Raw genomic sequence first — 286,426 nt, 5'->3', positions numbered from 1 at the left:
TTCCTTATCATCTGCAGCAGGGAAAAGCCAGTGGGAAGCAGGAGGCCTAGAGGAGCCTCACCTTCTCCTCTTCCAGCTTCCCCAGCAGAGCAGTAGGTCACAGCATACGTGATCCTTACTGCTCCATACTATACATTTTGGATCTCAGCAGAAACTACCAAACTCCTCCAAGATTTAGGCCTGAGCTGGCAGTTTCCTTGTCTCGCAAGAAGCCCTGACGCAGCTGGCACTGGCCCCCGCCGCAGATGGGGCGCCAGCTCCGATGCCGGGGGGAGCTGGCAGCTCGCGAGTTAGGATGCTGTGACAGGGTACCACCAAGAACCCTACGTGACTCTCTCTTGCTCTGGGGATTGAGAGGGTTTTGCTACCGGGCCTGCCTGTGCTTTACTGAGTGTTTAAAAGATGTTTTCCCAATCATGATCAAAACAAATCTTTCCTCTCTCTACAGTATTTGTCAGAATGGTTTATTCTCTAAAGGAATCGCTTTTGCTCTGTATTTGTCATTCTTTTTGATTGCTACAATGTTGCACAACGTAGTAAATAATAATATCAAGCTCCACTATAGCTCTTTTCATACAAAGCCCATGAAACAATTCTTTGTAGCCCATGAATACTACTGAAGAGCCTTGCTGCTTCGCTAAGCCATTTCTCTGTTAAAAATACCATGAAATCTGATCTCAGCTTATTCCACTTTGTAAATGTGGAAACTACTAACGTTGTTCCTGTCTACCCGGGGTGACTCATGCGCTGCTGGCGTCATGCACCGGAGCAGCAGCTGAGCTCTGAACTCGGTGCGTGCAGCCCAGCTGCATACCTGTCAACTCCAATCGACCGCCTGCTCCGTCACGGCGCAGTCACTCGGGCACGAGTGCCATCGTCACCCACGGCCTCTGCCCCGGGGCCGGGGCCAGGGCAGGGGCTAGCCCCCAGCCTCTGCCCCACTCCTGTGCTGCCTGCGGGGAAAGCTGGGAAGGGCCGTCTCGACTCTTTTTCCCCTTTCCACACAAAGTAGCAGTTAGGACATGCGTTACTCAGGCGGAAGCAGATCTTGCTCCAAGTCATCTTCTAAATCAGCAAATGCTTCCTTCCTTTACCGTTCAGTCCCCCTAATTTCTTTGTATGCCTTCCTATACTCCCTGCCTGCTTTTACACCCCCTTTGGGGCTGTATCCTGTTCTCCTCTGTCCCTCTTGTAGAAAGAAAAGTTTAAGAGGCTGCTTGACTCCGGAGTCACGAGGCCACAGATCCTGGGAAGTCACCATCAGTGCTTCAGAAGTCATGGCCCTTGAGGCATTTTCACGGGACCTTTAGTCTTGCTCCTAATCTTTGTGCCAGAGGACAGACAAAGGCTGAGACGGTATGACATAGAATCATAGAATCATAGAATCATTGAGGTTGGAAAAGACCTCTAAGATCATCGAGTCCAACCGTCCTGTGATGCCCAAGGATATTTTTTTTGCAAGAGAAATCTTTCAGTGGATAATGTGAATTTACAGCCAGTTAATGCTGTTACAACAGCACCAACGAGTGGAGCAGGCAAGAAATCTACGGCAAGACGTGCAGCCAGGTGTGACGACGTTCGGGGACGTTTCCTGCTTTCAGCCCGTAGCTGAAGCGCGTGGTTCAGGTTGCAGAACAGTCCCCAGTGCAGAACCAGCCCGTACGGAGGGACATCGTGCTGCCGTGCTTCGTGCGGTCCTCTCAAGGGCTCCGGGATGGCTGGAAAAGCCCTACAGCAGGAGATCACCTGGGTTTGAGGGTAAGCACCAGAAATTTCATGATGTAGTTTGAGTACTGATGCAGGAAGGCATTTCAGTAGCTTCTCTGCTTGTTTACAGTATTTGGGCGGGATTTCATTCTCGTCCCTCAAGTGCTCCAGAATGTGGAGCACACAAGTGCTCCAGAATTTGTGCACACACAAATTATTTGAGCTTTACTAGGAGAGATTGGATTAGCAGCTAAACAAGCCAGATCAGGTTATACATTTCTGTGCAGTTTTATTTTCTTCCCTGCCACCACAGGGATATGTATAAAGGGGCACATATATAAAACCACCAGCATTTGCCGTACAGGGAGATCTTGTTATAATGGCCACACACTTCTTAAGCGTAAACATTTTTATTTGGGATCTGATAAAGGAGTCAGAGGTGAAAGGCACACACAGGGCTTGCCTTTCCTTCTGACAGGACGCTCAGGAAATAGCATTTTTCCGAGCTTCCCAGCTGTCCATCAGTGACGAATTGCTGCTTGTTTCCATTTAGCCCAGCTTCAGCTGGTCTGAATATATTCTGTTTACAAGTGCCCTGAGATTAGTTCAAGTTGCTCCAGACTTCAGTGTGCTGACGTCGGAGGAGATAAACAGAAGTAATTTGCTGATTCACCATAACAATTTTCATAAAATATGAGTCAGGATTTTCTTCTTTCATGTAATGATGAAATTAGGTTAGCATGCTTTGCTGAGCACTTAGCTCCACTGTGTGTGTTCCCAGTAGCATCTAATGTTCCTACGGTATATTTTTGGAAGTATAACCAGATTTATGAGGCCACATCTTCTCCTGTTGCCCTTGGCTTCCCAATAAACTGACATTCACCACCCTGTGTCTTGAATGAGAAGCCTCTTTTTCGCTCCATCACATAGCCATGATACCAAGTGGATTTTCTGCAGCCTCTCACCTGTTGGACTATTAAATCTCCATTTAAATTCTATGCTTATGTGAGCTTCTCCAAAGCTGGACAGCTGGAGCAAAGTTTGCCGGATGTCCCAGGATCCACCTCAAATTACAGCGCAGGGAGACACCTCTCTCCTCAGATTGCTCATTCGTCTTGGAGCAGGGCCTTCTCCGCATCCCTTTCACACGGGACCTTGCACATGAATTACCCCTTCAGCGTGTCTCACAGTGTGTCTGCCCTCGCATCGGCAAACCTTCATCTCCTTATGATTCTGACGGTGCCTTTCTAGTTTCCCACAGTTAAAGAAGTGGGAAGTATTTCAGATTGAAGTAGTTACTGTAGAAAATGACATCAGCATTTAAGTAGATTTCCTGAGGAAATGTTTTAATGATCATTTTTATAGCTTATTTTGCGCTTTTTAACTTTTTCCTCTCTGGCCAAAGGTCAAGAAATTATTTCATACAGAGCAGAGCTGGAGCATCAGTACAGGAAAAGAGCTAATTCTGACTAATATCTCATGGTTTTGATTGTTTTGATTCGTTTTCATTCCGAGCGCCAATGGCAGAAGAAAAAGTGAACTGCATTCTGTCTTCAAAGAGACCTGAGACCTTTCTGGATGAATGAAAGCATTCTCCACTTCTAGGTTCAGGCAATAAATAAACTTAACTAGTCTCTTCACATTTAAGAGTAAAACTCCATAGAAGGTAGCAGGAGCTATAAAAACTCTGACCTCAGTGGACTTCTCTCCTTCCACTTCCTTTAATTTGCACATCAAGTAGCTCTCAGTACTTTCACTCAGTAAGATCCGATTATCCTGCTACGGCTACTAAATTGAAGAAACAGGCAGGGACAGTATAAATTCCTTCCGAAATCTGGCCGAGCGCTCAATGCAAGGCGCCCAGTGACGAGAGGAAGAGCTTACAGTGCTCTGACAGTCATGTGTGCAATCTGCTGGCTTCACCCTGGCAGGATGGAAAGGCAAATTACTGACAGCTGTGTTTCTCTTTTTTTTTCTGGTGTGTGTGCAAAAGTGAATGCCTAGTTAGCCTGGAAAGTGCACTTTTCCCCCTCGTGTTGTCTCAGAAGCATACGCTTAAAATTAAGGCCATGGGGATTTTTTTTTTTCTCAGATTATTTCCTTTGAGACAGAATATGCATCATTCATGACATGAAATTCTGGAGTTTTGGAAGGAAAACGTAGTCCTGTGATGGAATTTTCCAAAGGTAAAGATGATTTTCTTCCACCCTGCTGAACTGCAGAGCAGAGAGCTAAATGCGCAGGGTATCTCAGATCTAAATACACGTGAGAATTGGGGAAGTGTAGATCAGGATCTGACCTTTACAGTTTCAAGCTTGGTAGTCTTCAGCATTTTGCAACTGCCTTTATTGCTATCACAGCTTGAACTTGTGCTGCACATCAGAATCCCTATGAAAATTGATAAAATCTGAAAGTAGGGCTGGACCCCATCGTCGCAATTGAGGATTTAGGTGCTGTTATTCTAGCAAAACATGACCTTGCATTAGGTTATCTGCTGCATGCTACGGACCTTGAGCTTTGCATTCATAAAACCCGATAAAGGGCATAGTTCCAAGCCTCTGTGAAAAATTGGCTGTGCTTCTAAAATTTTATTCAGCAAGAAATCAGTGCTGTGCGTCACTGGTCAAAAGATGACTAAGCTCTGGTTATAAATGATATAAATGATAAGGATTTACAGCTAGATTATCCCACTTTTAACTCCTATTGAATAATACCTTACTTCTTAGCCAACGAATTAGAGAGAAGCGAATCTTTAAACCAGGTGTTTGCTCAAAAGCTTTGCTGATGAGAAATGCATTTATGTATACGTTAGGTGCTTTCTTGAATCAGGGCCAAAGGAGGAGGAGGCAGCAAGAGTCCAGGCTTTAGAGAGCGTTTCTTGTACACCCCGTCGGCAGAGGAGACCCGGCCTCAGAGGTTACCTTTAAAATCCTCATTTCCAGAACAAAGTGCTCTGGGTGAAATCCCAGCTTTACTGAACTCAGTCCCAGCAACTTCAGCGGCCCCAGGGTGTCATCACACAGACGTCCTTCCCCTTCATTCAGTCTCCTGCCACTTTTCGACTTGTTGAAAAATACGTTGCTGCCAGCCCTGTGATCATGTCCCTGGCCTGCCTGCCTGTGGCCATTCACAGCAGCCTGGTGACATCACGACGGCACAGATTTACATCCGCCTCCCCGCAAATGCGCAAAGAGGTGAAGGCACAATTCCAAGAAAATCCAGCTCTCCCTGCCTGACATTAAATTGGGTTTGTCAGCCATCAGACACAAGCTTTTCTCTGTATATTAAACACTATTCCCTTAGCCAGCCGTGCCGTGGTGCTGGCAATTACTTAGTGATATAGAGCGAAAAAAAAAGAGACTTAGTAATTCACTTAGTAATTCACTGTTTCCAGAGTGCAGTAGAACCATTAACTAATTAATTTGCCCGATTAATCACTCAATAGCTACATACAACGGTTGGGCAGAGCTGTGGGCTTCATCCTGGCACAGGCTGAGCGTGCGCGCTCCCGTCCTGTTCATCTCTCCGGCAGCGTGCTGGTTGTTCAGGGCCGCTGGCCTCCGGCTCGGCTGCGGTGGCCCAGAACAAGGCAACTGGAAAATACAGTTGTAGCTGAGAATTGGTCCGTGTTTGGAGTTTATGAGGGTTTTGGAAGTTACAAAAGTCTCATCGCCTTTTTTTTTTTTAATTTTGACAGCTGGGAATATAAACTAATATAATAATAAATGATAAATAATAAATAACAAAATAAATAATAAACTAATGTAATAATATCAACTCATTTAAATATAAATACTTTTGACAACAAGGAATATAAACTATTGTAAACTAACTTGGTGTCCATGACATAAACTGAAGTCGGCTCATGGGCGGGATTCTTTAATTACGAAGTGCTTTGTAATTGCTGCAGTTGCTTTATCACTGGAGTCATAAAACTGTTCTCAAGGGGAAAGAGACATTGAAGATGTTTTCAAGGGCCCTGAAGAATAACAGCTGGTTTGGGGATTTTTATGTTTAACAAGGGTCTTATTTCATTGCTGCGGATTCTTTTGAGATAAAAGGTTAAAAACTTGCTTTGGCGTAATACCCGAGAGCCAGCCTAGAAGTATCTGGGTGCTGTAAGTTAAAGTACAGACACGGCTGTTTAAGGTTATTATATATATTTGCCTATGATAAAATGCAGCTTAAAATACTTTCATAACCTTTTTTTGCCAAGGTATGCTCATTGTTATGAGTCACCATAGTACTAAATCTGCACTTTTTTCAAAAATAATCATGGCTTACCCGTTCGGCATAGTTTCTCAGAACAGTAAAGTAAATTTTCTCTCATTTTAGGTCTGTGTAGTGGCAAAAAGCAAACTTAGACACTGTACGACAGCAAGTGTAAGGGATTTAGTATTACTGTGGAGTGGAAATGACCAAAAAGGGCACAAATGCCATAACCTCATCCCATGCAGGGTTTCATTCCATCCAGCCGGCTAAGTAATTGATCAAAGATAATAAATTTTAGAAGCCCACAGTTGGAAAGCCCGGTTTTCTAAATCTGCCATTTAAAACTAGAAGCGAGCCAGTGACATCACATATGGCACGTGAAGGAGCCGATGGAATGTGTATAGAGGGACCGTCTCCTAGCAAAGCCGTGGTGGAGGGAGATCCTGGTCCGACAGCTGAAGGCCACGCAGCAGCCGAGCGGCTCTCCGCTGCGGGAAGGGCTGTGCTGCAGGTAGGGCAGACGCTGGGGCTCTGAGTGACCGAACTGCGGGTGCTGGTGCTCGCGTCACTGATTTCTTGCGTGAGTTTAGCTAAATCACCTGAATCCGTCTATTCGCATCCCTGAAAGTTCAGATTTCCTTGCTGAGATTCCCTTGGCAGCTTTATGTCCTCTTGCTATGCATATATATGTATGCACTGTGTATGTATCTCTCTCCAGCGTATAACCAGGCGAGGGTCTGACCTCAGCTCAGCCTTCCTAGTGCTCCTGTAATACAAGTAATGAGGCCGAACCACCGGCTTTTCGTGCGGGAAGGATCTCGAAACCAAGGAAGTTTTGTGCCGACATTTCTCGGGGTTAATGAGCTGAGAAATAGGTCACCGGAGGCCAAAACCGCCTGCCACCCAGTGAGCGGGGCCTTCCTCCCCCAGGCGCTGGGCTGACAGGACCTCTGCCGCCCTGCTGGGACAGGCTTTCCCGTCCCGTCGCTGTGGGAAGGGGAGATGGACGGGGTGGGTTCGCAGGCGGCGAAGGGCGAGGGCCGGTGGCGGTCACGTCCCCGCCTCAGGGCTCTGCACCCCGCTCGGTCGTGGTAGGGAAAAGCCGGTCATAAAGTCAGTGGGACCCCATACGCGCAGAGACACCCACGGGAATCCGTTAAATGCAGCGGTCCCGCTTCTCTGCTGCAGCGTTTGCGTCTCGGGCCTTCCTCGCCCGAGCCTCGCCTCAGCACCCCGCAGCAACGGCCCTCCGGGCTGGGGGAGGCCCTCGGGGCGCCGGCAAGGGGTGAAGACGGGCGCTCCGCCGGGCTCTCCGTGCCGCCGGGGCGGCCTCGCACCCCTCGGGGCCCGGGGCGGGGGCGCTCCCCGAGGAGGCGCCGCCCGAGGCGGCGGCGGCGGCGCGCGGCCTCCCCCCTGAGGCGGCGGGCGGGAGCGCGGGCGGCGGCGGGCGGTTGGCGGGAGCCCCGGCGGCGGCGGCGGCGGCCCCACCTCGGGCTGTGTGACGCGCGTTGCCATGGCCACTGGTTTACGCTACAGGGGCCGGCGGGGGCGGGAGGGAGGGGCGGGCCGCTTCAGCACCAGGGCGGCCGCGGACAGCAGCGGCAGCGGCCCCGGCTCGGCGGCGGGTCTCCCGTGCGGGAGCAGCGCCGGGGCCTGCGGTGGAGGAGAGGGGTCGCCCGCACGGTGAGTCCCCCATCCGCGCCGCGTGTCGTCGTCCCCCCCATCCCACCCCAGCCGCCCCGAAGGGCCTGCGGGTCCCCCCGGCCCGGCCCGGGGGTGGGGAGGGGGGGGTGCCCCGCGTGCGGCGGCTTGGCGAGCCCCTCGGTGGTTCCCGGGCGGGGGGGCGGAGGGGAGCGGGGCGGCGGGCAGAGCGGGCGGGTGGCTGGTGGGGCAGCGCTGCCGGAGCTCGGCGGGGCTCTGCGCCCGCCCGCCCGCTCTGCCGGAGCAGCCCGTGTCCGAGTGCCTGCGGATTTGAAGGGTGCCGTGGTACGGAATGGGTGTTTCACGGATCGGTCCGTTGCGGATGCCTTGGAAGCGGTTGGTCTCAGTTACAAAACTTTGCAAAACCTGGAATGATTGCCTCGGGTTTGGCCTTTCGCCTCTCTTTGTAAGGTGTTTTCCACAAAAAACTTTATCAACTTATAAAAGGAGCAGTTTGGCAAATCGGCAGTGATTTGGGGGGGGGAGGTTCTCGTTGCAGCTCTCACTACAAGCGTTCATTTGCAGGAATCCTAAAAACTTCTTGAATTTCAGGCAAGACCTGCCTCACCAAATTAATGGTAGAAGTAGTAGAAGCGTGGTATTTACTACCTGCTGTCCGATTAGATGCTGGAAGCTCTATCGTCTCATCTAGATGGCATAAAGTAGCCCTAGTATTTTGGGCCTTTTCTCTGTATTCAGGAAGGGCCATCCCTGTTCCCCGGGGAGGTCAGAGCCTGGAGGTGACGGTCAGACAGCGAGCTGGGATGCTCTGCCCTAATCTATCTGTAAGTGCTCTTCAAATAAGTATGCCTGTGTGCAAAGCAAAACTGGTTTCCAGCAACTCAGGGCCAGTATTCTGCGTCTTCCCAGCCAGGAAATCACTCTCCTGCGCTCACTGCCTTCTCCCATCCACAAGCTTGTCCCTTTGATACATCTGTTGAGCCACTGCAGCTCTTTAACCGTATTTATTATTCCGTCAGAAAGAGCATGGTTGACTACACAGGCACACACAGTGTCTTCCGCGTGCTGCATTAACAATAATAGTTTGTTCGTGGCTCCCATAAAAAGCAACAAGGTAGGTATGAATAATGATGTGGATCACTGTTAAAGGCCAAGCAATGAATAATAAATGAAAGTGAATCGAGAGCAGGGACTCTCCCACACTTTATGCTCTTGTGTTCTCCTTAAACTCTGGAGTCAGTTGTGGCTTGTGTATGTCCTGTTCACAGATGTTAAAATGATCCCCTTGTCCTTTCGTCCTTCAGTGTGCTGTGGCTGCAGCATCCAGGAGTAAGGAATAAGGGTGTGATGTGTGGAGGGGAGAATAGCAGAGTCTGGATTATACCTTCTACTCCTTTGTATCTTAGCCTTCTTGCATTCCCACAGCTTAGTTTAACGAGAACAGTAATAATTCCTTTAACTTGCAGTTGCTGCAGACCTTTGACCTCGTGGTAGTGTTGCTTGCACACCGTCCCTGCTCAGCTATGCATTAGAGGCATAACTTTACAGTAAATTTAGTTTTGTTGCCTCATTAGGCATCAGACATACAGCACTGTAGTAAGGACTATGTGCTCTATAATGATTCAGCTGCCAGAAAGAGAGACGTCTAACGTCAACCCTTGGTGAGCAAAGGCCTGAACTTAAATTCCTGCCCCGGAGAGCGTATCAACAGCTCCTGCTCAAGTTCGGAAGTAACTGCTGACGCAGTGGAGTCCGATAATTTATGAATCCACTGTAAATCAGGGAGAGATAAGTGGACCGAGTTCCTTGAACGGTCACATTGAAATCACATAGAGATTGAGTTATTCTGGAGAGTAAATTAAGCAGCATTTAGGCTGGCAGTGGGAATTCAGTCATTAATTAACACTCCTTGAAGGAATGAAATTCTACCTATATTTTCAAAATGCTCCTAATCCGGATTGGTTTCATGGCCTTCCTAGTTCTGGGCTCTGAAGATCGGACTCCATCCTCAGCTGTAGCTCTGGGTCTCCTGGGTGTGAATCAGGGCTCCTCACCTCCAGCACGGGTTTGGTCTGTGCCATCAGTGCTTGGCCATAGCAAGGGGTGAAAACATTGGTAGCTTGTGCTCTGCTTTGCCTCTTTCATTCACGTTGAGCAGCCCTTGGTGGGTCACCCTGAGGTTATTGACAGCGTTTGCTGAGTTTCTGGTAGCTTGATAGTCATCTGCATATGGGGATAGAATTTGTCTTATGGATTTAAGACATATATACGTCTTACATGTCATACATATGTCTTACATGTATATGTTTAACTTCTACTGGTTTTAACGGATGAAGCTCAACGAAGTTACAAGATTTGTAGGCAAACTCCAAGTCAAATTTCACCATCAAACTATAGCTAACATGGAGTGAGGGATGATCCACACAGAGTGGAAGTGAGCTCGGAATTATCTTGCTGAAGATGCCCAGCCATGCACATACTGGGCCAGTTCTGCTCTCATTTACACCAGAGCAATTTCTGGTGTGAGAACTGAATGTATGCCATTGGGATTCAAACGCACAAAAAAGAAATCTTTTGAAAGTTACAGTCCGGGTTTTCCCCTTTGCCACCACGATCTTCATGCAAAAATAATTATTCAAAGCATCAGTACAGAATCTAAGATACCACAGGGAATCAGCAACGTACCTATTGTCTACTGCCATGCAGAATTAGAGTGCGGTACATAAAGGGAGAACATAGATAACTGTAAAACTTGAGCATAATATTGAACATGGTTTCTTCACGTTGCAGAATTGCTCACAGATAAACCATCATTTCGGGGTTTTTTCTAGCCAAGATATTTTTGTGGCCCTGAAAATGTTTTCTTTCAGTACATGTTAACAAAAGAATGGTTTTCCTCCATAAAACACTACAAACTGGTACAGCAGATGTCAATTTATGTCAACATCAGCTGATTTTCTTCTCCATTACCCTTTCTGCTGGATCTTTGCTTATCTAGCAGGTCCTGTCTTTTCAACATCCAATGTCAGGTTGAATGTTTTTTTCACATTTGGTGATAGAAAGCTTGACTCAGTCTTTCTCAAAAATTGGTGTCGTCATCCGCATGATGGTCATGATGCATTATTGATAGTGATGGAAAAGTCATGAATACACACATCTTTGCTGCAGGGCCTTAGCCTTTTTCTTTGGTTTATCACTGCTTTATCTTCTCTCTGCATTTTAGTAATAATGTCAACAGAGACATTTCATGCTGCCTTCACCACGAAAGAGTAGCAGTACCCTGGTCCTGGTGCTGCAGCTATAATCCTTTTTCCTGATGTAGTCTGAGTGGAGTTTTGCAGTTTTTTACTTTATCACAGAACTCTAGAAAACATTTCAGTTATCAAAAAGCTATTTTCTAGGGGAATCCTAGCTCTTACTGATGCAGAATTAAGAATAAACTCTTGTACAGCAAATGCTTTGAAGTTAATAAATAATTAATGTATTTTTCCCCACTTTTACAACGTAACTCACAGAATTGGGAAAATAGCATTAAAAGGAAATCCCACTACTGTATCGTGTAGTCAGAGAATAACTTTCTAATATAAGTATGGAAATTGATTCATAAAAATAGGAATGATATGTCAACATTATAAACATAACTAGTAATATAAACAAACGTGGAAGACATAGTAATCTTTGAAGAGGGTCCCAGCTTGCCCTCTTACCAGTTCTGTGAGCAGGGTGCCAGCCAAGCCTAGTCCAGGATACAGAAGTTTTTTCCAACTCAGTCTGTACTCGCCACTTGCTGTAGCACTCACGAAGAGCCTTTACTTGGAGGGATCCCAGGCTGCTTAACAAATCAGCCTGGAGCCTGTGCCCAGAGTCCATGTCTTCTGCCATAAAATGAAAATACTTCTGGAGTGAAACAGGATAATTGCTTCATAGCAAATACTTCTATAAAATATGCAGAGCAGGGCAGGAGTGATGCGGAGAGGGCTTTACGGAGCATGAGTGCATTTGTCTTCAGCTTTCTGGCTCACCCCAAGGAAAACTCTCCAAATCCATTGTACTGCTGTATGCACTATCAAAATCTACCCTCGATACTTCAGTGGCTCAGTACTGATTCAGAAGGGAAAAAAAAAAAAAAAGCATTGCATTGATTGCATGAACTAAATGCAGCTTCCAGCAAGGCACAGCATTTTTTGGTATGATCAGTAAAAAAAAAGAAATCCGTTCCATTTACTGTGTGTGTTGTGTTGGAACCCTCTCAAAAGAGACATGCCTGCAAACCTGGCGGTATCCTCTCGTGCTTTCATGACCAAGGCCGTCCCACAAGACAGGTTCTTGGGGACATTCTGCCACTTTTGTAACTCGCCGGGTCTCCCTTGGTGTAGTTGAGGGGAGGAAGCCTCTGGAGAGTTTCTGAGGAGAGCCTTGACTTTGTAACGCCCTCTATACCCTGAAAACAGCCCAGAATTAGGACTCTAATGGCACACCGCATAGCTCATCCCTCTTCCTCTGGCATTTGAAGAGGAGAGATAATTATGAAGATGGTTAATAGATGGAAAAGGAGGATTGTTTCATTCTTTACCTTGCCTGCTTTTGCTGCAGTTTAGTCATAATAATGAGAGTTTTTGATAAGTGAGCTTCGGATTGAGTCACTGGTATCTCGAGTGAGTAAATAGATTTTGGTATTAGTCTGAGGAGCTAAGCAGAGCAATCATGCGCTGCTCTTGGAAGCTGGCGGGCAGAAAGGGGGAGGCAAGCATCTCTGGAGAGGGAGAGGATCTTTGGCTCTCGTTCTTGCCGACTCGGGGGAATCACCTTGAAATGCCCTGGGTCAGCTGACGAGGTGTCCGAACAACCTCCACGCTCACCGAAGCCCATGGGAGATGCAGGCACCCAATAGGTTTGAGGGTCAATACGCCTCGTGGTGGGACCTGGGAGTGGGGGCACCCAGAAGCAGTGACCGACTGCGAATGTGCTCTCAAGCAGTGGTCGTGGCACGGCGTGTCGGAGGGGGAAACCCAAGGCGCGGAGTCATGCGTTGTCGCCTAGACCCTGCTGGTTCTCGTTACAGTCTTTTGCTCGTTACGCACCGAGACACAAGGGTAAAAGGCTTTGAAATGAGTTTGTTGGTGCGTATCATCACAATTCACATTTTGGATTCAGGAATAGGAAAATATTACCTTTGAGGTACAAGGTACTTGTTGACATAGACATTTTTATTTTTCTTTTTACTTCAGTTAGAAAAATCCTGGAAACCACGAGTACAGAATAATGAAATGATGCACTTTTTCCTGTAATGACGGAGCCAATAAAAGGCAGCCATTGAGAATAATGTCCCAACAGCCAAAGCACTTCATCAATCTCAGCTGCTGCTTTTATGAACATATTATATAATAATGGGTGTTCTTCTGCAAAAAAATATAAAGGTCTCTCTCCTTCCCCTAAGGGGAAGCCATTAATTCTACCCTAGTGTTAATCTATTCTATCATGATGATATATCCATTAATGGATATCATATATCCATTAAACCTTCCACCCTCGCACAGAAAGAAATAACAATAGTTCATTGTTAAAAAGACTAAATGATGTATTTTTTTTTTAAGTAACTGATTATATATTTGTCTGACTTTTCCTCCAGGAGGCCAGACTCCACATGCTGAGAGTCTTTTATGTAAGCAGTCCAGAACCTCTTTTCCTTGTCACATAACTGGCTTCTCGCTTTCAGACTAACCAGAGCTCAGCCCTTGCCGGACTTAACCCTTTATTCCCAGCTGCAAACATGAGCCGTCACTGCACGGGTTTGGGGAGCAAGCTGGGGAACATGCATTCATTCAATTAGTAGCCCGTCGTGAGTTGGAAAGCAAATGAAAGCTGCAGACAGGTCCTGGCACAGCAGGGCACGGAGTGAGGAAACCAAGTACTGGGCTTCTGGCAGCAGTACAAACAGCGTATTCAGTGACAAAAATCTGACTGCTTTGGCATGGAGAAAAATAACCATAATGCTCTTAATAAAATGAGTAATACAGTCCATACCTCCTTGGGCTGGTATTTCAGCTTTTCCTGCAGTTTGCACATATATTTACACCCAAGTCATACTTGCAAAGTTATCTTTACTCAGAAGCATATATACTTTCAGCATAAGAGATGAGATTGTGGAGCACAACTCGGCAACAAGGAGTAAATTCACATGTATATCCAATCATACAGTGGGCAGGGTCCTGCTCGGGATAGATTAAGGGACCTTATGTAGGTGTTACGAACTTTGTGGGATGAGGTGCTGGAATGGAGGTCTTTGAAGGAAAGCCTAAAAAAGACTCCCTAGCTGTCAGCACGGCTTTGAAGTGAGAAATATAAAAAAGTGCCTTTATGATAGCATACAAATATTTACAAAAATAGTTGTAATTCCTGCATAGCCAGTCAATGGGCCATTCAGTGCATGGAAATTCCTGTAACAGGCTGAATCCTGGGCTTACTGTAAATGAACCACCAACCTAGTCTGCCAGGAAACAAGACCTTCCTGTCATCTGCACGCATTTTTAGAAAGAATATGAAGCCACTACACAATTCATAATATTTAATTTTGCTGAGTTGTTATTAGTTCTATTTTTTTTTGTACGATTCCACTACGTCCCTGCTAATTTCCATGTCTACTAATAATATTAAATCCTTATTCAAAATCCCATGGAGAAAATAGCAAGTTTGTTAACATCCTTGCAGAGGATTAAGTATGACCTGAAACCCAGAGTCCTGATAAGCACTTCTGTGCCTTTCCACTGCTTTTACCTTATCATTTCCGACTTAACAGGCTATTGTTATGACTGCAGGACTGCCAAGTTGTAATGCATGATTTTTTATGTACAGCAGGTGACTGGTAGTTAACATTTATCTCAAAATGAATGTAATTGTTTGTTGGGTTCTTTTTTGCCCTGCAGCTTTCCCTGGGAGGTTCGTGTTTTTGTCAGTGACAAGATGACAATTCATATTTTTACCAAAGGATCCAGTGAGTCATCCTGTTAACTCCGCTGAAATACATGCTTGCCAGTCATCCTGCCACGGTAAGTCTGTGGGATTTTGCATTCTCTCTGGAAATGTTATTCAGGAGTTAGTCCATCGTATGCATTCGGTAGTACAAATAATCTTTATCTACAGCAGTAACTTCTCAGTGATGACCACAGCCCCAAATAGACCAAATATTGCATATCACACCTATTTTTTTAAAAGTTATTAAAGTATTTTAGAGCAAATGAGAAGACTGACTGTGCCTCATACCATGCTATTTACAAGGGCTTGGTTTATTTGAACCTGGAGGCCGTGTAAGAAGGAACCTTGTGCGTTGCGGGAACTGATACAAAGGCATAATGTATCTGGCCTTGAAAATGTTGCCCTGTGAGGGGATCCACATGCAGCTAAGAACGAGCATACCGTGAGTCATGATGGAAAAATTCGACATCCAAAAAACCCCAAATCTCCAGGATGACGTAACATAGATTAGGTATTCGTACTGGTTGCCCAAATTAAACTCCTTAGTTATTTTGTCCCTCCCGAGAACTCCCAGCTCATCGAGCCAATGTCCTGTAACGTTCCAGCAGAGGTGTAGGCTACTCGGTTCCTTTTCCCAGCTTTGTGCTGTAGGAGAGTACGGCTGCCCTTGGGTTGTACTGCTCTGCAAATTGTTTTCATCTGGGAGAAGGGACGGTGCAGGCTGGTACATGACTCCATTGCTTTTCCCTGTTCTTTGGGTTGGGTTGGAGAAAAGGTAGGACATAGGTCTCTCCTCCTTTTCTGCTTACTTGTTCTGCCCTTGAAGGTGATATTCTGTGGCATAGTCCAAGCAAACTGCTTTCTGCTTAAGTGTATTTTGCACACCACGCAACCTTATCTCACCGGAGAAGAGCATATGGCCTCGAGTTATTATTTGTTATTTCAGGGTAACTAGATGGTAACTGTACTGAAAACTTATGGCAACTCATGCGTTATCTCATGATGACATAATAAATAAACGGCATCTTCGCTGCATGCATTAACATTAACGGAAGGAAAACCTCATGAAAAACACTGTCAAACCAGTTTAAATATGTCCCCATTTAGGATGCCCCAGATGCTTTACTGCTTCTACTTGTCTCATACGCATTTAAATTATGACTGGGACTCCTTCCACATTTGACATTCTTGCCTTCAGAGCTAATGCCAGCTGCAGTCCTTAAGTCAGTCAGCAAGCAAAATATTTTTAAATGTCCAGCTTAATAGAGGACTGTATCTTTGAATTAAAATAAAGCTTTAGCAAGATATCATGGAAATCATTAGTGATGCATATAATCTGTATGCAGCAAAACCCATACGGAGATCTAAGGGGAGAATTGCAATAGTTACTTTGAGCATCTCTGGGGTAACCCCCAAAAGCAAGGCCACTACAGCAGCTGACAAGACGCTTTGCTTGATCTGTAAAAGGTCCCTTCGCAACCGATTTCAAGTGCAAACAAAGTAAAGACAATTGGAGCATTGAAGTCTTCCATATAATTATTGTAAAACAGACAAATAGGGGAGCAGATAAAAGCAAAGGGAAGAGAATGGAGCTAACACAGCTGCACAAAAACTATTTCAGATGTGTTCTGCTTGAGAATGCCAGCACATTGCAAACCCTTTGAAAATGCACTGAAGCAACATTATAGAGTATATAAAAGGAGAATCTTAAACAGTTTATCGGTAAAATATGAGCTAAATTTGAGGAGACTGTCCTCTAGACTGTAAGTATCTGTTTCCATGAAAGTTGTGTAGGACATGAAAGCTATCATTAGCGCGGCAGATTTTCTTCATTCAGACGTAAAGCCAGATCTGCTTTTATTTTTTCGATGAAGCTGGTATATGGCAGAGTGTGAAGAGGTGGTTCACTAAATCTTTTAGCATCATTGTAAAACCAAGCTCATAGCCGTTTGGTCCAAACCCTGCTGAAGCAAATTAGAGCCCCTAATTTCAATATAAAAATAAATAATAAAAATTAGCAAAACTATGTTTAATGATCCCACAGTAACTAAACATTTTTCCACATTGCAACCACTTCGTCATCTGAAGGTGACCACTCAAGGACAAGTTGGAACTTGAATCATGGAAATATTTTTCTAACCTTATAGTAAGGATAATATATCACAAAACTTGACTAGGTCTGATCCATCTTATTCTGTGCTTCTTTAGCCAGTATATGTGAACGAAAACACTCTGAAAACTACTTCTCCTCATCGCTTTATCTGGCAGAGATCTTAAATCAGGCAGGATTCAGGGTCCATTGCAGTTTATAGTAACATTTTAAATCCCATAAACAAAAAACTAAGAAAAATCACTAGGAGAGAGTCTCAGTAAGTTACAAATACTGATGAAGTGAGTGAAAAAACCCCTCTTTTCAATACACAATTCAAAAGCTATTTGCTTCTTTCACTGCCATGGTGCTAGTGTTTATGCAGCCTTCCATTTGCCCATGTATGGACTTTAAGACAGGAGAGCACTGAATGTGAAACACATGAAATGCTTTTAGGTATTCATGTGGAAGAAGTTACAGAAACTGAATTCTTTGACAGGGTGCAGCAGGGCCGACCTAGGGAAGGCTGGGACTGTGGGTGCCGGCAAGTAAGGGCTCTCAAAGTCTGTGTCACTTGTATGGTTACCCTAAATGGCATAATGCTGCTGCTGGCAAAGGGGCAGCGAGATATAGCTGCCTCCAGGGATCGTCCTCCATTGCAAACAGCACCGCTTCCCAAAGAATGAAGCGATTTTCCAGCCTCTTTTCCCATTAACTGACCCAACCCCAGCACTTGCTTGTGTTGGGCTTCATCTGGCTGCTGTGGTCATGGGCGGTGAGTTGCCTTCCCTTCATCCCTTGATCTCTCTTGTTTTACACAATGCTTTGACTAATTGTAGCCTCAGCGCTGTTGCTGATTTATTGTAACTGAGGCTTACTTGCATTAATAATAACTCCTGACGTTAGCCTGACCACCTCAGTAAATAAATTTGCCACTGCTTTAAGAAATAAGGTTCCTAATGACTATAAAATTGCCTGGAAATTGTTCTTGTTGCCAGACAAGATTAAGGAAAAGAACAAGAGAAAGTCCTTCTAGGAAAGTGCAGAGTTATGTACTAGGTTGCAAACTGGAAGCAAATTAGTAAATTATAACCAAAAAAAGTTTATTTAGGTCTATCTGTAAATTAATTGTATTCTTGACAACTTAATTCCTGTTTTTCCTAGGACATTTTCCTTACTTGTCAAAGTTGAAGGCATTATTTCAGCACAGAATTTAGCTGCGATAAATTTATGATAAATTAGCATTTATCATAAGGCATTTCTCAGACATTAACGTTGAGGCTCCAAACTCACAAAGCATCAGCAGATTCTCCAGGAATCACTTTAGAGAAATGACATTTTGAGGTACGACTCTTCAACACAAAAGGGATATTTACCGACATTACCTTTTCCTGTCATTTTTAAATCTTAGTATATTGCAATAAAATCTAAAATAACTAAAAACATGTAGCAATAAAGGAAGGCTTCCTAAGCTTATTTAGGGATACTTCCATCTTCTGACTTTCAAAAAGTGTTTGAAGAGGGTCCCTCTGCTAAAAAAGGGGATTGAATTTCAACATTCCCTTCTCTAAGCCCTTTCTTTTACATCACAGCATTAACCTTGAAAAGCTCTATCAAAGTTTTGCAATATCAGACAAATCACATAAAAAAACTACTCCTTATACAACAATTCTGACAACTACAAGTTTGCTAGTAGCTCGTTAGAGGTGGTCTACCGTAACCTGAGGTATCAATAACACAGATGACAAACACGGCAGCAGGAAAGTGTATACAAAAACCTCTCCTCCCAGCCTTCTCGCCCCACCCAGTGGTGTGCTACTTCCAAAATTCACAGTGGCTTTCTGTAACAGCTATTTTTGATGATAAAAATGTACTGGGTTGTCATAAGGGCTATGAAGGATGGACAGAAGTTTTTCATAAGAATAGTTTGTGGTAATAAAGGAATAAGCGTGGAATCATAATAATAAATAGCTAATGGTAAAGCCATAGACGTGTAAAGTGGGCAGTGCTGTGGATGGCAATTTCTCTCCTTTTCAGTTCAAATGTCCTATCATCTAAATGCCTGCAGGAATGTGTGGATACAAATATATGCATATTTACATGTTATGTATATGGGGTTATATACTACGTAAACAATGCCAGGAACAACATGGTTGTGCCAGAACTATAGGACTGAATCCAAGACCTTCACACCGTCAATTCAGTGGCAAATTAAACTTTGGTCCTGATTTAGCCACTTTTAAAGCATGCGTTTAACTTCAAACATATGGTTAGTTCCATTCTTTGTAATGAGGCCAGAAAGGTGCTTGAAATTACATATGCTCTTGATTAGCTGACTTGGGAGCTGAAACTGTAGTAGAAGTATGTGAAAAATAGCTCTGTAATATTCCCAAGCCGTTTGTCGGTTCACAAAGTTGAAATTACTAAAATATTCCGGAATGTGGAATCTGAAGGCAGGGGAAGGAAAATATATGACAACATACATATGTAGTCACTACTGATTAAGAAACACCAGCGTAGACTTTTTGGTAGTGTTATTACTCAGTATGATATTATTTTATTTTTATTCTTGAGCTTTAGCTGAAAAAAAATGTTTTAGCCATCTGCCTGCAGAAACATTTCTCAACGCTGCAGCAGTACGTTTGCGGTGTTGGCAGATACCCGAAAGTCACTTCTTTCACCCGGCTAGTGACTCGCCGAGCCGTTTCAGATCACACCTGAACACCACCCGAGTTTCGCATCTCCAGTCACTTTTCTTCAGTCCCTCCGAACTCCGACTTTGCACCAGCCCGGCTGGGAGACACAGCTTTGTCTGGGCAGCGGTCCCGACTGCTGCCTTCCGAGAAACAGCCGCCTGCCTACAAGGGATTCCACAGGTTTTCTGTGGAAAATATAGATTATGAAGTTCAGTGTCATGGTATAATTCCTATCCTGCTTGCATGCAGTATTAAGGAATACAGTGACGTTTAGTTTTATTTTTCTTTTAGGTGCTCAGGTAGTGTTTCAACAGCAATGATCTAAACCCCCTTGCTATGTAACAAATACTTTATTGCAACTATTTTTAAATTATTTTCAGTTTCCCTGAATTCTCTCCAAACTAAGCTTGCACAAACCCAACAGAAATATTCTTAAAACAAGCCTTAAGTAAAACATGCAACATTAAAGGAGAAAGCAAAATTATAATGTTTGTGCAGAAAAAAAGAATTTCCTTTCAGTAATCAAAATTGTTTTCAGTATCTGTACCTCCATCTATAAGATGTCTGAACAGCAGCTTCCCATGGGTTGCGGATGTCCATGTCTTACTCAGGACAGTAAAGAAATGCCCAAAACAACTGTATTGACTAAAGAATTTTTGCTCTCTTTAGCGATGAAGAAAGGTCCTGCTACGTCCATAAATGTTCTCTTCCTTCACCTGTAGCTCAGAGCAGCAAACACAGCTTCAAACTCAACGCACCGAGGCACAGCAGCCAAGCACTGGGGTTAATCAGGAAGTTATCAGTAAATGACAGTATCTGCCTGTGAGTTATCATGCGATTTATGAAAGAGTATTGAAAAATGCTATGATAGGATTCAGCAATAAATCTTTCCGACTAACTGTCTGAGCATTAACTACCCCAAAAGAATGGAGGAGGTGTAAGCAGGCAAGCGGGGACACAGCATGAAATGATGCCCGTGGATTCTGGAAGTTTTTTAGCCCTCTGAACTGTTTCTGTTCTGTAACACCAACATTAATGTCATTACACCTTGGACACCTAATGCTCAATGACGTTCTTCTTTTCTGCAGTTCCTTAAATTCATTACTTACTGTAATCACACCTAATTATATAATTCTATGATTGCGTTCAATTATATTCACCGTATACATAAATAAAATTTAAAAAATAAAGCATTCAAATCCCCATTACAAAAATTTAATTAAAATAAAGTTTGCGTATGATCAGTTAGAAAAAATTTAAAACGGATGTTGCGGGGTTTGCAACTTTTTCTTTCTCATTGTAAAATGTAAATAAATTATCCGTGCTAAAGTCTATCTGCTTGCTAACTATGATGATATGAAGACAAGATATAATTTTAAACTGAGGAATTCCAGAGCCTGAGCTTTATCCCGTGTATTCTACAGGCGCTTCTTTGCAGGCTTTCTTGTGAGGTTTTCGGGTATCAGTGCAGACTGGAAGGGGTTCTCTTATCGGTTCTGCAAACCATAACTTGCAGCATTGGTACATTAATGTAGGAACACGGTTAATGGCTTAGAAAGAGAAGATTTTGCCTCAGAAACATGGTGGAAACAGCTTGACAATTATTGAATATCCAGTTCTTAAACCGTAACAAGTGGCATTAAAGGATGCATGCGTGTAGATGATCCATAGAGACTAAAGTACATCCAAGGCATATGGCTAGATAAACAGTGAGCGTGTTGCACCATTCCTGCTTTTTAAAAAACTTCCTGGTCTTTCAGTAGTTTTAAGTATGTGAGTCACTGAAGATAGAGGGAGATTTCTAGGCAGGATGGAAAGAATCAACTTTGCTCGTTTTTGCTCGTTTTAGCTCTTCACAGTGAAATTTATTTGGAGTTTCATTATAACCGCCAAGTATCCCATGTTATTAACCTTTGAGCAGTTTTAAATGAAGTCTATATGGTTTACTGCATTTACTTTGAGTCATGGATTATACAATAACACAATGGTTTCTCAGCAGGATTAAAACCCAAGTACATTAAAATTCAATTAAAAGCCTGTGACAAGTGCAGTGGTTGACTCAGACCGTTAACTGGGATTGTGTCTCTCTAAAATGAACTGCTTTGTCGCTGCACCGAGGAAGGAAGATATATGTTTGTTATAGCGTAGTGAAATGTCGGGCTCTCTTGTATTTGAGCAAGTTCTAACATTTTTCTCTTAATTTCTGTTTCTCTCTAGTTAGCCAACCGACATCACAATGACTGAGGACTTAGACCACAGATTCAGTAGTCTCACCTGGGATCAGATTAAAATCCTGGATCAAGTTTTAGCTGAGGTCATACCTATTCATGGGAGAGGAAATTTTCCAACGCTGGATGTAAAGCCGAAGGATATCATTCACGTGGTAAAGGAACAGCTCATTGAAAAGCAAATCAACGTTAGAGATATCCGCCTGAACGGTTCGACAGCCAGTCACATCCTAGTGAAGCAGAACGGAACCAGTTACAAGGACCTAGACATCATTTTTGGGGTGGAACTTCCAAGTGAGCTCGAGTTCCAGGTTGTTAAGGAAGCAGTTCTTAATTGCCTATTGGACTTCTTGCCAAAATGTGTTAATAAGGAAAAAATCACTGCTCAGACCATGAAAGATGCCTACGTGCAGAAGATGGTCAAAGTCTCCACCGACCACGATCGCTGGAGTCTCATCTCGCTGTCAAACAACAGCGGCAAGAATGTAGAATTAAAGTTCGTCAACTCGCTCAGACGGCAGTTTGAGTTTAGCGTGGACTCCTTCCAAATCATACTGGACTCCATACTAAATGTTTACAGAGCAACAGACTGCAAACTGACAGAAGACTCTCACCCCACTGTCATCGCCGAGAGTATGTATGGAGACTTCAACGAAGCAATGGACCACTTAAAATACAAACTGATTTCCACAAGGAGCCCGGAAGAAATCAGAGGAGGTGGCCTCCTGAAGTACAGCAATCTCCTGGTTCGTGACTTTAAGCCAGCAGATGAGGCTGAAATTAAATCTCTGGAACGTTACATGTGCTCCAGGTTCTTCATTGATTTTCCAGATGTTGCTGAGCAGCAGAGGAAAATTGAGTCATATCTGCGCAACCACTTCATTGGGGAAGAGAAAAGCAAGTATGACTACTTGATGACTCTGCGTGGAGTTGTAAACGAGAGCACAGTCTGTCTCATGGGACATGAACGAAGACAAACTCTGAATATGATCACAATTCTGGCTTTAAAAGTACTCGGAGAACAAAATATCATCCCAAATGCAGCCAATGTAACATGCTATTATCAGCCTGCTCCATATATCAGTGACAGAAACTTCAGCAATTACTACATTGCTCACGGACAACCACCTATCATCTACCAGCCATACCCATTTCACATACAAATGCAAAGCGGCATGGTTTAGGAACACGATGACCTCCTCAGCACTTACACTCCTCTCTCTTTCCAGTTCTCTCCGTAATAAAGGCCTCATTAAAGCAAGTTTTATCATCACTTTTGAGTTAAGGACATATTTTTGTGCAAGTTGCCAAAGTTATTTGGTTGATCAATGTCTAAATCACTGTTAAGCAGATCATAAAATAAGTGAAGCGGCTATCATTCATGAAGTATTTATACCCCATGTGTGTTTGGGCTAGACTTTTTTTTTCAATGAAAAGAGAAGGATATAAATTATTCTAATTTTATAAAATGAAATGCACTAAGTTCTGGGGTCTAAAAAACTCTTAAGCAAAATTTAAATAGTGTAAATGAAAAATTAAGCCAGTAAAATACCTCTCAGTAGAAATGCCTGATTTTAGAAGCGATAGTGTTCTGGGTACGTTAAAGTAGGTCATCCATCAGTTATACCCATGCAGTTCCAGCAACATTTATTTGCAGCACCTTTTGAAAACAGGCATTGATGGGCTGTCTTTTGGTGGTTTGAGCTCTGCTTTACAGGCTCTGGTCACTCTTCAGGTCCAATTAGAGACGTGAGGTCCCTCTCCTCACCAGAGTACTGTTCAGTAATGGTTAGCAGGAAACATCCCTACCAAGAGCGGACTCGGCATTTTTGCGTATCCCAAATTTCCACTGATCCGAGTGAGAGATTTGGCTGCTTAAGTAATGCAGCGTTGGACCCCAGGATCTGCCTCACAGATCATGAAAGTTGTAAGAGATACAACCATTCTGATTAAATTGGTCTTGAAAAACAAGGTAATAGAATGAGAAAGAAGGTGAAAATTGAGCACATAGGGCTTGCTTTCTATTGCTAATTTGTTATCGATCAGAGATGCTTTAATGCATAATAAACGGAGTCGGGAAAAAACCAAAAAGCCCAGGACTGCGTTGTTTTTAGGTGAATTAAAACAAATCCTTGGCAGTGGCATTTGAAAAAATATTTTATACTAGCAGTGTCCTGTATATGTTTAGATACCCGCACACATACACTAGTAGCAAATGAAGATTTCTCTTACGATCAGGAAGTAAAACATTAGTTACAAGTCTTTGTGTGTGTGTGAGTGTTTACCAAAGATGAGTTTTAAACATGTCACATAAGTGCCTCCCTGCGCCAGTTGCTCCTTGAAAGTCGCAACGCTGTTGGCAATCGCGCTAGAGAGCTCCTGAATTACAAGAAGGGAAACATACGCCCTCGGTACTCCACCGATGGGTCGCAAAGTGTTCGTAGCACTGAAGGTCAGAGAGGTCTGCACCATTTTGCTTCAGTATGAGCAGGTTTGGGACAGATGGATGGAAGGCGTTCTCACCGAAACTCCTTCGGTTTAGATGCTGAATATGGTACGAGAAGGAAGAGTAATGAAAAGGAGATTTGGAATGGGTGCGGCTGTAGACTTGGAACAGCCAACTGGAAATGCAAGCAGTAGAGTTTCTTACATCTGACGCTTAACACGTCACTGTGTCACACTGCGAGTTCATTACTGGTACATCACTGTGCGTCCTCCTTGTCACCTTTAAAAACACTGACTACGTTTTATCTATGTACAACAGGTGTCAGGTCTTAGAAATTTCTGCTACTTGGGAAAGAGTGTTTGGTTTATTTTACACAGAGATGTGCTACATACCACTATTTTAAACCAAACATTTCTAAAAATTCTAAGGTCTATGAAGTCCTGTTGCCAGTGAAATGTAGCTTTCCTTTTTCCCATTGTATGCCTGTACAGTAGAACAAAGAGCTGTTTAAAGACAACTTTGCTGACCATCATCACTAAAGTCAACTCTTTTCTGTAAAATATAGTGCAAAAAACAATGTTTCTGCAACATGAGGAGGGTATACTAATCTACTTGGAAGCTGACTCATTTTGTGATGCCTTTCATGAATATAGTACTATTATTTTTGCTGATTTTTCAAGTATGTCCAATTCCATGTCTAAAAGCACACTTTATTTCACTTCCACTAGTATCCTTCCATTGGCTAAACTGTATTTAATAAAATCGGCAATTCTAATTGCTACGTTATCAAATACAATAACACTATATTTGCCTGTAAGCACTTCTAGGGAATTCCCCCTGTCAGAAGCAAAATGGAGTGAAACGTGGTGGATTTTTTTTTTTTTTTTTTTTTAATTGAGCTGTTTAGATTACAAAGGGAACCTTTAAATGTGGTTTGGTATTTGCCAAATTAAATAGCACTGTGAAATTCTCTAAGAGCCTTATGTAGGTTATGTCCCTGCTAACGCTTGTGCTTCAACACTCAGCTCGTGTGATCTGCGGGGCTGAGGAGCCGAAAGCTGGACTGGGCGCAGCCGGGACTTTCAGATGAATCTGTGGGAGTTAGGCATCCAAACGGCTTGAGTTTCAGGAGGAACTGGGCTCCTAAACTCCCTAAATTTGTTTGAAGATCTTAGTCCGTCTGCATTGACCTGTGACCTTAATGTAATGTAGCTACATCGACCTACTACCCCTCCACTCCTGGCTTCCTTGCTTGCTGGGTGGAGGAATGGGTTGATCTTCTCAAGAACCAGGAAACAGGCCAGCCAGGAAGGGGCATTTTCAACATGCCATGTGTAACCAATGATCCATTACCTGGAGAAACAGTTCAAAAAGTTGGTTTTTAACCAACAAGTAGAAACATGTATCACCCTGCATAAAGGACCAGAATCCTTTTTTGAATCAGACGTTGTGAAAAGTATCAGGAATGGTGAACTAGTTCTGGATTTGTATAAACCAGCCTGTCCGCTTGTACAGCAACTGTTTATTTAAATATACATATTTAATTCTGTTACGTCTCTGTTTATACATCCAGGTTAGGTAAGGAAGGACTCAGCCAAAGTCCATGGAGTTAGTGGGAAGAATCCACCTAACTCTAGTGGGCTTTGTGTGAGACCCCGGAAAAGAGTAAAGGACTTACGTGAGTACCTACAGGTAAAGGTGCAAAGACATCAATATGCAAAAATGTCTCAGGTATAAATAAACCCTTTAAATTCCTTGAAAAAGGTCTTGTATTTCTTACCTAGAGGTAGTTCAGTTTTGAAGGTTAAGTGAGGTTTATGATTTTATATATACTTACATATATAAAATCTCACATATCTACACATACACGGGCAATTAACAAAATCTGGTGGTTTTAAATATTTCCTTCCAAATGTTATATTGACAACTGGCAGCAGTATTTGACCTGGGGATTTTTTTTTCAAGGTAGTAGTGATTCTGTAAACTAATATTAAAAAGGGGATGATGTATAGACTGCTGCTTGCAAAACACCGATATCAAGATGTAAGACGAAATATTGTAAGCTCTTCTCCAGTTGTTACAGATTTTACTATGTGCAGATATAAATCCACAAAGAATTGAGAGAGTTTTCTCAGTACCAGTCTCCTGAGCCTCATGTTTACATTATAGTTATATCTTGTCCTTACAATCTGTTCAATAATTATAATACCTGGAAATTGTAATGCTGATTTTATTTAATCACATAAAACTTCTTAAGGTTTACAGCTTAAAGTAATCTAATGTTGCCAGGACCTAAGTGTTAAAGTTTCAAGTGCTTTCCTAAAAAATGTCATTTGAATTTTGTGTTCTGTTGTAAAAGGTCTATTTGAAGCATATACTTTATGGTAGTTCCTTTAAAATGTCATTTGTGAGCTTTATACTCGACACATCACAAAGGTTTTTGCAGTGGATAAAAGAAATGTAAAATTGTCCTCAGACGAGATGTTCTATCGTCTGTTGCGTTGCGCTGAGCCAGCAGATCCCTGCAGTAACGGACGTGAGGTACCACCGCGTCACTTCAGTTCTCGAGCTGTGTAATGTGACTGATGTTAGAGGAGTTACAGCAACATAAATTCGGAGTTGCACAGGTGTGCATTCCACACGGTTTGCAGAAATAGCTGGAGAAAGGAGAGCAAAGAGAGTCTGGCAGGTCCGCATGATCCTTACAGCTCAGTTTTTGTTTGATACGTTTTTCTGTTAAACTAAACAAACGGAAGGGTATTCAGGACAAAGCTGTTGCAGATGAAGGAAGGACTTCAACGGTTGGACTCGATGATCTTAGAGGTCTTTTCCAACCTCTATGATTCTATGATTCTAAGAAGTATTTCACTTAATGTGCCATCTGAAGCTGTTGGAAAAATATTGTCATGCTAAAAACGTGTACTAATCACACAAATTTGTAGGTCATTAGTCCACAGTGTTGACTAGTGCCTTTGGGTATTTGGGGAGTGATCATTAAAATAACTTTCTTGTTTAATGCATGGTTTGCTTGTAATACCTTCGTTATTCTGGTTGGCCGTCAATCCTAGCATGCAAGACTTCTTCTAGCAGCCAAACTGGCGTATTATAACTGCAGGAGTGCTAAAGATCCGGTTACGGTTCATTAGGTCAATAAACCACCAATGCAAATTTACCACTGATCCGCTGTCAGACCTACACTGACAGTTACAGAACTACTGGATTCTCATGAATATCTTTGATACGTTTGAATGGCTCTACGCTAGTTGTCAAACAGGCTTGTGTCAAATATTCACATTTTAAGTGCCTAGACATATATATTTATATAATAAAAACGTGACTGTCTGCTGGGTAAATAAAATTAATACTTAACTTGACAAATGATTTGACTTTACATATGCCTAAAAATACATTTTACCTACGCTGAATGCACATTCCCATAAATCTAAACACATATTTATCCAGGCTGTACAATTTCTGTTGAGTATGAACACGGCCAATGCCAGTGATGTTGGACCAAGGTCAGAGAAACTCCTACAAACTCTTGAGTTTTCAGTTGGGCGACATAACCACATTCATCACAGTTAGATTTCTGGTTGCTTACTTGGATTTTCTGGGGGGTTGGATTTTGGGTGTGCGTTTTTTTTGGTTGGTTGGTGGTTTTTTTTGTTTCATGGGCTGGGTTTTGGACTACTGCTTATTAATTCCATCATATTTTTTAAAAAGGACGAGACAATATTGTTCTTTCTTCCTGGGGGTGTCAATACACCGTTAGATCCTATGGACCCTCCGGTGCCTTACAGAGGAGGGGAAGGAACGTGCCAGAGGTTTTAGCCCCATGTGAGAGCTCGGAAATTCCTGTTTATTGTCTTTTAGCCTCTTGCGGTGTTGACTGTGCAGTGAAGAGACTCGCTGCAGTTCGCATACGGCAAAGATGCTGCCATTTGGTGGAAATGGGGAGGAAAAGCAGCCGGGATTGGTGTGCCTCAGCAGCCTGGGGATGCCGGAGATGCTCCCTCGCCCACGCCAGCCCCTTCGAGCTGCGCCCCAAAGCCCCTTTGCTATCAAACGCCTGATGAGATTAAAGGGATGGGAAGGGGAATGGCAATCTGTTGTGCAGGGGAATCTGCGAATCTCCTCTCTGCTTTAGTGACACTCATAAATTGACTCAAAATGGTCTTCGATGTTTTACCACTTTGCTTCATGCGTGCGTAGCCAGCTCCGCTCGGTTCTCCCTTGGGCACCCGGTGCTGTCCCGAGCTCTGGCTGCGGGGGGGCAGCGAGACACCCACAGTCAGCGGAAACCTTTTTTTTCTTTTTTTTTTTTTTTAACATTGCTCAAAACATGCTCTTTCACCTGTTTTTCATAGTGGAATGGATAAAGCCTTCCCATTTTTTAGCCAGTAATAACCATTTAATCATAATTTCATTTCCTGACCGTTTCTTTTCTTTTATACAGCCAGATTTTCAATAGTTTGCCTCTTAATAAAACAGTAGGTGGGGAAATGGGAAGGTAGCCCACATAGGGGGGGTTCCTTTCCTAAAATATTCACCAGACACTTTCCCGAGGAATTCAAAACCTAAGGAAATACATGAAGGTAACGGAGGGCTGTTTTGTTTTCTAGTCCCTGCCACCCCCCATTTTTTCTGCTCCATCAGTCCCCATCACTAAATACTATTTCATAAGCAAGTGATTTTCTTCTTACCAGCTGCTTCCATATTCAGCTCTGTTTCATCTTGTACCATTGCAGAACCTGTGTTTCTGAAATCACAATTAGTTACCATGGAAAGCAATTCAATACCGTGATAAATACCCTCGAAGGCTGCTCACTCAGCTATGTATTACAAAATAAATAAATAAAAAAAGCCCTCCGAAGAACTGGATCCAGATCATGAGCATATACCTTTACGGGCAAGCGTGTGCTTGTATGTACACAGGTTAGTGTAATTTTTTATTTTCTTTTCCTTGTATGCTGGGTGTTTGTGAGTACAGACAGCATAGCAAACCCCACCGAGCGAGACGCAGCCCTGCTCCCTCGCAAGCCCTGCCCTCCAATATGAGCCCCTTTTTCCCCATCCTATATTTCGTTTTCCTGTAAATATTCTCATCCTGTTGTTGATACGAATTTATTTCGCACTCATTCTGTTTTGCTTTCTGGAAAAGACAGGAACATGATGCTGCCCATATGTTCCTGTATTTCTGCGCGCACACAACCGGCGGCATTTCAGCATCCTCGGCAGCTGCCCGGTGCCGGCTTTGCCGTCCCGTTTTCCCCGCGGAGCAGAGGCGGTGTTGGGAGCACGACAAGTCTCGGCTCAAGACGTTGACGCGACCCCGCGGTGCTCTCTCCGTTCATGCCAACAATTTTTTCCTCTGGAGTTTTATCGGCTCCTGACATTTTCCAGGCAATAAGCTGAAATTGCAGCTCGTAGTTTTGCCTAAAGGATAAAAATGGATGTTGAAATATATCTCTTTTTATTGTATCGCCTGCTTATCCCTGGCAGTTCCCAGGTAATTACATTTTCCAATCAAGGGTCTGGATTCATTACCCGCCTTAAACAGCTTATATACCCCATCAGGTCAGAAGAAAGAGCTGTCAACTTCTCGTATTGAAGTACAAACAACTCGTTACGCTTCTTTAGAAGTTGATTAAACTGTAAGTTCCAGCCCAAACACTCAGTCATGTTTTCAATCACGAGGCAGAAAGATGACCATAAGAAACAGCGTCGCAGCTGCCAAATTTCATAGTGTGGGACAAGCACAGCTGGTCCAGTACTGAACTCTAAATAATTTATTGCATCGATTAGCTCTTTCATTAAATAATGTATCCAGTCAATGAATTTCCCAAATCTTATTATAGGAAACAAGAGCATCAGAAGTCTTTACATCCAACGTGCGAGCCAGGCACGTGCTTCGTACGGCTTCCACGGAGGCTGCCCACAGAGACACACCCAGGTGTACGTTTATGTGCTTTTTTGAACTGAAATGTGATTTTTCTTCCCATGGTTTCTAAGTAAGGTCGTAACAAGAAAACAGGTCATAGTACAAAAACTAACCAAAACCTGTGGGAGGAGCACGTTTTAGGTAAAAGTTTGGCTCCCCTTGGAGTCAATAAGGTTATTAAGTTAGACTATGAAGCAGAGCTACAATAAAACACAATAAAACCAAAAATATTTAAAAATTGGAAGTGGTCTTGTTCTTCAGGTTTAAAAACCGAGTGATCTGTCTTTATTAAAACTTGCTTTTAACATCTTTAGATTAAAAATATTTTTTGTTTGTGTCTTGCTTACTTTGTTTCTGGCACTTTCTTCCCCCCCCCCCCCCCCCCGGCTTTTGCTCCCTCTTTTACCTCCCCCTTTGTGCTGGGATGTCCTTATGGCTTAAAACACCGAGCGGAGTGTCAAAACCCTCCCTCCTACGCGTCCAATGTACGCGGCTGGGCTGACACCTCAGCCTGAGGGCTTTGCAGCAGCAATACTACGGGAACCCCCGCACGCGAAATGCAATTCAGTGTTTGGGAAATACAAAAAACCTCATCAGCTTCTCCCATTAGTGATGTTAAATAGCGGAATGCAAATGATCTAAGGGTATTTTGTGTTTCACCGTGATTTGGATTTGCATAACAGTGTATTAGTCAATACATATTTGTGTTAAACAGCAAAAGGAAAATAACTTATTTTATAAAGTAAGGCTGATTAATGAATTGTTGCCGTGGCAGCTGGGTCCCGTGCGGCGAAGGGACGGGGCTCTGCTTCGGGGCTCGTGCTGCGGTCTGGGCAAATGGATGTATGGACTGAATATAGACGTGGTCACTGCTGGAGCTGAGATGGGATGAATTTAACTATTCCCTCGTTGTTGTATAACTGTGAATACGCAAGTCATGGGGCTATTTTCAATTATTATTATTTCTTTATTCACCCCTTATTAAATAATTGTGCACTTCTCTACCTTCCTGCACCGATGTGCAGAGACTTTGTGCAATGACAGCATGGAAATGAAAATACATCCACTGAAATGCCACCTCCTGGTAACTATCGGTGTCTCAGCAGTTGCGTTCACCAAAGCAGCATTTCTCCCAGCAAACAACTTCTGAGTTAAAACGGTGGAGAGAGATTAGTTTGAATTAGTTTTGACACAGCATTTTCCTTAGCACCTGCTTGAAGAACGTTACAGATTTTACTAGCAGTTTAGCTCTGTTTACTTTAATGGCATTAGGTCTTCAAATCCTTGTAGGGGGCTGGCAATCAGTCCGAAGGGCTCTCAGGTTGCTTAAAATCAGTGGAAAAGTCTTTCCTGGCTCTGCCCTGATAGCCCACCCCCTGAACTGGCGCACTAACCCCCTCCTCTGCGTACGTCTATGCTTTGAAAGAATAAGCAAAGGTGGCAGAGCTGGAAACTGTGCGTGCATAGGCTTTGTGCAGCTTGTGCTAACAGCGATTGACTGCAGTTTTACAGTATTAATTTGCAGAGCTCAGTAAAAAGTAGGTAAGAAGACTGGACTAAGTAAAAGAACAGTAAAGACAGAGGCTTTGGGGTTTTTTTTCAGTCACGGTTGCATCTTAGACACTGTAAAAGCCAATTTTAAAGCCACTGGAAGTCATTAGATATCCTCCCTTCAATATTGATGGGGTTTGGATCAGGCTCAGCCTTGTGCACATGGCTTTCTGCTTCTGATTTAATATGAATGGAAGATTTCGAGATTGCTTTTCATTTAAAAACGCATGTTCTCCTCCTCCTCTCTTCTCCCCGTTTCCCGTTTGAAGCCTCCTCCGGGCCGGTCCTTAGCGTCCACGCCGATGACCCCTCCAGCAGCTCAGCCTTGTGCACACACCGGGGGCACGACTCGACCCCGGCTGCTGCAGCTCATGGCTGGCAGTCACCTGCTTTTACCCCCTTACGTGAATCGTTTTGCTTGGCTGTTAAAACGAGAAGGGGAATATGTGCATTTAATCAACCTGAAAATGAAGTGCGCAGCATTAATGGAGGTAGCGGAGCAGCTGAACCGAATCGAGCCCTCTGCTTCAGCAAAAAGTCGAAATAATTGAAATTGCAAACCACAACCTCTTGGAAACACGGCAAAACAAGCGTGCATGAGTGATTTTTTTTTTTTCTTGTGGACAGATTCCTTCCCAAGCCCTGGCTTGTTTAAAGCACGGGCATCGCCCATACAAGGACCGTCAGGACATCAGATCCATGATAAACTCCACATTTCTGAAACAAACCTGCAATTTAAAATGAAAACCACAGCTGGGAAGATAGATGACAGGCAGGGGTGAGTGCATGGCAAAGGTGCGAGGAGTTGGGGAGCCACAAGGATTTCCCCACGTCGGTGGTCCCCACGGACCAGGGGACATGTGCGACACGTGGTGGGGCGATGATATCCATCGATCTGGATGTCTGAGGTCCCCTGCCCATGTGGCGAGCTGCCAGAAAAGTGGTTCTCCACCAGAAGCCTTTGGCTGAAGCAGGTTAAAACCACGTTCTTCCCCATTTTGACAAATCAATGATTTTCACTGGAAAATCTCCCTCTCCTCCCAGCCAGCTTCGGGGAGGGCTGGAGGCAAGAACTGAGGTTTGGGCTCCTGCTCACGAGTTCCTGGTGACCAAACTCTTGATGTATTTACGCACCACCTCTCTGTGGAAAGCCGAGGAAGAAGGATCCCAGCCTGGAGCTGCCCCCTTTGTCAGGGTGAGATTCGGCGATCTTGGCTTTGCCGGTTTGGGAGGCAGAATGGAAACTTTTGACGTGTCCATCTCCTGCCCGTTGACCATGAAGGACCCTCTGCCCCACTCCTGCTGGGGACAGCAGCTCTATGGAAACACTGCTGGACATCATTATTTATGGTGTTTTAGTCACCCTGGAAACAAAGTAGATGCTACCAGACATGACTTTTAACACAGCTAATTATACCATTAGTGTCAGTACCACTTAACAACTGGCATATACCTTCCCTGGTCCAGCGCTGGCAACGTTGCCATGGGAATGACCCAGCTCCACACCTCGCCAGGGACGTGCACAAGATGCACCAGGACCACGACAAGGTGTCAGCTCTTTCTGCCACCCGTCCCAGAGCGGGCTTGCTGGCTAATCTAAGTTCTACATTTGCTAAAAAATACTATTTGGCGGACAAGAAACCGCTCATGAATCGCTCAGTCAAATTTTGTAAACACTCTGCCCCGGAACATTTCACGCTGCCATCCCTATGTGCGGTACTTCAGCTTCTCATTTCCCAACAATGCTCCCATCTCAAAATCTACTGAGGCAAAAGAATTCATTAAATGAAAAAAAAAAAAAAACCCAAGAGCAAAGCAAAAACTTTCCACCCCCTTTACTGAGGACTTTCCGATCGGTCCCAGCGATGTCGATCAGCATTTTAAGATTTCAGAACGGCTTGGAGAATACTTTGGTGGGTGTCCAAAGCATTTGTTGCCTGGCACAAACCTCTGGCTCCATGGGGGATGTGACCATGTCCAAGAGCCACGTCCAGCCAGGACATGCTGCAACAAGAGCCTGCCAGGCTCCTGAGGTCCACAGGCGAGCAAGAAAACGCTGCTTCTTTTTCCTCCTCAATTGTACATACCTGGGGCCAAATCTGCTGATGGGTTTTCACGAAGTTTAACGGCGTTATAACCACACACACACGAAGAATGTTGGCTTTAGTTTCTGAGTGAGAAGCAAACAGCTCTGTAATGAGCTAATAAATGATCCTTGGGAGAAAATAAAATACTAAGTTATTAAATCCCTGTCCTGAAGGCTGCACACGTCGGCTCTGCAGACTTATCAAGCTATTTCACCCCAGGAGCAGCCGTTATGGATGGGCTGGTAGGTCTCAGGCTGTTCATCAAGATCCAGCTATTTCACAGAGACGCTGTCACCATGGCCCGGCTGTGGCTGGCAGCGGTTTTGGGGTGATACGTGCGTTCTGAGAGGCTGAGCCCCCCGCAGAGCGGCGGGTGGCAGGTGGCGGTTTCTGAACTAGGGGAAATAAGAAGCTGAGGGATGGATGGACGAGCTGAGGTTTTAAAGCAGAAACCTGAAAACAGTGTGTTTGTGGAATCAGACAAATCCGTTAAAAAATAAAGAAAATGACTGAACTGCCACTGAAAACCACGTGTGTCTGCTTTCCCTCACCTGGGAGAGATGAATCGCTTCACTAGCAGATGATAACCGACGCATCCAGCACGGCCGGGGGCTGCCACGGAGGGATAGCACGGCTTTAGGGGGGGAACATGTAAACTAGCGGGGAGATCGATGTTACAGAGATGTGCCCAAAGCCCCAGGAATAAATCCAAGTTCCCGGTGGATGTTTTTCAGCAGATGACAAATAGTGTAATTTTGAATCGTTCTTCTGGGGATTGGGGGTTCAGCTCCATGGTTTAAATGCAATGGGATTTTTTAGTCTTTTGGCGATGCTCATATTTATCTCCCCTGCCCATTGCCTGTGTTCCCACATGGGACGCCCCTGAACCCAGCCACGCACACGTCTCTGACACCCCTTTACAACCGCTGAAGTCCTCGAGACCCCGCTAACTGCTCTGTGCTGCAGCTGTTTCTTGCTCTAAAGCAAAAAAAAAAAATTGGCAAGATGATATATCTTTTTGTCTTTGTAGATGAAGCAATGTCAAAACGACTCGAGCCTGCAAATAAAAGGAAGCAGGTGGCTCTTGACTGGGAACCTTTTATTGCAAGGTTGGGGCCTGAGGGCACTTGTTCCTACACCCGTCCCGTCCCTTTCTGCCCCAGCCCTGAGAAAGCCAGCAGGAGGGGAGGTTGGGCACTGTCACCCCATTTGCCAGCATGGTTTTGGACTCTTCCCCCAGCTTCCCACGAGGAAGACCTTGGGGGAAGGTAGGGCTGAGGGTCTCCAACACACCTGTTGGAACAGAACCTGTTCATCGCTGTTGTTCTCCATGAACCGCCCAGTGCCGTGCCCAGAGCGACACTGGCACAGATGCAACCTGGCGGCCAGCACCCTTCTTGGGGGCATTAAAAAGGTAAAAAAAAAAAAAAAAAAAAAACACTAGAAGATAAATTTGGCCCTGAGGGTGGTGTCAAACCAAAGACACTTCGCGGAAGCATCTCTGCTGCCCACCACAATCCCCCAGGCAGACTCTGCCCCCAAGTGTCAATTATTCCAAAATTGACTCCAGCTGAAGAGCCCCTGCTCATAAATATCCGCAAACCCTCCCACATCCTCTTTGCAGCATGGCCCCTGTACTCTGGTGGGAGAGAAGATGAGCAAATGACTGACTCACAGCGTCTTATTTCTCAAATTTCATGCAGTTTTAGAGTTTTCCTTGTATTTTACATTAAGATGCTTGTTCCGTTTATAACCTTCATTACACATTAGGAAGAGTGCACGCAGACCCAAATAGCTCTTGAATTTATAAATATGGAGCAATCAATGTATTTTATTTTGCAATTATTGCGATAAACAAATGGGATATTTCAGTAATGCTCGAATGTGCTCTGTAAGTAATGCCTCTCATTGTCCTTTAATTGTATGTATTTGGTAAATGAGCTTTAAAGGTTCTATTAGTATTCATTAGGCAGAGACTACCATACATTTTCTGCAAAATTAATAAAATATATCTTTTTTCTCTGATCATGACGTAGCTAAGTTGCAGCCCAGCGCAAAGCACTTTTATTACAGGTATGTATTACTGTTTCTTCCCAAAGTCTGGTTATGAAGGTTACAAAGTGGCTATTTTTAGTCAATGGCTGTGTAATGAACATAGGTGTGTGCACTTACCAATTTTCTTATGATTTTCAGGCTAGAGTCCACCGCCGAGCTAGGAAAATGATACTTGACATCCAACTTGCTCTTAGTGCTGGGGTGCTAAAATGCTCCCATGAGCATTACCGAGCCCAACACCGTCGGGGTGTCCCAGTGCTCCCTTGGGTCAAATGCCCAGGGTCAACCCCAAAAGAGCAGAAGACGCTGCCGGTGTCCCCTGGGACAGGGGAGGAGGAGGTGGCCAACCCCTGCATGGGGCGATGCAGCAGCTCATGGCAGGCAGCTCCGTGGAGCCCCAGCTGAGCAAGGAGAGACCAGAACTCAAGAGAGCTGAAATTAGTAACGCTGGGGAAAGGCGATGTGCCTTTTACAGCGTCGGGGTTGTGCCATGCAGCCATTAATGGACTGTCAATATTTTGCTGCCATTAATTCTCACTCCCCCTCACCATCCCTGGAAAATTCAGTACAAGCGGGAGCCTGTTCTCTAAGCCATCGTTAACTCAAGCCCTCTTGGTTACAAGCTCCTGCTTGGCAAAATACAATTTTTTTCCTCTGTGTCCTGAGTTGCACTATTAGGCAAAATTTGTTGTCCAAAACCAGCCCTTGCTGGGTTTATTTTTTTTTTTTATTAGGACCAGGAAGTCTTTATTCCTCTAAAAACAAACTATTTCTCCCCGCCTGCGGGGAGCACTTCTGTGATCGCTGGCGAGTCTTCCTCAAACCTTCACGCTCTGTGTGGAGGAGCTTTAAATGGCCGTGAAGAGCTGTACTGAGTCCACATCCAAAGAAACAGCAAGTGATAGCCTCTGGAGAGGCAGGTCTGTCTCGGAGGTCCAGACGGAGGTGGTGTGTGGCTCCCGGCGAGGTTGAGGAGAGCTGCCCGCTTGGCTGGAGCCACGGAAGAGCGGACGGGAAAGCCTTGCCTGCGAGCCAGGGCAGCACGTGAAGGTGAGTCTCCTGAAATAAAAATGTCACCGTTTTTGCCACCTTTTTGCCTTTTTTTAAATTTTTAAATCAAATGCATTTAAAACAGTTTGCAAGTTATATAAAGGGGGTTTTGGGTTGGGTTTTGGAATATAAAACAAAAAATATTATTTGAAAAATAAAACAAACTGCAACAAAAATCCCAAAGAACAGCTACAGCAGTCCTGAAGGCTTTATAAACCCACACAGACAGAGCCAAGGACATTTTTCCTAGTGAATTAATGAAAACTTGACCTAACGAGTCACCGGGTGTTGGGTCTCAACATAGCGGAAAACACTTCAGCCGGTGGGGAAGGCGAGCCGAGGCTGAAGCAGGTTGTGCAAACGGGTGGAAATGCCAGCCCCAGCACACCCATCCAGGCAGCAGCTAATGGCTTCGTGGTGGTAAAGAGGAGAGACGTGTGGTCTTGTGTGAACATCCACACCGGTGGGTTTTTCAGGAGCAGGAGGCAGCGCGGCAAGAGCTGGAGGCAACAGACCATGGGAACAAACCTGCCTCCGGAGCAAAGGTGCATCATCACTGGAAAAAAAAATACCCACCTCTTGTCAAGGTGTGAGGATACATATCATATGTAATAGAGGATATAAAAGAGGAAAAAAAAAAACAGGTATGGTAAGCTCTGCTCAGAGAGGGAGAAGGTTTGTTATGAGTTTGTTGTGGAGACGCTAACTCAGATCCTGCCAAGTCATTAATAACCCTGAATTGAAAAGATCCGTCAATCAGTTTGAGGAGCTGAAAGAAAAACGACCGAGGGCAGAGCAGGGGTAGAGGCTGCAGAATGTGTCCGGTTCCTTCAGACAGGTGTAAAAAAAATGACAGAAGCAAAGGGTATTAAAAAAAACCAACTCAAAACCAATCAGGAAAGCTATAAAAAAATCCATTAAAATACAACAAAGGCTAAGAAATACAGAATATTACAGTTTTCATCCTCCCATGCAGGCTTCCCAAAAGGACTATTAAAGCCAGGCAGCCCAGAGAGGCGAGGAGCATGGGCTCTCACTCCGAAAAGGCAACACTTGTTGGGATACTGATACATCAGACAGTGAGAAAAGTTCATAACCGGAGGATTATTTATGGCAAAATATAATGCCCCCCCCTGCAAATCACAGCAAACTGTTGGATTTGGCTCTAAATCACAACAGAAACGGAAGAAGCCACGTTGATTTAGCAAGGAGGAGATATTTAATATAGAAGGAAACAGGTCAAGCAGCTGATAGCTCTATATAAATATTTAAATGGCAACAGAGCAGCCCATCATGTGTATTGCCTGGGAATTTAGGCTAAACAAATGAAGCTGGCCTTTCCCACCTTGTCATCTGTGAGTCGGTAAATATTTGGGGTGCTCAGTCACCGAGTACAGACACCTTGGGGGGAAAAAGAAACCCACAAGCACGTACTGAATTTTAAATGCAATAACTTCATGCTCCCAGACTCAACGGAAAGAAATGATTGCTGGTTTCTGTTTAAGTCAGAATAATGAAGAATTTAGTTAATTTGTTGTTTAAAGGCATCTGAAATTACAAATAAATTATGTAAACTGAAATCTTATCCACCTTTTCTTGATCCGTTACGGGGTCAGGCGAGGACTGGCGTGTGTTGTCACATGTGCTAATGGCACATGACATTAATGCACGGAAAGACAAACTCCAGCCTGCTTTTGCTTAAAGCACAGGAGGAACTCTGCTGGTTTTAATGGACATCCCGCTTTAAAGCATCCCGAGAATTACATTTAGGACGCGAGCTGTAGTGCATAGGTGATGTGTGAATAATTCAGGTGTTTGTCTCTCTTGGAAGAGGGCAAAGATGTGTGCTGGCACAGGCATCGCCTCTCACTTTTCAAGGACAGTGCAATGTATGCCTTCCATTCCCTACCCAAACTTGAAGAGCTTGCATGTCTCCCTTCCAGGCTAAACGCTGACTAAAAATCACCGTACGGGTATTTCTCACCGGTAAGTGCCTGGGTAGCTGCGAGCCCATGCCGAGCAGCGCAGAGGCTCAGCAGCGCCGACCAGAAATAGCCACGCTCTTCAGCAGGACTTGAACTTGCTGCACTTCGCCAGGCTTTGGCTCGCGCTTGGGGAAGGGACATGAAATAACTGCATAACCCTGTTGGCGCTGTAGCTAACCGGCTGGAGGATCCCCGGAGAAGTGGTGTAGGCATGGGAGGGGGTGAATCCCAGCTGGAAATTTCTGAACGAGCTGTCCGTGATTCAAGCCGGCAGCAGGCGTGAAGGGGAGCATGGGCTGAGCTGGAGACGACGTGCCACAAGCTGGAAATGCCCAAGTGGTTTCCCTATAAAGTGGTTTTAAATTTTATAATTTTATATGCAATGCAAAATAAAAGGTATTTCATAAGTCTTCCCTTCCCCAGAATAGAGCCAGGTAAGTACAGCCAGGCTTGAGGAGTGCTGTAACAGCAGAGGGACAGAAAAAGTATCTGGAAATGTAATACAAACCTCTTTTAATACCATCGCTTGCTAGACTGAGGCAATACATATATACTGGGCAGGTAAAATCATGTTATCAAGGAAATAATATTCCCCCATCAGCTTTATTGGGGTCAAAATTTACCCCACTGTGTATGGTACCCAAGGTTTGGCAATGAAACAGCATTTATATCCACTCCGTGGCTACATCCCCTCTCCTTAAAGGAACATCTTGTTGAGATAAAGAGAGATGGGGAATTATATATTATTGATTTAGATCTTGCAGCTTGTTTTTCCATCAGAGGAGCTTTGCTAGTTCCAGTCAATTATTCATTTTAAGTCTCAACAAGAATTACTTTTAGGGGTGGAAAGAAGAGTGGCTCGTATCACGGTAACGATTTAAACGTGTGCACGGCCGCTGCTGAGGATGGCATCTTTCCCATGGCCCTTCAAAAAGGGCAAATAAAATTGTGCCAAGCCTGGAAGAGCAATCCTGTGAGCATCCACCGCTACGGCACCGTCTGATGTTCGCCATGGTCTGGCTGTTCCCTTCCCAGGGCAGCTTCTGCTCAGGCTGGTACAGTCAGTGGTTGATCCGGGACCTGAATAAAAGAAATATGCACCTACAGTAACCGGGTGATAGAAGAGATGAGATTTCTCCTAAAACGAGTTCAAAAACACAACATCCTTCCCAGCTCTGAGGTGTATACAAATTCACTCTGAATGGGAGAAAACTAGAATATCACCCTCATGAATGCTGCTCAGAGACTTTTAAAAAGCTCTATTGGTTTCCTTGAAATATCACAGATAAATGAACACAATGTAATATTGCTGTGCAAATCACGCAAGCAGGTATTAAGCGTTTGAATGACAAATAACTACTTGATGTAAAACCCTGCACAAGATAACTTCTTAATACCTTGGGACACCATGTCATGCCAGGTCAGGTTGACGGGCAGTTACTGTTGGCTGTGACACATAAAGGTGTCCTCGTTGACTTCGCATGTTACTCCAGACACTCCGTTTTGGCATTCAGACATGATGGGGGAAGCAAAATACACAAGTAGGGATGCTGAATGGTACCCAGGAGGCATCTGCCACACCTGCCCCTCATCTGTCCCCAAATTTAGCTCATCCTTGGTTCTCCTCACAGCTAAACCCGGGTCTGCCACCTGTGCTATGAATATCAGGGTGGTTTTTCCCAGTCCCCCTTTTCCCCCTTATGTTCCCTTTTTCCCCTTGCTGCATGTTTTAAGGAACATAAAAATATACAAACTTTTTTATAGCTGGGGTAACACACAACATTTAAAAAGAGAAAGTCCTACACTCACCATATAAAGAGTTACTTCTGCTGAGGGGGAGATAAAATGAACACAGTGGACTTTCATTACAGGGGCGTAACAGTGAACCAGAGCACAATAAATGATGCAGTTTATGAAACCCAGTGGAAAGCAGCAGACCTGCGTGCTTCCTCGCCAAGTCACAGCCGCCTGCTCCGGCTGGAGGCAGGAGCAAAACTCCCATGAGCTGCCGCGGAGCAGGCAGGGCGAGGATGCGAGCGGCCATCTCCAGGAGGGGCTGCAGGAGCTGGCACCGCGGCTGCCCCGGCACCCCCGCTCCCCGGGGAACGCTCCCCGAAAGCCTCTCATCTGTATGTGTGGCTCATGGCTTGCACAATGCAGAGAGCACGGGAATTGCCTATATTGAAGGGAATTTGCCCTGGGATATTATTAAAAGTCTTTTCTTCCCGATAACCTCATTTTTCTTTTATATTTACATTTTTTAAATCAAATGTGCATAGACATGGTGCCACGTATGCACAAACACCAAGCACGCGTGCACACCCCTGCGTACTCACATTGCTCTTTTTCTGTCGGTGTTATTCAGACCCACTTCAGGTGCTCGTGAGAAACTCCCCTGTGGAGCGTCCACACCAGAGCAGCTCAGATCCGTCACACTCCTGCTATCGCCAAAGCAGGAAAATGAAGAGGAGACAGCCGCCCGTCCATTAATGAATCACAACCAAGTGCCTGTAACAGCCAGAGTGTTTCCAAAATTCTGCCTGATTTTGCCAGATATAGTTAGTTTTTCAGTATATGGGACCTGCTCACGGCAGCTGCATCTCTGCAGGCGGCAGCCCCGTGGGTCATGGTGCTGAAAACAGGAGCTGCCGAGGGGGATGCGACAGCCCTGGGTATCGCCTCCGCCAGCCAGGGACAGTTTGGGGGCCGTTTTGTCACATGGGGGGATATTTGCTGTTTCCCCCATGCCCCAAAGACCCCATGGTTTAGCTCCCCCACTGCTGCCCCCCAAAAAAAGTTTCCTTGCCCAGGTTTTGGGGGGTCTGAGCAGGAATCGGTTTTTGCATCCTATGGAGAAGGATTATTTCTGCTCATTTAGAGCAGAAATGCAGTTTTTAACCTCACCTGGAGCACAGAGGCGCTCTTACTACCACAGATGCGAGTGTGGTCTTGGGGCAGAGGGTTTCTTCCCCCGCTCCCGCCCTGGGGTGCAAAACAGCCCCAGCCCGCTGGCTGCGTTACACCTGGCAGGTAACCAGAGGCAAGCATTAAGCATAGCAAGCTCTTCTAAGGTATCAAAGCTTTTTCCTGATTTCTTGTTTTTTTGTCCAGGAAGACAGAAACGCTGGAGCATGTTTAGATCTGCTCAAATAAGAGAACCCCAGGGGAAAAAGAAAAGGACATCTGCCTGCAGTACCAGCCAGGAGACAACACTGCACCCAAGACACAAGCAAGCTCTAATGAAATAAATATGTTTTTCTTAAAATTGAAGACAAAGATCTACCCACAGAGCCCATTGCCTCACAGCTACACTCAGCTGCCCTCTCTCCTCTGCCCCAGCTCTCTGAAGGCAAGCCCCAGCCCAGCCTCTCCTTTTATTTACCCAGAGCACCTGGTAGCAATTTCTTGCAGAACATAATCAGCTTTTAATTAACAGTCAGGTCATTTGTCACCTGTACCTGTTGATCAACATACTGGGTGCTCAGCTACAGCGCTGAGCATCCTGCCCTCTCTCCCTCCCTCCCGCCTGCACCAGTCAAGGGACCTTTGCTCGCAGGAGCTGAGGTTATGTTTGATGTAATGCCTAGCACTAAAGAAAGTTTATTTCTTATAATAATTCTGTAGCATTGATAGGGTTGTTGCATTTCATTACCTGCTGGTAATGAGATGCGCTGAGGCGAGACCCCTCTCCCCTGCCTGTCGGGAGCCTCTGTGGAGGCTGTAAGTAGTGAAACAGGGCTGGCTCCGCTCCAGGTTGTAAAGCGAGGGTTGTTCAGGGGCAGGTAGGTGCGTCTCGGTGGCATGAACAGCACAGGCAGGAGAGGAAATGTTTGGAGAGCTGTGCAGCAACACCGACGCCTGCTCTGCCGGTTCGTCGGCTTATTCTGATTGTGCCCGCGCTGTTTGAGCCGTGCCCTGGTCCATCAAACAATAATTAAAGCAACTTCTCCTGCTCTGATGCAGCGTTCAGCCAAGGGAGGAATTGGGGGACGTTCACCTTTAGTTATTTCTCGGAGGGTCCCCTGGTGCCCGGCAGGATGAGACCACCGTGCTGAGTGTGTCACGGGTGTGCAAGCGGTTCTGTGGGGCTCTTTCTACCTGCCAGCTCCGCTGCCCTGCTTAACTGAGGGCTTAGATGCAAAATGGCAGTGCGGAGAGGAGCTCGGAGGAAGAATGCTATTTTAAGTAAAGCCATTTGTTAATCAGGGTGGAAATTTACTGAGGAGAGGGGACCTGGGCACACACAAAGAGCAGCGTTTTCCCAGATTATCCAAATAATGTGGGTTTAAAATACTGCTGATGAACACACCTCCTCATCCGCCAGGTTCACCCAAAAACTTTAAGCTTCTCTTTTGAGATTCTGTGGGGAAAAAAAGCTGGCTGAGTACTTCACACACTGGTTAAGAAGAGTAAATTTTAGCTGGGAAGGATTGTATCGCTTTCCTCTATAACATACAGCTCTTTTCTGGAGCTCCTGTGGCTGCTGCTCCAGGAGGCGTGGGCTCCTTCGACATGCAGTCTGTGCAGAAGGGAAAAAACCCACTAAACTTAGAGGAATACCATGGAGAAGTTTCTTCATTGATAGCTCTGGGCTACAAAATACTTTCTGACGTGTATTGATTCAGCAAAAAGTCTGTAATATATAATAATGCCACTTTGTCATTTTATATCCAATTATTTCTGCTCCACATCCTTGGGATTTCCCAGCCGAGCATTATGAAGTGGGCAGAGAGCAACCTTTATTTTTTTGCTTGCTCAGAAAAAAAAAAAAATAGATGCAGCTGATGCTGGAGAAGCTGCTGAAGTTCTTCGGCGTAGGCCGGGCAAGAAGTCAGCTCCCGTGGCCAAAATGCTCTCCGCTCAGATCTGGCATTCTCCTAAACGTGTCCGCTCCCCTGATTGTTCTGGTCTTTGCTTCTTCCTCCTTGCAGGGAGCTAAGCTGTAATGTACCCCAAATTCATCCGCCAAGCCCAGCGCTGTGATGCCTGTAGTGAAGAGGCACACCGGCCCCTTCAAACAGCAAAGTGTTAGGGCCGAGGGCACAGTGCTGGCTCATTAAGGTCAGGAGGAGCCTATCTTGCTGGAGATATCATCACACCCTTGGAATTTAGCTGCTCTAACCTGGAATAGCTGCAGTGACTCCAAAACACTGCCTGAACTTGTTACACAAATAACCTGTGTAGTAAGTTTTATAAATGAATCATTATTGATGCTCAAAACCACTGCAGAAAGACCTTCCGCTTGTGACCACTGTTCCAATTAAAAAGCCTTCCACTCTTAAAATCTGAAGTCGGAATTAGACCAAAAAAAACCAGCGCAGAAGAGAAGACTCCTGCGTGCCACCTCGCAGCACCCGATGAATCATTCCTCGTGCAGTCGGGCAGATGCACTCCGCAAACGACAAGAGAAGGACCGAGCGTAAAGAACATCTGGAACCACCAGGGGAAATAGCACGCCCAGTCCAAGGTCTGCTCTGCGCCACCTTTCAAAGAAAAGCCATTTCAAATACTAACAACCAAATATCCAGAACGCTAACGCTTGCAAATGACAGGTCATCTGCACCTCCGCATTTTCCCTGTCATCCCACGTTTAGTCATGTCGCACACAAAGATAAAAAGCAAAATCATGCCATGCAAATGAAGTGAACTTTCACATCGGCTTATCTCTTTATTTTCCCTTAAATATTGCAATTATTATTTCTATTGCACAATCACTCCTCGCTGCTCTGGGTGCGTTATTAATATGCAGGAGCACAGGCTCTTTTACCAGCTGTTAATATTCATTAGCACTTCAGGTCCTAACGCGGAGCGAACCTTTCCTCTGCTCATTGTCATTCACCGCGTGACACCAATAGCACCGGGGACGCGGCCAGAAGCCGGCAGCCGTGCCGCTGACGGCGAATTCCTATGGTGGGTTCGCTGGGGCTCTGAGCTGACATCAGAGCATGCGTCACCATGGTCCTTCACAGTTGTCCCTGGAGACATCAGAAGTCCGGGGTGATAATTATTTAGATTCCCCTTGAGCTCCAGGGGTTTCCAAAGGATTTTTTGTTCGCTGTCCTGTGCAATCACGTCGTCATGGTGACCAGAGCGGGATGCTGGACACCAGCCTGGCTCCCCTTCTCGGAGGATGGGCTGGCCGAGTGATGAAGCTGATGGTTTCCAGTGGGGTTTTGCCACGCCTGGGAAGAGAGAAATGTTAAAAAAAAGGGAAATCTTTTCTAAAACAGACTTGGAATTTTTTGCTTAACCATGATGATGAGAGATTCAGGATTGTCCTTATTATTTTGTAGAATAAACCATAAAAGCTAAGAAGCCTAATCATGGGACTGGACTAAAAACTTCCCATGGAGCAAAACTGGTTTGAGTGGTGCTGCACCGGCCAAACCTGAGCTGTGGCTCCTTCGTGCTGTTCTCTTGCACAGACTGACCTCCCTACACGGGCGATCATTTACTCCTGTGACTAAATGTTGTCTCAGCAGGAGTAAGGCTCCATAGTGTGGTCCATAAATTACTGGATAGACTACTCCTAACCAATTAGTTGATTAGTAACGCGTTTCCGTATTACATTGTAAATTATCTGCAGACTTCCCTTATTCTCCAAGCACAGCACTGATGAACCTGTTGCAATTTAGCATGGCTTCGTTACTGAAACAATCACGTCAGAAACGCACCCTCCCTCCTGCCCAAGCCACCCCTCGGCTGTTCTGTATCCTGAGCAGCTCCAAAAAGATTTCAAGATGATTAACCAGTTTTGCTGATGGGAATACGTGCAGGAAGGAGTATTTGCTAGTCTGCCAGAGACTGGCCGAAGTTTTGCTCTGCTGACTGAAAGAAATGATAAATGGGGACTAGAATTGCTTCGGAGGGAGCGTGTGCCGCCTTTACAAGGATACAGCGTTTCGGCACCTCCTGAAAGCCCTGGTACTCCTGAACTGTGTCAGTGGGTAGTAGATGCAGGCTGGAGGCTGTCCATGGAAACAAAGCCAACTCTTAAACGGTAGCTTCCTCGGCACTTGAGTAGGAGCTCTCGGGAGGATCAGTGCGGCGTGTAGGACACGGCGCTGAGTCAGCAGGGCCCGGCGGGGAGCCCGTGGGCAGTGCTGTCACCAGCTCCACTGTCCGGGGCTTGATGATCATTTTTTTGGCTGTCATTGAGAGGATGAGGCTTTGTGCTGACTGGGATACAATAGTCTGATGTTTAGTTTTACGGCTACGGTAATAACATTTTACAGCTCCTCCACTGTCAAAACAATACGACTTTCACACGCCTGTAGGTTAATTAGACAAATGCATGGAGATAATTTCTCAACCACGTAGGAAACACTGGGAAAGGAGTTGGCGTTTGTCGCTGAGAAACGTGTTTCCTCCACCTCCATCCCCGCATGCCCCCCTAACCCACCCGTCTCCCTCTGGCGCAGTCTTTCCCGGACAACTCAAGGTGGTGTACTCGGGTCTGTGCCCCGCAGAGCCGGGATGGTGATGCTCCGGTCCCCACGTCACCTTCAGCCACCTGCTCCAGGGCCACCTCAGCTCTGCTGGCCGCAGCCCGATAACGCAGAGCAGGATGAGACACCTCCACTTTGGGCCTTCTTGGCTAATGCCAAAGGCCGTATTGGTTCACAAACAGGCAAAGGAGCCATGCAAGGGCAGGAAGGATTCACTACGGGTGCATGGAAAAGTCCAAATAGAGGTTATCACACTCCATCCACCTAGCTTTTGCCATGCAAAGCACTTGCCATTTCAATGTGAAAATACGATTTACCTTCCAAAAAATCCAGCAAGTTGGCCACGTCACAAAAAAAATACAAAAGCAAACCAAAAAGCATAAGGAGGGGCAGGACCGGCGAGGCAGGGATGCCCCTAGCCGGGACAGAGCACCCCGGGGCTGAGCTGGTGCTGCGGACCGTGCCCTGTGCCACCAGCAGCCACCAGCTCTGCTCACCCACACGGCAAATCCGTGACTCAGCGGGATGTTAGTATGTGCCAAACAACGGACGGAGATTGTCCCGTTGGCTTTCCTGAATGCTCCAACAGCTTATCTGTGAAACTGAAACTTTCCCCCCAATAGCTCAAATACTATAAGCTTACATCAATAAGATGGGCACAGTTTCCTGACGGTTTTAACCAGAGCGTGGCTTTTCACAGCTCCTCCCTTTTACCACTGTAACAATGCATTTAAAGGAAGAACTTTCTGTTGTCCTGTAAAATTTCTTATTAAAGCCACGTATCCTGCTGGTCTGCAAGGAAGGAGAAGTGCTTTCGCAGCCTTGAAGCAGGCCACGCTTTGCGACCTGTTTTTTTCAAAGCAGCTCAGCTGATGTCTTTTGCCGAACACAGTGTCCAAAACAACCTGTTTGTCAAGCCCAGTCACTACATTCATTAAGTACGAAGAAACTGAAGGAACACAAATTTTACGTTGTCCAGCCTGGCACCGGCAGTCGGGGTGCCAGGAGGAGCTGTGCTTCAGTGCCAACCACTTCCGAAGCAGCTCGAACCCCTTCATGTGCTGCCAATATCTCCTTTTCAGTTGGAGTATAGCGGGCCTCGGATCCTCTGTATCCCCAACTCCAAAACCCCAGGGGTCGACCTCGAGTCTCCCCTGGTGCTTTCTGCCAGAGGCTCCAGGTAGGGCCATTCTCCCCGGCTGCGGTATAGAGCACATTTTTTACATCTTGTCCTGCCCGGACTGGCCCCAGGGCTACTGCATGAACTATCTCCTCTTTAATTTGTTCAAAGGCTTGTCGTTGCTCAGGGCCCCATTTGAAATCGTTCTTCGTTCGGGTCACTTGATAGAGAGGGTTTACAATCAGACTGTAATTTGGAACGTGCATTCTCCAAAAACCCACGACGCCTAAGAAAGCTTGTGTTTCCTTTTTGCTGGTTGGTGGAGACATGGCTGTTATTTTGTTGATCACATCCATTGGGATCTGACGACGTCCATCTTGCCATTTTATTCCTAAAAACTGGATCTCCTGTGCAGGTCCCTTGACCTTACTTTGTTTTATGGCAAAACCGGCCTTCAGCAGGATTTGGACTATTTCCTTCCCTTTTTCAAAAACTTCTGCTGCTGTGTTGCTTGTTGATGATGTCATCAACGTATTGCAGGTGTTCCGGAGCCTCACCCTGTTCCAGCGGTTCTGGGGAACCGCTCACTGGCAACAATACATAAAACATCACAAAACTCTAAAGGATGTTTATCTTAGAGAAATTAGCAAAGGCAAAGTAGTCACTTTAGTGTTTTTCTACTACCGAACAGATGATGATTAATGAATTATGTCTGCGTGAATCCAGCAGTACTATTTATATTATCTGACCTTTGTTGAGTCGACTTATTGTTATAAATAACTACTCTTAATATGCAGTCAGTGTACAAGTGGCTTGTATAATGATTCAGGAACAATCACAAACTAATTTCCCACTGATAATTCCTAAGAAGTTTGAATAAAAAGAAGACTGTATTTGCATATCTCCCCAGAAGGAAGTAATCTCCCTGAAAAATATTATGGTTTGCAAACTGCATTAGTCAACGACTTTAGCACAGTCACTCTCACAAGATATTATGTTAATACGTGTGGAAGATTTCATTTTCCTTAAAAAAATGTAAGACACAGAACAGTCCAAACGGCTGCGGAGAGATACACTGCCCTGAGTAACTGATTGCAGGATCCATTCAAATAAATCATGCTTTGTTAGGGAAAAAGATTAGGCAAGTTAAAATCAGATATAGCTATAGCTTAGCCTTCAATAAACAAATAGCATTCAGGATTTAGAGTACAGATGCATTGTGTTACACACAACATGCACGCGTTTAGGACTCGCTGTACTTAGCTACCGTAAAAATAAGCACCTTCGAAATACCCAAGAGAGCTAGAATACAACTCAAAATCTCACGTACCGTTTAGAATAGCAGCGTAGCAGATAAGCAGCGCTGCCACGTGCGGCTGAGCAGCCCGGGCACGAGCCCTGGCTTCAGCCACGCCGGCGGAGAAGGTGCCCAACCCATAGCGGCGTGGGGCCAAGCGATCCCATACACCCACACAAGCAACAGGGTGTGAAGATAATCCAATAATCTCCAGGCCACCCATCCTGAAGCACTGATTTTTTTCACTTTCCAGTTCTAGACTACTTAATTTTGTATTCAGTGAGGGAGACGTGGAAAAAAGATGTCCCCGTCTGCGGCTGGGTCGCCGGTGCTGCTGACCCCCAAGCTGTGCATGGCTCCGTCGCAAGGCATCTGGGGTGAGCTGCAGAGCTTACGTCCAGTGTTTGCTCCTTAGCAAGCGAGACAAACCCCAGTGCGAGCCCAAAGCGTTGAATATTTCAGTAGTGGGGATGTGATGCCTTTGCCAAAATCCCAAGTTCTTAATTGCCGGCTTTGAAAGTCGTATCTGTTTGAATAACACCATCAAGCTACGCTTTAAACCAGCTCTTTAGTCAAAGGAACATACAAATATTCTCATGTCCACGAAGCATGCCATTACCTGAAAAAATCATGAGAAAGACTCTCCTGAATGAAGCCTACAGGCTAGTTTGTGAATCTTTAATATGCATTTCTGCAGGTCTGTTCAACACTCAGCAAATTCATATTCTCTTTGACAGAGTAGACATTTTCATAAAGTATTTATAGCAGCCGAGCAAAATAACCATATTTCTGGAGATCTTAATTCACAAACATTGTTTTTAAAGTAACGGCTTTTTACTGAGTCTGTTCCAAAATCCCAATCATCTTCCTCATTTACACTATAAACAGTAAAGGGATCAAATAATAAAATGGAAGTGCAATTAAACTGGTTTTTTTTCCAGTGGAGAATACCTGCATCTATAAGACTATGTGTGTAAATTCTGACTGTTCTGTACGACTCATTTATGAGCGAGGAGGATAACCGAGTACCGGGGAGGGCTGAGGCTGCCCAGCCCTGCTGAGGCAGGAGGAAAGAGCAAACCCGAACACGCTCCTCTGTGGTTGAAACGCAGCCAATCCTCTGGGCACGTCCCCAGCGTGGTGAGAATAGCGTGTTCTTCAGAGAAAATGGCTTTGATCCATCAGTTGATAAAAATCACTACATGCCACAACTGACAGCCTTCTACTACACGGCTGTTTTTTCTACAGCTACATTTCTTTCGATAAGGCAGTAATATTTAAGTGAAAGAAAGCACTACAATAAGACACTATTAATCTATATTCCTTGTTATCAAACATAATTTCCATTTGTTCATAACTCTCTTCACGCTTCCAAATGCAGATTTCAGAGTGGAAATGGCAACCAAAAATAATGTTCGGACTCCTCTCTGCTGCTACGGTTTCTCTGCCTTGTCTGCACAGACCTTTGCAAGGCAGGCTGACGCTTCGTTTCAGCCCAGCACCGCAGCCCGTTTCAGCCAAGCGCCAGTTCCAGAAGCTGGTTTCAGGAGGTCACATCCCTCCTCATCTTCCACCAAACCCGCTTGATCCTGACACAAGGCCAGGATCGAATATTATTAATTGCCTCTGCACAGACTTCTGCAAACGCCAGCACAGAATGGTTTTGGTGGTTTGGCTTTTTGTTTTGCTTTGGTTTGTTGGGATTTTTTCTCTTTCCTGACCCAAAGGTCTTTTTTATTTTTATTTTTATTTTTTTTATTTTTATTTTTATTTTTATTATTTTATTAGTATTATTAATAATTTTTTAGCCATCTTTGGCTTCATGTGTCGCTTGAGCTCCTTGTTTGATAGTCTTTTAACAGGAATGGAGAGACGCTTTTGAAAGAAGATGCTTTGCAGTGAGATATATTCCTTCTTTCCACTAAAAGGAAAGGACTCCTGTAAAGTTAATGATAGGGCTTATATTCAAGGAAACATTATTTCACAGACTCTAACTTTCAAAAGTCCTTAGAAGTTTGTTGTAGCACACTGGAGGATGCCCGTTCTCCAGCTCTCAGAGGAAAGTCTTTGCCTCCCTGGTAAAGGTGAAATATTTCACCTTTCTCCAGTATTCGGTGGCAGCGCCAGCCAGGGGCACAGCTTCACGCGTCCTCTTTGGAGCCACGTCGCAAAAACAAGTGCCGAGATCTCCTTCTATGACAGACTAACGCACGTGCTAATGACTCATTAGCGCAGGGGGGCATTTCAGAGCTAGTCCTGTAGCCATGGTGAAGGTTTTCCATCAGTTCTATGTTATTTTTCACCTCTTGCTGATTGCATTAAGGAAAGTTTAATTGAATACATGCCGATTTAGGCCAGACTTTACGTTTCGAGCCAGCTGCCGTGCAGCATCCACAAACGCAACCCCCCCTTTGACATTTAGAAGTCATTAACCCCAGCATACATTTTTCTGACGCTCAAAGGCTGTTATCTCCACTCCTCAAAAGGACGTCCCAATACAGACGACATGGACTCGTTTTTCTTTCAGATGAGAATTACCATAATGGAGTATTGAAGGTCTGATCCAGACTGCAGAGGCCACAAGCGAGAGACCACAACTGATTTTGGTGGCGTGAATTTTTGTGGTCTTCCTCCCATCTTAAGCTCCAGGTGAAGACCACGGCGCAGATGGTTTGTCTCCAGCACCGATTTCCAACAGCTCCCAAACCCTCCTTTTCTTCCATGGGGGTCTCAAGTTTCAGCTGATCTTCCAGACCAGGATGTGTTCAGTAATCCTTAAATAATCTGCTTTGATTAGTGGTTTGCTCTTCAACGTCTTTTATCATTTTCATTTCATTTCAAAGACCTTTAATTAAGCCTCACAACCCTTCTAAGCTGGTGGCATTATCCCTGGTTTACATGGACTTCAGTGAATCACAGGAGGTTAAGAGGCCGCGGAAAATAAATAATAGGGCTTGTAAACCTGTATCAGTTTCTCTATTTATTCCTCCACCGAGGGCATGAAACAGCCTCGAGGGAACAACCACAAGCCGGGACCAGACATACAAATTGGTTTTGTTCTGTTTTCGCTGGGATGCCTCCTGAAACACCCGGCCCTGAAGCTGGCCCCCTTGGTCCGCTCTCTTGGTACCCCAATAGTGGGAATAATTAGCTTTCTCATTAGCAGACTCAGAAAAGTAGGGGCGAGACAAGATTCTCCATCTTACGGGTGATTTTGTTTCCTTTCACTTGGTGGCAAAAGCCCTGTTGGTTGGAGGACGAGACCCTCGGAGCGACGCGTGGAGGACCAGGGCTGCTCCTCGACCTTTCCTTCTTGGTGGTGGCTTGGTGGTGACCGAGTCCTATTTTTGTCCCCCAGAATACCAGAAATATTTCAGGCTTCTGGCCAATCCGCTCTGTCTGCTATAAGCTTATAAGCCGCAGGGATACGATTTGCTGCCATTAAAGTAGTTGTTTTTACCCGTGATTTCAGTGGCAGGAAGATGAAAATCTAGCAAATGTAAAAGCCTCTGCTCGAGCATCTGCATTTTATAAGTCACTTGATATTTTTCATTTTGAATTACTCCAATAAATGTGGCTTGCTGGTCAATTTAGCAATATAAGTGCTTCTGATGAGCGCTCAGTGCAAGACAAATAAGCAGGTTTCGGCAATATGACTCAATGTTTCATAGAAATTATTAAAAAATCATAAGTCAGTGTTGCTTCCCACTAATTGCCAGTTTCCAGTCATGTTCCCATTGCTTCCTTAAGGAGTTTCACCATTCAGACCTTTAAAAAATAGACAAGGAACTTAGAGAAGACATTTGCTATGATTGATTGGATGCAGACATCTATAAAAAAAAAAGAATATGGGAAAACTCAAGCAATATCTCTGAGTTTCTCTGAGTTTTATGGGCAGCACAAGACTCGGCTGCCGTCATTACTGAAATACACTGCCTGTAGGCAAGGATTTCCATTACCAGCACATCAGTCACATGGGCAGAGAACGAGATTAAAAAATTGGTCCTTTGTACAATGTTCAGCAGAGGTAATTAATTGGGGATCGATTCAGAAGTAATATAACTCCTTTTAAGTTTACAGTGATAAAATTATGATGGATGGGATGGAGCAGGAGAAATTCCAGCCTGGCCGGACGCGAAAAGAGCTCTGTCTGTGGGAGCAGCCAGCCTGCCCCGAGACTTTCCCAAGTATTTCCAAACATGGGTATTGACGGTAATTTTTTGTTTAACTATCAGTAGTGGCACTTCTCTCTCCATTTCAGCTGTGGAGCCCATTGCAGTATTGATGCTCTCGCAGCATCGCAGTGAGCGGCGGTGGAGGGCCGAGGCTGCAGCCTCGTGCCTCGTTCTTCTGAGACAAGACTATTTAAAGCATGTAAATGGTAATTATTTATAAACCACAGCTTTTTTTCCATCTACACAATTTTCCCTGCCTCTGAAAGATGATCCAATTAATGCTGTTATGTCACTGGACCGTCCTGTCCCTACCCATAATCGTTTTGGAAAAATTGATGCCATCTACTGCTATTTTTTCAGCACGGCATCCCTGAATGCTGTCAGGGTAAGAATTACTTCAGAGGATTATTGCCAAGTGTCTGCTCTGCAGTTTCAGCCTATTCCCTCTCTTTCCTCTTCGCCACGCAGCTTTTGTTGACCCTGAGATCCTCTAATTGGGAATTCCCCAATTAACAGTGTCCTCATTGCTTCTCCCAGGCCACCCAGGGCCATGGTTTCACCACCCTGAAATATTCCCTTTAATACCCGTTTTTGATCCAATTATGTATCAAGAAGCTCGACAGGTAGAGAAGCATCCCTACTGATGGTGATAAACGGAGCAGCATCAGCGGGATGTCGGCAGGTCGGATGCACGCTGCCCGTCTCCAGGACCGGGATGGATGCATGGCTCCGCGCATGCGTTTGAAACCTGGGGATTGAAAGTAGATTAAAAGCAGGCAATAAATTCTTGCTGCAGAATTTAATATTCCCATTGCCAATTTTCGAGGTGTTGCTACAAAACAATACTTTTTAATTCTGTTACTCAGTAATGAAGGAGGATCAAGACCGACCAGGCACGCGGTCGAGAACCAGAGCAGTGTGACAGCCCAGTAGCTGAATGCAGAGCTTGCTTTTTGCATTAGCATGTGCAGCCTTGGCTGCTGAAAGCAGCATATTTCTTGTTATGAGCTAAAATTAAAAAATAATAATTAAGTTTCTTGCCGGCTCCTGGGGGAAATAGTGGTGGAAATAATGCATTCATGTATATTCTTTGTGTGCTGTAAAATAGTAAAGCAGTAGTGAAACAAAGGAGGTTGCCAGTGCAACAACTCTGCAGCAAACCTTTCCCAAACTTTTCTGTGAAAACAAACTCCCTAATTCCCTGAGCCCTCTGGATGCCCCTGACAATACTAGCAAAAGCAATCCCGACTCTGGTATTTTGTCCAACTGATATTTCTTCTTTATATTCAGATGTTTGTTATATCTTGGTGCATCACCAACTCCCAAAGTCTAATGGCTCAGCGCACGTAGCTTAGGTTTTACCAGGACGCAGGACTGTGATGTATGGGTAAAGGAAAATCGTTTAAAAATTCATTTTTTGCCAAGTCTTGAGAAAACGACATTAAGATAAGAGATCAGCTCCTGCATGACCGTTACAGTGTTGGTGGCGATGGAGGCTGCTTCTACGCTATGTAAGCAAAAAGAGTCTTTTTCAGTTTTGACGTGTATTTCTGCATTTTGAATTGTACATGAAAATATAGAATATCAACCTATCTTTCAAATAATTGCAATACTCCACCGCATGCTACCAAACTAAAATGTAGCCATTTTTGTGAGCGTAGAAGTGTTTTGCAGCTATAGGTAATAAAAATGCTTCAGACAGAGCTAACTGCTGCTCTCCAGAGACAACAGAGTCATTACAACGCTCTAACTTTATAGATTCTTATTTTCATTAGGTTTTTATTTAAAGAAAGAATAAAACCCACACACTTCAGTGGTACAGCACACTCACACGTAGTTAGCGCAGAAGCAAAGCCCCAGGAAAGTCTGTTTTAAATAAGAAATCAATTTAATTTTGCAGCACAACTCCCCTCCACAGTCTTCCCAAAAATCTGCTCAGAATTATAAATTTCAGGTGGGACACTGCGGCTATGAGCAATGCCGGGCAGAAGATACTTCGATGACATTATATTATATACATAGTCCATAATGCATCATAGTCCGTAACCGGAGATACGCAGATGGATTACCCACCTAGCAGGTAATCCTTCACCTTCTCCCTGGCGAAGTGATTGGAAGCACCGGCGGTGTCTGTGCTTCCTCCGGGGAGGGTCTGAGCCCTTTTGACGGCGTGGAAGCCGTGCCACTGATTTCTTTGAGTCCCCTCTGCCATTTGAGCTCTCCTGGATGCGCCGCAGCCCGCGATGTGCATCCCTGGACACGCTACAGCCCTGCATCCCTCCTGGCGGCCCCCGCTGCTGCCTGGCTCACTTAACACCTTTTCTCCTGCCCTGCCAGGCATAATACTCATTTTTATTTTTATTTTCTGGGCGAGGTCTCAGGCGGTGGTAGAAGATGGGATTCCTGGCGTTTGTCCATCTGCTGATGACAGCCTAGTGTAAGGGACTTCCCAAATGTTTGCCCGACATGGGCGACCCCAGGGCCTGGATTGCTTGGTAAGGGATGAACGACAACATTTTTTACTAATATCAAGGCTATTAGTAGCAAGAGGAATCATCTGTGCACTTTGGGTCGGCTTCTAAACTCATTTAATGGGCTGCGATGGGCTCCGCTTGTGGGAAGTGAATAGGAGAGCAGGACCAAACCTCTTCTCCTCCCGGTGCTCAAAGCAGGGTGGAGGAGATCAACACTGAATGTGTTGATCAACATCGAATATGACATTTGATAGGTGTGGAAATAGTAGGAATTTGACAGTACTCTATCAAACAGGAAATAATTTCAAATATAACAGGTTGCAGGGAGCTCCCTCCTCTGTGATACCACAAAAGGAAGATGAAAGGTGGTTTTGAAGGAAAAAATAAGCTTCGTTTGAACTGCTAGTACAAAGTGAATGAGAAAGCTTTAACCTATTGATTCAGGGCATGGCATAACGTGTTTCAGTGATCCGTTTCAGTGTTGAATTAAAGAAGCATTCAGAATGCTCGCACTGAGTCTCTGAAACTCTCTTTTCTTTCAAACGTGTGTTTTCTTTGGCTATTGTATGAATTGTATGCATTGTTTTCTTGCTAGCAAACTGTCTGAGCAAAATGCTTTCCAACATGGAAATTATTTGCCATTTTACGAATAAAATTATTCTATTATATTCAGTGATGGATTTCAGAAAAAGGGCATTTGCTCCCATTTTCATCATTCTCAGTTTTCCCTCTTTCAAGTTTCAGGCACTGTATCATGGCTTGTTTCCAGCGTTAACAGAAAGGGAACATTGCGCATGGAGTAAATGCCAGCTCAACCCCTGCCCTTCTGCAGAAGCAGAAGCCCAAGCCCCCGTGCCCAGGCTGTCCAGAAACCACCGCCCTGGCACTGGCGGGTTTTCCTTGGGCTCCCTGCAAACTCACTGCAAAAGACACATTTTTGCCCCATTTTTTTCCTCATATAAACCTATTTTCCAAAGAATGTGTGTTTAGCTGGGAGGTTCCTGAGCAGTTTCACCCCTACCACCCTGTGCTGAGGTCGTGCCACCCACCCCGGGGGCCACGTTTGGCTGCCCCCCCGGTTTCTGCTATTAAATGCCCCCTGATAAAGCACATGCCACGAGGACATCCCGGCGCTGCGGCTTGCGTTCGCTCACGCACGGCGGTGCCAGCATCGCTGGCTGCCAAGCAGACCACGAGCTTCCCAGGGCGAAGCGGGGCTGCAAGCAAGCAATTAGGAAGGACCAGCCTGCAGCACCAGCGACCCTGCTTCTCAAGGGTGTAAAAAAGCATCTACCATCAGCGTAATCAACCTTTTTATTTTCCTTTTGCCCTCCTAAAACTTAATGGTTCCTAAATCACTTTAAAATAAAGTGTCTGGGGAAAAAAATTTCTTCCTAAGCAAAGACTTGGACCATCACAATTCGGAGTAAACGTTTATGGCTGAGCCATAAAGTGCTGGTAATGGAAATGCTGACAATCCTTTAGCCGCAGTGGTCCCAGCTGGCCCCTCTGATAATAAATTACATGAAATGAGGAGTAAACAGGACTTTCTGATTCACCAGGGCTATGTGCAACAGAGTGGTAAAAACAAGTCGGATTTTCAGCACTGCCTTGTGTTATTTTCCCAGCTTCTATATTGACCCGATGGCTGGAATGTTTTAAATTAGCGTTGGGTGTGTGTTTAGATTTTATACTGTGAATATTTCAACATATATGAATCTTCAATACACCGCTGCTTAGCTTAGCTCAGGAAATTTGAAAATTATCGTGTATCAACTATACAGCTTTCATAAAAACATTGTTATATGATGTACCAGCTGAATAACAAGCTTAAATTTGTCATAGTACTGGCTGCATGCTTGCAATCAATTTAGCTTTGTACAAATGCAAAAATGTTCCCCTTGGGAATGTACTAGATACCAGATTTTCCCAGTGCCTATGGAACACAATAAAGGGATCAAAAGTGACCCAAAACAGCATGCATATGGATGTTTCGCTGCACAGTCTATTAAAATGTTCCCAATTTAAAATACTTCCGGCCAAACAAGTAAAAATGATTTAATATCCTCAGCACAAACTGGAAAAAATGGGGATCATCCAGTTTCGGAGCAGTGAATTCGCAGGTTACCTGGGTAGAGTCCGGCACAGCCAGGCACCGGCGCTCAGCCGCGAGCATCTCAGCTGCACAGCGTATGCTAATGAGTTTCATTATTTAATAATAAACAGCAACATTTAATTTGTGCAACCATTACTATGCATAAAATACTTTAATTACACTGAAGGCTGGTGGAAATAAGCCAGTATGGGGTGACGTTGAGTAGGAGGCTCAGCTCTCATCTGTGCACTGAAACGTGGCCATCAGCAAAGAACAGAGATGGGGTTTTGCTTTTGGTGCCTTCACTCACAGGTTTATTGCACGCTGAAATCGCTTTGGTTTGGCTTGCAATGGGCGGAGGAGGGGCATTCTCAATTTCCTCTCGGCTGTGTCCACAAGAGGCTGTCGCTGCTGTCGGGCGAGGACGGGTGTCATCGGTCGATGGCTCCAGCTGCGCTCGTGCGAGCGTGCAAGTGCGCAAGCATGCAAGGCGACGGCAGAAAGCCCCTCTCTGTGCGACCATGGGCCCTCTTGGGTGGTGCAAAGAAACCGGAGTTTGGAGGAAATGAATGAAGATTTTTAGCGCACAAAATGTCGAGACTGACCTTTCACCTGTATTTTCAGGATATCACAACAATTTCCAGCTATTTCCTGCCTTACTCTAGATCAAACCACTCAGACAATTAGCAAAGGTGCATGCAAAAAAAGCAAAAGTAGTTGCAGTCGCAGCCGTTGTTTTAAAACATGCTGGGTGAAGGCAATCCATGGGTCCTTCTCCAATTAATCACCGGCTGCTGTAGAAGCTGACCGAGGCCGGCCCCGACACCGTCTGGTCGGTGTGGCAGGTCTGCACGGTGACGCTGCAGGCTGAATTCATGAGCCAGGACTTCAGCCCCGTCATTCTCTTGCACCCTGCATGCCAGAGAGTGCCGCCTCCCTGCAAACCACCCACGTTGCCCCCAGTTCCTTCCCCACCCTGGCACTTTTTCTCTTCCAAAATGCATCTCCAGACCTGCCCCCATTTTTGGTGAGGTTTTCCTTGCCGTCTGCAGGGCAGGGCATGGGGCTGTCCACCGGCACGGGGCTGCGGACGTCGCTGCGGCCTCGCTGAGCCAGGAGGAGGCATGGCTCCAGCCTTCATCTCCTCCAGCATCCCTTGCCCAGTCAGTCACTCCCCATCCTTCAGCTCAGGAGGTGTCTAAGTGAGGGATTTGTAGCTCTCCGGAGCAGTCCATCTGCCGTGACTGTTCCGTGTGAATCCACACATAAACAATACCTTGTGTCATCACCGGTGGAGACATTAGTCCTTGGTACCCACGCGGCAGATGGGCTGGAGGAGTCTCATCAGCATCCTCGGTGTTGCCAAGCGGCTAAGTGGCTGCATGTGTTGTCACTACACAGGAGAGTAATTTTGGGACACTGCACGTTGCCGGCTGAAAAAGCGATGAAGCGATTGAACTGGAGTGCAATCACAGCTCACGGTTTATCCCTGGCCGGATAAATTGAGGCAGGACGTGAACCCCGGGATGGAGCTTGCCAGAAACCGCCACTCGGGTTTCCTTCACTCCGAAGCCTGTGCTTGTACATCCACCTGCCCCAAAATTGGCTGCCCCCAAACCCAGAAGGATGCTTTAGTGCACAAGAGTGAAAAGTACCTTCCAGCTTTGCCAATGTTAGGTTTGCTCAGGAATTTTTCAAAAATTTTTTTATCAGTTAATCAAATCTTTCGTGGTTAGTTTTATTCATTACATTGCTTTTCTCAAGACAGTATTTCGAAATTGCTGAAAACTTTTATTTTAGCCTTTTCTAAATGAGAAGTAGCCATTTAAAGAAAAAAACCCCACCCCCAAACCAACCAAAAAACACATTCAGCAATATCATACATGTGAAAAACCAGATTACGATGAAAACACTTGAAAGAAACTGAATTTTTTTAACTTTCTGATATGGGTCAGGGACATTTCAAGACCTTACAAATGTTTGTGGAAGGAGAAAACTAGCACCTGCCCAACTCCCTTATGATGCTGGTGTCTAGAAACGGGGGATGTGATGAGAACTGTCTATGCTAGCCACGGCCCAACGTGTCGGGTCCAAGGGTACCACCCAACTGCGTGCTGGGCACGGTGCTAGCACCGAGGTCCGTAGGTTTGTAAAATACCTCCCACATACCCGGGGACCCACAGCTTTGCTGGTGGATGCAAGAAGAGGTCCCACCAGCTCTTCTGGTTCCTGCCTGGATGGAGACTGGGGAGGGGAGGACACGGATTGCTCATCGTTGTTGCATACCCGTTAGTTATAAAAAGCTTTTGACGTCCAGGCTGCACGTCCTGGCGCAAAGATGTGCTGGACTGAGTGACCTCGTGGAAGTCACCGCGGGCGGCCGTGCCGGGAGCGGAGCGGCAGCAACATCCACCTTCTGCTCCTCCAGCCCGGGAGGGGAGGTATGGCTGCTAAAACCAGGCTAGCATCCCAGAAATGGGAATTTGCACATGCCGGCTGGCCACGCTTGCCCTGTCTGCCCTCTGCTCGGCTGCAGGACCGGATCTGTGGAGCAGAGGAGAGCTCAAGATAGGAGGCTGTGTCTGTGTCCATTTCACCTCTGAGAAAATATCACATGTAGCTTGAATTTCTTCAAAGCCTTCCCTGCTCTCATGGTTGCATTCAGCTGCCCAAGTTGATTGATAAAGGGGCAGAAATGGCACTGGAAGAAAATCTGTCCTTCCCCTACTGACTCTGTTGTCAGTTGCCACACAAATCGCAAAAACATTAAAATAAATTATAAATGTCTGGTTTTATAACAAATTCATACTTTACAAGTTTGAAAACTTCAGTTTCTTGTGGAACATATTTTCTTCCTGGAACTTTGTGCTTCTGCCTTTATTCATCAGAAATGTTTTAGTCTTAATTTAACATTATTCTGTTGCTGCTTTATGGATGAGAAACACAGTGCTCTCTCCCCTGCTTGCATCTGCTGCGAAAACAAAAAGACGATATTCTGCACCTGTCCCTGCTTCACAACCAGCTGAAACGAGATTCGATTCAATAGTCGCTAAACAAAGTGCAAGCAATGACTCAGTATGGAAATAAGACTTATTACTTTTTAACTCTATTATGTGACAGCACAAGAGAGCGGGCATGCTTTCTTGTACGGCGGTATATATATGGCGTGCCTATTTCAAAATCTTCCAATGCTTTCTCAACAACTCTGAGACAAAAGGAAAAAATACTGTATTTCTCTCCTGCGCATCTGCTCTATTCGCTATTTACATTTTTTAAACTTTAACTAGGCATGGTCAAAACACAAGAAAATGGAACAAAAATAGAGGAGAAGTCTCGAGTCCCAGTCTACAGCCAACCTGCACTTGAATTTTCCCAGTATCCTCCAAACATTTAATAGAAACTTGTTTAATAGACCCCCAGAGGGGTGGCTTCCCCAGAGACTGTGACGTCTCCATCCCTGGAGGTTGTCAAGGCCTGGCTGAGCGAAGCCCCAGCTGACCTGGGCTGGCGCTGGCAGTAGCCCCGCACCCATCAGGATGCTGGGCTGGATTCCCTTCCAATCGACATTGCTATGATTTTGATTTCCTGCCGCGGCTATTATTAAGAAGGTTGAATCAAAACCATTGCTAAGTGTGCGGGTTATAAGTACCATGGTCTTTGTACGCCGCTGATGGTTATAATCTACCAAATCCCATCTGCATTGCAGATGTGGTGTGCTGAAGTGGCCTAGCCACTTAACTCTAATTGCAGGTTGGAGCTCTAGGCTTTAGAAAGCCAAGGTTAATTTATTTACGATGACCAGATGATGGCGTTGCCTATTATTATCCGTGTTGTAAGGACATTCCAATGGTCCATTCAAAACTGGGAGCCTGATGAGACGGACACTTCCCAGACATGCAGAATAAGTTTCCGTCTGAGGACCTTTATAGGAAAAAGAACCAACCCTGAAACTACTCCTTGCCTTCAAAAACAGAGAGAGGAAGAGTGGAAGAAGCTAAAAAGTTTGTGAATACAGCAAACAGATCAGAGAGGCACGGTGGAAGGCACTTTGGTGCTTTTGCATCTTCATTTGTCTCTGCTACAGTTTTCAATGGGAAACAACCCTACTTTAGAAAAAAATGTAAGGGAGAGAGAGACATTGCTGGAAAAGAAATTGATTGTGAGCAAAGATAAAGCAGGACACAAGTAGGGAAGACAGCAAGGAGAAGAGAGGGCAGGTAAGGAACATCTACAGGGGAGTGTTCATGGTGTTGGGGTTTATAGAATCATAGAACAGTTTGGGTTGGAAGGGACCTCTAAAGGTCACCTAGTCCAACCCCCCTGCCGTGGGCAGGGACATCTTCAACTAGATCAGGATGCTCAGAGCCCCGTCCAACCTGGCCTGGAATGTTTCCAGGGATGGGGCATCCACCACCTCTCTGGGCAACCTGGGCCAGTGTTTCACCACCCTCAGCGTAAAACATTTCTTCCTTATATCTAGTCTAAATCTACCCCCCTTTAGTTTAAAGCCATTCCCCCTTGTCCTGTCGCAACAGGCCCTGCTAAAAAGTTCATCGCCATCTTTCTTACAAGCCCCCTTTAAGTACTGATAGGCTGCAATAAGGTCTCCCCGAAGCCTTCTCTTCTCCAGGCTGAACAACCCCAGCTCTCTCAGCCTTTCTTCACAGGAGAGGTGTTCCATCCCCCTGATCATTTTCGTGGCCCTCTTCTGGACCCGCTCCAACAGGTCCGTGTCTTTCTTATGCTGAGGGCTCCAGCGCTGGACGCAGTACTGCAGGTGGGGTCTCACCAGGGCAGAGTAGAGGGGCAGAATCCCCTCCCTCGACCTGCTTATGGTGTAGGTGGGAAGCCAGCAGAAGAACAGAGTGGATCCCACTATTTCTGAGGAAACCCAACTGCCAGGGGTGGGTGAAGGCCGAGTCCAGAGGACCATGCAGCTCCCCAGAGCCTGATGCAAGAGTAGCAAAGATGCCCAGGGGCCCTCCCCGCTCTGTCTGACTCGACGTGCTTTGAAGAAGAAGCTGCTGGGAGGTCAGCTTGCCATGTGTCTATTCATCAGGCTTGTTTGACTAGGAGAGTAAGTACAGGGCTCTGCTGCTTTGGCCCTCCTCCAGGCGAGGCCTTCAGTGATGGGGAGGTGAAGCGCCGTGCGGAGTTTTCACTTTTGTTCTGATTAACTTCAACCATATGTCAGGCCATATTTAATATCTGCATTTTGCCTTAACCATTCCTGTCTTCTCCTTGACCTTAGTCTCATGGGGGAACTTTCTCATGCCTTCTGGGAGTCCGAACTGCTGTGTTATACCCGTTGACTACGTATAGTTGTAGTAGGAAGCGCATCTATAGGTACCACATGTCCGCTACCTGTGAAATGAAGATGGGTGCAACATATTGAAATGATGCTTCTTGAAACATTTCAACTCTGAGGATGCTGGAGCAAGAGCTATGAAAACTTTAAAAAACTATGCAAACTTCTGTAGCAAACTTACTAATATCTGCTGTCCATCTTAACCAATCTAGGTTCCTTCTTCACTCGGATTTATATATTCACTAACTTCCAACAGAAGTTTGGTTTTCAAGTCTTTTATCTGTTCCCTGTCTTAAACAAAATCCGTTTTGTTACAGTGAATAAACCTAATACATTCCCAACTGCAGTAAACACAGCAATTTTTTTTGACTGCATAATATAGCTATTTAAAAAGTGCTAATTGCTTCTTTTGGAAAAAGTGCCTGAATGTTCTCGTTCCAGCACAGAACAAGCAGCATATCTACGGTGCTATCAAGATTGTTTATCTTCCCTGCCCCTCTATTCTTAATATTCTCCACTTCAGTTATTCTGAAGCCTGGCAGGCTCCATATGGAAAATTGGGCAAATTATTTGAAAAGTAGCCCTTTCAGAGTTGCGCGGAGTGTAAATTCGCGAGCGAAATAGTCTTTTTACTGCACAGTTACACCGTCCTAGTGTGGAAAGCCGTGGAGAGCCTTCCAACATGCTGCCCTTGCTGACAGGTCATCTTCGTCCCTCGGGGAGGCACTGACGTGATTATTTCTCTTCCCATTTGCACAGCATCGGACTTAAATGCAGAAACATCCACCTTCTGAAGGGCATAGCTTGAAGGTAAAAAGGCAGTGAAGGTCTAAGGGCCTGGCTTTGCTGATCTCTACACCGTGTCATCCAAGCACACACGAGAGAAGAAAGAGGATTTGCTTTTGGAAACCACTCTTCCAGTTTTCCAACTTCATGTTTGATTCACATCTCATAAGCTCTTAACTGCCTGTCAAGTATTAAATACAAGTAAAAAGTGTTCTTTGTGGCCCACGGAATGATGTACTTCAATAATCATGCATTACAATATTGACTGCTCCTGTTTTGTTGCTTTCTGCCCACAATTTCATCTGAAAGCCACCAACAGAAGTTCACTAGCTGTCAGCCAGTGCCTCCAAAGCTTTCTACGGGTCTCAGGTTTATTGCTGTCCTAATATTTTGGAAACAGGATTCTCTATTGAGGAATATAAGGGAAATGATGGCACTCACTTGCCCTAATTTTGTGAAGAATAAAAAATACTGGGACTTTCCTGGAGGACAGAGGGGCCACCTCCTTTTCCCATAAAATGCAAACGCTGCAGGGTACCCCTCAGAGACAGACTCCTCCAATCCAGACAGCACACTTGAGCTGTAAATTAGCCTTGCCTCTCATTAGAAATGGCTTTGTGTCATTACAAATGGGAGGTAAAATTCGCTCTCAACTGTATTTGTTACAATAAAGTTACAGCTTGACCCATTAGCTTTTTTTGAAGGGAAAAAATTATGTGGTTTTTAACTCAAAACGAGGACATGGAAATGGCCCTGGACTTTTCAATAGAGAAGACCAAGGAAACGTCTTCAACATTTTCCAGCCCATATTCATAAACACACCGTGTGAAGCAGCTGTTGGAGCAAACCGAGAAGTCACAACGGTGAACTGTCCCAGATGTGCCTGCTTCGGAGACCACTCAGTCTGAAAGAACTTGCATCGGGATACGTTTCCGTACGCTGCAAGGAGAAAAACTGCTAAAATTAGAAAACCTGGATTAACGGCTTCTGGTCTTGTGGCCAGGCCATGGCCCATGGTGACAGGTCAGGGACCCAGACCTCACTGTGGGGAAGATGGGCACCGGGCAGAGACAGCCACCCCTGGGGAGACCCCACGTTGCATCGGTGCCTTTCCTTGCGTGGGGAAAGGCTGGGTTGGACAGGGGGCGATGCAAGGAGCCCCGCTGCTCCTGACCAAACTCTAGAGAGGGTCAATAACAAAAGGTGAATGTCTTTTATGTTTTGGGAGAAGTGCTAAAGGGCAACTCCAGCAGCTATGTCAGCTGCCACCCCAGCTCTGCGTTCAGGGCAAAAGCTTGTGTTTCAGCGGGATGTGTGCACAGCTGGCGGGCACATCTGCAGGCCGTTGGAAAATGCGTCCGTTGAGCTCTGCCCTACCCACGCGCTGAAGTCGGTGAGGAACGAATACGGTCTGCTGCGCTCGGTGAAGGAAGCAGGGACGGTACCCACTCGAGGGAGGACGTGCTGCCTCCATCACCGACCGCGTTGCTATTGTGTTCCTCCCCGCAAACGGGACACGCGGGTGTGAGTCAGGATGAATCAACTCCTGCTGGTAGCAGGGGACAACTTGCTCTGATTACGACCAGGCTGGCAGCTGGCTGAAGGACAGGCGGGCTGAGGAGCAGGTCTCGCCGGAGGCAGTGCTCCCACATCACAGCTTTCTGCCACAGCAAGAATACCTGGGCAACGCCGCAAGGATAAGCAAAAGCCATGCGCGTCCCTTGCTGCATGTTTGCTTTGTAAAAGGGGTGAGAGAGTCCCAGAAATGTATATTAGCACCCATAAGCTACCCCTTCCCTCTTTAGCAGGGCACCAAACCGCCCTGAGCCCGCGGCTGCCTTTAAACTGCAAGCAAATTTACAGATTTTTGCCTGCTGAAATAATAATTAAAATGACACCAAAGATATAGGAAGAGAGAGAAAAAAGCCTGATATTTCAAGATGCAGCGGGCTCTCCTAACAGATGTGTTTTGACAATGAATGCTAATGTGCACATCTGTAAATGCAAAAATAAAAGACTCCCCTAATAAAAAACCCTGTAACATCCTGCTCACACTTGAATGTGCCACGGATAAATGAAAGTCCACACAAATGTCAATCAATCAGATTCATTTTGTTATAGTGGGTTTTAACCATCCTCTGTTTTGAAAAAATATTACATGGGTGCCCTTGCCACTTCAATGTGGTTTTTCATATCAAGGTTAAGTAGCTGGTAATTATGCTGCGCGGTGAGACTACCTGCGGCTCAGGCTGAAAACCATATCGAGATGTCAGACCGATGCCGATACCCCCCCTCACCGCGCCATCCACAGCAAGTCTGAGAGCTCCCACCCGGTGCCTGTGCGGCAGTCAGCCCCCCGCCAGAAAGGCAACGCACCCAAAAAGACGCGTACACCAAGGTATAAAAAAAGCTTGCAAATCCTCCAGGCATATTTTTTTTTATATACATTACACAGCTGTGAATAGACGTTGGTAGCAAGAATAAATCATTGAAATGGGGTGTAAATTGGAATTAGGGAGCAAGGCTCTTCCCTGCAGCCGAGGGCGGCGAGCCATGTGCCCCCAATACCTGCTGCCGCGGTACTGCTGCATCCCCATCCCTGGGTCACCTGCTGCCTCAGCATGGCCCAAAATGCTCATTTTTCACTTGCAGGTACAGCAAATACTGTATATTTGTACCACAGCACAGAGGGGATTTATAGTCAATATTTTTAGGGGAGATTTTTTTAAAAAAGCATCCTTTGTTACAGTTTTGAAGCAGCATACATAGCGAAGAAGTCAACGGAGCTACATTATTTCACGTCACGTCAGGATCTGAAAATGTTACTGGGAAACTTTATTTATTCCTAAGTCAACTACCTTTCTTAGGAAATGCATGTATTTAGAGCAGCGTAGCTAAATAAAGTAACAATGACAGAAAAAAGACGGCGAGTTTCCGAGTAGCCCAGTACCAGGTAGTTTTCTCCCACCCCGCTGGCTGGTAACTGTTCTCCTGCCCAGTGGCTGAAGTGACTCATGCCTTCGCTTGGCTCTATTTTAAGGCACCGGAATATCCAGCCTCTGCCTGAGATGGGGAATGGTTTTCTGTAATGTAGATCATTTGTACCTTTTGGCTCCAGTCGCTTTCCTGTTTACTCTCAGTAAAAAAACACAGACGTCAGGAGCGAGTTGTTCTGGTACTTGGATTTCAACGTACGCGCTCGATGGGACCTCTTTCTTCAGGTTTTTGTCTGTTCTGTGTCTGCTATACCTTGTTAGCCTCCTCCCCTTAAATAAAATCTGCCTTTAAAGCTACTGGTGATGCTTTACAGTGAAAACCACCGTGGCGCTTGATGTTCTCTTTCAGCTTCCGCCAACCTTATTTCCCACACCCGTGTTCCTGCGAACCTGTTTTCCCATAAGCTACAGAAAGAGCTTATTCTGCATTATAAAACAGTATAGAAAAATACATATTAAATGGATGGAAATCTTTAAGGATGAGCTGCAAGCCATTCATGCGGCTCCTGTACACTTCAAAAAAAGAGCTCAGACGGAAAGCAGCTCTGATCCTTTAATTAAACCCCAAAAGCAGCTGATGCAATGCAGCTCTCCCAGCAAACATCCCGTGGTAGATGTTTCTTCTTCTCCTCACACCACTCCAGCACGCGGCGTACCATGAATAAATAGGAATTCTTTTCAATAATGTTTTCGCAATGAGTTACAATGGCAAATCACCAGGGGTTCAGCCAAGAACCGTGGCATTTACTCTGCTTTGTCTGCGCTTGATTTATACCCGTCAAAGACAAAAAGTGGGCTGTGTACAAACAGTGATGAGCAAATCCAAGGAAGGTTTCAAGGAGAAATAAGCCAGGAGTGAAGCACTGAATCTGAATTCTGTTCAGAGCAGGCAAGGAACCCAGGCAGAAATGGGGAGATACCTTAGAAAGGATAATTTCCAGGAGGCTGAAGGGCAGCGGGTGCCTGGTCCCATAGGAGGGAGCAGAACCGCATCCCCTCGAGCTGGGAGCCTCAGGCATGCAGCGAATGCCATGGGCTGCGATCATTTTGGGGGTACCAGGGGTGCAGCCCCGCCGGCGATCACCTGCGCTAAAGAGATGATGTTTGCTGTTACTTTGCCCCAGCAAGAAGCGTCCACACACTGGGACAGGACACAGGGGCTCCAGGTTACCTGCCCAAAAGCTTGTGCAATTGAATGTCAGGGAACAGGAACACAATTTTCTGAAGGGTATTCATAGTCAATTTTTTTTTCTCTCACTGTTAATGCAACCCAAAAAATTACTTATTCAGAATGAGTGAAAGGCTTTATTTAAGACTTCTATTAATAATGGAAATTTTGTAGTGATTGGCTACCTGGACTGCATACTGATTGACAAAACCACTAAACCAAACCCCATTTTCAGAGAACCAGACATTGATACAAATTACAAGGCCCAGAGGGGTTGCTTTGCCATGAAAAACCGAGTGAAAAACTACCCGTGAAGTTAGGATTGCACCAAAACTTTAATTTAGGGGCCATTTAAAGCTGTGTTTAATATTGCAAGCACACTCCGTGGGTGGCAAAGGCAGCTCTGTGCCCTGTTTCAAAGAAAAGCCACGGCATCGCTGTCGCGTGTACGTCACACCACGGCCACTGTCCCGTCCCCGTCCGTGACTCACTCCCGAGCCTCCGCAGGCTTCAGTAACGCAGATTGCTGGCGACAATTTCAAACTATCCTCTGGATCTGTCTTGAAGCTTTAGAAATAGCAGTTAAGAAGCAAATCATCCCCGGAGAAGCTATTATCTACTCGTCTCATCATCTGATGCTAATGTGAGATCCTGGCAGACCGCGACACGCATCCGTCGTTTCCATTCAGAAGTGGTGTAATGGGAGAGCTGTGAGTATAATAAATTGCCACGAATCCCTTTTCTCTCTCTCCCATCATGAGTGCTTTGCCCTCCCGGCCGAGCAGAGACCGTAAATCAGCCCCATTGAAGAACTTCTTAGGTTTCTGCTCGGAAAAAAAAAAGAAAAAAAAGAATTGTGCAAACAAGGCTTCAAGCTCTGGTAAACAGGAATTTCCAGTCTGAGCTGCCCATCGTGCTGTCTGCGTGGCGGCTTGATCCAGCCTGAGCCGAGCAGGGCAGCTCAGGGCTGCGCTGGCGCAAGCGTCTGGTCCTCCTCGGTTCCTGCGTGTCCCCACTACTGCATTGCCCCATCGAAATCCCAGATTTGGTTTATTCCCCTGATTTTACAAAGCAGAAGGATTGGAACAGGCTGTTAACGCGCATATTTATGCCTTGCATTATTCCCTGTGGGAGCAACCTTCTTGTTCACATAGGCAACACCCTTTCAGATGAAGAACCGCAAAATACAGAATTTTAAACATACACATTCCTGTGAGAAGTATGGATCGAGTAACTTGAACAGAAGTCACTGCCCTCAGTATTAAAAAAAAAATCTAGCCAGCCTACTCACTGTTAATACGGGATTTTAGAGTTTCACCTTACCTTAAACTGAAAAGAAGTCTTGCCGTGAATTCAAGACTGGTTTTTACTGCTTAAAATTAATCGGCGACACAACCATTTCAAGACAGTGTAGGAAATTAAGCAAAAATTGTGTGTTTGTTAGTGATCAGTTTGAAAGATTTCAGTTCACCATTTATGTCAGTGGAGTTGCGGAGATATTTTTTTCCCTGACAATTACAAAAATGTATGTTCTTGACCCAGCCTCGCTCAAGAAAACGGTAAAAAAATGTGCTTTGCAACATTCTTGCATGCCAAGATCGACACACAAAATAAAAGGAAATGTTCAACATGGAAGGAAACAAGAATAAAGAAAAATACCCCTATTCTGATTTTGTAACAGGTGATAAATGGATTTATTGGGGAGCTCAGGAAGCGCCAAGGGTCTCCCCTTGGGAACAACCGTATCCGAGCTGCGGAGATGGGCACGTTTGGGAGCGCAGGGTGGGCAGGGACCTTAGGAGACCTCCTGGACCTGGGTGGAGGCAGGCTCAGCCCTCGGGTCCCCCAGCCCCAGCCCCGCACAGGGACCATCTCCCGCAGCCTGGGCTTACGGAGCGGGGCAAAGCTCCCCCGGTTTCAGGGCTTAATTGCACAAGAAGGACCCGTGAGGACTCTGCTCTCCACGTGTCCATTTTCTCCCAACCTGGCGCCTGAATTCCGAGCTCACAAGATGGTTATTCCATGACTCCTCTCACAACAGCTCATTGTGCATCTTTCTCAGGCGAAGCTGCTCAGGCTCTGCCGGTGCGATTTTACCGAATGAATGGGAAGAGGTTCAAAGAAAAGAAGCTGAAAAATTGCTGAATAGAAAGAAAATCACAAAAAAATACAATTGTTTTGGTCTCCCCGGGAAGAGGCAGAGGGTTGCTATCAATCGCCCACATGTGCCCCCGTCACTACTATCACCGTTAACTCTGTGTGCCCACAGGGGTGCTCAGGGTCCCGGGGACGCGGTGCTGTCATCTTTCAGGACTCAGAAAGGGCTTTCACCCCCAAACTGGAGAGAGAATAAGCAACAAGTGGCATCCCTGGGTCCGAGCTTTGCCAAATTCCCCCTCCACTTGCCCCACAACCCCCATATAAACTTGACCTTTTTGTCCAAACCCCCACACCCGGAATATCTCAGTGAGCATTATTGATTGTTGTGTTCTTTCCTTTCCCTATGTCCCACCAGGGACGTAGCCCTCGGCCAGACACCGCCTCGGCAGGAGTTTGGTATCTCCCTTTCCTTAAGGCTTTTCAAATTTGCTCTTCTCTGGAAGAACACTGCTCGGTGCTGGTCAATCAAAGCAATTTTGTGCAAGGCCTGGCTTATTCCCCCAAACTTGGGTCTGAGATGCTGATACACATGGTGCTCCCCTCTACACCGGTAAGTTGTAGCAGCACATCCATGAAGACCCACTAGAAGGCAGCGTTGGAGAAAGCTTCATAGAAACTTCTTGTTCTGAAAGCTGCAGGTCAACAGACCACAGGAGTGGATTTTCTGAGATAGGGACGCCTGTAAAAAACATGAACTGCCTCATCCTAAATTACCTCTGGCAGATTTTGCATGAGTTGACTGCGGGAAGAGGCATGGAGATCAAACTTCATCCCTGCCAGGGAAATCCAACCGCAATATTTTAACACTGGAAAACACAATTTATTTCACGCCTGTTAGAGAAACGCCCTCAAAAAGGATCTAAAACTGAGATGCGACCTGCTCCATGCTGCCCACGCAGATCAGGCTGCTGGGACACCAAAGACATCCAGTTGAAGTAAGCACCAAAATGCCACTGAAGTGAGCCCAGTTTGCCAACAAAAACCAAGGATGGAGTTTCCAACCTGTTGCCAGAAAGACAAGAAGTGGCTCCCCTGAATTTCTCGGCAGTGATCCCTACTCCTGCAGAAAGGCTTGTGAGCCAGATCTCTGCATTTGTCAGTCAGGCAGCAGCAGCAGATATTTGATGAGCTCTATGAATAGAGTTGTTGATTCACTGGAAAATACAGGAAAAACCGGGGAAAAACAAATCAAGTCAATTTAAACTGCTGACACATTTTTGTGTTGGTGAATGAAATGTAAAAAGTGTTTTGAAGCATCGCAGCAACTTGGTAGCCCACACAGAAGAATGAATTTCTAGTTTGACGTTAAGTATACTCGAAATAAAAATACCAAGTGTTATTCAGTATACAAAGCCTTTTTGAATAAAAAACCCCACTTTTTGGAAAGTTTCTGGAAATGGAAATATTGGGTGATGGTTTTCAATGGGAATAGTCTGAGGAAAATGAAAATATAATTCATTAAATCTCTCATCTTGAATTAAAATATATAAATATTTTGAGTTAAGAATTCATCCTTGCTCTCGTGCCAGGGTGTGTTATTCAAGGGCAACTGGAGTACGGCAAAATGGAATTACAGTCCTAAACACTGATGCAACTTTCCCCTCCGCTTTTGCCAATAAACATGTATGTCTAGAGGTTTGGCCAAACATATGCTGCAAATTGAACAGAACTCGGGAACTTAGTTCCTATTCAACGTTCAGGAGGCTTTTAAAATGCTGCATTTACAAGAAATTATTCCATTTGGGGAGTATTTGTTGTGACATGAAAAATCAGCAGTGTTGAAGGGATAAAAATTCAGTGTTTGTACTGGAACGCACGAGTCCTCCCGGGGTCTCTGAGCAGGAACGACAGACTGTTAACCTGTAATAATCTACCTCGCCTTAAAAAAAAAGTCCTATAGGGGGATAAAATTGTTCTGGAATTATTTGCTTGTCGAAATGCCAGGAAAAGATTTTATACTCTTCAAAAAAATTACGTTCAGTGACATTTCTTCAACTGAAAGACTTTGCAAGTGAAAACCAGTGTGTGCTGCCAGCGCAGTTATAAAGGCTTTGCACTTTTAAGCCAACTCCTTTTAACGCATTTTACTAAAAAGTTCCTTTTTTAATGCATCTCATTCTGAGCACGTCGTTACAGAACAGAGCTAAGGGGTTTGGGTAGCCTGATTTTAACTTAACGTGTTTGGCTTTCTCTTAATTCTCCCCTGAAGTGTGAACTTCCTAAATTTGTGATGCTCATTTGGGAAATAATTAAAACAGCCCTCTCATGTATATTCTTTGAATCATTAAAGCAGGTCCTCCACCTTGGCTTCATCATCTCCAGGCATATTCATAAAGCGAACGTGCTCCAAATGAAGTCCCAACCTTTACTTGGAAGAGAAAGGAAACTTTCCCATCCTGACGAATGTTCATGCCCACGTTACAATATTATTAATTACTTTGCTATACATTAATCAGTCTCCATCTGAGGCCAATATTTAATGGAAGGCAGCCAAGCATCAGAAAAAACAACTGGTGAATAAACTCATAAAGTCTCATAAACCCCTGAAGCCATCGGTGGAAAGGTCTGCTCCGAGGTGCAAAGTTTCTCCTCTTTTTCTCCCACTTCTTAAACTTCTCACCTGTCCTCGTAGCACAAATCAGGGCTATTTTCTTGTTAATCCCGTACACAAGAAAGCGCGTGCCACCGGCTGCTGCTGCCGGCAGAGAAAGCTGCAGCCCCACCAGCAAAGGAGCCAGCGCTCGGGGACCATCACCCCCGTGCCGGGCTCCGGAGGAGGTTGTGCTCCATGAAAACCCCTGTGAATATGCCCTGGCTGAAAGCACTGACCGTCACACGGTGTTTTTCCTGCGCTTTATGGATAATCATTTACTGAGCAGCTCAACCAGTTCTGCAGGGCTGCCGGCGCTGCGTGCTGCCCGGTGACCCAAGCCAGGGCTCAGGCAGGTCTCTCCCGAGGCCGGCGCTCGCTCTGCAGAGGGGTTGTTTGCACGGAGCCACGCTGGTGTTGCATAAAGCGTGGTTAAATGTAAGATACGCTGCATTTGGAGTTGCCACCTCTCCTTCCTCGCTGAGGTTTTTCCCTTCTCTGTGTATCCTGGGAGTCTGCAAATAGTCTTCAGTGCTTCCCAGGAGGCTGCTTTTGCAACTGCACATCAAACGTGTTTTTTAATATAAGATGTAGAGGGCGTTTCCCATGGTCTGGCCACATGAGGTGGGACAGGGCAGGCGGTCCCTGCCCCGCGCTGGAGAGGCTGGTTGGGAGCAGGAGCCACAGCGGCACCGCACCGTAACACGGCAAGCGTGAATAAAGCTCGTCCTGCTGCTTGCTGCCTTTATCTCATTTCCACTTTGGGAAACTTCCCCTGGGGCTGTTGGACAAACAGGAGAGAAATGACCCAAAGGAAGGCCACTTCTCCGTGAAGCTTTGTTGACAAAATCGTTATTCCCATCTTCGTCCCATCGAACGTGGTTCAGGACGCTGAGCCCAAACTCAGTGCAATTAGGGTTGTATTTGCTCCCCTTGTGTGTTCGCATTTTCATATCACCTTTAATTACATGATTGCATCTAGTTTTTAGCAACTAACTCAATCTCTGGCCTCCTTCGGCCCCCGCACGGCCCGTCCTCACTTCACGAGCCGCTCCGCAACATTTTGTTTGCTTCACTTCCCAGGGTTCCCCCTCCTTCCCCACCGCATGGTGCTCGGAGCGTGCTCCAGGCAGCGCGGTTACGGGAGCTCAGCCCTGAGCCAAGCACGTCCCCAGCCTCAGCACCGGGAAGGAACACCAAAATTGTGGTCCAGCCACAAAACGCTACAGTTTTGGTGGGTTTCTTAGCGCCGCCTGGGAATGACGTGTTGGGGAAAGGGGGATGCGGCTCTTGGGGCGCATGGGCAGTGAAAGCATCCCGGGATGCGGGGATGTCCCAGCTACATCCTTCCATCACCCATACACGTGCCTCCCGACGCTCCCACGGCAGCGGTGCTGTTTGACTTGTGCTTTCTACGAATTCCAGGGAAGAGAGAAACACAAAATTCAGGCATTTAAATCACAAACCCTTGCTGCGCTTGCCATCCTGGATTTCCATTACGGTTAATTTTCTACAGAAAAAAGACCATTTCTTCTCTCAGATAAAAAGTTGTGGGTTTTTTTAAATGAAAATTAAATAAAGAGGTAACTTCCATTCATCAAGTTTTGAATGAAAAAGTAATATTCATTTAGACCTCACAAACAAAAAAAAGAAAGAGAAAGCGGGCAGGAGCGCAGACCGCTCAGCCTGGCTCCCCAGGGCACGACCGCTCTCCCCAGGATGGACATTCCTGATGCTGGGAGTCTTCCAGATCGACAGAAAATATCCATATAGGGCAAAGAGGTGCACTCGTCAGCCTGAAAATTAAATTTTCTAGTTTCATAAGAATTTAACCCAACAGACACACCAAGAAGTCATTCCGTTTCTGCTCTTCGTTAAATTTGGGCTAACTGCTGCAAAGAAATAACTCGCCCATCCACACTCAAGAGGTTAGTGAGAAATTGATTTATTAAGGCTCAGCCAGAAGACGAAAATAAACCTGAGGGTGGCCAAGACAGCTGGGACCTGACCCCAGAAACTGCCAGGACACAAAGGGACCTTCCGCGAAGCGGTCCCGAGAAACTTAACCAGGCCCCAGTTCTGCTGCCGCGTCTCTAATTTGAGAGGCTTTGGGAAATTCAGGTGGTATCGCAGGGACCGGAGGGAACGGTCACACCGAGTTTCCAGCGCACGTGTGGTATTAGCAGATTTGGCGATGGGGAGGTTGAAGTAAGAGCCCCTCTCCCGCAGGCCCTCCAAAACTGCATCGACTGCATAAACCCTCCTGGTGTCACACCGCAGGGTGGGCTAAGTGGGACACCCAGCCACCCATCCCAAACCTGAACACCTGTGTACAAACGAACAATGGCCAAAATGCGATATTAAGGCACGTAAAAAATGCCCAAGAAGTAGAAATTGGAGAAAGTGTGGAGAAAAAAGATTCAGATGTGGTGGAAGAGCCTTCGCGCTGCTCTGTGGTGGCACCAAGCCATCGAGTCCCCTCGTGTGAAACAACAAATTGTGCCAAAAACATCAAAAGGCTTTTTTTTCCCCTCTCCTTTAAATAATAATAATAAAAAAAGAAACATTAAATTTTTAAGTTAGGTCCCATAGTATTAAAAGTGCTTTTCCTTGTTGGGCGCTGCAGTGCTCTGGGTGCCTGTCCTGCAGTGCAAGTGTGGTCTCCATGCCGTTATGCAAGGTGTGCATGGTCCCTGTGCCACCGTGCAAGCTGTGCGTGGCCCCCACGCCACCGTGCAAGCTGTGCGTGGTCCCCGTGCTGCCGTGCGCGGTGTGCATGGTCCTTGCGCCATTGCACAAGGTGTGCGTGGTCCCCGCACTGTCGTGCAAGGTGTGCATGGTCCCTGCCCCGCCATGCAAGAAGTACAAGACAGCAGCAGCTTCTTCGTGACACCATTTCTTGCACAGACACAGAGGGGAAATGCACGAGAGCTGCTGTAAATTCCTCCCGGCGCAGCTCAGGCTCATCGGTCGGCCCCACTGAGGCAGGGCAGGCAGGTGCAGCAGGCGCAGAGGCTGAGCGCAGCCGTCAGCAGGGCCGAGAGCCGCGACGGCCGCTGGTACTTGAAGGCTTTCTTCACCTCGCCGCCGGTCTGGGCGACGTAGTCGAGGGTGCGCAGGACGTAGTGCTCCACGCTGTCGGCAGCCCCAGGCTGCTCGGCCAGCAGCCCCTCCAGCCGCAGGAAGAGCCCGTGCAGCTCCGCCATCTGCATTTCCAGGTCGAGGAGCTGCCGCTGGCACGCCTGGGCCGCGGCCAGGTGCTGCTTGGCCTTGAGATCCTCCAGGTCCCGGCCCACGATGCGGGGCGCCTCGGGGCTCTCGGCCAGCCGGTCCAAGTCCTTGGCCTCCAGGGCGATGCCCGCCAGCTCCGCCTGCCTCCCGATCTGCTCTTTCAGCCTCTGCCAGTAGCGGCTCTCCCGGGCGTAGTGGCGGGCGAGGATGGCGCGGTACCGCCGCAGCAGCAGCCACAGCTGGGTCTGGCGGACGCGGGGGACCGCTCGCCCCGTCCCCCCCTCCGGCGCCACCGGCAGGGCGCCCAGCTTGGGCTGTAGGGCCATGGCCTCGCGGGCGAAGGTGGCTCTGGCAGCGCCGAGCCCCTGCTTCTCCCGGGCGATGCTCTCTTGAGAGGTGCAGCACAGCACCGTCTGCTGCATCCTGTCGATGCTCTCGGAGAGCTGCTCCAGCCGGTCCAGCGCCTGCCAGAGCTCGGCCGCCTCCTGCAGCGCCCGGCTGACGGGGCTGGCATCGTCCCCGCCGAACGCCGGGTTGTCGAAGCACAGGGCATCCTCGTGCGGGTCCCCCTCGGCCGCGGCTCGCCGCCGCAGCTCCGCCAGCCGGTCCCTCATGCTCCACGCCGGCCGCCGGCACCATCCATGGGACGGGCGGCACATCAAGCCCCGGGAGGGGAGGCGCGAGGCCGGAGCTCCCTGCGTCAGCGGGAGCTGTTAAAACCTTCCCGCCCAGCGCCCGAGCAAATATTGATGGAGGTGGGCAGGCTGCCCTGCGTCAGCCGCCGGGCCAGACCCCACCGCACCGCACGGCCGGCGGGGAGGGGAAAGAGGTTTTGCCAAGAGACAGAGCGGGAGGAAGGCAGCCTGGGGTGGGATGGCTGCCAAGGCCGCCGACGCCTGCGTCACGGGAGAGGCAATCCGGGCTCAACATCTGAACCTCCGGGTTTTAAGACAAAGGGCTTTTATTCACTTGGAGACAAAGAAACCCCAAAAGTCCAGGCTCCCGGGGGCAGAGGAGGGGGCCGCCCGCCCGGCCTCCCCTCCTGCCGCAGGGCCCCGTGGCGGCACCTCCATCCCGCACCCCGAAAACGGCCTTCGAACGGCTTTGAGGGAAGAAAGGGCATTTAAGCCAACATACACCACACTCCTTTTCAGACCTCTTAATGAGCCTTGGAAAGCAGCTCCGATGAGGATATAATAACCGAAGGGCAAACCATCCTATTGCAGTGCCTAATTTGAATTTAGAAGATGGGATGGAGGCAAAGTTTGGCTTCCCCCCCCCCCCCCCCCCCCCCGCCCCATGAAGGTCGGCAAGGCTCCGAGAGCCGGACGGTGCCCCCACAACCACCGTCGCAGGCAGCGCCCCGCACACGCGAAGCATCGCGCCAGCAGCTGATGGGTGGATGGAGGAGGGTGCTTCGGGGTTTTCCAGGCTGGAAATGAGCGTCGGGATGACACAGCTGTCCTGCACGTCAGGGCAAGGCAGTATATTTAGTCCACACACTGCTGAAATGCATAAAAATCACCATTTAATTCTAAAATATCTGCAAAAATTACCGTTGGAAAAAATACTTTACAAAATGCATTTCCAAAGTGCACGGGAAGAATAATTGAATTGTTCTCTACCACATCGATATTTTGTAACATGTATTATCATGTATGACCTAAACATGTGATGATATAAAGTATATGACGTAACACCTATGATATAATATCTACGGGAGCGACAGCGAAGGGTGGTTTGACGAAGGTAAAGCAGCTCTGAAGAGAGCGTAATTTCTTCTCGCTAATGCCATTTGATGGATGTACTGAGCAGGGCGGCTTCAGCAGCTGTGCGATACAAGTTTAATTTTGTTCTCTGTAACCAGCAAGGCCAAGGAAAAAAAAGCCCGTTTGTTCCTGGGGCCTGGAGTATGAGCACTGTGTTAAAAAGAAGATATTCATTCACATCTGAAAGGGATTTCCATCTGGCCCATTTGAATCAGCTCAATAAAACGAAATGTCAAGTCAGTCAAGAGATTAAAGAGGGGGAAAGCCAAAATACTGTATTGCGAGAGCGATACGTGGCAGGATAGGCTTGAGAGAGCGCTGAATGGCAAGGGACAGGTTAACCGCAGGGAGGCTGTCCTTAATTGAATACCTTGTAGTAGCTATTTTTGAGTAACGAACCGTCTGTGCCTGATGGGGTGCAAGGGTGCAAGCCTTAAAGCGTGCGCGGGAAACGCGGCCCCGCGACACTCCCCGACCCCTCCCCGCTCGTATTTGGGACAGCGCAGGGTCCCCCTTATCGAACTTCGTCATTTAACCGCTTGCAGGTGACGGTCAGCATCTGCCCCCGGCCGAGCCCGAAGACCCCCGGCCCCACGGGGCAGCGCCCAGCCCGCGCTGGCCACGACGCCAAGGCGGCCTTGAGCCAACGCCGGTGCTGTCCGTCCCCCGGCTGCAGGCGCCGCTTGCGTAGGAAAAGCCCTGTTTGAACAACGTTAGCGCTGCGATTTAACAAAAGGGCAAGAGCAGCGATGAAAAAGGAGTAGTTCTTTGTTTTGCATTAAATACCCCTTAAAAATAGGCACGACCTCCCCCTCGAGCTGAGTCTCACCGCTTGGACCGACCTGTGTCCCGCAGCGGCAGGAGGGACCTCACTCAGGAACCTCCTCCCCGTCGCCCGCTCCGGTGCTGCTCGGGGAGGCCGTGCACAGACCTACCGCCCCGGACAGCATTTTTCACACAGTTTCCCAAGAAAGCATTAGCTGTTCCTCTCCTTTTGCCCAGGAAAATGGTATTTTGGAGCCAGGTCGGGTGATGATTTGGGTGACAGACCCCCAGTGAGCCCTCGGCCGAGGTGAGGGTCTCCGTCCTGTCCTGCTCGGTTTATAAAAGTTTCTACATTCAGTTTATAAAAGTTTCCCTTTTTATAAAATGATCCGCTTGAATCAAAATGTGATTTTCATTTTACGTTGAAAACTCAATTTTAAATTTTTTTTTTTTGTCTTTTTAATGTCTAAACTATTTAGTAAGTAATGCAAAACCAACGTAAGAGTTTATCTTTTTTTTTATTAAGACAATCCCACAGCTGGAAAATGAAACATCCTAGATTACATAAGTGACTTCAAAAAAACTCTAGAAAAAAATCTTTACAAATTTACATTTGTACAATACAAAAACTAACAGCTCATTGCATATAAATATTACATTTGGTCTGCCAACAAGTGGCATCAAAATCCCTGAAGTATTCATTTAAAGGGACCTGAGATAGCGGATGTGAAGATATGGGCATAAATATCACCTGGGGAAAAAAAAAAAATCAATATAGAAAGTAGACATAATTCTAATAGTTTTGTGCATTTTTGGAGTATTTTAAATCATCCAGAACACGACCTGGAGAGCCTAAATCACGTGAATTTCATCGCTCCAACATCAACTGGTATTTCTAAATGAAGTCTGCTCTAATGATCCATGGAGGAATGAATAGCCTATATTAGTATTTCTAGAGAAAAATAATCATCGGGCTTTGATTTCTGAGTATATCCGAGCAGCCACCACTCTCCGAGGAGGCATTTTCAGGAAGAGAAACGGAGGATTTTGATTTTGTCTGCCAAAGAGCGGTGCAGCCGCGAGGCAGGCGGGAACACCAGCCCCTCCCGCGAATATTCCGGCGGGACCTCGGCTCCCCCGGCCCCCGGAGCAGCTCCTCTCGCCATCCTCCCTGCTTCTCCCAGACCCAGAAATCGGGGAGATAGGCAGTGCTTGCCAATTAAAAAACCAAAACCGGAGAAACTGCTCTTAATCGTCCACCAGTCTAAATATTTTCCAAATATTTACACGCTCGTCAATTCCCAGCTGCGGCTGCAGTTATCTCCCAGGAGTATTAACTCGCAAGCGCAGCACTCAGCTGCTCGGTTTTACTTTAAATTCTCACAAACTCTTATCAGGTACCCACATCCATGCACATAAATGTATTTAAGCACCATTTTTATAACACTAGAGTTAAGGCTGTGACAGCAATTCCACTGGAGATCTAATTGTTTCAGGGATTCATAGCACAGTTGTGTACGTTTGCTGTGGGCTGAACGTGACATATTAAAAATGTACAAGCTTCCAACAGGTCTTTGCATTTCTAATACTAAAAAAGACAACTTTTAGACTAAATTTTGCAGGCTGTTACTTACTGTACATAAAGGAGTTTTTTTTTCCCCAATGTGTAAACCTCTGATATACTAATATTTGAAAATTATCTATCGCACATGCGCAGTAATTTTCTATAATACATACTTGTAAGAACACAATGACAGCTCCCTACAATACTAAATATAGATTTATCCTTGGATTGTTAACTGCTCCTTCAGTCTATCACGTAAATAATTAGCGTTTTATAAAACTCTGCATGATGGTTTTAAAAAATAAAATAAAATCAAGACATGTAAACACACAAATACATTTTTAAAACACTGACTTCATGACACAGACCAACGATAGCAGGACACGCCAAGTCAGGGCTGACAAGACATCCTTAAACCTACAGCTACGCAGTTTTCCCTGTCATTCACCGCTCGGACTGAAGATGAAATACTCATCAAGTTCTTATCAGAAATCAGTGATTTAAACTCATTTTCTCGTGTTAATACTGTGCGATTTCGAACGGTTGTCAAAAACATTCCAGAGACGGCCAGGAGCAGCCTTTTCAAATGCTTGACAAGGTTCATCTTGCTTTTTGCGGTCAAGAGAGCCTCCAAACATCGTCAAAAGCAATACATTGTAGTCGGTCTTTCCACATTTTTTAAATTACTTGAACACTCTCTTTACCACGCACCCGGTGTCAGTTCTTTTCAGTGCTTTAGGAACTACACAGTCTTCCTGCTTTCGTGCAGGAGAAGCAGCTGAGGTGTACGTTTACGAAAACGTTCAGGGAAAATTAAAATACGCAACGGGACGTAAAGTTTTAAGCAGCCAAAAATCCTCCACAAATTATTTCTGTCTAGCTTGTTCATCTGCAGGGTTGGGGGCGATCGGGATAAGGGGGTGGCCTCTGCTTAGTTTACGGAGAAAGGAGTGATAGAAAGATAGGGAGGAGTGATAAAACCGCCCAGACCCATCTAAGTTCAAGCACCGACATAAAAGTTTCACGGGTTATTTAAAACAGAAATATCTCGTGAGGCTGGAAGCACACGACTTCTGCAAGGGTTACATTAACTGCAATTCACATAGCAAGGGGGGGGGGGGGGGGGGAAGGAGTAACTCAGTAGACACGGAGCAGACGTGTTAAGGGACGCCAGGTGGGAGAAGTGCTGTTTTACGGCGCTGTGTGTAAGGCAGCGCGGAGGGAGCCCTCCCGCCGCCGTGCCTCCCTGCGACCACCGCCATCAGAGCAAGGGAAGGCACGTGCTGCCCCGTCTGACCTGGCAGCACTTCCACTCGGGGTGCCGGCGGCCACCGAGGCGCAGAGCGGCCGAGAAGCCAGCCCGCAAACTTTCCATCTTCGTTAAATCCACCTCCAGCAATCTGGGAACGTTGCTAGCAAAGCAAGGCAGATATAACAAATATGGAAAGTCTTGGGGGAGAAAAGAGGGATAGAAAGCATTAAATCTTACAGTCTAGCCGAAATAAAATTCATCAAGATACCACAAGTTTCCAAAAGAGTATCCTAAATAACCTACAGGGGCAATAAAGGGAAGCTAAAGAAAGAGGGGCAGAGCATGGCAAAGAGGAAAACAAAAGGTGATGGAGAAAATAAAAAGCAGGCAAAGTTTGGGCCGAACCGAGACAACAGCGCATCGCTACTGCAGAACAAACTTCGTCATTCATGCCCTGGTTCGGGAAGAAATGGGAGCGCTACAGGGACAGCAGATTTGTAGCCAGGAGAAATCCGAGAACAAAGATGCACACGAGACTTTCAGCCCCATCTCCAGAGAGGACGGAGCGCGTGGGGCTCACGCTCCGCTGCGAGTAAAGCCCCTCGGGGCGCGAGCCCTCTTTTCCAAGGTGTCTCCGAATGCCCTCAAGTCCCCCGGCAACTCGGGAGAGGGATCATGCACCACTGCACATCTAGAGAAAACTCTGAAGCACCGATGCCCGAGAATTAACCCTACAGCAGCAGAGGAACCCCTGGCCTGCCCGCACGCCTCGTTAGCCTTCAGGAAGCCGATACATAGTCAGACCTTCAAAAACCCTTTTCGTAGGCAGAGTTTTGGAGTTTTTTGTTAAAAGTGCAAGGAGAGAGACTGTGCTCCTGACTCTGCAACACACACCGGGCAGTGCAGCCCGCTGGGAGCTCGGCAACTTCGTGGGGCGCACCCGGGTTTTGGAGCAGGGACCGAGGCGGTACAAGGTTTAAATAATTTTACTGCTTCTGCTGCACCCGTTGGGTTGATGCTAAGTTTTCTGCAACCGTTAAGTGGCTCCTAATAGGATTTGGGTTTTGAGAGAAAGTGTCCAAGTTACTACGCAATTATAATTATTCCACAGAACAAGGCTATGAGAAATCAATTGCCTAACTCAGAGAAAGAATACAGATACAAAACCAAGAAAAAAATGACATCTCTAAAAACAAGTTATTTCTTTCATGCTTATAAAAAGGTTCTCGTGCACAAAAAAAAGCTTTTTTTTTTTTACAATAAGCAATAGTTCTGTTGTTCTAGCACACCCTGCTGTCTAGCTCTTAATCATGTAACACATTTGATTAATACTTACGCCACAGCAAAGTGATGCTTCACTGTTATCTTCACAGTACTTCATTACATAGAAAAGATACATTTAAGATCATATTTAATATTATTCTAATTGCTGCTAAAATACACAAACTTATAAAATGATTTCTCCGGAATCCACGTGTTTTATCTCTCCCCGACCCCTACACAAAATAAATAAGTAAGTGGATCTTCGGCCAGTCAGAAATATATGAAAAGCAGTTCTTTTGCATTTCAAGATTTTCAGGCTTTAGAACAGAAACCATAGTGTTTACATTAGCTCAACAGGACTGATCTAAAAGGGGTATGATTCTGACTATGGACTGATGCATACATGCTATTCCTGGTTACCATATGTAGAAGGACCAATCAGTCAAAGAAATAATACATTTCTTATAAATATATATGTGTGTGTATATATATACATATATATGAGAGAGATGATAGGACAGGAGTTTATATGTTAAAGCCCAACACAGAACTAGGAGAGCCTCTGCACTTTTTTTTCCTCCCATCAAAACACAACTGAATCAAGTCCAGAAATGCATTACGGACGATGCAAAACATTCCTTAAAAAATGAAAAGTGTGATTTTTGTACTGTACCATAAACTCATATTGATGCTCTGAGCAATTTAGGATATACTCTCCTCCATCACAAAACTAAACCTCTGCATTTTTTCAAGTCATTTTGCATCTAACTAGAATTTTTGGAAAGCGAGATAAAATAGCTAGTGCTTAGTATAGAAAGCCAAAAATTAAATTCCTTCTGCATCTGAGAATATACATGGGTCACTCTTTGCTGCCTGAGGTTTTCCAGAATTATTGACCAAGCTGTGCACAGAAGAACTTAAGGATATTGGATGAAAGTTAAAAAAAAAAAAACCCAAAAAACCCACAACCAAAAAAACCCAACCCTTGAAAAACTCCACCAAAACTCTCTAGTCTCTTTTTTCGTTTGTTCTCTCTGTGTAATCTAACTCACTCTCTTAGCCAAGCTAGAACTGTCAGACTCGTTTAGACAACGGGAGAAAAATTGAAGTCCCATATATATTCCAGCCAGACCCTAGGACGTAAGCGGCTGCTCACCTCCAGCTCGGCCCACGCAAACACCTGTGTCTGTTCACCGAGGAGCAAGGCTACAAATGTCGCCACATACTGTACTATCACTACCAAAATGGTTTCTGTTTTCAAGTTAGCATTTTTCAGGATAAGAGGAGTACAGTGCAACACGAATTCTCTTCTGGAAGCTTGAGACACAAGGGTCCGTCTGGAGGATGTGAGCAGGAGCTTATCCGTACTGCCAGCCACCAGAGGTACCAGAGCTCCGTCCAGCTCCCTCGTCACCTTCAAGGGGCAAATTAAACCAAACACGGATTTGCACGGGGCAAGTGGCAGCAGAAATGTGTGGGAGACAGTCGGCCTATCCACACAAACAAACCACCATCTGCTGAAAACGTTATGCTTCTGAAAACTCTGAGAATTACTTAGCTTTGTTTTCATTGTGTCAACATAATGAAGATACAGTTACTCTACAACTTCGCGAGCAATCCCATCCCTCTACGCTCCTTCTTGCCTCTTCTTCAACACGTACTGAATAACAGCATCTATTTTCTTTTAAGTTTCCAGTAGTTGTAAATAGAGGTAGCTGAGCTACTATTAAAAATCACGTTATGCTTTGAAGAGGAGGAACCTTTCAAATGTTGAAGTTACCCCTTAGCTGCACAATCTCTATTAATACTATAAAAATATGAGAGGACAAAAAGAAAATAGATGCAAGTAACTTTTGCATTTGGCACCTTTTGTCTAGATATTCATACTTCTCAAGTATTCTCTTTTTAATAAAGTTAATGCACACATAGGACACACCACATCAAAGGTTTGCTACATATTTACAAGGCACCAACCCTTTGTCACTTTTTACATGAATAAAGAACCGATAGAAAGCACATCAGGACCCCCGTAACTGTATAGAAGTATAGACATACTTCAGTTCAGCACAATTCATGAACGTTTGGCCTGGGAAGATTAAAATAATCCAGATCCTTCTTACAATATAGAAACTGTAAACATTTTATAGCTGCCTTTAGGATTGGTGTATTGTGCAAAAGTTATAATTATTACTGTGTATAAGGATTTATGGCAGAAACCACATAAAAACTCTGTAAGAAGGTGCTATTTCTATAATACAAAAACAAAACAAGGGAGAGAAGTCATAATCGTGACTCAAAATGTCATGTTCTTACTGAGAAGCTGGAAGCCTCTTTAATGTGATGAACTAGTAGTGTGTGGGGAAGAATTTTTGTAATTTAAGGCCTAATGAATAAGGCTTGTTTTGACCAATGAAGTGTGGCGATCTGAAGTTTTAAAACAAACGCAAACTGACATAATGGAAAAGCACCACTGTGAAACGTGAGTGGAGTCCCCGCACAACTTGCTTGGTAGATTTTCTGGTAAAATCCCTGCAGTAGAAGGCCATTGAAGTTCTTTTAAAATTGTTCCAAAGTTTTTCATCTGTCAATAATTCCATCCCATGAGATGGCTGACCCTGGCTTTTTCTGTCATTTTCCGCACCCTGCCTGACCTGGAAGTACCAAGGTTCAAAGGATCCTCGGTGTGCACAAAATTATCATTATCGGAATCGTCATTGTACAAGACAGTTCTCCTGCCCTCGTTCCTTGTTTTGATTCGAGGCGGTCTACTGAATCGCCCTCCAAACACGTTTTCACCAAATTGTCCTCCAAACAGATTTTCAAATTCATCGTCGGTAATTCGGGCACGTTTCGCTCTGGTGGCTCCTCGCGAGGCTCCTCGGCCTCCTCGGCCTCTTCTTCCTCCCCTGCCGCCACCTCTTCCTCTGCCACAGCCTCTTCCGCCTCTACCACCTCTTCCCCCTCTACTCCATCTGCCCCACCTCCCCCATCTACCTCTCCTCCCTGTCCCTCTGCCCTGCCAATTCCGTTTCCCACCGGTGATTTTTCTTTTGATTTTTCTTTTGGGTTTTTTGGATTGCACAACTTTGCTGTAGTCATGGTCTCCGTCAATGTAATCCTGATCCGTTCTAGATGTCGATTCAGAGTCTGAATCAGAGCCACTTCTGCTTTCAGAACTTGAACTGGATCCCGATTCCCCACTTTCTGATGAAGATAAACTGGATTTTTCCTTTAATTCTCTCTTCTTCTTTTCCTCTTCCTCCGCCTCCTCCAGATGCTCATCTTCTTCTGATGCACTTAACAACTTCCTCTTGACTCCTGAACGAGGTTCTCTGCCATCACCATTTGTAAGCGGTCCATCAGGAGAGTGATCTAAGCAAACACAAAACAACCCTATCAGTTATCATCATCACGCCTGAGCCAAATAGGGTACAAAAAGTGGGATTCGCCTCATCTGCCTCTGAGGTGTGCTCTGGGGATGATCCGGCTCTGAGCTACTCACCACAGACGACCTTTATATGCTGTGAAGACAAACAGGTGCTCTAAGGGGAAAATTTATCAGACAAAGTAAACACAGTTCATCTTATCTGGAAGCAAGGACTGCAAACTCTCTTGACTAAGAGTTCAGTGAAGATCCAGCCAATAAAAGGAGCCTAGAGTGACTAGGTTAGACACAAACGTCTAACATTTCGTCAGATGAATCCTACCTAGGGTGCCAAGGCAGAAGAAACTCTAAAATCCATTTCAAACCTATATACATTAGAATAACATTCTGCAAGCAGTATTTATTCCCCATCAGATGCGTATTCTCAAATGGCTTAGTCCAGGGAACACTTGCAGCAAGCACAATTTCAAGACAGTAAACAACCCAAGAAAGCTCACTAGGATTGCTGAACACCTTAACTTAAAAATATATAAAGTATCTCGCTGGTTTGGGACCCAAAACACTACAGGTTTTCAGAGTTACGAACCTGACAATGAAGATTAAATATCTTCTTTAACACAGGATACGAAAAGCTCACCTGCGACATACAACACTGCTGCAGCACAGTAGTATGGACTTGACAAAGGCTTCAGGGTTTCAGCCAATGCTCGTTCAATGCCTACCTCAGTGGAAAGTCTGATTAACACGTCCCGGAAACAAAATGCCACAGTTTTCAAACAGTGTTTCCCTTCTAATCACAACCACCTAGTCTTGATTAGGATAAAAATGTTTAAATTTTTTTAAACTTTTTTTCATCTTTGGTTTCAACTTGACGAATAAAAGGACAAGGTTTTGGGGTGGGGATTCTTTTGGTTTGATCTGCCTTTTTTGTAACTCCTGAAGGAACTGTAATCCTCAAGAAATTTAAGAGTAATCAAGCTTTCCCATCTGGAAAAATTTTAAAGGACTCCGCTGAAGTGCATGTGGCATCATGTGCCTGCCCACTTCAGACGAGACCACAGAATGGTAAGAAGTGAGGTAAATTCAATTCTTTAGTATGGTTTGGGGATATAGTATAATGCTAGACTCAGGCAAGAATATCATAAGCATCAGGCAGAAGCAACATCTTTTGTTTCTAGTGAAACCAGTCATTCAAAGAACAGAATCCTTATTTCTCACCTTGTTTCACTGGTGTAGATTTACTCCTGATTGGTCTGCTTTTCCCTGGATCAATGGTATTTCCACTGCGGTTCTGTGCATTTGAGCCTGAGGAAGATGGCTGGCCTTCCATCTCTTCACCAGTGGCTGAACCCAGAGGTTCTTCTGCTGTATCTGAAACTTTAGACAGGACACGACTAACGTGACAGAGTAACTTTTATCCTCTATTTGTAGGGTTGTAATGCAAGGCATTTTGGGGAAGTTTTGTATCACCTGAGTTAACAGCCCAAGTCAGGAGGTTAATCTCGCCAAGCTGCCTCTGCAGTCATGAAGAGACAGATTCCTCCGGGGTGTAATCCAAAGTAAGCTTAATGTATTTGTAATCGCTGTATGAGAAAAGCCCGTACACAGGAAGTCCAAGCTCTTGTCACTAGATTAATTCTTACCAAGGTCAGACCCAGGTTCCCTATTCTCTGACCCTTACCAATAACTTACTAGCAGCTGGAGGGCCAAGGTCAGCTAGCACAATCTACAGACAGTATATTTACATGACCTTGCTCCTTGCTCTTTCAACAGGTGGGGTTTGCATGTGTCTCATGAATATAAGATTTAAACTGAACATTAAATATCCTTCAGCTTTTTCATCATTCTGCACATACAAGTTGCTGCAAGAGAAATGATGCATTTTAGAAAATTTCTCCTCACCATGAGATGAAACCGAAGAACTAGTCCTAGTCAAAGGCAGTGAGGTATTCTGGTTGGGTTTAGGCTGAATCTTCATTTGCTTCTGTTTCCCTTTTGGGCTGAAGACACAAAATATCCCAAAGAGATAAAACTGTTAGTACCAAAAGACTCAAACACAAAACCGATTTCCCCTGCAAAGTGTCTTGGGTTTTTGCAGCAAATGCCTAACACAAATGATCTCTTCCCAGTGCTTGCACAGGTGTAGTAATACTAAAAATATTGACAATACCATTCTGTCTGATAAAGGCATATGAGTTTGCAAGAACAAGATTTTATCTCACCTTTTAAAACAAATACTCAGTTTACTTATGAGTATGTATCATACAGACAGTCAGAAAAGTATTATACAACACTTTTTTCAACAGTTACTAAACAAAGGCAAAAAGAAACTTGCTCTTCCATTTTCTCCAGAGGGAATACTTCTAGTTATATAGTCTTTCACTTACCAGAATTATGCACAAACTACAAACGGAGCTTGGAATTTGAGCTCATGATTTTATCACCCAAAAGAGCAACTGCATCAGGAAACGAGCAATACTGACTGGGTATTCACAAAGGCATGTCCACCACCGTCATCTCAAATGACAGTGACAGCAAGTCTCACTATCATTACATTACCTGGATGCTCTGCTAGTTGACGGTGAACTGCTACTGCTTCTTAGCCGTTTTCGGTACCGTGGCCTTTTCCTCTTCTGACATTGCATTGCTGACTTGTACTCAGAGATGATATTTTTCATATGATTTTCAAATAAGGCAGATAGTCGAAGCGTCATGCTGTAAATCTGGAGTGAGAAAGCATGGTCATACTTATCAGAAGTTGAATAACTAGAAGATCAGAAAAAAAAACCCCAAAACCAACGAAGATGCACAGACTTTGTAGCATAAAAGAAAAATTCATGGTGACATTCAGCTATGAGGTTCTTTGCAGATAATTTCCCTCCATGGTACATACATATTCTTGCAACAGAAAGCGTTTTCATAAAAGGATATAATTATTTACAGTACAAAATATTTACGGAGTTAAAGGAAGATGGATATCTGGATTACTGAAATATAGCCTCCTTTTTTAATCTCCATAAAGCATGGAAGCATGCCATAAGATAACTTGAAGTACCAAGGGAAAAACAACTGAACTTCGCTGCCCCCTCACCTTTGTTTTTTGCTTTAATTCCCTAGTGACGAGTCTTTACACCTCCCCTAAAGAGCTGCACACAGAAGCCAGCTAAAACGTCCTCGTTCCTAATTTCTGTAAGCCAGATGTCACAACCCTTAAAAGAGGACATTTTCCTGTCCTCTTTCTAGGCCTTGCCTCTGTGGCTATTCTCTTGGCTATTTCTCCGTATTTCAGACTGTATTTACTTCTGTTCCAGATTTTACCGTGGATGTGTTTGAGTTATGACAAACTAATAGTTCAAAACTCAGCACAAATAAAACAAAGTTCTTGATTCCTTCCTCGTACCCACACCCTTCTGCTGCATCCAGTTTTCTGAAAATTGTGTAAACGCCGTCAAGAAGATGTTATCATCATCTTATACCCAGACCTCTTCCCATTTCTTGCAGTCTGTCTGAATGTAAAATCTCTTTGATACAGAGTTTTCTTTTCATTCATATAACTTAATTTTTGCCCAGACCCTTATATTTTAGCAATGTCTCTTTCTTTAGCTCTGGTATGCAGTACCCTGCCCTTCTTGCCTCCACTCAGGATGCTGTTGCAAAGCTGGTAAAATGGGCTAGAAAACCTCAGGACGTTGGCACATTTGGCAGCAGACAAACCTGCAGCAGCAGAAGATCCAGCTGAGTGCCCCAGCCCTCCAGCAAGGATCATCTCACTGAGGCCCTTCACAGTATTTAAGCAAATGGATATTGATGGGCCACTCTATTAAAGTGATTTGGGAGTTGACTCACAAGCTGTTCAGTTATTAATACACAGGGAAGGTCCCAGGGAGTGTGCAGCAGTAAATAACTCGCCACGTTTACTCTGATATCAAGCACGCATAAAACACCCTCAAATCACCTGTCTTCTTGCAATCCTCTACAGACTTCCTTTCTAATAAAGTGAGCAAAAGTTATTGATCTTTATCTTCAGAGCTTACCCGCAGCCCACCTTTCAGCCCTTATTCAACACCAAGAGTTCAATCTACCTCCAGTGATGGCAACTTCGTGCTTTCTCTCACGCTCACTAACACTTGGCTGGAGTTCCCCTCTCCCACAGCATCATCCTACTTCAAGCTTACTCTCACCGTCCTGCTTACACAAAGCACAGTAGTTGTTATTCCACTGATGAGCTACGACTATTACTCCTCAAGTGATGAGTAAGGTCGCACAACCTCCTGCTTCCTCCCCTCCAGCACCGTTTACATGTGCACTGAAAGCTCTTTGCAGCACACTCTGCTCCTTCTCCTGCTTGACAACGCCTAGCACAATGAAATCTTGTGTCACACCATGGTAGGTGCCACATGAAAATGTTACAGTAATGTTAAATTCTATGTATTATTGTGCTTTAAGTAATAGTATCTCAGTCTAGTCCCAAATGGCATGCATTTCTTAAGTTTATAAGTACTCCTGTTTCTACACAAGAAATATTAGGCAACTTCATGACCAGCACTCTTACCTATGCTGAATGACGTGTTTCAGAGATGTGATTCTGTCACAACTTAAGCATCTTATTGAACGTGCAGCTTTCCCTTATAATAATAATGTCATTACAATTTAGTGTCTGGAAACACGGTCAAAATTCTGTCTACTTTTGTATTATGAAGACATCAACCACTCAGATTCTGTTTTGCATCAACAGTGGTAAAAATGGCATCTGTGTCCTCAAGCCAACTTGTGATTTTTTGAGCATAATATATCATTAAAACATTTGAAAACTTTAGAATCGTTTGATCATGTAGCAGCTTAGGAAAAGCTGACAGGCAACGTACTGCACAGGAACGCATATCAAACATAGCCATGTTTACGTGATCAGTCATACACTTAGTAGTCATTTTACCTAGCTCATACAAAAATATTTACATTCTAACATTCTGATCTCCCCGTCCCCTCTTGCCATATCCTGTTTAGGGCTCCAATCCAATAAATTTTTTCTGCCTAAGGAGATTCCTGTTGCTGCACGCAGAAAAAAGCAAGATTAGCACCTAAGAAACACAGGCAACACTGTGCGAAACTCTTGCCAAGTATACTAAGTAAACTAGAAAAAAATTATCATAATGCTCTCAGTAGAAATATGGCATAATACTTGTATTAACAGTAGATTAAAAAAAGATCCTACTCTATATATATATGCAGTTACCAAGCTGATAGGCTTGTTTCCAGCAATAAATTACTGAAAAAATAAAAGCAACTGGTGATCAGTTTTCTGCTACAGATATTCAAAGAAATAGTTGCAACAGTAACCATACAATTTCTCAGAAGCTTTCAGTTCAGAAAGTTCAGATGAAAATGAAATTCAGAAGTGATCTGCATGAGCAGAGCAAAGCAAATTTATAACCATAGGTCCCAGAATTGACCGACACTACTTATTTTTATTTCACAATGCAGTGCTTTGCTCTCCAGATACAGACCTTATTTCATGCACTGTATTCACCATGTAGGGCCAGGGTCTTTGTAAAGGAGGGATTAAAATTTATTACTTACTCGAGACTTTTTATTAGGAGTGTAAGCTTTAGAATTGCAGAATATTAAACGAATATCTTTGTAGAATTCCAAGGGACTAGTGTAGTTTCCTGCTTCCAAGGTTTCTTTCACAGTGCTGAAGTCCATAGGAGTGTCTACAATATCCCGATAATCCTGTAAGAATACACAAGAAAATAATAAAGGCTGACAAATCCTACAGCAATAAAAACACCTAAGTGTTCATCCGCAACAGTGGCTCTCAAGTAATTGTTTCTACTTGAGAGTTACTGCAGGTAATTCTCTGAAAACCTCAGTGCACAGAACTTGGTGCGTTCCAGCTCAGAAAGGGAGAGGTTAGAAACATGCCCAGCATAGATGTTTTGCCAAAGGATGAACAACAGGCTTTTTTAATTTTGAATATGGAAGTTATACTTACAGGATAGGAGAAGAGATCAACTGGCTGTCTAAAAGGCTCTGAGTCCTCTCTTTCATAAATCAGGTTTAACAACTGCTTGCATTGCTCTTTCCAAGCATCAGGACTCGCTTTCATGGGCTGTCTTTTTATTCGTCGTCTTACCTGCAGGGAAACAGATGTATTTCATCATTTTTCAGAATATTCAGATTTTTCACTTTAACTTCCTATTAATTTACTAGTGTTATGGTTCAAAGCAGATTTCCACAGTTAAAAACAGAATTGCAGTAAGATTAAAGCATAGCTGATGGCACAACAATATGCAGTATGCAAATTCCAGAAATATGCTTTTTTCTGGTAATATATAAACACTGAAATCGTGAGAACTATGCGATATTTCAGATCCGTGTTTGCTGTTTTTGTCAGCTTTCATCCAATTTTGATTGAAAACTGAGTCTTTCAAATCAAATTAAAAAAAAGATTCTTCAGTATTTAAGGACATTTTCCCACACAATAACTTCCTTAGTCTGCCAACGCTTACATACACATGCAACTGAATTCACACTGTCCTACAGTCTATAGGTTACGACAAATTTAAGCAATTCCAGACCCAAACGGGTGTTTCAGTACCTGGTCTATCTCCCTTCACAAGCTAGACCAAGCAGAAATGTTTACTCACCCGTCTTTTTCCAGAGGAAGTTCCCGGAGCGTCTGAATCTACATCTACTTCTGCCACCTAAAGGCAAAGGTAATGATTACACACAGGCGTGCTCGTATGCACCCTCAGCAATGGAAACAGGGTTTAAAGCCAAACAGCCAACACACACAATTTTAAACTACTCAAATGCAGTGAATGGTTCAAGCAAAACAGAAACTAGCTCCAAACTAGAACTTATGTAACTTAAAAAAAAATTGAACTTAAATAACTTAAAAAAAAAAAAAAAAAGACTTCTTTTCAGTCCTTAAGACTCAGCAAAGTCCTAGTCCTGCAGAGTTGTATTCCCCTGCCTAAACGTTCATGCCCTGAGCACCTGCCCTGAGTTTATTCAGGTTTCACGTAGTGCCTTACTTACATCAACTGTATGTAATATTCTCTTCAGAATCTGGATTTAGAAATTACAACAAAAACTCCTTTGCACATAGCTTTCTACCAGTAATTAAAAATAAGTAATTTTGAGAGGACAGGAAACTTCCTACAAAGAATCTGAAAGTAATCTCTTTCTTATTTTAAAACATATTATAAACCAAAACATATTATAAACCAGCTCTTTGAAAGGCTGGAGAGAAAGGAAGGCAATATAGTAGCGATTTTGGACACTTCTGATCACTGTGTGACACGGAACAGATGAGATTTACAGCTGGCACAAGAAGGTCGAGTTGGGAAAGGAGGGTCTGCTATTTAAGTCATGGAAAACCCTAATTTTCTTCAAAATACTCTTTTAATAGTCTGTGAAAATAGATGCCATTATTATATCTTCAGTTTTATAAAAGTAATTAAATTGTTACACTGTAGTATCGACTTCAAGTTTCAATATGAACCCAAGACAATAGCACCAGCCATAAGCATATAGGTGTTCAAGCAGCATCAGGTTTAACTTAAGTATTTCAAAACTGCAACAATGGAGTACGTCTTGGGGAAGGGAGGAGGGAAGAAACCTCCTAACTAAGTCTTATACTAGCTCACGTATTAGAAAGCAACACTGAAAAAGTAAAACAAAACCAAGCGACTTAGGTCATGACAGGTCACTTCTTCGCAACAGAAACTACAGCACATTTCAAAATGTTTACAAACTGCATTTAAGGGAAGAAGGTGTAAGGAGAGAGAAAAAGTTAAAGGAAGCGATATCTAACCTGGTTTCTACCTGTCATTTCACTCCACGGTACAACTGATGGGAAATGACACGGAATTACGTAAGAAAACCAGCTCTGCTGCCTCGCTGACATTAGGAGAGCTGTTGTCTTTCTGGTTCGGCAGACTGAATAATAGCTCCAGTTCATATTCCCCTTACTTACTAATACTTCCTCACACAACAAAACGCCGTGTACTGAGCGAAGATTAAAGATAGGCAGTTCCAAGAATCATTTTACTTACTTAAGGGAGCTTATTGCCCCAGGTGAGCAACACAAATGGCCGAAACAGGCTCACCTCAAAAACTCAGTGCAACTACCCATAAAATAAAAACTCAACAAAAATCTTTACTCAAACTTCTTCCAGGTGCTGAATTTAAAAAAGGCAAAAAGTTCTGATGATCAGACTTAATGGTCTTACCTCCTCTTCTTCATCAGTACTGCTCAGGTCTTCTGCTTTCACCTTGTTATATATTTCTAATATATCAGTACAGCTCTGATCCCTGCAGGACAATAACAAAAGCCAAAAATACAGAATTAAATACCTCAGAAACTCAAGATGTCAGGTCTATAAAGTAAAAAACATGCCTACCCAATGAAGCGAAGTAAGACATCTGTTACAATTTTGGCTGCTTTGACTATAGGACTGTCTGGCTCGTTGAAAGTCCTGGCATTATGTTCAATGTATCGTACCTCCCACATCAGTGCAGAGATTCTCCTAAAAAAAAACACCAAAGGAAAAGGATGGAGAAGAAGGTGTACATTATTTTCCTTCTGAGTTCAGTAGGATTCCTCAGTAAAAAAAGGAATCGGGTAACCCAGGGCCAGGGGAAACAGGTTGCCGGAGACCAAGGTAAGTGGTTTCTGTTCACATACTGCTGACTGCCCCAACGTGCCAGGCTGTGACAGCTTTGTGGAAAAAAAAAGTCCCTCTTCAAATCAGCAGTGAATGGAACGACAAGAGGAAACAAACCTACTGAAGGAGACTGCTGACTGCTCCCACTTAGAGAAAACCTTAGAGATAAAGTGGTCCTCAGAGGGAAAAAAAAGAGCAGGACATTATTTATCCCCAAGTTAACTGGAAAAACTGAGATTTCTAGTTTACAGCACTATTTAGCCCACTTCTGGCAACCGCAATACAAGCAAAGCATCTGGTTCAAAGGCAGCAGAGATACAGATGAGGCAAATATGCTCTGCCTGCAACGCATCCAGAGAGTAAGGCTCAGTATGTTAAACAAAAAACAGACGCTCCAGATCCAGATATACCAGCTTTTGCCTTAACAACGTGGCCAAACGAAATTATTATTCGGCAAGGCTCACTTTGCCCAAGCCAAATAGAATCTGATCATATGCTGTTGGCTCACAGAAGAAATATACTGCTGAAGTGGCATTACACAGTATTCAGCTAAACATATTGTCCTTGGTGGGGCTATAGTAAATGTAGATTATAAACAAATAAAAATTCAACTGACCTATAAAACCTGTTTTCAAGTCTCCTCCTGATCGTGGTGAGGTCAGTTGGATAAGCAACAACAGTGCAATACATGGGATAGGCACTAAGGTCCACCGGAACAGCAAAGGGATTAGAAATGTCTGAAAGACAAAAGATCAAAATAATTTAGATGCCTCAGAAGGTACCAGAAGGGAAGTTATAAGATAACTAGATTCCTTATAACGGTTTCTGGGTTTTCTTTCTAAGAATTCAGCAAAAGCAATACAGATCTACAGCTGGATATGTCATTACCCAAAGGGTAGGATTCTTCCTCTTGTACCATGTTAACTACTCTTGAAAAAGCATTTTTTGTTTAAGTATTGCATCTGAGATTTGCGTGCCAGCAGCCAACCGTATTGCTAAAAAGCAACATGGCATATGCACTTACAACAGGAATACTGCAACAAGCAACATAAACTAAGAACACAGACATGTCCTGTGTATAAATATAGGACAGAATTTAAATCATAGCGTGCTATTAAAGTGCTACAAACTAGTTAGGAGGTATTTGTTGGTGAGGATGTTTGGTGAGGACTTGTTAGTTGTTTTTTGAGGGGTTTAATTCAACGTCTTGCTCGTTCATATTTAGATATGACACACTGAGAACCCCCATTAAGTTGAAAGGAAGCAGGTCAAGCCACAGAAATAAGGGAGTATAACTGAAAAGGACACCATATGAAATTTAAAAGGCTCTTTTCAATGATTTAGTTGAGCACATTTCAAATACTCCACACCAACTCCCAACACTCCATCCTATCTACTCTTCAGTCACGTGCCACCATGCTGATATTCTTAATCCTTCCACCTTTTCCCTCCAAACATACCAAGGGAAAGAAGTTGCTCAATCCCCCGGATTACTCGTTCACATTCTTCATCTCTGGAATGGGCCCCCCATTCTCCTTCCTGGGGTTTGTAGAGAAGAGCTGTCAGCTCATCTGGAGTCACAGGAACTCCAGCACCAACCTCCTCCGGATAAGCAGCTAAATATGAAGAGTTCAACAACAGTAAGTACGAGCAGTGGCAAAAAACTATTTACTTTGCATATGGACATGAATTCAACACACACTTACTTCCTTCTGGAATTGGTTCCATGTCCCATGGACTCATCCTCTCTCTTTCATTATTGTCCCAGCTATTAAAAAAAATATATTCAAATGCATAAGTTAAAGCTGAATATAACGATACACCTTTTCTCTAACTGACTTAAAACGAAAAGGTCATGCCTATTAGAAACAAGACACGTCACTAGCTACAAACTCATTTTTCTCTCATATCTCCTATATATTCACTGCACTTCCGTTTACACTACAAGTGTTATGTTAGGAGTAAGTCAATAATTAAATAAATAAAAACAGAGTGGCTTATTATGTATTTAAATGGGAAAAAGGGTCCTAGTTCTTGAGGTACACATTTAAGTTGCATCTAAAGGTCTAGGAGACCCAGAGCATGTAAACACCTGTGATACATCACAGCTACGTAAATACTTACTGAACACAGTAGCACTGGAAGGAACTATCAGGATATTCTGCCTGGAAAGGCTGCTGACTCTCCACAGTTCCAAACCACCAAGCGTCATCTATTATACTGCGAAATCTATCCCCTATAAGGAAAAAGACTGCATTCAGCAAAAGAACACCACAAATAATTGTTAAATACTTCTTTTTGGAGAATCGATTTCATCTTTCATAAACGCACTACTCCGATTCTTACATTTTGCACTACAGGAATCAAGCCCTTCCCCTGCAGGGAGGACTTTCACATCTCTGGTTAATTAGTCACAGCCGCTCCATGCCTCCAATTACAATATAACAGGACATTCTTCTGCTATCACAGGCCTTGTAACAGTTTCTTTCATTTCTCTCTTTTTTCTGCTACAGGAATTGTAGCAAACATCAAATAAAGTTTCCAATGATTGCTATAATATCATGTGTGGTGTAGTCCTTTACATCGTGTAATACAGACACCGTATCCTATTAAGCAGCTGCAGAAATGTTGCAAAACATGGAAGTGGAAAAAAATAGTCACCTATTTGCCAGTTCCTTTCTTTGGCTTCATTATAAAACTGATGCAGCACAAGGAAGTCAATAACATCTGGCATATCATGGTACCTTCATGAAATAGACAAAAAAAATTGCTTCTATTACCCACAAACATAGTTCCACACGTACAATACGGACAGTCTCCAAACACAACATTTCATGCATTTTGTTTTCAAGTTTGGCGTAATAACGAATTAAGGCCACCACCATGCCTTGCAAGAGAAAAAAGAAAGGAGGAGGGGGAAGTTTCTAAACTGCAAGAACATCTCTTGAAGAATGTCATCAGCATTTCAGTTCCTTACTTTATGGAAAATGATTCTCCTGTCATTTTGCCTGTGATTGGATCTAGGAATGCAAGCTTCAAGCAGCAGAGCGTAGGAGGCCCAACTTCATATTTAATTCCTACAGTCTTCACAAATTCTTGTTCCTATTTATCAATAAGCATGGAACAGTATTATTTTAACAACAAAAACATACAGTACCAAACATATTAATAAAAAACAAGTATATTTCCACTCTACAGCCCAGGTAACTTCACCCATAAAAGTTTCCTTTTCCAAATACTAAAAAAAAATCAATCACAGTCACCTTAAAAACGAAAAAGATAGAAGATGCTCATTCCCTTGGTAGATTCGTGAACAGGATACCCACGAATTATTTAACTTTTGTAATAAGGTTCTAAGGAACATACCACTCTGGTTCTGACCACACTGACGGCACCAGAGGTTATACCTGACTAAACCCAGGGCCTCTCACCCTTGCATAGCAACACACAGGGGCAATAAAAGGAAACTCTTCCTCTTAAAGCGGAAATTCAACAATAGCCTTTATGTTCACATCCTGTCAAACGTCAGCCGGTGGTAAGACCACTATCCTAAATGAAATACTATTTCCTTTGCCTTACAAACTGATGATGCCTTTGAAGATTACAGCTGGAATCACCGAATACCTAGGACTAGTAACTGGATATTTTTCCAGTAAAGCAATTATTTTCATTACTAGAACCACTGGCACACACATATACGAATATTAGCACATATATGTGCTCTTCTCTCAATATGAAATCTGAGTAAAGCAGAAAAAAATATGGCAACACTGTGGATTAAGTATTAAGGGACTCAGTGGTTCAAAGCAAAAGGATAAGAAAAATCCACAGAACTATGTAAACCTAGTATCTACCCAAGCAATCCATAATACTTTTATTTTGTAAAAATATGTTGTAAGATATTGTCTTGCTCTGCCAAGAATTTAAGAACATAGACAATTACATGTTTAGCTAGATCCACTGTTTAACAGAGCTTGTGCATACGCTTAGGTCTTTACACCATGACGTCTTACTTCTTACCATAGCATTTGAAACAATAAATAGAACCTAGATGCTCAGGTCATTGTAGAGTGTCAATAGAACTATAAACAGCTTTTGAGTGGTGAGTTCTGCATGAATTAGTGTTAAGAAAAAAAACCAACAGAGCTGTAAAGTAATTTGGGTTGAAAGTGACCCCTGAGAATCATCAAGTCCAAAATCCTGCTTACGGCAGGGCTAACGTCTGAGTTAGATCAGGCCACTCAGAGCCTGCCCTGTCGAGCTTTGAGAAGTCGTCAAGGACGGAGATTCCACGCTCTCTCTGGGCAACCTGTTCCAGTGCTTAACTACTCTCACTCTGACTTTTTTATTTAATATTCTACATTTTTTAATCCATCAGAATACCACACTAGATAAACTTGCACATTCTTTAATATCCTTGTGGTTTCCTATTATCAGGAACTGAAGAGATATAAAGCCTTTGTGTTAATGAAAACACTAATTTTAAGATTTACAATTTTAATTTTGGTATTAACATTTTAAAGTAATGCCTTCTTCATATTTTTCATACTGGTTTATAATGTCAATTTAACATTACAGAGACATTCAGCTCTTTGAAGTATTTGTTTAACTTACCCTGAGTTCCATTTTGTTCCATGGTTGTTTTTGCATGTTAATACTGTAAATTTTTGCTTTCCTTACTGCCCGCACATAAGCTTCATGGCCTTGCCTAAAGTATATGATCTTAAAAGAAAATTGAAACAAAAAAAAGTTTATTTTATTTTACTGATAGTTCTCTTCCTGTTTATTCTAAAATTTCCACAGACGTGTCAGGCATCATCCCTTTCAGAACATATTGCATGCTTCTTTATTGCATTATAAAGCACTCTTCTCCTTAAAAATATTTACATCAGCCCCCAAAGTGGCACCTGCTATGTGCTTTCAAACTTGGGATCATTAAGAAGTGTGCAGGTTTGTCTGAAGATGCACAATCAATTCTTCCTGCTACTCAGAAGTTACATGTGCACAAAAAGAGACACAGGACAAGCTATCTGTAAACAACTGATTGCCTGAGGAAAAAAAAAAAACGTTATCAAAACTCAGTCTATCTTGAGCACGATTCACTGAAAATATTGCTAGATATAATAGTCCTGACCAAAACAACCACCTCAGCCTAGGTGGGAATTTCAGAATTGCTACACTCATTACCTCATCTCCCATTTGTGGGACAAAAGGCGAGCGGCGGGGTATAGTATCCAAGATCCACTGCGGGGCAAGCCATTCTTCACTGGGTTCACCTTCCATCGAAAGCAGTCCACTTGGTTTCTTAAATATATTACATTAAGTTTAGAATGCAAGCTGTAATTACTATGGCAGAACATATGAAAAACTGATCATACAGCACCTACTGAAGATAACTAGATATAAGGGCAAAGCAAATGCTGGAATGACAACCTTCCGAAAACCTCAAATAAATAGTAGGGAATAAGACATGTTCGTTATAAACATAATAGAAGATTAAAACATTCATAAACAAAGAGATTATATTTCTTTCCTTAGAAATACTCTAAATGTCTTCTTTAAAAAATACTAGGAAAAAGAAATCTGGCAATGTAGATACAGTACAGATGCGTTATAATTTTACAACAAGACCACCTTGGAGTAAATCTAACTGCAGTGAAGAGCATAAATCTAGGAGAAAACATCCCACCTGTAATGGAGAACTACCTGCATGAAAATGGAAGTACATCTATGTCACCGTAGCACCAAAACAAAAAAAAAATTACTCTGGTATTACAATTATTGTGCTATCTATAGGATCTTTCTTACTGTACATTTGTTTGTCAAAAATTTTATTTTGAAAACAACCACTCCAAAAAAAATGTATATTCATAAAGTCAAAAAGACCCTAAAAAATTAAAAATGCTGACCTTTTTTCTAGGCTGTTTAAGTTTCCTTCGTTTTGGCTCCAGTCCTTTTGTTCCCTTCATATTTTCATCTTCAGAACTACTACAGATTTTCCGAGCTGCCTGCCTGGTTTGTCTCTTTGGAGGCTGGAGATTAATTCCAGCATCTGCTGTCCAGTCAGAATATTCACTTGATGAATCACTGTAGATAATAAAAAGTTGTAAGAAAGAAAACAGCACTTCAGTTTTCACACAATGGAGTGGAAGGTCCAAACATTCAACCTGTTCTTCTGGTTATGTGGAACAGATGTCAGGATTAGCACAAAATTTTCTTCTCATGTGAATTTAAAGAAAACCTAAGTGCTATCTAGTTTGTGTATTTCAGCAAATTATTTTATCAACTGCAAACTCACGGTAAAACTACAGTTATGGCCGATACCTATTTTCATACTAATTATCTCACTGATTCATAGACTGACTTTGTAAGACCTGACTGGACAAAACGCATGAAAAATTTAGAAAACTAGAGCACTCTTCTAAAAATACAGTTCTGACTTCTTCAATATCCAAATAACACATGTACAGTATTTATATTAGCTCACGGCCCTTCCAGCCATAAAAGCGTAACATTAAAAAAAAGAAAAGAGACTGTAGAAATTGTACACAAATACATATTGACAACATAAAAATTAGGAAACACTGAAGTATGAACAGAAGATATGCATGCACTTCTATCAGTATTTCTATTGCATATGACTAACTGGTATTGATTTTTTCAAGCAGTTCTTAATTAAAGACAACATTTTCTTACAAATGGTCTTTCAAAATTGTTCTTGACTTCAAAAAGAAAAAAAAAAGCCCACAAAAAATACAATACAAGATGCTTCACGAAGAATTGGGGGGGGAAAAAAAGTCAGTCTTCAAAATTAGGAATTTTTCACAGTGGTTTTCTGTTGAATAGTGTTATAAAAACTTCTACAATTACTTAGTTACCCAAATACATAAAAGTATTTGTCTGTTCACAGACTCCACAAATTTTGTCGGTTACCGTTTTAAACTAGCTAAGTGTACTAAACACTTTGCTTCCATCTGTCACAAGGTGTAACAAATCTGCACTGACTTGTAGTCACAGTATCACAACATCAACTGTCTTACTTAAATTATGTGATCGACTAACATTGACAATTAAGAGAGCAGCAAAGCTACCTGGAACTGCTTTCACTTTGCCATGCTGCCACAGGATCATCCATAGATGCATCACTTGTGCCAACAGTCTCATCTTCCTGTATTAAAAACAAAAGGCTTCACTTTTGGGCCAAGTTTAAAATGTATCATTTTTGTTTGCAAGCAAGTTATATGAGTTGTCTCACCTGAGGAAAGCTTTGTATTTAAGGACTGGTTTAGCTTAAAGTAAGTCTACGATTTCTTTCTGTATCTTAACTAATATTATACTATATGCTTATATAATTTCTGTAGAAAGAGATGTGAATTTTAATGGTATTAGAACCATAGAATGAGTTCTTATTTAAGTGTTTGATTAATAAATTTTAGCGTCAAGTGACCAGCTTTATAGCTATTCTGTATGTTCAATGCATTTACAAAGTGACAACGTTCAGTCTCTTTTTACTTTGCATGCTTCCTTAATGAGAACAAGTTATATTTAATCTGGTATATTTTAAGTTCTTCCCTTGCCAATATCAATGATTAATACCGATACTCAATCTCTTTCAACAGCAGTCTACAGACGTAGATGAAATCAAAGTGCCGAATGTGACCTAGGGTATATGTGCAGTATGAAATCCCAAAATACCAAGTGGTTTAACACAACCCAGTTAAATTTACTTGAAAATGTTTCAGATTTCCAAAAATACACAACCTGTTTTAAGCTAGTTTTGAATACTGTACTGGCATTGAGGTAAATGATCCTTCTCTCTCGAAGATCAACTTGCTACACTAACACCACAAATCCAAATGACCCAATGATTTCTAGTTTCTTCCTAGGTGGAGAAACTCAGAGCCTTAATGGTAACAGTGCTCTCAGCACATCTGTTGTCAAACTACGCTCCTTGTGAAGAGGGAACCTATTGAAAGAATCACTTGATGTATCAGACCTCTGAGGAGCTGTCTGATTCTTCCCGGGCACGTGCATTTTGACTTGCTCCTTGCTGGTTGTGTTCTATCGTGGAGCGTGTTTGGTAGGCATGCTGGCGTTTGCGTTGGTTTCTTCTCAAAGACCTTCCACTTCCTGGTTGGTAATCGTTCTTTTATCACAGGACAGGAGGGACAAAAAGAAAAAAAATTAGAGATTTAATAATGAATTACACAGTTAAAAACCGCCTCATTAAAGTGACTGTACATTGTACCACATCTACAAATGACAACTAGAAATCTAGAATTAGAAAAGATATTTTTAACACACCTGTGGTTCATTTCAGTGCACATGCAGACTTTTTTTTTGGTCCAATATCAATTCTACTTTTTAAAGTAGCAGTCCTTAGAAAGGAAGTTATGGAGAAATACAATTTTTTCTAAAAATACCTGCAGTCTCTGGATAAGAGAAAAGCTAGCCACTTAAAAAAGTGTGGCACCTCTAATATTTCTCCTAATTTCCACAAGTCAAGCTGAACATCCCATGTGGCTCTGCTCTTTTCCTTTCCCAGCTTCTCCCCACTACTGAAGCCTTACAGATAGAGATTTACCACTGTAAATACTACAATCTGAAAACAGACAAATTACAGTTACGGAAGGAAGAGAGAGAGCCAGAGACACAATTAGTACTATTGATCTTCTAAATCATTTAATAAAATTGGGTTTGGTTTTTTTTGTTTCTCTTTTTTTTTGTTCAGTTCTCAGAGCTGCTTCGCACCCAGGTTCTCTCTTCTACTGAATTAACTCACCCGTTGTAAGGTGTGGGATGGCTTTCTCTTCTTTTCAACAGTGTATAAATTAATTTCAATTTCACCTTTGGCAGCTCGACATTCTTCCTGGACCCTAATTATACATAGGAAACATCCATTTTATTCAATAAATCATCATATAACTTGACAGTTTCATTAATATACACATTAAAATACTTCTGGTTCCCTTGCTATAAGAAATTCGCACACAAGTCCTCCTAGCAGCATCCACACATACTTCACTCCTGGAATTACAAGTTAAGGAAGCAAATTTGTCAGTTGAGCATGCATAATTATTTTCAAGAAAACTGAACTGTATTAGAATTATTTTTTGTGTTTTTTTTAAATAAAGCTTCAGGAAAAATGTGGTATGTGAACAACTGAAGAAAGATTCAATTGTGAAGAGAAGGAATTACTATTCTCAACTCTCCAGCAGAGGCTACCACTCTAATCCTAATATCTGAATTTCAAAACAAACCAACCAACCAACCCACCCCCAAAAGCCAACACGTTTCTGAAAAATCGTTTTTTAAAACGCGTAACAGGTGTATGGAAGAATCATGAAACATTACACAATTTAATCTTTTTTCCTGTCTCACTTAGCATCTTACTTGCTGATGCCTGGAGGAAGCTCATTCACCACTACTCTCCTGCTCCACGCCATGAGATCTCTCTCCGTTGCCATTTGACTTCGGGGAGCATTGTGGTGCATTTGCCGGACCCCTTCAATCTGACCACTTCTCCGGAGACCAACGTTTGGTGGAGATGTAACATCCAAACCTGGACTTCGAAGAGCTAAGGAAGGAAAAGATTTTTCTTCACTTCTACAACCCGTCAATAAAATCTAGAATGTAAAGCTTAAGGACTGCACGGAGATTCTTTTTTGGCAATAAACAACACTTATTCTATGTTAAGTGGCTTTGTCTTTTGCTTCAGATGAACTTTTTTGTGTATTGGCCTTGGACTACTGGAGATGCGCATGCTACTGCAACATCACTGCGGCTTGCTATACCTTAGAGATATCTGAGGCAAGCAAAGAATATAGTCTATGAGAAAAGTTTTAAAGGCACTTAAGTGACCTTCAAATCAAAGTCTTGTCAACTGTTTAAAAGGCTCTGAAATCATGAATCTTAAATTCTATGGTACCAGAAAAGATGAGGTTGACATCTAAAATAATAGACTGCTGCAAGGTTTAAGGTTTCTGTTGTACCTCCATTTGTTCTGTATTTGTAATGCTTATCTACTGTGCCACAGGCACTGCTCCTTCTCTGGGCTTTTCATCAGGTGGCACAACAACGCAGTACTACGTAGTCAGGAGAAAACAGAGACTGAATCTTTAGCAAAGTGAGACAGAAAGACTGATAATATCAGAATCACTGCTAGCACTGCCTTAATTTATCTCATCATTTAGGAATGCATCAACGCAATTTCCACATGCTTAAATATGGTTAACCGTATGAATAAATTGCATTCACGGTTGTGCAAACCTATACAAAAATATTCGGCTATTAAAACATCAAGTACTTTATATATACTCTAATTAACTCACACAAATGAGCAGTTCACATAGCAAAGCCCCTGATCAACGCAAATTCTGTCAGGTCACAGTACTTCAATTTCTATTCCACTCATAGCTGGAAATCCCCTTTCACACAAATACAGGGATATACAAATAAAATTGAGAGCTGGGATTGCACAACACATCAACCTATCATAAGAAGCAGAAAAGACTTCTTGCGAGTCAAAGCTGGCTTCTAGGCCACCTTCTTGACAATACCAATTTAGATCAACGCAGAAGTGTATTTTCAGCATTTTTCACTAATATTTTTCCTATTCTTTCTTGAATTTAAAAGACAAGCAACTCCAAATCTAGCAATCCTAATGAGCTTCGCCAGGAAATCTAATTCAAACGTGTAATCAGTCATTTAACCTAGAACTAACTTATTAGTGAGTGTAAATTTTTTAAAAGCTCAGGATGACTTGCAGCACGAGTCCACAGCATCTGCTCTCTTACGTTGACTGCACTCAGTCAGCTGCCTCACAGTCAGCTGTTCACATCTGATTGAGTTTGTTTTAAATTTTTAATTACTTTGTGTATTAAAAATAAAGTCACAGTAGCAGAACAGTTACCAGGAGAATAATCTCAAGCTTTCTAAGGAAACACTAAGACAGAGCAGACATGTTTATTTTATAAACACTGATGCTCAGCCTTAGCATTTATGCTGCAACAGGAAGCCATTAGTCTGTCACAACATTGTATTCCATTGACATTCTCTAATTATATGCTGTTATCTTGACATTATGCAGTTACAAAGCATCATCTCTGCAGTGACTGACATCAAGACAATACAGTGAACCTTATGTTTATTTTTTAGGAAAGGTTTATAACAAGAATAGTTACAGTCTAATAGTTCTAGGTAATCAGATACAGCCCAGTTAGACCATTGTGTGCCCTCAGCTGCACCTTAAACTTTTAATTCCTCTGCTAGCATCAGTAGAACGTCCAACTGCTCCACACAGGTTAACTATGTGTGTAAGAACAAGAGAGAAAAGCATCCTCAGAGACATAGTCTCAGAACTTACATTAACCCATTTTGATTAGCACCTTACTGTGCTTTAGGAAAAGAAACGACGGAGGTAACGAAGGGACACTTACCTCCATTAACAGAGTGGGATCTATTGAGTGGAGGGTTTGGAAGAGTTTCTCCTTCATTAATTAGTCTCAGATCTTGTTCCCTCTGTAGCTCTCTGATCATTCCATCAAGGATACTCTCATCCTGGTCATTTGTTTGCTGCCCGATGACTTGTTCAACTACTTCACCATCACCTTCACAAGAACAAAGCCACAACTGCTTATAAAATGATTAATTTCTGTTTTACTAAACTCCACAGGAACAATCAAATTTAAAATTGTGCACAATTATTTGACTGCTCTGCAAAACATCTGATCACCAGCTGGCCTTCTGCTCTCATGTAACAAACGGAGGCAAAGTTTAAAAGAGAAGTTACAATAAAAACCTAAAAGTACAGACCACACGGAAAATATAAACACAAACCCTTAGAAACAGCAGAAAGAAATTATGCTTTAGTAGGTAATAATGGAAGATCTCTTCTGGAGATCAGCATTTTGCAAAAGTTTATATCTACAAGAAAAAAAGACCTGTTTTAAAAACCAAAAGCTATTTTTTCAATGTCTGTCTTACCTTCCTGCTTCCTTACTCACATACACAGTTACACCGAGGTTAATGGGACAATTCTTTAAGCATGCTGCCATATACCTGGTAGAAGTCCACACAACTTGCCTCCAGTCAAGTTGATTCCATAAACTCCCTTTATGCCATAAAGCCACCCCATCTCCTCTTCTACCTCTATACTGAATTTAAACCACTAGTTTCAGAAGACAACTGGAACAAACAAATCCTTATAGTACCATCCTACTGAGCTGGTGCTCAATGCTGTGCAATACATGTATTATGCAAGAGTTTTAGACGGCATACCATTAGCTACATATCCCAGCTGAGGAATAAGTTGTTCATCCTTGCAGTTTTCCCTCCCTGGTACCAGCCGCTGGAATCTCGTGGGATGAGGATTTCCATCAACATCCACCAAGAATGGAGGAGGCATAAGATGTGGAGCCTGTTGAGTCTGTTCATCCAACACATAGTTATTTGCATCACGGATCAGTGGTCGGTAATCGGTATGGAAGAACATCTGATCTGGAATCTGCAAGAAAAGCAATTTAGTAAGTAAATCAATGGCCGTTTGCAGCTGTCTTGCTGCTTTGGAATGGCTCCCATACCCATAAACCACAACTCCTACGCTTAGGATCAGCAGAAGAAATGTTATGACAGAGAACAGATTCCTACCACAAATGTGTTTTATTACCAAGGCCTGATGCAAAAATTCAATAGTAAAATATGCCAACAGAGGTGAATAGATAGAAGTTAATGCTTTGTTCCCCTGTCTAGAGATTCTCTTGTCTAAATCTTTTTGATTTAGGTAAACAGCGACTGCTTCATGATCTAATTACTATTTTGTCTGGGGCAGGGTGAGGGAATAAACTGGAACGCAAATACTTCTAAGACAAAATCAGGTCAAGACACAGAAGAGTTTAAAATTCATTCAACCCACCTTTTCATAATATTTATTGCATCCAAAACCAAATAGTAGCAGATGTCCATGAGAGTCTGTGCAGGCAAAATGCTGTCCATCTGGTGAGAACTTGCAATCAAAAACAGCTCCATGGCCTTGGCCCTCAATCTGTATACAAGCACAGAGCATTCCTTTCACAGTCATGCATTCTCTACAAGAGCATTTTTACAAAAATTTCACCTGTGCTCCAACAAGTATTTAATGCTAATTCTGTGTAACTTCTCATCTAGCTCAAGACTGATTTACACTTATATTTTTTCCACTTAATTATTAAAGCTAAACTGAACAATGCAGTAAAGCCTTGCATTCTCTCTTTGTCCTGAAATTTCAGTACAACTTTTAATGTATGTTCTGAAACAACTACCTAGAAATCTACATTTTACGTTAATGGAAGACATAGGGCAAGCCTGCACCAAAGATCTCAGACATGTATTGGCTCCGTACAAGCAGGTTTCACAGCCCCAAGTGCCAGGAGGCTAGCTCAGGTCCTGAAGCAGTACAGCTGCGTTTGCTCAGCACTGGAACCTCACCAACAAACCTGGCACTGGGCGCATCAAGATAGATGCAGCACGGAGCCAGCCACACCGTTTCCCAGACCGCAGCATTGCGCTACAACACACAGGCTTACTGGTTTTCATTGCTCTACCTTGGGAGTCGCTATGATTTTTTGCCTGGTATAACCGTACCCATACACATTAACAATATTCAGATGTAACAGATCCCCTCACTGTTACACTCACAATATGCAACAACATACTTTGGCATTGCTTACTGAAGAGTACAGGGGCTTTTTTTTAATATGTAGAAGTTTTCCCCTAATCCTGTTGTAACATTGGTCACAATAGGTATATAATGAAATCTGCTTCTGCCTCAAGACCAGTTTTACACAAATGTGAAAAAGACCCCACCCTTCCCTGATCATTCTTACCATGTTAAAGTAATTGCGAATTTTTGTTCCTTTGTCTATATCCCAAACAAAAATATTTCCATCATGACCCGCCGAAAGTACAATCCTTTGGTCAAACGGATGGGCCTCCAGAACAAAAACTTCGTCATCGTGACCCTGCAGTGAAAGCAGGGTGGAAAAGAAAGTAACGTTTCTCCACGTAATATCTCCAAACCTGCTAGTATTTAGTGTGAGGACATCTCAGTTCAGGTAGTCATCCATGACAGCTCAATTTACTGGATCTTAGACTAGACCTGTGTCTGTACTTAGGCAACGTTTCTGTCAGAGGCTTGGCATGATCACTGCCCACTTTGTAAATGCCTCGGACTGTAGCTCAGCACAGCTGAGATGGAGAGGGACGGGGAGGAAGGAGAAATCAGCAGCGAGGACAGCTGCAAGCCTCTAATCTGGACACAAACGGTGGCCTCCAAAGGGCTCCCTTGTCAGCCAGCAATCACCAGGGTCTAGCAGCATTTTGGTCATCACCTCCTTTCCCCATGACACATACTCCTCCCAATAAGCGTAAGACAGGTGGCATACTTCAGGACAAAACACTCCCCGTCAGGAGGAATGATGATGCAGTTTAGCCTCAAATCAATTTCAGAGTTGAACATTTGGGATTACCCGCGTGAATTTTACTCACAGATAAGCTATGAAGAAGCTGCCCTGTGGACGAGTTCCACACTTTGAGAAGGAAATTGTTGACTGCAGTGATGACAGTGGCATCGTATCTATCCCAAGCCACCATAGTAACCTTCAGTTTAGTCACCTTGTCCTCCCCAGATGCTACACTGTTTCTAAAGAAATTAATAATTTAAAGAAGAAATAAATCAGTAACTACACATGGAAACTTGTAACAGTGCTAATTCAGTATGAAATTAGGGAGAGCACGGCTGCCACCACTGTGGCTACTGGCTAATGCAAGAGAATGAAGGATGGCTTCTGCAGTGGTAAAAAAAAGAAAATATACAGTACCACTGCATATTTATGTATTTTTATTGTAGATTTATGGAGTTTTATTTCCTTAAAAAGGAGAAGTTTCTCTTCTGTTCTTCTTAAGCGATCATCCTCGCCTACCCCAATGCTTTCTTTCAAGCTATTCAGTTCTATTAAGTTTTCTCCTACAAGGCATTTGTCTTATCAGTGATCAATATGAGCAAACTCTATAATGAGCAAAAATTTGCTAAATGAATCCAAATCATACTTTGACAGCTAACTTATTAACAATGTTACCGTATGAAATATAAAGAATTCTGCAAAGCAAAATGCCTAATGGATTTCTCCATCTCTGCTTTTTGTTACTGTGCATATTCAATTACAAGGCCACTTACAGAAGTCACTTGAGGATCTCGAAAAGAAAAGCTCAAAGCCCTAATTGAACTGGAGAACCAGATCACCATACCTCATCTCCCACTTGAAAACTTAAGGAAAAATACGATGATAAGAAACGTTCTGGATATACATATTACAGAAATTTTGCCAGGCAAGTCAGGCCTTGGAATGAAGGAAGAAATCCAAAAATGTGTTTACAAACGAATGTTGTTAGGAAAACGAATCTATGTCACATCTCTCATTAACTTTCTGCTTACTGTCATTTGTCCTCAGGTGGGTAAAATAAGCTGTAATGGGCAACACTTTTTTTTAACTAAAATTATTTACTAAATTTATTTACTTGAATAGTAACTGGAACCATAGAAGAAACTGTCAATTGCCTACAACAGTGGCTGTGTGATGCCAGAAACCGTTGAACATATGCATATTTACATTCATATCATACATTTTGCTCAGTTTTCCTCTATTTTAACTTTATTATTCCTTACAATTTTAACTGCATTCCATAGCTCAAAAAAACAAAATAGCACAGCATATGACATAAAAGAAATACTAACGACCTGAGGAAACTGATTACGGCAGTCGCTACTGAGAGCTGACAGAAACTAACACTTGTTTTGGACATTTTTTAAAAAACATGCAGACCAGCATATGATCAATGAGGTTCTACTAAAAACCTCTTTCTGTGAGATGAACTCTATTTGGCATTCTTTCTTCGTATATAAAATACTAAATATTCCCCAACCATTAGAGTAAGGAACTACCAAGGTATTAATATTGTCTTTTAGGGGCTAATTAACTGTAACTTAACAGATAGAGCCATGGCATTTTCAATACACAAAAAACATGCACTGAAATTAACTCAAAATGGAAGCAAATAAATAGTTTTCAGTACGACGGAAGATTTTGTTTTGCATGTAAATGTTGCTATGAAGTGTGTTCTGTTTCGGTTTGTTTTACCCTGTCATTTTAGTAGCCATATCCAGGACTACACTCTTCCAATCTTGCTGCTGATAGTGCCATATTCTTGCTGTTCCATCTCTGCTTCCACTGACAAATCTTAAGCTATGGAAAATAAAGAAAAAAAAAGTCATGAAATACTGAGTAAGCATAGGTCACTGCTGCTTTTGGTCTAATACCCACATGCCCATCTTAGGAGCTTATTTTCTCGCTGTTCAGTAGCTTCGCTATGGAGTTTTCCATCCTCAGCAACAGTGTGGGCATGCTAAATCCTGCGGCAAGAATATTTAGGAGCTTGGCAGAGGACTGTCATTCACCTTAGGAAAGGTCGCAACAAGCACTCCCTTTTATGTTATTCTGCAACAAACATGCACACACGCACACAAGTATATCTATACTTGGAAGTGTATACTTGTGTATATATACTTGTCTTACTCTACATATCCCCACACATAGGCGTGTTTAACAACTCATAAAATATCCACGAACTGCTGCTGCAGGAAACAGGCAGCTACAAAACGCTGGCAAGCCAAGAGCACACCCATTCGCACCAGCACAGAAGCTAGAATGTATTTAGTCTTTTTTCAACACTTCTTCTTTATATTGTTTGTGCATCTCTGATCTAGAGAATGTAATTAAAAGACAGTGAGGTTACAATTTTCATATCAGATATTGTACGGTACAAAAGAGTTTATATCCCACAACATTAATTACATTTGGCTACAGCTAGCAGATGGCCTTGGAATGACTTCAATGTCGTAATTCATACAAGCTGCACATTCCCTTTTTAATGACATCAGCAAATCCCTTGAGCAGTTCACAGTGGCAGCAAAGAAAAAGAAACTGTATGCCAGGAGTCTAGCATAAATTATAATACATTAACTTAGGGAGAGGGTGAAGACAGAGAAGGGAAATACCCAAGTTGAACGCAAGTAGGTAGCCCTGCCTGTGAAGTTGAACGTGAGTATTTTCATTTTTAAACTCCTCCTCGTTCAAAAAATTCAAGCATCCAGCAAATGCATTTAACTACATCATAATGCTTTGGCTATCAATGTCACAGAAATCGTTTTTGTTGAGGAATTTGAAAAAAGCTCCTCAAGTAATACATTTTCACAGGATGGCCAACACCTTTAAAAGTATATTCCATTTATATACAAAATTACATGTAAAAAGGCAAGCCTATGCAATTTGATTTTAATAAGTGATTCTTTCACCTTTTCAGTTTCCCTGATCTGAATTTTTTCTTCGTGATGAAAGTGTTTAAAAATGCTTGTGACAAGTTTATTTTCTTTTTATTTTTACTTCTTTATGTTAAAATAAAAAGGAAGCTATTGCTTTTCCATTAAAAGCATCGCTATAGCATATAATTTTCAGTGAGTATGTGACCTAGCACCCCCAGTGAGACCTGCGCTCTCACATCCTTTGGAAGGAACTGTTAGTACAATTATACCGGTGCATTCCCACATAATTTTACGTGACAAAGATCTCAGAGTACAGGTGCAGTTCCACTGGCAAAGCTACAGTTTTGCTTGGAAGGCTCCTGCTTGCACACATCCCTTAAACCTTCTGCCAAGCAAAATAAGAAATATAAGCAAAAGCTGGCATAAAACCATTTACATTAAGATGTTGATCGCTAATCAAAGCCTGCCACGCCACACCAACTCAGCTGCACTGCAGAAGTTTGACACACAGACATGCCTATAGGCACCTTTATACATTTTATCGTGAGCATCCTGACTTTAATTCTTACGTAAGAGACAGCATCCTGACTTAGCACAGTTTTAAAAACTGAAAGCTCTGCAGGTTGCAATGGTTCACTTCATAAATTTTAAGACCACAGCATTACTGTTATCATCTAAACTAATTAACTGGAAATTCATGTATTTGCCTAGAAATTCACGTATTTGCCAGGTATGTCGCCAGAGATAAGTAAATTTCTATGAATAATAAAGCAGACCAACGAAATGATCATCAAGACCCAAAGGTCTTAAGACTGTGCCTCTGTAACCGGTCCTGGACAGGCGGCAGCAACCAAGGACTGCGAGTTCAGAGAGTCTGTGATGTGCGTGTAGAGGAACTGTCCCGTATACTCAGTTCCAGCAACTGGTCAAAGCAAGTGCTGTAGCTCATCGTTAGCCACATAAACGACCACAGACTCACAGAGTCTTCACTCCAGGAAATGTGAAGATCAGCCCATTTATTATCACACTTGGTGATGTTAAGCTATCCAGACGTACCAATGACTCAGTGAAGACTAAAGATAGCGGGTTGCAAGGAGACACCACAAAAATACAGTAGGACACTTCTGAAGTATTACATAAAACATCCAAATCCTTGTGAAAAGCCAAACAATTGTAATGAGAAGAACATGTGTAAAGGAAAGTTTTACTCTCAAATGCAGACAAATTCAGCAGGGGAATTTTATCTACTAAGTAGACTGGATCCAAATTTGGGATGTGAGGATCAACTGCGCCTTTACATCCCATTGAAGAGCTGTTCTTTGCTTATCCCCTTGGATATAAATCAGGTTTTTTGCGGTTGTTTTTTCCTGGCAATTTCAGAGTTACAAAAATACAAGATGAGGGATGAGGGCCTGGTTATTCATCGTATCACATATATCACTCCAGAACCTCACAGAAGTTGAGCTCATGAATTATGAGTTTTTATGAAAACACTCTTCCCATATTTTTCAGAACTCTGAGCACCAGAAGAGACAACTTCCTTATTCAGTGTGCCCAGAGAGGGACTGGCAGAAGAAATCATTCACCAAGGAATTAAACGAGACAGATAGTAAAGGGTGGGTGGCCTTATGTTTCAGCAACATAACAGCAATGTCATATTATTTGGAAAATGTTTTCAAATTATGCTAATCATTGGCTGCTTTCTGGTCCCCAGCTGGTATAAATGATACAGATAACATATGCAAGAGAAGTAAATTTTAACAAAAAAACCAAACATATACATAATCTATCAACAACACTATCAGCTTCAGCATGATTCTCACACAGATCATAAATAAGAGCACAGTGAAGTAATGAAAAACAACCCCAAGATAAAAGGTAGTTCTACAGTTCCTTGTTTCCATTATGCATGATACTCATCATTTAGATGCCATTATTTCCTTGATTTCCTTCTATTTCACTTCTGACAACGCATCAGGTCTTATTTCCCCTTTCATGTTTATGTTCTTTTCATAAATGACTGCACTGAGCATGTAAGTGACTGCACAGGTAAAAGCACCTTGCAAGAGAGGCTCCTTTAATGAGGGTCAGACCACAGCTCCTTGCAGACTTACTTGTCTGACCATCTGTGCATGTGCAACAGTTCTAACTTTTGCTTAGAACTGCATTTGCTATAATGCTCTTACTCCAGAAGTAACCCCTTCTGTACTTAACAAGGCTACCTGTGAAGTAAGACACACTTACACAGAAAGGATACAAAATTTGGTTTCCAATTTGCTGTTTAAAAAATACAAAGCAAAAGCATAGTTACAGAATGTTTTTGTTGTTACGGCAGAGGACCACAAGTCCAAGCTCATGGACATGACACACAACTTGCAACGTACTTTAAATAATTTGTCTAAGATTAATCAGAGTCCATGTGCAGTCTTCCTGTTGCACCAAATTTTCTCTAAAATGTTATTTGGAAAATTAAATACCATACTCCTCATGTCAAAATCCCAGGACAGCCACTCACCTGTCACCATTGTTACAGAACTGGACTGCAACCACTTTGTCCTAAATAGAAGGGAGGAAAAAAATAGTAGTAAGTGCTTTGTAAGCTGAAACACTCATCCAAAAAGATCCTAATGATGAGCTTCTATTTAGCAAATTGCATCTTCCCATGCATCTCCTACAACATGCCATCTCACAAATTCAAGAACAGAAAAGTCATGTTTGAAGTTAAAACTTCCCCAGGCATGTCATGTTAAACATTGAAATAGAAAACTTCAGAGAGGTGATGGCTTCGTGTCGCTCCTGAAGTAGCTCAGAGACAGAAACGATTTCCAACTCCGTCTCCCTGACGCTTAGACGTTCAGGAGGAAGAAGCTGCAGCAGCTTGTTCCTGCCTGAGCACAGTCTTCCTGCACAGTGCCACAGGACCACACACCCCCCGGGGTAAGCTCTGCCTGGGAAACTCTGCACCTTTTAGACTCCACAGAGCTAGCAGGAATAAGGAACCCCAGGAGCTCACAAGGCCTAGTAGGTACAGCACTCAGCAAGATGGAGAAAGCACAACTTAACCAAATAAATGATCACAGCAGGTTTGCATTTTTTAGACCTGACATTAAAGTGCATCAAAATATTTCATCCAAAAAATGCAGACCTTGGCTTTATTTCCACTTTTAAATTGTTGAGAAACAAATACTATGTTTTAGATATGGTTTTGCCTTTTTTATTTTGCTAAATACTTGTGTTGGCTACGTGCACTTGCTCTTCGTACTCCCACTGACATCTCTAGCTCCTGATAACCAAGTGTCCAATTAGGGAATTTGTTTCAGGGGGGGCTGACAGCAGCCTGTGGTATTAAGAAGAGTAGACTTTCAAAAATTAAAGGAATTACAGTTTATTCCAAACCTGAACTGCTGAATATAGAAGACATTTTTTCTTTTGCGAGCAAAATACTTGTCAGATTTGTTGGCTTGGAGCTCTGAGACTTAAATGTGAGACCCATGACTCCCACTGAAGTTCAGCAAATCAATTTAGACCTCAGGCTTAATCCATAAAATATTGTTCAGGTGGGCAGCTGGGCTATTAAGGTTCAAAGATAAATGCTCCAAACTCCTCACAAGTGACAGCCCTATCAGTGTGGCTATAAGCTGGCCTTTCTGATATATTGTTTACCATGCACATGATAAATAATGCAATCACCACCTACTCTTGGTAACAACTAAGAAATGAAGAAAGATTTGATACTGTTTTAGTGATACTTCTTTATGGGGTTTCATAAAAACTGAGACATTCAACGATTTTAATAAAAGCTATCAAGACTCAAACTCGAAAACTAACATTGAAAGTCATCATACAGGTATTTAAAATAGTCTGACTTTTTACGAGAACCCTTCTGCATTACCTGAGAAAGGATGCTTTTAAACTTGCTTTATTTTCTAAATGAAATTACCATCGTGATCCGAAGTTTGACTGCACACTCTAAAACCAGAATTACTTTGTTTTTTCTTGTTACATGGATTTGTGGTCACAACTGAAGTTAAATACTTGACAGTAAATTTAATAGAAAAAAATCACATCGTACATGAAAACTGCTTCAATTGCCCATTCCAACACAGACTTTCTTCAACAATATGGAAAAATCATCTAGTCCCTCAGTTTCCTGGGGGAATGAAATACATAAAGCATATTTTGCACACATCTCCTGCCTCAGAGGAATTTAAAAATAAACATACCACAATTTTTCAGGCATTTAAATAACACAGTGTTGAGAACCAACTCAACTCTAAAGACAGAAAACAAGCTGAATAGGATGTACACAATCGAAGTTCCTGAAATAAGATAAAGCGGGGAAAAAAAAGATTTGCTTTCCGATTTGTCTCTTACCGTATGAGATTCTAACTCAGCCATTTTCTCCGGAGATTCTGAGCCCAAATAATAAATTCTTATCACGTGGTCAGTACTACCTGTTGCAATGAACATGCCACCTAAGAAAGACAGTGTTTTCTGTGAGAAGAAAAGCCATCCAAGGAACAACTAATTTTAATTACTGCTTTATTGTCAAAAGCAGCAAACCACAGTTTTAAACAGAAAATTTCAATGTAATCAAAACACACGTCCTGAACAAAGCAGTGAACTCTGACAGCTTCTGCTTTAATCTGTATTTTCTCAGACCATATCAGCTTTAGCATAACTATGAGCTCTACAATATTTTCCAGCTGCAAACCTTTCTGACCAAAGGAAGAGAATACTGCAAGTTACAACATTCATCCAACAAACTATTCCGCTTTCCCTCAGAAATTACCACGGCGCTCTCCAACAGCCTATGTGGAAAATTACATGGGGAATAGTTTCATATTCTCACTGGTAAATACCAAAGAAAATATTTAAGCCCATCTTCAACATCTGTTTGAAGCACATCAGAGAAATTATTGCTGAATCGGGAGCGAGTGATTAAGCTATTTTCTTATAATGTTTGTTCTATTTACAATACTGCACAAAAAGGGCACTATTGTGTAGTTTACTGCATTGAAATGGTTTTAGTAATGTCAGGATTTCTGGTTTTAAAAAAGGAACGTGGGCAAGGCTCCCATGGCTCTAGAATAGCTCTCAATTTCAGACAGCAAAAATTAATGAGAAATTACATCATTTTGCTTGTAAAAATCACTGTTTTTGAGAATTCAAAGCTGCAACACAGGATGTCAGTTAAGCTGATATTTTCAAACACATTGAACTGATCCTCCTAGAACTTAGCCAAATTTGGAAGATTACCAAAAGTGTAACCTCTGAACAGAGGCCACCTGCCTGCCAGATTTCAAGAACTTTTCACTCAAAAACTTTACAAGATAAAACCTTAAAAGGATTTACAAAGAAAAAGCTCTAATGTGCAAAACAACAGACTGAAAGCATAGTCTTCCTTGGAAGTGGCCAAGGCATTTTAGCTTAAATTATAGAAAAAAAAAAGAGAAAAGGTAGCTTGAGGCAGACGCTTAGCATGGAAAATTTCAAACAATCACAATTTGGCAGTGCTGTAATTAACTGAAAAAGGGTTTAATACCATTTGTATTTAAAAAGAAGTAACAGTCTTGTCACCAAAGGAATTACAGATCATAAAATACTTTCAGCTACCGTACAATGCATACGTACCGGAACTGAAAGACGAACAAGATATCTGAACACCAGGCCTGGACCTCTCTGCAAATTTTACAGGGCGATCCCTATATGCAACAACACAACATTTTTACTTTTCATTACTTTATTCCAACGCCATTCAACAAGAGTAGTGCACTGCAGCTCAGCAGGTTAAGGTCAATATGCTTATCCTAAATCTCTTTATTTCAGAATTCTCACCTAAGTTTGCTAGAACTTATTTTTCATCTTAGTAATTTCCTTCCTTAGTTTAGTAAGAAAACCATCATTTTCTAAATTGAAAAGACTATTTAACTTATTTCTCATGATACTCACCAATTCAAATCTATTTAAAACAGAACCTGGCAAACCATTAGTCTAATAGCATTTACTCCCTATTAAGTATGGGTTTGATACCGTCTACATATGTGTGTTCTTCTGATTAAAAGCAAAGAAATTCTCCTGCCTGTACATTTTGGACAAGGATTTAGTCCTAGACATAAAAGCTGAAAGTTCTTCCACAACGCTGGCTTGCAAAGCGCAAAACCCAGAAACAAAAGCCCCGATCTCTGCCTCCCCTCTGGGCTGTAATGCCACAGACTCCCCAACACACGTAAGAAAGCGCTCCCTGCCCCACACACTGGTACGGCACTCATGCACCGCATGTCTATGGGAGAACATATCCCAAGAAACTTGTTCATTGAGAAGGAACACGCCCTTATTTCACTATCCCAGCATTCCTCTCCGCGCCAAAACTCAAAATAAATTTGTCCTTTATTTAAGATAAACAGGCTTACTTAAATTTCATGGTGTTAGCATGCCACTGCCAGAAACAGATTGTTCCGTCAGCACCAGTAGAAGTGAGGTATCGTGTTGTTCCTTTCCTTGCTGGAGAGAACTAAAAATAAAGTTGTAACAGTTAAACCAGCTAATTTCTTTCTCCCCTTACATACTGGAAACCTGTAAATGGATGTTGACAAGAACCTTTTTCATGAACATATTAGCTTTCTCCCCGGGAGTACAGAGAGCAGTATCAGGGATAAGCACAGAATCTGAACTTCCATAAAAATAAAGCTGAGAAATGGAAAATACCTACATTTTGACTAGCAAGTCTTTGTTTCTACCACACAAAAGTTAGTAAATTGGAGAAATGAAACAAGCCTAGACCCTTTTAATGGGCAACAAGATGAGGAAATACTTCTTTCTAGGACAGAACTGGATCAAACATGGTAACAAAGACAAAAATGATTCCTGCATCCAAGCCCAACGAAGAACAGCAGCACGGTAAGACCCCCACTCCCTCCCTCTTCCCGAACCTCTCCTCTGCCTCTCTAAGGAGTAGGAAAGCTTTTCATCCTGAAGTCTCTGACTTTAATTTCATAACTGCAGCAATACCTTTAATCCTCTGGCCACTTGGTAATTTGATAAAGGAATCAAGCACTGTTTCCTCAAAAAGCCATGACTGATTATTTTCTAAATTACCAGAGTTTTACAAAAAGCTTGTGAGGAACGTATATATATGTAAACAAATAATATACAAACCACGAAACACGGTTGTAAAATATGTTTCCAAAGCAATCACCTTCAAGTAAGTAACTTGCAACATAGCTGAAATCAGACAAAATTGGAAGCGTAGGCAAGAGCGGGAGAAATGAGACTCCCAGGGACTACTGGCATGACGGAGAAGACTGATGAATCAAAGGTAGCAAGGCTCCAGAAGAGAGGGATTCTGAGCCAAACATCCCCCCTCGTTCTCCCCTTTATGCGCATAACCTGCCAAATTGCAGGGACTGCCTTTTTTATCCTGGAATTTTGTTTTGCTGGAGGTTTCTGCCTGGCTGTTGTGGCATTTTTTTTTAAAGCAAATAAACTGCAAATTACTAGCCGTTATTGACTGCGCCACCACTAGAGAACTGAGTGCTGGCAGTTTAGTCCTTTCTTTCCTGCTCTGCTATTGCTCACTGGGTACTTGCCACCAGCTGAAACTGCCCGGGCACAAGCGCAGATTCTCTGCGAACCCTGATCTGTGCTGCACTGTGGCTGCTGCAGCGTCTATGTATGCTACAATATCCAGAACAGCTCCTTACGGTACTGGCTAAGATAACGAACAAATAAGAAATGTGGAATAAGGAGTTTTAGCTGACAGTATTCCTCTGGAAAATAAATGTTCTCTATGAACAAACGACTCTTGGGTCAGTCGCTGTGCAAGGACTACCACCAAAGATGCCAGCCGTGTCTCCCTGGCTCAGCTAGTTGATTCCATGCTCTTGGTGACCACGCATTTGCTAGATCTAAGGAAGAAGCAATGGGACCCCATAGCTAAAGGCGGCTGGAAGAAGCAGAATCACCCCCTCCGGCAGTATTGGCCACTGTGCAGGAGTGAGTTTGCCTGGAAACAACACCCTCGAGTTGGGGCAAACCTACACTGCCAAACAGAGATGAAAAGGTAGGTTTTATCCCTGATTGCTAATCCACATCTCTTATTACCATTTTAATTCAAGGATTTAGGAAAAAAGGTCATTCCTCACCTGTATGGAAGTAATGGAAGCTGAATGGCCCTGCAGCACTGCGACTGGGGCACAGGTTCGAAGACACCATACTCGGACTACTTTATCACAACTGCCTGCAGCAAGCAGCGTGTTCTCGTAGTTAACAGCCATGTCAGAAATTTCAGCCGAGTGTCCTCGCAACGTTGAGAGCAGGCGCCCATCATCTGTAGCCCAGATTTTGACCAAACAATCATCTGACCCCTAATGCCACACAAAAATTTCCAAAGATTATATAAAATAATATGCGTTACGCGTACATGATACACAGGCACACTGCAGATGAACAAGTACCTACAACACCACTGCGCCATGAACCTGCCAGAAGAGCAACTGCAGTGGGATTCCACAGAGGCACAACTATCTCAGTTTGGGGATCATCTTGTGGGGTCAAGGATTTAGATATTTATAAAACAGAAGCCATTGTCTTATGCTTCATACTAAGATACGATTACCGCTGCTAATACAACTCCTCTCAGTACAGTTCAGTAATAATTAAGGTAAATTTAAGAAGATAAAATGTTTCATTACGTACTACCAACGGTCATATTTATCTGCGTGAGCCAGATCAACACAGTAGTAAAATCAAAGTGATCATAAGACTTAAGCCCTAAGGAAAAAGAGCATTTAAGCATCTGAGGGATCTCAGAGCCTCTGCCGTGCTCCTGGAGCTGTAACACAGCTGTACCGTGAGGTTCAATTTTTGTGAACGGAAGAAAGTTGGACCACTCGAAGAGAGAACCCGTGCAACATCGTGTGCAACTGAAATACTATGTCAGTGAGATTTCAGTTCAGGACAGGACACAATTCAAAAGCATATCCAACGCAGATCACTGTAAAATACTTTTACCTATAGCAGCAGCTACATAATTTCATACTCAGTCCCAATATCGCCAAGAATTTTTAGACAGTTCACAGACCTTTCCACTCTTCAGATACTACAAAGAATACTAATACTAGTGGGTAGGATTGCCACTATATATTCAGAAACATAACACAATAAAACTAACTGCAATATCAACATCATTTGACTTTAAATTACATTTTATTAACTGCAGCTAAATTCGAACACAGATCTCTTCCAGTTCTTCACATAACTGCAGATGAGAAAGATTCCTTTATGGTGTAAACAAAAATGGAAAGGCCCTCACTATGACACAGAGTAATTATCATAACAACATCTCTATTTGATCAATTTATAACGAGTGGAGAAGCTAGCAAGAACACAAAGAGAACAATTAGCCTGCCAGGTAATCTGTTTCTAAACACCTATTGATAAGAGACAAGGGCAAAGACAAGACAGGGATTAACGTTAACAGTTAAAAGATGCATTATTAATTTGAAAAATCTGTTAATTTTTAAATAAGCGCAACAAAAAGCAAGGGCAGTATCACAGAAATGTATGTTAATATATTCTGGAGAAAAACTTAAAATAATATTGATATAGTCACTGACATTCTCCAAATTCTAGAAAGAAAATTTAGTAGAGAAGTTAATTGCAGATGAAGTAATGAGGTCTTCTATTTATCATCAAGTTTTTACTGAAGTGTAAGGAAAGGGTTGCCAGCATTTCCAAGGTTACCAAAAGGTAAAATGTAGTTTCAAAAAAAGTGTTAAGATTTAACCCAGCAAGCAGCATGCAAATTAATTCCAAATCCCAGACTACTGCAGGTGCCATTCAGTAAGAAAGATGATAAATAAAGAAAAATGAGCACGTGTTTCAAGTGAGAGTTGCACTGGACCGGAACAACCCTGATGTAAGGTTCTACATGGGGAAGCAAATAGCTGACTAAGTTTCAGTCTACCGGAGCCGTGAGCAATTTTAAAATACCAAGTCAAGTGAAAAGTGAAAATTAGCATAGAAAGAGATGGGTTTTCCATACATTTCAAGATTTTTCTTCCTTTCTTTTTCTGGAAGCCGTGTCTGCGTCTCAGTCAGTAACTAAGAGGCTGTCGAGGGACTCAAGAAAGAAAGAAATCAAACCAAGCAAAGCAATCTTCCAAGAAAAGTACAATATTTAAACTTACTGTAAAAATTCTTCTCCCACTGCGATCAAAGGCTATACAATAAACAGATGATAAATGTCCCAAAATCCTCTTATGCATCTTCATGTGTTGGTAGGTGGATGTTGGGAACAAGTGGCTGAAACGTCCACATCCAGTTAATTGCCTGGCAGAAATTATATTTACTGGGAGAGAAAAACAAACCAAAAAGAAAACTAAGACATGGATTTCATCCAGAACTCAAAGTAAACAAATACTAAATCAAATATAATGTTTGGTGACAACTTCATTATCACAATCCATAAATCTGAACCTCTTCCACCTTATCAGAACATTCTGTACAGTCTTGTAAAAAGAAAGCCCACTCCTGATGAAGCCTTTCGATACCTACCACACCACACACTGCACGTGCTTTCTTAACAAAAATTAAAGCAAAATAAAAAGTTCCCACCACAACTAGAAGCTATTCCAATGTTCAATTCATGGACAGGCAACAGATACATTTATTCTATATGGATTTGGAAAACTTGATATTAGTAACATATAATTTCCTTAAAGCAATTACAACAAATTTATTTTTAGAGTATAATAATAGTTTATTTTAACTGCTTTTTTTGTAATAAAAATCTTTCTTTGGAATGGGTTCCAGATCATATGTGAGGGTGAATGGTCGTCCACGTGTTCCTCACAAAACCTCTCTCATTATAAGCAGCAGCAGCAACATCATTGCATTTCTATGGCAATGTAATTGAAGAATAAGAAATATGTGGCACTGATGGAAAAAGCCCCAGTCAAAAGAATGGCAGGCACAAGAAAAAACTGCAACAACAACAAATAATTTTATCTTGCTAAACCTAGGAGTCCTTACAAGAACAGCCTGAAATCTAAAGGCACAAAAACATCATGTAAAAAAGTACTGTTAGCAGTTTCGCTGACGACAACCACGGATCTTTCCACTAGACAAGAAAAGGAGAAAACAGGCGTGTCTGTGCCTTTGCTGGGACACTCCACCAAACGAAGATCCTTGCGGCTGTAGAATACAGAAAGATCCTAATTCTAATCTTTGATTTGATGCATCATTTGAGATCATTTTGGGTATTTAATTTTACCTATCCTAACGTATACCACTTGAACTTTTGATTGTAAAGTTTTGAGAGGGTTTTTTCAATGGTACTTAAAGATCTAGCATTGCTATATTGGTGGGTTTTGTCGAGTCCTTGCGATAGCAGGCTCCCTGAAGAAACCCCTTATCTTGTCTACCGCACATTGAAGTAGGCAGGGCTTCACAGGAGCCGCGCGAAGCTCTTTAGTGCCTTTCAATCCTTTAGTTTAATAGTATAGTGAACAACTTGACCCATTTTCTTAATTGTATCATCATATCATTGCCTATCTACACAAAAAAAGGTTACGGAATATGTTAAAAAAAAAAAAAAATCTACAAAGTCAAGAAGCGTCATTTCAAAGGGCTGCTAACCCATAACGCACTTCTGTACATTTATAAGATTGAAGTATTTATACACAAGCAGAGAGATAAATGGGCAAGAATAATAAATTGTTTCCATATTTACAGAAAGTACTTTCGTTTCTCAGTTTTATGCTCTGAAATTTGGACTATTTTTAATCACTCAATGCAACTGAAACACTACATACTAGAAAAAAAAAGTTGCATAAAAGGTGTAGATGCTTGCAAAAGTCATCAGGCTCCCAGCGTGACCTCATCTTTAGTCAATATTTTTCATGTAAAAACACATATTCAGCAGTACTAAAAAAGCAAAACACACTAAGCCAAATTAATTTACTATCTACCTACTATTCAACTGATACCTGGTATTATGCAGGAACTGTTCAATGGAAACTGTCCCCCCTAGCAAAGTAAAATCGAAATCTTCAACCCTTTTTCCCACCTCTTACAGGAGGGCACAGAGATCCCATAGTGATAAATGCTGTACAAAGGTACCGTCAGGCTTGCCTACACATTGTTTTATTTACTATTTAAGTATGCCAGCTTAAAAGCTAAGTTCTTAAAAGTATTACACCTCCCTTTCCCCCACACTGTGGACACTTATGCCAACACAGAGATGTAGTCATTTAGCAGTATGGTAATTCTGCTGTGCCCTTCACTGCTTAAATCATTTAAATACATAATAACAGTGTATCTGCCTTTAAACAATTTCAAATGGCTTTGAACGTTTTTTTTTTTAACCACACAAAGAACTGTGTGAATCAAAAAGGTATACTCGCATTTCAAAAATATTCCCAGTAATGACAATACCTGCTGTGCACTACAGTGTTCCCACGCAATCCTTCTGAAAATTTACCACTGCTGTTTGTTGTAAATCACGCGAAGGCAACACAACCAAACACTGTTTGGTGTAACAAACAGTCAGGCACCTAACTCACACAACCTTTCATTTGGCACTCAGCACCTAACTTTTCCAGTCGGTTCCCAGGCTTGCAATCAGTTCAGCTTCAGAGGATGTGAAAGTAATTTCACTTTTTTCTGTGTCTATTTCCCTATTTGCACAATGGGGATGAGACTCCTCAATCTCCCATGGATAATTAAAAAATAAAAAGCACTGCTTATGAAATGCTTCGATCAAGAGTTTCAGAGAAATACAGAACTACTGTTGTGCCATAAGAGGCACCATCTTTACCAAAGCAACAGCGCCTCTGAACAAAAAGCAGCAAGTATTCAATGTATCTGATCCTCACTATAAAAATGCTTAGGGTATACCAGAAACGTATGCCATGCACACAAAGCTGCGACTGAGATTTTTGTCCTCCCACGCTTTATAAACTATCACTGCTTTCAAAGGAACTGCAAAGTAAACCCCCCCACGAAACAACAAACATCCCCAATTCCAGTTCTCATATTTTTTGATGGAAGATTAATACACAGTATCCAACAGGGAATTACACACACATGACAAAAAGCCCCGTGAAGTTTGCTTTCTTCAGTACAATGAAGTTGTTGTACTCATAAAGCCTAAAGGCATTTAAAAAACCCCGATTCCCACACAGAGAATTAGCAACATAGTAGCCCTAAAAACTTTTAGCAACCTATCTAATTAGCTGCTGTACATCATGCCATACTGGGCGTAACAGCTGCCAAGTCTACCCCCTCGCTATTTCCTGCCAGAAAAAAACTTTGAAAACTGTACTGATGTTATTTCACATAAAAAGTGAGCATATCTAGTCTTCTCGTTAAGCCAAGTAAGTTAGTTTTGTCCACAAATGGAAAGGCCTTCTTCTCAGATGAAGTTCTTCTAGCTGCTGAAATGACGGCTACCGAGGTGCAGAGATGCCACTGATGCGGCCGCGAGAGGTGGGCTTTCTCTCCCTTAGCCTGTGCTGGGAGCAACCTGCTCCGGCCTCAGCACCAGCACAGCCAGCTCCTGGCAAAGCCCTGCCTTACAGATGCACACTAGTGCCTCCTGGAACTACCAACCTGTAGTACTAACTGAGGGCCACACGTGGTAAAATGCATGCATTTTTCTGTTTGTTTATCAGAGTCCTTGGCCCTTGAAGGTCACACCTTCAGGAAAATTACAGTCCTTAGTGCAAGTATGGGCACAGTTGCAGGGGGCAGAGGGGTCACATACGCTGTACAACAGTAATTCTTAAATCACAATCCATTCTACTAGAGGTTAACAGCACAAATGTAAAAACCCTTGCAAGAAAGCTCACCTAGGCAGGATAAAACAAAAACACTGCAACAAAACCCATCAGTGAAAACAAAACTTAAAAAACAATCATCAGACATCACAAATTTCAAAGTTAGGTCACAACTTCAGAAGGAATTAAAACATTTCAGCGTGGACAAAGTCACCTAGCTGCAGCAGTTTTCAAACTGCTTGAGCTCTTCCTCTCCCTATAAGCCCTTGCCTCGCTCCGTTTTTTGCGAGCAAAAATAGAAAACAGAATACTGGTGCAAACGTTTGTTTTAAAAATAGTTTCTCTAGTATTAAGGGTGATGAGTTCACATCATACTATTTTGCCTTTTGAAATCAGCGCTGTAACTTTGTAATGAGGACATAACATTTTACACAGCCAGGACACGTGGGAGTAAGCTGTGACCTCATCGTAGGGCCCGATCAGGCATGAAGATTGGGTACCATGCGCAGTGTGCAGAAGAAACACAAGTCTGGATTTCATAAGAACGCTGGGAAATAAACACAGTTGGCTCACACATGCAAAATACCTTCTCAGAGAGTGGATGTGTGGCTAGACCCAGTAAAAGCACCAAAAGAACAAAGTGTTCCAGATTTCATAGCTGCTGACCTCATGGAACTCCTTTACAGCAGAGAAACATCATCCATTTTCTGACCTCATCAGAGCACTGCTATTTGGCAGGCCTAAGGTAGCTGGATCACCTTGACTGTAAACTTCCATACAGCTGAACTGCTTATTCATTGAGACTATGCAATGAACTTTCCGGTTCCAAATTCTGTGTTATTTTCACTAACAACAGTTACCCACGTAAAGATTTTCATACTCGGGATAAAACAGCTCTAGTACTCAACTAAAGAGGGAAAACAATCTTCTTTCTAATCTGCTTTCTGTTGCCTGCAATAAAAAAAAGTCTCTGATAAAATCGAAGCAGTATTCAAAAGCAGGTTTATCATATGTGAATAAATCCCACTGGTGAGGTACTGTATGGCCAATCTTTCAATTTTCTGACTGGAAGAGCACAAAGGGAGTCCTAAACATACCGCTGCTCCAAAAGCTGCAAAGAAACAGTCTAAAAGACCATCCTCACTGTATGCACTCTGTTATTCTGTCAGCAGCAGAAAGCTATGACAGCATTTTCCCTTCCTCTCCTCCCCCAGCAGATCACCACAGACCTCCAAGACTCAACACACAAACACCACCTTCCTGAGAACGACTTCCACAGGTCAGGACTTTCTCGGAGACTCCCCCAGCCAGAAGATTCCCAGCTCTGCACAAACATGCTGGGAAAAGGCACTCCAGTTCCACCGTGCGCGACCTTTTATTTTGGAGTACAGATCGCAAGGTCCCATCCCAACCCCATCCAGACGGAAGGGCAAACCACTGCAGCTACCGACTCTTCCAGCTGGTGGGGCAACCACAAGCAATCCCATCCCCACAGCAGAAAAACACACTTAGGGTAGCAAGCTTAAATCTTTATCACTGGAAGGGAAACGATCTAAGAATACTTTTAGCTGCTAGTTCTACACCATATTTACCTGTCTATACAGGCAATTACACCATCATTTCATCTCACTCACGAACACACATTATTATGGGTGTCTATTACTTCAGCCCAACTACTTCAGCAAGTAATTCCAGAAAACTCCATCTGGCTAAGCCAGCACAGCATGGGAATTCACAATTATGCCAAAATATTAAAGAGGTTGGGCATGCTTCTTCATCTTGTATTTTAAAACAAGACACACACACACACACACACACACACTGCAGCATCTGTGGCTGTCACTACTCACCAGAAAAAGCACCCATTTTGCACAAATATACACAGAAGAATTTTGTGACTTCCACTTCAGGATCAGGAATCCCAAAACCAAACTCCTGCCTCCTGTACAGCTTAAGTATAGTCAACTTCTTATTTTAATCTTTATACACACTTTCCTCTCTTACCAGTAGTTTATGTATCTACACCAAGGAGGGCTGTATTCTTCCAGGAACCAATACTTACAATAATTAATTCCTGGCTATAAAAGACCCTTTTTGATGTAACACCTTTGCATTTCTTAAAAAACAATTCGTAGGAAAACACCAAAACCAACAAATCCTTCTGTTCTCGAAGTCACTAAATAGTCACCAAGCAAGCAGCACGAACCTTTGTCATGATGGCACGACAAATGCTGAAGTCCAATCTGCTGGTATTAATAATACCGCATATACCAAAAACACACGGTCTGATTCTCCTCTTATGAAAGAATTGATCCAGGAGCCCTTATAGAAATACAACTATAGAAGTTGAGTGCGTGCAATAAATCTATAATCTAGCCTATTAGCAATCCATCAACCCAACTGCTAACAATAAAGTAAATGCAGAACTAGCCTAAAAGAATAAATACATAGATATGTACAGAAGCAACCATACTAATATACGGAAGTAGTTTCCTTTTTTCATTTCCACAGTATGACTCATAAATTATCTGACAAAAGCAGGAAAAGTACTAATGCAATAGTTCCCTATGCACAAGTTCCAGGCAAATATCCATTTCTTTTTCATACAGAAGACCCATAATTAACTCTGATATTCCATCACACTGCTGCCACAACACCACAGCCCTTACGCAAAGCGTGCTATCGATTTCAACCACAAAGAGTTCAGGCTTTCTCACTTTCGTGTCTGACAAAGATTAATTTTTAGTAATGAGAGAGAAAGTGCAGAAGCACAAATAGAGGAACAGACATGGTAGAAACAGAAGACTGCCATCATCATCCCTACATCTCCAAAGGGATGGGAGAAACATACGTGAATGAATTCCCTAACAAACCAGGAAAAGTCTATAGATAAAATACCCTAATAAGACACAAATCATGGCCAACAGGACTTATATCTATGCCTGCAAGAATCAAATTTGTTTGCTACAAAAATAGTTAATGAAAGTTCAGATCATACAAGGAAAATACTTTTCAGTTTAAGCAAAACAGAGAGGCTCTTTGATGATATGTAAGCTGAATGCCTACATATATCTGAGTTTTATACAAGTTCTTTATTTAACTGTGTGGACAGCTGAAACTGAAGTAGTACAAATGTTGGTTTGGTGATTATTTCCTTTTTGGAGAGGGATGTTGCAAGCAGTCTGTTTTCTGTCACAATTGAACTAAAATGAATTCTTGAGTCAAAAAAGTTCCCTGGGAGTCAGGCGCTTTGTTCTGGCTAGGATTCCTGAATGAAAAGATTGTCTACGTGCTCCTGTGACCATGCCTATTCAATCTTACAAGCATATGTACATATTATGTAGGTGTATCATAAAAAAATACTCAAGCACGTTGCCCTCCACACAGGAAGCTGACGTGCAAAGCTTTTCAGCGTGGCCACAACATTTTAACATGTGTGCATACATTATGGAAGATTCAAGCCTGAATAATGCAAAAAGGGTTATTCTATTGTCACTAAGAATCCTGTTTTAGACTAATTCATGGTGAAATGTCAAAAAAGCCATTAATGCAAACCCATAGTAGTGTTTCAGTCAGTAAGAGTAACTTTCAGCTGGAAAATTAATAAAAACACAGAGAAGAAAAAAAAACACCTTATGGATGTTTCAAAACTCACCCACGTTTGGTGGTTTCCCGTAATTTACAGGTAGTTCGGGAGGCCGGCCTCTGTGAAGAGCTGCAAATGCAGATCCTTTCCATAGTGTATGTCTGAAGTCTGTACCGGCAAGATTAACAGCGGGTTAGTGAAACAATCAGCCAAACCGGGTCCAACTGACCTATTCTTCTTAGAATCAAGAGCATCAGGCACCGCTCCCAGCATCCCAAAATAAAATTTGTCTTTTTAACTAGTCTGTCAGAGATCTAACACTTAACGAAGATTGCTACTCCAATTTCTAGTTCCTAAGCAATATGACTGTAAATGGTTTCAGCTTATTTTTGCTTCATTTTGGTGAGTAGGGAGTCTAAACTGATGGAAAGACTGAGAATGAAAAATGTGGGTGCACTTTGTGTTGAGGCAGGACTGATCTTTGGTATGTTTTTAGTCCTTTTGCAATCCCAACACGTACAGGACCTCTTCTTATGACCTGTACATTTGAGAATACACATACAGGCACACATTTGCTCCCTGAAAGTGGGAGAAGTGAGATTTTTTTTTTTTTCAATAAATCTGTTTTCCTCCAACTGGTGGCAATATGTCCTCCTTTCAGATTCTCCCCTGCACCCCACCCCCCCAAAAAACATTGTTTTTAAAATGGAGACTTTTCTTTAAAGACTCTCCAGCTATCTGCTGCCAACTGGCCTCAGAGAGCCTTCTCTCTAGAACAATAGCGATTTTTCTGAGACTGTTCGGAGTGCCTCAGAAATTAGACCTGGACTTCTTCCATTTCTGGCCATCTGGAAGGAGAGAAATGAGCTTCCATGGTGAAGAAGGACTGAAACAGAAGGATAGTGCCACAGATTGGTGGATCTGTGTATCACCATTTAGATCTCTGAATATGAAGTGCACAAGCTTACATGACTCAAAGAGACTCCCGAGAGCGCCTTCTGACTAAAACCCAAACTGTAGGACCGAGTATTACAATGATACACATTAAAAACAGCACTCATACTTTCTAGAATAGATCAAAATACCTATAAATACTAACGGTAAATGGAAACTTCATACTGATGCACAACTTAGGGGGAGCGGAAATCCATGTATGTCAACTTTGAAAAAGGTACGCTGTTTCATATTAGTGAGTGTGGTTTACACACCAAATGGCACAATGTCACAGCACCTCTTTCTGAAGGGGAAAAACCCCCGCCATAAATCTAGTAGAAATCTCTTTGCAATAAATTTATCACACGGCTTAGGAAGTACTGCATCTTTCAGTGATTCGTCTAATCTCTTTCCCCTGATTCACCTAAGAAACTTCTGTTTCCCTGCACAAAAATGTTTATTTTCTCTTTACATTTTTGTTGCTGTTTTCTTCTAAGATGCAAACTGAGAGTGAAAAGAAGAGATGTTTCTCTGCAAACCTGAAATTCTCCTCCCAATTGTAACAAAGCATAGGCAAAACAAGACTCAGTCCCAAAACTTTGCGTAAGGAAACGTGTTTGCAAACAGCACACCCCTCCAGGTGATACCCAGTGGATCGGCAGACTGCTACAGTCCTTGTTAGCATCACAGTGTGACTTCACAGGATGCGGTAAATTAAGTGCTCAGCTGCCACCGAAACAGGAAGGTCCTGCTCTCCCATCCCTCCTCCTCTCCCAGAATGATGCTCCTGCTGCCTGTGTGACCTCCAGCACTCTGATCCTTCCATCAGCTAATTTAATTCATTACAACAGCAATAACAAATTTTGCAACATTTTAGCGCTCTGAATCAGCACATCACAGGATGAAATAAGTTCTGGCTCCTACAGGGAAGAAGTGGCAGGGGCATGGAGTGAGGAGGGAAGGGAGGAACCACTCTTTTCAACAGCAGATGGCTCTCAGATCTGTTTAGTTATAACACAAAACTGTGCTTTCAGAATCATTATCTCAAGCAGAGCAGTTTTTCAAAAGGAATAGGACTGGCGCTCTATTCATGAAAGGAACGGGGGCTTTCGTTCAAGTTAACTTCAAGCAAGGACATGCAGGAATTATCACTGAAGAATCAGTCTCACCTTCTCCCACCCTCTAAACACTGCCCCAAATGCCACCCTGCCCATCAAGCTGACACGTCTGCCTGCATGGCCAGGGAATCAAATAATCGAACAAATGGAACACATCAGCCTGAAAAATAGCCCAGCAAAATATATGGACTGCTGGGTTATTTTAGACACAGGCATGTAGATATGTATATGAAAGAAAATGGCTATTTTTGAGATGGATCAAATCTCTAATCCAGTTCATCACATCGTTCACACAAACACCAGCCCAACATGCTGAGAAGGGAAGGCAGGGGAAGCAAGTAACAAGATCAGGCAACTGTATGCAAGAGCGGCTTCAGATGGCATTTTCAACCAAAGAAAGATATCCGTAACAGGGCCAGCAATAACTGCACTTTAGCAAGACTGCAACAAGAAAGCAGGAGCTGACAAGCACAGGAGACAAACCAGGGTTCATGCAAACACACACAGGTACCACAATACGAATCAAAACAAAAGGGGTCTTGATCATTAAAATAAAATTCAATCGCACATAAATCGAGAATCTTACCTTTTGCCGCCCTTAATAGAGACTGGCGCCCGACACCTAGCAAAGTCTGCACACCTAGGACACTCTGCGGGATTTCCTTGTCTAAAAGGGGTCCAAGTCTCTCACAGATCCTAAGAAGATAATCCGGAGGGATGTGTGCATTGACAGCCACCTAAACATATAAATAACGCAGACGTTTGAAAATTGTTTTATTCTTGCTTCTACTGGTATTTCTTTGTTTGGTTCATATTCAAGTGTTAAAGTTACTGAAATCAAGGTTAAAACCCCTGAAGACCCCTCAAAATTAATTATACCAAAGATGTCTTTTAAAGTGACATGGAGTGTTGAAAAAGTCAGACCAGAAATTCCAGGTGGTAGTAGCTACAGTTGTAATTTAGGATACTCCTTAATAACAAACAAAAAAATCCCTGAAACTCAGAGTTCCCAGTGCAGTACTCTGATCAAACAAAGTATTGCCTGGGGACTTTTTTTTAAGCCTGTTTTACCTTTCAGTTCATTCTTTTCACATACAGTATTTCTTGCTTAGCTGGAACACCCTTGCCAGACGCTCACATTACTGTAAGAAGCACATGCGCTAAAGCCTAAAACCCCTAAATATTATCCTAAAAGCAATACCCGGTCTCCGGCTTTTAGCTACTGGGAGTAAGTATCTTTAAGACCCACATGTGTAGGCTCCGCTCCTGATTTGTCATCTCGAGAAAACGTTGTTCTTTTTCCCCTTTAGACAGAGACTGTTTTCTACAGAGAGACAATAGCTTTTTCCATCAGTCTGTTCAAACAGCAAATAAATTGTGCCTCATTATCCAGAATGTCCTGCACTTGCCTGACTTCTACTATATTTACTAGCTGGCAGCACAAACTCAACATCAGAGCTTATTTAGCTCCTTCAACACAGGACATACAGCCACATCCATCTCCTTTTTAAAGATCACCAGTAAGAGGTCACTCAGCTCTTAAGCACCTGTGATTGAAGATGGAAAAAACAGTTGTATCAGAACTATTTACAACTTTTGTATCTGTTGCAATATTATCAAGAAAGAGATTGTCGTAAACCAGTTTTTTGTTTTACCAAGCCACAAACTAATGCCAAATAATACTAAAGCTGACCTGAAAGGGCCAGAACAGTGCTCATTGTGAAGAAATAACAGCAGGCCTGTGCCTGCGCACACCCCTCTCTCCTACGTGGCCACTTCAAACGTGTCCAGTCACAGGCCAATACCGGTGACGGGGCTGTGAGCGCTCACCACCCATGCAGTTCCCTCCTGGCAGGGTTAGGACAAGTTTTTGTGCAGCTGCAGCGGGCCAGAATGATTCCCCAGCCTGGCTAAAACCACGACCGAGCTCCCCTCTGCATCAGCTCCAGTGCTCATCTACTGCGGAGGGAGCCGTTTTCAGCTCCCCTGGCTAGGAACGCTCACCCGGCAAAAGAAGGAAAAGGTTTTCTGCCAGGTTTAGCAAGGCTGACTGTGATTCAGAGAAGCGTCAGAGCTGGTGGAAAGCAAGGAACGGGACCACTTCTTTCAACAGCAGAGCACCATCAGAGAGGCCCAGCTATCCTGCCTACCCAGACCCCAAGGATATGCCCAGCTCCTGCCCCAGCACACCGGAGGGAGTGGCACGCGTCGGGAAGGAGGAAAAGGTAAGTACTTCACTCAGACCTGCTGCCAAAACATTGTTCACTGAACGACGTCATCGAACAGATTATTACTACATGTCATTGGGAAATTGTTCGTTCCAATGGGGCAAGAGCAGTGGTGCTACGGGGCTCAACGCAGTGAGTCATGTGTTGTATAATGTAATCACCTGCATCACAAGCAGGATCAACACCATCCCACAAATAAGATTTTAACCAAAAAAAAAAAAAAAGGCTTCTCTAATGGTATATACAAATTGCCATTTAACTAAACCCAACCAAAAACTCTTCCAATCTGAATGGAAACTCATACAGAAGAGAGACAGGCTTCTCCACACATCCCTTCAGCCACTGCATGCTAAAGAGATGGCTCTGGCCTTTTGACGGAAACAGAAGAATCGTACCTCTGCAGGAAAGATAAACCTGATGACTGCATTAACATGGTCCCATTCCATGACTTTTCATACTGTGAGCATCAAGGAATGACCCCATGAACGCTCTCTTGCACAGACCAGTTTCTCCAGCCATTCATTCTAACTTTTTTTTCCCCCCAAAAAAATCAAGGAGTTCCAAAATTATATTGGTACCTTCCCAAGTGTACAGTCAGTGAAGTTCAGCGTATAAGCATGAATTGTCCTTCATCATAAATTACATGATCTAACATAAGTCAAAAAGAGATAAAAGGATTATCCAAACTTTTGTACTTGCCTATCGTTCTTACTCATTCCTGAAATATTATAAATGTGTTAATGCTACAAAATATTTTATTATCCTGTGCTAGCCTCCCTTCGGTATGTAAGGGACCTGAAAGGATCTGAAACAAAGGCAATTCTAAAGAGGGAATCTGCAATTTAATAAAATCTGAGTATGAAATTCTTTTTTACATCTCTGATAATCAGTAACATGCTTCTCAGTCAACAATTGCCAATTCTAGCAATTTATCAAGCTGAAGATTAAAAGATTAAAAACAGTAACGAATCCAGAAGCCGTGGAATTTTACATTTTACCTCTAGGGTAGGAAAAAACCCAAACCATACCACACTCTCTGGAAATACAAGATTTCACAGAAAGTCCAAGCCATCCTCCTAGTGTAATGCAGCCAAACGCTTCCCTTTTTACTCAGGAGCACGCTGTTTCTGAAGTATCACCCCTATTCTATGTCCAGAGAGAGGTGCTGAATCAAGCCTGGCAGCAAATATCCTACTGTGGAGACAGAGCACAAGTCATTCAACAAGCAGTCCTGATTAACTCAGCGCATCTACTCAGAAATGGAAAGGGACTTTGTTGCTTAAAGATCCGCAAATTAAGCCACGGTTTTATAAAGAACAGCGAAGGGACCGAACACCAGCACATGTGCGGCCGGCTAACGTTCAAAGATGGAAGATGGATGCACCAGACTCAGGGAGCACGTGGCAGTTATCTGCACGTGCCTGGTGGTAATTTGCCTGGGACATCCAGACGTTAAGCAGCTCAGGATACCAGACATCTGCTTGCTCGCTGCCCAGACCAGGAAAGTTGGCAAATCCATCACGTAGCCAGAGTTAAATTGGCACAGGTGAGCTGCTGAAGCATCTAGATTTTAGTGCACAGTTTTGTTAGATTGCAAACTTTTCTAAGCGACATTTAATGTGGAGCATATTGCACAGACTAGGCACATATCACAGTGACCACTCACTTTACTAACACGCCCTACTCACCAGATTTGCCACCTGCAATCAGAACCATGCCACGCTAAAGAAGAAAGGCTGTACTACACTTCTCTCCCTGCGCATTTTCATGTTTCTACAAGCCAGAACAGCTCAAATAAGTGGCCCTTAATCTGAATATTATCACTGTTGTTGTTACCAAACAGCTACGTAGGCAGGCAGCAGTAGCAGCAAATTCTCCTGGAGATTTTTTTTTCCATAATAACTTCCAGATAAAATGCTTAAACTGCAGCCCAGAGCACAACAAGCAATTCTATTTTCAGGTTCCCAAAAGAACTTGAAACAAAAATCCTTCCTTTCACCTCTGTGTGAGATAGCTGTAAATGGATTTTAAGTATCTTTCCAAAACATGAAGCTGCAAACGTACAGCTGAGAAAAACAAAGTCTCCCAAATCAGATTTTCATTAAAAGAAGGAAGGAAGGAAGAAGGCAAAGCTTAGCATCAGTTATAGCCACACCTCTTAGTGTATGCTGGTCCAAACCCCATACGGCAAAATTAAACAACGGCGAGGATATTATCACCTCCTCAGATATATCAGAAAATATTCTTAGAATATTAGAAAATATTTTAGAAAATAATTAGAAAATTAGAAAAAATCAGAGACGAGTAATACAGGCCAAAACCGTGCTTAACAAGAGTGTTTGAAAAGAGCATGTTAAAATAATGCAGAAGGGCTGAAAACGTGCTAAGCGAGAGCAAGTTCTGCACCCGGGGATAAATTATAAAGAGAAAAATGTTCTGTTGCCTTAAGATGTGAAAGACCCTATAAAGGTCAAAACGCGAGAGCACAAGAATGCCACAGAACCACGGAAGAGTCCTCTGACACAGGAACCACACTGGTCTTACGGATCTAAAAACTTTCAAGAACTGGGTAAAGCGAATCCAGTCTTTTAAAAAAATCTACGTAAACAACCGTGGGTGAATGCAACACAGTCATGACTGCTTGAACCAGTATGCAAATAAGTTGCTACAGTGATAAGCAGCTGCAAGTAAAGCACTATTAGTGAAGTCACACCAGGGCTAAGCGAAAGTCATACCCCTAAACCTGTTTATGCTTCCATTGTTGGAAGCGTTACCGTGTAATCTCAAAGGCTACTGAGCAAAGGGTCCTCACCGGGCAGCTAAGAAGACAGGCAAGAAGCTTGTTGATCCCTGAAACAAGCAAAATCCCCTGCTATGACTGCTGACTATTTCTCCTCCAAGGAAGGTTTCAATAAACAGGAAACAAACAAAAAAAGACTCTCTGTGATTACTACTTATCATAAGATGTCTGTCTTCCCAGGGATCGGAACCAGATAGCTCCGAAACATCTCTTTTGGGAAGCCCAGCGAAACATTGCCTCAAAGCACAGACTAAATTTGACGCAAGAGCCGCATAATGGAAGCAACGCAGGCAGCAACGCAGACCTTCGAAGGCTCCTCCGTACCCAGTCCCCTGTGGGCAGGCAGGCAGGCAGTTGTGCATCAGCAGCAGATTCCTAACCTCTAGGCAGTCGTACAACACTTCTCCCATTTGCCAAAATAACAATCAATTAAGAATCAATCGACAACTGTATCAAAAAGCAGCAGAGGAGACCAAGAGGACCAGCTGAGCAAGCAGGAAATTACTCAAGACCTCAAATACGGAATCTCAGCAAAAGGAAGCTCAGATGCTGGACTTGCACAAGATGCCAACAGTATGCAAATACACATGAATTTAAAACGCCACTATCCACTCGGTTTCCCCAGAGAGAACGGGTTGGAACTGCCGTACTACCAGATGACATCTTCCTGAGGTGACAAAACCGTAACATCTCTCCGCTGCTAATGCTGGGATTGGCAATATCTATAAATAACAGCACCTCAGACTCACAGCTAGTTTTAAATCAATGCAGATGCGCAAGGCAGAAACTCAAAGCCAAATCCCATAAGCTGTTCCACACCAGCACAGCCGTTCACGGATGCAAATTCTCCACTGTCCAACAATAGCTGATTTTCTGTTTTTCCTGAAATTGTACATACCTTCAGCACAAAGACCAAAACGGGCTGAGCCAGAAGAGACAGCCCATCAAAAGTTCTTGAGAACCAGACCAGAGCCAGTCATCTTTATCAGGAATAAACAAAGCTAATTTCGAACAGCAGGCCGCTGGAGACTGTTCTGATAATCTGCGTCGGTTCAGCTTGACTCGTCTGTACAACAGCCGACTCCACATTGAACTGCTACGGTTAATTTAAAATAGAAGTACTAATTGCATGCAAGTTTGACATACTTCAGGCCTTCATAAGGAGAGCGAGGACCCTCCTCTTTACAAACACATTTCATGTCTCAAGACCACCAGCAGTCAATAACAAAGTAAAAACCGCCCTGGAGCACACCGGGACGATTACCTAGACAGCCAGCCACATGCTGCACATAAAAAGTACTCCAAAGTGGAAATAAGCAGAAAAGACAAAGGGAACACAAATGCACGTAAGCTAGTACTCTCTGCGTGGTTTTGCTCGCTAGGTACGAGTCTTATTAGTGCGCCTTAAATTACTCTTCTGCCTTGTGTGTACCTGACATTTAAAGTAAAAGACCAATTTCAAATAAAAAAGAAATCTCAACAGTTTTCAGATCTTGACTAAAAGCTCAAGTGAAGTGGGAGTAAACATTCCCTAGATAAAAGCCACCTAGTACGCAATTTGGTTGTTATATCTTTATAGTTTCCAAAAGCCCCAAGAGCAATAACAACATACTCAATGGCAAGAGTATCGGCATATTTTCTGAAAAATACCAACGCTAACCTGAACAGTCAAACTGAGAATGGAAAACAAAGTTGAAACCTCAGCAATTAGAACAAGAAATGCTTTCTCAGATTTGCCAAAGCAGAATATTGAGCAAACAGAGAGGGGAAAAAAAAAAATCAGACTTCTTTGGGTTTGCAAACTCTCACTGGGTTCGATTATCTCAGACCTACCTGACCAATGCTAGGCAGAGATTGTAACTGAACTTGGTTTTCTGTCTGTAAGCGTTCAAAAAGGAGAAACGGGTAGAAAAAACCTTTATCTCCAATTGCTAGCATCTATAATTTATTTTTGGTTCATTATGTGACTGAGATGATTAAAACGAAGGTCAGAGTTATTTGTGTTCTTCACAACCCCGGCTTTGTTCTAAACATGGCATTCAGACATCTAGCTAGCCCTGAAGTCGAGTAGTTCAGGTTAATATACAATCATATGCAACCCAAGGTCCAAATTCCAAACACATCAGACCCTAAGCAATGAGAGGAAAAAAGGCCTTTCTTCAACATCCTCAACAGTGAAAGCTTCAGTCTGAGGATTAATAGAGAGAAGCTCAGTTCATCCTACCTGGCATCAACCTGCCTCGCTGTAATGATTCATTTATAGTCCTGTTCCTTACTGTAAATCATGATAAACAGTTAAATAATACTAGATAAACAGGCAATCTAAAAGGATTGATTACTGTTGATTAGTTTAAGACAGAGGAAAAAATCTTATACTTGATTTTGATAATTCTATACGGCAAGAAGCAATTTCTAATTAATTCCAAGCCTCACTTTACAACAGCTTGTCTCCTGTTCCTGAAATTTTAAAGAAAAGTACATGGTTTCAACAGTGCCATCTAACACACACAAAAAAAAGGTTTTAAGGCTTTTCTGTTCGTGCCCCTTGGAATGAAAGGAAAAAATGCATACGTTAATGTAACTGATTAAGCAAAACCAGTATGTCTGAAATCAGACTTCATACTGCCACCGTTAATATTCCTCTCGGGTACCGGGTGCAGCCACAAGCTAAACCTGAAACAGCCTATAGCTAGATTTCAGGTTCTCTAGGAAGACCGTACAGCATTAAAATTTATTGAATGCAGTACTTACTCTGTGTCTGTTCACTCAATATACAGTCCCGGAATTATCCACAAGAGGTATGATGAAGCATAACATTCATCTTAAATTCTTAATACACTTTGGAAAGGGAAAGCCAGCAGGTACAAATGTCTCATCTCGACGCAAGGAGCTCTCCCATCTGCATCTGAGCTTTTACAACATTGCTAAAGTGGAAAACTAACTCTTGAGCAAGCTACAAAGCAGCTTGAGCAACAGTCATGTCAAAATCCCACATCGCCATTGCACCGTGCGAGATGGGAAAGGCAAGGACGTACTTTCAGTTCCTTCCAGGTGAGGAGACAGTGATGATCACACACGCATGCAGTATATCAGTATTATAAAAGCTATTAGTAAGTTTACAGCATTCCAACTGCAAAGTGCTAATTCAGCGCCCTACGTGATTACCCAGAGCTCCCAGACATGAAAACAAGGCCGTCTGCACCCTTCGGAAACAAATCGCAATGACTTTTCAGTTTCGCCGCTTTCACGCGGGGGCCGGTAAGAACACGCGCGTCCGGCGGCCGCCGCGGGAGAACGGCCATCCCCAGGCACCCGGCCCCTTGGCAGTGCGGAGGGAAGCTGACCTTTCTCGTGACAGATACTCGTACGGTTTATACCCAGCAAAAGCAGCCACTCCGTCTATTTCATCGGCATTTAATAGTTTCAGCATTACGTTTCCTAAAAACCCCCTTTTTTAATACCGAAGCAGGCCCAGCCGCCCGGCTGAGGAGCAGGGCTTCGGCACAGGCTGCCGCCGCAGGCCAGGAATCCCTCAACCAGACCAGCAGCTCTGCCCGGCGACGGGCCCGGCGGCACGTCGACATGTAATTCCCCCCCCCCCCCCGCGCCCGGCCAGCCCCGGCCGCCGCGCTGCCCGCCGCCCCCCGGGGCCGGGCGATGACCGGAACGCCGCTCCCGGCGGCCTCCTCCAGCCCACGGGTGCCCGCGGACCTCCGTGTTTTGGCCACGCTGACGCTTCCCCCCCGGCGGGGGGGGGGGGGCCGAGGCCCCGGCAGCCCCGAGGCCCCGGCAGCCCCGCTCGCCGGCAGCCCGGGGCCGGGGAGGGGGGGGGGGTTGTTGCTGTCAAACCACCGCCCCGTGAGGCGGCGGGGGCGGGGGGCGGGGGGGCGCTGCCGCCGGGTTGCCAGAAGCCGGCCGAAGCGCCCCGACGTCCCCGGGCGGGGGAGGCCCGGGAGGCCGCGGGGGAGCCGCCCCCGCCCCGGCTGAGGAGCGGCGGCCGGCGAGGGGCGCGGAGGGCGGCGGGGGATGATGGGGGGGGGGGGGGGGGGGGGGACCGGCACCCCGCGCCCCCCGCCCCATCCCGCCCTCCCTGCCAGTTCCTCCGCGGCGCCGCGGCCAATCAGCTGCCGCCTTCCATCGCCTCCCGCCGCTCTCCGGCTTGTAAGACGCGGCGCCATTCGCCGGGCTGGGCCCCGTACGTGCCCTCAGATAACCCTCCCGGCCCCACAATAGCACGTCGCAGTCAGTCAGCACCAAGCAGCCCCCGCCGCCGCCGCCCCGGTGTGTGCCCCCCGGCCCGGCCCGGCCTCCCCTTCCCTCCTCTCCGCACTCCCCGCGGCCCGGCGGCAACCGCGGCCTCGGCGGGGCGCAGCCCGCAGCCCCGTGAGGGAGGACGCGGGGGGGTGGGGGGGGGACGGGGACGTGGAGCGGCGCCCGGGGCGGTGGCGGCGGCGGCGGCGGCGGCGGGGGGGGAACTTGTCGGGGAAGTCGGGAGTGAAACTTGGCTCACCAGGTCCTCGAAGCTCCGGCGGTGCTCCTTGCCCTGCCAGTCCAGGCGCCGGGGGATCAGCTGCGGGAGGGAGACGGGAGGGGGAGGAGGGACGGGGACGGAGGCGGCCGTCAGACCCCAGCCGGCGGTGCGACCCTCCCCGGGCGGGCGAGGGGAGCCCCCGCCGGTGCCAGCCCGCCCCGGGGAGGAGCCCCTCCGCCGCTGCCCCCGGCCCCGCCGCCCGCAGCGGGGGCACCCGCGCCTCCCGCAGGGTCTCCCGGAGCCCCGGGAGGAGATGGGCTGGGTTAGACGGGGCAGGGCAGCCCCCGAGCCCCCCCCCCCCCCCGTCCCGAGGGCTTCCCCCGTCCTGCCGGGGCAGGCGCCTTACCTGGTGCTCCTCCAGCTCCTCCACCAGCACCTGGGGAGAGACGGGCACACGGACACACAAAGGACGTGAGTCCGGCGCCCGCAGCGCAGCGGCTCCCCCGCCCGCCGCCCTCCCGTCCCGTCCCGTCCCGTCCCGTCCCCGCCCGCCCCGGCCCGGCCGGAGCCGCCGGCTCCCCGCTCACCTGGGCGGATTTCTTGCAGGGTCCGGACTGCAGGAACCGGGCGATCAGGTAGTAGAGCTCTGCGGAGGGGCGGGGGGGGGAGAAGGGGACACGGTTACAACGGGGGGCGGCCGGCGGGGCGGAGGGCAGCCCCCGCCGCCAGCGATACCCACCGGCTTCGAGCTGGGTCGGGGCGGCCGCCGTCGCCATCCTCCTCAGGAGGCCCGAGGGGGAGGGGAGGTGGCGGATCGCGCCCCGGGGAGACGCCGCTCCTACTGCGGCCGAGCCCCCATGGAGGAGCCCCGCTGCCCGTGCGCGGCGCTGGCCCCGGTCCGGCTCCCGCCCGGGCTCATCGCATCGCCGTTCGCCCCATAGATATCCCGGCCCGAGAGGCAGCCGCCGAGCGGGGTGCAGGGCGCGCCGCCCGCCGCACGGGGGCGGTGCGCGGCTTCGCGCGAGGGGGAAGCGGCGCCGGGAGGCGCGGGGAGGGGGACGGGGCGGAAGCGTCCGGCCGGAAGGGAGGGGCGGTGACGCACCGGGGGCGGCGCTCGCGCGTCGGGCGGCGCTTCCGGCCGGCGGCTCGGTGAGGAGGCGGCGGCGGCGGCGGCCGGGCCGCGCCCGGGCCTTGCGCCCTCCCCTGCGGGGCCGCCGCCGCCGCGGCGGGAGAGGGGAGAGCCCGGCTGCCGCGCAGCGCGGCCTGCCCGCGCCTTAGGGGCCCGGCCGCCCTCCCGGCCGGAGCCCTCCCGGCCTCTGCGTCGGAGCTGCGGGGCCTGGAGGCGGCCTCCTGCCCGGCAGCGGCGGGGAAGCGGAGACCCGCGGAGGCCCGGAAAATAAGTGTTTTCTTTTTAAAAAAACAAACAAACAAAAAAAAACCCGCAGGGATTCGGGAATCTTTGGCTTCTTGCCGGGCGGGTGGGGCGGCGGCAAGCCTGGGGCCCCCGCGAGTTCCGTGGAAGGGGGCACGCGTGGATGGGAAGGTGAAGGCGGAGGGCTGGCGGCCCATGCTGGCTCCCCTTAGGAAAGGCCTAGCCGTAGGCAAAGGTCAGAGGAGGCACTGTATTAAGTACGGAGCAGCTGTGTGGCAACGTGCCGGAGGTCCAGAAAAACACGTTTCTTGGGCCGCGTCGATGAAATCGTTTCATCCACCGTACACGTAGACAAGGGTGCTCACGACAGAGTGTTGGGATACGGATACCTGGTGGTCGGCAGCTTGAGGAGAAGTGTCCCGGTGTTTAGAGGAGCTGTTGCGCATCTCGCGTGAAGCGGGCTGTTGCCAGCGTGTCCTCGCCTCGGCGCGCGCGGCCAGCGGTACAGCCCGCGGGGCGTCGTCCTGCCCAGGTTACAGAATGGAGGGCCTGGGGGGGCTTCAGGAGCCAAATCGGAATTGTTTGCGCCCAGTGTCCAGGAAATTAAAGTACGACTGATGCAGCACCGGTTCTCTTCAAGGAAAAAAGGGTTCAATATCGGTCACTGTAGATACTCTTAAGGGAAACAAATATTTTTTCCATGGGAAGCATCCTGTCAAAGCTCCAGAAATTTACGTCATTTTAGCAATAAGTTGCTAAAACACACTAAGTGAACTGACGGCATTCTTTAGTGTAAAACTGTGTTTTGCCACCATAAATACCTGGTATTTGGTATTAGAACTCCCCGAGCCTTGGCAGTGTAACAATCGCTGTCATAACTGGAAAATAAAAAGAGACAACTCATCTTCATGCTTTGAATACCAAGAGCTGAATCATAGTAAATCGATGCCGTTGAAACATTAAGAATAAATTCACTTTCGGCATGTATTTATAGCATCTGCTCATGACTAGGCTTTCTGTGAAGTGCTGTTTCAGAGTTCTTCCTGCTGCTACCGTCAGGATGCGGCCCTTCCTGCTGGCAGCCTCCTCTCGGGATGCTTCAAGGTCCCCGACCAAGCGCCGGTAGCCCTCTGCAGAAGGAGTCGGGTACTTGACATTCGGCTGCTCCGCGTATATATTCGCCTGCCCCTTCATACAGCGGTGGAGGTTGTTTATTTTGTGCCAGGAGCTCGGATTAACTGGATGGTGTGTAGACCTCATTTCTTCTTCATCCTCTAAAGTTCTCAAGCTGCTAATGAGACTTTAAATATTAAAAAGAAAAAAAATATCGCTCGCCATGGTAGCTCTCGGAATCTTGTTTAAGGCAGGTTTCGTTGATCGGCTCATCACTAGCAGAGACGCGAGGTGCCACCTCACCAAGCTGCAAACCCCAGTTCTAGCGGCTTCCCAATAGTAACAACTCTCCCACCTTCCCGGCATTACACCGGAGTCTCTGAAGTTACAGCGCGGGTGCTTCCTGTGAGGGATACAGTGTAAAGCTGCAGTCCTCAAAATAAATTGCCAGCTAGGAAAAGAGCGCGCTGATACTTGCTATCTTTAGAGGTAATCTTTCTCCCACCTGCCTTCGGAACCGGCAATTGCAAGCTCATCTTTTTATGCATGACGGGAACGCGAAGAAAAAAACACAGATGATGGTTTATAATATGCCCTGCAAGTACGTGTCAATCTTTCTGATCTAAATAGAACTCTGTGTCAAGAGAAAACACAGCACCATAAATACTGTATAGCACCATGTCCTGGTGTATTCTAGTGCTAACAGTGACCTAATATATGTCTTCATGAATACGGCCTGTTTCTTTGGCACCTTTTGCTCGGTGCCTTACTGAACCTGAACCTCTCTACTTGTGACTTGCTTTTATTTGAGCTTGGGGGTGCCAGCACGTGAAGCTGCACCGCCACAGCAGGCAGGATTATTCTTTTAGGGCCTATCTAGAGCTGATGGGAATGTCTACAGTAACTGACTTTCAGATTGAAAGCCCGGGATAGAAAATGCTCCCAAAGTAAACTCGTCTGTCCCTCGGTCGTGTCCTTCCCACACCATTCCGACTGGAAGTCCCGCCCCGTGCTGTTTGCCTAAGTGCGTGTAATACACGACCTCGCAGGTCAGCGCTCAGAAGTGCTCCATGTTGCACCCTCACCGCAGCTCAGATGGCTTCGTGTATCAACAGGAGAGGAGCGCGTTAGTAATCACCCAACTATGTGTTATGTATGCGTTGCAGAGCACAGGTACGCAGGCTGGGGCGTCCTGCGTTCGGGTCAAGTACAAACAGCGTTAGTCACGCCCGAAACAGCCCTTGCGTAACTCGGCCAGAGCCCTTCAGCGCGATCAGGGCTGTGGTTTACTGCTCTGCAGTGACTCCCGAGCCTCTTCCCGCGTTGCTGGTTCCCTGGCACCTCACCTTCCTATCATTAACATTTTCCCAGTTGCTTTATTACTCCTTAAGGCTGCTATGAGGGCTGTGATCGATACCTCTTCCCACTTCTCCTGGGCTTTCCCCTTAAGGAGTCTGCCTGATGAGTAATGCCCATCCTCAAGCGTAGCTCTCATTCCCCAGGAGCTCCGTTTCCACAGCACACTGCAGCCACACGTGGATCTTGCAGCTCCGTGACTCATCTCTTTCTGGATCCTCTGCATCCAAGAAGCGGCGTGCTGGGGGATGATAGTAAATCTCCTAGTGAAAGCAAGATCTTATGGTTGTGCTTACTCATCTTTCTCCAATGCAGAACTCTATTAGGTAAATGCCAACAGCAGCGGTGGCACCGAGTAGCGAGCAAGAACGTACTAACTGGCGTGGTAATCTTTGCTAATGAATGACAGAGGTATTCAGAAGCAGAAATGCTTTAAGGAAGAAGCTGGATTGTAACAGTTTCCCTCCATACTGCTCTTTAAAAAAAAAAAAAAAAAAAAAGAAAGCCTTGAAAGGATTTTAGGAGTAGAAACCTTTAGATAAATGCATGCTCACACACCGTCCCGCAGAGTGGAACCGATCCCATTCTGCCGTGGCCGAACTTGTCGGACCTTGCAGGGTTACCTGCCTCTCCCCCACGCCTCCTGGCACGGCAGGGTGCAGATTATCAGAAACCTGCCTGATCCGTAGGAGGCCTGAGAGGGTGGATAACAAGTGCTGGACGTGGACCGGGAGAATATCTTGGAGAATATCGCTCTGAAAGAGATCTTGCTGAGGTTATAGAGGTGGGTCACAGGTGAGGCTGGTCTGTGAGATTTTCATTTCATGCGTGTGTATGCATTTTTCAGAGTTCCATAGGCTCGCTTAATTCTGCCTTTCTACCTTCTTAGTGATACCTCTTGTAATAAGTCCCTGGTTCCTCGGCATAGCACCTCTGTGTGTGCATGTTACTCCAAGCAAAAACTTGTGTGGAAAAAGCCCTCAGAAAAACTGCTTCGTACTTCTTCCATTGCACCATTAACTTCACCCAAACCACTTCTAACGGGAAGTAAATGTGATTAACCTGATGCACTTTATCCCCCCAAAGAGCCCCGTTCTGACAACTCTCGATGGTACTATTCAAATGCCCATTGCTTCCACCCGTTTGGTGTCGGTAGAAACCTCTCGGCACTTAACAATAAGCCATTTTCCATCTTTTTGCCTCTTTCTGGTTCACCCAGGGCTGCACTAGTGCTTGCACTCGGGGCACTTTTCATACCTCGGCCGCTGGCAGCCTGGACCTCCTCTGCGAAATGGTCCGTCGCATCCTATTGCTGTGGTTGAGAGTAAATGCAAGCCAGCGGAGTTTACCCCGTTCAATCTGACTGCAGAATTAAATTAATTTCCCCATAGTCAGCTTGTAATACCAAGTTAATGTGTCTCTCTCTCAATTTATCATTATGCTGTCCCGATGAGTCAAATTCTGACTTCTGCTTTAACGTAGTGTAAAAACTTGATTGCGGTTTGACACAACCAGACAGAAATGTGCAGTTGCAAATCAAAAAAAGGAAGTCTAGAGTGGAATCGTGCAGGTGTGCTGGGTTGTACCTGGATGGTACCTTTCCTTTTCAGTAAATGTAGATGGGAATGCGTATGTCGGAATCCATTTGGACTGAAACACTAGAGCAAGTTAAGCATTTTCAGCTTTTTTTTTTTTTTGAGTATTTTCCATGCACATTTCTATGTACATCCTGCTCGCCGTGGGCCTTTCGTATGCAGCTAAATGGTAAATGAGGACAGTAATTGTTTCAGAAATGAAATCCGAGGTTTTGTTTAACTAATACAAAAATAAGTGCTATTTAGAAGGAAATTAGGAATTGGTGCCTGGTACTATGCAGTTGTAAGCAAATACGGATATTGAAAAGTCAAGGTTTACTTTAAGATGATCTCTAAATGCAGCAACCACAAAATTAAATTTTGGTGTCATAGCTTATTCTAAAAAAAATACGAGGTGCAAAATAATTAGCAATAACAAGAGTCACGGGTTTTGCTTGAGTGCAGAAGTCAACATCCTGTCTTGCGGGAGAAATCTCCAAATTTCCACTCCTTCATACGTTTTTTTCCCTTGATAACAGCTATTCAATAATAATTGAATAGCTGTTAGATATTATACAAGATCTGCTCTAGGTTTTTTGCTATTTTTAAAAATTTAGTATTTAATTTCCCTGCTGCATCATAGCAGTCTTTCCTCTAGGTGGTGCCCCATGCCCAAGGGTTGGGTGTAATACTATCCCATATGAAAGGCTATTGAGAAATAGTCAGGACGCCCCTCTCCTTTGTTTCTAAATTCTATCTTATAATAGTTCGTCTGAGTTGATAGATTACTTGTTCTGCATGATGTAAATATGGCGTTTCTTCCTCTTGAGAATCTTAAAATCCATTCACCAGAGCCTAAAATGCCACCTGCCTGGAACAGTATCATCTGTTACTCCGTGGACTGATCCATATCTCATATTTCTTATGGCAGCCATTAACTGGTGTTAGCTGTTGATCGGCCAGACGGTATGTACATCACTGCTGCGATTGTGGGCACTTACTATTTGCATAGTTGCCAAATAAATTAATTCTCTCTGAATATTATGTAAACATTTCTCTCTGTCTCTATTTCACATAGAAATGCAAAATTTCAAATATGGATGAAATGCATATGAAAATGAGCGACAGTGATCTGTGTACCTATATGCTCGTGGCTCTGTAAGCGGAAGGACCGGGTGAATAATGTCAGTATTCCAGGAAAATCTACCGCAGCATCACTGAATCTCAACATTATACCTGAAACTGCCTGTAACCCCACAAGTTTTATAAGCAGGAAAATTAATATCAGTTGCAAGTGACCAGGTAGTTTTTGTTACTGTTGGTGTTACGATTGCGGTCGGCTCCGTCCCTGTCTGAGGGCCTGATTCTGATCCTGTGTCCCCAGGAGCCCCCCGGCTGGGACCTGTCCCCTGTCCCCAACCTTTCCCAGCTGCCTAACACAGCCCTTCTGGTGCAGATGGCCGCGGCAGCTGCCAGTCTGGGGGGTCGCGGTGCACAAAGGGGCTTTCACCCCCGAAATACCACCTGATATTTCCCGGTGGGGCTGATTCAGCAACTTCAAATCTTGCTAAATGTTTTCTAAGCAATCCTGTGTTGTTCGGTTTGTGTTTTGGGGGGTTTTTTAGGGCCCAATCCTGCATTTTTTACTTCTGGGAGCCTTGCAGCCCGGGCACACAGTGTCCGACTGCGACTGGGAATTCATCACCTCTCTCCCTCCATAGCTGGACATGCAAATTTTACTGGAGCTCCCTCAGCTAAGTGTATCGCTTAAATAGAATTATCTCCCCATGTATCCCACACTCTTTCTCTGTTAAGTTGTGAGGATTTTTACATTTTAATTCTGTTCATCAGTTTTACCAAAATACTAGCTATTTTTGTGAAGGGGTGCACAGGGTTCACAAGAGTTTTTAAAAGTGCAGCTTTTGTTTATTGAAATAAAGAGAAGTTTAAAAATGGTTTGAGGTATTTTTTATGTTTATTGGTAACCATAACATGTAAATGTTGTAAATAAGCTCATTAATACTTCGTAAATACAGTCTTATAAAAAAATAGAAATTAAATATAAATTACTGGATGAGGTGATGGGTTAGAAAACTGTCTTGTATAAGTTTGCCCACAGGAGCGTGAGTTTATAAATGAACTTTCTAAGTCACTAATGAAACCAATGCTCCGGTTCAACGCTGGGGAGAACGAAACGGGCTCTGTGAGTCACGCCGTAACACCAGGATGCTGAAATCAAAACCAAATCACGGAGCAGTCGTCCCCCTTCACCGTGCTCTTTATGCACCCCTGTCATGTTCTCTTTCAGGCATCGCTTCCAGATAAGCAAGCCCAACTCTACTGAACCCCACAAGGTGATTTTTGCACACCACTACTCCCTCCCCTTGTGCTTTTCCACCTTTTCTGGGTATCCATCCTGCGAAGAGAGGGCTGAAGCACGTGGGCACACCACGGGCTCCCGCAGCGCTGTAACAGCGCTTGTTTTTATTTGTTCTCCGTGTCCTCCCTAATAATTCCTTACGGCCTGTTTGCCTTCCGACTGCCTCTGAGTGCTGCGCGTAGCTCTATGAAAATGTCAGCGCGGCGGTGCCACGATCTCCTCAGCGAGCGATAGTAGGTCAGAGCCCGTTCCCGTGTGTTCAGAGGGATTTGCACGATTTTGCCTCCATCAAAGTTTAGTTGCATTTGTCGTTCTACTCCTTAAATCTCAGGCCTGATTTAGACAAGGGGTTTCAAACCAGGGTTAAGTAGTCTGACAATGTCGTATTTGAGCACTTTTCTGGAACTCTTGAAATGCTGTCCCATACAGGAATTTTGTTCCCGTTATTTTTATTTCTTCAGTTTAAAGCCTCTTCTAGTGATCTTCCGTTTGAGATGACTTCTCCATCTTGTCCCTCATCAAGGAAGGCTTTAACGTGGAAACCTCCATAAATTCCTCTGTAGTAAACAGCGACCCACATATCTCATTTAGTTCTCCTACTTCCATCATTTAGTGGACATAGACATTCTCCTGCAGCCTTCCAGCTTCTTACCTTAGGGAAAAGTCTTTCCTCTGATATCCTCAGGAGTTCAGTTTTCAGAATCTCCCTTTTTTTATTTTTTTTGGCCTTAACTTCTTAGGGCTTGAGATGTGGCCTGCTAGAATATCTTTTCTCTGTCATCTCCATTTGGAGATGACTTATGTTCTTGGAAGGTCCCTTAAAGCTTTTCTCGATAGAAGGACTGATTTAATTTAATCCCCGGTGAAGTGTTTTTCAGCACCTGCAAGTACTTGGCTTTTGGCTGTTCCCTTTCGTTTCTTTTACACCAATAAAAGAGTTTTTCTTTAGAGTTTGTGAAGTCCCCGAGTTCCGTGTGGCTGAGTGCTGGGCTGGTATCTGATGGAAAATAACACGCAAGGCCAGTAGATGTGAGGTGAAGCTGTGAAGGCAAACGGTGGCCATAAAGACAGAATTCTGTCATTGGTCTTTATTTTCCCGAGGTATTTCACTCTTATCGCTGGATTATCATGAGATAAGCGTGGAAGGCAATTGCACAGACTGTAGAGGTGAAAAAAAGCATCTCCTGTATATTCCTCACATGCTCCATTAAGTCTAAAGGATCCTGCCATTTTCCTGATGAGGATCCTCTTCTCTCCATGTGTTTTCTGAGGTCTCTCTGGACACCTTTCTCTCTTCTGTTTCTGTGGCAGTCTAGCTGATCTCAGTCTCTTATTTTTTTTTTCCTTTCTTCGCTCCTTTCTCCTGTTTGGGTGACTTAGTTTGCCTCAAGTAACATCTTTCAGACCTTGACCTTTCTTCCAAACCCTTCTTCCCATCTTGACTTTGTTGCTGCTGCCTATCGACTATACCAGCCCCCCGTGCCCTTGTATTTGTGCTTTCTGTCTTTGCGATGACTCTTTCTGAGATGCTTCTAGAACGGCCGAGGAGCGTTTCCTTGGGAGATACGGTGCACCCTTAATTGGGGCATCGAAAAACCCCGTCGAGAGCGATGCTAACCTCTTGGCACAGGTTTTTAATCACTGCTGGCTGAATGCATCACGTTCGAGCAAACATCAGAGAAATGCTGGGAGCTGGGCACCGGCGGAAGAATTTAAGGAGAACAGAGGCTCGTGAGATGCTCCGATACTCTTATAAGAGTCTTGTCTTGTCTTTCTTACGAGCATGTGGAAAAACAGCCCATGCTGCAGCACTCCCTCCCTGTCGGGAGAAGAAAGCAACAGGACAAAAACTTTTGCTGGCGCTTTCCTCCTGCAGCACTTTCATCCCGTCCACCCTGAGGGCAGACGGCGTGAGCCACGGTCACGTTTGGGGAGCGAGGAGGACCCGTCCTGCTGCACCAGCACCCTCCCGGGGGGACGCAGGCATCCCCGAGCTGGGGACTTTGCTCCCTGCAGCCCCACCCGCCTCCTCAGCCAAAAATGAGATTTTTCACCAACTGCAAAAGTCTCCTTCTCGTGGTTTAAGATTAATTTTGGCGATTTGCACCCAGACTCTGACCTACCTTATCCAGGAATCGGTATGGCAGCCCTGAGGACCAGCCCCCTCTGGGGTGACAGAGTTCGTTTCGTTTGACAATATGGGTTTAATGAACAGGCCGCCCGGCACTGGGAACCATTTCCCTCGAATAGCTGCAAAATAAATGATGGGACATTTTCCAGTGCAGTGCTGCAACCACCCAAAATACCACTATAAAATTCACAGGCGCAAAGCAGAGTGACTGCATTAAGCAAGGCTTAGGGGGATTATCGCATTAAATTGGTTGCCCCTTCCACCCTTCCCCCAGTCAAAGACATTAGAAATCTAAATACAAAAAAGGGTGTTAAAACAGCACAATGGGCTTCGCTAAAACCTATAAAAGCAAAGAAACTCATTGTTACGGCTGTTGGTTTATTCTAGACTGCTATTGTGTTTAGGCACAGCCTTGTGTTTCAGAGGGTTTTCTATCAGGGAGCTGGAGAGCCGCGGGTAATCTTACGAACCGCAGAAAGTGCCGCAGCTCTGATGCTCCCGGAATGGCTCTGCTCCGGTACTTCCCTCTGCGAAAGAGAAATGCAACATAACTGCGTACAGCGCGGGACCGTTGCCTCCACGCCTCCGCCACCGAATCGTTCTGCCTGACTTTGGCGCTCGTTATTTACCGCCTGCTATTCCCGGCTCCGTCCTTTTCCCGGGGACAGCAGCGTCACGAGCATCCTGCTCGTTTCAGGGAGACTTTGTGCCGTGCAAGCTTTGCGTTAATCTGTGCTGGATTTATCCAGATGCAACAATCTCTGGAAGGCTTACATGGGTCTCAGGTCTTCTACGTGCACGTAGCCTTGATTTGTTAATCTGGAAATGGTTTATTCAAAATTTTTAAAAAAGAAAAAAGAAAATAAAACCCCACCTTTAAAACTGCTTTGCTTGAACTGCTTTTGCCTGTGCAGTGGAACAAGCGCCCAGGCTCTCAGTCATGTGCGTGGTCTGACACCCATGTAATAGGTTTGAGGCTAATATGTGGCACGCTGTGCCTGCTTTAATGAAATGAATTATAGCAAAAAAAGCATTTCCAATTTAAATTTAAATATTTTAATATCTTAATGATACGATTTGTTTAAATATTTAATATATAAATGTATACAATTAAATATTAATTTCCAATACGTTCACAGAACTCGTTTCACCCAAATGACCGCAGAAATATTTCCTTACTGAGGAATCCCTTTTCTTTGCGTCTTTCTTAACGTCATTACAGACCCTCATATTTCAAGTCTTCATGTTAGTACAGTCCTCTTAGTTATAAAATAAATTCATTAGGCTTGGAGTAAAGAAGTGAGACACCTGTGTAGCAACAAATAGGATTTACAGAGTTTTTAAGCTCTTTGGGGCAAACGCGGGTTTGTTCTTGCCCACCTCAGAGCCTGGAGGAGGACCGCCGAGCACAACTGCACCACGGCCAGATGAGTGTTGTTAATAAGCGCTAATTAGTAAAGCCACCGGGTTATCCTGGACCTTCTCAAAGTCTTACTGAGAGAGCTGGGGAAGAAAGGGTAAGAAACCAGCAGAGGAATATTTTTGCCCTGGCCATCCTCGCCCTGCGGGGCTCTCCCCGCTGGCTGTCTGGGGTCCCGGGTCCCCCCCATGCCTTAGCAGGGGTCAGTGATACCTCCTCGTGCAGGCTGGAGCTGAAGTTTCGAGGTATTTTGCACCACCGTGGGAAGCCGCTCTCTGGGAAGGGGCTTGGGATGCCGACCGTTTGTGACAAGTCTAGCCTGGAAGAAAACCAAAACGGCAGCGGTTCAAAACCTGAATTAATATTACTATGGCAACAAAATATCTCACCTTAAAATAAAATAATGTGCACTGGAAAGCAACCTTACGTGTGCAGGGAACAGAAAAAGAAAGATCCTATTTTTTTTTTTTACTTTTGTTTAGCTTCCTGAACTTTCAACCTGTTACCAGACTCTGATGCAGATATAAAAATAAATAGGATTTCTATCAGCAATGAAATGAAACCGAACACATCCAAATCTCCAGCGCTACAAGAAACTCCCCAACTGATGCCACCAGTGTTATAAACGGGGTTCGTGTGTAACTCCCCGATGCCTTTAGCTGTACGTCAAGGGGTGAGCGGGGTCCCGCCTCGGCTCGGCTCCATCGCAGAGCGGGACTAGGTGTGAGACCCGGGCATCCCTGAGGGAGCGAAGCATTGCCTCGGTGGGATCTCCCAGTAAAGCCCGTGTGAGCATGTTTCTGTGGGAGACGGTTAACGGCCTTAGGTCGTCACTGTACCATTGGCAGGAATAGCGGGTTGTTCTGGGCTGAAATTAAGCCAGAATGAGAGCAAACCCACTGATGATCTCTGCAGGCCTTTTTACCTTCCTTTTCCTCCCAGGCTGGGGTAGAAGATCCCCTCGCTTGCTGATGCGGATGATTTTCAATTAAGATGAAATGAAGGGTATCTCTGGTCTTTTAAATAAATGGACACAAGAGTGTGTCCGAGCACTTTCAATGAAGAGGAAGAGAACGTTTCCTTGCATATGGGGAAGGATAATATCTACTTCCATCTAGGATGTTGGACACGGATCTTTTTTTTTGCTCTTTCCCTCACCTGAGGTTTTAAGGAGGTCATGGAGCCGGTGACAGCCTCACAGCTGGAGGGGAAGGACGAACTCTCCTGCACAGGACGGAGACTGGCCTCCGCACGTCCCCTGCGCTGAGCTGCACTCCTGCCACGGGTGGGAGAGAGCCACCAGCCCATCCCTGGACGCACCCTTGTGCCAGTGCTGTGGACCAAACTGGGGTCTCCTACGGATAATGTGCGGAAGATGTCTGGCTTTGAAGAGCAGCAGATAGACAAAGCAAACTTGCATTCTCCAATGAACTTCGCCAGTTAGGAAGAAAGCCAAAATCAAATGAAGTTTCTATCATTTCATATTTAATTTCAGTGGACTAAACGTAGCACATGGAAATTCATGAAACAATCCGATTACCCGTGTTTTCTTGGATAGAGTCTCAGAAACTCTCTGGGAACCGATATGGTACGAAGGCTCATCAGCACAGATCTTTGTAATGACAGAGAGGGATTAGGGACAGATGTGCCAATGCAACAGCCGTAATTATTGTAGCAACCCAAAATATGAGCATCTGAGCACACTCGGTGAGAGCCACAGTTAACAAGGGAGGTGAGAGTGGGAGACAGACATTCGGCGCCGCAAGAAATAGCATTTTCCTGGGTTTAGTGGATGTACAAACTCATGGCCGTACCTAGCAGCATTGCCTTGTTATGTTAAGTCGAAGTGGAAAGGGCTATTTCTGAGGGCGAAATCGTGACACCTCCCAGCGAGAGACGTGGCCCCACCAGGGAGGTGCTAAGCCAGGTGGTGCTGAGGGCGCGCAGCCGATGGAGGCTAACGTCCCGCTCCCCAAAGGCCATTGAGCAGCCCATGTTGTATTAAATGCAACTTGTATGACAGGGCAGGCCTTGACTGTTTTAAAAATACTGGGTCTGCAGTTTGTATGACGTGGCGTAACTCTTCCAAACCCAAAAGAACCACACCAAAGTCCCATCCTGGCATCTAGTTCAACCCTAGCTTTGTGCCCGTGCATTTTGGTGTTCAACACGTGGTAGCCATTTGGTATCTTTACGGCTCAGAAGAGGCTGATCTTACTCGTGTAGAGCATGTTGTACAAAGCCAACTTGCCAAAGGTACCTGATAAGCCAGGGAATAAAAAGAGAGCAGATGTAAGGGTTTTTGCGAGCTCTCTGCAAACGCAGAGTTTCCAGCCCCGGAGTACAGCCGAGAGGCATGCTCCTCTTCCCTGCGGTCATTTACAGCCTGGCTTGGTTGGATACCCAGAACAGACGTCTTCATCTGCTGGAAACATTTGCCCAAATGTTACCCTCCCAAGTCCTGCACGTTGTGCTCCACCGCCACGGCGTCACCGCAGTGTCACCACAGCGTCACCGCAGCGTCACCGCAGCATCACTGCAGCAGCACCGCAGCGTCACCGCAGCGTCACCGCAACAGCACCGCAGCAGCACCGCAGCAGCACCGCAGCGGCTCAGTCCATGCCCCCTGCGTTTCTTCCCCCTCAGCGGAGCACGTTGCACCAGCTTCAGTGATTGTCTCCTGCTTGAGCTGTCACCTCTTTATAAATATATGCTCTGTGTATTTATAAGATATGCCCTGTATATTTATATATAAATATATGCTCTGTCTTTACTTTGCTTATCAGAATGCTGTATAAGATGCTGTCGGACACCATTCAAAAGACACGATACATTCACTGCTTCTCCCTTCCCTACTAGGCCAACTATCCTGTCAAAAAATAAATTAGTTTGCTTTGACGGTATTTGTTCTTGACAAATCCATACTGGATGCTTTTTTATCATTTTATTAATCTCCAGGATCTCTGTAAGTCGACCGTTTAATATTTTTTCCCACTACCTTCCCAGATATCGGAGTTGGGCTGACTGGTCTGTAATTTCCCGCTCCTCATTTTTGAAGATGGGTGCTGTGTCTGTCCGTCTGAGCCCCTGGGACCTTGCTGTCACCTTGGGGTTATCGCGGATGATCACCAGTAGTGATGTCCATGTCCGGCCAGTGATGCTCTCCGTGACCCGCGCTCCTTGTCCCACCGGTCCCAGTCGGAGGTGTTGCAGCTGCATCTCCTGATGCACCTCTCATCTTCTGTAGTTTCTACTCCAGCTGAGATTTTAATCTCCCTCGTGGGCCATCTCCCATCCCGGCTTGGGAAGCCTCCCCTGCATTCCTCCTGGAAAGTAGCCGGCACATGTTTCCCTGTATCTCTGCAGTCATCCGTGTGTCCGCAGCGCTTGCTCGGCACGCTCCGGTTTGCTGCCGTCAGACAGCTCGCTCGGCCGGTCCCCCCTGCGGACGGGATTCCCTCGCTGACACCAGCTGTGTCCCTTTTTGATGTAAGCAATCAAGTCCTGAGGGTTTCTTACATCAGGGGAAGAAAGTGGGACAGATTCTGCATGAGGTCCTACACCTGAAGTCTGACATCCCTCAATAAGCATCTCTGCTAAGCATCCCTTTCCAAGCCAACGCTTTCCTCACAAGCATTTCTGCTTGTCTTTCCCTGGCCCTGCCTTTCTTCTGCAACTTCCCCGAGAGGCAGAGGGGCTCTCCCGGCCACGCTCGGCTCGATTCGAGCCAAGCCCCACCTCGGTGCCAGCCGGTCCCATAAAGAAACCCAATTGCTGGTTTATGCCTTTCCTAAAGGAAAAGTGAGTGGTTGAAGCACCATGTTCAACAAAAAATTAATATAACTGTTAGGAATGTAGTGGGGAACCGCCTCTGATCTCTAAACCCAAAAAGGGGATGATTAAGCTAATTGGTATCCTGGCTTCGCTGATGCAGCTGCGAAACAGGCAAGCCAGGAGCAAGTTGTAGGTCCCCCCCGGCCGGCAGCATCCCCGGCTGCCCCCACTGAAGGTTTCTTCTCTTTAATGGACGTTTCTGTGGCGGATGCTGCCCGTGCTCACCGGGGAGCGCACCTGATCTGCCTCCGAGGGCAAGGCTGGCAGCCAAGCTCTGCCTCAATTTTCTGGGTCTTTCCTTATTTGTTTGGATTTTAAAAAAATAACCTCGCGCACAGTACAATTACAGGGCAGTTTTTTCAATGTAAGGAGGGAAAAGAAATCAGCGACTTAGACTTCCAATGCATTTTATACCCACTTCTTAATAGCGTGATGTTAGCACCATTCTCATGTTTAGCATTAGCCTTAAATTGCGCTTGAAATTTGGAGTTAAATCCCCTTTGTATAGTAAATAGGCTTAGTGCGGTGGTGCCAATCAGCCTGCCTGCCCCCCTCCTTTTTTGGGGGGTCTTATTTTTCAGGAAAAGAAAGAGCCCACTCGTCTGACATAATGTACTACGATTCCCTACTCCAGTAACTGAAATAAATCGGGCGATTAAAACCGTCATTAGGAGCAGATGTAGGCTGCTTTGGGGATAGCGAGGAGCTGCTGCTGGCTCCCCCCATCTGCCGTACCACGCTCAGCCCCAGCCCTCGGTGCCACTGCCTGTCAGCTCTGTCTTTATTCTCTTTTCGTAAAAAAATCACAAAGACCATACAAGACAGAAGTTAATATGCATTTGCTGTGGAGCAGGAAAACCCTATCGTTGCTGATAACTGAAAGTTGTTCTGACAGATGTGAGATCCAGAGTATTAATATCTGAAGCTCAAGGCAATGAGCGGGGGACTAATTATTGCTAAATATTTTTCACGGACATAGTGTTAATCTCTTTCAAACAGTCCCAAACGCCGTTTCCATGCTTGTTCCCTCCCTCCCGTTTGTTTCGCCATCGTTTCCTCATTAAATAGGAGGAACGGGTGGAAATTCAGTGGTTTATCTGGGAATGCCAAACTCTCGACAAGAAGGACGTTGAGGTGCTGGAGCGTGTCCAGAGAAGGGCAACGAGGCTGGTGAGGGGTCTGGAGAACAAGTCTGATGAGGAGCGGCTGAGGGAACTGGGGTTGTTCAGCCTGGAGAAAAGGAGGCTGAGGGGAGACCTCATCGCTCTCTACAACCACCTGAAAGGAGGTTGTAGCGAGGTGGGGGTCGGTCTCTTCTCCCAAGGAACAAGCGATAGGACGAGAGGAAATGGCCTCAAGTTGCGCCAGGGGAGGTTTAGATTGGACGTGAGGAAAAATGTCTTTACTGAAAGAGTGGTGAAACATTGGAACAGGCTGCCCAGGGAAGTGGTGGAGTCCCCATCCCTGGAGGTATTTAAAAGACGTGTAGATGAGGCGCTTAGGGACATGGTTTAGTGGGTGGTGGTGTTGGGTCGACGGTTGGACTCGATGATCTTAGAGGTCTTTTCCAACCTTAATGATTCTACGATTCTATTCTATGATTCTGTGATTCTCCCAGGCTCTTTTCATCCCACGAGCATCCCAGCTGGGTTGGGACCGCGGTGGTTTAGCCACAGCGCTGCTGGTGAAATGTTCCCAAGTTTTCCCATAATCCTGGCCGCTTTTTAAACCGGAGTGAGTAACTCTGACCGTCTCTATGTCAGGGAAACCTTGATGGGAAACGCGCCGTGGTGCGGGCAAGGCTGTGTGCCGTGCCGAGCTGGAGCAGCGCCGGCAGCTCCTCGGTGGGTCAAACCCTGGCAGCAAACAGGATTCATCCTGTCGGGCTCCTCTCCTGCTTGTCAAAGGCGAAGAGCATTTATGGGGTAAAACGTAAGGCCACGGGAAAGCACAGCACCCCTGTTTCTGCCCTGCAGCAAGCCTTGACTAATCCAGGACAAAAAAGAAATTAAAATTGTCTGGCCTTTCAGCTAGGAAGCAGAGATCTGGTGACATTTGAGTTTGCGATCATCCGGATGATACACTGCAAGAGGTCGATGTTATTCTGAAAATCATACTTATCCCCAGGGACTTTGATAATGATTCAGATGGAGAGATGTACCTGGTGCTCCAGCGGGTGATGGGAGATCCAGAGCCGGAGCTATTTTAAGCCAAGCAAAAAGACAGCCGGCGTTATGCAAAACCCAACCATTCTGTGTGTGTTGGGTACAGAGCATCTGACTGTAAATGGGTAAATAAGTGCTGAAGGCTCCGCAGAGCCACGATTTTTCCCATTTGTTTGGCAAAGTTCAGCCCGCCCATAAAAACCGAGGAGACCCCAGCACACCCCGGCAGGAATCGCCGGCAGATGTGGCTGTGTAAGCAAGTCTGGACTTCTAGTTTTTGCAGCGAGGAGCCGCTGCAAAGATAAATACTTTTTAAATAACAAAGCGCTTCCTCGATGCTCTGCTGCTTCACTCGGCTCCTCCTAGGGGAGAATAAGGAGACTCCTACCGTCATCTCTCCCTCCCCAAAAAGCCATCGCCCTTCCCTGCTTTCCTGTCCCTCTCCCAAGGTAAATCCAGCTCCTTTTGCAGAGCTCCCTGCGATCCTTCTCCTTCGTCACAGCCTCTCCGCCGTCCTCCCCTCCCGCCTCAGTGGGCTCTGTCCTTGCAGCTCCCCGGGCGCGAGCACGGCCGGGTGGGTGCAGGATGCGTCCCATCACCCTGAACACCCAAGGGTTTCCAACCCCGCGGGTGCTTGCTGGAGCAGCCCAGCTCCTGGCGTGAACTACAGGTGGGAGCATCCCCCAGGGTTGGACTGCGATGGTGGGGGAACCAGGATTAACCCAGAGAGGGAAATCGGAGCATCAGCCTTTTTCCCAGCTGGCGTTTAGGTCTCTCAAACAAGTCATTCCTTCTTTTCCCCTCCGTTCGGGTCAGCCCCAAGGCTTGTGGGAGGGTGGCAGGGACGGAGGGGCTGCTGCAGTGGTTCTATGCCTCCAGGGCAGCCACCACAGCAACGTGGGCGAGCCCCCCTGCACGATCCGGCTACAACCCCCCAGCAGCAGCGAGGGTCGGTGTCAGCAGCACCGCGGCCGCTCCAGGACACCCAGCTGCCCCAACCGAGCTCCAGGCGCTTCTGGAAAGAGATTTTTCCAAATGAGCTGGTTTGATCTCTGGGCAAGAGTGTGTCCGAAGTTACAGCTCAGGGCGCTGGGGGCTGCAGAAATGCTCTTCCCTTTTGACTCCTCTGCTGCAATTCGCATTTTTATTCTGGAATAAAAATGGCTCTATTCCCCAGCACCTATCCCGCTTTCAAAGCGCAGCAATAATTTCTGTCGAAAAGCTTTTTCCCCCCCCCCCAAGACCGGGGGATGCACAGCAGGAAGGCAGGCTGCAGTAGCCCCAGCAGGATGCGGCCGCGGAGCACAGCTCCGTGCGGGATCCCAGGGCTGTGTCCGGCGGCAGCCCCGGCCCCGTGTGCGGGACCTGCCCAGCTGGAGCATCGCCCCTCTGCCAGACCAGCCCCAGCATTCGGAGCGACGTCGTGAGCTCCCTCCAATCGTGGATTTTAAGCCGTACTTTGGAAGAAAAAAAAAAAAAAAGAAAAAAAGTCAAATTCCCTTTTTTATTTGCTTCCTGAGCTTTGGGTATACTCCGTTGTCAGAGAGTCACGTATAAACACGGTGTCTTTTTCAAACGGAACCAGAAATCCTTAAGCAAGAACCTCCCTGAGCTTTGGCAGGTGGTACCGAACCGGGGGGCGAGGCAGCCTGCAGCCGGGTCCTTTTCAGCACTGATGCCCTGTCCCTGGCTGGGTGCAGCCATACCGAGGAGGACCATCGCCTCCCCGCTGCCACCCACCCTGCCACCCTCCTCACCCGCACCGCGGCCTCGGGACTGCACAGAGCCCCTGCTCCATCGAGGGCTTGCAAAGCCCAGGGGCTGCACAGCTGCTGCAGGCTCCGCTGGTGCCGCTGCAAAAAAGGCTGTTCCCGAGGATGGAGAAAACACTTTGCTGGGCCTGGCAGGGGCTGGATGTGGGACCGCGACGCTTGTCCACCCTGCTCTGGGGTCACCGTCATGGGGGGCAGCGGCTCTGCCTGGCCCCCAGGGACGCGGGGGGCCCATCCACGCGATGCCCCGCAGCTCGGGACGTGGGGATGCTGCAGGTCCCGGGGAGGGACCAGGGGAGGGACAGGCGGCGAGGTGAGGGAAGGTGGGAGCTGCCTGGATGCGGGCGCCCAGGAGGGATGAGCAGAGCCAAGTTCAGACCCCACCTCGCTGCGAGCCGGAGGGGGACGCGCGTGATGGTGCTGCCGCTCGCCGGCTCCAGGCTCGGCACCGAGCGAGACGCAGGCTGGAGCGGTCAAACTGCGGGTGGGGAACCCCCAGGCCCCAGGCTGGAGCCACCGGCTGGTGCTTCTCACCGGGAGCGGGGTCCTGCTGTCATTAACTGCGTTTTTCCAGGCGAAGTCTAAAAGCAGTGGTGACACCCAGTGACACACGGCTATCAAATTATGGATTTTTCCCTGAGTGCTCTTTTGATTACAGTGAATGAAGAACTTACTTAAATATTTTTTCATAGTACTCTGTGTGCACTTCACTCTGTAAATCTCGCTTTGTGAGAGCTTTGCACCCATTTCGACAGCAACAAAAATAATTTACGTCCAACTGCTTCATTCATAGCAAACCAAGGAAAGTGGATTAAAAGAAATGAGGTTACGTAGCATAAGACAATACTCCAAAACAACTGATGAGGAGGAAAGAAAAGGTACGGCTCTGACGTCGGGCTAGCCCAAGTCGGTGCCTCGAATAGTTAGGTGCCGTCGCAATGCTAAATCATTGAGTATGTCACGTTTTAATGTCATCGGCACAGAGTCCAGACGCTGCCTCTCTCCGTCGGTACTTCCTTGCAACGCCACATTTTATTTCATTTCATGCAGCCCGTGGTCATCTGGAGAACACGAAGGAGTAGCTGGCGTAGTTTCCCTGCTCCCCGGCAGCGCAGGAGGGCTGAGCGAGATGAAATTGATTTCCCAGCATTAACATGGGGCCGGCGCCGGCTCTGGCTCCGTCCGGCCCCGGGGCAGCCCCGCTCCCGCACCCCATCCCAGCCCAGCCCTGCCCACTCTCCCCTGCAAGCACCCGCCGAGGAAAAGTCATCGCTTCCCTTACCTCCGGGTTTAATTAATCTCTGCTCCGGAGCTAATTAGGAGCGCGGTCCGTCCGGAGGTCGGGGATGGAGCCCTCCCTCCTGCTTCGTGCCATCTGCCATTGCCATGACACTGGCTTTGCTTTTCACGCCTGGCTGGGCGCGCTGGGTGCGCGGGGCGATGGGGCTATTCCCCCTCCACCCCCCCCCAGGTCTTTGGAAAGGAAATTAAAAAAACCTGAATGGTTCAAAGTGCTGCGCGCTGCCCTTTTCCTTGCCACTTTTTAAGCCTTTTAGCATACAGTTTTCCAGCAATTGGGAGGAAAATTGCCCTGAAAGAAAGAAACAAAAATCTGTCTTATTTTTTAAACAAAACCCCTCGCACCACACAAGCAGCTGCAGAGAATTTCTCTTCCAAACGGATGATGTAATGGGCTTCGTCAGCCAATGCTGTAATGAATAAAAACCTAGACCCTAAAATCACCCAAGCTTTTGATGAAACTCGTAAGGGTCCCGGTGCAAGCGGTCACCAAAATGAGCTCGAGCCGGTGGTTTTGTCATGTCAATCTTGATTGAAGCGAGCCGGAGAGTCGAGGGCTCCAACTGGGCAATAACCAAAACTGCCGGGTTTTGCACCCGCCGGCCTCGCCGAGGGAGAGGAGAACCGGCGCGGGGGAGACACCGACACAGCAGCGGCTGCGGGGGCAGCCGGTGGCACCCGCACTGAGGGACACCCTCGGTGCACAGCCCCTGGGGGCAGCTGGGTGCTGGGACATCAAATAGGGCCTTCAGCATCCACCATGGAGTCCCTCCTCTTTTAAAAAATGTGACCTACAACCGCATTATACAAAATTTTTAATATATTTTTATATATTATATACTTAAGTATATTTATATTAAAATACATATAACTGTAAATAAAATATTGTCAATAACACCCCATTGCTGCTGCACCGCTGGGCACGTTGCTGCTCTCCCAAGGACGCCCCAGGATGCTGAGGTTGGAGACTTTGCAGCCGGCGCTGGGCGTCCCGGCTCGGCTGGGTCCCAGCTGGGGAGGGGACGGGTGCCGGCTGCGGGGAGCGAGGGCGGCCAGGGCAGCGCCCAGCGAGTCGCACCAGGACGTTACGGACAGGGCTGGAAATGAGAACCAGGGCTGGGAGCCCACGTGGCTGCGGGGGGTTTGCTGTTCCCGCAGCGCTGATGCTCCTGATGGGACGAGCCGAGGCCAAGCAGGGAACGCGGAAACATGATGCTCCGCAGCATGGGAGGGGAAATTGAAAAGGCAATTTTTTTGCCCCAACAAAATATCCGCCCAAAGAAGTTCGACGGAAAACGGTCGGTGAGCGCCGAAGACAGCAGCTCCCCGGGACGATGTGCGGGCGCGGCACGGCCCCTGCAGACCCCCCGGGAACAGGCACGTCCCTCCCGGCCGGCTCACGCACCCAGCCGAGGCGGCTCCCGACTTGTGCAGCGCGCGGGCCCTTCTCCTGGATTAAACCCAGGGGTGATAGCACTGAATCATGTTTATAAAGCAATTTTAAGTTATGCCTGGAGCTTTCTATGGATAAAAGGCGAAGCGCTGCCGATCTACATAACACTGAGGGGGTTGCGACCCGCACGAGGCTCTCCAGGTTGAAGGCATGCCTCCATCCCTAGCATAAACCCTGCTGCAAAGCCGGAGCCGCTGGAAGCGAGGTGTATTGGCCCCGTAGATTACAACCACTTGCTCTAACCCACACGTGCGCTAATTGGGGAGCTTCTACAGCACATATTCCTCATCTGATGTCCTGCGACGGCTCGAAGCCAATTCACGCCGCTGGCTGTCCAAACATGCATTTGGATCATTTTTAAGATGTGCATAGCCTACCCCATGGGCTGTAAAAGATGTATGGAGCAATTATTATCCGCTCCATAAAATATATTTGGCTTTTAGAAAATGTGCCGGTGAGGTGCCTTTGTAGAGCCCTCTTAATTTATCGATTGGCGCCGTGGCCACCACCGACGTCCCCGGGAGCTGACCACGGCACGCAAGCAACCGCCGCCGACCTCTGCACAAACCGGGGCCCCTTCTGCGAACACAAAGCAAGACGTCTTCCAGTCATCGGCATGTGTCCCCCAACACCTCTAAACCAGTTGTTTCTGCACAATGTTTCTACACCGTGTTCGTACAGACCGCAGCGGCGGGTCGGACCCGGCTCACGGCAGCCCAGCGCGGGCAGGACACCATCGGCCCCGAATTCACCGCCAGGCTCGCAGCTGCACGCCGGGAGAGAGTTATGAAAGGAAGATGGTTGTTTTGTTTCGGTTGTTCATGGGTAAGAGCGCTAGGACTCCCAGTGCTTACTGCTCTGGGTTTCATTAGGCTCTTCCTGCAGGACCTTGTTCTCGTGGTATTTCAGCGCGGATCATTTCCAGCCTGGTTTACGTAACGCCATGCTCTTCTTGGTGCAAGGCTCGGCTCCCTCGTTCCCATGGATTACGGCTCTGAACGCTCGGATACCAGACCGCGCACCTCCGATTACGGAGCCGAGTGCCCGCGTGCTCGTGCGGTGCGTGTCCCAGCCGTTCACTGTGGACGTGAAAATAGAGGCTCCTTCTGCGGAAAACGGGACAAAGCTGGCTCCCAAGATCAAAGGACAGCTCGGCGAGTTGGCACCTGCAGTTCATTTAAGGCCAAGATAGGGATCTTCAAAATAAATCTCTAATGAAAGATGAGCTATATTCTCTTCTTTGAATGATTCCGACCCTGTTTTCGTGTCAGACTGACAAATTTCCCGTGACACGCAAGGCAGCGGGGCTGGATGTGCAAGAGACCTTCCTACAACAGCCTTTTTTCTTACGTTTTTCTCTTTAACTCCTGTATGGTCGCTCTGTTTTATTAAAGAAGTTTCTTTTATGCAAATCCTAGAAGACAAATATGAGGTGTGCTAAATAAAAATAAATCAGCAAGTGCTGTAACGTCTGTGTTATAATGAACGGGCTCTGCAGCCAGAGCCCCGGGGATGGCAGAGGGTATGGTGCTGCCAACGTTTAACCAGCCAGGGCAGGACTGAGTTTTCTGCCTTGACGTTGTCGGTTACAGCGGCCCATTGACTGAAAAGTCCAAGGAAGAAATTAAAAGAAAACACATCATCTGTTTATGAGACCTGGACCATAGGAGAGGTATTAGATTTCAACGAAAAAAGGCAGCTGAGCCGAACTGGCACACTTGAAGCAGAACCGGTAGATCCAGGATGATCCCGTAAGATCCTACCTAGATTTCAACTTCCAGCAAGTTACAGGTGCTGCTTTCCACCTGCCATAGGTGGGAAAACCTCTGGAAGAAGAGCGGGGCAGCAGGAGGGCTTTGCTGTGCTTTAACTTCCATATCCTCCGCGGATGACCCCGCCGCCTCACTGCTCAGCTGGCCTGGTTTTCCATAGTTCTCATTACTAATTATAACTACCACCATTTATCCAGCACGTTAAATTTATACAAAGATTTAGAGAATGAAATCCTCACCTTATTAAACCTGATGGAGAAACTGCTGTTGACTGCAACAGAGCGATGACCTCATCTTCGTATCCACTTGGATTTCTACAAACTGCCATTTCTTTTCCTCCAAGCTCACCTACTTCAGTAAGTAGGACGTGCAAAATGAAACAAGAGTACTTGCTTGCTTCTTATCCACCGCAGGACTGGCACAAGCCACTGTCCCCGTCACTGGGGCAGCAGGAAAGCGTGGGCATCCCACCGGGTACCCGCTAGCCAGTGCCCGCAGGTTCTGCTGCACCCCGAGGGAAAGCAGGCTGGCTGCCCAAAGCTCGGCCTCTGGTCCCTGACAGGGACACACAGACCCAAAGTTTCCGCGCTGAAGCGGCTGCAGGGCAGGGAGGAGCACCCGTCGCCCCGGAGGGTTCAGGCTCTCGCAGGGACGCCGCGCTTCCGAGTGATGGGGGAGAATCGCGGATGCATTTTGCTTTGCAGCCCCAGCTCAGGCCACGGCGGGCCCGGTGGTCTCTGCTGCCCTTGTGCAGCCCCGCCGGGTGTTTCTGCTGCAGGAGCTGGGACACGGGTGCTCCCACCGCATCACCCAACCATCTGGAGCAGCCTCCCCGGTGACACGGTGCTAAATACACCGACGCCCCAGCAGCAAACGTCGGGAGCTGTGGTACATGCTCCTGCTCACAGCGCCGTCAACACCCCCAACCAGCTGATGAACCTCAAACTTCACAGGGTCCTCCCCGCCTATCGAGTTATGTTGGCAGTGCAGTTATACGAGAATATTCAGACATGACCACCACCTAGAGGTTAGAGCACTAAATGAAGCTAGAAAGATTTATAGTCAAGATGGGCCAAAAAGGGGGTTGGAAATATTTCACGAGCCCAAATCGAGCAACAGTGAGAGCTGGGTGCCTGGACCCCCTTCCTCCAACCCAGTGGTGGCCCTCGCCTCAACTTCAGCCTACGCAGCAGCAGCCAATGGCAGCACCAAGCAAACCTGCCACCCTGGCGGGATGCACTTAGGGAAGGAGTTTTGCAAAGGGCAGAAGAATGGGGTGCCCTTTTCCTCCCGTGCGTCCTCCCCTGCATGAAGGGGGTTAAGGAGGAGCCCGTGATTCAGCTCCAATGGAGAATCGGGTCCCTGGGCACACGCTTGCACGGGGGGACGTACGCAGCAGCTGCGTTCCTCGGCTTCGGCTGCTGAGAAGCCAAGGTCCAGCAGCACAGGGCTTGGCAGGGACACACACAGCAGCTCGCCAGTCTACGGTACCTCGGTTACATCCACGCTGAAGTCACCGCTGTGTGTCTGTCCCCGCCAGCAGCCAGAGACGTGCAGTTTGACAGCGGGCAAGTTTCCCTCCTTTTTGAGGTGCCGGGAGCGCGGCCAGCGGGGCTCAGACCAAAGGTGTGTGCAAGCCTGTGTCCCCTCGCCTCCAGCTCCGGCCAGAGGTGACGGGGAAGGGCAGAGCCAGGCTCCAGGTCCTCTCCCAGCCTCCCACGGTCTGCCACTTCGGCTCGTCCTGCACTGGGGACGCATCTTTGTGTTCGACAGCCCCACTGGGTCGCCTTCCAAGGATTTGTCTAATCGCTTACTAACCGTTACGATTTTTGGGATCCATTTGGGCAATGAGTTCCGCGGCTTAATTACACATTGTGTGAAATATGTTCGTTTTGCATCTGCCACTTGGTAATTTCATTTGGTGCCTCTTTGTTTGCTTTGTCTTCCAACACAAGAGCCATCGACCCCTATTCACTTTCTCCGTGCCACTGCACGAGTCTCTATGTCTCCCTCCTCCTTCCCCCGTCCCCCCCCCCCCCCCGTCTGCCAATTCTTTGCAAGACAAAAAGGGTAATTTATTTAATTGTTGCTGATATAATGTGCTAAAACTCTCCTTTACCCTCCAACAGTTAATTACACTTGTTAATTATTTTAATTACTCCCAGGGTAATGGTCCAGGTATAAGAGGAGGACCCCACTGGGCTACGCAGGCATAAACACAGAGCCGAAAAGTCAGTGTTTACTCCAAAGAGTTACGTTGATATAACCGGTCTGTAACAGCATGGGTGGTGAAACCGGAGCAGGGGAAGCTTGGCCTAGATTTGCAAATTTCTGTTTGCAGCATGGAAAGATTTATAGGAGGCGGCCTTAGGGGAAGGCAGATCTTGCAGGATTTCCCTTGGACTGGGCTGTCGAGGCTTGGGGTGGCGACACCAGCCTCTCCCTCCTCAGCAGAGACGATGCTTTCAGTGCGAAATGGAACCGCGACTTGGCGATGTAGCCACGGCCGGCACCTCTGTGCTGGTAGATGCGGTTACATGAAGGAAGAAATCGGATCGAGCAAACTTTCAGCCCGGCTGGAAAGCTGAGGCTCAGTCCTAGGCTTAGCGACAGCCTACCTCTAACTGCAAGACGTGTGCCTAGGGGAACGGCAGTATCAGTAAAACAAAAAAGATCATTTGTGGTCTTGCAGAGCAGCATCTGCCAGCACCCTTGTAGCCAGGATGAAATCCGAGAGTTGCCGCAATCTAAACCTTCTCTGCAGTTGCTTTCATCTTACCAGCGGGAAAACAAACAGAAGAGAACCAGAAAGCTTTGTGGCTAAGATGTCTCGCATCTGGTTTTAGTTCCAAGAAATGCAGTTCCACCCCCTCCCCGAATTGTTAATGTTAAACAAACAAAACCCCGGCGATTTTTCTGGATTTCGGCACTGGGATGACTTACACGCAGCTTTGACTGCGAATTCCAGCCTCGCGCTACCCTTCATGCCTAATGAAAGCGACGCACCTCACTTAGCCAGGAGGGAGGCAAACCAAAAAGCCGTGCCCTGGGACCACTGCACGCGGGTAGCGGCACCCACCGGCTGCGCGCTGGGGACGCCGACGCTGGGAGGGAGAAGCGGTTTGTGCCTTGGCACTGGGAGGCATTTCCAATTTGGGACAATTCCTTAGAAATTTCACCCCGGGAGTGCTCTGCCGGAGCCCTTGCACCTCTCTGGGACAGCCTCTGCATTGCACACTCCTCACTTCTGCCCTAAGAGGGGCTTCAGCCTCATCGCTTCTCCGGGGGAGCCTGGCTGAGGAGTAAAACAAATCTGGGCTCTCCTAAGGAGAGATGAATTTCCTATTTCCAGTGAGATGAACCTGGTTTAAATCTTGACCGCTCTATTTTTAGGTTTCAATACAGCATTTTTGCCTGTGTTATTTATGCTTCCCCCCCTTTTTTGAAGAACGTCTGGAAATGTTTAAGATGTGTCCAATTGTATTAACATGCCTTTGAGAGCTTTATGGTGTCAATTTGATTTCCACTCTTTTAGAAACAGAGCTTTCTAATTTGCCATTTTATTCCTTTTGTATCACATAAGCACCTACTTCATTTCACTGCTTTCAGGTGTTACGTCCATCTGAAGTTCACGCTAATGCATTTGGACATCACTTACATATTTCCATTTGACAGCTTTCGAGCAATTCCCTCGCTGGCGCCACAGGAGAACGGCAGCATTTCATTCCTCCGAGATCTTCTCCCGCCGGCCCCTCACTGTCCTCTTCCAGCAGCGTTGGCAGAGGTAGCTAAATGGGGGCAGACGAAGGGCGTGGGAGCAGCACAGTGGTCCTCTCCCCATCCCCAACTTGAGCCGCCCCAAGCCCAGTCCTAATCACCCTCCTTCAAAGGCAGGGGATGTTAGCCAAATGAGACACCAGTGACTTCTGTCACCCACCTCCGCGCTCGCTTGTGACCAGCTCCCCTCTCTTTCGGGCGCTGGGACGGTCTCTGGCCAGAAGCCACGTCGACATTGTTCTCTCAAAATGAGAGAGGCTCCTCGAAAGCCGTGCAGCGGCGGGGCTCGAGGGGTGTTCTCGGCTCTCTGGAGCCCGTCCAGGGCATCAGGTTTCAGAGCAGGGGCTCCCACGCCAGCTGCGTGGGGAAGGAACATCACCACTGGGACAATTAGAAAGAAGAGCCATCCGTTTCTATTCAGGAGATTCAATTTTCTTTCTACTTCATCAGATTAACACCAACGTAACTCCATTAACTACCAGGGAGTTGCTCTAGATCTGAAAATCAGACCCGTCGGATTTTCTGGCTTTTGCGGGCAGCCACTTCGTGCAAAGGGGTGAAGGTGGACGTAGGATGTACCTACAAAAGCCTTCCTTCTGTGTGGTTTGGGCGGGTTGGGGTTTGTTTTCTTTCCCCCAGTTACCCCCTTTTTTTTTAAGTCCCAAGGACCTCACCGTGATTTTCATTTTCTACTTGCAGATGGCAGCCATGCTTTTCCTCTCCCGTTCCTCCCCCCGTGCTGCTCCAGCACATTGCTCATGATGGGCACCAGGAAGAAGTCTAGAGGTGCTTCCTTTCATTTCAAACCTCGCTTCCCACGACGGTGAGCAGTGTTTTCCTAAGCCTTTCGTTGTTCTGACAAAGCAATAAGCGAATGCTTGCCCAAGTTCTGTGGAAGATTCTGTAAGAACATGGATTATTGCGAGGAATGGGAAGTCTCAGTACTTTCTCTTAAGCGTTAGAGGCAGCCTGAAGTTGCCCCGGCCCCATGCTGCGCTAGGAGCCTGCACCAAAAGTTCCATCGTGAGTCATATTCATGCACCAAGCCTGGCAAGAATGACAAAACAAAAATCCTAGTGAAGAGCCTTGCTTTGCCCAATGATTGCTACTAAATAAAATCATGATGATGAATCTCCTTAGCAATAAGACGGGTCTGAAGCGTTAACATGATCCCTCCAGTGTTGCACTAAAATTGGGTCGTTGTTCACTGTCATCTCACTGTATTAACCGTGACTCCATAGCTGTACGCTGTCGGTGTTCCTATTTGGACGGGGTAACGTGGCCCCAGACGCTGACTCCCACCCAAACCACTCTGCTTCCCTCTCGACACCACACCGCCTTCTGGGCCTGGCACTTGGTCACTCAAGTGCCCAACACGACTTAGCACAGCGGGATGCACCCCCAGACTGCACTCACCCTGACCCACGGCTTTTCTCTGCATGTGAGATTTAACGATTTGTAGGGTTCCTGCTTAGCAGGTAACAGCATCGGCAGCGCTCACTGTCTGCTTGTTAAACAGGACATAAGGTTTGTCAAACTACCTCAAACGACAATGAGTATCTAAAACATTACAACCAGCGGTAGCGCCTCCTTTCACCAGGTTTCACTGCAAAATCCAAGTCAACAGTTGTACATGTATCTTGCCCAGTAACTGACGAGCTATACGGGCATCTCGCCATTGCAAGTTGTTGCCAACCTCACTTTAAATCTCTTCCCCTAGCTAAAAATATCATTATGCCACCTCAGAACCATCACTATCTTTAGACTCATGAATCTGTTCGCCACGTCGCAGCTTCTAAGGTCCGTAATTGTTATGATTAATAATGATAATGAAACTCCCGCAGCCGATTTTGCCTGCCTGGCAATTCTATGAATCTTTCATAACCAGCATCGGACTAGGCAAACATGTACTGCTTGCACCCAGAGCGCTGCTGAGGAGCCAGCCAAGGGTCTCGGTGAAGGTAGTTTCTCCACGTATTCCAACTAAACCCGAAAGCAGGTACGCCCAGCTGACTGGTCAGTGAAAAAGTTTTCTCCCTTCGAAACCTCTACTTTTTGGTCAACCGTAAACTAAGCAAAGCTTGCGAGCTGTCGTGGAGCCTTCGATTCGGTGTCTAGACATCAGGACCAACAGATGAGGAGGATTTGGCAGAAGGCAGGCAATCTATTTAGTTGTGCAACTCGCTCAATACCCCGTTGCTCAGAAAAGTTATGAATTTGAGCAAGGAGGTTTGTCTGAAAAGTTCTCAAGCGATTTTCTGTACTTATTTGAAACAGGAATCTGATTACAATAGTTATAGAATTAAGAACAACTCTCGCCCTGGCGCTGGAAGAGGACGAAAGAAACAAAGCCAAACACTCAACTCTGTGTTTCTGCGTAACAACCTCCACGTTAAAATGGAGAAACATGACCTGACATACAGAATGACCTTGATTAGCGCATGACGGGCTGATTATACCTTGGCATGTGGATGAGCCCTTTGCTAAGAAGAAAATATCAACCATATTCCTAGTGTCTGCTGTTATTTAAGTAACAATGCTTGAAACGCTCAGTGACCGGAGGCTAAAGCCAAAGCGAAATGGTTCAACGGTACCAAGATTTGGAGAAGGAGCTCACCTTCCTTGCAGAACTGGGTTTGCTATTTTAAGGCCTTTTAGAGAAACCACTGGGGGCGGGGGGAAAATGCACGTATAAAACATTTCATTCCAATATGCATTTCCTCCCTGAAGCAGCACAGGCCCATTGGTATTTCTCATCGACTTCAAGCAGCAGTCAGACCCTAAAAATGATTGTACCGTGTGTGTTCAAGGCACGCCGCTGTGCTCGTTAGTGACCTTTCATCAGTCAAAAGCGGGCTAAATTCGATCAATATTTTTTACATGTAAAAGTTTCGGGATGACATTGAACTACTGTTGGACGGTCTTCAAACCAGGACATTCAGAATCTCCCTGGTTTTACCCCCATCTCACCGCACTTCCACCAGGCAAAGGATTCCAGCTACTTCTCTCCATCAGTTTTCACTGCAGGAGGGACTACAGAGCACGCCCGAAAGTGACTGTATGCAGGCTGCGTTGGACTAATGGAATGTACCGCAAGGGAAAAGGCCCCTAAATGCTCTCTCACCTTCGCTGCTGAGGAAGATCTAGCTCAGTTAACCCCGATGCTTTTATAGAGCAGTTCTACAGAATGAAAGGTGGTGCAGCAGGAATAAAAATCCCCGGTGCTTTAGGCCTTGAAAATTAAATCCACATTAAACATCGTCCAGTAGCCAGTGCCCTGGGGTACTGATCCTGAAACACACATTTAATACAAGACACTATGCATTGGGATGCTGAGTTAGGTTTTGGATATGAGATAAAATATGCAAGCTCTTGGAATTTCACATTTCTGGGCTGGGAAACAATTTAATGCAAAAAGATAAGGTTTCTGCATTGCAGACATTTTTCTTCTTATAAAATATATAATGTATTTGGTCATCAATGTGAAGAGACTAGGCTTTAAGGATAAAATTTGAAGCGTCCTTGATAAAGTTGCATAGAATAGCTGTAGCAACAAAAATGAGGCTAGCTAAAACCGATCCTAAAGCCCCATTTCACTACTGCCTAGTCTAGGTGTCATTTCCCAGAATAACGCAGCCTGCATTAACGGAAAGCACTCCTGTACACATACATGTTAGCATGCTAGGAGAAGCTAAGCGAGCCCAAGAAAACATTTCGTGAGTAATACATGTTTAAAGAAGAAAACTGTAAACACCAGTTATGGAAGTATGCATTTTAACCAGGACTACGAACATTCCTGCATCAACAGAAAACTATTTTATACTATTAAGGGTTCGATGTAAACGTGGTAGTCTCTAAGCTTCTGCAATATTTCTAAGAGGAAAGAACCCCCCTCTAAACCATAATCAGCTAATAGGCACATAAAAGAAAAGCAGACGATACCCTTCAGAATTTGTAACAGCTATAATGCTTAAGGCGTGTGGGACGCCACCAAGTATCCCACCGTCGCCTGAGTCAGGAACAAGAGTTTGCGAGGTCAGCCTCCACCTGAAAGCGCCGGCTGCAGTTCCCAGCGGGCGTAAGCCAGCACTGAAATCACCCGTCCCCATGTCGGCTGCCGAGAGGCTGGCCCACAAAGTCATTCCTGTTTACACAACCGAAGGCGGCAGGGGCCCAAGCCCGAATCACGCTGTGGCCCAAAGCCTTCTAGCTTCGGATCTCCCAGCCTGGAGCTCTGTACTACTGCAACTCTTCTGGAATTTGGTAGCTCTCCGGCAGCACGTTTGCAGCACAAGCAACAAACCACAATCAGCTTTTGAGGAGTCTTTTTTATTAAGATAAATCCAGCAAAATTCCTAACAGTGGGTACATACAACCAACCTGCCCTTTTAAAAGAAATGTTTGTATTTCATTTAAAAACATGATTACGCTTTTATTTATTTATTTTTTCAAAACTGACAAAATAAAATTACATTTGGGAAACAACAGATTTCCAGCTCTTAGGTTTTTCATGAAAATAGCTCACCTTCTTTATAAAAGCAACCCACAGAACCACTGGAATGTTTAACACGGTTATTTGTTTTGAGACCTCCCCACTTTAAGAAACCATACAACACATACAAGGGAAAAATTAAAATCTGAAGTCTGTAAGCATGACTTACACAAAAAGGGACACACTGACAGAAGTCAAAAGCTACCACCACTTATTCTTTCCATGTACCATACAAACTATTACAATCACAAAATTTAAAAACAATGATTTTTTTTTGTTTGTTTTCTTTTGTTTGTTAGGGATTTAATTCCCAAGTAACCGAGATGAAGATGTTCCATAATTAAATTCATGCTAAAAAAACCTGCATTTATAAAATAGTTGATAAAAATATTCCTCTCTGTTAACAATACAGCATGGAGGTACAGATACCAAATGATGGAGATATAGGGCAGGGTTAACATTACTCGGACTTGGCTTCCTTATCATCAGATGCTTCAGCAGCTGGTGCCTATAAAAGTGTTTGGGAAGAATAGAAATATTATTCGTAATGCTAATCGGATTCCATTCTAACAAGCATCAAAGAGAGACTAGTTTGTTAGCACAGACACGGACAACATTTTGTGTAGACAGACAAGAATGCTCAGCTACTACAGAAAATATCAACACAACAACATGTCGGCTGATAATTCTAAAAATTAAAACACAGACGAGTATTAATTGACGATCGAGTTAATTTTGGAATGTTAAGTGCCTCCAAAGAGGCAGAAGTTTAGAACGTATTTTAGATTAGGTTCAATCATATGCTAGGGAAAGTTCAAGTCCTCATCTCCGTAAGTCACAGGGAAGTGTAAGAACTACACGTAAAACCGCGATACTTGTTTATTGTCCAAACTTTGGGGAAATTGGTTCTCACCTGTTTTCTATAAAAATGTCTGTTATTACTTTTTAAGTCAACGTATCAAAATCGCAAAGCTCCTATCAAAGATCCTTTGACGTACGTTAGCCCCACATTAATTTTTAGCAAAGAAGCTCCTGAATTAGTTTTAAAAATGAAAGAATAAAAGACCCATTAACTGGATAACGATACTCAACACATGAAGAGAGATCACTGTAAATCAAAAGCAACGGAAAACACAGCAGGCTAGCCTGTGCCTACAGGGGCAAAGGGAGGCCGTAGCAAGCGTTGCGCTTCTACTACCAGCAAGAAATCAGCTAGGGAAAGGCCATCAGGAGCTGACTGAAGCTTGTAGCTAGTCCTAGCAAATGGCAGCTCTTAGGTAAGCAGCTGACAGAGTAAGAACCTGTAAGAAAGAGGCTTGCAGATCAAGAGACAAGACCAAGTTTATTTTGCAGATCTCTTGTTGAATTGTTCTGAGACGAAGAATTGTTTTAAAGAATTGTGCAAAACTTAAAACCAGATTTCTGGCACTGTACCAACCCGTGCTGAGCAGAAGAGGCAATCCAGCAGTCCAGAGAGGATATGCAAAGTCAGCTCAGGGTTATCCAACCTTACTGAGCTCTATCGTTGCCCAAATATGCTGCACTGCTCTCGTGCCCACCCTGAGAGGGACACTACGATAGCACAGACCACCTGTGGAAGGGCTCTATCACATAGCAGGAATGAGTTTGAAGGAGAATGCTATTCTTTCAGGCTCTCCCTGGGAGATGCCCTGTGCAGATACTGCGGCTGGTCTGTCTTTACAGGATGGCAGTGAAACACACCACCTTCTGACAAGGAGGCCCAATCGTTAGCTCCTGCAGATGTATTACCAATACATCTGTGTTATTCCCATGTTTACTGTAGCTAAAGTACCTCATTAGTTTTGGTATCTCCGTTTTCAGAGTGGTTTTCTTCTTTAGCATCCTCTTGTTTAGTTTCATCTTTGCCTTTGGCTCCTTTCTTCCCTTTTGTTGCTGCCTTTTTGTCCTCCTTTTTATCATTTGCTGCCTTTTCTTTCTGTTAAGAAAACAGACCGTGATATGGTAAACGCTAATTTCCACCTTGTACATCTGCATAAGCACATTCGCAACTCTTAAAACTGTCTGCAGAACCTGCTTCTAGACACTGAACTTCCTATTGACAAAGATGAGAGGAAAGTTTCTAAGGAGAAGTGCTTTCCTTCTATTCTGTCCTGAATGGGCTACTGGGAAGTGCGTAATATAAAAGCGGCCATGGCTGGGGTTAAAAGAATTCCTATTTTAAATAGGCGTTCAATTAAATTAGCTAAAAAATGCTGGAGTTGAACTGGGCTGTATTTCTGCCGTGCTGCTGAAAGGCATACCACAGAACAAAAAGAACATGTGCAACTAGTGGAAATACCAGAATACTTCAGATGTGCTATTAGTGCCTATTTAGAAAACTGTAACAAAGCTGTAGTCAAAGGACTTTCCCCCTTCCCTGCCAGAAATATTCCTTACTATAATAAACCATTTGTGTGATAGACAAGTTGGGGGCTCAACAGCATCACTTCAATAACGACGAGAACTTTGCATTTATTATTTAAGCGCGGTTTCTTATACGTGGATCAGGCTAAATCAAAACAAAACTTGATGCTACAACTTCCGTAGTAATAGTTTTCTATATGGCCAAGGCCAGATCCCGACCCCAATACAGTAACTAGCATGACTCTCATTAGTCTCATTTCCGAGGATCCGCCTCTTGCTGCCAGTAAGTAACTGCACTAAGCAAACTAGCTTAGTTCCTCGCTTGATTAACCTAGTTCCGACAAAGGAACCATAAATATCTGCAAAATTACTACTCACGGGTAAGTGAAGGTAAACAGGTAATTACTGAATCTCTCTCTCTCTCTCTACTCAGAAGATGGAGTTGTCTCAGTGACTAGAAGTTACAAAAGGTATACTTTCCTATTTCAGCACCTCGCTTATTAGTGTACAAAACTAATTCACGTTAAAAATGAGCTGCTTGCTAAGGGTAAACTCAGATACAGAGTATAAGGGGCAATAAGGATTCTTCAATGATACCGATGATTACAAATTCACCAAAATTAACACCAAATCCTATAGTAATGCAGAAAGTTTAAGACAGGAGGTTAGTAGCACTCGAATGGGTGAGGGTCTCTTTCCTCTCTAACCTCCCACTCCCCAGTCTGACCCTGCCGAGGGATTTCAGCCCACCTGGGAAAACTCTGCTACAATATGGCGTTAGAAGCCCCCTTCTCCTGGGCTGTGCCCACTCCCAGCAAGCCTCTCCTCCTCTCTGGGGACTGACTTATCAGCGATACGTAGCGGCTCTTTCCGAGAGAAGGAAGAGAGTCACCAGAGGAGGAAAGAGAAGAGTTACGCCTCCACCCACTCTTCTTCCCCTCCGTTGGCTGAACAGTCCTCCAACTTTCAAGAGAGGCGGAAGAAAGACAAATATCACGGTAATATCAGCACCCAAGTATTCTGGTACTGTTTGGCAGTAAGATTTAGAATTGCAACACTGCTGTGGTACTGGTTTGCTCTCTCTCACTTGAACAGACCTCATCAGACCCTTGAAGCACGCATAAGTAGCCCACTGTGAAGGGTTCCTCCCTCCAGCAGCACCAGTATGCTGCAAACTCACGAGCACAGGCGTGTTAGTCACTTGCTCTTCCAAGGTAAGCCATAAAGGATTTTTAAAGACTTGGGGTTGTTTGAAGAAGGGTCTCTCTTCCCTTACCCCATGAAAAAAAGACAACAAAGTATTAACAGAACTAAAACTGTAATTCTCTGCAGCCCACTCTGCGCTGGCAAAGCCCCTCTTAAGAAAGCATTTGAGGAGAATCCACAGAAACTGGCTTCTATGGCTGGGCTGACCAGAGAGAAAGTGTCTCGCAGCACACAGCTGTGAGTGAGGATCCCGGGACCTCTGCTCTGTTCTGCAAGATCCCTGGCTTCTGGGGACAAGCTAATGGCTATGCTGTAAGGGATCGAGCCCCCGTCCACAACCGAGTGAGTCCAGGAGAAAAAAAAAACCAAGGAGACAATGTTATTTTTCGATTTCCAAGCTTCTTCCATCCTCTCAGCTAGTTCTGAGCTAATACCATTGTATTAATTTTCCTGAATAATTTCTCTATACAGATGGCAACATCTATTCAGTAATAAGGTCATGCGTTTTAGAAAGCGATAAAACTTTCTTCCCAGCTCTGTGTTTTTCAACATGGCTAAGTTTAAAAGGTGAAATCTATTCTGACACACAAAAAAACATTTGAGGAACCTGAAGGCTGTACAGTTAAGCATTTGGGGGAAACAAGAATTAAGACATGCCTGCGCAATTCTTATTACATCTCCCTTTGCACAGATATTGATCCAGTATTAGGAGTGCTAGAGAGCCAAAAATGCAGCTCAAGTACTCTGCCTTCAAACCAGCACCTTAGAAGCAAGAGGACCAACGCTTTCCAAGTCCAACGGGGGGGCAATGTGCGGGGCAACGACCCAGGCACCACTCCCAGCAGAATTAAACCGCGTATATCCCAGAGGGAGACCGCACCATACAGCTCGTGCAGTAAGGGACCAAACTAAGTTTTAACAGTCACTTACAGTCCTTAACTTTTGAATGCTTATTTTCACAACTTTTAAGATTCGGTTAATGCAGCTTTTGCGTACAAACCCTGAGATGTTTCCATAAAAATAAAAAAGCAAACTTGAAAAAAAAATACCAACAACGTGCATCGTATGCAACTGCACTGACCTCCGCATGGGTCATCAGCAGAGGCTGAACCCAGGACTTTTAGATCCCCAAGCCAGCTCTCTGCTACTTGGGCTGGAAGAGCAACCACCAGCGGTAGGCTCTCCTCTTCCCGGGGGACCAGCCGCTTAGGGGGAGATGCAATCCAGAGCGTGCCAGCCGCTCACACCCCAGGAATGCGGGGCGGCAGGGTTCCGAGGTTCCCCTGCCGCTCCGGAATGGGATCTAGAAATCCGGCTGCACGACCAAGACGCGGATGTGAAAAATTTGCTCTGCACGCCACTGAGATTACAGAGCTGAGACGCGGGGTCCCCAAAACGACAAGCGGGGTTCTCCTTCTTGTCCATTTATCGTGACACCCCTGCTGCTCCATATAGCAGGACTCGGAGGCAGAATAGCCTTCATCATCTGGAAGCCTGCTGTGCCGTATGCAATTGCAAGGCCTTTTAAATGTACAGAAAAGAGTTCCTGGTTCCCAGCCCGTCATCCCCTTCTGTAACTACGGCATCTCTCGGACCTGTGCTTTGCCCATATGACCATCCAAAACCACAACGGAAAATGTATGATGGGAACAGGTTAAAAAGAACACTAAATTTTTGTTGTTGATTTTTCCCCAGATGCAAAATCCTAATACAATCTGAATATTTACAGATAGATCTAAAAAAAAGCACTGCAAACTGTCACCGCTGGGGAAGTTTGTGACAGGAAGGGGGTACAAAGAAATACCTGACGGATTGCAGAACTGTCCCCTTTTAAATTTCAAACTGTTGCTCCAAAGCACAAAGGAGCTTTAAATGGTTTCTTTTTAACTACACTGTCAGACATGCCAGTATTTTTGACATTTCCAAAAATATCCAGCCTAAGGAAACGGGTATGTGGAACTTTACCTCCAGTGATTAAAATTCGATAAACTGATAACTAACTGAAAAGAGTGCCTTTGAATGAAAACGTAGTAAGAAACTGTAATTAAGAGCATGGTTTTCAATGCCGTCTCTAATTGAGTCTCTGATCTCTATTCAAAGCATCATTTTCCCAACAATGCATTATATGAAACTTCAGAACGGCCTTGCAAGGCAAGCAGTAAAGCCTCACCACAACTGATTTAAAATCTGTTCTGTTTACCACATTCCTTCACCAGGAATTGGATAAAATTATCTTTACACCTTTCGCGTTCTTTTAACTCACATCATTCAATCTTAAATCTTTAAAGAAAATTATGAAAAACCAAAATGGTTAGTTGTGGATGGTTTTTCCCCCCCTATAAACACCTTGAGAAAGAAAAGTATAACTTCAGTTCAAGAGATCTCCAACACTTACCTTAGGTGCTGCCTTTTTGGGCTTTGGCTCCGGTTTAGGCGGAGCAGGTTTCTGTACAAAACATACATAAGAATCAAGTCAGACGAATGCTATACATGTTTTAGCAATATGTTGGTAACTTTTGAAAACTATTCAAACAAAAAATAGTTTAGAGCTGTCTGCTTCATTCTGTAGTATAAAGGAGTAAGTGCCAGAGACAGACCAGCACCTTTCGTTATCCAAACCCACGTTTCCTCATCTATGTTACAGTGGTTATGGTACAGATGCTGATAGTAGCAGAAAGTGGATCATTACTGCGTCTGGGTGTTACTGTCTGCTGTGAAGGCAAGCGGCTGTCAAAAATGAAAGGCATTAACGCTTGGACATAACTCGATGTACGAATACACATCTTAGCCCTCACTGAAGTTAAGTACTTTCTTTTTTAAATAGCAACCGCTATCCACTTGGCATTTCCAAGACGGCTTAAAAAAAGGGCTGGGTGCACAAAGTGTCTGTAGAAAAGGATGCCAAGAGCCCGTTTAAGGCTGTGACTCTGGGCCGAACCCTACCGCATGACATAGATTTACACCCTCTAGGTCTCAGTTTACCCAACAGGTGGGCCCGCAAAATCAATGAGCCAATTACAAGTATAAGGAGAGAGCAGGTAATTTATAGAGCTTTGAGCAGGTATTTGCATGGAGAAGACCTACAGAGAACAGATGCGTCTTGAAATCAGTATTCCTTGACTCTGGATACCCACGCGTCCAGATTGAACGTTAACTGACACAGATGTTGTACCTCACGTGAAATGTCTAAAAGTAAGCCTGCAATGTGTTGATACTCAAGGACTGGAAACATAGAACAGGAATTTTACTTTTAAATATTGCAGTACTCTAACCACGCCTTTCACAATACCGGTGGAAAAAAAACCAGTTTCTCTATAACTGTCCCCCAGAACTTAGCATCCCACGTGATGTAATATTAAAAGAGTAAAGAAAGATACTTACAGCGGATAGCCTAGCCGACCTTCTCTTTGGCTGCGTAAAGAAAGATGTGTCACTAAAATGTGTCAGAGAGCATATAAAGCAGTGCTTTCTCAGAACTGCAACCCAGAATAACACGGCACATACGCTACGTCACGAAGCCCCACACAAATTCTAGGATTTATGAAATTAGGGGCATTTATGGCGATGACTTCCCAAAAGTGCAGCTTTGTTCAATAGTTCTCACTCTATACCGCCGCCCTTTTACGCCACGGAGGTGTTAAGTGCTAAAGTTTCTTTACTTCCAGGGGTTGTGCCATTAAGGCTCGGCCACCGAGACGTTGTCTGTAAAGCTAAGGGCAACACGTTCCCCTTGGAACCGCTGGCCTCTGGCCTCAGCCCGGCGGAGCTGCCGACCGCAGCCGGGACACCCGGCGCCCACCTCAGGCGACAGGCCAAGGGACGGGGCTGGGCAGCCCGAACCCAGGCGCAGGGCCCGAGCCTGCACCCACCCCCAGGGGCGGCGGACCCCGCGTGAGGTGCGGGGGCCTCGTAATTTATGTGGAGCGCCACGCAAGTCCTTGGAGGAGGGGGGACCGGCACCGAAGAAGCAGCTCCTACCTCCTCCTTTGCCTCGCCTTCAGCTGGAGCCTGCAAGGAAAGCGAGAGACTGAGGTGAGAAGGCGGCGCCGTCCCCTGCGCTCGGCTCCCCGACACCGGCCGGAGCCCTGAGGGTTGCCCGGGGGCGGGCGGGGAACCCTCAACGCCACCCGGCGGACCCCCGGCTCCCTTCCCCTCTCCCCGGGCCGGCCACCGGGCCGGGAGCGGGAAGGGAGGTCGATGGCGGCCCCCCAACCCCGCCGCCCCCAACCCCGCCGCCGCCTCACGGACTACAACTCCCACAATGCCTCGGGGGCCGCCGAGGCCACGTCACCGCGCCGAGGCGTCGCCGCGTTTAAAAAGTTCCCGCCAAATTACCTGCCACAACAAGGTCGTCGCCGGCACCGCGCAAGGACAATGCCGGCGACCCGGCCCCGACGCGCCCGGCCCCCGCCCGCGGGGCTTCGGGCCGGCCCCGCCGCCCCCGGCCCCGCCGACGGCGGGGCCGGGGGCGGCGGGGCCGGCCCGAAGCCCCGCGGGCGGGTGGGGGTCCCGGCGGGTGGGGGTCCCGGCGGGTGGGGGGGCGGCCGCCTCACCGCCGCCTCCTCCTCCTCCTCCTCCTCCTCCTCGCCGGCTGGTCGCCGGGAAGGCGTTCGCGCCGAGGGCCGAGCGGGGGGGGGGGGGGCCCTGCCCCGGCCGGCGGTGGCGATGGGCCCGGCCGCGGGAGGGGACGGGAGCGGCGGGGGGGGGGGCGGGGGGGGGGGGGCAGCCCTCGGTGCCCGGAGGCGGGGGGGGGGGGGGGGGCCCGGCGAGCCGAAGTTACTAATTATGGTGGTGAATCCCTTCCCCGCTTTCCTTCAAGGACAGTTTCAAATTCTGCGCCGCCTAATGGCTCCAAATTACCATTGCACAACCATCTGGTATGACAAGAAGTGGGAGAGGAGGAGGGAAGAGAAAAAAAAAAAAAAAAAAAAAAAAAAGGGGAGAACAAAGGCAAACGCAGGAGAAAGAGGCACCGTTTAGACCCAAATCCTCCCGGGGAATGGCCCGATCCGCCCTAAAATGCCCCCGGAGGTGGCCGGGAGGGCTGGGGCCGTTCGGCCCCGGGGTTTTCGGCGCTGGGCGAGCGGCAGAGCCCTCCGTGCCTAGCGCTGCCTGCCCGTGTTCTCCATAGGGGCAGCAGCAGCACTATGGCTGTTTGTAATCCAGCATGGAGACACCGCTCAGCCTTCTCCTTGCAAACAAAACAGCCCGAAGTGAAACTCGCAGGCTCCCCTGCCCGCGCCGAGCAGCCCCAACACACGCCCTAGCCCTCTCCCTCCAGTCCCGGCTCCGCTTTAGGACATGCACAAAAAATTAAAAAGGCAAAAACTCCACATGCACACACGCGCGCGCGCGCAAAAATCTACAGATAATGTTGCAAATGCTGCTTTAATCTCTCCCCTTCGTTCCCCGTCTGTCTCCCCTATTTTTTTTTTTTTTCTACTTACCTTTCTTTTGGGCATAGTTGCACCTTAATAGTTGATTGCAAAATATATAGATACAGATATATATAAAAAATAAATGTAACCACCAAAAAACTGTTTCAACCGTCCTGCAAAATTGCAAAAAAAAAAAAAAAAAAAAAAAAAAAGAAAGATGTGTAAGGGACCAAGAGTTAATTGCAGCAGAAACTGAACAAAAAAAAATCCCCCCCTCTTTATTGCAAACAGTAAAATACACCAACACGCAACCAAACTGCATGAATGGGGAGCCCGAGATGGGCCCAGCCGCCGAGTGACGGCGGCGGCGGCCAATGGGAGCGCGGGCAGCGGCCCGGGAGGCGGGGCGGGGGCGGGGGGGCGGGGCGGCGGCCGTAGCGCGAGAGACGCTCGCAGACGGAGGGACGGCGGCTCTACGCTGTCTGCGCAGCGGAGCCGGCCTAAAGCGCGCGGTGAATACGACGCCGCCGGCAGCCCGAGCGCGGCCCGCGGGCGGGCGGGCGGGCGAGGAGGCGACGACGACGCGAGGCGGCGGCGCGGAGCGGGGGCGGCCCCCGGCCCGCCGCCTCTCCGAGCGCCTCCGCGCACGCCGCCTCTCTGCCCCGGCGGCCGCAGATCCCCCCCCCCCAACCTCCTCCGCCGCCTACCTTCCCCGCGTTACCCCCAGAGGCCGGGAAAGAAACTTCCCCGAAAGTTACCGCAGGCCGCAGGACGACAACATGGCCGCCTCGGCGGCGGCTCCCGGCCCTCCCGCCGCGCGGGGTTGCGGGGGGGCCGCCGTGCCGCGGGGCGCTGCGGCCTGGCAGCCGAGGGCGGGCGGCGGCGGCGGCGGCGGCGGGGGGGGGGTAGCCGGGCCGGCCGGCGGCGGCGGCCGCCACGTCCCGCCTTTGCGGTACCTGTTGGAAAGGGCCGTCGAACCCCCCCCGGGGTTACCTCAGGCCGCGGGGGGGGGCTGCGGCCTCCGTCCGCCCCGGCCCCGCGGGGTGTAATGGCCTCTGGGGCTGGGCAACGGCTGGGCAGGGATTTTCGGGACGGGTTTCGGCTCTTAAGTTGCCTTTCGGTCTGTTAATCTCGGCTGAAGCGTGCGAGACCTTTCCTGGAGCCTGGCCTGTGGGTTTGAGGTAGGCCATAAGGTGAAGTCTCGGACTTCTGCACGGATTAAGGAAAATTTGCTCTTGTTTCCATCATAACTGCAATTTCCGTCAGGGTTTCTGCCTTCTATTTTGTACATTTCTTTGGGGAAAGCACAAGGCGTGTATTAATACCACCTTTAGGACCGAAGCACTTTGCAACTGAGACTTAAAGCAGGAGCTGCTGCTCTGAGGCGTGACTATTCCGGCCAAAAGCCACTCTTAATCTCCTTCTAAAAACCTACAGTAAAGGAGATTCTGCAGTCTTCCTAGCTAGGCTGTTTCAGCGCTCAACTGCCCTTAAAACCACAAAGTTTTCCCCGGCATTTAAACTGTACTTTGGTTGTGAATTGAATGAAGTTTCTTTGCCCAGCCTGTAGCAGACGTAGGAACAGTTAATCAATACCAATTTACAGTAACATTTCAGATACTGTATCATTTCACATAATGTTATGCTCTCCCGTAAACTTCATTTTTCTAGACTAAACAAATTCTCATAGGTCTCATGATTTCACAGGCCGTATTTTCTAAACCTTTTATCGTTCTTAGGCTGCTCCAGACTCTTCTGCCTTACGTCTCCATCCAGCGATCAGGTTAATTAGGTAACCTATCTCGGCGTGGCGTTTGCCGACTTTGCAATAGCATCACCGTGTTGGTTCAGATTCTTTTTCTGATCCCCTGTAATCCCCGGCTCCCTTTCAGTGCTGCTATCTGAACAGCTGTTCCCCCTATTCTTGACGAATTAATGGTGACTTTTTGATTTGTCACTTTTTATGTTGCCTCTTTCTCAAAGTGCTTACATGTCGGTAGTTTATTATCTTCCCGGACTTTGGAGTTAAGCTGAGCAGCTTTCCATCCATGGGTCTGCCTTTCTCCCCCTTCCTCCAGTCAACGTAGAACCACCAAATGCCATCACTTTTTTGTAGGTACACAGCAATTATTAAAAAATCTCTATGACTGGCCTCCTAAACACTGGGGAGTGCGTTTTCCAGGCACTGCCGACCTCGGTGTAACCACATAGCCAAATGCAATTTAGTCTGTTCTTTCCTGCTGCTACCTGTTGCTGTCATCTTCCTTAAAGGGTTGGGTTTACTAACTGGTGGCAATTCACTTTATTTGAAGACTGAAGCAAAGAAGACACAGCTTTTTTTGTGCCTTCCTTTATTTGTTCTCCTTTTCTGTCAGTAACAAGATTTTCTTTTGTTTTGCTCTTACTTCCAATGTGTATAAATAGAATGTGTTCCTATATCCTTCTCCGTTCCTTCCTCACTGCAACTAATTTTGGACCTTTCTCTTTCATTTTGTTCCTATGTGCCAGTTCTATTCCATTCTGCTAATTCTTAGTTGTCTGCTTGTTTCCACTTTTTGCACAATTTAGAAAGGCTGCTTATGCATTTTTAAAGCTGCCATTACAGCTACTTTGTACTTTTCTTCATGTCGGTCTTCAATATGCTTCCTATCTTTCTTCCACGTTAGGGTGGTTTTCCGCTCTATCAGTGGGTTTCTTTCTCTCTCGTTGCCTGTTAATCATGCCACCTTCAAGTTCTCCTGTATTAATCAAGATTTTAAATAGCGTTTCCAATAGTTTTCTCCATCTTCCGAACTAAAAATTGTCTAAAACGCCTTTCAAGAGCTCTCGGTCTTCTTTCAAGAGTCTGCATCCAAGAGCAGGAGTTCTCCATTACCAACAAGGTTTGTGCTTCAGTTGCTTTTGTCAGTTGCCTTGAAAAGTTTTGCCCGTCTCCCTGCAGTTATTGCTTCGTTCTTTCTGTATTCTCTGAGAAGTCTCTGTACGTTTGTGGAAAAGGAACAGGAATTTGTTGAAGAGCCTGTGAACACCTCCTGAACAACTTGCATGACAAGCAATTTGGTTGAAAGCTTGGATCAAAATGTGCACTGGAAGTGAAGCACAGATTTAAAGTTCACTACTAATTTTTGCATTATATTCGCTATGCCTTCTTTTTCACCTTTACATTTTTTCAAACATTTTGACTTCTCTAAAAATGTTCATTAAACCACAGACTGACCTGGAAAATCACCAGTTAGAAGATCACTTCCCTCTGAATAGGGAGGATAAACTGCTGCAAGATCCTGTTATGCTGAAAGTGTAAATGGCTGTTACTACGCAGACCTATAGAAAATAACAGACCTGGTTGTAGCCTGTGGATATTCTAAACACCCTTCCTTCAGGCCAAGTGGAAGGAGCAATTAAATATTCCTTTATGCAATAATAACTGGAAAGAATAGGAAGTCACCCATCAACTCGATGGGGAGGTGGCCGCGGCTGGTTGAATCTTCTTCTAAATCACACAAGTAGCGGTATGTTTATCTGTGACCAAAACCAAGCAGCAGGTAAAAGGAGCATTGACGTTGCATGGCCACGCGATGAAGACCTTCCGTCCTTGCTGTTCACCCTCGGTGTCAAAGCAGAGGAGAGTGCAGTTCCACCATCGTTGATACAGTAGCACAAATCTGATCCAGGCAGGGAGCAGGCTCGCTACGACGTTAGTCACGGCACACGGTATGGAGCTCACAGCGGCTTTATGACTGTACGGTAGCTTTACATTGGGCGTGGAAAGACAAAAGGGATTCGGTGACACGTTAGAATGGCACGGACTGATACACCTAATCTGGCACGTAGGCTGCCGGTACAAAACTAGTTAAATCTTTCTGATAAATTAGGCCTAGGAGAATAAGTTTATTCTGGAGCATTAGTTTACACCATGTGACCTTTTTTGGCGTTTTTGCCAAAACTGGCATTTTTTTATTCAGTAGAAAAAGACCTAGACCTGAATTTATGATATCTTGTCACCGGACTGTGTCAAGAGTAAATCAAAGCAATGAAACAGAAATTAATCTTTTTCGTGCTACTGTTTCCATGAGAAAACTTCACACTAAAATTTGAATTCTGCTTCTATAAGCGTAGGTATTCGGAGCAGGTTATTGACCCCAGAGGTAAAAACATCCAGTCTACAAACAGAAACATGGGACTATGTCAAAACAAAACTGACCAACGCAGCCAGCACTCTGAATAGTCTGAACGGCCCACACTGAACTTACAGAGCGATGCTCGAATGTTGAGAAGTTTCTAGGAAATCGGGAGATTGCAGACAACCTACGTGCAAGAAAATACTTTCAGGCTGAAACTATCACAACTCAGTTTAGGTTTTGCCCCCTAATCTTTGCAAAATAGGGCAAGACTCAGTCAACTCGATTTTGGTACCCCCGTGGTCTGACTCCTGGCTGTTCTGTGTCTATTGACCAGTCATCTCGGGGACCTACATCCCTCCAACATCCTCCAAGGTGCTGTTTACCACATCCTGAATGTCGGATGGTTTTCAAGATGTTTGCTGGTTCACAGTATCTCATGTAGATCTTCCTGCTGTTGCCCAAGGCAGGAAGGTCTTGCAGAGGAGGAGAGCCTGTTCTGATGTCAGAGAAGATCTGTAGTACTTAATGAATGTTCTCCTAGATTACCTTCTTGAACCAAAGCAGATCAAGATATTCCTGAACGAAGGCAAAATACACCAAAGTCACTCTTGGGTGATTGACTTCTAGCCTTCCCCAAACAGGCGGTTAGATATATGTTGTTTTCTCATTCCTTTGTGCTAAAATTCACGTGAGTTTTGAACATCAGGAGATTCCTTTCCACCATGGGATCTCGGTAGTCTTGCAGCTCTCATGGTCATGCTGTTCAGACCCGAGGCGTTTTATTCCCCGATTCATTTGTCTCTCATGCGTGAAGACTTGGTCTCACTTCAACATACAGTGATTATGCCGTTCTTCAACACCACTGCCTCTGGAATCAGAAGGGTGGATGAGACGCGTCCGCAGGTGCTGCCAGCGTGGCTGACGGCATGGCGAGGCTGCCCCAGCTACCTCGCTGATGTCTGCGGTGACAACTTCTGTTAGTCCAGAAGCGAGCATGACACGGGCTTTGGACACGTTCAGTTCTCAACCTGGTTCATCCAATTACGCAACCGCCCCATAATCACGAGTTCAGAGGCAAGGGAAATTAGGATTCTGTATGTGCTCATAGTCATGCCACGTATGACAAGTAATACTACTACATACATTGTTTTGTGGCAAAATACCACAAAACATGTTTTCATGTTATGTACCTGGCTTTTAAATTGTCCGTTGGCCTTGTTTTATGTAACTTTTAGGATGAGTGGATTATTGATCTGTAGAAGATGTTTGTGCTTGGTTAATTTTATAGTTTATCCTGGGTAGCTTTATGGTTTGTCCTGGGTAAAAATTGATTTATGTGTCAAATTCAGTATCGATTGCGATGAAACATTTAGTGCTATTAATTTGGGAACATGAGGGTGTAACTCTGTCGGTTGGTTTAGGATTCGCATTGGGTCTATTTGTTCATCTTTACTTCAGTAAAACCTTTGGCTTAGCTACAGCTTCTTACCTAGTCCCTGATAGTAAAGGGGATGACTGCAAGCACCAAAGTAAACGCAGACTTTTATTAAACATGAAATACAGATAGGAAGAAATTTCAATCCATTGCAGTCAGACAAGCAGACTGTCAGCTGCAAGTTTGCCTTTTAGTTACTTCTTCCAGTTTTGGTTCTTTAAAAGATGTAATTTGGAAAAGCAGTCAAAACTAAGACCACTACTAAAATGAAGCCAGGAAAAGCACAAAAGAAAAATGAGTAGTTTCATCAGCTGGTCAGTTGCCAACACTGTCTTTTATTTGCCTTTTCCTCCACAGTTCTCGCATGGCGTGCACTGCTGTACAGGTCTCAAACGCGTGATGACTGCCCTTACAGTAACAATTCTCTCTCTTCAAAAATAGGAAGTTATGGTAGTGCACGTGAGAAGAGAAAAGCAAGTTTGAAGAGCGGCAGGAGTCACGTGCGTGGGCGAAGTGTTGCCAGTTCCTGGCCTTGCGTGAAGCACTGCATGGAGCCCTGTCCCCAAAACTGGGATACGCCTTTATTGCAAGGTCGCACGGTGGCAAACGATGCAAATGCCATACGGGGAAGCATAAATAATATAATCTGCAAAACAAGAACAACTTCCAGGGAGCTACAGGCAGGATTCATCTATCCAAAAGGAGATGCTTACATTTGAGTTAGTTGCCTGGACTCCCGTAGAGGGAGTCGGCAGAGAAAAGCAGGCGCCTTCTGGGTCTGGTGCACTCCATTCAAGGACAGATGTGCAATCTGGCATTATAAACCAGAAAATATATTTCCTCACCTGACACAAGGGAGATTATTAACAGGTTTGGTGACTTCTCAACATAGAAATAAGTGGAAATGTCTACTACCCTTATAACATGGGATTAACTCCATCGGCTAACTTCACAGGGATGATGGAAACAAGGGAGGCAGTAAGGGCAGAAAACACAACTGCAATGGGGAATGTCCAGTGTCTCCATGTAGACCACGTAGGTGTTAGGTCTGAGTGTGAACGGTTAGGCGCTATTAATGACATGGAGCAGAGGGTCAGGGAAGCCAAGAAAGGAGAAGCCACTCTTGATTTGGTTGAGGGCAGAGAGCAGGACCTAACTAACCAGTCTTTGAATCGGTGACCATTACGTACTTAAGAGTCACCACTCTGATCAGAGCAACGAAAGCCAAAGAAATCCCCTCTTGTTCTTAATTTTGGAAAGGGGAACTCTGTAACAGTGAGAAGGCTTCTTGAAAAAAGCTGAAAGGGGTAGCTAAAAGAATAAGAGGGTTTTATGCAGCATGGAGACTACTGAAAGACATCACGTTGGAAGCTCTGACCAAATGCCTATCACCTGTCAAAAAAGCGCATAGGAGGATCAAGCATGGCTAAAAAAAAAGGCTAACAAAAACACAGCTAAAAGGCGGGACATGGGAGGCTATCAGAAACGAGAAGGCATCCTTCAAAAAGTTAGATTTGTGTTTTAATGAGGAAAACAGAAAAGATGATAAACAAGTGAAATGTAAAAATGGTTGTGTAAAAAACAGAGTTTGACACACAACTAGCAAAAGGACTTAAAAAGCGTAAGTCATTTTTCAGTCTCGTCAGGAGCAGGAAGCCTGAAAGACATTTTCTAGAACGAATCGGCTATTGAGATATAAAAGGAATATGTAGAAAAGACAATATTGGAGCAGAGAACCCAAATGAGTTTTTTTGCATCTGCGTTTATTGTGGAGGAGGCTGGGGAAGTTCCCAGACAGGAACTCACAAGCTCGCCTGGGGATCTGTCTCACGCTGAAGCATCGGTAAGGGTTAGAATAAATCGACAAAGCGAATAATAACAAACTAACCATTGCCAGATGGTCCTCACCGCACCCGCAGAAGTGTGTAAGCCTTCCTTTAAAACTGCTTCCACACAAAGCCTTAGGAGAGGGCTGATGCCACCAGGTTTTAAAATCCGCTCCCGGGGAGGCTCAGCACCTGAGAGGGTTCTGACCCAGTAAGCACAGTGAAGTTTTCCAAAGCCACGCTACCTTTAGCGCTTCTTTCTTTGAACGAGTCTTTCCAACAGCCGTTTGAAGATGCCCAGAACACAAGGAGAGGGAAGGGGGAGAGCAAGGCTGTGGGCGGACCCTTTGACCAAAACCGTCTTGGTCCTAGGAAACCCCAAGCCCTCTTCAACTGTGCATGTACCGATTATCTCCAAGTATGTAAAAACTTCTCTTCAAACAATGGCGTGGCAGGTATCCCGTACTGATCTGCAGCTCTACTTCCCCTTCTTTCAGCTTGCTCTGAGCTTACAGCAAGCAGGAACTGCAGGTTTCTCGCTGGACGGGCTCAGGGAAGGCAGGATTTAGTGTTCAGAGCACAAAAACGTGTTCTGTGCAGTCCGGGTCCTGAGTCAGTGGGAGCCGGGGACCAGGCAAGGGTGTTGGCAGACTTCTGGATTGTATCTTCTGCCTTTCAGGGCAGCAGCCCTCCGAGAATGCCCAGCTGAACAAACTGGCCTAAAACGGCATTAAAAGAGTGACTATTCCTGTTATTCTGGCTGAAATCCTGGCATCTGTAGTATTCCCTTCCATGTATTTCCCTCAAGTGCTTCAGGGTAACTAAGTGCACTTCAGGAACGTGCGCAGGGCTTGTCGGAGCCGGGGCTGGGTGGTGGCTCGGAGCCGGCAGGATGGATGGCCAGCAGGATGGATGGCCAGCCTGGAGCACAAGGAAGAGGGGAGACTAAGCCCGAAGCGGGGAGTTGTGCGTGGCCAGCCCCTTTCTGGATGGAAGTCAGCAGAGGGACGAGAAGGCGTCGGGGGCAGGGAACGGTGACAATCCCCACGCCGGCTGCTGTAGCTGAGCCCTGTAACGCTGCTGTCAATAATCGTGTCGCAGCCTGGCCGGCTGTGCAGGCAGCAGCAGGGAGCCGGAGCAGGATCGGGGGTCTGGCTGCCGATACCCAGCGCTGGCCGAGCAGGTGATCGTGGCAAGAGCATAGCCTCTGCTGCAGCCTTGCTGCCAGTGCAAACGTATTGCTGGAGCAGTGATGCAGAACCTCCGGCCCTTGGACTAGTTGGCACCTCTGGCTTCAGTTTAGTTAGGTTTGGGGTTTTTTTTATGCGTAAGATGTACCCTGCCAAAAATATTTGAAAGGGCTGTCCGGCCTTTGTCTTGGGTAAGGCTTGGCACACCTGCCCAGATCAGTTCTGGCTACGTCTACCTTAGCAGGTGGTGAGGTGCGATAGGAACAAACCTGTACAGCGAAACAGCCGGTGCAGATGACCGACGCGACATACGTTTTGCAGCTGCTGCAGTGCAGTGTGTGTGTACCTGGAGTCATCCTCCAGCTTGGTTTCATCCAAATGCCATCAAACGAGCCTGCTGCAAGGCTGCCCCACGACGCCAGCACGTCACAGCGCGGTCCCTGCTACCGGGAGATTCTCTTTGAAAGCGCACTGCTGATCCCAACCAAAGCACAGGTGCGGATGCACCCCCGGTCCCCACAGCGGAGCTACTTTGGGCCGCTTTGGCTTTATAAATGCCGAACTGCCAGAGCAATATCACGTTATTAAAATCACCCATTCCCCCTTTATTTGCAAGCTGAGAATCAACCCGAAGGTTACAGTCTGCGTCCCCCGCGCACGGGCCGCTCCTCCGGCACGAGCCGTGCTCTTTCGCCCCAAGCAAAATCCAGCCTCGACAAAGGCGTCGGCAAAGGCAGGGGGAACCGTTCGATGCTCCTGCAACCCGCAGTCCACCGCAGGCTTCCCGGTTAACCGGCGGCCCCCCCCCCCCCACGCCCAGCCCTCCTCCGGGGACCCGGGCCGCGGCCCCGCGCCGGCGGCCCCGCCGTGCGCCAGCAGGGGGCGCGCCGCGGCAGCCAGCGGCGGGGCCGGGCGGGGGGACGCCGCCGCTCCCCCCCCCCCCCCCCCCCCCCCGGGGTTTGGAACCGGCGGGGTTCGCCGGGAGGCCTGAGCCGCCAGCGAGGCCGTGCACTGCCGCTTTCATGACGGGGAAGGTGTTTTCAGGCTTGCTTTGGTCCTCCCCTTTCCTTTAACGTTCTTCGTGATGACTCCGAGGGCCGCGTTGGGTGCGGCGAGCCCCCTGCGCAAACCAGCGCCAGCGCAAGCGTTAATCCGGGAGCGGATGTCGGTTCATGTCGCGTTTCGTGTCGCACAGGTACACGCGCCTGTACATCACGAGGGATTTAGCGGAGCTCCGCTGGGCCCATCGTGGAGGTAACGGAGAGACGAAAGGCAGCAACGCTGAGGGCCACGTTCTGTGCGGTGCGGTTTGCTTCCTCCTGCAACCAACTGCCGTGCGTCTGGCACAAGTACACACCACAACAAGGAAACACGGCCTTGCTCTCTTTCCAAATGAGAAGGAGGAGGAGAAGCAGACCTCCTGGACTACCCCACCCCCTTCCACGAGCGTGTTGGAGCAGGGGAGCAGAGTTTCCACCCACCATAAATCAGCAGTGCGCTGGCATAGGCTGTAGCAGGACATGGCTCTTGCAGAGCATGGGTGAAGTCAGAAGACGTGCTCTGAGTCACAGTTTGCCTTCTGGCTCCAATTATTGGCAAAACTTGGTAGGCTGGGATTGGAAACGAAGAACGGATTTCTTACTTCCCATTGAGAGCGCTGAGCTGACATTTCTTACCGATCACACGTTCCTCCATTTCGGGAGTTCAGACAGATCCAGACCATCTTCTCTAGCACTAGTACAAGCACAGTCAGAGAATGAAACCTGGCGCATTCTCATGTTACTCGCCGAATATTTGCAATTGAATTCTGGAGGTATTTCCCTCCGTGGTTACGAAGAAGCTGTGGAGCATTTGGAGCACATGTGCTTCCTGACCTTTTGTACAAGAGGGATTTTGCAGTTGATCACTGTAATATCTTTGATTGTGAGATTCTACTTCATTTCTTTTTTAAAAATAGCTTAATTTGCCAATACTCAGAAGCCACCATCCTCGTCTGTGGTTTAAGAAAAAAGCGAGTAGATCTTTGCCATTACTGGCAACATTTTTATCTGAAATCCCTGGATGACTCCGGGGTGGGCAAACCATTGGGCTCCCCATCGGGGAGCACTTACCCTCCTGCTGCCACTGGAGTCAGTGCCAGTGCTGCCATTTATCCAATATTGCTGCTTTGTAATACATAGAATAATATAAACCAAAATTCAACTGTTCAGTTTTCCTTCTAGCGAAAGAGACAGTAATAAAAGATGCAGCCTGACAAGATGGCCTTGTACAAACACACGCTACTGCAAGTGCACAAAGGAATCGAGGAGACAACAATCATCGCTGAATATTATATACATACTGTTTTGTTGGCTGCACGAGAACAGGAGGTTTTCGTGTTAGAGGCATAATATCAATTTGTTCATTTTGGTCGAGGTTTTGGTCTACCTTGAGAAGGATAATTAAACACACTTCACAACTGTTGACAACAAAAATACCACGGATTTTACACGAGTAGCCTGGGACTAGAAAACATTGCGCTTTTCTGCCAGTGAAGTAGAAAATTTACTCCTATAAGTCAAGAAAACCTAGTCATTTCAATAATACCCAATTCATGTATCGCTTGTAACTTAACAAATCTTCTTTCATGAAGATAAAATGCCTTCTAAGGTGCACTTCCGAGAGTAATGGTTATACCAGGGTTTTTAGTAGGCAGAAAGACAAGGTGCAGCTCACTCCAGGAGAATTTCAAGCCCGAGGAGCTGAAGTGCGTTACGAGGAGGAGAGGAGAGCTGGCCAGAGAGCAGGCGGCCAGCCAGCAGAATGACGAGTGAGCCCAAAGTTCAGATAAACCTATCTATCCCGTTCTCCACCTGCATTTTTTCATTCTTTCTGATAAGCTGTGGTCGCTACCTCTGGTGTTCCTTGCCTTACAGACTGGCACGTAGCATGGTGCTTCGGAGGAAATGGGAATTATCAGTGCGTTTCTCAAGCAGCCGTGAAGGGGGCTGTACAAACACATCTGAAGAAACATTCCTTGAAGAATTTTAATCTCCTGGACTTAACTCGATTTGTTTTAAAGAGATTAAAAAGTACACCGTTTACTTTTATTAAATGTTGACATTCCCTGAACCAGGGAATTTTTGTTGTGTCCCATCATCCTAAATAAATTTTGGCTTATTGCATTTTCAAAACATACATAAATCTCATGACAGTCTCCAAGATTGAGATAAGCATCATAAATAATATCAAAATTAGGCACGTCATCTTCAAAACAGTTCTCTTTCCTCTTGCTGTTGGCAAATTAATGAAACGAATATAGGTGACTTAATTCAACAGACTCTTTAATTCAACAGGCTTTTTTAAAAATCATGTCTGTGGTTTGAAAAAACGCCTGATAATTTGAAACAGGAAGGCTTACTTTGTTTGGAGAAAGCATTTCAGCAATACCTCCCCACTTTTTGCCAACAGCAGAACAAACATCCTTCTTTCATCTTAGCTTGTAGGTGGCAAAATTTCAGCTTGCTGTGTTTATCACCATAAATATTTTCCATTTTCTGTGAAATTACTATCAGAATGTACAATAAAATATATGTAAGGTAATATTTGGAGTACCAGAGGCAAGTGGAAGACAGGTGCTGAATATAAATTTCCCTAAATAACGCGTCACCATGACTGTAACAATTAAGAACTCTTCGAGGTCTCCTCCAGTGGTCCCAATTAATACAAATGATGAAATAGCGTGCCGTGGAATTGCGGTGCGCGGTGGCTGGCAGCGTCCCTTTGGGCCCTTTGCACAGCCCCAGTATCCTGCGTGAACCGAGCAGGGCAAGGAGTCCCCGGCCACGGCACAGACGAGCAGGCGAGGGAAGGGAAGCGGAGGGGCCAGCTCAGGAGCGGGCAGACCCAGGGTAGCAGTGCCGATACCCGTTTCTTTGATGCTTTATTTGCGTGGAAGATACTTTACAGAAAGTACAGAAAGGCCAAGAACTTCACGGGATGCCCAGTCCGTCTTTTGGCATGGGCCGACACGTCACTTGGGCGGTACCCTTCACGCTGGAATACATTTTAAAAGGAAATTAATTCTAAATACCATTGCCCAGTAACATCTACTCATCCCAAACGTCTTCTAAATACCATTGCCCAGTAACATCTACTCATCCCAAACGTCTTCTGTCACCCCTCCAAGTGACAGGCCGAGGTAATGGGAGCCCGCGGGCCGGCAGCCGCAGGCTGGCTCCCGCCTCGCTGGGGTAGGGAGGTGGCTCGGGGCTCTCACGCCGAGGGCAAGGCAAGGAAGGGGCACCCCCCGCACGAGTGAAGGAGGCGGCGTTTCCAGTGGCGAGGGGAAGCTGCTGAAGGGTGGGGGGCCGTAACGGCGCAGCCCAGGGACGGGTCGGCCCAGGGGAGGCGGCCGCGGCCGCGGCGGTCCCGCCGGGGTGGGCCGCCCCGCGGCTCCTCACCCCCTTCCCCTGAGGCGGCGGCCCCGCCCGGGCCCCCGCCGCGCCTCAGCGGGGCTTCCCGCCGCCATGGCGCGGGCGCCCCCTCCCCCGCACGTCTCGCGTGGTTCGTCGAGAACTCGCCTCGCCCCCTTCCTTTCTTCCTTTTTTTTTTTTTTTTTTTTTTTTTTTTTTTTTTTTTTTAACCATTTTTCCCTCTTCCGGGCCGGGCGGCGGTGACTGCTGGGCCGGCAGCCCAGTGAGCGCGGCGAGGCGGGGCGAGGCCTCCCACCGCCTCCCTCCCGCCCTCCCGCCGCCGCCGCCGCCTCAGCCCCAGCCCCAGCCCCAGCCCCAGCCTCAGCCCGCGCCTCGCCGTGCCTCCCGCACACACCCACCCGCCCGCCCGCCCGGCTCCGCATCCCGCCGCCGCCTCGTCTCCCAGCATGGTCATCAAGGTCTACATCGCCTCCTCCTCCGGCTCCACGGCGGTAAGGGGCGCCCCGGGAAAGTTGTACCGGGCGGGAAGGCGGCGGCGCGGGGCTGGGGGCGCGGGGGGCCGGGCCGGGTGCGGGCTCCCCTGGGCTCCCCTCGCCCGGGGGCCGGCGGTCTCCGGCCGGGCGGCGTGAGGAGAGGCTGGGGCAGCCGGGCTTCTCCCCCCTCGGCGGACCGAGAGAAGCATCCAGCGCTTGTAGGGAGCTGCGTGTGCTGCAGCTGGCCGTCGAGAATAAAATGTCATTTCCTTCGTGATTTCGCAGCTTGTTCTGTGAGTTCTGTGTGCCGCTCCCACACCCGCGGCCGGGCTGGCTTTAGCAGGTCCGAGTGGGTGGCACGCTTTCGCACCCCTCGTTCTGCGCGGGGAAGGCAAAGCCAACAGTGTTGGGGTTTTTTGTTGTCGTTCTTGAAGTTTATTTCTAAATTGTGTCACCCATCACGTCAGTATCCGGTTTGGATGAGTTTATTCCTCTTATATCGAATCATCAATGGTGGCAGGCATGTGTGGCTACTGTCCGAGCAGCTGCGGTTTCTTTTCTTGCCTTGTGGGAATACTGGGTTTCGCTTCTTATGGCCCCAGTGCGCTGTGGGCAGAGCTGGGTCAGAAGACTGTATTTTTCAAAAGGAAAATAAACAAATATCGGGGGTTTGTGCCCAGGTTCAGATGTAGCTCAGAGTGGTAGTGTCCTCAAGATCGCCCGATTTCTGTTTGATCTGTGTGAAAGATGCTCTGAGTCTAAAATCCAGGGGATTTCGTAGCACTTAGTATGAATGTGCTGGAGAACTACAAAATGCCAGAGACTTAGAAAATGCCAGCTATTGCAGTTAATGATCAGTGACTTTTGCTGCAAGTAGATAAAGAGACTAAGCTGTGGCTCTGTAGTGACCTTTCATGTCACTGTTGGGCTATGTACTTTAGGTGCAGGTTCCCAAACTTTCAGAGGATGGTGATGTACAGAAGATTAAAAAAAAAAAACCCTCACTGAATTCTCCTTCTCCGGTTGAGTGCAGTCACTGGTCTACGGTCTTCAGCGGGTAAAATACCACGTTGGTAAGCTTTGCCGTTGATGGCTGCAATGCTGTAACCCCTCGTTTAGCTCTAATGACAGAGGCTGAGCCCTGTAGTGATGGAGTGCAGATGGCACGGGACTGTGTGCCTTGGGTGTCCCTGCTGTCGCTCTCTTCCCGTGTCGTTTTTGTTAATCTTGATGTCAATGCTGACATCGATGTGCTGATGCTGACTGTGAAAAGCAGATGATTATCTGATGCTGATCTGGAGAGTGTCTTGAAATCCCGAGTAGTTCATTCATGAGGGGGGTCCAAAGGGATTTCTGCTGGCTTTATACAAAATGATCATCTGGAAGGAAAGAAGCGGTCGTTAGCAAATTGAGAAAGTAATTCTTTCTTTCTAATACAGCTGTTAATAGGTTTCAAGTTGACTGATTCAGTTGCTATAGATTTTTATCAGTGACCTCTTAATGGCAGTTATTGATTTCTGTCTGTGTGGTGATACTAAGCTCCAGGGGTGCAACCACTGATCTCAATCCTGACTGTTTTCCTGTTTTTAAATTAGGTTTTTAATTACTAGCTTAGTGGTTTCTGCGATGCTGTCTTGTCCTTGTGTGGATTGTATGCATTACAAGGCTCGATTCTGACTTACTGCTGCCTTTTAGCTCCTTTGTGCATCCTTGACTGTGGAATTTAAATATAGCGTTGGCGTAGTCTGTTTTTGTGAATTTGAGCGTAACATGCACATAATTGCCAGTTTTATGACGCACGTGCGTGTATATATATATATACGCACACACACTCATGCCTGTGTCTAAAGCTAGTGCAGCTCAAGTAATCTTGTGGTAATGAGCAGGACTTGCACATTCTCAGTTTACTGAGTACACGGAGGGTGTTTCTGTTGGCAGGGATCAGCTGAGCACCTCACCGGGTGGCTGTTTTCTTTCTAGTGTAAGAATTTTAATCGATGTTTCAACCGAAAGTAAGACAGAGAGGCACCTATCTGGAGGGATATGTGCTTGACGGGAATGAGTCGTTTCTGTGGGTCTTAAGCTGACGGTGAGACAGGCTTTGCTTGGAGGACCAGAGGAGCCTTTCTGGGTGCTGAATTTGAAATAACCCACTCCGGGAATGGAAAATCCACATCAGAGGAGGTTGCTACAGAGAGGTGGAACAGAGTCAAAGCTGTTTCCAGCAAAGTAACTGAACTGGCTAACATCAACCCTGTAAGGGCTCTCACTCCTGCTAAGTCGGCTTTGTACTGTCAGTGACGCCCAGCACTGTGTTATTTTGGTTTTTAAAAAGCTAATTTGCTTGAGTAGAAGCAAGACAGAAATAAGTATAAAATCTCCTCCTTCCTAGAAAACGACTGCCCCGTTTCTGTAAGTTGGTGAAGCTTTTGTGAGACTCTGGAAAGCATTGTCTCCCACTGAAGGGAAAAGGGGTTGAGATTGCTTCACACCTCACAGCCTGGGGCTGTAAGTCTTGGAGGGTGCCCAAATTTTGTGGTCTTTTATTGGCAAAGTCATACTTTGTTACGCAGTGTAATTTGCCACATCATAGTATATAAAATGTTTCCCCAAGGCACTGTTCTCCATAAAGTTTATATTCAGTAGTATGTATCTGTGAGGAAAAAATATCGTATGAAGCTCATGTCTAACCAAAGACGTTTTACAAGTGTGTTTCAAGGGATTTCTGGTGAAGTTCACTTAATTCCCGTGTACATGTGTCATTCAGAGTCTGGGCATGGGTGTTACAGCGGGAAGTGTGACTGCCGAGCTGCCCCTTGACGGGCTTTGCAGCACGGGGAGTTGGTGCTCAGTGTTATCTTTGGTGTGTTTCACTGGTTGCAAAGTCCTGTATTTGTACTCAATCATGGGGTTTGCTTTATGCTCTGTATGGGAAAGGTAAAGGTGACTTTGGTTTGGGGTGGTTCATTGCCATGGTTCTCATAAACAGAGATAACTGAGTATGCCGGAAGTTTATAATTAAGGACTCAGCCAAAATATGATGATTGCAGTCTTGCTCTGGCCTCCTATTTGAATTTCACCCCAGAAATCATAATGTAATAGTTACAGCACCAGTTTCTTGCTGTGTTTGGAAGTCTTGTATGGAAAGTTGCCCTTTCTCTTTAATCTTTCTCAGTGTGAATGCTGTGCTGGTGAGTCGTGGGCTGGGGCAAGGACGCACGGGGGATTGTAATTATGAAGGTGAGCTGTAGACACCAAACGTGGGAATATGCGTGCGTAGCTTCTGTCCAGGAGTCTTTCCACATGACATACAGTTGAAGTGAACGGTGTTACTTAGTATGAGACAGTGTTGGAGGCTACAAACATAAAATGACAGACGCAAATGCCGCATTCGGAAGCACCCAGGCGTTGACTCGAGCAGGGACTGTGCAGGCTGTGAGAGTGATTTGACTGTAGGCTTCTATTCAAATCCTTGAAGAGACGAAAGGAGGAGAGGCCAAAGAGTAGTTAGACTCTTGCTCCTGGAAGAAAAAGGATACAAGGAGGGAAGAAACTGAATTGCACAAGTCCGGTCTGTGATTTACTCCATTAGCATTTAGGTATTTTGTTGTTTTTTGGGTAAAAGATTGCCCCAGCTTTCCTGCAGCACCAGAAGCACTTGTGTGTGTCTTCTTGAAGGCAGTTGGATTACCAGTTTTATTGATCTCATGTTGAAAGGAGACAGCTGTTTAAATTCTTCTCAGTCTTACGAGTGTACATTTGTTGCCAACAACTGCACCGGTCTTGACTACGGACTTTGAGAGAGTTGTGTTCGTTCATCCGACGTCCCCTCACAAGCTCCAGGAGTATGGATGAAACCTGGAGGCTGTGGCTATGGAAGTGAAGTGCCAGCGCTGGAGATGGTGGGCTAAGCTCTCCCGCGTGCCACTGCCAGCACTGTGGGCCGTGGAAACTGCTGCATCGAATCCCTGGTGTCCAGCCTGCTCCTTGGAGCCAGGAACTTCATGTCTGTGGTCTCCAGCCCATGCTTCTGTCTCTCTGAGCTCTCGCCCCTCGCTTGTTTTGATGACTGCGTGGGTGGTTTTCCTTCCTCGCCTCCTACTGCGACTGCAGACACAGCAAAAATAAGAGATGATCTCCAGAATTGGTGTCAGAGTCCCATGTTACACATCGGACTCACCGCTGTTTAGGGATGGTTTTAGAGAGGAAAGGAAATTTTAGTTTATTTTTTCATTCACGAAGTTAGGGATGTGGGTGGTTTCATGTTTTTCTTGTATTGTTTTCTTGCTTGGGAAAGGACCTAGGTCTTCTCCTCCCCACCCACCAGGAAATGAAGAGGAAAGTGGCCTGTGGTCTAGAGAGCGAACATTTGCTCGCAATTAGTCTTTTCTCTTCCCCCGCATAACCCCGTCAGGCACAGGAGCGCTTCCTGGTGCTGCTGGGGATATATAGCCAGTGGCAAGTGCTTTCTAGAGCATTACGGGCTGCAACCGAGGGAGAACAGCTTTGAAGAAGAGCGGCTGGAAACGAGCAGAGTTGCGTGTAACCATCGGCTCTTGTCCTCGTTCAGCAACTCAGGGAGGGCTTTGGGAGGGCTGGTGAAGCCGCTTCATCCTTCTGAAGCAATCCCAGTTGAAGTGATACATGGAGAGATGGAGATTGTACAAAAAATTTATATTTTGCATTTAAATCCCTCTAGGGCCTTTTTCCTCTGCTTATCACAATAAATGCAAATATCGCCATCCTAAGACAAAATGAGTCAAGTCTGCGTGCTTTCTGTTTCTGTGTTGTTTGGCCGCTTTGAGGTTTCTGAGCGGCTGGCGCGTTGCTGTGTGAACGCCCCAGCGGTGCAGGGCCGTAGCAAGAGGTGGCTCTGTGCTGAGCCTCGCTGAGGGCAAATGCAGCTACAGCAGGGCGGTTCTTTGCATCCAGCGTTTTTATCAGTGTGTATAAGAAGTGTGCTTTGTTCTGCAGTCGCGTTCAAGGTTGCAAACGCGTTGTCGAAGCCCGGATGCATGTGGTCACATTTGTCGTCCCGGAAGCCCCGAGCAGGGGCAGCAGACGTTCTGGAGCTGCTAATGGACTTCCGTTGGTCCGCATGGCGCTGCCTGTCAGTGCAGTTAATATGAGAAGGAGATAATGATATGAATCTTCTATAAATAGCCTTGTAATATGGTGCAAGTTTAGGTAAAACCACATATTATGGGGAAAATAAGCTGCATCTGTAGTTTTAAAAACAATCTCACAAGTGTGTATATATATTTGTGATACTTAGGTCATGCAGTTTATATACTGTGGGTGAGAACTGATTTGTTAGTAGGCTTGGTATTGATTTTTAAACCCGTCTCTTGTGTAAACATAATATGCATGAAGTACTTTTTTGGATACCCAGCATTAACCAAACTTAATCTCTCTCAATAAAATGGTATGAATTGTTCTGAAATAGAGCTCTCGGGGTGGAAGACAAAATATGTAATGGGAATCTAGCAAGGCAGTTAGCTAGGATGCGTTCCATCTGCCTCGTGGGTTGTTTTTTTTTAAAGTCATTGTTCCAAGCTCTAGATAAGTCAAATATTTTTCTTAAAATATTACATTAAAATTTTTAATAGAGCCAGAGATTAAATTGGCTGCAGTTGTTGCAATAGTTTTTAATATATCAAAATAAAAAACATTCTACCGTGCTTAAATAAAAACAGTTTTCTGACAGCATGGGAAAGACGGGAAATTATACTCCACAGTTAAGGCTGGGAAAGGCTTTTTGCTGAGAATATCTGTAGATTGTATATGCAGGTATGACTGTTTATTGTGAGGTGGCGCATCAGGATTCTGTCTTTCTCATGCACCGCTTGGGGAGAAAAGGCTGACTTTGGGAAGAAGCTGAATGCCGTCAGCTTGCACTGGCTTTGCTTGAACCCTGAACCTCAGCACTTCTCGAGATACGATCCATACAGTGTCATGTCAGTGCTAAGCGCTTGTGCTTTTTTAATAAATATTTGTAGAGTTGAGCAAGTAACTTTTCTTGTCCTGAGGCATTAAAGTAACACTCAGAAAATTCCTATAGAAGTCAGTGAATTGGCATGCGTGTAACGAGCAGAGGATGCCAAAAACAAGAGTCTCTGCAAGGTTATTCTTATTTCTCCCAGAAGAGGAGGAATCGGGGAGAGAGGAGACAAATGGAACTAAACAAACATTGATAGATTTCAGCTGTTCAAGCTCAAAACAGGACTAAAATATTCCCCTATATGATAAAAAGAAGAGCTAAGGATGTGTCATTGTCGTAGCCAGAGATAGATGAGCTCTGCCTTACATAGCTGTTCTTCGTGCTCCCCAACCCTTGAGCTGCTGCCTTGGAACCGCTGATCTTAGTTCCTGGTACTAATCAGTGATCTGGACACCTGAACCAAATCCACAACTTATATCAATATTATGCTATTCAAGAATGTTTCTACTCAAACATGAAAATACAGTGGTAATGACATTTGTTTAACCCCAGCCATATTCAGGGGAGACCTTCAGTTTATGATTAAATTTAAAGTACTTCTGTTAGTCAGATATTTAATCAAGCCTGAAAGAGTTTTAATTGTAACGCTTATCTACTATTATTTGTCTCAGAAAAAAGTCTCCATCCAGGAGCACAACCTTTCCAGGACAGCACCTCCAGCTGACTGTTAAGGCCTGTTTTCTGAAATTCAGAAGGTAGTAAAGTGAGACCGAGGTTTAAGCCGCCAGAAGAAAGTGTGAAGGGTTAACATCAAACTGTGGACTGACTAAAGTTAACGCTGTCTGGATACAGCTGAAGTAGTCTTCGCATCCTGACTTACAACTTTTTCCTGTTGGGCTTAGTTTCCCCTGTGAGAAGTGGATGTGGTGATTTGATTTCTTTCATTAGCTGTCTGAAGTTTAGTTTTATTGGGGCTCTTTTTCCATACGTGAATACTGCCTTGCTTTAAATTCCAAAGGTGCTCGAGCGTAAAATTTTAACTATTACCTGTCGAGGGACCTATTGTTTGAATTGCTGTGGTGTCAGAGTGAAGAAAGGAGCCAAAGGCAGCAGCGGTTTAAAAAAGGATCTCGGGGAAATCTGGAAGCTACAAGCTATCTTCCTGTGCTGGACAAATTGATGTTATTCTGTGTTAGACTCTTTCCCAGTGGACACGTGGACAGAGACAGAACTGGGAGAAGAATCAATACGCTGTCGGAGAAGAAAGCCTCACAGCTGAATTACGTGGAGCAGCCACTGAGCATACGAATAAGGGTGATCCCTTAATATTGAATCCCTGGACTTCCAGAAAGTTTTGGACAAGCTTTGGCCAGGTTAAAAATCTTTTTTTCATAAAAAACCTAAGCCGCTGTGGGATAAGAGGACAGGATTTTTTTAATTTTTTATTTCTTTTGGGCTTATATAATTGATTACACACCAGTTATATAAACCATATAACAATCAAGACTTTGGAATATATAGGCAGCTTTTGCAATATGCAGAAGACACAAGGAGATCCTAGAGAGATCTGTGCTGTACCCTAAGCAATCCGGAGAAAGAGTGAGGTGACAAGGCTGTTGGTGAAGTGAGGTTGCACAGTGCAAGAGCAGCCTGCTGTAGCTTTTCCAGGCGGGAAAGTGGGAAGACACAATCGTCGTCCTGTGCAAGGGTGAAGTTTAAACTAACCGATACTGTTTAGCAGAGAGGTCTTGGAGCTGTGCTAGGTAGTTCTACAAAGATACCGTATTAGTGGTCATAAAAGCAAACAAAATGTCAGGAGTTTTCAGGGTGGGAGAGAGCAAAGGAAAAAACCAATACCGCTGTATAAATCTGTGGTGCATCTGTATCTATAACAGACGGGAACAGTTGTCTTTAAACGATATTAAAAAGTTAGAAAAGATACTGGGTAGGGTGAGGTTAACAGTGTACGAGGAATAACCAAATGAGGTAGAATTCTGCAGCTGAAAAAGAGCTGAAAAAGTATGAAAAGTGATAAAATCATGTCAGGCATGGGAGAACAAATAGGACGTGATTATTCATAACTTTTCCTAATGCAACAACCGGGGGAGACTAGCAGGTGGCAGGTTCAGGATAAATGCACTTTGTTTGACAACGTGTAGTTTAATGGAGAAACTCACTGCCAGAGAACATCATGTATGGCAAAAATTGCATGGGCTCAGGAAGCAGTGAGACAAATTAAGGGGAAAATCTATTAAGGGCTATTACACATAATTACTACACCTCTGACTTAAAACTGCGGATTATTGGAGTCTGGGAAAGTATAATGTGGGGTAGCCCTCTGCGCTCAATCTGTTGGCATGCTCTTCCCTGGGATCTGTGACCGGTGGAGACAGGATATTGGGGTAGGCAAGTGTTGGATCTAACCCAATAAAGCTGTTCTTCTGTTCTTGGATGAAGTTGGCTCTGCTCCCAAAATTATGTTAACCGTTTGCATTTAAAAATTTAAGAACATGTAGTCCAGGAAAAATGTTTGATGGAAAAGAATAAAGAATATATGTGTGTGTTTGGGATGTGTTGGTTTGTTTTTAATTTGGTAGTTACTACAAATGCCTGCAATTGTAAAAGTATTAGAAGGCTCTGGACATTTAGGTGAAACTAGAAATTTCCTCTGAAATGTAAACAGATTCTGTATCTGTTTTATATTCAGACATACCAATGCGACTGAAATCTTACTTCTCTCTGCTTTGCAAACTCTGAGATGCTGTGAGAGACTGTAGATATGAGAGGAACTTTTAATTATATTTGTCCCCTGTATCTTAGAAACCGGGGGGGGTGGGGGAAGCAGAAGTTGATAATAATTCTCCTCTTGGTTTCCTTCTGAACAACTGCAGTTCAGTTCAGGAGCTGAGGACAAGGCTGTAAGAAATGTTGTACGAAGCTATTTGTTATGCAGTAGATGCTGGCAGGCTCAAAACTTTCTGTTGAGAGATAAATGCTGAAATCTCAAGGTTTGGACATTGAGTAAGACTTTGCATAGGGAAGACTCGCCATTAGATCTTCTATTTTACATATAATGAAATGCACCGTGGGATCCAGATCGGGATTGGGGTGTTAGTAACTGGGGGAGTCAGCGTGAAGCAAGTTCTGCCAGGTGATACACATCCCCTCTGTCCAAGGTTTGGGTTGGACGTTGTGCTCGGGTGTGACTGGGGAAGGGTTTCCATTAATTGAAGCTGAAATGTCACTCTGTTTTCCTGGGCTCTTGGGCGGACAGGGAGATGTGATTGAGAGCTTGCAGGAGTGAACATGGCTCCTCTTCATGCGTCTCATCGCCGGTCACAATCTCAGCATTTCTTACATACGAAACATCAGCATTTAGTGATATGGACAGCAGGTGATTCCAAAAACAACATGATTTTGCAGCGTGAACAGCAGATGCTGGCATACATCATGTTTAAGACCTAGGCAATAAGGCAGGTGTATCAGAAGCCCCTCCTGCCTTAGGCATAGGTCAAAATACACTGGCAAAGCCCAATGTAAACAGAAAACAGGCAGCCTTTGGGGAAAATAATAATAGTTTTCACATAAAACCACATTTTTATGAGAGTAGTGGTTTCCAGGCAGGTTTAAGCAGCACATCTGTATCCACCTCATGGGATCAACCTTTGGCTGTGCTAATGTCACTGAGAGTTTTGCCATGGACTACAGCAGGACAAGATTTTACTCCTAAGGAAATACTTAATGCCACTTATCCAAGATCATTCCTGTGCGCATGTTGCACTCGGCCAGAGCAGCAGCTGCAGGGCAACTGGCAGAACGGGAGAGCAGCAGAATAGCTCAGTGAATGAATTAAAAATACATCCCAAAACTTTCTCAGTGGACACGGATAGAAGTGAAATTCAAGTGAAGCTGATTTATGGATAATAGATATAGGATTTTTTTTTTGCCCTAGGCAGGAAATAAAATATATGTGAGTAGAAATAAAAAGGTAAAAAGGGGCAGCTTTGCAAACTTGTTAGCGACCTGATAATCCTGATTAAGAACTGGAAATTCCTTTCCACTCTGTAATGCAGATAAGCAAGTCTTACGGTTCTGGTGGCTAAGTCCATGAAACCTTTGTACTCGAGCAATCTTTCTGTAAATTTCTGTTTCCTTTCACCACATTAAAATGTACCAGGAGGTAGCCATGAAAGCCTCCGTTTCACCCGCAGAGGACTGAGGTTTGAGTTTTTCATGCTGCGAAAAGATGAAAGTAAGTCCATAAAGCTATCTCGGGCAATGTTCCTTCCAGGAATTTACACCTGTATAAACTGAGGAGCAGCTGGACAGACAGCTGTGTCTTCCATATAATGATTTGGGACCAAAATTAGCAGCTTGGAAGGCATTAGGATAGCCATCACCTCACACTGCCAGCCGTCGAGAATTAGGCTGAGACTGAAGAACATCAGGGGAATGAAGCTATTTTGGCTGCTTGCCCAGGCCTGGAGATCTCCATCCTACAGCAAATAAACAGCTGGGGGACTTAATCTTTTAAAAAATAAAATGCTGTGTGTATTTGTCTTAGTTTCTGATTGTGGTGTGCAGATGCTAGCTTGCATGGAGGCAGAAGGAAGCTTGTGGTTTTAAAAAAAAAAAAAAAAAAAAGCAGATACCATGGTGACAAGAGTGATCTAAAAAACTTAGAGAAGATACTGGGGGGTTGCAGAGTGGCCTCCAGGTCGTGGCTCTGTCGGTGGCCGTGCCTGCCACCGAGGCGTGGGCAGCATCCAGATTAGTGCCCTTGGTCCGGGGTGGAAGGTGGCACTTCCCTTCAGGCTGCAGTGGTGCAGTGGGTGAGAATAACTTGTTGATGGGAAGGACCTTACTGTGTTGGAAAATGCTCCATTTTTTAAAATTCCTGTAAAGAGTGACTTCAGGATGTCTCCTGAGAAGTCCTCTTGAGAGCTCCCAGGCGTTGGCCTTCCTGGCTATTGCAAGCAGAAGTTGGCCAATTCCTGTATTGCTTCAGCTACTGAAAGTATTAGAAACTGCAAGGTGGCCAAGTCTTGTGAGCTTTTTATTTATCTCCCCCTCTCCCCTCCATTAAAGACACAGTTTCTGAAGTTACAATATTTTGTCCAAGTCTGCACTAAAATAAAGAGGGGATCTGGGGCCCCCAGGTTGATATGTGCTTGAAATGTTACCCAGGCAGATTAACCGGTCAGAAAGCTGGTGCCAGTACAGACTGTTGTTTGCTAAATCTTTCGTCTCCGCGGTGCTTTGGTGGGGCTGTACTGACCTGCGGTTCTATCTCAGTACAGCCTGACTCTTTTTGGAAAGAGGAGGAAAACTTGTATTTAATCCATAGCTTTTCTCTTAATCCCCTCTTTCTTTGTATTATGATATTTAGGTATTTTAGTTCAGGGAAAAAAGCTTTCTTCTCTTGAAAAATTTATTTGGTTTAATTTTAGAATAGCAGTCATCGAAAAGACTCTTTTGCTAAAGAATGTCTGTGGTATATGAGTTCTTCGAAGATAGAAAGTAATACAGATCAGAAGCACCTGGATTTAGCGTAGGATCCCTGAGGTCTCATTATATTTCTTCTTAAAGTAGTTTTTTATGTAAAGATAATAAATGCCTGGCAGTATAAAGGCAGTGAAACAACAATTAATGCTGTAAACTTTAAGTCTTGTCAGTTAATTTAGTCTCTCTGTGTGCTAAACCATACAGGAAATAAACCTTATTTTTATTGCAAACCACAGGAGCTTCGTGCAATACTTGTCTGTGCTTTTAACTCCTTTCCTAACCAGAGTTCATCTCTCGTCAGACAAACAAAAGAAAAAATGTTTTTCCTCTCTACTCTCTTTGCCATGCAGGGCTCCTCATAGCCAGCATAAATCCACAGATTCTGAACACTAATTACATTAGCAGCTGTTTCAATAAACCCCCCAAACTGTAGCCCTCTGCTGTCTATGGTGCGCGTTGATCTAAGGCTGTCTTCTCAGGCTGCTTCCCCAGTAAATATTAGCCAAGCGCTGTGCAGGCCGTGGAGACTGGGGTTGCAGGGTGGAACGAGGTGGGACCTGTGCTGTTTTGTTTTAACTGACGTAACACAACAGCCACCGGTTTTCGTAGGGTGTAGTTGCTGCCAACATTGCATGGACTTCTAAGATCTGTCCTGGAGCCCTCTTACGAAAATGCAGATAAAGGAGGAATAATTCTGGCTATCAGAGAGAGACTGGCTGAAAAAAACAGACTCAGAACCTGACAACGGTGGTGAGACCCACACTTCTCAGGACTGAAGCCCTTTTGAAATTTTCTAGAGCAAGTAGTCAGGTTTTTCAGTGGCACTCTCAGTGCCTTTCCCCCCATTTTTTCTCAGCCACATCGAGAACTTTTGACTATCTAGAAACTTGTCATGTTCCGGAGAGTTTTCTGTGTCTCATGTGATACTGAGCCTGATTATCTTGCTGGAGATAAATGCTGTGTGTTAAATTGCATTATAGTAGGTGTGTAAAGCCTGTCTGTGAGCCTGGGCTGTGGTGTATTTGATAGTGTTTGTAGAAACAGCCAGAAGTGATCCCTAACCCAAATAACAAAGTAAATAAGCAGTGATTTGAGAAAATAATTATTCCTGCTAACTTACAGCTTAGGAAAGGAAGCTCTGAGAGACGAAGGCTGCATACTAATATGTTCAAGGAGTCTGTGACAGAGGTAGCTTAGACTTAAGAATTTTTTTTTTTCTTCCACGTAGCAAAAGCTCCCGTTTCCCAAGACTGTTTTGTGCCTCAGATAAGAGAGTACAGCAGAGAGACTAAGGCAAGATGCTGAGGCTGTAGAGACTCCGGCAATACACAGGAAGAAGAGGCTGTTGCTGGAGGCTGCCCTCTGCTCAGGTCCTCTCCGGGTTGCCCATTGAGCATCCCAGGGCCGAAGGAGGGAGTGAGCACAAACAACTTCACCTTCAGTCGTGGCTGACCTGGCTGGCACTGCCTGGAAAAGGGGACACGAAGTGGTTACAGAGAGCCCATGTGCTGGCTGAGGGGTGGGGAGCGGGTGGCTGTGGGGCTGCTCCCAGGTCCAGTGGCGGCAGGACGGCATCTCCTCCTTGTGGGGATGGACGAGGTGCAGGCACTTAGGACTGGCACTAACCCGAATGGCTTTGTCGGTGTGCAAGTGGGAATGTTACGTGAGGTTTCTTGAAGCTTGCAGTTCTCTGCTGTTCTGCCTGAGTTGTGCCAGACAACTAACTCTGCGAACGTCAGGAATGATTAATGAGGGAAAATTCAGAAGCTGTGACAACAGGTTTGTTGATAGATTTCTGCTTTCCTGCTAACCATAAACCTTGCTCAGATAAGTGGAGTTGCTGGAGATGCTCTGGCCGATACACCATTCATTCCAGACCCTGGGGCAGTTTTTGTTAAGCGGGTGCTGGTGGGGTTTACACTGCCTTCTCCCGGGTAGTCTTGGAAGCCTGGTGATCGCTGCAGGATAAAGCAATGTGTGTTTGGTTCCTTTGTCTGCTTTTCCTGCCGCTCTCATGTTTGTGATGTTCAGGAGTTATCTTAGTTTTATACTGTTTTTTTGGGAGGAGCAGATCTGTTTGTTTTTATTTAACCCTGCGCAGAGTTTGGATGCTGTGACTAGGTGCACGTTAGACGTCCAGGGAAATACGGCCTGCCAAGCTCCAAGTCTGCTGCAGAAAAGAACTGCGCGTAATAAATGAAGAGTTCATATTCTACTGCTGCTTATGCTTTGTTAGCGGATAACCGAGATAATGGAGCCTGTATTCCCACAGTAGGAAGCTGTCTCTCTGTTGGTTTTGGACCAGACGAGCAGTTTTCAGGCTTATGAAAGTCAAAAGCCACAAAATTGACTTAGAAAATTGCCAGGGGTCAATTTATTTTGTATTGTAGTGGTGGTATTTTCCTTTTGATTATGACAATTCTGGGTGCTGCGATGGTTTGTGGACAGTGTCGGTGCACGTGGTTAAAGCTATGGCTTTGCAATACATCAATGTTTCTTTACATTCTCATCTAAAGCAAGATAAGGGGAGGCTTTAGTCTGGAAGCTTGATTTTGCAGGATACATTTATTTTGGCTAACTTCAGTAGTCTAGTCACAAAAGAAACTAGAAAAAATCCTGATGTGTGAATATTTGCAGTTGCAAATCCTTCCTTTTACTGAATGGAGCAAAGGCCTGAGACAGGAATGGCCTGAGGCCACAGTTTGATATATGCTTTCAGTCGGTATTGCTGCTGGAAGAGGCAGTCCTGCGTCCCCTGGCTTGTTTCCTTCCCTGCCCCATGCCTTTCCTTGTGGTGGCACAAGTATCCGCATGTCAGCACGGTGAGCTGGGTTGAGGCCCTCCAAAACAATATCTCTGTGCGACTGGAAGAGCTTCTCTGGCCCAGACCTCCACGTAGCCACGCCAAGGCTGGTGCAGGAAGGGGCGAATACGTGCTCAGAGACAAGCCTTTGGAGTTCAAGGAGATGGTCTTTTTCCATAACCCTGATTTAGGCAGGTTGAATGTATACGGTCCCAGCAACAAGCCGTGCTTTCCCGATGGTCCCTCCTGGATAACCATCTCTGGACCCAGCGCTGGAGGAGGTGAGGTCTGGGAGCTGCCTGGGCAGAGCACTTGCACAAGGATGGGCAGGCTTTTGATGCTGGAGAGGTCTGGGCGTACGAGTTTCAAGCTGCTGCCAGCCAGTGCCCAGAGACACCGGGCTGCTTCTGCCGGCCAGTGCCCAGAGACACCAGGCTGCTTCAAGTGCAAAGTTCATCCTTAATCAAACAGGGCTCCTGGTGGGGCTGTTGGCAGAAATCACGTGAAGGGAGGGGAGAATTGTGCTGCTGTCACTCCTCCCCGGGCCACAGGGGCCTGAAGCCCAGCACAAGCAGAGAGTTAAGCAGTAGTCAGGCATCCCCCCTGTTTGAAGTCAAGCACAGATCCTTCCTTTTGAGAGAGGACAAGTGGAAGTCTGACACCTCTCCAGATCTGAAACACTTCGCCCAGTGTTCAGCAGTTGGAGGCCTCATTTGCATTCACTGTTTTTCTGTGTTCAGGCTGTTAGGTTGTCTACAAAAAGCATGCACGTAGAGAGGTTTGGTGTCTCTTCTAGTAACAGCTCTGGTGCTGCCACCCCCTTTGTGCGACTTCTTGGATTTTAACTCCTCCCTTGCCCAGCTGCTGGGGATCTTGTGTTTCATGTGCGTGGAAATACAGAGTGTAAAAAGTCTTGCTGCTGTCCCATGAGCAAATGTCTCAATTTTTTGGCTGATGATGGAAAGAGATTTTAAATGTTAAAATCTTGCATTAAAATCCCCAAAAATGGAAGTTTTGGCTGTGTGGGGATTGTTTGGTTTTGAAATCCAGACAAATAATCCGGTTGGGCATCGCTGTCGCTTTTCACGTAACTTCAAAAAAAAAAAAAAAAAAAAAAATGGGAAACCCCCAAACAAACAAAAAGCTAATCTCTTGATGTACGGAGGGGTCTGTGTTTGGAGAGGTGACTGGTGGTCCCCACAGGCACTGTACATCAGCCAGTGCAGTAATGTGCTGAGGGGTGTTGGCAGGCCAAGAGCATCACAGTTTAAAAATCCAGATAATGTATGGTAACTGTTCATACTGTATATACATCTTTGTCTGAATCGCACGGTGGGGGGTGGGAGTTCTTCAGACATATGGTGCAGCCAAGGTTTTTTAATTGCTGCACTTTAGTCGCTAGTATCAGTCGTTGGCCAGATGTAAAGTTTTCTGTAGGAATGCCGCTTACCGGCCGATTGAAAAGTAGTGTTGTGCAGGGTTTAGTAAATCCAGGTTACCAAGGACCATGATGTGGACTACATAGAGATCCTTATTTTTTCCCCTTGGATTTAGAAACAGATCACTTTTGAGTTGTGTAATGTATAGTGGTTCTTCTTCCCACAACAATTCATAACCTGATTGTCAGTATAAGTCAGTGTGTTGGGTGTACGAGTTTCAAGCTGCTGCCAGCCAGTGCCCAGAGACACCAAGAACAAAGACGAGCACACATGGAGGGAGTATCTTTGGTTATTTGAACCAGATCACAACTGGTAAATTAACTCCTTTGTATTGAAGTTCTCGGTTTTAACCATGTAGCTCCTTCCTCCAGGATGAACTCTGAATGTGTTTCCAGCTGAGGATCCACAGGTAACTAGGGAAAACCTTTCCTTAAGAAAAGCAAAACACATGAGAGAAATGTGTGTTTATTTCAAGGTTTTATCACAAATATGGATTAACTCATTGTGCTGCAATAATGTTTTGTATTACTTCGATGCTTCTAGCCTTTTAACAGGCAATGGCTGCTATGGAGAAGAGCGTTGGCATCCTGACTTCTGCGTAACTCTGATTTGGCAATAGTGACTCTTTTTAAGCACTTTACAGAATTAATAAAAGCATCTAAAGCAGATAGTAGAGGGATGTTTAATTTTTTTTTTTTTTTGGTGAGGAAACAGATATCCTGACTAAAGTCATGTTGCATCTGATCTGCACAGCCATCCAGAACGCTCTTGTGAGTTTTGTGCATCTGGCTGGTAGGCTTTGTGCCTGAGCTGGACTCTTGGGCAAAGCAAGTAGGATGCTGCCAGTGTGGTACATGAGCCTTGGCGGGCCAGGGAATGCTAAATGAGTGACTGAAAAAAGATACTGGGGAGTGGCCAGTAAGGAGAAGAGTTAAAGGAGAATGCACAATGTCACCCTCCTTTTCCTTGCAGCCAAAAGAGAGGAAGATTTGCTTCTGAATTTGGTGGCTTCAGTAGGAAAAGAGGTGGGTTTTCAGCTGACAGAGAACCATTTTCATGTACTGGAACAAAATCTGGAGTTTATTAAATGGTACTTTTACACATTGTCTTCAGGTGTTGCCAATGATAAGATGTTCTGTGTCAGAAACGTGGTAGCACCACAAGAGTCCTTGACAAGCAGGTATAAAAGGATGAATGGATTCACCCCCCCACTCCCCCAGTGCTCGGATACTATTTGTTAAGAGCAGAATTTGACTTAAGCTGTGACAATACATTGATCCTTAAGGTGCCTTCATAGAAAGTAAACTTAAAACACATTAAAAAGTAATCAAGCCTTCATTAGGCAGTGCTGCTAGTGCTGTTTGCTAGGAGCTGAGAAGATATGAATAAGGAAATGTTACTTGTCCTCATACTTGACTAATGGGTAAAGGAATCTGCTTTTGGCCACTGCTGGAGGAAAGTAGCTAAACAGACATTCGGTGCGATGCAGCAAGTCAGTTCTGACCTATTTATGGCCTTTTAGTATCTTTCTTATTAGAATATGACTGTAATAGAGCTTCAGTAGAATTGGCTGTATTGCATGTCTGACACGAAACTAGCAGCATTCAGAAATCCTGCTGCAAGATTAAATTCTAATCCTGCGTACATTGAAATGAAAGAATCGATGGCATTTGAGTCCGAATATTTTTGACTGTTGATACCATGCAACACTGACAAAGGTGAACTTCTTATAGATTTGCTTCTGTCAACTGCTCGTGTGATTATGCCCACAACATGATTAAGGGGTTGCTTAATGTACTCCAGCCTTGAGTTTTGCTAGCAGGTGTCTACTTTTGTAGGTACCAAGTGACAAATACCCCAAATCACCACGTAGTGTAATGAAAGAGCCTTTGGAATCCTATTGCTGAGCAGCTGCTTTCCGCAACCATTCAACTTGTGTTGCATGCTGTTCACAGCACTATATTTACACCTCTGCCTGAAGCGGTGTGACACTGAGTGCTCACCCGGATCTCCCCTGGGTAAGAAAGCCCTCTTGGGAAGTAACGCTGTCCTGCGTGTATCCACGTGTGATGGAAACCAGGCATTAGTGGTATTTACACCATTACCTTTCCTAAATGTGTATCATACTTCACGTGGCACAAAAGTCCTTGCCTTGAGCATACGCAGTGTGTGCTGTCCCACCGTTCAGGCATATACTCACATGCACAGTGCATGTACCACATAGATAGTGCAAAGGCACCATCCAGCTGGGTGCTGAGCACTGACCAAGACGAGGAAGGAGCGGGCAGCTCAGGAGCCTTTCAGAAGCAGTGAGCCTGCGTGGGTTACTTCAACGCTCGATGCTGTTTCACAGCACAAGTGAATGCGTTGAGATCCTGTATTTAGTGTTCTCTGGTACTTCTGAACAGAATTCGGCTGAGATTAGTTTTCTAAATTAGTCTCTTCCAAATGATGATTATATTACTTTATTCTTTCCTTTGGAGCAATAGAGAAAAGGTTTCTTATTTTTTCTTAACTAATTCCTTGAACTTCAATAGCAAGTCAGCGACGTAGCAATTAGGAACCTGCTCAGCAGGCTGCTTTACTGGGCTGTACCAAACAGAGGAGCCAGGCCTGTGTTGCTGGCTGAACTTTCCAAAGCGGGCGGAGGGGACTAAAAGCCAAACTGCCACTGGGGATTTTATTCTCTTTGCAGTCTGTGTCAAAGAGTAAATAAAAGTGAGTGGGAGTTGGGCCCATAAGGGCCTTGGGCTCTGTTGAGAATCCTGATCCCCAGGACTTCAGTACATGGAGGTGACATTAACTTTCGTGTTTGGTTCTTCTGGAAGGAAAAAACTTGTTGAATGCACTAGGATCTTTTGACTTGGGTTTTGCTGGTGTGGGATTTAACAAATTTTTAGGCCTTGGGTTATTGAATGAGTGCACTTACAAAGGCATTATAATCCATAAGAGAAGCTTTTATTTTTGTTCTCATGAATCAGATTTTCCATTTATGTAACTTTCTACGGTTTCTGGAGCAAGTTGTGGTCTTGTTTTGGGAAGTACAGACTTTGTCCTTTGTTCTAGCTATATTCTTGGCTTGTGCTGCGAAGTCTGATCTGTGGTGTGGTACCTTATGCCTGGATAATGCCCCATTGCAGGCAGACCACATGCTTCCAGACATGATGCAACCTCCAGGTTAGGTTGCAAAAGCCTTTCAAGTAGCCTGGATTCTTCCCCCAACCTTGCTCTTGAGTGGTGGTCCTTTTGCATCCTTTCACCCCAGGACTTCTTTCTCCTTTTAAAAAGTGTCTTCCAGAACCACACACGAGAACTGGGAATCAGGTTGCCACTCCCGCTGCGAGCTGGAGTCCATTGCCTCCTGCCCTGGGCCTCAGGCTGGCACGTGGTGCTACTGCAGCCCAGGGTCGGTGGGTGCCTGGTGGTGAGAACCGTGTCCAAATAAACAACTTTTAAGCTGTTGAGGGCAAACCACATCAAGAGAGGGCTGCTGTAGCAGCTATGCAGGATAGATGTTGATACGCCATGGGCTTTCCCAAAGGGCCTTGGAGGGAGAGAGTAAGTACATATGGAGCCCATCTGGACACTGCCTAATTTCTGAAGGAAAAAAAAAAAAAGGCAGCCCAAGTACAGCGTGAGCTTTTCCAGCCTCCTGTGTTTGATTTAGGTCACATAAGTTCATGGTGGTTTTGCTGTGTTTGTCCTCAATCTCATTCCTTACAGACCAGAAACCAAGCATTGGGAGAGAGAATGATGACACTACTACGTGTAATGCTCGGCTTAAAATAGCCAGAACAAAGAAGTGGTTTGAGTTCTGTAACGATAATTGCCCAGACCTAAAAATAGGTAGATGTTCTACCAGGCAGAGAGAAGTAAGAGTGAGACATGAATCACTGGGAGACGACGCCTCAGAGACGGCCTGCAAAGCTCTGATCAAGCAGGTCATTGCTGTAGGTGCCTACAAGTTTCCCTCCCTTTGACCGCCATTTACAGCGGATGGTGGCCACCAGCACCACCGGGACTGGCAGCTCGGAATTTTAAGCTAACATGGGGGAAAAAGAATCTGGTTTGTTCATACGAATAAACCCAACAAAAACACCTTATACAAAAAACTGTCTCCTTGAATATTATGGTAAAAACAGAGAAAACTCTGATGGAGGCCAGGACCAAGCCTGCTCGGAGGTGTTTTGTCTCTGAAGGGAGTCCTGCTGTAGTGTCCTGGGAGTGGAGAACAAGCTTAGGGGGGCCGTCAGGAATCCGTGACATTTAAATACATAGCTGAGCTGCCATGCTGTTTAACTCCTACAAATTATGTTGCACCGGGAGGCAAAATTATAAGCGTTTTGCAGCTAATTTGCAAGTGTTAGCTTCTGCATTAGCAATTCACATGAGGAAGGCATTATCATTTTAGAAATTAAATGAGAAATGTAAAAAAAGCCCAAAAACCCAACTTTTTTTTTTAATTCCAAAAAGTGGCTGTGAATTGCTGTAGTGTTAGCCAGCCACAGCAGCAGAGGTGGTTCAAGTCCTAAAGTCACGCTGCGCAGCTCAGCCTGCGGGATGCCCTGCAGCAAGTTAATTTCTCTTGGCAGCAGCACAGCATTCCTGGTGCTGCCCCGCTCCCTCCAGAGAAAACCATTTTCTGGGTATTTTCACCTCGGCTGCAGTGAGCGAAAGGACAGCGCTGCTGGCTGCCACTGGAGTTTGCCGAAGATTTCTTAGGCTGCGCTTTCCCTGTTTGCTGTTTAAATTTGAGCTTACCAATCTTCAAAAGGTACTGAACCGTTTGAAGAACCGATGGTTACAAGTCTGGCTACAAACAGTAGCATCGTCTGGGGCTTTGAGCTTTTTCACTATTCTGCACAAAGCAGATATCCCCTGTGATTTAAAGAATTATCCCCCCCAACGATGAAACAGCGCGTTTAAAATCATCGCTGGCTTAAAATGCAACCGCTTTAAAGATTTAGTTGCTTTTCCTTATCTAGAACCCAGAAGGCTGGAATTGGAAATGGTAAAAAACTTTTTAAAGCTGGTTTTGTCTTTAAACTAAATTGGGAAGAGTGCAAGATCTAGATCCGCTGTAGGATGTTGCTTCACTGTTGTCCTGGTGCTGGCTCTCAGCTGTGAGGTTGGGAGAGGCATCTCAGGCCACGTGTTCAGCAGGAGCTGGATGCTATAAGTGACGATATAACCATGGCTGGGAACTTTGTAGGAAATCTCTTTAAAGTTCTTTTAAATCCTCACAACAATGTATGAGCCATTTAATCGTATCTTTGGGTGAGGGGTGGGAATTCTGTGTTTTTTCCCTGCATGGAGGTCAGGACACAGGACCCACAGAAATGGTGGAGAACGCCCCGTGCCGAGTGCCAAAACGGCAGAGCCGCAGCCGTGTGATCGGCACGGGGAAGTTTGTTGTGTGATCAAAACAGCAGCGCTCAAACTGTAAACTTACTTCGGGTTCCAGTGGTCCATAAATAGATATCCAAAACATGTCTATTGTCCAACAAGGAATTTATTTATAAACTGAAAAAATAACAAGACTTTAAAAAAAAAACAAAAACCCTTCTTGGCCAGCAGTGTAAACTAGACTATTCTTTTGTATGTGTATGCCTGTGTATACCAAATAAGATAGAACCTTCTTCGGAATTCGTTTCAATAAAGTATTTAAAACAACTGTTTCCTTGCAGCGGGGTAGTGCTAAAAGAGGCTGGCTGCTGGGACAGCCAGTTTACAGTCCTGGCCAGAGCTGGGGATGAAAGTATCGTGTGCTCGCTGGACCAAGGTCCTGCAGCATCGCCCCTGCCTCCTTTCTGTTCATTATCTTTTAGTTGAGTTCGTTTTTTTTTTTTTTCTTTTCAATGAGTAAAGATTTGGAGGAGAAAAAAAATGTTGAGTCTAAAATGTTGCAGCCTTTTCTGGAAAGTTTTCTGCCCACTTTGGGGTTAAAGCCCCATTTTTGATGGACTGTGAGTTGTTGGAAAATGTCACCCATCTCTACTGTTGGCAGCGTTGACGTGGTTTCTCTTGCATTACTGACGTCATCCACTGATGCGAGTTAGATATTAGAACAGTAAATTTAACTTCGGATGTGTATTCAAGTGAGGGACAATAATCCTAAACTACTCATTTTCATAACGTTACTCTATGCACATGCTCTGTTGAAAGCTTAATGTTTCATGATTGGCTTGTAACCTGAAAGGAAGAGAATCTTGATACACAAGGGTATCTTAAAAAAAAAAAAAAAGCCTGCTGGAAGCATGAGCTTCTAATGTTGCTTGTGCAGATTTTGTATGCAGGAGATTATAGGTTGGTGGTGAGACTTTGCTTAACCTCCAAGCACTTGCCATAAAGCTATTTCTGTCTTCGGAACAGACGGTGAAAGCCAAACCCGAGTGAAAATAGATTCGTTTGGTTAAATGTTTCCTTTCAACGTTATCTTAGGAACGTCAGCAAAAAGTGTAACGTTTCCACCCACCCGAGTAATTTTAGCTCTCTTTCCCCACAAGAATGCCCCGAGAAGCGTGTGTTCAGGCTAAGAAACCAGGTGTGTGTTTCTGGGGGTGGGGGGTAAAGCCGTCTGTGAGCAAAACTGGCTTTCACGAGGGCATTCTCGTTTCCCCAGGCAGGGCAGCGGTGAACTGCGGCAGGATGCGGCCCTTCCTCTCGGCAGTACTGACTTCTGCTGCTCCCCACCCCAACCCTTCTCCTTCCGTCCCTCTGTCTCCATCCCACCTCCACCTCTGGGATTTTGCCCCGTCTCCATCCATCTGTTTCACTCTGTCCCATCCGCTCCTGCCCGCAGCCTCTTTCCTTCCTTGCAGTTGTCTACCCATCCCTGTCCGTGATTTCTCTGTTGGTTTTGTGCTTTTGTGTCTATCCACGAGTCCTCCTGCCTCTCCAGTGCTGGTCCCCCAGCCTCAGGACCCTGCTGCTGCGGCGTTGCTCTTGGCTCCCCGGCTCCTGCTCTGACTGTACGCATGTTCCCGGCTCTCCGCTGGCGCTCTCTGCCAGGAGCACTCAGTATAAACAAGGATTTTCGTGTTTGCAAACTGCGGTTAGCTGCAGCTAACAGGCCAAAATAGCTTTACACATGACAGTCCTTTGCGTAGGACGAGGTGCGGTATCTGGAAAGGCGCTGGCCGGTGTTCATGCCCGGTTAGGCAACTGGGAGAGGTTTTTTTGGGAAGGGAGTGCTGCGTGTTGACAGGCACATCCTGAAGAAAGGCTGCTTGCTCCTTCCCAAACATGGGCAGCAGGAACCATCTTCCAGGCTCTTGTCCTGAGGAGAGTGTATGCCCTTTTGAGTAAGGCAGAATACCCTGGAGCAGCAGCAGGCGTCTCTTGCTCTATTTTAGGCACTTCCCTCCCAGTGGTATTCCACTGCCTGAGATTAATAGACATTTTCTAAATAAAATCCCATAAAATAGTGCGATCTGGCACCTCGGTGTCTGTTCTGCCCAGCGGTTGGTGCCATGTTTCTCTGGAGCATTTAGTGAATGCTCTCATGTAAATGCTTGTCACCGTGGTCAGAAGACCTGTCTGAGGAGCCAGGAGGAAGACATCGCCTCTTAATCTTCCAACTTGTTTTTTTTTTTCTTTGGCCAGAAAACTAGGGTTTCAAACTAATATTACTCATGCATCAACACCAGCTCCTTGCTTTTCTTTACAGTTCTTTAGAGAATTACCTCCTTTGACCACAGACAGACTGAGAGCGGCACGTGCTTGCCTTCCACATGGTGCCTTTTCTAGCAGAAAAAATACATTTCCAGCTTTGCTAGCTCTTCACAAACAAGCAGAGAGGGTTATCTGCTGTGATAGCCCTTTGGAGCCACGGTCGTGAACTTGGGACCTGGTTGTGCTACCTGTAGCTGAAAGAACAACCCAGAGACTGTCCTTGCTCCATGAAGCTGGGAGAATGAGCGAAAATAGAGCAAAACAGGCAATGTGGCAGTGTACAGAGAGATGTTTTGCATACGTATGTCTAAGAGGAAGACTCTGTTTAAGTTCATCATATAAAATAATGGCAACATAGGGTAGCCAGGGGCATTTTCTTCATGTTGAAGAAGCATCTTAATGGCTGAGATAGTCCAGCCCTGTCAGACTGGGTGCTGCGTGAAAGGACTGGATATGCGGGGTCTGCCTGTGAAGGGGTTGCACTGTGGTACTGAGCTGAGGTGCTGTGAGGAATGTGAGGATGTGTGTATGGCTAGGAGGCAATCTAATAGTAAAAATGATTTAAAAAATAAAGAGACTTCTCAGGCGATCAAAATGCTAATTACTGTCAAACAGCTCTTGTTTTACATGGCAGAGTGTATAGTTTAATAGTAGATTGGGTAAAAGCTTGCTTTTCTTTCTTAAAAATTCTGGGACATCTCAAAGCGTGTTCTCACTAAGCAGCAGATTTTGGACAAGTTAAGGACCTGAGACTAATGAAAACTAGCTGAATCTGTAATTTACAAATGGTGGGAAATGGTTAATTAAATTATAACTAGTTTGGGGAAAAAAATCTCCACTTATTCCCAGGTCAGTATGTTGCCTTAGATAGTGACCACTGGCAGAGGAGTTTAAAATTACAAAGACCTTTCCCTTATTTTAGTCCTACAGAACAGTTCATAAAGGAAGTGCTCGCTTTTTTTTTCCTCTGAGCTGTATGGCATGATGAAGAAAAACTTCCCCTGACTGCTCCCTCCTGCTGTGACCCCTGTTATTAAAGGCAGGCAAAGAAATCTCTTACCAGTAGATTCAAGTCTGCTGAGAAATGTTTTTCTATACAGCCTGTAACATGAATTATTTCCTCGGGGTGGCATGAACTTGCCCATTTTTATTTACTGATGATGAAAATTAGCTAATGTCCAGCAATATTCTTCTTGCCCATTTTTATTTACTGATGACAAAAATTAGCTAATGTCCAGCAATATTCTTCTGTTTAAGGGTACAAGGGTACTCGCTAATCGAGTTCAGTGGCTCCTCTGCTGACATGTGAGGAGGAATTATGTTGGCTCTTGCAGCCCTGGGCAGGCAGCTTCCCCGCTGAAGCTGGGAGCACGTTTTTCCTCCGTCGGGAGAGCAGGGTTGGTCCCTTTGCATTACACTGAGCTAGACGCAGAGGGAGATCTATCTATCCAGGTTTTTTAAAAACAAACCACCTCACCCAAGGTGTAGTTTAACCTGGACCGGTTCCCTATCATGGATTGCCACGCAGCCAGCAGCGACGGCTCCAAAGGAGCCGCTAAAGAACGAGTCAATGGATGCTTAAAGGCTGCCAAGGCACCGCAGCCTCCTCTTCGGAGACGCCGGGCTCTGCTCTCCCAAACCGCACCCTTCCAGGGCAGCACTTTTCCTACACTAAACCCCCCCCCCCCCAACCCCTCCCGGTCCAGCTCCGTGCCCCGTGGGTGCGGGGCTGCGCGAGCCGGGGGCGCTGGCACCATATTTGGCTCTCGTCTGGCTGTGCCCTGACCTCGGCGCTGCTGGCCGGGAGCTGCCTGTTTTCCCTTCGCCGTATATGGAGAGCCTGCTCGGGGAAGCTGGTGGCTGACCTGAATTAGAAGCAGTGCAACATCTGTATGAAGCGCTGCTTTTGTTGCACCGAGCTAATTAGGTTAAAGCCAGGCCTTGGACTGGTTTTGTAGTGAAGGGAATAATTTGAAGAGAACAAATTTCCCATTAAATCCCACTTTTTATTGTTTGCCAGGATGCGCATGGTTATAATTTCCTTTATGGTGGTGAAATCATGCAGAGGAAGAACAGAGCATAAGCAGAAGATCTTGTATCAAGAAGTCAATAATTCATGTAGGACAGTAATAGAAAACACCTCTCTGTAAAAAGCCAGCACAGTCTTTGCCGTACAGATCCTGCTTTTCACTTGGGTGCTGTGTGAGCGCGCAGAGGACGGGCTGCATCAGGTGTGGGATCTCATCCAGCCTGTGCAGTCGCCCCCCCCCCCGAGACTTCTTCTTGAGACGAGCCAGGATGGGGGATGCGGGGTCGCAGCTCTCCCGAGACCACACCTGCCACCGCTGAAACCCGGAGCAGAGCAGAAGAGGGTTGTTGGGGTTTTTTTTGTCCAAAGAAACACGAGCCAAAATTGCTTTGAGATCTTACTGTTAATGATGACTTTATGAGATCTCTGTCGGGAATTCCCCGCAGTGAGGTGCATAGCCCACAGGAGGAGGACAACAGCGTCTCTGGGAAGGGTGGGTTCAGCTTGTGCTTCCAGGGGCACGAAGGAAACAGGTTGTACGTCAAATGTCCCTCCAGCAAACTTCACTGCACCTGAAAAAACAACATTCCCCCAAATTAATTGTAAGGCCTGGACAACACAGCCTCTGCAAGGGGACTGCTTGCACCTTTGCTTTTGGTTGGAGACCTTTAAGGTTCACAACACTCACATGTGTATAGGGACAGTGTCTTTAGACTTCAGCCTGTTCAATTATATAGGAGCCAAGTCAAGGCTCAGATATGACTCTTTAGAAGATACTTTTTTGTTCTAGGAATTTTCTTACCGCTTCCATTTTCAACCTGTTTTGCACCCCTTTGTTTCCACATTTAACCCGGGAATTGCATAACCGGCAGCAGAAAAAAATGGTTTGACTGATTTTGTTTGCTTTCTTCCCCCCCCTCTTTTGTGACAGATTAAAAAACAGCAACAAGATGTGTTAGGTTTCTTGGAAGCCAACAAAATTGAATTTGAGGAAAAGGATATCGCCGCCAATGAGGAAAATCGGAAATGGATGCGCGAGAACGTCCCTGAAGACAGTCGGCCAGCAAGCGGGAACCCCTTGCCGCCGCGGCTCTTCAACGACAGCCGGTACCTCGGGGTAAGGGACAGCTCCAGGTCTCCATCTCTTCTCGTCCCAGTCCTCTTAACTTGCTGCCGTAGTCTGTGCTTTGCTGTTGTGATCAGCAAGAAAGGACTTGGCCAGCTGTGTGTTCAAGTGTGCAAACTGTGAAGGGCATGGAAGGTGTCAGACTTTACCCCTCCTCTCGGGCTTTTAAGAATAATTGATTCTTGAATATTCCAGTTTCACCATAGAGGAGAGATTAAAATTTGGACCTTTTGATTCTCAGATCATTGTTACTGGAATAAGCCTACCACCACCTTGCAGTGTATATATATATATTTTTTTTTTTTTCCTTGTGGTATTTTTTCCCCTCTTACGGCTCTGAAAGTTTACAGGTTGGTTTTTTTTTAATTCTCACGTTCACCATGGTTGTGAACGAACACTTCACAGACATCTGGCACTGTTGCATCAACCTTGTGTTCTGTAGCAAGTTCAGAGATCTGTTGTGTCTGTATGGGGTTTGCCAATATGTGTGGATCCCAGATCGCTCTGTAGTCTGTTCATCTTCCAAAATAAGTGCTCATATGCATTTATGTCTGCCATGACCATAAATCAGTTTTCTGATCCTTCTTGGGACCAGTTTTTGCGTACTGCTTGCAAAATGAAGGCTGTTGCGGTCCACTTACTCCAATGCCTTGAACAGATTAAAACTCATACAGCAAATACAATTCCTACTTGTAATTATTTTAATGCTTGATCAAAAGTAAGTTGGCCTGCAGCACTTGTACTCAGCAGGCCATGCTTGAATGATTATTAGATTAACTGTTAATTTTATTTTTAAAACTTAGTATCTTCTGAAAAGAGCTCACAGTATGCATTCCTCTGGTGCCGTGTGTTGGTTTCTATGTCGTTTTGCAGCGTGGTCCTGACCTGCAAAGTCTGTAAGTCAGAACCTGCCAGTTCTGGACCTTTGTGAGGCAATTCTGTGGCTCCTGAAAGAACTTATTCTCAACGCACCAGGATTTTTTTCTTGCTTGTAATAAAAGCAGAACTTGAAACAATATCCACAGTAAGCTAATGTACCACTTGGCTCTCAAAATTTTACCGACTGTGGTTGTGACATGGAAAAAGGTTGGTTTGGAGCGACAAATATAATGATCAATAGTTGTCTGCAGCTGAAAGCTGAGAAGGGGCTAGTCACAAAGAATTGAAAGTCTCTGTTCAGTTATCTCTCTTTTAAAAACAGACAAACAAAAAAAAGAGGCAGGTAGTTCTGTACCAGTAGGAAGTCCAGCTGCAACAGTATCACCTTTCTCCCTTGGTGTATGCGCTGGGGTTAAACCACGACAGTGTACCGGAGCTTTAGGCATGCCGGCAGATCACCGTGCAGTTGTCCTTTATCAGTGAAATGTCACCAAATTTCTGCTGCATTGCTGCAGCTGGGCAGCAGAACAGGGCCTGGCTCTGCAGTGGTGTGGGACAGGAAGAGAAAAAGCTGTATGTACCTAGATCTGGATGTTTGCTTATCAGAGATGCTTCTAATGTGTCCCCAGCTGCAATCCATGACAGTTCTGTATACAGTAATTTTGGGGAGAGGGGTATAGATGCTTCAGATCGGCTCTTGCTATGGGTTTATTTCATCCCCAAAATTTTGGTTGATGTCACTTTGAAGTTTGGTCAATTTGTGTAGCTGGATTCAAGTTACTACAGTTTAGCTTTCAGGAAGGTAAAAGTTAATTCTATGCCCACACACTTGAACCTCTTTATGTCTTTATCTGATCCATCTCAAGCATGAACTTCCCTGTTTGTTTCATCTGATGCAGCATAACTGGCAGAGGAATGAGCAAATTGACTTTTATTGGCCTGTGCACAGCAGAAAGGCTGTAACTGTAGATGCCGTGCAAGTTGGCATGAACCCTGCTCCTCAGTCACAGGCATTCCTTTCCTGGTAGATGCTACGAAGCAGACTGCTGGACTATGCACTAGCAAGATAAACAACCCCTTTGTTATCAGGCAGCCCCAGTACTGTCAACAGAAGGGCTTCAGGGAGGATTTAACATAATCATACACATTTTTATCAAACTAGCACCCGAATGCTACATGTGCAAATCGAACAATAATTTGACATCCCCGATCTCCAGGCAGCTTGAATCCTTTGTTCCCTGTACTTTCTCCTGTTCCAGCTGCAACAGCCTCTTCTTAGAGCTGCCCCTGCTCTGAACACGCTGCTGTTTTCAAACAGCATTTGCTATTTCTTAGGCTTTTGCCTACCAGACAGCCAAGCATGCGAAGTAGCGTGCCCTTAATGGCAGCTCTCTCCCTGACTTCAGCCCGAGACTGAGCCTGCTCTGAGCTGCTGCCTTGGGTTTCTCAGCCAGGACTCCTGCATCAAAACATTCCCCAGTAAAGCTGGAGGAAGCTGGTACTGTTGCTTCAGTTGAAAAGGGAGAGAAGGAAAGTCATAGGACAGATATGTGCTGAGTTTGGAAATCGGAGCGAGGGAAGTATGTGGTAACTCAGACAACGGTGGACTTGCACAAACCCTCTGGGTCCGTTTGGTCAGTGTTTGGCAACTGCTGTTGCTGAGCCATACTGTGGGCTTTTTGCTTGCTCTTTCCTAACTTAGCAGACAGCTAAGCTGTGTTGTTTGTACTCTGTACAGCACTGCATTCTGCCTCAAATATAAAAAAGGACAGAGAAGGAAGCATTGGTATTTCTTTTATTATTTCATTGTTTTTACCTGGGAATTTTCCTGGGAAGTGGCTGTGTGCATATTTAGAGCAACTGTAGTGCACCGTGAGTACAATGAACAGTGCCACCTGATTTCCTTCGTTTGCGTAGAGTAATCATTAATGGGAAACATGATGGGAAAGGATGTACTCTCAGTTTACAGGTTTGAATTTAACTTTTAAGAGGTTTAAGAGTTAATGTCCATGGTTGCACCGGTAATTAGCAATGGCACCTGTGGACATCAGTGTTTCTGATGACAAGGTACGGGCTCAGCCCGCTCCTGCAGGAGGGACATCCATGCCAGACCAGTGACAACTACCTTGCTATGGAGGCTGTCCCTCTGGGAGAGGCGGGAGCACCCCACAGCAGCATCTTGTTGCTACAGGTACTGAAATTCCCAGCTTGTCACTTTTCAGACAGTACAATTTCTGTGATATCAGTGCTAATGATAAATATCTGAGGCGGTGCTCTGAATTTTGCATTCGGCCACAGGAAGCAGTTTGCTCGGTGTGGGTTGGGTAACACACCAAGCTGAGGAGCTGCGATTGTTTCTGACGATTCATACTTCTGTCTTTTGTTTCCACCCCCCTCCCTGACTCCCATGGTGAAGGACTACGAAGCTTTCTTTGAAGCTCGAGAGAACAATGCGGTGTATGCGTTTTTAGGCTTGACTGCGCCACCTGGTTCAAAGGTAGGTGTGTACATTTCTCACAGTAAACCACAACCTGTATTTTACACCTTGTTGTTCTCTGCTCGTAGCAGGATCTTTTATGTGTTCTGTGGTTGCCCCAGTCAATCTACCTGCTGGTCTGATATTCAGTCTCCAGAGACTAACTTTCAGGCTTCATCATCACAGCAACACGCTGTTGTTATGGGCTGGTTTATTTGGAGGATGCTGTGTTCCCTGGAGGCATCTTCCTCCCCCTCTTCCTACCAGAAAAACTCAGCGTTCAGTACAGATGCTCTTTTGGTATCCTCACTGCAGAGCCACGCTGCTCTTTTTTAAGTTAATGGAAGAGCTTTTGTTGCCTTAGAAAGAAGAGCTGGGTCAAGGTTTTCACTAGTAATAATTGTCTCTTACCACTGGATTTTTTTTTTTTATTGTACACTCTGGGAACAAGTGAAAGAGTAGTTAATATTTGCACTGAAGAATGCACAAGAAATCTAGATGAAAAAAATTGTCACAAAACCAAAGAATTATTTCAATTCAGTGAAAAAACGTAATTCATGTGACGTTTTGATGAGATTTTTGTACTAGAAAATACCTTGAAACCAGAGTCACTGTTTTTGAAATAATGCGGTCTTGCTTCAGAGTAATTTTTTCCTCCAGCTTGTCATCTGAAGCCTTGTTTTCCTTTGCCAGTTACAAACTGGGTTGCTGCTTTGCGGATGCAATGGGCTGGACTTCTTTTGATTTCGATAGGATAGGACAAGCCTGCTTTATACGTTTCACTTGACAGCAGCAGGATCCTCCAGGTCACTTCCAGCTTTCTTGTTCCAATGAATAAACACGCCATTTCCTTTCAACTTCATTCATGTAAGAGTTGAAGGTCATGCTGTGCACATCACTAAGAAACCTAATTTTAAAGGTGGATGATGATCCATCAGTATTAAGCATTACAAGTTGTGGGTCAGATTGAAACAGTTTTGGGAGCCAGACTAATTTCTAGCGGTAGCTCCACTAATGTGAATGGTGTAGCAAGGAAAAACTCTGCCTCGCACAGAGAACTGCAGAGAGCAAAACCTGTGATACATGCCCCAGCGTCATGCGTCGCCGGCGTCAGGAGGCCAGCTGCACACAGTGCGATAGTCACGTAAATCTTATTTAAGTTTCTTGCAACATCTGCACAGCGCTGCACGAAAGAGTATGCAGGATGGAGCCCAGGAGTGAGAAAGCAGCCCTGAGACCACGGGGCTCAGGAAAGCCCGTGTGTTTCCCCTCACGGCCGAGGTCTGGGAAGTGCAGTGGTACTGGAGAGCAGTTGCTGCCGTAATGAATCAGGTCATCTGTTGTTTCTATAACATTTATGAACATTGCTGCTTACCTAACCTGCCAGATTGCGGAAGCAGTCTGCATGGCTATTAGTTGCTCCGATTCTGTCCTAAGGGGTAGTGTATAAGGAAAAGGTGAGTTTTAAAAGGGAGAAACATAATGCATTTGTACTCTGCTGAATTTTCATATTGCTTGCTACAGCATGGGGAGGTGCATTTGATAACCTTTGCGTAAGTGACCTCGTCCCCAGTGCATTCTGCTGTTGGGCTGACTTTTGGTATCCATCCCACAATTACATGATGTCAAATCAAGCTGATTGCCTGCTGCTGATTTGTAGATGCTGAAATTGGCATTTACAGCATAGCTGCATGCAGCTTGGATGTGATATTGTGGTTAATGACCTTGCGTCTGCATATGTTGCTACATAAAATGGAAGGAGTCTGGGATCACCCTGTGTGCTATTGCAGGAGAGGACCTTGACAGCAAACCTCCATTAAATGTCATCTTGAGAGATTGGAAAGTTGTTTGACTCTGAACACAAAGTTCCAATATTAATGCTAAACAAGAAGGGCTCAGAAGTGAGCGTGGGAAACGCAAGTAACTACTTACTGAGCCCTGGTGCTTTGGTTTGTGCTTTGGGCACTGAGAGTACAAGTGGACCTTCAAACCCTGGGAAAGGTGGGCATTCAATTTGTCTAAAGTATCCCCACTTCAAGCAATATGGGCTTTAAAGGGAGAGGATTTGGTAAGTTAAAGGCTGCGATTAATTATTTAAGGACTGAGAGCACGCTCAGTGAGGGGCCTTGAGGGAAAATAAGGAAAAGCATGAAAGAGGGATAGTGTCAAATCTGAAAAGCTGAGCCTTTCCCAGGTAACTTGTGGGACCATGCCCAAGGAAGTGAAGTTTGACCTTCAAGACAAATAGGTTAGCATGTTCTCAGAGTTACTTGTACCCACTTTCCTGGGGATGAGGGAAATACCAGGAATCCTCTCCAGCCTACCACTGTCTGTTTTGAAGAGAAGTACTTTGTCCTCCATTTTCTGGCAAAAAAAAAAAAAAAGCGCTAAATGTCACTTCTGTTGTGCCCACGACTGGTTAACGGAGTTGTTACAAAGCCAAGGGAACCATCTCCTCTTTGTTACCATTCAAAGAATCACTTCTCTTTTAGAGAATATCGAACATCCTTTTTTTTGCCCCCAGGCTTTGTAGACCTTTTTAATCTTTCCTTCATTCTTCACCTGCCTTTTCTGCCGTGAACTGATAGGATGCCCTCGCACGAGCAGCGTGGCCGCGCAGTGACGTCCCGGCTCCGCTCTTTGACCCGCCACATGCGGCCAGAGGAGCAGAGCGCAGTCCGGGAGCGCGGCAGACCTGAGCCAGCGGTCCGAGCAAGGCTGTTCCCACGCCCCTGAGTTAAGAGGCAGCGCGATGCGACGCGCTTGGGCAGATAGCCAGGAAAACCAGAGCGATCCACCACGTCTAAGATAAGAGATATGCGTGGTACTTCCTGTCCTGCGGGCTGGGGTCACCCACTGTGTCCCTTCTCTTACAAGTCTTACGGGCTTCTTGGAAATTCCCTTCTTAGTCCTTTCTCCTCTTGTTTTTTGTTTGTTCAGCATACTGGCTCATGTTAACGATGATATCGTTGAGTCTGTTATCTTCAGTATTTCTACGCAGTCACCAAAGCAAACAAATCCATTACATAAAAGTTGAGTTTAGCGGAACTTTTTCCTTTAAAATAAACCACGCTGTCCACACTGAGGTGCTGCAGTGAGAGCACGGGGACTGCTCATCTTTTTGTAGGCCGTGTTGCTACTAACAGGTAATTAAATTAATTTTCAGTCAAAAGGTACACTTGTAGAAACCATCTTCAGAAAAAGATTCCTTTTGCATTTCTTCTGTTGTCATTCTGTTCCCATTTGTGGCCACCTTACAAAGGCTGAAAGAAGACTGAAAAATGCAGGCTATTGTTTTTTTAATGTTCCTTCTGAAACATACTGAGAATTGTTAGAGGTTAGCTGGTATGTCCGCTAAACTGCTTCAGCTGTTCCTTCATCTCAGAAGCTTCGTAGGAATGTTTTCATGTAGCCAAAGGGCACCAGATCTACACCGGGTCCCTCGAAGAGGTATGGGTTGGGAGCCCTGGGCATGGAGAGCAGGTGGTAGGCAGGAGCGGTTCCCAAGGAGCACGTCCCCGCTGGCTCGCTTCCCCCCGCAGCGGGGAGCTGGGATTACTCGGCAGTGCCGGTGCCAGGACAGACCTGCTGCCAGCCCCGGGATGGAGCTTGCGTCTGGGTCTTCTGCTGGAGCAGCTCCGAGCTGTGTCTGACTAAGGACTCGCAGGCTGCTCTGATCACCCTTCTGGAAGGCAAAAGCTACATGGGGGCTTTTGGTCGTTTGGTAGGGTTTAGGTCAGAAAGTAAATTACATCTCTGCTGAGACCTCTCCCCCCCCCCCCCCCTTTTTTTTTTTGATGTGGAGACTTTTATTAATTAAGAATTCCTTTTCCATTTAACCATAGCTCTTCAAATAATCTTTGATCTCTAAATAGTTCCTGTGTCCTAATATGAAATCAGGGATAACTCATTATATCCGATCTTCTTTTGTTTCAAACTTTTATGGTCGAAACTGGTCTTGGCCACAGGTTGGAATATTCCTGCAGGTCCTACTTGAGCTTAGAATTGGAGTTAAAGCCAGCACCGTATGGGGCTTGTTTTATAATGTCATCGTAGGCAGTGGGGACTCTTTTCTTGAGTTGGGTTCAGCGCTGCTCGATTCTTAATCATGTATTGCTGCAATTTTTGTTATGTCATAATGTTGGTGCCTAACACAGGTATGTGTAAGTTGTCACCTTTCATAAAGTACTAATACGTGTAATTCTGTTCTGCTGTTTCAGGAAGCTGAAGCACTGGCAAAGCAGCAAGCATGAATTTCAACTGCCTTAAATGTTCTGTAAAGGGAATTTCCACAGCTTTTTATAAAATAGTACAATTGTCTCTGCTTCCAGAAATGTAGATGTGATTTCTAACATTTGATTGGTGCTTGCAGCATTCACCGTACATAATACAAATTTGAACACAAGATGAAAATGTGAAGGTAAAGGTGGAGAGCACGGAGTGTGCTATTACAAAGTTGGAAGCACAGGAAACTGAAGCAATTAGATAGGAATGATTTTCACGTAGTTTAAACTGTCTTTGCAATTCGTCCATTTTGTGTAAACTTCAAGAAACTATTTTAGTACTAATAATACAGATGGGGGCTATACCTAGAGATCCAACTATTTAAAATATGGAAACCAAGCAACAGCATCTAAAACCTTGTCAGATACTAACTGTAGTGCCTGAGTTGCCTCAAAAATGTTACTGAGTTCCACAGTAATTTTTCAGTGTCTCTTCTGGTTTCAGATGAAATTGTAGGTGGTATCGTGTAGTATAGCCATTGTAGTCACTTTTGAAAGTTGTGTTTGTTCTTTTGTAGAATGAATATTTAAGATTTGTATTGTAACACACTGTACAGATGATAAAAAAAAAAAAAAAAATTCCATGTATTTCTCATTTAAGTGATCCGTGTGGGCTCTTTTGACAAAGAAAAAGGGATTTGGGCAATGGACAGCCTTTCCCTTGGCAAGTTCATCACACAGCTGCCTAAGCCTGACTCGATTACATGTCTGTGTGCAAGATTCAGTGCACTGCAGTGAAGTGGGCGCTAATTCCCAGGCAATGTTGCAAATAAGCCAAAATGGCCAGAAATGGCATTTCCTTACCTGTGTAAGGGTGAAAGCCTTTAATGTATTTCTCTACAAAAATACCAGTTCACACTGCTTATAGTATTAGGCATCTTACTGCATGTTCATGTAGTTGTTAGATTCATATAGTATTTTTTCAAACGAGGAAATAAATGTTTGAATAGCAAGAACTATTGTAATTAAGCAAGACTTTTTTTTTAAAGGTTTAAAAACTTTTTTTCCATTGCTACTGCCGTATCATGAAGCTATTACAGGAATTGCGAATCGATTAAAGTGTCTTGTATTGGTGAATTTACCATGTGCAATATTAACCTGTCTGTTCTCCCAGCGCTCATGAGGTAGACTGTATTTCTTGGCCATATTCTGCAAAAATACAAATAATTACAAGTGCCCTGAAGGATAAGAAACAGGTTTAAAAGGTGTGTGGGTAATTTAAAATGCATTTTGCACCACATAATGTACTCATTCCCCAAAAGCATCGAAAGACAGTAAGAAAGATAATTAGTCCTTGCTATAGTTAGAGGATCATTCTAATAGCTCTGCACACACACATTTTGATTTTCTTTGCTTTATGAAGACAGAGAAACCAGATCAGATCAGCAAAAGGCTGCAGCTTCTCATCGCCATGCGGTTGTTTTACACCGACGCTGTAAAATGTGTGCAGTGCTTTATAAATACTTTCTGCAACGGCTTACAGTTCGTAGTTTTGAAGTCTGAAATTAGGAACAGGATAAAAGCAAAAACTTATATTTACAAAGATGTTCTAAAGTGCGGTAATTTTAAATACTTCCCTCGCCAACATCTCTTCGGGGCTTTTGTTCTGCTCACTACAACTGATGATTTTTGTTGACGTCTGTTAAAAGAGAAATGCAGCTACTTGCTTTGGTTGGAGAGGAGCTCTGCTTCTCGAGAGCAGGATCTAGCACGGGGCCAAGTTAGTTAAAACGATATTTAGTTCATGTTTTATCTTTTCTGATTTGGGAGCCTGGGAGTCAGTTTGAAGCTTGTCCTTACAAAAGCAAGCACAGCATCAAAAGGCATAGGGATAGATTAATGTTGCCTTACCTTCAAGATTAACACACGCATTTGTGCTTTTTCATTAACAAGCTTTATCAGTAATTACTGAAATTTTGTGAAATTTATTTTTAAGATCTTTTGGGGATGGAAGTTAGGTTACGTTTTAAATCCAGTGTCCAATTTTTGTTGTTCACTATGATTTCATCTTTCTGAACCGAGGTGATTTTTCTTTCTTAACACTGGCATAATCTTTCTCTGTGTCTAAACTAGTGGTCAAGTTTTTGAGAAAGTATGTAACGATATTAAGTGAAGTCTTGTGAAGAAAGTGGAATTTGACACACAAGTCGCTATACTCATGCGGATTTGCTGTGTTTCCTGTGTAAGGAAAGTATGGTGTAAGTTTCGTGAATTACAGTCATTATTTTGGAGAAGCTGTAATTGAAAGTCGCTGCCAAATTCTGTCAGTTCAGCGACCCAAAACATTCTGAAACGAGGTCAATCTCTGTTTCTGACAGTCAAGAAAGTTGCCAAGTTTAAGAAACAAAGTCACTTCCCTCGTCTGGTCCCCCACCGTTGCCATATGGTAGCGTTCAAACCGTGTCAGCATTCCTAAGAAAGCTCTGTTGAGACAGACTGAATTATTTCTTTGTCCAAGGAACGAGGCACCAACACAAACTGAAAAATACCGAAAATCTCTCTTTGTTGTGGGACTGCGTGTAAAACTTGCATTCATTTTGGTGCAGATATCTTGCATGAATTTAGGAGTGCTAGGAACGCGTTGCTCTTTCTCTGTTTCCCATACCTGTGTTAGGTTAATGATGGGCGCAAGAACTGAATTTGTTGATTTTTTTTTCCTATGTAGAAGGCAGGCATTGAGGATTTTTACCTGTATATTAACCATCCCTGTATCATTCCAATAAAATTGGTTTAGAACGCTTTCTCACACGATTGACTTGTTTGCATGTTTTGTTCACGGTTTGAAGTGGTGCCGTAAGTTGACAGCAGTGGAGTTTTCAAGTGAAAATACCGCTTTATTTTAAAAGTACAGGATCTGTACAACAGAGGGAACGTAATGCATCCGCTGCTGCTGCATGTTAAGTCTGTTGGGTTGGATCTCTCACCTGTTGCAGCTAATGGGTTTTAATTACTTAGGATACACCTACACAAAATAGACTTTGGGGGGTTTGGGAGAGCACTGAATGCACTTCCCAATTAACCTGCTTTCCCACTCTTTCCCCAAGGCAGTTACAAATCGGAAGCGGACAGGGCAGATCAGCTTCACCCCGTGCCCGTAGGGCTCGCCAAACAGTCTCAGCTGCTTTTTTTGCAATGTGTAATTAATTAGCTTTATGCTGCTCACAGCAGGGGAACTATGTTATTTAATATTTCTGTTGCCAGAGGGCGGTGTAGGATAAATTTTTCAACTAAAGCTATTCATTTTTATCTTCTCTGTTTGCCTGGTAGACCCAGCAGGTACATTCTTTTAAGCTTTACGTGCTGAAGTTTTGCACCGCCTAGAAGATCTTCTGTAGAGCTACAGAAGATGCATTCTCAGCCCCTAAACCGCACTAGGATTTGCCCAAATCCCAGACTTCCATTCACATCCTCTGAAGGAAACCAGTAACTTAATTCTTTGAAGGGTGGTTTGCGAGAAGGCCGCTTGCTCGCCATTTATAGGATCAACTTTTTTCTCTCTGAACAACTAAAGCACAACCGAGAGCCGTCACTTACATTGATGTCTTTTAGTGGTGTTTATTGCTCGTCTCTCACATTTACTTGCCCTTCTTTAGTGTCTTAAAAAATGGTCCCTGATGTAAGATAAAAGAAAAGGGCTTCTGATGCCATTTCTAATTACGATGAATCCCCTTTACTTTCCCTGTATATACGCTTCACTTGTATAACCCAGAAAAATCTCTGGTTTCCTTGTTTGTTTACAAAAAGTCTTAAAATACCAAATTGTTATTCATTAATGTAAAGCTCAATACAAATAGTTTTCAAAAATCTGTTTAAAAAACAAACTGCATGTGTGCATATAATGTTTACTTGACTTGCTGTTTCAGGTTACAATGGTGTGCACTGTAATAATAAACTTTTCTACCAGTTAATGCGGGATTTTATTCATTTCTCATTTAATATTCTTCATCTGTATGTCATGGAAAATGCTGTAAAGTCTGATTACATCCTTCAGCTCGTGTTGCACATACTTCAAATGCCAGAAATGTCTTGCAATACAAATCTGAGGTGTGCGTGGTGGAGACAGGTGCCTGCTAGTCCCTTAATGAAGAGACTTGGTTCAGAGAGCCCGTTCAGGTTAACTTCACAAAGGCAAAGCCCAGAATGGGTTAACCTGAGGTACAGCTGCAGTCAGCAGAAGGGGGCGAGTAAATGAGTGGCTCCCGAGCAGCTCGATTATTGGTAAGAGACTGTATATATGTATATACACACACAGAGACATACAGTATATATACACACACACACTGTATATAAAGATCTGTTCTGTGTCTTGGTTTTCTCTTTTTTTTTAACGTGAGAAAAACTGTGCACTCAGGCCCACAATGTGAGAAAGGCACGAAATAAGACTTTCCAAGAACAACGTAATTAAGTTTTTTTTCAAAGGACTAATTTAATCCATTAACGTAATAGATTCAGACTGATCAGTAACGTGTGTGAAGAACTTTATCAGACCTCATCTCTCCTGTGTTTTCCCCAGTAAGGTAAGAGAATTTTAATGGCCAATTTAAAAGAAACTGAGACAACTCACTACCTGGGAACAAGCCATTAAGGTTTCCTGACTCAGTGTTTTCCTCTTTTGCCAGTCTTGCCTTTTCAGGGTTTTTTTGGTGATGTAAACACAGGAGTGGGAAAGCGTGCATGATACTGCCTAGAGAGAGGCGTTCTGTGATGACATTTCCCCACCTCATCCCCAGCCTCTGATGTGGAGCTGATTCAAGGTGTGAGGGGAAAATGAAGGCATTTAATTATTGCTCATTGTCCGCATAGCCCATTCCAGATCCGAGTACTGGCATCGCATTTCTTCCACCTTCCGTTTTCCTCCCCTTTCTCACAGAGATCGTGACAGCATCGGCACTTGTTCTGGAAATGGATTACACCGGGTACAGAAAAAAGCTGATGTGTGAAGCCCATCTGAATAGATCAGGTAGCACTACCTACACAAAATAATCCCGCTCTACAAATAAAGAATTACCAAGTGATTATCTTTCAGTCCCGCAGAAGTATTCTGAGATTTGTCCGTATTATGTGATCTTGGTAGAATGTTTTAGATTGAAAAGTTTATTACAATTTTGAACTGTATTGGCAAACTTCTGGGAAAACTTTGGGAAATGCAAAAAGATTCTAAAAGTCATCTTAAGGCGATGAAGTAGAAATCGCTCTCTTACTGCAGGAGGCGAGCACTGCGTCATGGTAAGTACCGAGTACTGGCAGTGGCCCGGGCGTGCAAAATACATACATTTAGTTCGGGGCATTCATGAAGTGTCAAAATGGGTCCTATATACAGTCATTCCTTCTCTCACGGGTTTGTCTATTGAAGACATCTTCCGGAACGTGGGGACTTCTTCGTTTCAGTTGCTTGGTGTCAAAATCCTTAAAAAAAAAAAAAGGAACCGAGCAACACCATTAATACACTGTCAACTGCAGTGTGATTCCCATGTGGCTTCAGTCCTTTCCCAGCCCGCAGGGCAAGTCGTTTCTTGTTTATGCAAAGCGAACGGGGTCAGACAGAGGGTCCACAACCACGAACGCGGCATTCGGTCCACATTCACCTCCGTGAAGCCCCAGCGCCGCGCCCGTGGACGGTAAACCCGGCAGGCGCGGCGGCGCTGAGCCCGCTGCGCTCCCGCTCCCCTCAGCCGAGGCTCGGTGGGAGGACACGGCAGGGGCGGGACCCAGGGCAGGGGCCCGGGCCCGCGGCTCTCCCCTTCCTCCGCCCTACCCGTCGCCGCCGACCGCGCAGGGCGGCATCGCGCGGCGGCCGCCCGCCTTCTCCGGCCCCCGCTGACCGACGCGCCGAGTACCTCGCCCCGCGGCCCGTTAACGCCCCACCCCGAGCGCCTGCGGCCTGCCTCTGCCTCACCCGCCGCGAAGCAGCACCGCCGCCCGGGCCGGGGGCCGGCCCCGAGCCCTCCTGCCGGCCCGCGCCCGGTCACGCCGGTCTGACAGACCCGAACGGCGCCCGCGGCCCCTCACCGGCCGCCGTTGCTGCGGCAACCAACCGCCGCGCAGCGACGGAGGAGAGCCTGCCGCGCCTCCCCCATTGGCCGTTCCTCTTGTCAGTCAGCGTGAAGAGCCGCCCCCTTCGGTACTTGGGCCCCGCGGCCCAGCCTGGCCTGGCCCGGCCCGGTCGGCGCGGCGGGCCCCGGGTAGCTCTGCCCTGCGTGAGGCGGGCTGGTAGCCCGGCACCCCCGCTGGCGGAGTCCATCGCGCCAGCAGGCGGCCCCACCGCCCGGAACCCCGGCCGGAGCCCTCCGCGTCCTCCCCGCAGCTTCTCCCCGCAGCCTCCTCCGAGCCCCGGCCGCCTCTTCCCCCCCCCTCAGCGCCGGGGTTCTCCCCCGGGCACCCGAGCCTGCCGCAGCGGCCCCGCCCGGCGGCTCTGGCCTCGCGGGCCTGCCCTGGCTGTCCGTTCTGGGCCGCGGGGCGAGCCCTCCTCCCATCCAGCCTGGCCCGTCGCCTTTGCCGCCGCCCCCCCCCCCCGTCCCTCCTCGCCGCCGCCGCGTAGCGAAACTCGGCTCCTTTAGGTTTAAAAAGAGGTCGGCGCGCCAGGCAGGCGAGCGCCTTTCAGCTGCGAAAAGACCCCTTCGCGGGGAGGGGGCGGCGGAGGGACGCGGGTGCCGCCGGGGAGGGCGGGCTGGGCCCGCCGGGTGGCTCGGGAGAGGCGTCGCCGAGGAGCCGGGGCGCGCTGGGTGAGCGAGGGGGGCCGTTGTGCCGGGGGGGGGGGGGCTGGGGTTGTTAAAGCGGTGCTGCTGGTCTAGGTGGGAAACAGGCGCCTTGCACCAGCTACGCTGGGGGGAAACCCCCGTTAACGGGGCGGTCAGCTTCTGTTTCGCGTCTGCATGCGCGTAAAATGCGTCGTCTGGGCTGAAATAAGGGGCTCTGTTTACGTGCTGCTATTGTTAACGTAATATGATAATACACAGTGCTGTATTATTTACTTTTTCCGTGTATGAATGATGTGGTCACTTATTTTTCTTTCTTTATAGATTCTGCTTTAAGTTTAGCCTCGGATTCAGACATACTCGTCTTGCTGAGTGTTTCTTCTAACTGCAGTCTGTTTTCCGCTTCTGAAATAACTTTGGTTTTGTCTTGTTCTGATTGTATTTTTCTAAATATAAGGGTTGGGTTGTGGGGTTTGGTTTTTTTTTTTTTTGGTAAGATCTTATTGATCGCAAGTTACTAATTTCCTTGAATATCGATGCATTTGACACCTGAGTACAACTGAAACAAAAGCTGGCTTGTTTCTAATCGCTCAAGACTAATTGCCTAACTTGATTTCTTCCTCTCTCTCTCTGTTACTTTTGTGTTTTGTCAAACCTGCTGCACAAAACCGGCGGCTGCAGCTGGCAGTAATTATAAGCTCGGTGAAGGAGGCAAGGCTTAAAACTACAAGGAATTTCAACCACCCTGTTCCCTGTGAGGTCTGGTCCCCTCCGAGACTGGGGGCAGGAGTACTCTGTTGAAGTCACGACCGCGTCTACCGTGCAGGAATTAGTCATGTAAGATGATTAAAAATAAAGTAATTTTGAAGAGCCTTTAAATGTGAAATGAGTTTTGTATAAATTCAGTGGGAATAAAAATAGCTTTCATTCTGCCTCCATAAAAACTGAAGTCTTTTGTGAAGTATAGGTGATGAGGAGGGAAGAGGAATAATTTTAAGGAGACTCCATTGGACTTACATGGTCATAGTTACTTCAGACCTTACGTTAATTCATTTCTAAGGCACATCATTATTTTACTGCCAAAACATGTTGCATGATGGGTTGTGTAATGTTATCTTTACACTCTAGTTTTATTTTACCTTTTTTACTCGCTCCTATCATTACACTAGCCAGTGTCTATTTAAGAGCTTTTGTCTAGTACTTGGATGAGATTCAGCTTCTGATTTTTTTTTTTTAACCTTCTGAGAAAAAGGAAATTGAGCAAAGGCACCGACAGAAAACTCTTCAGACTGTCTGTGGACTGGATCTAGTGGTGTGGCTCAGCGCGTGAGCTCGGTTTCAGCCTCTGTGAGAAGGACGTGCTAAAAACACCGGGGGGGCACCTCTGACATGCCGCTGAGACAGAGGTAACTTTTGAGCCCAGAGAAAGTGTCTTTGATCAGTGATGAACAAGACCATCCACAGCTGTCTGATGGCTACTGCTTTCAGAGAGGCAGCTTCTCATAGTTGCGTTTTATAGACAAATGATATTTCATCAAGATCTTGATGAAATGAAGTTGCCAACTTCTTCCCTTCCAGAAGAAGGTCACAAGACTATAAATTTAGCTGTTAGTTTCAAAAGGGGAAATGGTGTAAGTAACGTCGCCTCTGTAAGTCAGGTGGATGATAGTACAAAACTGAACTTCTCTAGATGGAAGTGTTTGGTGGAATTCGGTTTCAGGTTTGAACAGCCTGGTGGAGTACAGGCACCCTTTCCTTTAACAGCCTTTGTTGTTTTTAAATGATGTATTATGGCAGTTAGCAACTCATCAGCATTGCACCATGGTCAGAAACATCTCAATTCATTTTTTTTTAACATCCTCTTTTAGATTTGCTGTCACTCTGTATTCAAAAACCGCACGCTCTTCCAGTGGGATCACTTCTGTTTTAAAAGGAAAAAAATGGAGAACTGAATCACGTGTACGTCGGGTTTTTTCCCCACGCAGACAGCAGTGAAGAAGAGTATGTAAGAATCTATTCTCTTACAGCAGCTGTAGTAGGAGAGCTCTGGGCGATGTGACTACCCGCCTCTTACCCTACTAGGATTGGTAAGTCTGGGCTTTTTGTGCCTTTTTTTTCTGACTTACGCTTTGTTCCAGAGCGCAGGCACCATTTACTTTATTTGAAAGAGAGCAGTTTTGCTAAGATTACCATGTTTAGCTCTTACATTAGCACTATGAGCATTTTCAAAGCAATACAGCAACATTTTCTAGCATGTAAGGGCCTGGGTACCTGGGTCCTGTTTTTCAGAAGCAAATGAGGCATGCAGCATTCCAAATTCCACTGACGTTTAGCAAGATTTGGACTGCCAAGTACTCTTGTCTCCATTGAAAATGGCACTTGGTTTCCTAAGTCCCTTAAGTGCTTAAGAAAATGTTGTCCTGCTTTTTGCATATGTAAATGATTCTGTAGACAAAGGGTTACGCTAATGTAACCAGGAGAAGGCACAGTGTACTGCCTTTCTCGCCTGCTTTGGTCTCGCTTGCAGGCGTAGCACAATTCCAGTGGTACCTTCAGCTTCAGGGAGGGAACAGTGCGATTTAAGCTAAAAAAGAACCCCAAAAAAGAAAAAAGCAAACGGTTGTACTGTGGCAATGTGTAAATTTGGGAGGGAAGTCGGAAATTTCCATCTCTCAGTGGAGTTCTAGAATAGCTTTCTGGAAGGAGAACTGGGATTAAAAAAAGTGACGCAGTGTATCGAGTTTCATTGCTGAACAAATAAGCCAGAGCATATGGTGGGGTTGCTGATAGTTAGGAGGAAATGAGTAGAGTGAGGAGGATCTTTCTGGTTAAATATCATATTAAATTTGCAGAGGTTTTGTTTGTGTGGCGAGCGTCTAGTGGCTTGTATGGCATTACTACTGATGTAAACTGCCAGCACTGTGAAAAGTATTGAGCCTTAATTGTCCATGACAGAAGTAGAGTCTTCGGTGTATTTCAAACAGCATGCCAGTACATCATGTTCTTTGGGAGATTTACTATGTACTCTTCAGTAAAACTGCCTCATCCCTTGCCTCTCCCCGCTATTTCAAACCACGAGCATGCTAGACGTGTGTGAAGGTACTTGAAATATGCGGAGCTTAAAAAGCCATTTGAAGAACAGAGGGGTTTTCTTGTGTTTATCTTTCCCGTTCCTCCGTAAGAGGAGTGGTGATGATCTTTCCCTTAGTGAGTTCAGGTCAGACTTGGCTCTAAATGGAAAGATTCCCTTTGATTTTAACAGTAGGTGAATTGAAAAGGAATGATAAGGAATCGTTAAACGTAGTAGATTATTTTGAGACATATTGGCTAGCTTCTAATTATTCACGTGCATTTAGTAAAACTCTGGAGCCTATCTACTCATCGCTTTACTATTGGGGAAGACAAATTAACTATTCATATCTTTTAAAATCATCATTAACAGAGACTCTAAAAACATCTGTATGTGTGAACTGCATTTTGGATGCAATTTTACTGTACCCAAAGAACCATCAGCATCTTTTGAAGCTCCTTGGCACCTCACAGGGGGGCTCAGGCCAATTCCGAATTAACCTCTATGTCTGAATTTGATCTTGATTTCCTTCCTATGTCACCTCTTCAGCTCTTAGAAATTGTTGTCTTTCAATGGAAAAAGTTGATTTGCAACTGATGGTAGTGATATAGACAAGTAAAAGAATTTTGCTGATTTTTACAGCTCGTAAGTATGATCTGTCTCAACTAGCCACACTGCAGAAGAGGTATCTAGGGACAGAAGTGGTATTACAGATGAAGAACCTGATTAATGCCCTTCCTGTATCTTCAGAATGATTTTTGGTGACATGGTATAGAGGTTAAAATTGTAGAAAAGCATGCAGTTAACTGTTTACTAAAAATAAATATTCTAGAAGAAAAGAAAAATTACAGGCAGTCTTTATGAAAAGTGCGTTGTTCACTTTTTATTGTTATTCCTCTTTGTCCAAATAAGTTTGAGGTACGCTGTCTTTCTTTCACTCGCAGGACTACATGGAACGCCGGTGATTAGGCTGTTACTCACACTTGTCATTATGTTGGCAGAAGGCATCTTAAGTAGACTCATATATAAGGAAAGCTGTCATCAAGATAAGCCTCGCAAATCTCATGCATCCAAAAAGGATAAAGAGGGAATCTGGAGACAGAAACTTGTAGACAACCCAAAAATTAAAGGCTTTGCTGACGGACGTGAGAAGCGGGATGAGATCTCTGCTAAAAGCAGCAAAATGGAGCACGGGAGCGGTCCTCAATGGAGATCCGTAAAAGAGGTACCTGCAAAAGATCAGAAAATGCTCGTTAAAGGAACTGTATCCCCAGCTTTACGTATCCCCAAAAGAGAACAAAATACTGAGCAGATGGATTTGTATAGCTCCTGGTCATGCAACAGCATTTATCAAAACTACCCTGACCTGCATATTGGGGGAGACCGTGTGGGGGACCATATGTGTGATTCGGGTTGTGTTTCGGACCATGTGTGTGATGAACTTCCCGATGGCCCTGTTTTACTGTCCATAGATATTCCTCTAGGCCAGTCCCCTCTATGTGAGCATCCCAAAAAGCCGACTATAAAGTCCCTGTCTGGAGATGAAGCTGGAGAAGGGAGTATCGTGCTCTGTGAGGAGCCTCTTTCAAACTCCATGCTCAACAAGTACATGGAAACAAAAGTGGCAGAGCTCTACAAACAGTTTTTTGAAGAAAACTTGACCAGGTGTGGTTCTGTAACAAACCTCCTCACTTGCAGTTTGATAAGGAATAACCTGAATCAGATAAGCTTTCAGATATCCCAGGAGCAGAATATAGAAACATCAAAAGCCAGAGAAGTGCTCTTGCACTCTTTAGCTTTGTTTAGTTTGCCTAACACTACCAACAGAAATAGCTCTGAATTTAGTACTCCAAACTTGCAAATCTCAAACCCGACCTGTGTGAAAAAGAGCCGCAAGGATGCGGTTTACATCGTGACTGATCTGCTTAGCTGAAGAGGTGAATACGATTCAGATACGAATATTTAGCTCTAAGGATTAGGCTGGGAAATGAAGACATTCACGCACTACAGACTTTTTCAGATAAATACTTTAACACTTAAACCGTACTTTGTCTTTGTTAGCAGAGGAAGTAAAGGTCACTGCTTTCTCTTTCCTAATACAGAGTTTGAAATTAATTTCTCTCTAAAACGCTAGCCAACTATTTTTATAATGTATATGTCCTCCTCCTAAGACTCTGGCTGTATGAGTAACTGTACTCATGTACCATCAGATTTACTCCTGCAAGAAAAATCAGTCGATGTGTGCTGGTAAAACATAGATCTAAGACTGATCCAGCCAGTAAGTAAGGGTCAAGCTGTCTTTGCTGGGCTTCGGATTGGGCTGTATAGTTGAAGCCCAAGTTTTCGACATCCACGTTCAAATTTTGCTCCTGCAAAGCTTGGTCACAGTGGCTGAGAAAATACTTCTTTGGTTTGAAAATCTGGTCTGCAGATGGAGATGTTCAGGACTCTGGAATATTTTGTATATATTATCATACATAGGAAATGCATCGACATGAAACATGAATGAAGACGCTGATACTATTGCACATGTACGTTTGTACTGCATAGGTGGAGTATGTTACAATGAAAATCTAGGTGAAATAGTTGATCAAGATTGTAAAAGTATTTCATTTTCTGTAAAAAATGTTTTCCTCTTAAATAAATCCTTACCTCTTCGATGAAATCCACTCACCTTTCTGTCGGTATGTTGTTTTCTGTTCCATTTGCGTTTGTCGTAAATGGACTTGCCTTTATTTCCTTGGAAATGAAGCACCTGCAACCTCGGCAAGCTAGGACCGCCGCAGCGTTCCTGAAAAGGTAGTGCAAGCTTTCTTCATCTTCGTTTGGAAATTTAAATGCAGATTTTGACATGGAAATTTTGTTACTTAGCTTTCAACCCATTTTCTTCCTTTCCTATTACTTCTTCCCAGTAAGCGTCTCAACTGGACATTAATCGCTGTGTCACCGTTGTAAAATGATAAATTAGTCTGTGACCTGGTCTGCAGAAGTCGTCTTCTCGTAAGGACATCTCTTCACTTGCACTGTGACCGAGTACGGTTTGACAGTACTGAGTTTGCAATCATGAAATCCAAATCCAAAATCTGGCAACCAACTGTATTTATACGGTTGTAAGCTTTGTGCTAGTTAAATCGTTTTATCCAGTTCCTGATGCCACCCCATGCATGGGGACGGGATGAGTTCTGAAGCAGAGCTGCTCTGTGACACTTGCTATGAAACAACTAGCGTAGACCAAACCCGTCTCTGTCTGAGACATGTCTCTCAAACTCTGATGCATAATATGCATTTTTTTTTTTTTAAATCTTCGTCAACCCTCTAAGAGACTATGAAGGATCTTGTGATCTCTAGGTAATAATACATCAAATGCGAACATATTTGTCTTTGTGAATCAAGGCACTTGACACCTGATCAGTCCTCTGAAGAGATCAAAGTTCTTTGTGTTTTGTTGGGGTTTTTGCGTGGTGTGTTTTGTTTTTTTTTTATTAAATCCAGCATCTTTAGTTGTTGGGCTTTTTAAAAAATCATCTCTGAGCTGGCATTTATAATGAAAGTATCAGTAGGCTTGAAAGAAAGCCTCAGAACATCAAGAAGATGTGAATTCACAAGGGATTCACCTTGAAGCTCTTAATTCAAGTAATTTAGCTTATTAATTAGTTGCATTTACTGTAATAGAAACTGTACGATGGGGCTTAGAGTTAAAAATGTACCTGTTTTGGCCCATACAGAGAAGGAAATTTGCAGGAAAAAGTGTACCTTAATAAGCTGTACCTATGTAAAGACTGCACCTTCATGGCACGGGGCTCCTTTTGGAGGAGGAGGAGGATGCAACTGCGTCATTGTATGTGGTGTCAAGTATAGCAGCGTGCGTAATGGAAAGGGAGCTACAAGACTTTTGCTTAGCTTAAGATTTTTTTTTTTTAACCTTTCCTGATGCCTTGCAATGTCTTTTAGGATCGGTGGAACTTAACTGAAGTTTATGGCTCAATGAATTTATGTACCTAATGTCTAACACACGTTCAAATGCAAGCATCTGGGGTTTAATAGGGTGTGTATATTCAAATTTGAGATCAAACCTCAAAGCTTCAAAATAAAGTACCAAAATAGCTGGCCGACGAGGCTACTCAGTCTGATGGGTGGTCTGAATGAGCCTATCTAAGCATCGAGCCAGTTCAGCACCTGAGCAGAGCGAATACCCCTGGTTTTGAGGGGTTTCCCAGCTTTTTATATACTTTGATTTTAGAGCTGTAGGAAGATGGGCGCTCTGCTTCTCTGGAATCGCAAAAAAATTATTTTTGCGGGCAGCTTTCAGTCTGAGGTAGACTTTTCCATGACAGCAATTTGGTAGGGTGGGTATTTTCAGACAGATGAAAGAAAAGGGAGATTCCTGTGGTTTGGTGACTGGCAGGATTGAAAAGACTCTGCTCCTGTGGGAAAAGTGATCTGGGTGGCTGAAGTAAGAACCGTGCTCTCCCGATTAAAGTGACAGGCAAAGGCAAGTCCTGCCGAGCATGTAGCAAATAATTAAATAAAATCAGACTCCTACATGTCCAAGATCTAAGTGAACGCTCCTTGCCTCATCAAAAATTCCGTTGACCTTAGTGCTGCAGGGAGTATGAGTAATACTGAAACTGGTCCCTGTCTTCTAAGAGGATGACAGGAAAGGATGCTTTGCTTTTGCTACGCGTTGCCCTAATCCCACGTGTGTCTCATTAATCCCCTTCTCAGCTTTCAAAATCAAGTCGGGAGTCCTTTGGAAGAGGCCAGGTGACTTCATTAAATTCTGGAGGAGTCCAGAGTGGGCGGCGCTCTGAAGTCTTCCTTGGTAGAGGTGCAGAGAATAAGTTAACTGAGAGTGAGAGGAAAAATATTCCGAAGGGCATCAGTAACCAAAGGGTTTGCAATTAACCGTAGGGGGGAAAAAAGCGCTCTGTGGCATTTGCGCTGCCTTGCCCTAGCCTTTGACTTCCCCTGGGATGGATTGATAGTTCCAACCAAAGTCTTGAAAGAAGTTAATTGCACAAGGTTCTTCCTCAGGAAATGTGGAAGAGTTTAAAGCTGAGGTCTGGACTCTGGTTGTTTTTCTGTCCTTCCCAGCCCTGAGAGACGCGTTAAGGGAGACCTGTTCTTCTCTCCTGCTAACCTCAGGATCCTAGCCCTAGATATTAAAGTCAACTGGCGTTTCAACATCGATGCCGGCAGACGCTGCTGAGCATCGTCACCTGCTACAGTGGGAGAAACCCTGCTGGACCTGCTTTTCCCGTCACCGTTAAAGAAATGGCGTGGCAGAAGAGAATATGGAAACGAATATTCTGTGTTTGGTAGAATCTGAGGCTACTGTGAAGCTGTGTCCATCCCGCACCTTTTCAGGCCTGGTTTCAGAGCCCATTTTTGAATTAGTTTTATCAAATATGGGGGACAACTGTAGCAATAACGTAAATGCTAGAATGAAAAGAAAAGCTTGTTATCTGTAGCCTTTATTATAATTATAGCCGGTGTCACAACCCGATGGAGGCGAGGAGCGTCTTACGTAACTCGTGATAGCAGCCACACCGAAACCAGCCATGTTACGGATGCGGATGAAGGAAGGCTGTGTCTAGCACCTGTAAGGATGATACGTGACTTTATTGCAGGCGTGCTTTTGGGTTTTGTTTTTCTAATGGAAAAACATAAGACGACTTAGTTTTTAGAATTTTAATAAATGACCAGTTTGGAGGAGGGAAAAGGGACTTTCCGCTAATTCATGTGGCTACTTAGCACAGTAACGCATGTTTTAGCCGTGCAAATGAAGATGTAGATAAACGCACGCTGTAAATGTATCGTACCACAGACTGTATTTTGGTGTTGATCTTATGCGGTTTTGCCCATGGTAAAGTATCGTCTATGTACTTTTTCCACCCAGCATTTGTTACTCTGGTTTAATCCAAAACTTAAATAACTTCTCAAAATTCACTCCTCTTTGTAGGAAGAGAGATATCTGCGGTGTTGCTGCAGAGTACGTTTTAGGAGCAAAATCTGGTAATTTCTGGAAAGACGAGACAAATACATTTATTATTCGCTTAGATACTATTTTTAGTTCCGTTTTATTTTAATTGACATGTTTCAATCCATGACGTGCTTTGGATTTATTTATGTTTGAATGATAGCGAGTCCCATTCTGAATGTGAGTAAAACTCCATCAGCTGCACTGGAGCTGTGTCCGTTTTCACTAGCCGGAAAAATGGCTCAGTGAACTCAAATTACATAGGGAAAATCACTCAAAAGGTGCGCTTTTCCAGGCTGCTGAAGGACAGCACGTGTATTTTATTACAAATGAAAGCAGTGCCTTATTTTACAGGTCAGACACATACGGCCAGATCCTGGCTGGCAGTTACGTTTATCCACGTGCCAGAAAATCTGAAATTGAAGGAGAACTACTGGCAGGGAGGTTTTTTGCTTTCGTTTCCAGTTCTCGTTCCGTGTTCCCACAGAGAAATGTTCATCAGGCGCTGGGACCAGGACCCGGGAGTAAGCTGGGCTCTTCAGTTAAATCTTCCCAATTACCTGAGACCTACAGTTAGGGTGCCGTTCCCCCGCCTGTCACCTGTCGTGGGATATAAGGCCCTGTAGAAGGTGACTTAACCTACCTGGGTAGGTAATAGGGATTTTTACACGCCAGATCAACACTAACAATTTTTCTGATGTCTATTAAACAGTCAAATGATGATATCTAGTGATGGTTTCCTTTAGTACCTTTTAGTTCAGGATTTCCAGAGTTTTACAAACATTTTGCAAATAAATCTCAAAGTCCACCTCTCCTTGGAGGGAGGATTATTTCCCACAAAAAAGGTGCCCAGGTGTGCAGAATAACAGCTTCCATCAGTTGATGTTCTTATATTCTGCAGGTTAAAATCTAGAAAGATGAAATCCAGCTTTCTCTCCGCTAGTTTATATATGAAATTGCAATTCTGGAGTGGTTTTTTTCTGTTTTGCTTCTGTTTTACATACAGGTTTCCAAAATTTAGCTGTTTGATTTTAATTAACTTAATTTTTTTTTTCTCTACCAGAAGAATCTCACCACTTAATTCCTGCCTGCGTCTCCTTTGAGTTAATTTGTGATAACCCCACCAGTCTATTGGGAATATAAATCACCTGTGTGGGTCAGCAGCCGCTGGGTAAATGAGTGCCCAGCCGCTAACAAACTCTGCCACTACCACACGCTATGTCCTGGCTGCCTGCCGGCTTCTAAGTGGAAATAAAAGTGTTCAGTATTGAGCTATGAATCCCAAGAGGCCAAAGACCTTCCTCCTCCTCCCATCCCGTCCCGCGCAGGGATTGCAGATATTCCCCCTTCGCTCGAGGGCTGTGCTCTGGGGAAGGCAAAAAGGCTGGAGGAACGTTTGATGCAGTGGAGCAAGCCGGGGGGGGGGGGGAATTTGTGCATCAATCAGCAGCAGGATCATCAATCAGGCTGTCTGGAGCTGAATTACTGAAACTTGCCCCAAATGTGCTGGGGCTCTTTTGCAGACTACGTCTATCGGGACTTTATTTTGCTTGGGATGCTTGTTTGGGGCTCTCTTTCAGGGAGAAAAATATGGCACTGCTGTTACCATCTTGTTAAATTGCCATTTCTTGGAAACAGTCTGGCATCTTGTCACTTTTCCTGGGGCTTTATTTGTTGATGTTTGTTCAAGTGCTGAAAGACGGGTGAGCAAGGGGCCGAGGAACTTCACCTGGTGAATGATAACTGCAGGAGACCAGAAGAGCCGCGTCTTTAAAACCAACCACAGAAGCAGCACTAAGGCTTGCAGGTGTTTTCCACGTCTCATTAACGCTGCTTCTCCTTGAGGGTAAGTGGAAACAGCGTCTTTCCTAAATACAGCTCCAGTTATGTAAAATTGCAATATGCGGCTCTGAACCCTGTGAAGCGGTTTGCTCCGTCCGTCAGCAGTGCTGGCAAGTTAGCCGATGCTGGCTCACGTGTTTATTTTGGTAGCGTCACTGCAGTTGAATTAACCCCAAAGAGGGCTGCTCGCTTTAATTTCTCTCTGCTATTTACGTGGGACCCGAAACCCCAGCTTTGCTGTGAAGGGTGGAGTTTTGTTCATCGAAGCTGCAGTTCCTCCCTTTGCGTTAAGACACGTGGTGTGGCTCTAATTCACTTCTCGTGCTTTTGTATTAGGCTTTTCTGCAAACTCTCAGGGCCTGCCGTACCCAGCTGTAGGAAGCCCCAGCTTACTTAGAACTTGGTTACTTACTAGAACTTGGGTTTCCCAAGTTCTAAGGCGCAGCATATGCTTAGAGTTCCCTGTGATAGAAATACACCCACAGAACGTTGCTGACATGGAAACTCTGACTATTTAGGAGTCCTTGATGTTCCTCAAAAAATTTCTTGTTTTGTGCAATAATATAATTTCTTAACGTGCTGTGTTGCTATTTTTTTTGTCCTCATTCCCCATCTGTAGTGACTACACACTTCTGCTTTCCAGTGCCAAATTTGTAAAACACACTGACCATTTATTTTCTTGCTCTGTCCGTTGCTCAACCTTATAAAGTTGGTGATTCAATAATTACTACTCTGAGATGTAGCAAAGTTAACAAAGACTGAGAGAAAACCCAGGCTCACACCCACTCTCACTCTTTTTGTGTACGTAAGCTATATTATTGCTTTGTTTCAAATGAATAACACTTGTGAGCTTAATGGAACAGGGAATGTAACTGCAGACTAATTTCCAAATAATGTTGGCTTGAATTTTTAAATTGGCAGATTCCGTTCATTCTTATTCCTCTTTCCTGTGAGTTGAATTACAAAAAGCCTTTCCTGGAACAGAAAATGAGAATTTTAATGTTGCATATGCAAAAATCGTGCAAGTTAGACTGTAAAACAATACGCCTGGATGTTTGCGCTGGTGGTGTCTGAGTGCTGAGAAAGGAAGCCGACACAACTCCGTTTCCCTTTGCTAACCATTCACCGCTCGAGCCCAGCTATTAAACATAAAGTACAGGTCACTGATCACAGGCGACGCCGTTGCACTGAAATGGCTTTCGGACAGATTTATTGAATATTTTTATATAACAAATGCGTCCTAGGAAGTAGCCACCTGCTTATGTTTATTCCACAAAAAGAAACCAAAGGCTGCGTTCGGCAGATTAAGGGTTTCAGAAAAAGTAGACGTCTCCTAACGGTGCCTCTCCAGCCTGCCTTGGAGTCCGTTGCAGTGCATGGGACCGGTGGGTGGGCGTCCAGAGAGCAGCGTGGTGCTCAGTAAGCCAACAGATGGGGACTGATCTCCACACCGAGTTGAAGTCCCTGAATTAAAATATCCACGATGTCGCTAGTAAATAGACAATCTTCAGGGGGCAGGATGCGCTCACACCTCTGTCTGAGGTGCAGAAACGTTGTGCTCATGTATATTGGATCTACTACAACTTTATCACAAGACATTTACAGTCGTAAGTTTTCGTGGAGGTGGCACTGCGGTTTGCCTGCTGTAATCGCGTATGCTGATTCCCGGGGTTCTTTCCCTCTTTGGCTCTTGCTTTATTTTGGGATTACAGAGCTATCATGACGAGGCACCATGACAACAGTATCATTCGGCGTTTGGTTTGTCCAGGCTTGTGTATTTTCCCAGTGGGTGGTTAGCAGTTTGGTCAGGGGACAGGGAGAGTTGAGTAAACTGGCAGAAAATGGTGAATGAGAAGTTTTTTTTTTTTCCCCACCCTCCCCGGCAGCTGAGGCTGTGTGTGAGCGTGAGGGAAAGCGGCAAGAGCAGCAATGGAGAGGAAGCAGCTGATATCCCTCACCCTTCCCAGCAGCCAGACCACAGCTGGAGAAAGGATGGAGCTTTGCAAAAACGTTGACGTGACCCATGGGCAAGACCCACGCTCATCCTGCCAGGACAGGTTCCTGCAGGAGTTTGTTCCTCGCACCATGAAATACCTTCCAGTCTTGTTGTGTGTCCTGGTTTCGGCAGGGATAGAGTTAATTTCCTTCCTAGTAGCTGGTACAGTGTTTTGGATTTAGGATGAGAATAATGTTGATAACACACCGATGTTTTAGTTGTTGCTAGGTAATGCTTACATGAGCCAAGGACTTTTCAGCTTCCCATGTTCTACTGACTGAGAAGGCTGGAGGGGCACAAGAAGCTGGGAGGGGGCACAGCCAAACTGGCCAAAGGGACATTCCGTACCATGGGACGTCATGCTCAGTACATAAACTGGGGAAAGCTGGCCGGGGGGGGGCCGCTGCTTGGGGCCTGGCTGGGCATCAGTCGGCGGGTGGTGAGCAATTGCACTGTCCATCACTTGCTTTGTGTATTATTATTATTATCATATTATTATTATTATTATTATTATCATCATCATTTTATTTCAATTATTAAACTGTTTTTATCTTAACCCACGACTTTTTCTAAATTGTGCTCTTCCAATTCTCTCCCCCATCCCACCGGGTGGGGGGGAGTGAGCGAGCGGCTGCGTGGTGCTTAGTTGCCAACTGAGATTAAACCACGACATTGTGTGTCATGCTCAAGGCCAGAGGAGGAAGAATCTTCAGCTGTGCTCTCATGAGGAGGGTTTGAAGGACCCTTGGAAGCCCTATTGGTTTGGGCTCCTAATCAATGGGAAACAACTTCCACGTCGTGGTTGATTCAAGGGGACTGTGCTTCCTCTGGTTGGACTCAGCCTCTGAGTCTCTTCGGCTGACCCACTCACAGCCGTGAGCACAGCACCGTGACCTGGAGATTTTCTGCACAGATTTAAGGCCGTCACCCTAATTTGACCATCTAAAAAAGTAATGAGTATTAAAAGTATTATTTAATGGAAGAAATCTCATACCACCACTTGAATATGAATCTGATTTGCAATTGTGTGAGTTCTGGATGTGTCTCTGGGAATTAAAAGTTTGGAGTTTAAATTAGAAAAATAGTTTTTAGATTACCAAAAGGGACAAGTATTAGTTGTTTGATTGAGGCCACGGTTACAGGCTTCTCCGGTTATAATGATGAAGAAAAATACTAAAGGCCATTTAGTTTACAAGTCGTTGAAGCAATTGCTCGAAGTGCTCAAGCTGTTATTGACAAAAGCAGAATCCAAACAGAAGTCGGTGCCAAAATGATTAAAGTGGTTCTCAGCCTGGAACTGCCCTACAGGAATTCTTTAAGACCCTGTTAATTAGGCAGCGTGCTGCCTCCGCAATGAGGGCAGTATGGAAACTATATGGGAGCTGTATGGAAAAAGACTAGGTGCAAGGCAAGGAGAATAAGGACCTTTTGGGTCTTCCTGATACTGATACGGGAGTTTGCCGAACTCTCTCCATTTAGGCAAGGTAGCAGTGATAAATCTGTGATTTTTCAAGTTGGCGAAATGTTAAGCAATGAACCACAAAATTTGCATCTGGCGTTGTGTACGTTTCTGCAGCTCCCTGACGATGAGAGAGAGTGTGGGTACAGAGAATGTCTTATTCTTTTGATTTATTCTTTACTTGTTTCTTATTAATACTGGATTTCCTCACTGTAATTTTGTTCCAAGTCTTGTTAAAACCAGATTTTTGAATGAAGTCCCTGATGTTAAATGAAAAAGGCTTTCTTGCCTGGGCTCTGTGGGGCGCGCGTGAGTCAATTCATCCAGCTCACTGCAACGCAAAGTTAGTTTCTCAATATATTCATGGCCTGTGATATACTGAGGAAAAACCCGTGCTACGGCTTTGAATTTTAAGGGGTTTTCCATTCCCTCCGTCCAGAAAAGCTGCAAGCGCGACACTTCCCAGCAAGGGAAGTGGGATGAGGGGCTTGGTCTTAATTTCAGTTCCGAGTAAATCTTCTTGCTGAGCTGCTTGTCTGCTTTACGTGTTTTCTGTGTTTGCTCGCAGGCTTGCGTACGGATGGAAACACGCAGTCTGCTGTCCCTGCTTCTTCAGAGAGAGCAGCAGTATTTTATGCGCAGTCTTCACTGTGCATATTAAAGTGTAACGGCAAATGCAGGCACTGAGGAGGGGAAGCTGAAAAACAAGGTGATTATATGTGAAAATACGAGCGGTTTCCGTTCTGATGGGGGGAAGGGAGATTTTGCACATTCATAAAAGAACGGCTTTCTCCTCCGAATTTTAGACAACGCGTGTAAACAAATGGCCGTTCTTCTGATCTTGGTGGGAAAAATCATATTTACATACCAAATGTAGATATCATTATCACCTAGACTTTATCTTTTCACAGAGAGCTGGTTAGATGGAGTGTACGGGTAACCTTGTAGGAGCTTTTCTATGTGTCCCCCACATTTTTTGTCGGAGAGCTGTATTGGTTACAGCGCAGAACTAGCTCAAATGAGGACGTATGTCTGCATTTTTGCTTGGTGGGGGGGGGAGAGGGAACCAAACTGCCATCCCGGTTTAGCTTTTTTGGAGGGGCTCCTGGATATTGGTTTGCTTGTGGAGCAGGATGCTTTTAACGAAACCTGTTGGCTGCTTTGTGCAAAAAGGAAGGTTTTTAGGGTAAGCCGGAAAAAAGGTTTGCTTCAAAAAGGGGGGGGGAAAAAAGGTGATAACACTAAAACATCATCTGGGTTTTCACGTGTTACTAACCATAAACTGTGAAACCTCAAGTACTTATAGCTGAGTAAATTCTTACATGATTTCCTGATTTGAGGCCCAAATAATATGGAAAGTCTTTGCAGTACTGTAGCTAAAAAGCACACCACGAATTATTTTTCTTTCCCCCCATGTAAGGCATGAACTTATTCAAAGTTCTCTTTCCTAAATTTCAGAGGTTCACATATGAATTTCAGGAGGTGATGGAAATTGGGATTTAATTTCCAATATTTATTTTTTCATGAAGTGATGCATGCATTCATAGCAAAAAAAAAAAAAAAGGGGAGGCATAAGTGAGAACAAACTTAGAAGTAATTACACATCAGGAAGGTAAGAGAAAAGACTTCACATCTTTCACTCTCAAAGTAAGTAAAGAAAAATAATTTGTTGCAATTGATTACAGAGTATAATAGCAAGAGTTAAAACTATTAATCTAACATAACATTTTCATTGCAGGAGCCTGAATTCTGGTGACTGTTACCATGTCAGACGGTACTCTCTTCTCCTCACAGTCCTCTCCGTTCCAGCAGGAGCAAGGTACCCCTCAATACAATTACGGGGTCAGAATCTAGCCCTGAAACCTAAAAACGTGGGAAAGCACATTATGTTAGAAAAAAATGGAAGCGTGTCAGTAAACATATGATCAAATGGTACTCGCATTAAAAAGTGGTCCAATAATATCAATAGCCATTACAAGAGGAACAACACGTATTCTGTTATCATAGAACTTTGGAAAAACATTTTGTCTTTGGCTTTTCGTTTATTTATAACTAATATATAATGAACGGTGACACATATAAGAATTTAAGGGAAGGAGCAAGCTTATTTATGTAGAACTTTAGGGTAAAACAATTCAAAACAGAAAAATGAGGAGTTTCAAAATCCTAAAAGCAAACTTCAGGGTTCTCACTGTCATGAAATACGACGTCCAAAATATTTGCAAAGAGCCTTTCGTTATCCTTGCACAGGTCTAGGTACAGCGAACCGGTAATTAGGCTGCGAAGGGCAATGGCGCTTTTAAGGAGATGCTCGAAGCTTTGCAGGATGAAAGCCAGTTTGCAGGGCGAGGCTGCGCTGATCCAGCTGCGTGGAGCTTGTTGCAGGGTCGCAACTATCATTACAGAAAGGAGCAGAGAAGAAAGCAAGTGAAACAGGTTCGTTAAAAACTCCGCACAGGGTGCTGGCTCAGGCTTTTTGCCCCTCTGTTAACATTTTGTATCTTTTTCTTAAGAACCATGGTGTGTTTTGCTGTGTTCAGACAGAGAGGTTTGGTGAGCAGTCAAGGTAAATAAGTATGCATGCGTGGCTTTTCGCTTCCCCTGTTAACTGTTGCTTAGCGTAATTTAATGTTGTCCTCCCCGTTGACCTTCCTGAAACACTGTCCCAACTCTGCTGGTTTTTTTTTTTCTGGTTCCATTATCTAATAGACATTGATTCTACGCACAAAAACATCTTCCAGATAGTGCTATTGAGCTCCACGCTGCAGGTCTTTTTTCCATCCAAGATGCAAACATTTCATTTTTGGCTTAAGGTTAATATAAGTGAGTATTAACTTTCTTGCCTTTTTCCTCTGGTTTTGGCTGGGGTAGAGTTAATTTTCTTCATAGTAGCTAGTACAGGGCTGTGTTTTGGATTTGTGCTGGAAAACAGTGCTGATAACACAGGGATGTTTCCGTTGTTGCTGAGCAGTGCTGACACAGAGTCAAGGCCTTTTCTGCTCCTCACCCCACCCCACCAGCGAGCAGGCTGGGGGGGCACAAGAAGTTGGGAGGGGACACGGCCGGGACAGCTGACCCCAGCTGACCAATGGGATATTCCACACCATATGACGTCATGCTGAGCATGTAAAGCTGGGGGAAGAAGGAGGAAGGGGGGGGATGTTTGGAGTGATGGCGTTTGTCTTTCCAAATGACCGTTACGCATGATGGAGCCCTGCTTTCCTGGGGATGGCTGCACACCTGCCTGCCCATGGGAAGAAAAGAGTAAAAAAAAGTAGAAAGAAGTCACTCCTAGAGTGTATCGCTGCACCTCTCCTGACTCCCAAAGTTTATCCTTCTCCTGCTTTACAAATCCGATCAGAAACGGGGAGTTCACGAGGTACTGAGAAACCCGGGATCTGTGTCTGCATGATGTTGGGTTCTGACTTTACAGCAAAAAAGTGGGTCACCAGCTTGTTATTGGCAGCTCAATTTTGCTGTCGTTTAGGCAGCTGAGAAACAAATAGGCCATCGATCAGTCTAGCAACAGCCTGGGGCCTCTGTATTTTAATTATGTGTGTTGTTTGGACCAAATTCGTCCCTGTTGAAACATTATCAACTTAAATGAAAATCTACAATGGAGGAATTTGGCCCAATATGTTTTTTTTTTCCTCTGTATTATTAATACATCTAACACTGTTGCAAATAGCTTTTTATTTTTCTGTCTCTCCAACTTTTCTAAGCAAGCTCACTGAGTTTTCAATGCCATTTTCAAGTAGTGAAGAGAGATGAAGATAACTTTTCCTGTTAGCCCTTACTATGGGAAGAAGCTTTAAGCAGTTGTTGAAACGTACTCTCCCAGTACAGGTGACCTCTACCCAGCGCGACGCCGCAGCTCTGTGTTTAGCATAAGCAAGCTGGGTGCTTTGCCTGGTTTACCAAATGGAAACTGTGATTATCGGTAATGTTGCTGCCGTGTGTTCTCTCTGCGGGCACTGGAGAAATCCAGTGAAGTCCACTGTAAGATGGGTCCATTTCTGGATGGGGCTCTTTTATGTGGGACCTGTTCCACCGAAGCCTGGCTGCTCTAGCAGCAGCGAAGATTTCCCCCCTCCAAGAAGGGTTTCTGAGAGACTGGAAGCCAAAATATGTCAAGACTCAGGACTGAAATGCAGCTTGTCCCTTTCTCAAGCACGCATAGATGGGCAGTTGGTCTAAGGGCGCACGAGGCATTTCTTCAAGGAGGCACCTGCAGGAGGAGCCTCTGCCTATTTGGGCACGTGGTGCCAAAGGGTGCGATTCTCCAGCAGGGTCTCCCGGCTGGAAACTAATGGACCAGGGAGGAGAGTCGGTGTGAGGCGGAGCGGTTGCTCCTCTCTTTGCAGCAACCCACGCAACGAGGGCGAGCCGAGCTCCGCTGTCTCCAGCAGCGCTCCCAACCGCTCGCCTGCGGCAGTGAGACTGGGAGCAGCCAGCGGCCAAATCCCTGCGGCAGACGGCTTCCAGGGCAAATGGAGGGGCAGAGGCCAGGGTGCGAAGCTGCAGCTGCTGTCCTAGCTGGGTCCTTGCTCTCCTCCGTCCTCCAAGCCACCAGGGTCAGAGCCCTGCAAGGCTCCCCACCGATGCCGCTGCTGGAGGACGTGATCCCGGAGAACATCAGCTGGGCTGCCGAGGAAGCCCAGGGCAACCAATCCTCAGAGCACGCGTTTTTCTCTCTGGATTATCAGCATGTTCAAGTCCCCTTTGAAATCACACTCTGGATCATGCTTGCATCCTTGGCCAAAATAGGTAAGGCATCTTGAGAGGGTGAGGAAGGACGGGGGTCTCCGTGGGGACGGTGTGGGCAGGGGTGGCCTTTGCTTCACCTCTTCTCCAATCTTGGAGCCTGAGATAACATGCCAAGTCCTAAGGATGCACATATTGTGTGCCAGACATACTGCACGCACGGAAAATAACTACCCAGTTGCGTTTTAGGTTGGAAATGATGGTTTTCCATCTGGAAGTTGACACCTGTGCATGGTGTTGCTATTTAGTAGGAAAACTATCGGGGTTTCCAGGAATTTTATTTAACTGCAGTACACACCAAGGGGTGCATTCATCTCCATTAGCTTGCCAGCTACCCTACCTGCAGGTTGTCCACTGACATCTTCATCTTAGAATGAAGACTCCTTGGTCTTAAAAAAGGGTGCTGTGTCCGGCCAGCTGCAAGGAATAATTCAGTCCGTGTGCAGGGTGTTACACAGCCTAAAATAAAATCTCTCTGCGTCAAGGTGGTTATCTGTGTAACGACACCTAAGAAATCACTTTTTGTATAACTTTGGACCTATCTTCACCCCCACCCCACCCCACCCCACCCCCCCGCAAAACTGGGCATAGGTAAGTGGAAATCACTTTTTTTTTTCCTCCAGGAATTGCGATGGCTTCTGTTACATTACTGCTATAAAATTATTTTATAGCATTTTTTTTTATTTTTTTCCTCAGAAGGGAGAAGTCTCCGAAATTTGTTTAGATCAGAATTTCCTTCAGATGGAAATGGTCTTTCATTTTGCTATTCTGCATATTATTTGATGAGATCTCAACTCTATTAACATGCATGAAGAAATAATAATGATCACAATTTTTTTTTTTCCTTGTTATTCCCATTCCGGTTTGGTTTGTTTCAGTTGCTTGCTTTCTTTTAATAACTCACCTTGAGAACTTGTAGTGGTTGTCAGCATTTCTCTCTAACATTGGGTGTTGCACAAGGCTGGCTTGATTGGAATTTTTTCAATGTTGCTTTTAGCTTTAAGTGTTAATGATTAAATAATATTAAAAGTGGCACCATTTATAATTAATGAGAATGCTTTTTGCGATTTTTATTTTGATGCATGGAATCTGTATTGTGTTTAAAATTAGTTGCTATTTACATTAGTGCTGAAGATGGCATGCTAACTAGGTTACGTCATCAGTAATTCCAAATACCTTTTTATTTATGCGGATTATTTAGTTCTTCTATCTGTGTATTACCTAAAAATATATCTTTAACATTATGCTGTGATGAAATGCAGTCTGAGCCGACAGTAATTTTAGAAAGTTTGGTATTTTCAGTAATCTTTCAGATTTTCTAGCCAATTTCTGATTGGGCGACTTCACCTTAATTGTGCCCATTTATTACTACTACTCCAAAGCGTAGCCTGCTGAAGGTGGGGACACGGGGGGCTTCCTCACCCCAGCGAGGAGCTGGTTGGTGTTCTTCAGCTAGTTTGGGCTGATGAGATAATAAGGTGGTTTTTCTATTCATCTCCTCCCAGGCTTTCATCTATATAACAAGTTGCCTTCTGTCGTTCCTGAAAGCTGTTTATTGATATTTGTGGGACTCATCATGGGGGGAATCATCTACGGCTTAAACGACAAGTCACCGCCTGTTATGGACAGCGACATCTTTTTCCTCTACCTGCTGCCACCCATCGTCCTTGATGCAGGGTACTTCATGCCCAGCCGTCCCTTTTTTGAGAACATCGGCACTATCCTCCTCTACGCGGTCGTGGGGACGATATGGAACGTGTTTGGGATCGGCTTTTCCCTGTACGGGATCTGCCAGGTGAAAGCCTTTCGCCTGCAGGACGTGTCGTTGCTCCACAACCTCCTGTTCGGCAGCCTGATCGCCGCCGTGGATCCCGTGGCGGTGTTAGCGGTCTTTGAAGAGATACACGTCAATGAAAAGCTACACATCTTGGTCTTCGGTGAATCGCTCCTGAATGACGCGGTGACAGTGGTGAGGACTAGCCTTTACTTTGCGTATTTAATGTTCAGAGGAAGGATGCTCTGGTGCTGAGAGGTGGGACTTGAGATCTGCAGAGGGAAAAGGCATCAACAGCCTCTTCTAGCAGAGGACTCCTGGTCCGCTTCTCTGGCCTGAGGTCCTGAGAAGCTTCCAGGTGAACATCTCTTCGACTGTGTGTCTGGAGATAGAAATGCATGTGAGTGCCACAGCACTCCCCTGGTAGGAGCCTGACCTCCAGAGAAGGATGCTGACCCTGCACTGGCAGAAATTCCAGCAGCGTATCTTAGTGTCATTGCTACATATGGCCATGTCTGGTGAATATCTTGTTAACGGCTGTTTTTCCTCTTTCATTTTTCACCCAGGTGCTCTACAAGCTATTTCGATCTTTCTGTGAAATGCCAGCCATCAAAAGTGTGGATGTTTTTGTTGGGGTTGGAAAATTCTTTGTGGTTGGGCTAGGAGGAGTTTTAGTAGGTCTCACTTTTGGGTTGACCGCCGCCTTTACCACGCGATTCACCAAGGATATCCGTGTCATCGAACCGCTCTTTGTCTTCCTGTACAGCTATCTTTCCTACCTCACTGCTGAAATGTTTCACCTTTCGGGGATCGTGGCGTAAGTATGTCCCAGCATCTCATCTGTCCAGGAAAGCTTTCTGGCTGTGTTTACTGAAAAGTATCAGTAAAAGTTTTAAAGTAAGCTTGCTTAGTTGGAAATCTGTGTACGGCAGCGAACAGCGAGTATAAAAGCCTGTGGAAGAGCTGAGAGGTGTAACCCCATTTCACACATTACACAACTGCACGTCAATGGTAATAGCTGCAAGTCACAAGCAATCCAGGTGACTACTGCTGGGCAAGCTTCGGATGGCTGATCGGTTTATGTAGGTTATTGAGGAATGTTTATTTGAGCTCCATGTTTTCCGTTTAGAGTCCCTGAACGTTCAAGCAGCGAGATGTCTAGAGGGTTTGGCAGAGCCAGAAGAGGCTTTCTTGGCATATTTTGTTATTTTCCATGTGTGGCCCAGTCAAAACTAACATTTGAAGAGCTGCAAGGAGTATTTAATCAAATCCTCAGAAAAGTTTGGTCTCAGTTTACAGCACGTCTGTTCTAGCACCCTCCTCCTGACCTGCATGCTCTACCTACCAGCTAGCTTTGGGTGGTGGCCCCGAAGGCGTGCTGAGGCCGACCGTAGGGTGACAGAGCAAAGTCAGTGACGGGGTGGGAGTTGTGTATCCCCTACAGAGCTGAGGCCTGGAAACATTCCTACCGTTGGGGAGTGGAGGGCTCTAATGGAAACCTCTGCTTTGGAGAGTCAGGCTTACCGTCAGAAGAAGCTCAGACGCAGCTGATGAGTTTGTCTGGTCTCCCGAGTGAGGGTGTCGTCCATCATCTCTCTATCTCCAGTAGCGTTTGAAATCGGCTGACCAATTTCAGCCAAAGTTGTCAGCGATCAAGGTTTCGAAGGTACTAAACCCAAACCGCTTGCAATGTACTACAGCACAGTCAGTCCTAGACACTCTTCAATCTAAAAAACACTTCAGAGCGCTGAAGGGTTTACTCTGTGAAGCTTTTGTACAACCAGGGTGTAGCAACATGGGGCAGACGAGGACTGCCTGCGTCCTGCAGCCGGGTCCCACCCTCTTTCAGATACCATATCGCAGCTTTTTGGATCAGCGAAGGGAAGCTATTTGTTTCTGTAAACTCAGTCCTTCACAAATTGTAATTTATAGATAATACAGTTAATATATTTTTCTTTTTACTGGGTAGGTCTTTCAATAAAACGAAAGATCCTTCAGTTTTAAGGGAGGTAACTGAGCTTTGGGCTTACCGCGTGCATTTTGCTTGCAGAGCAGGTGCTGAGGAAAAAACAGATATAATAATCCTAACGGCCAAAGAAAGCTCACCTTGGAAAGCAGAGGCAGACGAAAAATGGAGTGATTCAGTCCTTCTGGTTTCCGTGGGCTGATATCTGTTGCATTTGGTTCTCGTGCCTAAACTAAATCAGCTGGTGCTGAGGATCGCAACCAACTATTTAATATTTCCCTAAAGACTATAAACGGCACTTAGGCTGCATTGACAGCTACAGTGTAAACAACTGTGAATCTGATAATAATGAGGATAAAAAGAAAAAAAAAAAAGTCAGGTACCAGCTAGACGCAGGAGTATTTGGGAGATCTATTTTAAAACTAATGATGCTGCTTTGGATAGAAACCGTTCCTATATCTTGCAGATTTTTTTTTTTTTCCTCAAATGGTTAATAGGAGCAATATTCTAGCACTACTGAAAACAATTCTAGCTCTGGGAATAGGAAAGAGAAAGCCTATTTATAGGAGCGTAAGACAGAGCAGCGAAATGAGTATGCTGCATAATCATCACGGAGCAGAAAACATTCAGTCCTAATGGTGTCTCCTTCTATCAGTCACAATCTACTGTACCCATTATGGAACCCATTTTCTATTCTTTTGAATAATGCATTGTTTCTAAAGCAAAACAATTGCAAAGGCAGCTGATTCCTGCACTGCTGGTCTTATAATTGCCAAATTATAAATGCCTCTTTTATATATCTTGATTTCAAACAATTCATTCATTTCTGACCAGGGAATACTGTATTATAAGAAGCAGATCTTGGCAGTTTGTTTCTTCGAAAAATAAATTGATTGCCAAAAAAAATCAATTCTACATTGTCCAAAAAAAAAAAATCTGTGAATGCAACCCAATCTGCTAAACAGTTCTGCAAATGTTTTTTAGTTTGGTTTCTTTTTTCTTTTTTTCCCCCCCGTGGCAGTGCCCACCTTTTGAAGCTGTGACAGAACAGGTCAAGTTTATTCCCTGTCTGTGAATCTGGTGTGAACCCATATTCTCTTCCCAAGAAGTGTTCCCAAACCACGGCTCTGGAAGTCACTTCCCATAAATACTTGCTGGATTTCTTAGTTCCTAGCCGGAACTCTTTTATCTGCTATTTATTGAGGCAGATACAGAAACAGAAGAATTTTATTTATTTTTTAGCTTGTGGTTCAATCCCCATCACTCTTTCTGGCTCAGTGCTTTATGCAAAGTGGTTCAGTCTGAAAGGGATAAATCAAAAAAGACCGATTTAGGAATATTTTAAGTATTGGTGCATTTTCTTAGGAGAAGAAAGATGGGAACTCAAAGAACATTAGATGAAAAAGGGATTTGAATCCTGGTCTCATGCTGCTGGATAAAACGGGGTCTCTTTCCCCAGTAAGAGCATTGTGGCTTTTCTGAGTCTGACCTTTTGTATCCCGTGCCTTTACTGCAAGTCCTCTCCCTGAAGCCCAGTTTTAATTTCAGACAAACCCAACTGTTTCTTTCTCCTTCAAAACATGTATGGTTTTTTTCATGCAATGAGGAAAAACAAATAATTATTTTTAAATGAAAGAAATAGAAATGTGTGTGTGTGGTTTTTTTGTTCGAATGCAAAGCCCAGCAATCAGCAGTTCAGTGGGTGGAAGTGCATCTTCATTTGAAAAAGGTTTGGTTTTTTTCCCTTGTGATTTCTTATTTGTTGTTCCAACTGAATATCTGATAAGTATTTTCCCATAAGAGTGTTGCTGATTTTCTTAGTGCTTTAAGGAGAGCAGAAATGAATGTAGCTGCTGTTCATTCCTTTGTCTTGGTCCGACAATAGATGCAGAGTTGTGGCAGTGAAGACGTGTTAGCGATTCACTGATGAGCCAGGAGGAAAGTGGCCCTTACTCTCCTTTTGTTAGCAGCGGTGCAGATTAGGGGCAGCGATGCAGTGGGCGGCAGTGTCTTCCTGAAATGAATAAATCAATAGCTGTGGAGGAGAGAATCAGGGTCTTTGGTTTCGTACAGGTTAATAAAACCACAACCAGAGCAGAGTCAGCTCTGCCCATCTGCAAACTGTCCTGTTCGCTGGGGCCAGGGGGCAACCCTGGTGGGGTTTGGGTTTTTTTCCATCAAAGCCCAAATAATGCAAAGAATCTCCTTCGTGAAATTCTGGGGTTAAATGTGATGTGCTCGCTGCAAAGCAGTAGTTGCATGGCTGTTTTTGGAATAGTTCTTAGCTGAGAGGACGCATTATGGATAATGTGCTGTGGAGGCCACCACCTATCTTAACACCTATTTGCATCTATATGGGTCACTTACCTGTCCTGGTCGCAGCTGGTGTTTAAAGTCAGTCCCCCAGACCCAGGTGCACTTCTGCAAGCCCAGGATCTACTTCTCTGTGGGCTTGTCTGCATGTGATGTAATGTAAAGAGAGTTACCATGATGTCCCCTGTGAAAGGAATTTTTAATGCAATAGAACTCCGTGTGGATGGCCTTACCAAATACCAGTGGAAATCAGATCTCGGAAACATAAAGCCGTTTTGCTATTGCTGGTACAATATTTAGAACAAAATGTTTCTGTCCAGGTTAAAATATAAAAAATGGAACTTCGACTCTTTGAGCGCTCAATTGTTTTGACCTTCTAAGATTGCTGGCCTGAAAATGTATTGATTTGGAAAGCTGATGAATTAGGCTAACCGCATGTACCCTGTAACTTGAAGAACCAATTATCCGTGAAAAATTGCAAGGCAGAAGTTTTAATTGGTGCTGCACACTTCTGAAGTGACCTTGGATATGCGATACCTGAGGAGGTCAGATGTTCCGCCTATAGCAACTGCATTTCTTGGCTCATTGTGCAGCCTTATGAGTGTGCTTGATCATTTTATTGTCTCTTGGTTGCATGGAGTAAATGGCTTCCTAGCTGTGCCCAAATAATATACAGTGCAAGTCCGGTCAGGCTTAGAAATATACAGTGTGAGGTGTGTCGTATGCTTGAGTTTCTCCAACTTTAGATTAGCTTTGGTCCCTTAGGTGAAGGAGTTCAGCATTCGGGCTGCTCTTAACTACACCGATTCCGAGTCCTACAAGAATCTGCCGTAGTGACCAGATATCAGCCAAACCCACGGGAGTCCTATTTACACGTTTCTCACGCTGAGAAACAAGTGTCCCATTCCCTCAAGTGTCTTTCTCTCATCCAGGCAAAATAGGTAATGTGGGCTCCTAAGCACGAAACTCTTTGGCCCAGATGGTTAGAGTTTGGCAAAGTTAAAGAACTGAAAGCAGCGTATTGTGATGGGAAGAGCTGGGTGTAGTTAACTGTAGGTGTTGCCGTGTGGCTATGATGAACAACTCGCCATCTATTGCATTTATCTGTTAGAAAACAGATTCAGACAGTCTGGTCAACCTGTATAGTGTCTTACTGTCCCGGTGGTCCTCCCGATATTATTGGACTGACGTAGGAAGCGAATCGCTACCCAGTGAGATGTCTGCAAACATCTAAGACTTGGTGAAGCCTATTTTTTTTTTTTTTTTACAAATGACAGTGTGTCGATTTTGTGTGCTTAAGTAGAAAAACTTATTGTTTCCTTTTCATTTCCTCAGCATCATTGCTTGTGCCATGGGCATGAAACGTTACGTGGAGGCTAACATCTCTCTGAAGTCTCACACCACAGTCAAATACTTCATGAAGATGTGGAGCAGTGTTAGCGATACCCTCATCTTCATCTTTCTTGGAGTTTCCACCATTGGAGAAAATCATGAGTGGAACTGGCCATACATTTGCTTCACTGTTATTTTCTGTCTCGTTTGGAGAGCACTAGGTATGGTGAAATTATAGATTTATTTTTTTTTAAATAATATATTCTTATTTATAGGAGTGAAAAATGTGATTCCACTAAATGAGAGAATGCTCCTGCTCCCACCGTCATCCTTTCCTGCTCGCTCTGTATGTGTGGTTGTCCCAGATGTGAGTGCAAGGACTGAAGTGGGACACCCCAGCCGATGCTTCCCTCCTCCTCCATCACTTGCTCAATAGAAAGTCTTGCGTTTTACTGCAATTTCCTAGTCTGTGCACTCACCATAGACAGCACTGGTGCTAAATAGAAATTCTCATGACATCTATTTTAGCGATACCTCTGTCTTAGACCCTCCTTTGATTGCCATGATCTCCTCTTCCATTTCAGTGGAATCCGAAGTCCCTTGGTATCCTCACAGTAGGAGGGAGATTGTGAGTACATAGCTTGGGATCAGAGAGCCGTGTAAAACCATGGGGCTCTGACTGCGTATTCTGAACTGCAGAGTTTTAAGGGATTTAATTCATAACAAGTTTGTGTTCGGCAGCGTCCTTAAATGGGAAACTGGAGGAACCTTCAAACCGCTGTCCCTGGAGATGCTGTTCTGCTTTACAGAAGACCATCTACCCAGCTTATTGCTGGGTAGATGAGAATGGGGACCTAAAATATGAGGATGCTTCTGCTCCTACTCAAGAACTCTCAAGATAAGGACTGAGAATGACAGAATTGCACAGAATCAGGGAATTGCTGAGGTTGGCAGGGACCTCTCGGGATCGTCTGGTCCAACCCCCTGCTTAAGCAGGGTCAGCTAGGCAGGACTGTGTCCAGATGGCTTTTGATTATCTCCGTGGACGGAGACCCTACAACCTCCCTGGGAAACCTACTGCAGTGTTTGACCAACCTCGCAGTAAAAAAAGTGACCAAGACTTAGCGATAACAAGAGGAAGAGAGCTATGCATGAAAATACTCTCCTGACAACTGTGGCTAAAGATGACCTTCTTGAGATCAGTTACGATGAAAACCTGAGTCCTGGTCCCAGAATACTCTGGGATCCCATTTTCATGCATTGTAAATGACCAGAAAAATAGACGCACTGTTTTACCATTGTGCCCAGCTGTACCTTGTGCTGATTTGGTGTTCGGAGAGGCCGATTCTCCATTGCCTCTTACACTGTGCAGTTCCTGTCACCTAAGTGAGCGCAGAGTGCCTACCTTCTCGTTTATGGGGATATTTTTATATATTTACTATATCTGCAAATATAACAGAGCACGCATTTTGGCAAAGAATTTGAGAGCTAAAAAACAGTCAACAGGATTCATGTTTACAAACCACCGAGTCAAACAGTGAACTCCAATTTGATAGACACTTCAAGAAATTGCTTAAATAGGATAGGCCATGATTAGCAAGACATAGCAGAATGGGTTGTATTAGCTGTTAATGCATGCCAAGGTTTGGTTTAATAACTGCACCATAAATGCGCTTGGAAACATGCTTATTAGTCAGTTGTGTGTACATTCAAATGTTTTTATTATGATTAAGTGGTTTTCTCTTAAATTATTTCTCAAATGAAAAAGTTTTGAGTAAGTTTGACTTTTTTTTAGTTAAAAAATTCTTCATTGCATGACATAAGGGACATAGTAACATTATAAAAGCACACCAAAAATCCTCTCGCTCTCTAAACACAGCTCTTCCGATTGCATTCTCAAATTATGCAGCACATTATTAGAGAAGGGCTCAGCGCTGCAGCCAGGAAAGAAAACCCTCTTTCCGTTCAAAATCCCCCTTGAATTAAATAAGAACACACAAACCAGGGCTGAAAATCGTCTTGCACATCTGACCCTGAATAGGGCGTCCCTGTTCTGCAGCACCTTGCTGGAGAGCCGTAGGCGTGCCGGGAGGACGCGAGCCGGGCAGGGTGCTGCACGAGGCCGGGCTGGGAAGCTCCTGCTGTGGAGGTGGTGGTTGAGGTTAGACCCCGACCTGCTCAGACCCCGACCTGCTCAGACCCCTCCAGCGGCTCTGGGCACGCTCAAGGCACAGATCCAGGAATGGGAGGCACCCACAGAGTTTGCTTGCAGGAATTGGGGGCTTTTGGGTTGACAGTGCTGGGGTTAGTGTACTCTGAGCTGTACTCTAGTCCTTTATTGGACCCTCCCAGTGCTCTTAAATGAGAAATGATTCTGCTGAAGCCTGGGGACTGGAATTACTTTGATATAAGAGAGATCATCTAAAAAGCAAAATACATTAATTGCATGACAGCATGAGTATTCTACTGTTATCCAAGCACTAGGGAGATTTCCTTCTGCTCTTTCTCAGGGTGTATCTCCAGAAGAAAATGTATTCCGCTCAAAATGATTAATTGTATGTCATCTCTTGGAGCAAACTGGCCTTGAATTAGTTTAGGGAATGCTAATAATAATTTATGACGAAGGATTAAATTAAGACAAAGGCCAGGATACCTGCTCAAGTAAATTTTGTTCCTTTAAACCATCGGCACTGCCTGAGCTTTACAGTAGCTGCAGATGTGATCTGAGGTATGCTTTATTTTATGTGTTTGTTTATTTTTTAAGTTACAAAGAACCTTGAAACCGAAGTACTTCACATCTGCTGGTACGGGCACCAGCTCCACGGAGCTCCAGAGATGGGGAAGGTGTCACAAGGTTCAGTTAATTGAGTTCCCTATTCCTGAACATCCCCAGCTTTTTGTTGTCTTCAAACCAGCCTGATGTGCAATCAGCGTTCAGATATTTTTTGGGGTGGGTGTGTGTGGGAAGATGTTTGATATGTACATTACAAGTGCACTATTCTTGAAGTTTATTTCTTTTACAAACACCCTTTAGAAAGGCAATAGTGATGTGGATCCAGCTAATTCCCAGCAACAGTCAATGACAGTCTGTGTCACCAGTTCTCAAAATGGCCATTAATTTTCAGGAAATAAGATGTTTATCGTATCCGTTGGTATTAAGATCACGGCTTACTGATTTAAGGCCTGGCTTTTTGTACCTTTCTGCATCTGTTTATGTATTTGCAAATGATTATAAATTGCATCAATTGCTGTCTCACCTTACGTAGTCTTAAATTCATACAGTATAAATCTTTGGGTGAAAGATTTGTGAAGAAACAACATCAAAACAGGCAGAATATAGCTACTTATCCAAGTTACTGCTTGGAAACTTTTGGAAATTGGAGGATAACTTGTGGCTAAACTGTTGCTGATGGTTTGCCTCGAGAGCATTTATAATGCAAGCAATTCAATCATTTGTCATCACCAATTAGAATAAATCAATTAATATTTCAATTCAGTTCTTGGAATCTGGCTCTGTATCATCATACGAGTAAAGTTTCGGCTGGCACGTGACCATAGAATCGCCCTAAAAACTTGAATTAACTGCCATCAAAATAAATGTGCTAATACATCCTATGTTGCCAATAGTTATTGGTTGTTCAGTATTTAGCTGATGCTTAACACCGAGTCGCCAGGTAAACGGTATGTTCTGGGCATCCGCGGTCATGGGAGCGGGATGACACTAAAACTCCCCCGCAGAGTTCAGAGCCCTTCTGAAGGAAACTCTGGTTTCCCAGCTGGACTGTGATAAGCCCAAGGCCGAGTTAAAAAAACAAGAGAATTTCCTGCAAGATGAGCCACCTAAAATTTTATAGTCATACAAACCCCCAGAACTGTGGCCAGTCAACAGTGTTTGTAATCCCCCAAATCAGAAATGTGTTGGGGATTACTTTTTATCTGGACAAATCAAATGCAAACCTGTTGGCCCAGGCTGGAAGAAAGGCCCTTCTCCAGTGGCATATTTGGAATATACCACCTTGGGCCCTGGCTAGTTCCTCGTGATTGGTGTTTACCAGTTCAGTGATGTTTTATTGTAAAATATATCATAAGATTATCTCATTGCTCTTTTTGTTTGATGTGCTCCTGTCTTCTTTCCTGCTTTTCAGGGGTTCTTGTGCTGACTTTCTTTGTGAACAGATTTCACGTGAACACCATCACCAGCAAAGACCAATTCATTATAGCGTACGGGGGACTCCGAGGAGCCATTTGTTTCTCTTTGGTTTTCTTGCTTCCTGACTTTCACAGAAAGAAGCTCTTCATTGCAGCAACAACTGTTGTCATCCTCTTCACCGTGTTCATACAGGTAAAAACAATCTCGGTGTCACCAGCAGGTGTAAAGAAGGAACATGATTTTTTTTTTTCCGGACAAATAACCAGTGCTAAACCATTAGATGAATACAAGGATTTACCAGTCATTAAAACTTTCCCTCCGTCGAGTGGTTAGGCATATAAAAACTTAAAATTATTACTGAAAGAGGCAGAAGGTGTGAGAATGTGTCACACGTTCGTGAGGTTGACTAGCAGTTGTTGACTTACAACATGGGCTGTGGCATTTCCCATGACAACTTGTCCCATCTTTGATCTGGTCCATCCGTATTGGGGTAGCAGCAGTGAAAATCGTGAAGAACGATGCTGGCATAGGTTTCCTCTCTGAAGTAGTGCTTTTACGTGTTTTATGTGAGAGCAAAGCCAACACAAATCAACCTCTACAGCTAGTTCGCTGTTTGAGCAAGAACCGCTTGTTACTGTAGGCCTTGTCATGAAATGAAATGCTACCTAGGCCGTGCAGTAATGAAGGTCAGCTTTCCTGATCCCAAAGGTGAGAAGATGGAAGATACTGGAGAGACTCCAAACCTGCTGAATGTGGGCAGCAAGAATTTTAAAAGAGGCTTATGGTTTGGTCGTCTCAGTTTTGGTAGTTCACAAGTGGGACAATTTAAAGGGACCTAATTTTGAAGGAGTCACTTCTTAACATTTTCTGAGGATGAGTTCCATTTTACTGGGGCATCCAACAGCTGAAGCAACAACAGTCATTAGTTGTTTATCAAAATATTTTGTATATATGTCTGAGATGTTTTCGCATTCATGCAGCAAAGCATCTGCGGTTATTTTATGATGATGCAGCAGGAAGGGGATTGCTTTAACTCCTCCACTGGAAAAAAAAAATTGGGTGTGTTACTTGTTATAAAAGCACAGAAAATCAGAAGCAAATAAAAAAGTCATAGCACATTTGATTTATTTGCCTCTCATTTTTCTTCTATAACTGATCCCTAAGCCCTGTTGTTACCCGCTTTCTCTTGCTGCCCTAGTGATTCTTGGGTTGTTTCCTACCCAGTGGGAAAGCTTCTGCAAGTGAGTGCAACCTGCCCACATCACGGGCTGGCTGTGGACGTGCTAACCCCCCGCTGCCAGGGTGGGAGAGGGAGGTGGACTCTCGTAGCACTGGTTGCCCTGAGATATTGGGTTTATTGTTTAAAGCACGAATGGACTATTGTTTTTTTTCTTTCTTTCTTTTTAAAGACTGATTTCTGCTGCGGGTGCTTTTGCAAAGCCCAATCCTATAGAAAAGCTGTAGGAGCATCTGCAGCTTGAGCTGCTCCTGGGGAGCATATGGGAGGTGTCACGTCTGACCCTTGCCTGCAGTTGCATAGCGGGCAAGGACCCAGGCTGGTCAGCCTGCAGCTGGGGCAGGGGCAGGACTTGGTGCTGGTATTGCTCTCCTTACTAATACGCTTTTATTTTTCACGGATTCTTTAATTAGCACCCCTCCAGGTGTGTGATGGAGAAAGGTTTTTCTCTCCCTTAGGCACAGGCTGAGGTTGTAAGGGGTTATCGCGCCTCAGGGCGCAGGGAAGCCCTGCTCGGGAGGAGCGGGCAGGCAGCAGCTCTCGGCATTGCTGTGACATCTAGTGGCAAAAACATTCCTGCAGCCTTCTGTGGGATGAAGCTTTTGGATGTGTCTCCCTGCTCTTCTCCGCCCAGCAGCAAGTCTGTAAGGGCGAGGCCCCTTTCGGGGTTTCTCTGAAATGCACCTTTTAGTTCACCTGGAAAACGCTGTCATACTTGAAGGAGGATGTGGTGGAAAAATTGGGGTCATCTGGTCCCAAAGTGAGCAAGGCTGATGTCTACCTGGTGTGCCCTATCCCAAAAAGTTAAGAGTGGGTCTCCATAGGGCTGAAGCAAGTGGGAATGGGGGTCTGGGAAAGACGCCGTGCAGAAAAGCTCCCCGGGAGCTCCTGCTCAAGCGCATGAGGTCGACACAGAGCTGCTGACCCGGGGCTGCACTCCTCCTGCCCTCGGATGAAGGGAACAGAGCAGCTGCCGGGGCTTTGGGAGATGGTGGGTCACGGTGACAGCTGCCCCATGGCTGAGCGTCACCCCGGGAGAGCAAATTCCTTCCACTTGGCCTCCCTGAACCCCTCAGGTGTGAGTGTTGGGTATTTAGGCAACGTGGAGGGTTGGGGTTGACTCTCTGCTTCCCCATGTCCACCTAATCCACATCATGTGCTGAAAAAATGGTCAACGAGTGTGACGTGCCGATGGGCTCGGAGCTGAGACCCGCGGGGCAGCTGGACCGGGTGCAGTTTTCAGGCTGAAAGGAGAGAGCAGGGGCAAGGGTGGGGGGAGCGTACTTAGGTGGAGGTTGACAAGTTTTAAGATGCAAATGTGGGTCAGAAATTGAAAAGATACGGTCACTAGGCACGTCCGCTCATGCAGAGACGCTCTTGAGTCTCAGACAAAGGTTGTTCTAAGGCAGCAGCTCCATTCTGCCAAGGCTTCGGAAAATCCTTCCCAGGACCGGGAAAAGGGCTTTTGTGTAACCTCAAAGCTCAACTGGTGATGTCATCTCCATGCGAAAGGGTGAGAGTTAAACAGGGTCCCCCGTGGGTACGTGTCGGCGGGGCGACCCCTTGACCTTCAGCCATTCAGCGGGAACATAGCATCTATAAAGACAGACTTTGCTCAGGCTCCAGATACCTGCAGCATTGTGTAGCTGAGGCCACCACGAGAACGGGGCGGGGGGGGGGAATAAACTTGCTTAGAAGCTGAACCAGAAAGATATTGCTGTAGCTCAGCACAGAAAACATAGGTAAATATAACAGAAGCAGGTATTAAGATGAACCTTCAGAAACCGGGGTTTGCAAATGAGTCCTACAGCTTCTGAAGTCTGTGGCACTGCTGCCAGCCACATCGGCGGATGCAGGATTGAAGAGTGAATATCTTTAATATCCCAGCATCTTTCACAGTGCGTGTCACTTTAGGTGGAAAGGACAAGTGAAATAGTGACTACAAAACAACTTCTGTGGATAGTGGACTCTGTTGCTGTTGTTATTTTGTGCAATAAGTTTTCTTTACATTCATAGTGATATCGATACAGACTTGGCGGGGTGTGTCTGTGTTAAGATAAGACAGAAACTAGGGGAGAGATGATTTGGGCCCTTTTAAGCTGGTGAAGGCCAGCAAGGCATCTTGTCGGGGCACAAACCCACTTCATTTTCTTGGAAATCCTGACCACGCTGTCTGAAAAGCCTCATGCTCCACAGGCTAATGACCAACGTGTAAGCGGTTGGGCTTGTCCATACATGGGTCTGTCAGCGCATTACGCAACCCGGGAAACTCATCTGTTTTGGCCTAACTCAGTTACATAAGGCTCTTCCCACAACAAGCCCCGTTAATAATTTTGAGAAGGTTGACTGAGCAATTGCCAAGTCCTCAGCGCTTCCAGGCAGGCCTGGATATGCGCCACGTAGACCAGAAAGTCCTCCAAGGAGCTGTGGGCTTGTCTGGAATGTCACAAAAAGCCCTCATTGTTCTGCCTTTCAGTGCAGTTTAAAAATGAAATACCATGTTCTCCATTTGAAGTTCAGCCTGTTGGCCTCTGACCTCTTCCATGAAATTGTTAGCAAATATAATAATTGTGAAGAGGGGTTTGTTGTTGTTGTTGTTTGCTGCCTACGCTCACCCATTGGCTACTGGATCGCCGGCAGTAGAAAAACTTTGTGTGAGCCGTGATAGAGCTGTCGGCATTGGGTGATGCACTTCGGATGAGTTATCCCCGGTGGGTGGAGGAGCATCACAGGGGACCTACAGGTGTGTTGTGAAATGACATGTGGCCTGAAATGACACGTGGGATTCCCATGATGCTCCCAAGGTCAGGAAGGGCCAAAGGAATACAAGCGTTTCTAAAGTTGGGAGTCCTGGTCACAAAACTCCAAAATGCCAATTTAAAATGAAAACAAATGCAACTGATTATCCAGTGAAGGCAAAAGACCAAATTGCATAGTCTCTGCTTAGTTTTTGTAATATCTGTTATTTCTGAATTTGTGAGTTTTATGTTGTTTATTTTGAATAGCGATGCATTTTTTATTGCTATTAGCTATTAAAATGACACATTAATTGTTTCTGCAATTAAAAATGTGTTCAACTCTCCTCCGTGCCAGCATTTGTGACATTCAGAAGTCATAAACATCAACTACTCCATCATTTTTGCTGTAAACATGTCCTAGAAAAGTCACTTCATACCGAAGCCAGACTGAGAAACGCACCACAGCAGCATTTCTGAAGTTCTCTCACAAGGCTTAAAGGACATTAAAACTCTTCCCTTGACCCTTCCCACCAGGTGGATACTTTGATTAGTAAACTTAGCCACCGGCTAGCCATTGAAGATCGTTGGAGTAATGATCTGTGACACATAATACTTAAAAAGTTAGCAGACAAATGCTGGCGGAGGCTGCGCGCTGTGAAGTCTCAAGGACTATTATCGTTTCAGGCATTTGAACTTTGAACGTTTCAAGCCCCTTTCCATCTGGTAGGCTACAAGCAATAGCAAACCACAGGCTCGACCTTGAAGTTATTGGTTGACTTTTTGTCGTCTTTGAGATGCCAGATGAGGAGAGCGGAGCATTTCTCCTCTCTGCCTACCCCCGTCCTGAAGCCTGTATGTGAGCTCCTGCTGACACTAAGAACGCTTGATGTGAAGAAAGGCTGATTTTTGTGTTTGTGGTTATGCTGCAGGGAATGACCATCCGTCCTCTCGTTGACTTGTTGGCCGTCAAGAGGGAAAGAGAGAGTGCTCCCACAGTGGGAGAGCAGATCCATATTCGGGTAAGTGATGCATCCATCAACACGTGGCCAGAGCTTTCCAATATGCTTTGCTGATAGCGAGATGGTCCTGAAATGTGGTGTGCCTCCAGGGACTCTACAGATCTGCAGTTTTACCTGAATCCTCTGCAGGTTAGTCCCTTTCCAGGTTTGAAGTCCTATGCAGCTTCCTAACCATGTGTTATTATTTGCATTGGAATAGCAGCCAGTGACTCAGGCTGGTGTTGCATTAGGTGGTGCACAAACGTGACAGGAAAAGATAATCGCTCGCCCAAAAGTTTATACTCGAACCTAACGCCAACTTTTCTGCTTCTCTGAAAAGAGTGAAAGAAAGAAAATGGGACTTGGTTGCTTTCAGGGTTGGGATCTTCCATGTGTTCACCAGTCACTTCACCACCATCGGTTTGGATATCTTTGCAAAAAAATTTAGAAAAGGGAGGGTGAGGAAAACGCTGTATTGGAAGGAACCACTGAAGTCACCGTAACCCAAAGGTGGAATTTAGTTCACCTTCCTCTCGCCATCCGAACGTTGGCCTTTCTAGTTATGGAGGACTTCTCCAGAGAGTGGGTCAACTCCATGAGAAAGCAAGGTCCTCCACACACCTAGCTGAGGCTTTGCATTGCTGGAGGGAAGCTCAGCTGGATTCCACCGCAGTGCTGTTGGTGCTCTGAGGAACAAATCAGAGAGGCTTTGCACCAGGTCTCCTTCAGTCTGAGACTTACAACCTGACAGGGAGCCGTGGCCTGGGATTTTTAATGCGGTGGTACCCTGCATCCAGCGTAAAATAACGTTTCTGAATCTAATTGTTTATGCCCATTCACATTTCTGTAGGTATGGCTCCTTCAGGAATGTTTTTGTCTTCTTTTTGGGTAGCTAGAAATAAAGACATTAGGTCTGAGGACGTTTATAAAAACTGTTTGGCATCCTCGCAATTAGGTTGTATTACAGGGCTTTGTCTGAGGTTAACAGAACAGTTTCCTACCATGAACAGCGAATACTTTCTTCTTTTGTTAGTGTGCGAATAGTAAATCGTCTCTGGAAATGTGTTTATTAGGAAACGTGAGCTGAAAATGGCTGTGTACCAATTAAGTTAAGCAGAGAAGGTAACAATGCAGGCAGTTGGAAACCAGGCATGCAGAAGCAGCTTTCATCCTCAAATTTATTTCTCCGTCCGGATAGTCGGGACATTCTTGCTCTCAAGAGCGATGATCAGTGCGGGGGTCGTTTGTCGGATCCTCAGACCGTGTACCAGGTCCTAACCCTGTACCAGGCTGCAGGGCTGAGTGAACCGCTCTGAAACTTTTCTGTTTCTGACCCCATGAAAAAAATATATTTTTTTTTAAATTAGAGCTGGAGGAAGCTCCAGGGACATCGGTACCTGAGTGCGGAGGGGCATTGACTGTGGTAGAGCAGAGGCCTCTCCCAGTTGAGAGATGCCAGTAAGAGGGAAAACAGTTTGGGAAATTCCAGAGATTTAACTTCTAGGTGGAAAAATCTACCTGTCTGGGATTTTTAATATCATTTTAAACAATAATAATGTGTTTGTATAAGGCACGATATGGCCAATGATTTCATTTAGTGGAAGTGTCTGGAGGAAGGCAGTATTTATTATTCAAGCTGAAGTAGCATTTGTGTGTTACCTACATCTATATCCTGAAGATACTGATCTCCTGAGACAAATTGTCCTCAAAAACCTCAATATGAGCATTTCCTGCTTATCAAGGCCCAATATGCGGGACATGGAAGCCATCACCCATCCTGTACGTACCATAAAGAGCAGATCCACATCCCTCAGCGATTATTCTTTGCTCGCACAGACCTGAAAGCAAGCAGCCAAACCACTTATTGTACTCCAGAACCGAGGGACATGCGTGGATGACTGGACGGGGAATTAGCCCGACATCCCCTCTTCTTGTTTACCAGCGCTGTGTACCGAGCTGAAAGCATCCCCCCGTTTTGTCTGCTGGCTTTTGATGTTTGCTGACTGAGTTCATCATGTATGCAACACATGCAACCGGTGTATAGCAAAATCCTCTCTTCTGTTTAGTTCTTGGATCATTTGCTGGCTGGCATTGAAGATATATCTGGACACTGGGGACAGTATTACTGGAAAGACAAGTAAGGATTTGCCAAAATACAACTGTGTACATGTCTAGAAAAGAATGAGGCTGGTTTCTATCCCCTAAGTTTCCACTGTGGGCAGCCGAGCCTTGTTCATCCTTGTGGCACAACCCAGGTGGCAAAGGGGCAGCTTTTCCTTGTCCGAGGTGAGACCGGGTTCTCGGGGCGCTTCCCCACTTGCAGATCACATATCCTGCTTCACCCTAAAAAGACTCCTTTCTCCTCTCCTATTGTGTTTGTCCCTTCTTGCCCAAAGAAATCTGCTGGAAAATGAAAGGGCCGTGCCAGCACAACACACAGCTCGTGTGGCTTCAGCCTGTCCCTGCCTGCAGCGGCGCGGCCCGTGCCCTCCTGCCTGTCCGGCCGTGCGGGAGCTGAGGACCCCAACCCAGTGTGTGCACAATTAACAGTACAAATATGAGCTTGCAGCACTTGGAGGGGCAACTGCTTGTTGTGGACTGACAAATTATTGAGGATCGCTACAGAAATCTGAGGCAAAGTGCTCAATTTTCATTAGGTTCTGGTAGATTGTACGCATAGGAGATTTTTTTTTTTTAAATACAAATAACATAAAATATGGCAATCTACCACGTTTAATTCCTTGGCTGTGCAGACGCAGATGCAGCTAACTTCATGGTAGCTGATAAATGCAGCTGGTGGGGATTTTCTTAGGAATGCCAGTGCTTGGAAGTGCCACTAGAGGGTATGGGAATTGCTGCTGCTGAGCAGTGTCCGGGCTTGTGCTTGGCTATTGTTAGCTGTACACAAACTTGAGCGTCATTGTTCGATGCTGGTTAGATCTTTCCCAACGGCTGCGCCGCATATGAGCGGAAAGCAAGAGGAAATGGCTCAAGAGGGAATCTGGAATCGTTTAAATCTGTTGCGTCCCTTGGGGCTACTGCATGTACTTGTAGCACTTATAGTGGAGTTCATGATAAATCTGGCACTTTGGGGAGTTTTTACTGTATTTGGCAAAGTTTTAATATCTTAGCTCATGTACTGTAGTGCAGAAATAATTAGGGACTGACCTCTGGGACTATTGGTTTCTGGAAAAAAAGTAATGGAATATAATGGAATATGGGGCATTCGCGGACTATGAACCTGCTGGCTTGCTCAGGTCCATTTAGGTGCTGGGGAGCCATGGGAGGAGGCTAAGCCCGTCTTGTTTTGTTCTCAAACAGATTAGAATATTTCAACAGCAAATACCTGCAGAAGATCCTGCTTCGAGAATACGACCAGCCAAAATCAAGTATCGTGCTTCTCTATGAAAAGCTGGAGCGGAAACATGCCATTGAGCTGGCAGAAGCAGGGCAGCTGGGTCATGCACCGTCTCACCCATCCTTGCTGTAAGTGCTCCCCCGCAGTCGTGCCCTGTCCCTCACTCCTCCCAACCCTCCCGCCGGAGGGAACAGTTGTGAAAAGCTTTTGCAAACTTCTCTGCCTCCTCTGCTCTTCCCTGCTGGGCTACCCCATGGGAAGGAGCGGCATAGCTTAGACAAATGCAGAGTAAACACTGTTTAAAGATTAGTAGGTGGGTATTAAAAATGATCAGGTGGATCAGCAATCTGCTGGCACTGGTGAACATGGCTTCTGATCTTGTACATGGAGGCTCACCCGTATCCCCCCCCGAGTTACCCAGAAATGGTGCTCTGAGGAACAGGCGCTTGCACCGTTTTTTGATGGCTTTGCACCATTACGCGTCCTGAAGAAACTAACAGCGAGAATGAGCATCGGCTGAGACAGCAGGGTCAAATATTTGCCTGTCAGAACGGCTGTCTCATCTCTCACAGACGTTTCTGCTCTGCCACAGCTCCCCACGGCTCTGTTATCCGCTTAACCGGGGAGCACGTGGATGGCACGGCTCTGATGCAAATACCAAATGCCCCTTCTGCAGTGAGCTCCATCTGCAAGGATTAGCTGTGGGTCGTGATCGCTGGTGGTGGGCTCCGAAAGGGCTGCTGTGAACACTGGGCTTTGGGGATGCGCTGGTGGTGCTGCTATGCATCTTCTGAAATAAGGCGGTCCGGTTTTCTTTGCAGCAACAACAACAGGACTGCCATAACAGACAAAAAATTGGAGGATACTCTGAATCCGGATGTCCTGGAAAATATACAGGAAATATTGGCAAGGAACCTGTACCGAATAAGGAGAACGGTATAACTCTTCTCTCCATCTGTATTTTAGATGTCCAATAACAAAAGTTATCTCAGTTATCCTAACAGCCTGAGCAGATGTTATGAATATTTACATAATTACTAATGATGTCTCTTTGTGAGCAGAGAATAGTTGGCTGTGTGAAGCCAGATCCAGTTTCCAAGTCAGTGGCACATTTCTGTTTGCAGCATGACAGCTTTTGAAAGGTTCACCCAGTCAGCCTATAATTTCATGAAGTATTTTAGGCATCAGTACCCAGAACCAGAAAGGAGAAAGGAGGAGCGCGTGGATCTTCAGGCATCAGGTTAGCAGATCCAGCAGTTGCAACAGCTCCTGGTTACCTACAGGGCAGAGCAGGGACGGGGTTATCCTCACCTTGCGTTTTTTCCCATAGAAGAGAGCACAGCCAGTGAGCTGCGAGTGAGAATTAATCTGCAGAGGTTTTAAAGCCGCTCGGCAGTTTTGCCATGAAACTGGTACAACTGGTAAATAGCATAGAAACCGCTTGCTGTTTACAGAATAACTGATGAATAATCTGAGGTTTTACACAGCACCTAGGACTGTGCATTGTAATTGCTGTTCACGTGGTGATACATGGAGCCTTATCCTTAAAATCCACCTAAGCCTTTGTTTTACGGATTACGCACGGAATACTGAGTCCTTGGGGATGCGGCTGGTGTGGGCAGCTCGGCACAGAGGGATCAACCACCCCCTCCTGTCCCCTTGCTGAGCTGAGAGAAGCAACTAGATAAGGCTGGGAGGAAATCCATAGAAATGGTGAATGGGATGAAGATGAAGGCATACCTCCTGTTTGCACTTATTCCTGCCTAAATCCAGCCTCATCTCTTGTAGCGACAAGAGTTATCCCAACTCCCACTGATGTTAGTGGGAGATTGAACTTTGGTTTACAGCTTTTGAAGCAGGATTTATGGTTCCTGTTGACTGCATGATTTATATACGAAGGTGGGGCTGATATAAAATATTGGAGGGCTGGGCAGAGGCACTGAGGCTGAAGACACCTTGAACAGAGTAGTTGCACTAGGTTGGTGTGTCACCTGGACTAATGGAGATGCATCTCAGTCTTGTCATTCAGTGATCGCTCGGGCAATTTTGCATAAAGAAGCAGAGTTTGGAGTCCCACCTTCCTCCTTTGGCTCTCTGCCTCCATCCCCGCCTCTCATACTTGGGTGGATCAGTTTATCCCCATAACTAGGCAGGATGGTTACGGGGGGGGTTGAAGGACCCTGGAAGACGTAGGCACTAGTGAAGGGATGCTGCTGCGGAGGGGGAGGGATGGTCCCACCTTCAACAGCGGTCTCTCTGGTGCAACGTGCAGGGGCCGGCGTACAACAGGCACACCCTTCCCGGAGAGGCCGAGCCCGTGGAGCATGCCAAGGAGATCCTGATCCTCCGGCACAAGAGCCTGCGGATGGCAGTGAGCGGAGGTGACACGGCCAGCTCCAGGAAGGAGGTAAGAGGGAGCGGGGAAGGCTCGGACCTGCAGAGCCCGTGCACGGGCTGCTTTCCCCATGCAGGTATAACAAGCGCTAGGAATAGTGCTGTTTATTGCTGGTGGTATTTCCTTTTAAAGACAAATCCTGTCGCCTTAAAAAAAAAAAAAAAAGTGTCTCTCAATCCTAAATTGCATTCCAAGGAGTAGGAAATACCGAGGGGGAAAAAAAACCCCAACCCAACTCCTGACAAACAAATGAGCCATCTTGGGTGCAGCGCTGTTCAGTGCTTTGTGAACACAGGCTTCCATCCATGCTAGGAAAGTTATTTACTGAGCAAATGTTATTAATTGGGCTTCACTCTGTAGATTCAGAGGTCTGTTTTTCCCATGTTTTTCTTTTCTGGGAGATTTCGTTGAAGGCAGGAATTTGGTACATGCATTGTCAGTGCTCCAGATGGACTGTAAATATTTGAAACTGTTCGGTGTTTCTTCCGCCCCCCCCCCAACTCTTTTGAAAGGACAGAAACATCATTGTGAGCTTTCCTATTTATTCTGGAGGTGAGTTTTTGTTTTTAAAAGCAGCTACAGTTCTGGGCAGACTTGAAGAAAGTAAAATAGAGGGAAGTGTTGCATACTGGATTCCTGGGAGAAGCACTTTAAGTCCAAATTTACTGCTGACACGGCTCCACATCAGTTCATGTTCTGAATTAGAGGAGAAACAAGGTAAATACAATGTCTGGGGCTGGTGAAGACTTTTGCTGACTTCTTTGGAAATCAATGAGAGAAGCTGGGCAAACGTTTCTCCATGGAAAGACAAAATGGTCCAGGAATGGTGCCCGAGGAGCAGGCTTGGTCTTTTCAATTCCTCCCATCCTCTGTAACTCTTACTCTAGAGGAAAAGCAATGAAGCCCCCCCCCTCCCCCCGTATTTTGCTCCCAAACCCCCAGGTCAGCAGCAGTAACTGCTGAGCCATCTCTAAATTTCACCCACTTCTCTGAATCTTAGGATTTGATGGCTCGAGCTACAGCAGTGTCCAAGTGCAGACTGCGGTCTCTAATCTGGGCAGCGAGACTCCATCACCGAGAACAGAATGACCTTTTAAAAAGAAATAATTTATCTTTATTTAGATAGTAATTTTCCACGACAGCACAAGAACTCAGGACTGCCGCAGGCTTTCTTCCACTCTCATTTCTTTGTACAAATGCCAGTCACTGAAGAGCCCACCGAGAATGGCAGTAACGCACCAAATGGTGCTGCTTCTCAGCCCTCCATTCACAGAAAGGTGTTCCGGCTCTTGCAAACAACTTAAAAGATTTAATTTGATCATTTACATGCTGATTGGTACTTACAATTCAAAATAGATAGGCAAGAACATGGCATGTTCCTGTAGAACATTTGGCATAATTAAACTTCAAAAGAACAACATCAAACTAGGGCTGATTTTGAGCATGACGTTACGTACTTTAAGGACATTTGATCGTTAACCCTTGTGCTCCTGCTTTCCCCTTCTCTGCTGCTCCCATTAGGTACTGTGGTGCCTTTGGTAGGAGATTTAGCGCCTTTGGGAAGACCGTCTCTCCTGTTACTTTGAATGCTTACAGCTGGCCTTTCAGAGGACAGAATATTTTGGGGGGAGTTGCAAAAGCAGTAGAATTCACTCTGTCTCTATACTGACTCATGGATGGTGGCTAACGCCCTATGGGGTTGGCAAATGCTCCTATGGATTATGCAAAATGCCAATTTGATGCTTAATACTGCTGTCTCGTAGGAGTCATTTGTTGGTGCTAATTACACCTCTTTACAGCAGCTACCTTTGCTTTGTGCCAGTCTAAGTGAAGCAGATGTAAATACCGCGAGCTGATTCCAGTGACATCTTTAAGGGTGACTCTAAGCCCAAGAAGCATCCCTCTGCACCCAAAAGGAAAAATCAGGCGTGCTTTGTGTGATCAGCAGCTTATCTGCTAATGTTTTAGAATAGCTGCCTCATTTTACTGCGAATAGAAATAAGGCGATACCCAAAAGTGATGGGATAATGTTCTACAAGAGCCCTGGAATATTAACACGAGGTGGGAGGGTGGGTGAACGCTGTTACTTCATGCTGTAGGAGGACAGATTGCAGAATTTGTCAGCAGAAAGAAGGAACACTGTGCTAAAAAGTAGATTTCAGCCCATTAAAAGCAGCTCAATATTTTAAAATTTTGGGAAAAAATTAAGCCACTCGGATTTAGTTTCATACCAAGTTGACAAGCAAATGGCATTTTCCTGTTTAAAAAAGAGATGAATGAAAACATATAGCTAGTTAGTGTTTGAGAGTTTCTAATTGTCAGATACCCTTCCCTTTGGGACTACAAAGGATGGAGTTTGGCCTTACAGGTTTTGAGTCAGCAAGAAAAAACTAGCGACTCTCATGCCACAGATTTTTTCTATTCTGCATTTCACCACGAGATGGAAGCATTACAACTGTGTTTGCAAACCCAACTGGCAATCAAGGAACTGTGAAACAAACTTCAAGCAAAGGGCTGCTGGAAACCCTCTGGCGCTGGTGAAACGCCTGCACGTCTTCCATTGCCAGTCTATTTGAAAAAAGTTTTGGCGATACATTGAACCAGTTAGGTGTTATGAGCTGAGTGAATAATTAAAAAATCCCTTTGGTTCAGTAGAAACACTGCTTTTTCTGCTCGCTGGCTGTCTGCATATATATTTTTCTTTTTCAGTGACGTTGCTTAGTCCTTTGCTATTAAAATATGAAGCTGTTGTAGCTCAGTTAAATTCATCTCATAATACATTAGGTGCTGGTTGGTCTTTTCCCCCTGTATCAGTCACCACAAAAATAAGGTATGTATAGAAGAGCACCTTTCTATAGGTCTCTGGCTCCACCAGGCTGGGGAAGAGCCAAGAGTGAAGTTCATCTTGCCTGATGGACAATCCATCTCCTTCCACAGTCGGTGCGGAGAAACCAGTGCCCTTGCCAGGACAGGCGCCAGTCCGTGGCCAACACCTGGCTTCAGCCAGGACGAATCGCCTCTTCTCTCTAACCTGGGTGGCTTTAGGTGCCTTGGGGTCTACTGCACTTTAGGTGTCTACCTTTGCTTTTGCAGTAGTGAGAGATGACTCTTAGGCTGCGTTAGAAGCCCCTGCCAAGGAGAGGCTGGAGGGTGACTAGGGAAGGCAGAGAGAAGAAGGAAGAAAAGAACAATCCTCATCCCTCCCAAGCCAACGGTGCAGGTTAAATGATTTACACCAGGCAGAAAAACCTTGGCAAGACTACGAGGTGACTTCGGATCTGAATCATAGCCCAGAGGATTAACTCCAAGACTATCTATTTCCAGCAGAAAGTTTGCCTTCCTCCGCCTGAGGACAAAATTCCTGCCGAAGGCTGCTGCTTCCTGGAGCTGTGCATCATGCTGGCTCTGAACGCTGTCCGGATTTTGGGCTTGCCTTATTTTAGGCAAGGATCCAACACAGAGTACCCTGGCAGGGCGGTTTCTGAGACCCAGGATAGCTTTTATTTACCACTGAGCACCCAGAAAATCCTTGCACCTGTAGCCAGGCAACTTCGTCCTCTTTTCTTCTGCCAAAACATGAGTACACTCCCCCAGAAGGAGCTTATTTGGAGCTGCCTGTAAGCCATGTGCGTAAATGACATACTGCCTTTGGTAATTATGTCGGAGCCCTTTCATGGAGCATGCTCTGAGAATTGTTAAATGCCCCTGGGAATGGCTTTCCAGGGAGCCGGGCGCTGCTGCTGGAGCCGAGAAGGCATTGTTATTAAAATGGTCAATAAAAGTGTGAACAAGGGATGGAGGGCATCAGTCCTCGTTAGGGGAGGGAGGAGAACGAACCGAAACAAAACAGAAAACCAGGCTGGGAGGTGTCCAGAGTTATTTTGGCAGTCTGGGTTTCTGGACCGCGGTGCCAAATCACAGCTGCGTAAGAGACTTATTCCCAGTTTACAGAAGCACCGAACAATTCAGGCAGCATTGTGCTACCTGATTTTTATTTTTTTTTCTTTTCCCTGAAGGGTGGAGATTAGCACTGGAGTGAAAGGACAGGGAACTCGTTAGTGCAAGCTCGTTACCTGCCTCCTTGGCCTGCAGCCAAGGTGGGGAAACAGCCAAGGTGAGAAATGTCCCTGTCCTGGGGATGGGCTTTGCCTCCCGCGCTCGCCTGCCCAGTCCTCTCCGCTCCAGGGCTGCTCCTTCCCATCCTATCTGCCAAATCACTCCTGGAGAGCTCAGACCTCTTCCACCAACTCGAAAGAAATCAGCCTCTGTAAATATTTCCTGCCATCTATTCGGTCTATTTTTAGCAATAGTTCTTTTTGTTTTTCTTGGCAAAAGTAAAACAAATGGAAACGGAGTCCTTGGGGATTGCAAATGGCTTGTTTATGAAGCCGGAGTGTCATTAACAGACTTGCTAGCAATCTTCATAAATGCATTAAAGTACTTTTCTTCCTTAATCACAGAAGGATGACTCCTACTCGGCGCAGGGCGACTCCAGCACGCAGCACAAGCTGTGCCGCTCCCTCACCGGTAAGCTGGGGTGCTGGTGGGTGCCGGCGGTGATTACCTTCCTCCCCCGCTCACCCTGCCCCGTCCCCGTGGGATGGCCCAGCAGGTGACAGGGAGGATGTGCTGAGGTCCATGGCACGTCCATTGCAGGGCTGGGATCTGGGAGACAGCCAAGGCAAAGCCTCCTGCCCTCCCTACCTCGCTGCAGGCAGCAGCGGGAAGAGCTGGGCTGTATGTTGCAGGCTGGTGGCTGCAGGCAGGGCGGCAGGGGCATCGCTCCGGACGGGGGGACAAAGTAGGGCTCCTTAGATGAGCATCATGAGTGAGCGAGCAGAGCCGAGAGCCTTCCCAGCCCCAGTGCCCCATCTCAGCCCCACCTGAGACAAGATTCAGCGTGCGCTGGGATGAGCTGCTGGCAGCGAAGGTGCTCCAGGCAGCTACTCGGGGGCGGGCAGCGGTGCTGGGAACCATAGCAGTGAGAAGTGTGTCCCAGTCCAGGTGTTCGACCTCCTTATTACCGGTGTGCTGCAAGGGGGCGCGCGAATTTACACAGAGTTTTCTTGTCTCCCATGTCCAGCCAGGCAAGCATTTGAAACTGGTACCGTTCTTCATATTCCACCAAGCACTACGGCGCTTGGCAGTAATTGCAGATCATTCTGTCTATGGTGACACTAATGCACAAACTAAAACCTTATAAAAATGAATGATACTTCAAAACATGAAGTTTGTGCCCAAATGCTTTCTAAAAATTAAGATGATTTATTTTTTTTTGCTTGCTAAGTATTATTAAAATGCATTTCGAGTGCCCCATTAGCATCACCGTCTGTTTTGAATATCTGTTACAGAAAGATCAGTGGCTCAAGACCTCGTGTTTTCATAAGCCCAAGCTGAGTTTTTAGATAACTGAAAACTTAGTTTTCACGCTTAAAAAAAATGGTTTAATATCAATGAAGCCTCACACAAAATATGGCTGGTCAAAACTGTAGACAGAGTCATTTTAGCCTCTGAACCACAATGAGATGTTCAGTGGGAAACTGAGCACTGAATTTTTACAATACTCGGCACACCACCTTTCAGCACAATTTCCTCTGTAAAAGTGATTATTGAAAAGTTTCAGTGGTTGTTGAAAATAACAAAACAATAGTGTTGCCTCCCAGTATGGGCTGAGATAAGTTAAGGGGCTGGGTCTAACATTAACGTACAGAATATTTCTTTATTACATAGGTACTGGAAAAATATTTAAGAAGCAAGAAAGTTTCAATCTTTTTGTGTCCTTCTATTTCTAACGTTTTCTTCCTTTGTAATTTTCTTTAAACAATTAATAAAAACTTGCTAAATAAAGAGCTGTAGAATAGCTAACGCTTTCTCTGCACAGAGGTATTTTACTACAGGTTTGTAAGAGTAGATGGGAGGGGCACAATTGTGTGGCATTCGTGTGTTCATAACGTGGACATCTGCTGGGGATGTAGCTATTTTAATCCACAGTTTATTATAAATGTTTAAACTATGTTCTTCCTGAAGAAAAACATGACTGTAAGCAGAGCAAAGTGATAAAAAACAGTGTTTCTGGGTGGGGTTTTTTTTCCCCCAGGGAAAATGTGAGCACAATGGCCCCCGACATACCCTGGTGACAGGGCTGAAGGAGGCTGTAACGCTTCCGTCGTGATTGCATGTGCATCCCCCCAAAAAAATCACTTAATGTGGCAACGTGAAATTACAGGTGCTCCAGCAGGACACCTGCATCTTGAAAAGCTGTTTTAAGGTAGTCACTGATACAAATTTTTGTTCCACAGTTTGCTGGTGGGGACTGACAAAAGAATGATGATATTGATCCAGATACATAACATATTTCAAAGTACAAAATAGGGTTTAAATTGTCTTTTTTTTTTTTTTCTTCCATTGAAACACTGATCTTTGTCCTCTGTTTTATAATTGAGAAGTGATCCTTGCAGTGGAATAGCTCATCCCCAATGAGCAAACGGCCACCTCGGTAGCTCTCGGTATTTCTTCATTCCTGTTGCCCCACAAAGGAGAGCATTTCTCATACAAGTTGGTGTTTTTCTCTTCCCGCAGTGGGGAACGCGGAAAAGGTTCGGGAAGCGAAACAGAACCGGTCGCAGTTGGTGTGTGCCATCCCACCGCCGCAGCCCAGCGGTACGGCCTGGGGTGAGAAGAAGGAAATGGAGGAAGACCTGACTTTGGAGATGTAAAAGCACAAGCGATGCCGCTGGCTTCCCGTGCGGGATCTGACTCTGTTTCGTGGATAGCTACTACACGTGTAGATAATGTAAATAAGCCGCACATTGAAAAGGACAGCATGGACAGGGCAAAATATGTGGTTTGCGTCAAAACGTGCTCTTATTGCACAGCGCTGGGTTTTTAACAGGAACCAAGGAAAAAGGCGCACAGCTGAGCACTAGCAATGCAAAGTAATGTCTGAGAGAGAATTTCTAAGAAATGTCTAGGAAAAATTAGTCTGTTCAGCCTCAGAAAATTGCTGAAACTGTCTACAACTGCAAGAAAGGATGTTTTAATAAGGTGAGATATCAGATCTTCTCGTTAGTCAGCAGGGATAGACTAAACAGCAGGGAGCATTTAGATTATATGTTAGGAAAAACTTTATAATTTCAAGGAGGGTTTTATTAGGCAGTGGAGCATGCCACCAGGAAAGACAGCAGAAACGGCGAAAGATCTCTTCTGCTCCTCAGGAACTGATGGGTCCTGACTATGAACATTAATCGTGTGAAGTCAAAAGTTTAAATCATATAGTTAAATAAGGCATTGTGTCTTACCAGAGGGACTGTCCCACACCTAGATACAGTTCTTTTAATGAAAACTTATTGCAGCTGCATTAAAAGGGAAAAAATACATTCTTACTGATTTTTTAAAAATTTATTTAAGGAATGGTTCACCTCGAAAGATAAAACAGGGAAGCTCCAAAACCAGTGGCAATACCAGGAGATGAGTGTGCCAGCCCTCGCCTAGATGGGCAAGCCTTGTGCTGTGGTTGGTTGGTTGCCGCAAGCCTGCAAAGCCCCTCTAAGATGATCTCTGCTGCCATAGCCGAGAGCTCTAGGGTCAGAGGAGGTTTGAATGCGTCTCCTTAGAAGACACGGCAGAGGGAGGGACCCAAAACCTCGCTACTGCGGAGCGCTTCTGCCAGGAAGGGTGCGATCCCCTTTGCAGAGCAGATGCAGGTAAACTCCAGGGATAGTACCGGAGGAAGACAGATACCTCCACATTTGGGTAATTTTCTTTGAAACTCCAGGTAAGTGTTCAAGCCTTCGAATTCTTGTCCTTGGCTGAAGCTGATAGGGTAAGTTTTAGCATTGCAAACATCAACATTTTTCTTTCTCTTCCCCTTCCTCTGCATTGAAAGATCCAAGAGTATTTAATCTGAACAAGTGGCTCTTTCTGAAATAAAAAGAAAAGAAACTGTAGGAATTCGCATACTCCCCCCCCCCCCCCCCCCCCCCCCCGATATTTTTTGACTTCCAGACCAATCTCCTGTGTGCAGAAATACTCCATTAGGAGACCACTGCCTGGTACACTGGGGCTTTCATTTTAAATTAAAGACACAAAATTGTGTGTATTTGCTTTGCAATGACGTGGAGGTCTCATTTTCATTTGAACAAACTCCTTTACAATGTCCTGACGTAAGCTGATGTAGTTCATTTTGACTTGAAGGCCACTCTTCACTGCCCCATCATTGGAAATTCACCTCATTGCAAACGAAAATTGGACCTTTTAGCCTTATGTGTGTATTTTGTGTGCGTATATACATATATGTACGTATTTATTGATTTTAGTATAAGTCCGTCATTGTCTTCAGTTACTTTATTAAAATTTTGATTTGTTTCTTAGTTTAATCCATCTTGCATGGGAATCATGTGGCTCTGTCTACACTTTGTTTAGAAAACTGCCCATTTCTGAATATGTTGTAATATGCGACATATATGAACATGTTGTAATGTACTACGTTTCTATTTCAATTAAATATGCTGTGTTATGAGATCATCTAAGGGTTACTACCTCCTTGCATCCGCAACGCGCTCACGATGACATCAGCGGTAGCTGGTGACACGCGGGGGTGTCTCTCCGGGTGTCATCGGTCCGGCACAGCAAGCCCCGCAGATCCGCTTTGAACAGCGGCGCATTCAGCTCTGCCCCGTGCAGCCCTTGGTCAGTGATCACAAGATCAAGGCAAGCAATTGTAACGCCTGAGAAAAATGGTCTGTTTATTGGCGTAAGCAATTGCATACAAGTGAGAGGAAAAAAACCTACTGAATCTGAAGGTCCTCGGCTATCTGGGGTTGAAATGTCCGCTGTTTACCTGCAGTTTAATGTCCCAAGTGTTTAAAATTTCTCCTTAAGTTCTGCACAGTAAACAGCTATAGAAAGATTTACTAAGATGGGTCCTTTTTATTCTGTAGCTGGAGAGCAAAAAGGAAAGTAAATCAAGTTGCTTGCCAAGGAGTTTTTAATCGAGTTTTTTTTTTAATCAAGAATAGAAACTTTGTGAATCCCTTGGCCAATTCTTGCTTTTTTTTTTTTTTTTTAGTTTTTCTTTTTTTTTTTACTTTTGGCTTCTGAACTCTCTTGCTTTTGTCCCAAATATCGGGATGTCTGTACCATCTTTGTCTTGTACAGCACTCATCATGCTTCTGGGTACTTAAATAATGATCTTTTTCCATTTGAGTTTCCCATCATGTAAAATGAGTTCTCTGCAATATTGTTATGGGCTACCAAGGGCCTTATCAAATGGTGGCTGTTTTGGCACATGTAGATTTCTTTGTAATACAGTAGTAGGCAACAGAAATGGTTGGAAAAATCAGGACACTTCCAGAAAACGGAACTGAAATTTCATCTGTTGTGGAAAAAAGAAAAATA

General features: G+C 45.2%; 7 protein-coding genes across 13 annotated transcripts; 4 read left to right on the top strand and 3 right to left on the bottom strand.

Moving 5' to 3' along the window:
- The first annotated feature begins 7,542 nt into the window (after positions 1-7,542).
- Positions 7,543-22,843, top strand: TENT5D (terminal nucleotidyltransferase 5D). 2 transcript variants are annotated; one of them, XM_076347644.1, is made up of 3 exons: positions 7,543-7,602; positions 14,505-14,627; positions 21,556-22,843. In XM_076347644.1, exon 3 carries the CDS (start codon positions 21,575-21,577, stop codon positions 22,748-22,750), a length of 1,176 nt encoding a protein of 391 aa, XP_076203759.1. In that variant the 5' UTR covers positions 7,543-7,602; positions 14,505-14,627; positions 21,556-21,574; the 3' UTR covers positions 22,751-22,843. The 2 variants fall into 2 exon arrangements, with proteins under 2 accessions (XP_076203759.1, XP_076203760.1); XM_076347645.1 differs by lacking the exons at positions 7,543-7,602; positions 14,505-14,627 and adding an exon at positions 20,093-20,160.
- A 52,418-nt stretch (positions 22,844-75,261) lies between these two features.
- On the bottom strand, positions 75,262-76,143 carry LOC143164718 (syntaxin-1B-like). Its single transcript, XM_076347642.1, has one exon. It carries the CDS (start codon positions 76,141-76,143, stop codon positions 75,262-75,264), a length of 882 nt encoding a protein of 293 aa, XP_076203757.1.
- Positions 76,144-84,026: 7,883 nt separating this feature from the next.
- Positions 84,027-141,400, bottom strand: BRWD3 (bromodomain and WD repeat domain containing 3). Of its 3 annotated transcripts, XM_076347067.1 has the most exons (40): positions 141,209-141,400; positions 141,057-141,115; positions 140,876-140,905; positions 140,509-140,568; positions 131,557-131,707; positions 128,989-129,087; positions 121,743-121,903; positions 119,697-119,918; positions 117,966-118,066; positions 117,187-117,257; positions 115,927-116,027; positions 114,068-114,108; positions 110,372-110,476; positions 108,723-108,876; positions 108,062-108,196; positions 107,113-107,241; positions 106,479-106,704; positions 105,638-105,808; positions 103,593-103,776; positions 102,982-103,075; positions 102,196-102,345; positions 101,291-101,367; positions 100,109-100,286; positions 99,387-99,503; positions 98,814-98,921; positions 97,177-97,301; positions 96,861-96,943; positions 96,324-96,435; positions 95,906-95,967; positions 95,660-95,815; positions 94,816-94,936; positions 93,936-94,061; positions 93,765-93,846; positions 92,175-92,231; positions 91,520-91,660; positions 91,105-91,257; positions 88,087-88,250; positions 87,430-87,527; positions 86,746-86,904; positions 84,027-85,514 (listed from the first exon to the last, which is right to left on the bottom strand). In XM_076347067.1, exons 1-40 carry the CDS (start codon positions 141,243-141,245, stop codon positions 84,727-84,729), a joined length of 5,388 nt encoding a protein of 1,795 aa, XP_076203182.1. In that variant the 5' UTR covers positions 141,246-141,400; the 3' UTR covers positions 84,027-84,726. The 3 variants fall into 3 exon arrangements, with proteins under 3 accessions (XP_076203182.1, XP_076203184.1, XP_076203185.1); XM_076347069.1 differs by lacking the exons at positions 128,989-129,087; positions 131,557-131,707; positions 140,876-140,905; positions 141,057-141,115; positions 141,209-141,400 and having other exon boundaries at positions 140,509-140,551; XM_076347070.1 differs by lacking the exons at positions 121,743-121,903; positions 128,989-129,087; positions 131,557-131,707; ... (2 more) ...; positions 141,057-141,115; positions 141,209-141,400 and having other exon boundaries at positions 117,966-118,056; positions 119,697-119,835.
- Positions 141,401-172,200: 30,800 nt separating this feature from the next.
- Positions 172,201-182,098, bottom strand: HMGN5 (high mobility group nucleosome binding domain 5). Of its 2 annotated transcripts, XM_076347066.1 has the most exons (7): positions 182,056-182,098; positions 181,418-181,521; positions 179,949-179,978; positions 179,352-179,381; positions 178,366-178,416; positions 174,193-174,336; positions 172,201-172,887 (listed from the first exon to the last, which is right to left on the bottom strand). In XM_076347066.1, exons 2-7 carry the CDS (start codon positions 181,430-181,432, stop codon positions 172,840-172,842), a joined length of 318 nt encoding a protein of 105 aa, XP_076203181.1. In that variant the 5' UTR covers positions 181,433-181,521; positions 182,056-182,098; the 3' UTR covers positions 172,201-172,839. The 2 variants fall into 2 exon arrangements, with proteins under 2 accessions (XP_076203181.1, XP_076203180.1); XM_076347065.1 differs by lacking the exon at positions 182,056-182,098 and having other exon boundaries at positions 181,418-181,676.
- Positions 182,099-194,743: 12,645 nt separating this feature from the next.
- On the top strand, positions 194,744-231,714 carry SH3BGRL (SH3 domain binding glutamate rich protein like). The gene is made up of 4 exons (XM_076347064.1): positions 194,744-194,826; positions 221,131-221,316; positions 224,621-224,701; positions 228,901-231,714. Exons 1-4 carry the CDS (start codon positions 194,782-194,784, stop codon positions 228,931-228,933), a joined length of 345 nt encoding a protein of 114 aa, XP_076203179.1. The 5' UTR covers positions 194,744-194,781; the 3' UTR covers positions 228,934-231,714.
- Positions 231,715-235,484: 3,770 nt separating this feature from the next.
- Positions 235,485-241,401, top strand: LOC143164445 (TLR adapter interacting with SLC15A4 on the lysosome-like). 3 transcript variants are annotated; one of them, XM_076347062.1, is made up of 5 exons: positions 235,485-235,685; positions 236,340-236,495; positions 236,911-237,064; positions 237,527-237,745; positions 239,673-241,401. In XM_076347062.1, exon 5 carries the CDS (start codon positions 239,720-239,722, stop codon positions 240,659-240,661), a length of 942 nt encoding a protein of 313 aa, XP_076203177.1. In that variant the 5' UTR covers positions 235,485-235,685; positions 236,340-236,495; positions 236,911-237,064; positions 237,527-237,745; positions 239,673-239,719; the 3' UTR covers positions 240,662-241,401. The 3 variants fall into 3 exon arrangements, with proteins under 3 accessions (XP_076203177.1, XP_076203176.1, XP_076203178.1); XM_076347061.1 differs by having other exon boundaries at positions 236,905-237,064; XM_076347063.1 differs by lacking the exon at positions 236,911-237,064.
- Positions 241,402-254,606: 13,205 nt separating this feature from the next.
- On the top strand, positions 254,607-283,782 carry LOC143164717 (sodium/hydrogen exchanger 2-like). The gene is made up of 13 exons (XM_076347641.1): positions 254,607-254,772; positions 256,275-256,738; positions 257,110-257,360; positions 262,158-262,375; positions 266,300-266,496; positions 271,209-271,298; positions 273,344-273,414; positions 274,599-274,763; positions 275,457-275,571; positions 276,908-277,042; positions 279,923-279,928; positions 281,491-281,557; positions 283,610-283,782. Exons 1-13 carry the CDS (start codon positions 254,607-254,609, stop codon positions 283,744-283,746), a joined length of 2,082 nt encoding a protein of 693 aa, XP_076203756.1. The 3' UTR covers positions 283,747-283,782.
- Positions 283,783-286,426: the final 2,644 nt, after the last annotated feature.

Source organism: Aptenodytes patagonicus, chromosome 9, assembly GCF_965638725.1.
Source record: "Aptenodytes patagonicus chromosome 9, bAptPat1.pri.cur, whole genome shotgun sequence".
Classification (NCBI taxonomy): domain Eukaryota; kingdom Metazoa; phylum Chordata; class Aves; order Sphenisciformes; family Spheniscidae; genus Aptenodytes; species Aptenodytes patagonicus.
The sequence above is the reverse complement of the archived record's forward strand: the minus strand, read 5'-3'. Positions and strand labels throughout refer to the sequence as shown.

What these genes read in the sequence shown, in the direction of transcription:
- TENT5D (XM_076347644.1), top strand. Translation starts at nt 21,575, where the DNA reads ATGACTGAGGACTTAGACCACAGATTCAGTAGTCTCACCTGGGATCAG.
- LOC143164718 (XM_076347642.1), bottom strand. Translation starts at nt 76,143, where the DNA reads ATGAGGGACCGGCTGGCGGAGCTGCGGCGGCGAGCCGCGGCCGAGGGG.
- BRWD3 (XM_076347067.1), bottom strand. Translation starts at nt 141,245, where the DNA reads ATGGCGACGGCGGCCGCCCCGACCCAGCTCGAAGCCG. An exon ending in TTCGCAATTACTTTAACATG is followed by an intron (nt 107,242 to 108,061) that starts GTAAGAATGATC and finishes GCTTGTATACAG; the next exon opens with ATTGAGGGCCAAGGCCATGG. An exon ending in CTTCCTCTGGAAAAAGACGG is followed by an intron (nt 91,661 to 92,174) that starts GTGAGTAAACAT and finishes GTTTCCCTGCAG; the next exon opens with GTAAGACGACGAATAAAAAG.
- HMGN5 (XM_076347066.1), bottom strand. An exon ending in AAGGCGAGGCAAAGGAGGAG is followed by an intron (nt 179,382 to 179,948) that starts GTAGGAGCTGCT and finishes TTCTTTACGCAG; the next exon opens with CCAAAGAGAAGGTCGGCTAG. An exon ending in GGTCGGCTAGGCTATCCGCT is followed by an intron (nt 178,417 to 179,351) that starts GTAAGTATCTTT and finishes TGTTTTGTACAG; the next exon opens with AAACCTGCTCCGCCTAAACC.
- SH3BGRL (XM_076347064.1), top strand. Translation starts at nt 194,782, where the DNA reads ATGGTCATCAAGGTCTACATCGCCTCCTCCTCCGGCTCCACGGCG. An exon ending in CCTCCTCCGGCTCCACGGCG is followed by an intron (nt 194,827 to 221,130) that starts GTAAGGGGCGCC and finishes CTTTTGTGACAG; the next exon opens with ATTAAAAAACAGCAACAAGA. An exon ending in CTGCGCCACCTGGTTCAAAG is followed by an intron (nt 224,702 to 228,900) that starts GTAGGTGTGTAC and finishes CTGCTGTTTCAG; the next exon opens with GAAGCTGAAGCACTGGCAAA.
- LOC143164445 (XM_076347063.1), top strand. Translation starts at nt 239,720, where the DNA reads ATGTTGGCAGAAGGCATCTTAAGTAGACTCATATATAAGGAAAGCTGT.
- LOC143164717 (XM_076347641.1), top strand. Translation starts at nt 254,607, where the DNA reads ATGCCGCTGCTGGAGGACGTGATCCCGGAGAACATCAGCTGGGCTGCC. An exon ending in TGCATCCTTGGCCAAAATAG is followed by an intron (nt 254,773 to 256,274) that starts GTAAGGCATCTT and finishes ATCTCCTCCCAG; the next exon opens with GCTTTCATCTATATAACAAG. An exon ending in GAGAGCAGATCCATATTCGG is followed by an intron (nt 271,299 to 273,343) that starts GTAAGTGATGCA and finishes TCTTCTGTTTAG; the next exon opens with TTCTTGGATCATTTGCTGGC.